General features: G+C 37.6%; 1 long non-coding RNA gene and 3 pseudogenes across 2 annotated transcripts; 3 read left to right on the forward strand and 1 right to left on the reverse strand.

Annotated features, from left to right (window-relative positions):
- Positions 1-58,328: 58,328 nt before the first annotated feature.
- LOC141419433 (FMR1-interacting protein NUFIP2 pseudogene) lies at positions 58,329-76,400 on the reverse strand (annotated as a pseudogene).
- Positions 76,401-87,322: 10,922 nt separating this feature from the next.
- Positions 87,323-223,497, forward strand: LOC141419693 (uncharacterized). 2 transcript variants are annotated; one of them, XR_012444312.1, is made up of 7 exons: positions 87,323-87,389; positions 158,788-158,848; positions 163,151-163,315; positions 168,871-168,936; positions 188,085-188,361; positions 216,650-216,787; positions 221,932-223,497. It is a non-coding gene; the product is annotated as an uncharacterized lncRNA (long non-coding RNA). The 2 variants fall into 2 exon arrangements; XR_012444311.1 differs by lacking the exon at positions 87,323-87,389 and having other exon boundaries at positions 158,667-158,848.
- On the forward strand, positions 105,737-106,238 carry LOC109702685 (non-histone chromosomal protein HMG-14 pseudogene; annotated as a pseudogene).
- Positions 202,313-204,492, forward strand: LOC109674766 (embryonal Fyn-associated substrate pseudogene; annotated as a pseudogene).
- Positions 223,498-288,358: the final 64,861 nt, after the last annotated feature.

A 288,358-nucleotide genomic window follows, 5' to 3' on the forward strand; every position in this document is an offset into this window, starting at 1 on the left:
GAGAACTCTAAGTAAATAAAGCCTGAGGGGCTAGGTGAGTGTTAAGCTCACTCCTGATATCTGCATAAATAATGCCTCCAGCAACAGCAGGCTGACAGTAGCAGGCAGGCGAGCCACAGCCTCTGATAGCCATTCACAGAACTGTCTATTTTTTTACTCCCTTCCTTTGATGACAACAACCGAACTACACCTCCATGCTAAAAAACTTACTGAAACTGTATTGCATTTGAACTTGGGACACTTTATGGTGTTTTTTTTTCTTTTTTTCCCCTTTGATGAGACAACAATAGAACTACTTCTGAGACACCATCTCCAGGACAGGAGGCTGAGAGACTAACACCAAAATAATTAAGACTGAAACTTTATTGCACTTGAACATGGAGATTTTTAATTTTTTCATTTATTTATTTCTAATTTTTTATTTTTTTCAATCTTCTCTCTGTCTCTCTAATGCCTGTTCAGCTAGTGTTGATTAGTAAACTATCTCTCCCTATTTATATCTTTGAAACTTTTTTGTTTGTTTCTTTGTTTTCTTTTGTCTACTTGTTTATTTGTTTTTCTCTTTTTCTTTAACTTCTTTGTTTTCCATCTCCTCTCACCTTTCCATTCTAAATATCACCATTGCTATTATTACAAGCTAGAAAATACTTAATTGCACACAGTACAGGGACAATAACAACACCAAGGGCAAATACGGGAAGACAGAAAAAACAGGGAAATCAGTTTCCCCACAGCAAAAAATTAGTACAGGAAACAGAGGGAAATGAAGAAAACAGATACTCAGATCCAGACTCCAACAAAATGAAGATAAACTATGCCAAAGAACCCAGAAGTCCACAAGAACAATCTAAAAGAAGAAATACTATAGGTAATAAATTAGAATTTCATAGAGATGATACTGGATATGGTCAACCAAAATGTACAGCAGACACTCAAGAAATTCCAAGACAACAAAAATAGAGAATTAGAAAAAGCACAAGAAGGAATAAAAGAAACCATAGAAGCACTGTATAAACACCAAAGTGAAACAAAGAACAAGATTAATAAAGAGATAAATGAACTCAGGACAAAAATAGACAAGATTAAAGAGGAAGTGACCCACGATATGGAAAACCTCAGAAAAAAGAACAAAACAGAATTGCAAAACAAAATGGAAGGTCAATCCAGCAGAATAGAACAAACAGAAGACAGAATCTCAGAACTCGAAGATGAAATGGTACTTAAAGGAAAAACCGAAGAACTATTAGTTAAACAACTTAAACCTGTGAAAAGAAAATGCAAGAACTCACTGACTCCATCAAAAGACCAAACCTGAGCATCATGGGCATTGAAGAAGGAGAAGAGGTGCAAGCAAAGGGAATGCATAACATATTCAACAAAATAATAACAGAAAATTGCCTAAATCTAGAGAAATCTATTCCCATACAAATGCAAGACACCTCCAGAACACCAAACAGACCAGATCAAAATAGAACTACCCAATGGCATATCATCATTAAAACAACAAGTACAGAAACTAGGGAAAGAATATTGAAGGCTGTAAGAGAGAAAAAACAAATAACATACAAAGGTACACCCATCAAAATCACAGAAGACTTCTCAACAGAAACATTAAAGGCAAGAAAAGTGGGGGTTTGATCTGCCGGGCACTGAATGAAAATAACTTCAACCCCAGGATACTCTACCCAACAAAACTATCATTCAAAATAGATGGAGCAATAAAAGTCTTCCAGGATAAGCAGAAACTAAAACAATATGTGACCACAAAGCCACCACTACAAAAGATTCTGCAAGGGATTCTGCACACAGAAAGTGAAACCCAACTTAACCATGAAAAGACAGGCAGCACCAAACCACAGGAAAAGAAAAAGCAAGAAAGTAGAGAGCAACCTCAACTTAGGTACACACAATCAAACTTTCAAACAACTAAGACAACTAAATGACAGAAATCACCACATACATATCAGTACTAACACTTAATGTTAATGGAATTAATTCCCCCATCGAAAGGCATGGTTGATGAAATGGATTAAAAAGGACGATCCAACAATTTGTTGTTTACAGGAGACCCATCTCACTGACAGAAATAAGCATAGCCTTAGGATGAAAGGCTGGAAGAAGATTTACCGAGCCAATGGCCCCTGAAAAAAGGCAGGAGTAGCAATACTTATCTCTGACAAAGTAGACTTCAAACCTACATTGATCAAACGAGATAAAGAAGGACATTCCATACTAATAAAAGGGGAAATAGACCAAAAGGAAATAATGATTATCAACCTATATGCACTCAATGTCAACGCACCCAATTTCATCAAACATACCCTGAAGGACCTAAAAGCACATATTAACTCCAACACAGTGGCCATGGGAGAATTTAACATCCCATTATCATCAATAGATAGGTCATTCAAACAAAAAATCAATAAAGAAATTCTAGATCTAAAATATACCATAGATCAAATGGACTTAGTTGATGTCTACAGAACATTTCATCCAGCTTCTACACAATATACATTCTTCTCAGCAGCCCATGGAACCTTCTCCAAAATAGATCATATCCTAGGGCACAAAGCAAGCCTAACCACATATGAGAAAATAGAAATTATACCATGCATTCTCTCTGATCAAAATGCAATAAAACTAGAACTCAACAACAAAAGTAAAGACAAAAAACATGCAAACAGCTGGAAACTGAATAACTCATTGTGTAATGCACAATGGGTCTTTGATGAAATAAAAGAGGAAATTAAAAAGTTCCTGGAAGTCAATGAAAATGAAAACACAAACTACTGGAACCTATGATACACAGCAAAGGCAGTCCTGAGAGGAAAGTTTATAACCATGAGTTCATATATTAAAAAGACTGAAAGATCCCAAATTAATGACCTAATGATACATCTCAAACTCCTAGAAAAACAAGGACAAGCAAATCCCAAAATAAATAGGAGAGAAATAAAAATAAGAGCTGAAATGAAGGAAACAGAAACCAAAAAACCATAGAAAGAATTAATGAAACAAAAAGTTGGTTCTTTGAAAAAATAAACAAGATCGACAGACCCCTGGAAAATCTGACTAAAATGAGGAGAGAAAAAACCCAAATTAGTAGAATCAGGAATGCAAAAGGGGAGAGACTACCTCAAGAACTTATACTCAAATAAATTCGAAAGTCTTAAAGAAATGGACAGATTTCTAGATACATATGATCATCCAAAACTGAACCAAGAGGAAATTAATCACCTGAATAGATCTATAACACAAAATGAAATTGAAGCAGCAATCAAGAGTCTCCCCAAAAAGAAAAGTCCAGGACCTGATGGATTCTCTGCTGAATTCTATCAGACCTTTCAAAAAGAACTGACACCAACCCTACTTAAACTGTTCTATGAAATAGAAAGGGAAGGAAAACTGTCTAACACATTTTATAAAGCCAGTGTTACATTTATCCCCAAACCAGGCAAAGACACCTCCAAAAAGGAGAACTATAGGCCAATCTCCTCAATGAAAATTGAGGCAAAAGTCTTCAATAAAATAATGGCAAACCAAATTCAACAACACATCAAAAATATTATTCACCACAACCAAGTAGGCTTCATCCCAGGAATTCAGGGGTGGTTCAACATGCAAAAATCAATAAACGTAATAAACCACATTAACAGAAGCAAAGACAAAAACCACTTGATCATCTCAATAGATGCAGAAAAAGCATTTGATAAGATCCAACACCATTTCATGATAAAAGCTCTAAGAAAACTAGGAATAGAAAAAAAAACTAGGAATAGAGGGAAAGTACCTCAACATTATAAATGCTAAACCTTCAGCCAGCATTATACTTAATGGAGAAAAACTGAAACCATTCCCTCTAAAATCAAGTACTAGACAAGGATGCCCACTATCTCCACTCCTATTCAACACAGTACTGGAATTCCTAGCTAGAGCAATTAGGCAAGAAGAATGAATAAAAGGAATACAAATAGGTAAAGAAAGTGTCAAAACATCCCTATTTGCAGATGACATGATCCTATACCTTAAAGACCCAAAAAACTCTACTCAAAAGCTCCTAGACACCATCAATAGCTATAGCAAGGTAGCAGGGTATAAAATCAAAATAAAAATCATTAGCATTTCTATACACTAATAATGAGCCAACTGAAAAACAATGTATGAAAACAATTCCATTTACAATAGCCTCAAAAAAAAATCAAATACCTAGGTGTAAACCTAACAAAGGATGTGAATGACCTGTATAAGGAAAACTATAAACTTCTGAAGAAAGAGGAAGACTATAGAAAGTGGAGAGATCTCCCATGCTCATGTTTTGGTAGATTCAACACAGTAAAAATATCTATATTCCCAAAAGTAATCTGCATGTTTAATGCAATTCCCATCAAAATTCCAATGACATTCATTAAAGAGATTGAAAAATCTACTGTTAAATTTATATGGAAACACAAGAGGCCACAAATAGTCAAGGCAATTCTCAGTGAAAAGAACAATTCTGGTGGTATCACTATACCCGACTTCAAACTATATTACAAAGCAATAACAATGAAAACAGCATGGTACTGGCACAAAAACAGATAGGAAGACCAGTAGAACAGAACAGAGGAACCAGATATGAAGCCACACAACTATAATCAACTTGTCTTTGACAAAGGCATAAAAATATGCAATGGAGAAAAAACAGACTCTTCAACAAAAACTGCTGGGAAAACTGGTTAACACTCTTCCAAAAACTGAAACTATATCCATGTATATCACCCTATACCAATATTAAATCATAATGGATCAAGTTTCTTAATATCAGACTCCAAATTCTAAAGTTGGTACAGGGAAGAGTAGGAAATACTCTGGAGTTAGTAGGTATAGGCAAGAACTTTTTCAGTGGAACCCAGCAGCACAGCATCTAAGAGATAGCATAGATAAATGGGACTTCATAAAGCTAAAAAGCTTCTGCTAAACAAAAGAAATGGTCTCTAAACTGAAGAGTCCACCCACAGAGTGGGAGAAAATATTTGCCAGCTATACATCAGACAAAGGACTGATAACCTGAATATATAGGGAATTTAAAAAACTAAATTCTCCCTAAATTAATGAACCAATAAAGAAATGGGCAAGTGAACTAAATAGAAGTTTCTAAAAAAATAGCTAGCATTTGTTGCCCTTAACGCAGAGAAACTAAAGCAGATACCTTAAAGCAACTGAGGCCAATAGGAAAAGGGGAACAGGTACTAGAGAAAAGGTTAGATCAAAAAGAATTAACCTAGAAGGTAACACACACGCACAGGAAATCAATGTGAGTCAATGCCCTGTATAGCTATCCTTATCTCAACCAGCAAAACCCCTTGTTCCTTCCTATTATTGCTTATACTCTCTCTACAACAAAATTAGAGATAAGGGCAAAATAGTTTCTGCTGGGTATTGGGGGGGGAGCGGTAGGGGGCAGAGTGGGTGGTAAGGGAGGGGGTGGGGGCAGGGGGGAGAAATGAACCAAGCCTTGTATGCACATATGAATAATAAAAGAAAAATGAAAAAAAAAAGAAGTTTCTCAAAAGAAGAAATTCAAATGGCCAAAAAAACACATGAAAAATTGCTCACCATCTCTAGCAATAAAGGAAATGCAAATTAAAACCACACTAAGATTCCACCTTACCCCTGTTAGAATAGCCATCATTAGCAACACCACCAACAACAGGTGTTGGCGAGGATGCAGGGAAAAAGGAACCCTTCTACACTGCTGGTGGGAATGTAAACTAGTACAACCACTCTGGAAAAATTTTGGAGGCTACTTAAAAAGATAAACATTGATTTACCATATGTTCCAGCAATACCACTCTTGGGGATTGCTGGACCAAAAGACTATCACACAGTTTACTCCAGAGGCACCTGCACACCCATGTTTATTGCGGCACTATTCACAATAGCCAAGTTATGGAAACAGCCAAGATGCTCCAGTACTGACAAATGGATCAAGAAAATGTGGTATCTATACACAATGGAATTTTATGCAGCCATGAAGAATAGCAAAATGTTATCATTTGCTGGTAAATGGATGGAATTGGAGAACATCATTCTGAGTGAGGTTAGCCTGGCCCAAAAGACCAAAAATCATATGTTCTCCCTTATATTCGGACATTAGATCAAGGGCAAGCACAACAAGGGGATTGGACTTTGATCATATGATAAACGGAGAGCATACAAGGGAGGTATGAGGATAGGTAAGACACCTAAAAAACTAGATAGCATTTGTTGCCTCAACGCAGAGAAACTAAGGCACATACTTTAAAGCAACTGAGGCCAATAGGAGAATGGGACCAGGAACTAGAGAAAAGGTTAGATCAAGAAAAATTGACCTAGAAGGTAACACACATGCTTAGGAAATCAACGTGAGTCAACTCCCTGTATAGCTATCCTTATCTCAACTAGCAAAAACCCTTAGTCCTTCCTATTATTGCTTATACCCTCTCTTCAACAAAATTAGAGATAAGGGCAAAATAGTTTCTGCCGGGTATTGAAGGTGTGGGGGGGAGTGGGAAGGGATGGGCGTAAGGGAGGGGATGGGGAAATGGGGGAGAAATGACCCAAACATTTTATGCAAATATGAATAAAAAAGTTAGAGATAAGGGCAAAATAGTTTCTGCTGGGTAGCGAGGGGGTAGGGGGAGAAGGAGGGAGGAGGGTAAGCGAGGGGATGGGGGTATTAGGGAGAAATGACCCAAACATTGTATGCACATATGAATAAAATAAAAATTTAAAGAAAAATAATACACCATGACCAAGTTGGTTTTATGCCATTAACGGAAGTATGTTAACATGTGAAAATCAAGAAATATGGCACAGAACTTAAAAATTATCAAGGACAAAAATCACATGATCATTTTAATAGATGTAGAAAAAGGTTTTGAGCAAATTCAAGATCCCTTCAAGATAAAAGCACCAAAGAAACTAGGGGAAAAAAGATAATATGTCAACATAAGAAAGAATATGTACAACACACTAATATTCAACATTATTCTGAGAAAATAATGAAAGCATTTTCTCTAAATTCAGGAGCATGACAAGTATGTCCACTGTCACCTTCATATTCAACATAGTCCTTCAAATCTTAGCCAGAGCAATAAGACATACAAATAGTGAAAGTAGTAAAATTATCCCTGTTTTCAGATGATATGATTATATATTAAAAACCCTAAAAATTCCACTAGAAAACTCTTAGTTCTAATAAAGACTTTCAGGAAAGTCAAAGGACACAAAATCAACACACAAATACCAGTAGCTTTTCTATATTTCAATAATGAACTTATTTGCCCAAGCAAATACGTTAGAAAAACAAGCCCATTCACAATAGCCTCAAAAAATACATAGGCATATACTTAACCAAAGATGTTGGTGGGGATGTAAATTAGTGCAGTTTACTATGGAAGTCAGTTTGGAGGTGCCTCAAAAAACTAAAATAGAACTAACTTATGATACTACTATACTATTCCTAGGCATATACCTGAACGAAGATGTCAGCATACTACAGAGTTACCAGCACATCCTTGTTTCTTGCAGAATTATTCACAATAGCTAAGTTATAAAATGAGCCTAGGTGCTTATCAACAGATGAATGGATAAAGAAAATTAGAGTTTTTTTATCCATAATGAAAAATGAAATTATGTCATTAGTAAGAAGAGGATATAACTGGAGATCATCATGTTAAATGAAATAAGCCAGTATCCCAAACTCAAATGTGCATGTTTACTTTCATAGGATAAACAAAAAGGACATGAAAGTAAAGTTAGGACTGCAGAATGGGAAAGGACGAGAGAGAAGAGGGGATAAAAAGAGTAGTAGAGGGGGTAGATGTGATCAAAGTGCATTATATGCATGCATGAAGATGTTGTAATGAAACCCATTATTTACACAATTAATATATACTAATAAAAATAAACCAGTATAACATTACAGAGAGTACTGAAACAATACATATACACACACTGATTGTTCACAATGAGTACAAAATGTAGTGTACATACAATCACGTGATTCATGACAAAAGCAAAGACTACTGAGGAAAGAATGGTGCTTTTAACAAGTGATGGTCACTTGAATAACCACTTGAGTAAAAGGAATACTGATTCTTTTTAAAACTATCAACAAAAATCAATTGAATAAGGTTTATAGGTATAAATGTTAAAATTTATTTTAAGAAAACATAGGGAACATCTTCTTGACTTTGTAGCAGGGAACAATTTCTTTAAGAGGACATAAAAAGGAAAAATAGCCCTAATAATTAAAATATGACTATATAAAACTTAAGAATAGCTGTTCATCAAAAGGTACCATTAAGGGTTGGGGACATGTCTCAAGTAGTAAAGTGCCTGCCTAGTAAGAGCAAGACCCTGAGTTCATATCCAAGTATCACTAAAAAAAAAAGCAGAAAAAGGATGTCTAAAATTCCATAAGAAAGGACAGACAACCCAATGGCAAAAGGGGAAACTTGAGCTGGGCACCTCTCATGCCTGTGATCTTAGCCACTTAAGAGGCAGAGATCAGGAGGATCATGGTTCAAAGCCAGTTTTGGCAAATAGTTTGTGAGACCTTATTTTTAAAAATCCCATCACAAAGAAGGGCTGGTGGAGTGGGTCAAGGTGTAGGCCCCGAGTTCAAACCTCAAGTACTGTATACAAAAGGTGTGTGTATATGCAAGAACATGCATGCCAGAAAAAATGGCTAATAAATAATGAATAAAAGAAAGTCTTCTTAAACTCATCATTCATTATGATCAAGGAAATGAAAATTAAAGCAAACTGTAGTGTTTTTTCTCTTACATCTTAAATAAGCAAAATCCAAAATAATAAAAATACCATGTCTTTGTGAAGAAAGTTAGCAACCAGAATTGGCATACACTGCTAGTGAAAGTGAAAATAAGTATTTGTGCACAATCTATGGTGCAGCAATTTTATTTTTAGGTATTTACCCCACAGAACTAAATCATGTGTGCACAAGAATAGATGCATAAAGCATCCATAGCATCATTATTAATAATAGCCAAAAATCTGAAACTTCTCTACTGTACATGAAACATAAAATGATTGAATAAATTGTGGTATTATCACACAAATAAATAGCATATAGCAATGAAAATGAACAATATACAACTACTCACAAAAGAATGAATCTTATAAAACTTTTAACTAAAGGCTCCAGTTACAAGAGAGTATATATTATATGATTTCTTTTATATAAAGCTCAAAACAGGCAAAACTAATCTATGATGATAGAAATCAGATTAGGGATTCCAAGATGGCGGCTAGAGGGAGAAAGCAGAAAGCGAGCCTCCTATACTGAAATCTTGCAGAGACGCCGGAGACACACTTTGCAGGCATAATCACTGAGAAGAGGCATACCTTTGACCCCTCCACACCTCCACCCAGCGCAGAGAATCTCCACTTCACATTAAACGGAGAAACAAGGAGGGCCCCTGGGCTGCCAGTCGCCAGCACCCAGATGGCTTGGGAAGACGCAGACCAGGTGAGCTTCATGGTACCACAGTACTGCCACAGACAAGCCTGCCCCAGAGCAGCATAGCCCCCTGGACAGACTGACCTCCACCCGGGGAAAAAAGAGAAACTGAGTAATAAGCAATATGAACAATAAGACATGCTGGAAAGAGGGTGAGGCGCCCTGAGCACTGAAGATTGAGGGAAGGGAATCCTTCCCGGGACTGTAAATAAACAAGCCAGGTGAGCCGGAGAGGCTCTGGCGGGGGCAGGGGCAGGGCATGCGCCCAGCAACCAGGAGCAGGAAAGCTGGTGAGAGTGGCGGAGGGAGGAAAACTCCACAGGAGAGGAGGGAAGACCCACTCCCCAAGTGAACTGTAAACAAACATGGCGGCTGGCAGGAGCAGCAGCACCGCCCAGTAATCAGGAGCAGGAAAGCTTGTGAAAGTGGTAGTGGGAGGAAAACTTCACAGGAGAGGGGGGAAGACCCATCTCCCACATGAACTGTAAATAAACATGCAGGCCTGAAAATGCAGGTGCAGTGTCACCTTACCCAGTGCTTGGAAAGGGGAAAGCTTATAGCAGAGGCTCCTGCACAAGGAGAACGCTGAACAAACAAAGCCTGCGGGGCCAGGTGAGTGCTAAGCTCACCCCAGAGATCTGCATAAACAATGTTCCAGCAACAGCAGGCTGACAGCAGCAGGCAGGCAAGCCACAGCTGCAGATACCATTCTCAGAACTGTCTCCAGACTCTTTTTTTTTCTTTTTCTCCCTACCTTTGATGAGAGAACAACCGAATTATATCTGCAAGCGGAAAAACTTACTAAAACTATGGCATTTGAACTTGGGACACTTGGTGAGTTTTGTGTGTGTGTGTGTGTGTGTGTAGTTTTGTTCTACTTTATGCATCCCCTTTGATGAGACAACTACAGAACAACATCTGAGGCACCATCTCCAGGATTGGAGACTGAGACGGACACCCAAATTATTAAGATGGAAACTTCATTGCATTTGAACCTGGAGGGTTTTTTGGTTTTTTGGTTTTTTTTTAAATTTTCTATTTTCCATTTTATTTTAATTCATTTTTACTATATAGATATTTCTTTCATTTATTTATTTTTTATTTTTATTCCTACCATAATTTTTTTTATTTTTTATTTTCAATCCTATCTCTGTCCCTCTAATGTCTGTTCAGCTTACGGTCAATTAGTACACTAATGCTCCCTGTTTATACCTTTGAAAATTTCTTGTCTGAAACCTTGTTCTGCTTTCTCCCTCTTGTCTGTGTATTTGTTTCCCCCTTTTGTTTAACTTCTTGCTTTCCATCTCAGCTCACCCTTCCATTCTAAATATTACCATTGTTATTATTACAAGCTAGAAAATACTTAATTGCACACAGTACAGGCACAGTAACAACACCAAAGACAATGACGGGAAGACAGAAAAAACAGGGAAACCAGTTTCCCCACAGCAAAAAATTAGTACAGGAACCAGAGGAGAATGAAGAAAACAGAAACTCAGATCCAGACTCCAACAAAATGAAGATAAACTATGCCAAAGGACCCAATGAAGCCCACAATAATAATTTAAAAGAAGACATACTACAAGAACTCAATGAGAATTTTATAGAGATGATACTGGATAGGGTCAACCAAAATGTACAGGAGAAACTCAAGAAATTCCAAGACAACAAAAATAGAGAATTTGAAAAAGCAAAAGAAGAAATAAAGGAAACCATAGAAGCACTGTATAAACACCAAAGTGGGAGAACATGATGAATAAATGGATAAATGAACTCAGGACAAAAATAGACAACATTAAAGAGGAAATGACCCCGGATATGGAAAACCTCAGAAAAAAAAAACGAAACAGAACTGCAAAACAAAACGAAAGGCCAATCCAGCAGAATAGAACAAACAGAAGACAGAATCTCAGAACTTGAGATGAAATGGTAATTAAAGGAAAAACCGAAGAACTATTAATAAAACAACTCAAGACCTGTGAAAAGAAAATGCAAGAACTCACCGACACCATCAAAAGACCAAACTTGAGAATCATGGGCATCAAAGAAGGAGAAGAGGTGCAAGCGAAGGGAATGGATAATCTATTCAACAAAATAATAACGGAAAATTTCCCAAATCTAGAGAAATCTATTCCCATACAGATACAAGAGGCCTCCAGGACACCAAACAGACCAGATCAAAATAGAACTACCCCATGACATATCATCATTAAAACAACAAGTTCAGAAACTAAGGAAAGAATATTGAAGGCTGTAAGAGAGAAAAAACAAGTAACATAAAAAGGTAAACCCATCAAAATCACAGCAGACTTCTCAACAGAAACATTAAAGGCAAGAAGAGCATGGGGTGAGATCTTCCGGGCACTGAATGAAAATAACTTCAACCCCAGGATACTCTACCCAACAAAACTATCATTCAAAATAGATGGAACAATAAAAGACTTCCAGGACAAGCAGAAACTAAAACAATATGTGACCACAAAGCCACCACTACAAAAGATTCTGCAAGGGATTCTGCACACAGAAAGTGAAACCCAACTTAACCATGAAAAGACAGGCAGCACCAAACCACAGAAAAGAAAAAGCAAGACAGTAGAGAGTAACCTCAACTTAGGTACACACAATCAAACCTTCAAACAACTAAGACAACTAAATGACAGGATTTACCACATACCTATCAGTACTAATGCTTATTGTTAACAGACTTAATTCACCCATCAAAAGGCACCACTTGACGAAATGGATTAAAAAGGAAGATCCAACAATCTGTTGCTTACAGGAGACCCATCTCACCGACAGAAATAAGCATAGGCTTAGGATGAAAGGCTGGAAGAAGATTTACCAAGCCAATTGCCTCCAAAAACAGGCAGGAGTAGCAATACTTATCTCTGACAAAGTAGACTTCAAACCTACATTGATCAAATGAGATAAAGAAAGACATTCCATACTAATAAAAGGGGAAATAGACCAAAAGGAAATAATAATCATCAATCTGTATGCACCCAATGTCAACGCACCCAATTTCATCAAACATACCCTGAAAGACCTAAAAGCATATATAAACGCCAACACAGTGGTTGTGGGAGACTTTAACACCCCATTATCATCAATAGATAGGTCATCCAAACAAAAAATCAATAAAGAAATCCAATGGCTGGTGGAGTGGCTCAAGTGGCAAGAGAGCCTGCCTAGCAAGCACAAGGCCCTGAGTTCAAACCCCAGTACCTCCAAAAAATAAAATAAAGTGTTTCTATGAAAAGCTTTCCTTGAAAAAAAAAAAAAAAAAAAGAAATCCAAGATCTAAAATATGCAATAGATCAAATGAACCTAGTAGATGTCTACAGAACAATTCATCCAACCTCTACACAATATACATTCTTCTCGGCAGCCCATGGAACCTTCTCCAAAATAGATCATATCCTAGGGCACAAAGCAAGTCTCAGCAAATATAAGAAAATAGAAATTATACCGTGCATACTATCTGATCTCAATGCAGTAAAAGTAGAACTCAACAACAAAAGTAAAGACAAAAAACATGCAAACAGCTGGAAACTAAATAACTCATTACTTAGTGAAGAATGGATCATCAATGAAATAAAAGAAGAAATTAAAAAATTCCTGGAAGTCAATGAAAATGAAAACACAACCTACCGGAACCTATGGGACACATCTAAGGCAGTCCTGAGAGGAAAGTATATAGCCATGAGTGCATGTATTAAAAAGACTGAAAGATCCCAAATCAATGACCTAATGATACATCTCAAACTCCTAGAAAAACAAGAACAAGCAAATCCCAAAACAAATAGAGGGAGAGAAATAATAAAAAAAGAGCTGAAATCAACAAAATAGAAACCAAAAAACCATACAAGTAATTAATGAAACAAAAAGTTGGTTCTTTGAAAAAATAAACAAGATTGATAGGCCCCTGGCAAACCTGACTAAAATGAGGAGAGAAAAAACCCAAATTAGTAGAATCAGGAATGCAAAAGGGAAGATAACAACAAACACCATGGTAGTCCAGGAAATCATCAGAGACTACTTTCAGAATCTATATTCAAATACATTTAAAAATTTTGATGAAATGGACAGATTTCTAGACACATATGATCATCCAAAACTGAACCAAGAGGAAATTTATCACCTGAATAGTCCTATAGCACAAAATGAAATTGAAGAAGCAATCAAGAGTCTCCCCAAAAGAAAAGTCCAGGACCTGATGGATTCTCTGCTGAATTCTATCAGACCTTTAAAGAAGAACTGATACCAACCCTCCTTAAACTGTTCCACGAAATAGAAAGGGAAGGAAAACTGCCAAACACATTTTATGAATCCAGTATTACACTTCTCCCCAAACCAGGCAAAGACACCTCCAAAAAGGAGAACTATAGGCCAATCTCCTTAATGAAAATTGAGGCAAAAATCCTCAACAAAATAATGGGAAACCGAATTCAACAACACATCAAAAATATTATTCACCACGACCAAGTAGGCTTCATCCCAGGGATGCAGGGGTGGTTCAACATACGAAAATCAATAAATGTAATAAACCACATTAACAGAAGCAAAGACAAAAGCCACTTGATCATCTCAATAGATGCAGAAAAAGCCTTTGATAAGATCCAACATCATTTCATGATAAAAGTTCTAAGAAAACTAGGAATAGAAGGAAAGTACCTCAATATTATAAAAGGTATATATGACAAACCTACAGCCAGCATTATACTTAACGGAGAAAAACTGAAACCATTCCCTCTAAAATCAGGAACCAGACAAGGATGCCCACTATCTCCACTCCTATTCAACATAGTACTGGAATTCCTAGCCAGAGCACTTAGGCAAGAAGAAGGAATAAAAGGAATACAAATAGGTAAAGAAATTGTCAAAATATCCCTATTTGCAGATGACATGAACCTATACCTTAAAGACCCAAAAAACTCTACTCAGAAGCTTCTAGACCTCATCAATAGCTGTAGCAAGGTAGCAGGACATAAAATCAACATAGAAAAATCATTAGCATTTCTATACACTAACAATGAGCAAACTGAAAAAGAATGTATGAAAACAATTCCATTTACATAAGCCTCCAAAAAAAATCAAATACCTAGGTGTAAACCTAACAAAAGATGTTAAAGACCTCTACAAGGAAAACTATACACTTCTGAAGAAAGAGTTTGAAGAAGACTATAGAAAGTGGAGAGATCTCCCATGCTCATGGATTGGTAGAATCAACATAGTAAAAATGTCGATACTCCCAAAAGTAATCTACATGTTTAATGCAATTTCCATCAAAATTCCAATGACATTCATTAAAGAGATCGAAAAATCTATGGTGAAATTTATATGGAAACACAAGAGGCCACGAATAGCCAAGGCAATACTCAGTCAAAAGAACAATGTAGGAGATATCACAATAACTGACTTCAAACTATATTACAAAGCAATAACAATAAAACAGCATAGTACTGGCACAAAAACAGACATGAAGACCAGTGGAACAGAATAGAGGACCCAGATATGAAGCCACACAACTATAACCAACTTGTCTTTGACAAAGGAGCTAAAAATATACTATGGAGAAAAAGCAGCGTCTTCAACAAAAACTGCTGGGAAAACTGGTTAGCAGTCTGCAAAAAACTGAAACTAGATCCATGTATATCACCCTATACCAAGATTAACTCAAAATGGATCAAGGATCTTAATATCAGACCATAAACTCTAAAGTTGATACAGGAAAGAGTAGGAAATACTCTGGAGTTAGTAGGTATAGGTAAGAACTTTCTCAACGAAACTCCAGCAGCACAGCAACTAAGAGATTGCATAGATAAATGGGACTTCATAAAGCTAAAAAGCTTCTGTTCATCAAAAGAAATGGTCTCTAAACTGAAGAGAACACCCACAGAGTGGGAGAAAATATTTGCCAACTATACATCAGACAAAGGACTGATAACCAGAATATATAGGGAACTTAAAAAACTAAATTCTCCCAAAACTAATGAACCCATAAAGAAATGGGCAAGTGAACTAAATAGAACTTTCTCAAAAGAAGAAATTCAAATGGCCAAAAAACACATGAAAAAATGCTCACCATCTCTAGCAATAAAGGAAATGCAAATTAACAACACACTAAGATTTCACCTCACCCCTGTTAGAATAGCCTTCATTAACAACACCACCAACAACAGGTGTTGGCGAGGATGCGGGAAAAAGGAACCCTCTTACACTGTTGGTGGGAATGTAAACTAGTACAACCACTCTGGAAAAAAATTTGGAGGCTACTTATAAAGCTAGACATTGATCTACCATTTGATCCAGCAATACCACTCTTGGGGATATACCCAAAGGAATATGACACAGGTTACTACAGAGGCACCTGCACACTCATGTTTATTGTAGCACTGTTCACAATAGCCAAGTTATGGAAACAGCCAAGATGCCCCACCACTGACGAATGGATTAAGAAAATGTGGTATCTATACACAATGGAATTTTATGCAGCCATGAGGAATGAAATGTGATCATTCGCTGGTAAATGGATGGAATTGGAGAACATCACTCTGAGTGAGGTTAGCCTGGCCCAAAAGACCAAAAATCGTATGTTCTCCCTCATATATGGACATTAGATCAAGGGCAAACACAACAATGGGATTGGACTTTGAGCACATGATAAAAGAGAGAGCACACAAGGGAGGGGTGAGGATAGGTAAGACACCTAAAAAACTAGCTAGCATTTGTTGCCCTTAACGCAGAGAAACTAAAGCAGATACCTTAAAAGCAACTGAGGCCAATAGGAAAAGGGGACCAGGAACTAGAGAAAAGGTTAGATCAAAAAGAATTAACCTAGAAGGTAACACGCAGGCACAGGAAATCAATGTGAGTCAATGCCCTGTATAGCTATCCTTATCTCAACCAGCAAAAACCCTTGTTCCTTCCTATTATTGCTTATACTCTCTCTACAACAAAATTAGAAATAAGGGCAAAATAGTTTCTGCTGGGTATTGAGTGGATGGGGGGGAGAGAGAGGGGGCGGAGTGGGTGGTAAGTGAGGGGGTGGGGGCAGGGGGGAGAAATGACCCAAGCCTTGTATGCACATATGAATAATAAAAGAAAAAAAAAGAAATCAGATTAGTGGTCATCTGTGGCAGGTGGAATAATTTGAAGTTGGCATGAGAAAGGATCAGAGAATATGACAATGTTCTGCTTCTCATTCTGGTGCTGTTACATGGGTGTGTCCCATTGTAAAAATTCATCAAATTGCACATTTGCAGTTTGTTTAGTTTTATGTCGACTATGATTCAGTAAAAATTGATATAATAAAAAAGTAAACATGTAATAGACTTCCATCAGCCCAAGACCTTGTAAAATCTACAAGGCTTCTACAAGGTTGCTTAAAGAGATCCTCATTTTCTTTCAACAAAAGGGAAGATTGCTGAAAATCAGGGCCAGGAGCTAATCAAAAAGGATGCAGAGATTCAAGATAGCCCTGGACCTATGACTTAAAGAAACTTAAAAAGACTCTTAAAAAATTCAGGGGCCTCATGAAAAATAGACATGATGACTTGGATAAGGAGATTTGCATGGAAGAACTTGAGACTCTTGAACCATCAGATTCTCCTTTACCTTTACAGATCAGAAGAAACAATCCTCCTTCACTACCCCTCCAACTTACAGAGGAGAGCAACTTTCCCATGTTTGGAGACTTGCATGTGTCTTAGTGTGCATGCACATAATCAGCACAGGAGACTTACATGATTACACATTCAACTCCCATATTCTCACTGCCTCCAAGGCTATTAGCAAGACTAGTTCTCATTATAGGCAGAGCAGGGAAGATAACTTTCTGCTTTGGAAGGAAAAAACTTATTATCAAAGGAAGTGGAAAACTGGATGAAATACACTGGCACAAATCCTGGGAACATGTGTGGGAGTAGATTTCGAAGCTTTGAATGGGAATTAGGGAGAAGAAAGGAACATTACTATCATGACACCACAGCAGGACCGGTGGATGAACACTTACTCCCTGGGGGAGAAGAATGGCTGGTTAACTGCTTGCTATATAAAGAATTTGTGGGCCAAGTTGCTCAGCTGTGATGAAACTCAGTATTTGTAGTCACCATCTGCTCCTGTACTGTCACACAGTGGAACTTGGTGACAGGTGAACTGATGCTGCCAGGCTGATATTCTCGTTGTTTGCTGTGCTGTAAGTAATAAGCTTTGTTTTTGTTCTGATGCATTGAATCTTGTATTATTTTACCATCTGTGAAGAGTGGAAAACTGGGATGCTTGCTTACTTACTCATTTCTTTTATTGTCTAGTTACTTCATGTCCTCCTATATGTAGATGGGTTTCTGCAAGGACTGAGATAGTAGAGTACCAGTATTGACCATGACTTTGTGGAAAAGAAAAGGCAGGGGACAAATGGATCAATTCAGAGGCATGGGGAAACTACTTGGAAGCTAGAAAGGAATGTGTTTGTCCATATAGTAGAAGAGGGAAAGGTAAGTGGTCTTCCTTTTGAACATGAGGTGAGTTAATGAATAGACACTGAGTATGAGAGGTCAGACTGAAAAACAGGTTGCCAGATGGTGCCCTCTCTTGTAAAGTAGAGGACAAGTGAACACCCTTGATTCCTGTCAAAGAGAAAGGGACAACTAGAACCATCCCTTATACTGCAAACCTGTTGAAACTGCTATAAGAAAGGGACTAAATCTCCCTATAAAGAAAACACAGAGCCTGATGGATTCACAGTTGAATTTTACCAAACCTTTAAAGTAGAACTAACATCAACACTCCTCAAACTTTTCCAGGAAATAGAAAGGGAAGGAACACTACCAAACTCATTCTATGAAGCCAGCATCATACTCATTCCAAAACCCAATAAAGTCATAACCAGAAAATAGAATTATAGGGCAATATCTTTAATAAATATAGAAGCAAAGATTCTCAATAAAACATCAAAAAGATCATTCCAGGGATGTAAGGATGGTTTAATATATGTAAATCCATAAATATAATACAGCATATAAACAGAAGCTAGGACAAAAACTACATGATCCTCTCAATATATGCAGATCAAAAACCTTAATATAGGGCCTGAAACTTTGAAACAACTCCTGGAAAGAATAGGAAATACACTGGAACAGATAGGTATAGGGAACGACTTCCTAAACAGAACTCAAAAGACTCAGCATCTAAGAGACTCATTCTAAGAGAATGAACAAATAAGACCGCATCAAACTAAAGAGCTTCTGCACAGCAAAGAAAACAGTCACTAGACTCAAAAGACAGCCCACAGAATGGGAGAAAATCTTTGCTAGTTACCCATCCAATAAGAGACTAATATCCAGAATCTACAGGATACTCAAAAAATTCAGCCCCCAAAGAGTCAACACCCCAATGAAGAAATGGGCACATGAATTAAACAGGGAATTCTCAAAGGAAGAGGTACAAATGACCAGTAAATACATGAAGAAGTGTTCAACTTCCCTGGTTATAAAAAAGATGCAAATCAAAACAACACTTAAATTTCATCTCACTCCAATTAGAATGGTCATAATCAAGGGTAATAACAGCCACAAATGCTGGCGAGGATGTGGGGAAACAGGGACTCTTATACACTGCTAGTGAGAATACAAATTAGTACAACCACTATGGAAAGCACTATGGAGAGCCCTCAAAAAACTAGAGCTAGAACAGCCATATGATCTAGTGATACCACTCCTGGGCATCTACCTGAAGGAACATAAGACAGGATACAGTGGAAACACTGATGCTCATTGCAGCACTATTCACAATAGCCAAGCTTTGGAAACAGTCCATGTGTCCTATAGCTGATGAATGGATCAAGAAATTGTGGTATATAGACACAATGGAGTATTGCTAAGTCACAAAGAATGATCACACTTGGTTTGAAGGTAAATGGATGCAACTGAAGGACATCATGTTAAGTATAGTAAGCCAGGATCAGAAACACAAAAGCTGCATGTTTTCTCTCATATGTGGAAGATAGATCCAAAGATTAACATATATACAAAACCAAGCATGATCATGTACAAACTCAGATGTAGAACATGTTTGTAACAGTGGAACTACTCTATGGAACTCAGGAATGAGGGAAAGGAAAAGAAAATGATAGAGCATCAGTAATATTGCATACCATAAGATGTGAAGGTAGAAGATCTAAGGGTGTGTATTGAAAGTTGCTGAAAAATGGGGGGTATGAGGTAAAGGGTTAAGGAAGAATAAAGTGAAGTACACCCACAGTGGGCATACACTGAGACACCCCTTCGAACAACAACTTAAATATTAATAACAAAAACTAGAACTGTAAAATAGGTACTGTGTGTGGGGGGGTGTAGTAGTGAGAGGGGGAGGGTGAAGGAAGGAGATTAAGGTGACAGTATATGGCAGATAAACTTCATATGCCTATATGAAACAGAATTAAGAAACCTCTTGCAATTGCTTTAAGTGGGGTGGCGAGGGGGTTGAGGGGGAGAGACGATGGGGGCAATGTAACTAATGTACAATATAAGTTGAATCAAAATTGTCATTATGAATTCCCCCATGTAAAATGAATATATCCTAATAAAAATTTTATTTACAAAAAGAAGGGGACTAAGGTAGAAAGAAGAAAAACAGAGATGAAACATTTCAGGTTATAATGCATATATACATGGAAGTGTCAAAAGAAATCTCCCTGTGTAGCTATCTTAAATAAACAAAAATGTCATGTTTTTCTTTTACAAAATCAGAGAGCAAGAGAGTGGAACAGGTGCTGCCTGGGGTGGGGGTTGGTACCAGTGGGAGAGAGGAGGAAGAGGGGAAATGGTGTGGGAGGATGAATATAGTGCAAATATTGTATACAGATTATGCAAATGGAAAAATGATACCTGTTGAAACTTCCAGGAATGGGGGGGGAGAATGATGGAGGGGGTGAATTCAAGTATAATATGTTTGATATATTATAAGAACTTTTGTAAATGCAGCAATGTACCACCACCCAGAACAACAATAAAAAATAGGAAAAAATAAAACTATAACTAGAAAAAAAAAAGAACTGCAAAACGATCCAAAACAGAGTAGTAAGATGTACCCAAGCGGCAAAAGAAGGAATTCTGTTTGTCAAAGAACTGTGAAGCTGTTGGAGATTCAGTTGGTGCATCTGGAACCAGAACAAAAACTGTTATGTTCTTAGAGGGTGAATAGTAGCAAGCAGGTCGTCTTATACAACACAACCCCATAATTCATGTAAACTATTCAGTCAGAACAAAGTCATGTCCCAAGGACATGCTTTTAATTTCTATTTCAATGATATTATGACAAAATGGGGGTGAATAAAAAGAGTAAGCTGCTCAAAACACAGGAGCTGATGGACTAGGGGGTGTGGCTCAAGTGGTAGCATGCCTACCTAGCAAGAGTGACTCTAAGTTCAAACCCCAGTACTACAAAACAAAACAAAGAAACAGTAGCTCAGCTTGGCATGGTGGCAACATGCCTATAATTCTAGCACTGTGGAGACTGAAGCAGGAGGATTTTGAGTTTAAGGCCATCCTGGGATACATAGCAAGTTCTAGGCCAATCTGAGCTACAGATAGCAAGACTCTGTTTCAACCAAACACAAAACAAAGCAAACAAACAAAAAACCAAAACACAGTAGCTGTAGCTGCTCTGGACTGACTATCATGAACAGAATGACAACCCTGATAAAGAGCCCCTTGTCCAGAGAATGACTGCCTCACTAAAGTGAAAGTGGATGACTGACTTTGTCATTCATAATGAGACCCTCTGCAGGTGACTGTGATGATTTTAGAACAAAAAAATCCCCAAGGCAAAGATAGACCCAGCTTCAAACAAGTGAAGTTTCATAATGTTAGATGTAACAAAGGGTGGGAATACTACTAAATTGCCTATAAAGAGGTTTAGCATAGACATAAAACAAATGCACAAATATTATCAGACATGGGTCATACACTAAGGAAAGAATGCGCATGGGAGGAATAGGGAAAGGGAAGGAAACCTAAAACTTGAATGTGGTTAATGTGCTCACTGTAGAGGAGTGAATATAGTAATCTTAAACTGGCAGAGGCCACTATGGGAAGGGGACTAGGAAGTAGTGAAGAGGTCTGGTAGAGATGAACCAATATGGGTTTTAATACACATGTGCCTGGAAACAATGCTAAGAATCTCTCTGTATAGTTATCTTTATCTCAAATTAGTGAAAACACTGTATTTTTCTTATTATCTCTTATGTTTTCTCTTCAACAAAGTCAGAGAACAAGAGGGCAGAACAAGTTCTGCCTAGAAGCTGGGGGAGGGCGTGGCCCAAACAGTGTATACACATGTAAGTAAATGTAAAAACAATAAAATAAAATAAAATTTTTTAAAGAAGAGATATAGCTCATAATGCTTGGGAATTTAGCTATCAAATGGGATTTTTCCAAAGAAAAGATTAATGCATTAAGCACTGAAGCAATTTTGTTCATATATGAGCTGTGTGGGTAGGGATAAGGGGCACAATCAGGCAATTGTCTGTATAATTGAAACAGAAAGAGTCTTGATGGAACCAAATTCCTCCATGGAGTTCAATCTCTCTTTATAGGAGCCAATTGGCTTCTTTGACAAGTTATTCCTTCAGCACTTCCACTGCCTGGCCCTAAGCCCCAGTATCCTGACCTGAAGAAGTCATGTTAAGGTCTTTCAGTCCCCAGAGGGGCCCAGAGGCCACATGCCTCAGTAAGGACAATTAGGCAGATGGCATGTGTAAGAGATGAAATCTATCATGGCTTCTTTGGATGCCAGCGCTCAAAAAGCTGTTATATCAGGTTCTTTTGAAGGACAAAGGCCACTGTGGATTTGGAAATGTAGCAAAATGGCCAAGGGTATTAATTGTAACCATCTTGGCACAGCCTTTTGGACTCCTCTTATGTTTTTTTTTTTTTTTTGCTGTTAGACTTGTTGCTTGGTATATAATTGATATTGCTGTTTTACATGCATGTACTATGAGTGGAGAGACTCTTGTAGAGTAGTGATACAGGAATATTATTTCAAACCAACTACTAAACTTCTGGTTTTCTCCTATTTTATACTGTAGTAGTGACATAGAATTGCGGAGGAAAAAAAGGAACCAAGACTTTGAGGAAGAACTTAAAGGGAGTAGGAGTATTGAGGACTTTTATATCTTGAGACAGTAGCCCTGAGTTCCAGTGAAAAAGGCTAACGGGAGGTGCAGGCTTACGGTAGATCACTGCCAACCAAATCCAGCTATTGTCCTTATACCTACTGCTGTCCCAGACTTTGTGTTTAAATGCATGATTACTATGTCACAGATTGGAAACTTGAATTTTACTGCTGTTTGTCACTAATGCAGACATATGGAATAAAGCACTCTCTATTTAAAACTTGGTTCCAATACTTTGATGATATCATGTTGATAGTCCTCAATAAAGAATAGGTGCAATGGCTATTTTCTGACTCTCATGAAACCCCAAAAGTGGCTCATTAATCCTGATAATATGTAGAAACCAGACTCTAAGATAAATTCTCAAAGGCTCTGTGGTCTGGAGGACAAAGATCATGCTCCAAGATAGCGAAGAGAGTTATTCATCCTATGACTTACTGCTACCTAAAAGGAAACCTAAAGGTGAATTTGACTATTTGGATATTGGAGATAATGTGTGCCTCTCTAAAGATGTTTCTTATACCCTATGTATGTATTGGGTAGAAAAACTAGCAAATTTAACTGAGTATAGTTGTATAAGACAAGCTGGGGAGGTAAAATGGGCCTAGGAAAACCCAAGGGGACCCTTGGAACTACAGATATCTACTACCAATGAGTTCTTGTTTGAATCTCTATCAATGAATGACCACCTCCACCTAGAAGTGCCCCTTGTCATTCTGAACTTACTGCTTCCTTGACCAGGCCATTCTCAACACTGTTTGGGAATCAGTTACAGGAATGCTATAGGGAAGATGTGGAGAAAGAGACATATGACTTCGAGGTAACATTTTCCTCCAGACATCCCCACCTTGGGCATGTTGCATTCATATGCTAACAACAGAGTTGCAAGGGCACAGTGGTCTTTGTTATTAAAAGGAAATATATTTTAGAGAGAGGAAAATCTGGTTCTATAACTATATACTCCTTATACGAAAAAGCTGTATATTTTTAGAGGGCTTTGGATCTTCCCTGGCTCACTCACAAGTGAGGCCTTCAGCTATTTGGTGATCACATTTCCAAGAAGTCTCCAAGGTTGGTTGACCTTGGATTACTGATGGTTAGACCAAAATAAAAGCTAATGATGTTACTGGGCATCAGCAGTTAGCTCCAGTGATAACCCTAGAATACTGGCTGCAGTGAGGGCCAGTCAGCAGAATGGGTGGATTTGAATGTTGCCATTCAAATCCCTAGACAATACTAGACAATACTCCTAAGGAAAAGGCATGTTATATTTTTGCTGACTTGTGAGTCATGAATAACAGCTTAGTTGTCTGACTGAAGTCATAAAGGGTGACTACTGATATATAACATACATGCCTCTACGAGGCCAGGAGCTCTGGAAAGCAATTGTTGCAGCCAGGTGTGACATTTACGTAATTCATGTGATTGCCCCTGGAAATGTACTCATACTCAGAAAAGCCCACATCAAACAGTGTGGCCAATTGCACCTACAATATCCTGGGAATGAGCAGTGTTACCTGGATCCATTCTCAGACTAGACAAGCAACCATGCCACCATAATCCAGTGGGTTGAAAAGAACTCCATCTGTGTAATCTGTCAGATGAAACAATTTTGAGCTCAGACCAGGCCTGACAAAAAGCCTACTTATGTTCTCTGCTGCCATCTTGTGGCTTCTTGTGGTGTGTAACAGGCACAGAAACATTTCAGCCATAAAGTTGCCATTTTTATGCATGGGCAGATTCTGACCATACCATGGTAGCACTCGAGTCTGAGTTTTGTTATGTCTGTGTCACTTACAACCTTCCAGGGCACACTATTTCTGGTGAAGGAAACCATTCAATGTGTATTCTATGTCCCCTTTCAGACTATATGGTTATTATGCGAGGCTATTCCCTGTAAGAGAATATCCCTCTTCCCCCTTTTGGTGTTATTGGGACTTGAACTCAGGGGTTCAGCTTGCTAAACAGCTGCTTTACCACTTGAGCAAGCCATGTCCTCAGCTCTTTTTTGCTTCAGTTATTTTTTGGATAGGGTCTCGTGTTTTTGCTCAGGACCTCTTACCAATGGCACTTGTGTAGCTCTGATTATAGATATGCCCCACCATGCCCAGATTATTTTTCAAGATGGGGTCTCACCAAGTTTTTGCTTGAGCTGGCCACAAACTGTGATCCTACTGATCTCCACCTTTCCCTTTTGAATGGTTGCTTGGGGGAATGTCCTCTGCATTAGTGATTCTGCTACCAGATGGGTGGTCTCTGGAAACTCCAGTCAGAAGGCTCCTAGGCATTTACATCCTGTGTGGAAAGAATGCAGGCAAAATACAGAAATTCAGTAAAGTTTATCAAAAGTGAGGGAAAGTCACTGTAGAGAAAGCAGTGATGGCCCCCCTGGCCAGGTGGGCTAGAAGTGCACACACATGCCAGTCTTTGTTTAAAGGGCCTTTATAAATTGAAAGAGCAAATAGCAGGAAACATCTGGGTGGTCTTTGCAGGATGGGCTAGGGTGACAGGTTTGATTGACAATGTATTCTCATCCAACCTGGTGCACTGTGCACATGCACTTATGTTCTCAGGTATCTTCATTACACATATGAGGTGTGCTTTTACCTGACAAGTAATGGAAAGCAGAATTTTTTCATGACTTCCTATCTTACAGCTACAGGGGATTTACAATTCAAAAGCAATGTACAACTGTGAAGGATAGCATTGGATTGAGTGAGAGGAGGTCTAACATGAAATGTACCGGGAAATGTCACATAATACCTGAAAATCCCACAGCTTCTTTCCCTATTTCCTAACCTGTCTCAAATTCCCCCTAAGACAACATCCACCAAAACTCTTTCTAAGGAGTGGCTGATGAGGGAAAGTCTCTACTTTTTGTATCTGCTTTGAACATGGCAAGAGGCTGTAGACTACCTCTATAGGCAAATTATCTCTCCTATCACTTTTCCTTGGGACTCATTTGGTCACCAGATGGCTTTTGTTTTCTGAATGTTTGCCCAGCCAGATCAAGGTTGCTTGTGGGAATCTCATACATTTGCAGAGATTGATAGTCCTATTGAATCATGATTTGAATTTTAAAAGCCTCCATTCTGGAAGAGATAAATCTGGTTAACAAGTTTACCAGGCGTGATCTGAATATGAGTAGTGATAGAAGCATCAGAAGGGGCACTGCCAAAGGCAGCTGCCAGTTTGCCCAATTTCAAGTCTTAAACCATGAAAACAACACACTTTCTCTAAGAAGAGACAAAGCACATCTGTTTTAGCTGACAGAAGATCTAATTTTTTCCTATTTTGAAAAGTGACAATTGTCAGAGAGTCTATTTGACTCTGAAGCATGACCATGGTTTTTGCTATTTTTTAGGCTGTCAGTGAAGTCTTTTTTTTTTCAGTAATATTCACAGTATATAAGAATTTAATAAGAGTATTTTTGAGACAAAGAAAAATAGAAAGTTTATCCAAACATTTGCTGAATCAGTACTTCTCTGTGTATGAAAATGGAAGCTATTTCATTTTAGAATTTTCTAAGGAAAGGTCATTTCTAGCTGAAGACCTGACTTTAACCAGGGTAACCGTAGAGCTGAATATTTTCCGAGTTTCTTCCAAACCTGCCGCTATCAGCATCTGCCTATGTGTGTAGGGCCCAAGACCTCCAGGAAGCTACACATGAGAGGATAAACCTTGGATGTGAAGCAAGACAGAAAGAATTCAACTCATTACATTCCAGTCTCTATTATCTCTCTCTGTATATATTGTTTTTTTTATTCACATGTGCATACAATGTTTGGGTCATTTCTCCCTCCTCCCCCCACCCCCTCCTTTACCACCCACCACACCCCCTCCCTCTCTCCCCCACCCCCTCGATACCCAACAGAAACTATTCTGCCCTTATCTCTAATTTTGTTGAAGAGAGAGTATAAGCAATAATAGGAAGGACCAAGAGTTTTTGCTAGTTGAGATAAGGATAGCTATACAGGGAGTTGACTCACATTGATTTCCTGTGCATGTGTATTACCTTCCAGGTTAATTCTTCTTGATCTAATCCTTTCTCTAGTTACTGGTATCCTTCTCCTATTGGCTTCAGTTGCTTTTCAGCTATCTGCTTTAGTTTCTCTGCATTGAGGGCAACAAATGTTATCTAGTTTTTCTAGGTGTCTTACCTATCCTCATATCTCCCTTGTGTACTCTCGCTTTTATCTTGTGATCAAACTCCAATCACCTTGTTGTGTTTGCCCTTGATCTAATGTCCACATATGAGGGAGAACATACGATTTTTGGTCTTTTGGGCCAGGCTAACCTCACTCAGAATGATGTTCTCCAATTCCATCCATTTACCAGCGAATGATCACATTTCGTTCCTCATGGCTGCATAAAATTCCATTGTGTATAGATACCACATTTTCTTAATCCATTCGTCAGTGGTGGGGCATCTTGGCTGTTTCCATAACTTGGCTATTGTGAATAGTGCCACAATAAACATGGGTATGCAGGTGCCTCTGGAGTAACCTGTGTCACATTCTTTTGGGTATATCCCCAAGAGTGGTATTGCTGGATCATATGGTAGATCAATGTTTAGCTTTTTAAGTAGCCTCCAAATTTTTTTCCAGAGTGGTTGTACTAGTTTACATTCCCACCAACAGTGTAAGAGGGTTCCTTTTTCCCCCGCATCCTCGCCAACACCTGTTGTTGTTGGTGTTGCTAATGATGGCTATTCTAACAGGGGTGAGGTGGAATCTTAGTGTGGTTTTAATTGCCATTTCCTTTATTGCTAGAGATGGTGAGCATTTTTTCATGTGTTTTTTTGGCCATTTGAATTTCTTCTTTTGAGAAAGTTCTGTTTAGTTCACTTGCCATTTCTTTATTGGTTCATTAGTTTTAGGAGAATTTAGTTTTTTAAGTTCCCTATATATTCTGGTTATCAGTCCTTTGTCTGATGTATAGCTGGCAAATATTTTCTCCCACTCTGTGGGTGATCTCTTCAGTTTAGAGACCATTTCTTTTGTGGAGCAGAAGCTTTTTAGCTTTATGAGGTCCCATTTATCTATGCTATCTCTTAGTTGCTGTGCTGCTGGGGTTCCATTGAGAAAGTTCTTACCTATACCTACTAATTCCAGAGTATTTCCTACTCTTTCCTGTATCAATTTTAGAGTTTGTGGTCTGATATTAAGATCCTTGATCCATTTTGAGTTAATATTGGTATAGGGTAATATACATGGATCTAGTTTCAGTTTTTTGCAGACTACTAACCAGTTTTCTCAGCAGTTTTTGTTGAAGAGGCTGCTTTTACTCCATCGTATATTTTTAGCACCTTTGTCAAAGACAAGTTGGTTATAGTTGTGTGACTTCATATCTGGATCCTCTATTCTGTTCCACTGGTCTTCATGTCTGTTTTTGTGCAAGTACTATGCTGTTTTTATTGTTATTGCTTTGTAATATAGTTTGAAGTCTGGTATGGTGATACCGCCAGCATTGTTCTTTTGACTGAGTATTGCCTTGGCTCTTCATGGCCTCTTGTGTTTCCATATAAATTTAAAGGTAGGTTTTTCAATCTCTTTAATGGATGTGATTGGAATTTTGATGGGAATTGCATTAAACATGTAGATTACTTTTGGGAGTATAGACATTTTTACTATGTTGATTCTACCAATCCATGAGCATGGGAGATCTCTCCACTTTCTATAGTCTTCCTCAATCTCTTTCTTCAGAAGTGTATAGTTTTCCTTGTAGAGGTCTTTCACATCCTTTGTTAGGTTTACACTTAGGTATTTGATTTTTTTTGAGGCTATAGTAAATGGAATTGTTTTCATACATTCTTTTTCAGTTGACTCATTATTAGTGTATAGAAATGCTAATGATTTTTATTTTGATTTTATACCCTGCTACCTTGCTATAGCTATTGATGGTGTCTAGGAGCTTTTGAGTAGAGTTTTTTGGGTCTTTAAGGTATAGGATCATGCCATCTGAAAATAGGAATATCTTGACAGTTTCTTTACCTATTTGTATTTCTTTTATTCCTTCTTCTTGCCTAATTGCTCTGGCTAGGAATTCCAGTACTGTGTTGAATAGGAGTGAAGATAGTGGGCATCCTTGTCTAGTACTTGATTTTAGAGGGAATGGTTTCAGTTTTTCCCCATTTAGTATAATGCTGGCTGTAGGTTTGTCATATATAACTTTTATAATTCTGAGGTACTTTCCTTCAATTCTTAGTTTTCTTAGAACTTTTATCATGAAATGGTGTTGGATCTTATCAAAGGCTTTTTCTGCATCTATTGAGATGACCAAGTGGTTTTTGTCTTTACTTCTGTTAATGTGGTTTATTACGTTTATTGATTTTCGTATGTTGAACCATCCCTGCATTCCAGGGATGAAGCCTACTTGGTCGTGGTGAATAATCTTTTTGATGTGTTGTTGAATTCAGTTTGTCATTATTATTTTTTTTAATTTTAATTTTTTAATTATTCATATGTGCATACAATGCTTGGGTCATTTCTCCCCCCTGCCCCCACCCCTCCTTACCACCCCCTTCCCCATCTCCCTCTACCCCCCACTCCCTTTGTACCTGGCAGAAACTATTTTGCCCTTATCTCTAATTTTGTTGAAGAGAGAGTATAAGCAATAATAGGAAGGAACAAGAGTTTTTGCTAGTTGAAATAAGGATAGCTATACAGGGAGTTGACTCACATTAATTTCCTGTGCATGTGTGTTACCTTCTAGGTTAATTCTTTTTGATCTAACCTTTTCTCTAATTCCTGGTCCCTTTCTCCTATTGGCCTCAGTTGCTTTTAAGGTATCTGCTTTAGTTTCTCTGCATTGAGGGCAACAAATGCTAGCTAATTTTTTAGGTGTCTTAGCTATCCTCATATCTCCCTTGTGTGCACCCACTTTTATCTTGTGATGAAAGTTCAATCCTCTTGTTGTGTTTGCCCTTGATCTAATGTCCGCATATGAGGGAGAACATACGATTTTTGGTTTTTTGGGCCAGGCTATTGGTTTGCCATTATTTTATTGAGGATTTTTGCATCAATGTTCATTAAGGAGATTGGCCTATAGTTCTCCTTTTTGGAGGTGTCTTTGCCTGGTTTTGGGATAAGTGTAATACTGGCTCCATAAAATGTGTTAGGCAGTTTTCCTTCCCTTTCTATTTCATGGAACAGTTTAAGGAGGGTTGGTATCAGTTCTTCTTTAAAGGTCTGATAGAATTCAGCAGAGAATCCATCAGGTCCTGGACTTTTCTTTTTGGGGAGACTCTTGATTGCTACTTCAATTTCATTTTGTGTTATAGATCTATTCAGGTGATTAATTTCCTCTTGGTTCAGTTTTGAATGATAATATGTATCTAGAAATCTGTCCATTTCTTTAAGATTTTCAAATACATTTGAATATAGGTTCTCAAAGTAGTCTCTGATGATTTCCTGGACTTCCATGGTGTTTGTTATCGCCCTTTTTGCATTCCTGATTCTACTAATTTGGGTTTTTTCTCTCCTCATTTTAGTCAGGTTTGCCAGGGGTCTGTCGACCTTGTTTATTTTTTCAAAGAACCAACTTTTTGTTTCATTAATTCTTGGTATGGTTTTTTGGTTTCTATTTCATTGATTTCAGCTGTCATTTTTATTATTTCTCTCCTATTTGTTTTGGGATTTGCTTGTTCTTGTTTTTCTAGGAGTTTGAGATGTATCATTAGATCATTGATTTGGGATCTTTCAGTCTTTTTAATATATGCCCTCATGGCTATAAACTTTCCTCTCAGGACTGCTTTTGCTGTGTCCCATAGGTTCCAGTAGGTTGTGTTTTCATTTTCATTGACTTCCAGGAACTTTTTAATTTCCTCTTTTATTTCATCAATGACCCATTGTTCATTAAGTAATGAGTTATTTAGTTTCCAGCTGTTTGCATGGTTTTTGTCTTTACTTTTGTTGTTGAGTTCTACTTTTACTGCATTGTGATCAGATAGTATGCACGGTATAATTTTTATTTTCTTATATTTGCTGAGGCTTGCTTTGTGCCCTAGGATATGATCTATTTTGGAGAAAGTTCGATGGGCTGCTGAGAAGAATGTATATTGTGTAGAAGTTGGATGAAATGTTCTGTAGACATCTACTAGGTCCGTTTGATCTATGGTATATTTTAGATCTTGGATTTCTTTATTGATTTTTTGTTTGGATGACCTATCTATTGATGATAATGGGGTGTTAAAGTCTCCCACAACCACTGTGTTGGAGTTAATATATGCTTTTAGGTCTTTCAGGGTATGTTTGATGAAATTGGGTGTGTTGACATTGGGTGCATATAGGTTGATAATTATTATTTCCTTTTGGTCTATTTCCCCTTTTATTAGTATGGAATGTCCTTCTTTATCTCATTTGATCAATGTAGTTTGAAGTCTACTTTGTCAGAGATGAGTATTGCTACTCCTGCCTGTTTTCGGGGGCCATTGGCTTGGTAAATCTTCTTCCAGCCTTTCATCCTAAGCCTATGCTTATTTCTGTCAGTGAGATGGGTCTCCTGTAAACAACAGATTGTTGGATCTTCCTTTTTATTCCAGTTCGTCAAATGGTTACTTTTGTTGGGGGAATTAAGTCCATTAACATTAAATGTTAGTACTGATAGGTATGTGGTGATTCCTGTCATTTAGTTGGCTTAGTTGTTTGAAGGTTTGATTGTGTGTACCTAAGTTGAGGTTAATCTCTACTTTCATGCTTTTTCTTTTCCTGTAGTTTTGTGCTGCCTGCCCTTTCAAGGTTATGTTGGGTTTCACTCTTTGTGTGCAGAATCCCTTGAAGAATCTTTTGTAGCGATGGGTTTGTGGTCACATATTGTTTTAGTTTCTGCTTACCATGGAAGACTTTTATTGCTCCATCTATTTTGAATGATAGTTTTGCTGGGTAGAGTATCCTGGGGTTGATGTTATTTTCATTCAGTGCCTGGAAGATCTTACCCCACGCTCTTCTTGCTTTTAATGTTTCTGTTGAGAAGTCTGCTGTGATTTTGGTGGGTTTACTTTTGTATGTTATTTGTTTTTTCTCTCTTACAGCCTTCAATATTATTTCCCTAGTTTCTGTACTTGTTGTTTTAATGATGGTATGCCATTGGCTAGTTCTATTTTGATCTGGTCTGTTTAGTGTTCTGGAGGCCTCTTGCATCTGTATGGGAGTAGATTTCTCTAGATTTAGGATAGTTTCTGTTATTATTTTGTTCAATATATTATGCATTCCCTTTGCTTGCACCTCTTCTCCTTCTTCGATGCCCATGATTCTCAGGTTTGGTCTTTTGATGGAGTCAGTGAGTTCTTGCATTTTCTTTTCACAGGTCTTGAGTTGTTTAACTAATAGTTCTTCAGTTTTTCCTTTAAGTACCATTTCATCTTCGAGTTCTGAGATTCTGTCTTCTGTTTGTTCTATTCTGCTGGATTGATCTTCCATTTTGTTTTGCAATTCTGTTTCATTCCTTTTTCTGAGGTTTTCCATATCCTGAGTCATTTCCTCTTTAATGTTGTCTATTTTTATCCTGAGTTTATTTATCTCTTTATTAATCGTGTTCTCTGTTTCACTTTGGTGTTTATACAGTGCTTCTATGGTTTCTTTTAATTCTTCTTGTGCTTTTTCAAATTCTCTATTTTTGTTGTCTTGGAATTTCTTGAGTGTCTCCTGTACATTTTGGTTGACTCTATCCAGTATCATCTCTATAAATTTTCATTGAGTACCTGTAGTATTTCTTCTTTTAGATTGTTCTTGTGGGCTTCATTGGGTTCTTTGGCATAGTTTATCTTCATTATGTTGGAGTCTGGATCTGAGTATCTGTTTTCTTCATTTCCCTCTGGTTCCTATATTAATTTTTTGCTGTGGGGAAACTGGTTTCCCTGTTTTTTCTGTCTTTCTGTCATTGCCCTTGGTGTTGTTATTGTCCCTGTACTGTGTGCAGTTAAGTATTTTCTATCTTTAATAATAACACTGGTGATATTTAGAATGGAAGGGTAAGAGGAGATGGAAAGCAAGAAGTTAAAGAAAAAGGGAAAAACAAACAAGTAGAAAAAACAAAACAAAGAAACAAAATAGTTTCAAAGATATAAAGAGGGAGAGATAGTGTACTAATCAACAGTAAGTTGAACAGGCATTAGAGAGACAGAGAGAGGATTGAAAATAAAAAATAAAATAAGTAAATAAATAAATGAAAAAGTAATAAATATAAAAAAAAATCTCCAAGTTCAAATGCAATAAAGTTTCAGTCTTAATAATTTTGGTGGTCATCCCTCAGCCTCCAATCCTGGAGATGGTTTCTCAGAAGTAGTTCTGTCATTGTCTCATATAAGGAGAAAAAAACTAAAAACAAAAAAACCCCACAAAACAAACAAACAAAAAAGAATCCACAAAGTGTTCCAAGTTCAAGTGCAATACAGTTTCATTAAGTTTTTCAGCATGCAGGTGTAGTTCAGTTGTTGTCTCATCAAGGGAAGAGAGAAAAAAAATGAATTTGGAGACAGGTTTGTGAATGGCTATCTGTGGCTGCCGCTCACCTGCCCGTTGCGGTCAGCCTGCTGTTCCTGGAGGCGTTATTTATGCAGATCTCAGGAGTGAGCTTAGCACTCATCTGGCCCCTCAGGATTTGTTTACTTAGAGTTCTCCTGGATGTGATGCCACTGCTACAAGCTTTCCCCTTTCCAAGCACACTGCAGGAGGTGACACTGCACTTGCTTTCTCAGGCCGGCATGTTTATTTACAGTTCACGTGGGGAGTGGGCCTTCTCCCCTCTCCTGTGGAGTTTTCTTCCCACTGCCAATTTACAAGCTTTCCTGCTCCTGATGCTGGGTGTGTACTGCCACTCCTGCCTTCTCTGGCCAGCTTGTTTATTTACAGCTCACGTGGGAAGTGGGTCTTCCCTCCTCTCTTCTGGAGTTTTCCTCCCACTGCCATTTTTACAAGCTTTCCTGCTCCTGGTTGCTGGGTGTGTGCTGCTGCTCCTGCCTTCTCCGGCCTGGCTTATTTATTTACAGTTCCGTGAGGGATTCCCCTCCCTCCCTGTTTGGCGCTCAGGGTGCCCCACACTCTTTGTTATGTGTCTTTTATGTTGTTATTGCTTATTATTCAGTTTCTCTTTTTTCCCTGGGTGGGGGTCGGTCTGTCCAGGGGGCTATGCTGATCTGGCTGAGGATTGTCTGTGGGAGTACTGCATACTGTGTAGCTCACCTCGTGGTCCGCGTCTTCCCATGCCGTCTGGGTGCTGGTGTCTGGCAGCGGCGTGGGAGCCCTCTGGTCTCTCTGTTTAATGTGAAGTGGAGATGGTATGCGCAGGCTGGGGGTGTGGAGGAGTCAAAGTTTTGCCTCTTCTCAGTGGTTTTTCTTGTAAGGTGTGTCTCCAGCATCTCTCCAAGATTTTACTTTAGGAGGCACACTTTCTGCTTCCTCCTTCTAGCTGCCATCTTGGAATTCTCCTCAGTATAGTCTTTAGACAATTTTTGGTAATATGAGTGAGAGGTGGTTATTCCTCTTAAGAGTGCCTATCCCTGTAGCTATCCTCAACACAATTAAGAGAGGAATTAATTGAATGTCTCTTTGTTTAGACTGCTGCTGCAAATGTGACAGTTGAGGACTAATTATTTGGGGCAATATCTACATTAGGGGCTAGGTATACCAGGGTGTAGTTACCAGTTCAACTAGAGGGTAAACATCAATATGAGTCAGTCCCACACAGAAAGAAAGAAGATTCTCAGTGCCTCTAAGCAGAAGTTAAACATCATTACAGAGTAGAATATAAGAGGTGGTAAATGTCAAAGGTCTTGTTGTCCATTTTTATGTATAGTAAGTTAAGATACAATGTATCTTAGATAAAAGAGAGCATCAACTGTTTATTTTACATGTAGTATACTTATACTCTTTTTTGCAGTACTGAGGCTTGAACTCTGGGCCTACATCTGGAACCACTCCACCAGCCCTTTTTTGGTGATGGGTGTTTTTGAGGTAGGGTTTTGCAAACTATTTGCCTTAGCTGGCTTTGAACCATGATCCTCCTGATCTCTGCATCCTGAGTTGTTAGGATTGCAGTTATGAGCCACCAGTGCCTGGCCTTACTTACATGCTTCTAACTCTGCAAATGTTTGTATAGCATTTAGATAGTTTAAAATATATATCTCTACATATCTTTAGTCACAGACACATATAAGGCATTAGCTGTATTAGAATCATTTAAAAGAATTGTTGCTCCAGCAGTACCACTCTTGGGGATATACCCAAAAGACTGTGACACAAGTTATTCCAGAGGCACCTGCACACCCATGTTTATTGCGGCACTATTCACAATAGCCAAGTTATGGAAACAGCCAAGATGCCCCACCACTGATGAATGGATTAAGAAAATGTGGTATCTATACACAATGGAATTTTATGCAGCCATGAAGAAGAGTGAAATGTTATCATTCGCTGGTAAATGGATAGAATTGGAGAACATCATTCTGAGTGAGGTTAGCCTGGCCCAAAAGACCAAAAATCGTATGTTCTCCCTCATATGTGGACATTAGATCAAGGGCAAACACAACAAAGGGATTGGACTTTGATCACATGATAAAGTGAGAGCACACAAGGGAGGTATGAGGATAGGTAAGACACCCAAAAAACTAGATAGCATATTTTACCCTCAAAGCAGAGAAACTAATGCAGATACTTTAAAGCAACTGAGGCCAATAGGAGAAGGGGACCAGGAACTAGAGAAAAGATTAGTTCAAGAAGAATTAACTTAGAAGGTAACACACATGCACAGAAAATCAATGCAAGTCAACTCCCTGTATAGCTATCCTTATCTCAACTAGCAAAAACCCTTGGTCCTTCCTATTATTGCTTATACTCTCTCTTCAACAAAATTAGAGAAAAGAGCAAAATAGTTTCTGCCAGATAGTGAGGGGGTGGAGAGTAAGGGAGGGAGTGGGGGGAAGGGGGGAGAAATAACCCAAACATTGTATGCATAAATGAATAAAAGAAAAAAAAAAGAATTATTGTTTAACCATATACATACTTAAAAGAACTTTTATTTACTTTAGACTCAGTTTCCTCAGTAGTCAAAAACCCTGACAAAATTTAAGAGAGAACACAAGCAGTTACTGATGAGGACTAAACATGGAGTTGGGAAACCTGATGGCTTAGAGCTATGGTTTGGATGTTGATAAGAAATCATATCCTAGGCTGCTGATGTTGACAGAATGGTTGGGACATATAATAGCGTCTTGCTGACTTGCATGCAGTCCCTGGAGCCCAAAATATAACAGGCTTAGTCATCAAGAGTTAATGACATACAACCCAGAGATTTAGGACTAATCATCTCCTTTGCTACAGACCCCAATAAAAGCTTGAAGTCTAATGATCCTCAGTGTAGTGTTTCCTTTTGAGTCTGCCCACCCTCCAACCAAGAAGGTACATTATTGTTCTGCCTCTACTTGGTTTTATATAAACAAATTTGTTCTATTACTTATTTCAAAGCAGCACTCCCTGTGCTTAGCTGCCTGCTGCCTTTCTATGTCTTAATAAAGTTTTTGCATTTTTTATTTGCTTGTTTGGTAATTTTATTTTACTAACACAAGGCACCAAAAATCCTTGACAGTTATCTTGATAAAACAAAAACCTTTCCTTTAGACATAGAAAATTAAGTTATAGTTTTACATAATACACTAATTTTGACCTTATATTGTTACTTTAGAAAATTCTTTAGGCAATTTTTAAATTATAGCCACCTTAATCACACACACAAATTTTGATAAGTTTTAAGACCTTTTAAATGTGTATCCTGAAATAATTTTTATAAAATTTTGAATTTAGATGATTTTTTTAAATAAATAAAATACTCTTAGTAGCCTTACCTTTTAATAGAATACCCAGGAAGAAAAGCAATCTTAAACTGTTTTTAGACAATAGTAATCTACAAAAACACATTTGTTAATAGATCCAATTATAAAAGAGAGGTAAACGAAATTTACATTTTTATGATAGAATGAAATAGATTAAGGTTACTGATCATAAAATATTTTTTCTTTAGACCTAATGCAGAGGATAATTTTTGAATGTCTGTATTTTAGTTAAACTTGGTTGAGATAAGGACTTTAGATAATGTTTTGAAGAGACAACATCTTTATATATTAACTTTATAATAGTAGCATAAGAACTGCTCTAAAGATGTTTACATGCACAGAGAGACGTTGTAACTTAGGCATGCTGAAATGTCAACTTAACCACATACAGACAAGCTCAAAAATGTAAAAAATTTATGTTAGTGTCCACAAGTACGTTGGCCAGTAATTTTTAGGAATTATAGGACAGATTGAGATGTGATCTGTGTTGTTTTTAGGACTCATTTTGGGAGGTTTGAGTGTTAACGCAAGAGACAGTGCTAGAAAAGTGTTGAGTTAGCCTCAGTCTCCAATAAGACCACTGCCATAGCTATCAGAATTTTAGTTTTTATCAAGTCAGTCATCACAGACATAGACTAATAGACATACACAAAATACACACAATGACTCACAAAAACAATTACATTAATTCAGAGTGTACTCAAAGAAATCATCCTTTTGGCATTTTTTAGTAGTAAATTAGTCAGCTAGATTTCTCTGTAGTGAACAAAATAGACTTGCACTTTTTTTGGCAATATTGGGGTTTGAATGCAGGGCCTCATGCTTGCTAGATAAGTGCTCTACCATGTGAGCCACTCCACCAATACTGTTTTGTACCTGGGCTGCTTTATTCTGCAATTCTCCTGATCTCTGGCTCCTGAGTAACTAGGATTATAGGCGTGAGCTACCAGGAATGGGCTGACTTAGCACTTTTTATTCTTAAGGAGTTCACTAAATATTTCCAACACAAACATCCTAGTTTCTTTGTATACTTTCATTTTTCTTCCTGCCTAATCCTTGACATTCTAATGCATTAAAAGCAACACATTAAAAACTATATTAATTTAGAGTGCTCTTGGACCCTTTAACCACAGTTTAATTACAACTCTCCTTAGGGGAGACAAGATGGCAGAGACCCATACCAACATCATGCCACCCAACATCATGGCGAAGATGGATGTTGTGGAGGTGGGCTTTTGGGGGAGTCCCTATGGCCTCCATCATGATGGTAGCATTTCCTGCAGTTAGTCAAAAGGCTTTCAGATGCAGCATAAAGTGATGTTACATTTAACATACAAGTACAAAACAGACAATAAATAGAAATTTTTGTTTTGTTTGGGTCTCCAAAGACCAAAGGTGGTGGAATGGTGGAACAACAAACACCAAGGAAATCCAGGGACTCATCAGGGACTACTTTGAGAACCTATATTCAAATATATTGGAAAATCTAGAAGAAATGGACAAATTTCTAGATATATATTACCATACTAAATTGAACCAAGAGGATATTACTCATCTAAACAGATCTATAACATGTGATGAAATTAAAGAAGCAATAGTCTCCCAAAAAAGAAAAGTCCAGGACCTGATGGATTCTCCACTGAATTCTATCATACCTTCAAAGAAGAACTAATACAAACACTCCTTAAATTTTTCCATGAAATAAAAAAGGAAGGAAAACTGCCTAACTCATTCCATGAAGCCAGTATTACACTCATCTCAAAACTGGGTATGGACACATCCAAAAGGGAGAACTACAGGCCAATCTCCTTAATGAACATTGATGCAAAAATCCTCATTAAAATAATAGCAATTCAACAGCTTATTATAAAGATTATAAACCATGACTAACTCGGTTTTATCCCAGGGATATAGGGATAGTTTCACATATGCAAATCATTAAATGTAATACAGCACATTAACAGAAGACAAGATCATCTTCAATAGATACAGAAAAAGCCTTTGATAAGATTCAACATCCTTTCATGATAAAAGCTCTGATGACACTAGGAATAGAAAGAATGTACCTCAACATAACAAAGGCTAAATATGACAAACCTATAGGCAACATCATACTTAATGGGGAAAAATTGAACTATTTCCTCTAAAGTCAGAACCAAGACAAGGGTTCCCACTCTCCCTTCTCGTATTCAACATAGTCTTAGAATTCCTAGCCAGAACAATAAGGCAGGAAGAAGAAATAAAAGAAATACAAATAAGTAAAGAAGAAGCAAAACTATCCCTACATGGTCTTATACCTAAGAGACCCAAAAAACTCCACCCCAAAATTCCTAGATGCCATAAATAGCTTCAGCAAAGTAGCAGGATACAAAATCAACATAAAAAATCAGTAGCCTTTCTATAAACCAACAGTGAACAAATTGAGAAGAATATAGGAAAACAATGCTAATTATAATAGCCTCAAAAAATCAAATACCTAAGAAGACACTTAGCAAAGGATGTGAATGACCTCTACAAGGAAAACTACAAACAACTGAAGAAAGAAATCAAAGAAGACTACAGAAGATGGAAAGATCTCCCATGTTCATGGATTGGCAGAATCAACATAGTAAAAATGGCTATATATATTGCAGCACTATGCACAGTAGCTAAGCTATTGAAACAGCCAAGGTGCCCCATTATTTAGGAATGGATTAAGAAAATGTGGTATTTATACAGAATGGAATTTTACTTAGCCATGAAGAAGAATGAAATTTTGTCATTTGCAGGTAAATGGATGGAACAGGAGAATGTCATCTGAAGTGAAGTTAGTCAGGCTCAGAAGGTGAAAAGTTGCATTTTGTACCTCGTATGCAGATTATAGACCTATAACGAATGCAGCAATATTAGGGGACATGGGTCACACTAAGGGGAGGCCACTCATGGGAGGGATAGGGCAAGGGAGGGAAACCAAAAGGTTGGTGTGCTCACTCTACAGGAATGAATATGAAAATCTTAAAAAATGGTGGCCGAAGAAGGAATAAAAGGAATAGAAATAGGTACAGAAACTGTCAAAATATCCCTATTTGCAGACAACTTGATCCTATACCTTAAAGATCAAAAAAACTCTACTCAGAAGCTTCTAGACATCATCAATAGCTACAGCAAGGTAGCAGGATATAAAATCAACATAGAAGAATCATTAGCATTTCTATACACTAATAATGAACAAACTGAAAAAGAATATATGAAAACAATTCCATTTACAATAGCCTCCAAAAAAATCAAATACCTAGGTGTAAACCTAACAAAAGATGTGAACGACCTCTACAAGGAAAACTATATACTTCTGAAGAAAGAGATTGAGGAAGACTCTAGAAAGTGGAGAGATCTCCCATGCTCATGGATTGGTAGAATCAACATAGTAAAAATGTCTATACTCCCCAAAGTAATCTACATGTTTAATGCAATTCCCATCAAAATTCCAATCACATTCATTAAAGAGATTGAAAAACCTACCGTTAAATTTATATGGAAACACAAGAGGCCACAAATAGCCAAGGCAATACTCAGTCAAAAGAACAATGCTGTAAGTATCATATATCTGACTTCAAACTATATTACAAAGCAATAACAGTAAAAATAGCATGGTACTGGCACAAAAACAGATATGAAGACCAGTGGAACAGAATAGAGGACCCAGATATGAAGCCACACAACTATAAGCAATGTGTCTTTGACAAAGGTGCTAAAAATATAAGATGGAGAAAAGACAGCCTCTTCAACAAAAACTGCTGGGAAAACTGGTTAGCAGTCTGCAAAAAACTGAAACTAGACCCATGTATATTACCCTATACCAATATTAACTCAAAATGGATAAAGGATCTTAGTATCAGACCACAAACTCTAAAGTAGATACAGGAAAGAGTAGAAAATATTCTGGAGTTAGTAGGTATAGGTAAGAACTTTCTCAATGGAACCCCAGCAGCACAGCAACTAAGAAATAGCATAGATAAATGGGACTTCATAAAACTAAAAAGTTACTGTTCATCAAAAGAAATGGTCTCTAAACTGAAGAGACCATCCACAGAGTGGGAGAAAATATTTGTCAGCTACACATCAGACAAAGGACTGATAACCAGAATATATAGGGAACTTAAAAAACTAAATTCTCCTAAAACTAATGAACCAATAAAGAAATGGGCAAGTGAACTAAACAGAACATTCTCAAAAGAAGAAATTCAAATGGCCAAGAAACACATGAAAAAATGCTCACCATCTCTAGCAATAAAGGAAATGCCAATTAAAACCACGCTAAGATTCCACCTCACCCCTGTTAGAATAGCCATCATTAGCAACACCACCAACAACAGGTGTTGGCGAGGATGGGGGGGAAAAAAGAACCTTCCTACACTGTTGGTGGGAATGTAAACTGGTACAACCACTCTGGAAAAAAATTTGAAGTCTACTTAAAAAGCTAAACATTGATCTACCATATGATCCAGCAATACCACTCTTGGGGATATACCCAAAAGACTGTGACACAGGTTACTCCAGAGGCACCTGCACACCCATGTTTATTGCGGCACTATTCACAATAGCCAAGTTTTGGAACCAGCCAAGATGCCCAACAACTGACGAATGGATTAAGAAAATGTGGTATCTATACACAATGGAATTTTATGCAGCCATGAAGAAGAACAAAATGTTATTCTCTGGTAAATGGATGGAATTGGAGAACATCATTCTGAGTGAGGTTAGCCTGGCCCAAAAGACCAAAAACCGTATGTTCTCCCTCATACGTGGACATTAGATCAAGGGCAAACACAGCAAGGGGATTGGACTTTCAGCACATGATAAAAGTGAGTGCACACAAGGGAGGTGTGAAGATAGGTAAGACACCTAAAAAATTAGCTAGCATTTGCTGTCCTCAATGCAGAGAAACTAAAGCAGATACCTTAAAAGCAACTGAGGCCAAGAGAAGAAGGGGACCAGGAACTAGAGAAAAAGGTTAGATTAAAAAGAATTAACCTAGAGGGAACACACATGTACAGGAAATTAATGTGAGTCAACTCCCTGTATAGCTATCCTTACCTCAACTAGCAAAATCCCTTGTTCCTTCCTATTATTGCGTATACTCTCTCTTCAACAAAATTAGAGATAAGGGCAAAATAGTTTCTGCTGGGTATTCAGGGGGTGGGGGGGGGAAACGGAGGGGGCGGAATGGGTGGTAAGGGGGGGCAGGGGGGAGAAATGACCTAAGCATTGTATGTACATATGAATAATAAAACAATAAAAATTAAAAAAAAACATGGTGGCCAGGGCCACCATGTGAAGGGGATGAGGCATGAGTGAAGAGGACTGGAAGAGATGAACAAATTGATATTGTAATACATATATGCGTGGAAACAACACAAGGAATCTCCCTTTGCAGCTATCTTTATCTCAAACTAGCAAAAAATGCCATATTTCTCTAATTAGTTTTTTTCTTGTACAAAATTAGAGAATAGGAGGACAGAAGAGGTTCTGAGGAAGGGTGGGTGTGGAGGTGTGAAGGGTGGGGGTGTTGGCACTGGTGGCAGGGGGAAGGTAGTGGGGAAAGGGGTGCGAGGGTACATATGATGCAAATAGTGTATACACATGTATGTAAATGCAAAGATGAAACCTGTTGAAATTGCTCAATGAATTAAGGGATGGGGGATGAAAGAGAGCAGTGAAGGGGGTGAATTCAAATATGATATATTTGATACATTGTTAGAACCTTTGTAAATGTTACAATGTACCTCCACCTAGCACAACAATTATAATAAAAAAAAGTAGAAAAATTTTTAAAAAAGAAAATGTGATATATATATATGTACATATGTATATGATGTGTATGTATATATATACAATATATAATGGAATATACCTGATGGAATGTTATTCAACCATAAAGAAGAATGCAATTTTGTCATTTGCAGGTAAATGGATGGAACTGGAGACCATCATATTAAGTGACATAAGCCAGGCTCAGAAAGACAAAAGTCAAGTGTTTTCTTTCATATGTGGAAGATATATCCAAGTACTAATACGTACATTATCATGTATGCATATACATACGGAACATGTTTCCAGTAGTGGGGCTGTTAGAGGAGACTAATGGGGGAGGGAAAGAAGACAATGATAGAGAGAGAATAATATTGAATATATCACATCTGTTTAGAAATGAGACACAACAAAATATGCTTAGAACTGCTGAATAATCCTGGGTGGGGGTAGGGTAAGGAAGAGAAATAGAGGGGGTCAGACTGATTAAAGTATAATATATTTACAGGTAAAATATCAGGACAAAGCCTCACTGAGAAATGAACAGACACATAAAATGAAGGACAGGAATATAAAATGGGTCATGTTGAGGGGAGGATACTAGTGTGAGGGGGAGGGAAAATAAGGAGGTTAAAGGAGTGTGGAAATGGTAAATGTATTAGCTATACATGTATTAACATGGAACATCATAAGAAGGGGGTGGGGAAAGACGGAGAATAGTGGAGGAGATGAATCAAATTGTACGCACATATGGAAATACCACAGCCAAACGTCCTTGTACACCTATGAAATACTAATAAAAATGTTAAAAAAGAATTTACTCAAAAAACTAAAATACTTCATTATTCATAGCAGCCCTTTCCCAAGAACCAAAAGATAGAAACATCCCTGATGCCCATCATGTGATGAATGGATAAACAAAGTGTGATATCTCAAGAATACTAGTGGCTATAAAAAGGAATGAGGTACTAATACATGCTACGCAATGGAATAACTTAATAAATCTTTATGCTAAGTGAGAGGCCAGCCCTGAAAGTAACATCGTTTATGATTTCACTTACTTCAAATACCCAGAGCAGGTAAATCTACAGAGACAGAAGATTAGTAGTTTCCAGAGCCTGCAGGGGTGGGGAGTGTTACAGAGAGAAATGGGGAGTGAAGGACTGCTCAATGAAGACAGAGGTTTCACTTGGGGGTAAAGATTTATCTCGGATTGTTCAGAGGTGATGGAATATGAAGCACTATGGATGTACCAAATGCCACTAAAGTGTATTCCTTAAAATGGTGAATTTTAACTTTCCTGAATTTTACCAAAACAACAATGATGATTATGGTAAAAGATAAAGCGTAGTGATTAGCTCTGTATGTCTACAAAGAGTTTTTGAATTGATTTCATATCTAAAATGCATCATTTAGGAAAACTTTATATATGTAATCAACCCTGGGGATTGAATAACCCCAATACCTGGGAATGCCACTAAATTTTACAAGGCAGCTCCTATAATCTCAGAAGAGTTACTAAACAGAGAATAGACATTGTAAAGAATTAGATAATATTGGGGACAAGAAGTTCTGACTATAGACAACATAACATACTGTGCACTACAAGTTAGAACATGGGAGATTGAAAGTGTTCACCATGAAGAAATGATAAATGCTTGAGGAGACAGATGTGTTCAACATGACTTAAAAATTACACAATGTGTACATTTATCAAAACATTACATAACGCCACATTAATGTGTACATTTCAATGTTTTTATGTAGCAGTTAAAATGAATTGAAAACATTCAAAAGAAACAAACAGTGATTGACCCTCTTGGCACCCACAATGATAAACTAAACCCAACGTCTATGAGGACCTTTGGGTTCTGGAGGGTAAACGACAGTCCTCAATTACAAATTTTACTTAGGGCCTTTGATGGTGTTATTTGAAAACCGGTTGACCTTGGATGGAGACACCTCCCACAAAAGTCACTAGCATCTGTCTAAATTACAACTGCATCAGGCCTTCCTGTTAGTGTCACCTGGAGACTATCTTCCTATGGAGACTTTCACAACCTCTCTTCGTGCCTCCTGGAATCCTGGCCCTCACATGAAGACCATAAGTAGTTTTAATAATGTTGTAAGGCCCAAGTTATCTTTTATTTCTCTTATGAAAAGTTGGGGGGCTGCTGATAATTTATCAATACCTTTTCTCACTTTTAAACGTCAGTGTCCCCCCTAGTATAAGCTGTCCTCAGTGGGGCACAGGGAAACAAACTAGTTCCTACGTCACAGGACTTTGGCGATACATGAGTTTTGCACGCAACGGCAGAATTAAAAGAACATGATTTGCGAGGGTTTCCAGGAAATTCCCGGGCCCAAAGACCTTAGCAGAGATGATGGCCTTGATCACATGCTACAATGAACGTCACGTCAAACCTCATTCTCAGCACGTGATCACAGAGATGTCCAGGAGGTTGGCGACTCTTTGTGGACCAATCAGGCTGAGCCGGCATTGCCACCACCAGCCTATAGGACTCTTTCTTGCCTCGTGCTCCCCAACCAGGGGGCGGCATCACGCTGTGTGGCTCTCTCCTCCCAGTGGGCACAGTCTCAGACGTCATTCCCTGTGCGACCACCTGCTCTGGTGCCCTGCCACGACCTCCTTCCCGGCAGTCCCCGCGGCCAACCCACCACCCACAGTCCCCCGCGGCAGTCGGGTGTGCAGGCGCCATTTTAGTTACCTTCCTCGTGGTTGTGGTCGTGATCCTCACTGTCGCCTTCGCCTTCCTCGAAGCCCCAGCCATGTCAGGCAGCAACGGGCAGGACTCGGCCAACAGCCGCCAGAACGACGATGGAGACCAGCTGATGGACGCGGAATCGCTCCTGGCGATTCTGCTGCCTCTGCAGTGGGTGACAGCGCTGCTTGGAGTTGTGACCTTCCTGATATTCCATTTGCTGCTGCAAACCTTCCACTTGGGCGATGCATACAACGAGGCCGGGGATGTCGAGGAGCTGAAGCTGGTGCAGACCGTGCAGGAGGAGGACAAGGAGGAGAGAGAAGAGAACAAAATTGATGATGAGGAGGAGGAGAAAGACGAGGAGGAGGACGAGGAGGAGGAGGAGGACGAGGAGGAGGAGGAGGAGGAGGAGGAGGAGGAGGAGGAGGAGGAGGACGAGGAGGAGGAGGAGGAGGAAGACGAAGAAGAGGAGGAGGAGGAGAAAGAGGAGGAGCACTGCAAGATCGATGGTGCGGAAGCTGCAGGTAACCTTGAGTTTTCCTGGCGTTTCAGGCCCTGTACTTTTCCATTATGGTCCCTTCTCTTCTACTCTGTATGTTAAAGCCACCATGCCTGGTGGGCCCATCCACCCCGTCAAAACCTGAGGACCCGGGAGACGGACCTGTAGCCTGGGAATGGGAGGAGTGCGGAGCGGGATCCCGCCTGTGGGAGGGCGACTGAGTAGTAAGCGGACCCCAGCAGACAGGCCAGCACCCCAGAAAGCAGAGGACTAGGCACCAGAGGTCTCGAGAGGTCCAGGATAGCGAGGTGCGGAGCGGGATCCCGCCTGTGGGAGGGCGACTGAGTAGTAAGCAGACCCCAGCAGACAGGCCAGCACCCCAGAAAGCAGAGGACTAGGCACCAGAGGTCTCGAGAGGTCCAGGATAGCGAGGTGTAGGCGGATGGCTTGGGTGCAGGGATCTGGATTCCGTGCACCCACCTGACAGGCTGAGACTACCCAGTGGCAACCAATTCCCCAGCCCCTTGCAGCTGATGTCCCACGGCTGGCTCACTTGCAGGCCATGCTCACGCTTGCCTGTCTTGATGAAGCAGAGGATAGGTGTTCTCAGAAAACTTAAGCTGCATTGCACCCAAGTAGAAGCCCAATGGTATGAACCCCCTACAATCTGGTGGAAAAGTATCTTGCCTTCTACCAACCCCTGTCTGAAAAGACAGCTGAGGCAGACAATGCAGTGTATGAGGTAGCAGAAGGTGAGTGTCAGTGATCAGTACATGATCAGGGAGGAGCTTGGGATGAAATGGAAGGAGAGCCTGAAGGCAAAGGGCAAACAAATGATATACTTCATTTCTGGTTGACAGATATCAAAAAGGCCTCATCCCTACTTGGTCAACTGATCCAAGAAAATAATGAACTAGTAGTAGAGCATTTGAAAGATGAAAATGTTTAATAATCAAGGATTGAGGAGCCAGTGAGCTTCAGCATGAAGTTTGTTTTGAGGTCAAAGAATACTTTTCACCAAAGTTGTCACAAAAACATTGCACGTGTGATCATAGTCACAAGGCCAGGAATAATGAGCAGCATAATGGGTAGGAAAGACGGAGAAAATGTCTCCAGGAAAAACTTACCAAGCAGAAGAGATCAGAGGGCTGTGGAAATACTGTATCAGCCACTTAGAAGGTACACAGATAGTCTTTCTTTTTATTCCACGTATTTCTATTTCACACATTTTCCTGAGGGTGGAGTCCTGGCTGTAGAAACTAAGTATAAAGTGGCATCTTTCTTCCATGTTCTTGTGGTCCCTAATTCTCTTATTATTAATTCTAAAGAAGCAACTGAACAGAACTACAAAAGTTCTGATGAAGAAGCTGAAGATACTACCGATGAGGAGGAGGACGAGGAAGAGGATGAAGATGGAGAACTGGAAGGAGAACCCCAAGAATATATGGACTTAGCAGAGGACTGCTTCTGTTATGAATGCAGGTATGTTGCATGAACAGAAGTCAGTATGTTCTCCTGTAGACTTCATTCCCAGTTGCAAGTTCTTTATCTATACCTATAAGATCACTATATTTGGAAAATTGATCAGCCCATGTTAGTGGAGACCAGTAGGGAAAGGTCACCAAAAGAACGTGGGCCATGCACTAGCTGGGTCTTCATTTCTTGGTGACAGAAGTATTGTCTTTTGTATAACAATGCCTTTGAGAGGGTTGAGTATTCTCAAAGTCGTTAAAAGTTAAGGATTTTAACTCAGACTCCACTTCATTATTAATACATAAATATTCAGTTTAGGTTGTCATATTGCATGGAACATTCAAAAAATGAAAAATAATAAGATTCTTGTTTATTTTAGAAATTGATTTATATTTCGTCTATACACCTTGTTCTGTTTTTTATTTTCTAAATTTTCATACCTGTGAACATCTGATAACAGCTTCACTCTTGCTTTGCAGATTCTCTCTCTCTCTCTCTATATATATATATAGTTTGCATAAAGATCAGAGAAAGGGGTATTTAATTCAGAGTGGACTTTCAAGGAAAAAATATATGCATTTACAGTAGTGGGAAAAAGGGCACAGGTTTATGTGATCAGATGATTAAAGCCATCAAATTCCTGAGCACTCTGGTATCTAAGAGTTTGTGTCACAAGAGATAGTATTTTAGTTTCTCCTTATGGAGAGAACAGAACAAAGAATTGGCTCAGGTTTAGAAAGTCATTAATGCATATTAATGGTTTACAAATGTTAGTTGTGTCTTTTTTTGTCTTGCAGTGGCTAAACAAAAGAAAGAAATGGATGCAGAAAGAAAAATGAAATTGTTTTTCCCAGAAAACAAATTTCATTCCAAAGTTCATCTCAAAAAAATGACATCAATTGACATCTGATTATATGCTGACCTTTCTCAGATGTGTGTGACTACATTTGTTCGTGTTAAAAATAAAAGCTTGTTTGAAATGCATGTTAGTTTTTTTTATGTGACTAACATTGATTCAAATCTCTCTTTGTATCTTTTCATTTTGTTTTTGACTCAGTTTTTTGTCACTAAAATGGATTTATTTCCATTCTTCTGCCAATCTGTTCTAAATTATTTTATTATAGCCCCAAATAAACTAAAACCTAAAGTTCTAAACAATTTATATAACAAAAGAGATGGAGGTCTAGGCCCTACTGCATTTTATTGCAAAAAGACCAATAAATTACCTAGCTTGCCAGGACACCAAGTGATTCTCATGGGGACCTGTGGATTCACAGCATCAGCAGCCACTATATAATTGTTAGAAATACAAATTCTCAGGCGCTATTCCAGGCCTACTGAATTAAGAGTCTTCGTTTTTTTTCTGAAACTGCAGTTTGAACTCAGGGCTTTACTCTTGCAAAACAGGTGCTGTACCTGAATTAGATTCTTAATGCAGAGTAGCACTCAGAGTTTTACAAGCCCTCTGATACTTTTGAAGGCATGAAAATTTGAGAACCACTGGTTTAGAACAAGGGAAATCACTCACTGAACCTTACTTATTGTAGAGTCAGCCTTAATTCACTAGCTTGGTATGCAGTATAATCTGTATCTTGAATGTCTGCCAAAGACCTAGGTGTTGAAAGTTTGGTCCTTAGCCCTTGGCACTATTGGAAATGGAACGCTTAGGAGGTAGAGCCTATTGGGAAGAAGTGAGGGTATTGGGGGTATGCCTTTGAAGGGGATATTGAACGCTGGCTCCTTTTTGTTTCTATCTTTGCTTCCCAGCTGTCCCTGATGTGAGCATTTCACTCTACTACATGCTCCTGGTGTACTGGCTTGCCACAGGCCCAGAAGCAAAGGGCAAAGCAACCATGGATTGCAACCTCTCAAACAGCCAAAATCATCTATGAAACAACACATAACCTTTTATTTCTCCAGTGCTCTTGGGGGGTGGTTTAAAATTCATACAGAATCACAAAAGACACCCAGTAGTTTCCAAAGCAATACGTGGAAATAAAAGAGAAAAGGTGAAGGTGTCCCCACAACTAACTTCAAGATTTACTGCAAAGGTTGGTAATCAAAACAGCTGGCCTAGAGCTCCCTCCCTTCCTCCCTCCCTCCCTCCCTCCCTCCCTTCCTTCCCTTCTTCCCTTCCTTCCTTCCTTTCTCGCTCTTTCTCCTTTTTATCCTTCTCTCTCTTGCTCTTTCCCTCCCTCCTTTCTCTCCTTGCTCCTCTCTCCATCTTCCTCCTCCTCCGCCTCTCTCACCCTCCCCTCCCCCATCTTCCTCTCCTCTTTCTTTCATTAGTGTCTCACTATATAACCCAGGCTGGCCTTGAAGTCACAATCCTGCTGCCTCAGCCTTCAGAGTGCTGAGATTTCAAGTGTATGATACTATGCTCAACAATTATTTTCTTTATTACAAGGTTTTTCTAATATTCTGATCATATCAGGATTGTATTGCTTTTGTCAAAAAGCCATTATAACACTCAGAACTGAGTAGATGTCATATCAGTTTTAAAGTAAGGCAAATGAGAGTTTGTTACTAAGAATAACAGTGACTCATATTTTAAGATGTGTCATCTAATTCATGAGTCTGCTGTCATTTTATATGCTGTATTTAATCAAGTTTTCACTTGAGTTTTGATGCCATCATTACAAAATATGACTACAGATTATGCCAGCTTCAATTCAGTGTAGTAATACACTGGATTTTTTTCTTATTTTCTACTCCTACAAACTCCAACAATTTTCCTACATTCATAAAGACGTAAAGAAAAACACCCATGAAAATGTTGAAGAATTTTCCACAGAGGCAGTGGTGGGAGAAGCCATCTGTACATCTTTTTTTAAATGTTTTTAATTAGTATATATTCACTTTACAGAGGGTATTGTGACAATTCCAAATAGGCTTATATTATATATTGGTTAGATCACCCCCACCATGTCTCCCCCTCAACCCCCTCCCAGCTCCACTTAAATCTATTGAAGACATTTCTTTGGTCTATTTTGTATAAGTATATGAAGTCCATCAACCCTGTTCTTCCACCTTCATCTCTTTCATTCACTCTTCTCCCTCCTACAAGTACCCCCCCACCCACATTGTACATATTTTATGGTATTGTCTTTCATTATTAATATCTAAGTTGATGTTCAGTGGGGTTTCTCAGTGTATCCTCACTGTGAGTATACTTTACTTTGGTTTGTTCAACTCCTTTTGTTACTCTCCTTTATTTACCTCCTGCCTCCTGTTTTTCAACAGTTTTCAATACTCATATCTTCTACCTTCACAGATGTCATGTTTAATTATATTGTTGATTCTCTATCATTCTCCATCATTCTCCGTTCCTTTCTCTACTTCCCCAAGCTCTATAGAGTATTTCCACTATTACAAACATGTCCTACAGACGAGTTTGTATATGATCATGTTTGTTTTGGCATATATGTTTATCACTTGGATCTATCTTCCACATATGAGAGAAAACATGCAGGCTTTGTCTTTCTGAACCTGGCTTACTTCACTTATAATATGATGTCCTCCAATTGCATCCATTTACATTTAAACCACATGGTGTCATTCTTCCTTATGGCAGAGTAAAACTCCATTACATATATATGTCACATTTTCCTTGGCAATGGATTCATAGAAGCTTACCTGAATTTGGAAAATTAAAAATTTACATGTATAAGTTCATGTCCCATGTAGGTAGCCTTTGGGACTCTATTAAATATAAATAACTTTATAATCACCAGTTTTTAAAATTAGCTTTATTGAGGAATAATTGGCATACAATCAATTGCATATATTTACATTTAATTATACAAGCTGGGAAATTTGATTTAAGATTTGACATATGGGGTATCAAAACATGGATAGAAGTCATAAGTTCTAGTGCTTGGCAGCACAGTAGAATAATGTAGTTCACAAGAACCCATAACATACTTCATAAATAACTCCCCAAAGCTTAAAAGCCTTTAAACACAAGTAAAGGTAAGGGGATGGAAACATTAATTACCTTAACTTGATCAGTACACATTGTATACATGTCTTAAAATATCATGGTCCTTAAATATGTATAATTATTATAGCTAATCAAAAAATTTAAAATGTTTAAAGAGACATAAATGCTAACTACTCTGATTTGATCATTACACATTGCACGCAGGTATCAAATTTCAATATTGTATTCCATAAATATGTACAGCTAAAAGTTAAAATTAGTAAAAATTTTTAGAAAAGATTTGACATATGGACATACCTGTGAAAACACCAACACAGTGAAGATAGAGAACATCACCCCTAAAAGTTTCCTAATTTCCTTTTGTAATCCCTTTTACTCTCCCCACAACTCAATCTTCAGACAATTGGTTTGCTTTCTATCACTAAACACTAACATTTTATAGAATTGTATATAAATGCAATCATACAACATGTACTCCTTTTGTCTACATTGTTTCACTCAGTAGATTTTTGAGATTTATCCATGTTGTAGCATGTATCAATAATTTATTTTATTTCTGAGCAGTAATCTATTTTATGGATGTGTCATTTGCTTATCCAGTCACTTGTTAATGGACATTTAGGTTGTTTCCAGTTTTCACAATCACAAATAAAATTGCTGGGAGTGAATTTTATCAAATTCATGTACCATATACATGTTTGGAAATATCACAATGAAAACCCTTTATACAATTAACATTCACTAAAAAGAGAGAAGCAAAATAACTATGAACATTTTTTACAAGTGCTTGGGTACATTATTTCATTATTCAGGTAAATAGGAGTCTAGATATGACTGGGTCATATGATAGGTGCATGTTTGACTTTTAAAGAAACTGCCTAAGTATTTAATAAATTGGTTGTACTTTTTTACATCCCCAACAGCAGTTTATGGTTATTCCACTTGCTTTAAATTCTTACCAATGCTTGCTATTATTGGTCTTTTGAATTTTAGCCATTCTAGTGAGTGCTCTTGTATTTGCAGTTCTAATGTGCATTTTCACAATAATTACTGATGTTGAAAGAGTATTCATACAAACTTATTTGCTATTGATAAATCTTCTTTTTGTCTATTTAAATCTTTTGCCCACTTTATTTATTGGGTTGTTTGCCTTTGAATTGCTGAAGTTCTTTATATATTCTGAATATAAGTCATTATCAGATATATGATTTAGAAATATTATTCCAAGTCTGTGGCTTTTCTTTGCATTCTATTAAGAGTGACTTTCAGAGCAGTTTTGAATTGTTTTACTTCAGTGTGTGTCCTGTTGCATTTTCCAGTTTGTTCAATGCTTTCAAGCTCAAGGATATGCCTCTTCCAATTGCACATGGGCCTGAAGGTTTAGACAAGCAGGCAGGAGACTCAACCCAAATCAAAACAGGAAAAAAGCAGACTAAATGCAGGGCTCATCTGTAAATATATTATATATTTGAAAATTGTAGTATCAATAAAAGTGATATAATTCACAGATGAAATGAAACTATCTGAAAGTGACCTGCCACAAATTTCTGAACCTGAACTGATACAATAAGTTATTATACATAATAAAATACATAATACATAATATATATTATAAAGTATCATTTACATCAAGTGGGTTTGGCAATCCATGCTTATACATTTTAAAAAATTGAAGCAGAGCAGAAATCCAGATTAAAAGATATTTCCTCTATGTTTAGACAACAGCTTCTTTCATGAACTATTTATTAAAAGCCTCAAATAATCAACAAAATAGGAAAACCCATCCATACTACAATTGCTCAAAACTATTTATTAAAGGTCTCAAATAATCAACAAAATAGGAAAACCTGTCCATGCTACAGTTGCTCAAAACTACTTATTAAAAGCCTCAAATAAGGGGGAGAGAGTAGGGGAGGAGGCGGGAGGGAGGGAGAAATGACCCAAACAATGCATGCACATGTGAATAAATGCATTTTAAAAAGCCTCAAATAATCAACAAAATAAGAAAACCCATCCATACTACAGTTGCTCAAAACTTAAGTAAAGTGGTAGAGGTTAGTTTCTTCCCAAATACCATCAAGGGATCCAGTCTACTTTTAGTAAAAGAGTTCAGCTCCATATAAATGTCGTGCTATTTTAACCTGTATGTGACACACATGGCTATACTAGTTTCTCTGTGTGTGTGTATGTATGTGTGATGTGATAGTATGCCAGGCTAGAAAACTTGTTATTATGCCAGTAACGTCATCCAATCTTAAATTAGATCCTTATTTTCTGCACACACACACACACACACACACACACACACTTTTTTTAAAAACTAGGATCTATTTGTTGTACAGGGAAGATTCATTGTGACAATTCCAAATAGGCTTATATTGTACATTGGTTAGTTCACCACCACCATCTCTCCCCCTTGACCCCTTCCACACCCCACTTAAAGCAATTGCAAGAGGTTTCTTTGTTTTATTTCACATAAGTCTATGAAGTCCATCAACCATATACTCTCACCTTAATCTCCTTCATTAACCAGGATCCCCCTACCCAAAGGACTCCCCCACACTGTACCTATTTTATAGTCCTGCCTTTCTTTTTTTAAATATTTAATCTAAAATGTTTCTTTTTTTCTTTATTCATGTATTCATATGTGCATACATTTCTTCCCCCTGCCTCCAACCCCTTCTTCTCCCCCCCACCCCATTCACTTCCAGGTAGAACCTGTTTTGGCCTTTTCTCCAATTTTGTTGAAGAGAAGACATAAGCAATAATAAGAAAGACAAAGCATTTTTGCTAGTTGAGATAAATATAGCTATACCGGGAGATTCCTAGCATTGCTTCCATGTACAAGTGTATTACAACCCAAATCGATTCATCTCTACCTGACCTCTTCACTACTTCCCTGTCACCTTCCCATGTTGACTTCTGTTGCTTTAAGGTTACTGTATTAACTCCTCTGCAGTGGGGACATCAAACACTTTCAAGTTTTGGGTCTCCTACCTATCCCCATCCTCCAATATGTGCTCTCCCCTTAGCGTGTGACCCAAGTCCAACAACATTACTGCCTTTGCCCTAGATCTAAAGTCCTCATATGAGGGAGAACTTACGATTTTTGGTCTTTGAGCCTGGCTAACCTCACTCAGGATGATGCACTCCAGTTCTACCCATTTACTTGCGAATGATAAACTTTCATTCTTCTTCATGGCTGAGTAAAATTCCATTATGTATAAATACCACATTCTCTTAATCCATTCATCAGTAGTGGGGCATCTTGGCTGTTTCCTTAACTTGACTATTGTGAATAGCGCTGCAATAAACATGAGTGTGCAGGTGCCTCTGGAGTAACCTGTGTAGCATTCCTTTGGGTATATCCCCAGGAGTGGGATTGCTGGATCATATGGCAGATCTATGTCTAGTTTTTAAGAAACCTCCTTATTGTTTTCCAGAGTGGTTGCACTAGCTTACATTCCCACCAGCAGTATATGAGGGTTCCTTTTTCCCTGCATCCTAGCCAATACCTGTTGTTGGTGGTGTTTTTGATGATGGCTATTCTAACAGGGGTGAGTGAGGTGGAATCTTAGTGTGGTTTTGATTTGCATTTCCTTTATGGCCAGAGATCCTGCCTTTCATTATTAAATTTAAGTCAATGTTCAAAGGGGTTTCTCAATGTATCCCCACCAGACCGATTTATTTTAGCATGCTATACACAAGCTGCAGTGCAACAGGGTGGCAATGTGGTAAGAGAGGCTTAATTCTCTTCTCTGCACAAATGAAAAGTTCTAGAATTTTACATTATTTCCCTTAAACACAGTTTGCACTAGTAATAAAATTATCTATTAAGCTATAATTAGAAGCTAATAAGTTCAGAGGTATAATTTGCATGTAAGCACACATTCTATGAACAAGATTTATTACCTTCTCAGTGGTTAAAAACATGAAAAGTTTTCATAGCCTTTTTTCTTCCATTTTTAAATTTTGCTGGAGGAATTAAAAGAGAATTTACAGAAAGGTACATAAGTTTCTCTTAGATGTTTAATGAAAAACAAGAAAACTGCACATTTAGTGTTAGTGATAGAGAGCAAGTCTAGAGCACATATGGTTGAAAAGCAGAATACATTTTTCTCCCAGTTACATAATTACATTAAAATATGGGCACAGGAATATTTTTCCATATCTAAACCAATTGCTTGTTCTGTAAATTTTCTTTCTTTTTTAAAAAAATTAGGATATACTCATTGTACAGGGGAGGATTCATTGTGACAGTTCCGAATAGGCTTACACTGTACATTGATTAGATCACTCCCAGCATCTCCCCATCTCGATCCTCCCTGCCCTACTTAAAGCATCTGCAACTTTTTTTAAAGTGATACTCATGGATTCTTCAGTTGTTAAAGTCCAACATGTAACTGAAGGAAATTAACTATGTATGTACCAAGTGTTCCAGAATCATAGAACTTCACACTCTACAAAAAATGAAAGAAAAGAAAACATTTCCCCAACACCCCACAGAGGCTGCTTAACTCCTGGTAAGCTATGCAAATCATAGTCACTAAAAAAAAATACCTGTAGAAACTTCAAGGCATTTATCCAGCATTGTAGCAGGGCGTTAAGTAAAGTCAAAAGATCAAGGAAGGTATGGGGAAAATATTGAATCATTCTGGATTCCCAGTGATTAGTGTATCACTTTAGTTACAGAACAAGAAACAGTGATCTTTTCAGTGGATTTGTCTTTCCATCGGGTTATTTGTTGCTCAAGGTGATGAGAACAGGAATTCCAGAACCACAATTGTTAAGTCTGTATTCACTAATTACTTGCATTCACACTTAAAAATGAAAAATAAACGAAATAAAAACTGTTCAGTACCGACAATTAAATAACCAAGAATAGTCTCTTGAAATAAATTTGAGTCCCTAAGGAGTCTAATATCCTCAAAAAATCAAACCTAAAGTTCATTTGGAAACACAAAGACTGCAAATAGTCAAAGCAATACTGAGCAAAAAAGCAATGCTGGAGATATCACAATACCACACTTCAAATTATACTGCAGAGCCATAGCAATAAAAACAGCATAGTGCTGGCACAAAAACAGACATGAAGACTAGTGGAACAGAATAGAAGACCCAGATATGAATCCATGCAACTATACCCACCTGACTTTTGACAAAGGTGCCAAAAACATATGATGGAGAAAAGACAGCCTCTTCAACAAATGATGCTAGGAAAACTGGTTATCTGCATGCAGAAAACTGAAAACAGATCCATGTCTTTTACCCTGTACAAGTATCAACTCAAAATGGATCAAGGACCTTAATATGAGATCTAAAACTTTGAAGCTAGTGTAGGAAAGCTCAGGGAATACATTGAAATTAATAGGCATAAGCAATGACTTCCTAAATAGAACTCAAATGGCTCAGCAACTAAGAGAAAAGATTGGCAAATGGGACTACATGAAATTAAAAAGCTTCTGTATAACAAAAGAAATGGTCTTAAAATTGAAAAGGCCATCCACAGAATGGGAGAAAATCTTTGCCAGCTACACATCTGACAAGGAATTAAAAACTAGAACATACTGAGAGTTCAAAAAACTAAACTCCCAAAAAATCAATGACCCAACGAAGAAATGGGCAAATGAACTGAACAGAGCTTTTTCAAGGGAAGTACAAATGGCCAAAAAGCACATGAAGAAATGCTCAACTTCCCTGGCCATAAAGGAAAAGCAAATCAAAACCATGTTAAGATTCTCCCTCACTCCTGTTAGAATAGCTACCATTAAGAACACCAAAACCAACAAATATTGGCAAGGATGTGGGGAAAAAGGAACCCTTATACACTGCTGGTGGGAATGTAAATTAGTACAACCACTATGGAAAACAGTATGGAGGCTTCTCAAAAAACTAAAAATAGAACTGCCATATGATCCAGCAATTCCACTCCTAGGGATAGATCAGAAGTAATGTGAGTCAGGTTACAATAAAGGCACCTGCAAATCTGTTTTTTGCAGGTTTACTGCAGCATTATTCACAATAGCTAAGCTTTTGGACAGACACAATGTCCCACTACTTATAAGCAGATTAGGAAAATTTATTTATATACAGTGGAATTTTATTCAGCAGTAAAGAAGAATGAAATTAAGTTGTTTTCAGGTAAATGGATGGAATTGGAGAACATCATCTTAAGTGAAGTTAGCCAGGTTCAGAAAGCCAAAGACCACATGTTTTCTCTTATATGTGGAATATAGACCCAATACAAATACAAGCAATATTATGAAAAACGGGTCACACTATGTGGAGAGGAAGGGTAAAAGAAGGAAGTTAAGAAGGTGTATATGGTTGATGTACTTCCTATACAAGAATGAATGTAGAATTTTTAAGCCTGTTAAAATTGCCATAAGAAGGGGACTAAGATAGAATGGAGAAAAATAGAGGGGATGAAACAATTTGGGTTGTAATACATATGTACATGGAAATGTCACAATGAAACACCCTGTATAGCTATCTTAAACAAACAAAAATGTCATTTTTTCCACAAAAATGAGAACTCAAAATTCTCCTGCCTCAACCTCCCAAATGCTGGGATTACAGATGCTGGGATTATATGGGTGCGATTACCACCACACCCATATAAAAAAAATGAGAACAGGAAGGTAAAATAAGTCCCATCTGGGGGGTTGGTACGAATGGGAGGGGGAGGATAAAAGGAAAGGGTATAGGAGGGTGAATATGGTGGAAATATTATGTATTCATGTATGAAAATGGAAACATGAGATTTGTTGAAACTATTCCAGGAATGGGGAGAAAGGGAAAAAGAAGTATGATAGAGGGGGTGATTTACATATGTTATATTTGACATATTGTAAGAACTTTTGTAAATGTTACAATGTACCCCCAGCACAAAAAAAAGAAGTCTAATATCTTTCAGTTGCCTTTAAAAATAACTATATATGTAAGCATATTATCTTGTGATTTTGCTTATGACTCCTCTGGAAATCTAGGAGCATGTGGTTCTAATGCTGCAGAATGGTTATAAATAGGCCATCTGGTGTGGTCCTTCTCTGATCTGGACCATTCATGGCTGAATGGTGATTATCCTTTTATTTCACAGTTGCACATTCCAAATAGAATCCATTTCTTTAGTGTGAGGTACAATAGCTTCCCTCAGGTCAAAAGAATCCACCTGTCATTCCTTTCTTGGCCTCTCTGCTATTTCTGGTTTTTGGCGGAGCCTAACAAAGTGTTTGCAGGAGAGGCCAGAGGATTTTGAGTTTTTGGTGTTGTAGTCCTTTGGAAAGAACACTAAAGCACTTTGACTACTGGTGTCTGCTTTTTGCAGACATATATGACATATATAGGGTTGCAGAACCCCATATAACTGTGTTCCATGGGTAAGGCTCACCTCTCACTAGTAGTCCCTGGTTTTAGAATGGTACCCACGAAATTGTGACAACTTTCCCATAACAGTCTCAGGGCCAGTACTGGACTCATTTATAAAAGATAAATCCCATTCATTCTGGAAAAAAAATCCACCAGGTTTTGATGGGCTGCCTGAGAGGGCAGATGTACTTGTGCTGTGCTCAACAGCACAGTTTGCATATTTGAAGGGTAGATAAAAAGGATAGACTTAATGTGTTCAACAGCTGCTGAAGTTAAACTGGTTCTGGAGAACTCAATCAGTTCTAGAGGACATGGGTGTTAGAGTGTTAACAGCAATAGTAAGCAGTGGCAGACCCACTGGAGGATATACACTTGCATCAGTGTCTGCTAAAATAGACCCATTAGAAAAACTAGCAGGAATAACAGATTCCAGTGATGACATAGGGACCTGGGATAACTGACTTTAAGATTGGGTTTAAGTTTCCCCAGTGGATGACAAAGAGGATGAAGATGAAGGCACAGAAGACTTCTGTGTAGTTTTGTTAGGTTTTCCCTAATTTTGATTTATATAACTTATTTTAAGAACCATTTTAGCACTGCTCTTGTCCACAGGAAAAGCTGGGGGTGGTTTAAATAAGGTCCACAAAACCTCTTTGGAGGCAGCAGCTGAAGCATGTTTTCCTTTGGGCCAATCATCAAAATTTTTGCTGCTCACACCGGGCTTAATACCTGAGCTTTTACAAAGCATATCACATGACCACAGCAGGTTTCCTTGACTCATTCCTCCAGGCCCAGTTTTATACTTCTAAAAGGGTTTGGAGCCATTTAATCAGTTTCACTTTGTTTACTATAGTCAGGCTTGAAAGTTTCAAGCCCCTGTTTTAAGGATAGGATGCTAGCCTCTTGTTGCCTTATTTTGTCCTGCATCAAATTTTTTTTTACTCATTTATTCACATGTACATACATTGTTTGGGTCATTTATCCCCCCATCCCTGGGCCCCTCCTTCTTCCCCACCCTTGCTTCCAGGCGGAACCTGTTCTGCCCATATCTCTAATTTGTTGAAGAGAAAACATAAGCAAAAATAAGAAAGACAAGGCATTTTTGCTAGTTGCGATAAGGATAGCTATACAGAGAGATTCCTAGCATTGTTTCCATGTATATTGCTTGTGTTACAACCCAAGTTGATTTTTCTCTAACTGATCTTTACACTGGTTCATGATTCCCTTCTCATGTTAACTTCTGTCACTTTAAGGGTTCTGTATTAGCTCCTCTGCAGTAGGGACATCAAACACTTTCATGTTTTGGGTTTCTTACCTATCCCCATACCTCCCGTATGTGCTCTCCCCTTATCATGTGACCCAAGTCCAACCACATTGTTGCATTTGCCCTAGATCTAAATTCCACATATGAGGGAGAACATACAATTTTGGTCTTCTGACCTTGGCTAACCTCACTCAGAATGGTGTTCTCCAGTTCCATCCATTTACTTGCGAATGATAAGATTTCATTCTTCTTCATGGCTGAGTAAAATTCCATTGTGTAAAATACCACATTTGCTTAATCCATTCATCAGTAGTGGGGCATCTTGACTGTTTCCATAACTTGGCTATTGTGAATAGTGCTGCAATAAACATGGGTGTGCAGGTGCCTCTGGAGTAAGCTGTGTCCCATTCTTTGGGTATAGCCCCAGGAGTGGGATTCCTGGGTCATATGGCAGATCTATGTTTAGATTTTTAAGAAGCCTCCAAATTTTTTCCAGAGTAGTTGCACTAGCTTGCATTCCCACCAGCAGTGTATGAGGGTACCTTTATCCCCACATCCTTGTCAACACCTGTTGTTAGTGGTGTTTTTGATGATGGCTATTCTAACAGAGGTGAGTGAGGTGGAATCTTAGTGTGGTTTTGATTTGCATCCTTTATGGCTAGAGATGGTGAGTATTTTTTCATGTGTTTTTTGGCCATTTGAATTTCTTCTTTTGAGAAAGTTCTGTTTAGCTCAGTTGTTGTTTCTTTATTGGTTCATTGATTTTGGGAGAGTTTAGTTTTTTAAGTTCCCTGTATATTCTGGTTATTAGTCATACGTCTGATGTATAACTGGTAAATATTTTCTCCCACTTTGTGGGTGGTCTCTTCAGTTTAGAGACCATTTCTTTTGCTGTCCTTGATCCATTTTGAGTTGATACTAGTACAGGGTGACAAACATGGACCTAGTTTCAGTTTTTTGCAGATGGATAACCACTTTTCCTGGCAACATTTGTTGAAGAGGCTGTCTTTTCTCCATCGCATATTTTTGGCACCTTTGTCAAAAATAAAGTAGGCATAGTTGTATGGATTCATATCCAGGTCCTCTATTCTGTTCCACTGGTTTTCATGTCTGTTTTTGTGCCACTACCATGCTGTTTTTATTGCTATTGCTTTGTAATATAGTTGGAAGTTGGATATTGTGATACCTCAAGGATTGCTCTTTTTGCTGAGTATTGCCTTTGCTATTCGTGTCTCTTGTGTTTCCAAATGAATTTTAGGGTAGATTTTTCAATCTCTGTGATGAATGTCATTGGGATTTTGATGGGAATTACATTAAACATGTAGATTGCTTTTGGTAGTATATCCATTTTTACTGTGTTGATGCTATCAATCCATGAGCATGGGAGATCTTTCCATCTTCTGTAGTCTTCCTCGTTCTCTTTCTTCAGGAGTTGGTAGTTCTCCTTGTACAGGTCATTCACATCCTTTGTTAAATTTACTCCTAGGTATTTGATTTTTTTTGAGGCTATTGTGAATGGAATTGTTTCCATATATTCTTTCTCAGTTTGTTCCTTGTTGGTGTATAGAAAAGCTAATGATTTCTTGCCGTGGTTCTGCTGCAGTGGGGGCTCCGACTCTGCTCTTGGGGTTAGAGCAGCAAATGACGACATGAACTCAGGGTTGTTCTGGGCTGCAATGGTGTAGTTTATTTTCTGAAGAGTGTATTTAAGCAGTGCAGAAAAGCAGGAAGGAGTACGTGGCAGTCCCCAGGTTTCCCTTGACCTCTGTACTGGGATTGGCTGTCACATTGCTATGGATTTGAGCCCAAGTATGGAACATCATGTTCTTGGTACTGGGTTTTCCTGGTCCCACAAAGAGAGAGAACAGAGGAGTTCAGCAACTATCCTTTTGGACTGTTGCAATCTCTCTTAGGGCTGTTGCACAAAAGCTACAGTGACTCTGCTCCTTTCCAAGAGGCTCTGGGGGTCCTGAGGGTTTCCCACATCTCCCCCTTTTTTATTTTTTATGAAAAAGGTGTTTAGAAAATTTTCTTTTTTGTGGTGGTTAGTTTCTTGAGTGATTAATCTTTTTAGCCATATGATACTAAGTAGACCCAAAAGCATAAGTCCACCTATGCCTATTAGTCCTTTGAGTCCAAAATTAAACCAATGACTAGGATTAAGTTTGTCTACCTGAAGTCTTTTCATGGGTCCCGTCAATGGCTGTGACTGGTTTGATGCATCAGCGAGGCAGCCATCTTGGTTGTCGTTCATGCTCTGGAAAGACACAAGCATACCCTCGACTCATAGTTAGTAAAGGGTCAGGTCCCTGCAATGTGTTTGTCTCTAAATTCTTCCAAAGAACACACACAGGTGGGCAGGTGTTCCAAGCACGGAAGTGCTTTTCCATAGGTGCAATCCCTTGATCACCAAGTGAGAAAAAATTTAAAGTTAACAGGATGAGATGTAATTGGGTATGTGGAGACTTGGGGATGAACTCCCCCTTTATATTTTTAAAAGTTGGTTTTTGATCTTTTAATGTTGTCATTCTACAAATGCCTGGCCTTGAGGATTATAAGGAATTCCAGTATTGTGAGTGATGTCCCATAATGTACAGAATTCTTGAAATTTTTTACTTGTATAGGTGGGACTGTTGTCTATCTTTATGGACTTTGGAATTCCAAAGTTTCCAAAAGTACCAAGCAGGTGACCAAGGGGATGTTTGGTAGTTTCTCATGTGTGGGCTGAGGCAAAGAGGACACCAGAGTATGTGTCCACTGTCACATGAATGTATTTTAAGTTGCCAAACTGGGGAATATGAGTAAGTAACATCAGTTTGCCAGATATGGTTTGCTTTCAGACCACGAGGGTTGATGCCAGTATTAGGACCCAAGGGTAGTAGAGTACCGCAGGTGGAGCAGGCCCTAATAATATGTTTGCATTGGTCTTGAGTCAAGATTGGGAATTGTTTGTGTAACATGTTAGCACTCTGGTGTAATAAAGAGTGGCTTTGTAAGGTCTGTTGAAAAAGGGAAGAAGGATTTTGAGAGTTCTCAACAACAGTGAAGGAGATGAGCTGATCTACTGCTTGATTTCCCTCAGGCATAGGGCCAGGCAGGCCTGTATGTGAATGGATATGAGTAATAAAAAATGGAGAAGTACAAGCCTGAATGACCAAGTGAGCCTGTGTAAATAGCTGAAAAATGGTAGAATTAGGATCTCCTTTTAGTCTAGCTGTTTCAATAGAGTTAATGGCTTTAACTACATATTGGGAGTCTGAAACTATATTGATTGGACTAGGGAGAGCTTGTAGGGCTGCAAGAACTGCTAAGATTTCATCATGTTGTTCAGTTGCTCCTGGAGTTGCAATGTTTATTTGTTTTGTACATGTCCCCGAGGGGGAGTAAATGATATAACCAGCTCTCCCTTTACTGGTGCCATCAGTATATACAGTGATTATATTGGCTAGGGGTTTGGTGTCTGTGATATGAGGTAGATTCCAGGCCTGAGAAGTTAAAAATTTTATGGTAGGGTCTTTGGGATAGTGATTGTCAAATTGTCCTGAGTAATTACTAATTGCAATTTGCCATAAATAGTTTTGTTGATAAAGATAGTCTATCTGAATACTGGTGAAGGGAGTAACTATGAGTGACAGATCATTGCCAGACAATTGTTTGCATCTTTGTCTTCCCTTCATAATTAGATATATTACCTCTTGTATATGGAGTGTAGTAGTCCTAGGGGGTATGTTATGGGTAAAGAGCATTTGTATCAACTTAGTTGGCCATTGTATAATAGCCCCTGTTGGAGTAGTTGGAGTACCCCATATGAGTAGCTGGAGGGGCTGACTGGGGTCTATCCTGTTGATGAAACTATGTTGAAGACTGGTTTCAATAAGTTGTATAGCCTGTTGTGCTTCTGAAGTTAATTTTTTTAATGAGTGTGAGTCTCCTTTTAATAGTTCAAATACAGGTTTTAAAGAGTCTGAGGGACTCTTAAGAAAAGGCTGAATCCAATTAATGTTTCCTAATAGTGTCTGTAATTCATTTAATGTCATAACACCTTTTATGTCTAATTTTAGTTTAGGAGGTTTGACTATATTATCAACTATAGTGTGTCCCAAATATTTGAATGGTGTATAGAGCTGTGTTTTGTCAGGAGCTATATTTAAACCTTCCTTGGCTAGGCATCTTTCTAAGTCTCTGAAGGCCTGTTGTCATAGTGTAAAAGAGGGATGAGCAATTAAAAGAGCATCCATATAATGAAAATATTTAATTTGTGGCCATTTTTTTATAGAAGGGTATAAGAGTGGCATGGACATAAGCCTGACATATGGTGGGACGGTTTTTCATGCCTGAGGTAATACTTTCCATTGATATCATTGAGCTGGTTTTTCATTATTAATGGATGGCAATGTAAAGGCAAATTTTTCCTTATCATTGTCATGTAATGGAATAGTAAAAAAACAATATTTTAAATCTATAATTATAATTGCAAATCCTGCAGAAATCATGGCAAGAGAAGGGAGGCCAGGTTGTAAAGATCTCATGGCTTTCATGGCTTTGTTAATGGCTCAAAGGTCATGTATTAACCTATATTTTCCTTTGGCCTTTTTTTTATTACAAAAATAGGACTATTCCATGGACTATTGGAAGGCTCCAGATGTCCAGCTTTTACTTGTTGTTCCAAAATATGAGCCTGTTGTAATTTTTGTCCTGAAAGTGGCCACTGATCAACCTATATAAGCTCATTGACTAACCATTTAAGTGGTATAGCTGTGAGCCTGGACTTCATATCAGTGGCCCCTAGGAGGGGGGATGGTTACAAGAATAACCAAGGCCACAGTGACAAGAAGGATATTGGGAAAGGGCCTCCCCCCAAGGCCTCGTGACTGTCCTGTCTTGTTGAGCCTGGGAAAGGGCCTTCTCCCAAGGTTGAGCTTTGTGCATGGCAAGAGTCATGTGCAACTGTTGCATGATGTCTCTTCCCCCATAAGCACAATTGTAGTCCTGTAATTATGAAAGGTTGAAAAGTCCCTGAATTGCCTTCTTCATCCTCCCATTGGAGTACATCTGCACTAACTTTGGCTAATGGTGGTCCCATACTCCTTGTACTGTGGTTCCTCTTTTTGTTCCCCAATGTTTAGGCCATAATGATTGAGGGATAACACTCTGATCTACTCCTGTGCCTAGAAGACCTTGAAAAGCTATTCCCCTAATATAAATAGTAGCTAGGGGCTTTTGATCTAAAATGGGTTGAGTCCAATATATTTGAGGAGAGGTCTCAGATGGTAAAGGCAAAAATATTGCAATCTTGGCGTTCTTCTCTAATCCTAACCATTGCCTAGAGCTAGAAACATAGACTATTGTTGGAGACTTGGATTGCAACATAGTATAGTAAGGATGCACAGTTAGTCCTTGAAGAAGATACTGTTCATTCCCCATGATTATCCCTGTTAATTCTTTTACAGAGTTATAGAAATGACATGTTACTGGGACTGGTGTATTACCCAGAGAGATGGTTAATGCCCCTAAAACCAGGAGATTAAATCCTGAACTAAGGGAGTTTTCCCACTGGATACAGGAAATTGTTCCATCTTGGGGTGGAGCTGAAGGTTGCCCCAGTCCTGTTTAAAGGTCTCCCATCAGCATAATATTTGGATTTACAATCTTTAGCTCAATGATAGCCTTTATTTCATAGTGGGCATATTTTAGAAGGTTTTCTTCCTGGTGGGACATGCTTTGGGCCCCAGTAACCTTTGCCCTCAGGGTAGTCCCTTTTCCAGTGGCCTTTTTGTTCACATCCAAAACATGTAGTTTGGGAGAGAGTAGGGCTCCCTTTTGTTAGGGCGGCCACAAGAGCAGTGGCCAAATAGGTTTGGGTGCCAATATCCTGGGTAGCAGGAAACCCAGGCAGAAAGATCTCCATTCTTTGCTGGTCTGATAGCTTGTTTACATTCTTTGGTGGCCCCCTCATATCCAATCTGGCAGACCAAGAACCTTTGTGCATCTGCATGTTGAATTTTGTGGCTGATAGCACGTTTCACATGGGCAAGAATTTAGCCCACTGCTCATTGGCCTTTTATTTTAGTTGCAAGAAACTTTCAGTTGACTCCCTACCTGAGTCAGGAAAGCTACTCCAAGCTCTTTTGGCACAAACTCTTACTTAATCAAAATATTGGGGTATGCCCTGCATCTGTTGAAGGGCATTGGCAAATGGGCCAACCCCCTGCAGTTGGTCCTCAGTTAAAGGAACCCCTGCATTCCTATTTCTTTGTGCCTGTTCATCTTCATCACATTCATCATAATATTTTGCTTTCCACATAAGGCACTCACCAGGGCTAAGGCAAGCTTGGGCTAACTGCTTGTAGTCCCATAGTGTACAAATTTCTCGACTCAGATTTTCCAATAGAGTAAGAGTGTAGGGACCATTAGCCCCATTCTCCCTGACGGAATCTCTAAATCTTTTAAGTACCTCAAGAGAAATGGGCTCATGCCTTCATTGTCCCTGAGGCCCCAGGATGACTGGAAGGACTAGAGGGTTCTCTGAAGATGAAAGAGCCAAAGGCAGAGTAGAAGGGTCATTATTCGCATCCTCCAATAAGAGTTGCCTAAAAGTTGTTTCTAGGGAAACTTCTTCATTTTCCTCTCTCTGTTTTGTTCTTGCCTTAGGTATGGCACCAGTCTGAGTATCAACTTGAAATGGGGCCAATGATGGGTAATGGCCAGCATAAGGTGGTGTAGAATCCTCCATAGAGGAAAACTTAAATTTTACATGTTTTTGTGAGGGAGGCTTTTCCGCCTCCTTATTGTCCTCCTTATTATCTTCCTTATTTTCCTCCTGAAGACTTGATTCAGAAGCCTCTTTAGAAGGATCTTCTAGAGGTCCCAAGCAATAATGAATAGAGGACCACATGCCAAAAAAAAAAAGAATAGAAATATGTTCCCCTGTCTGGTGAGCTCTTTTTACATTTTCTCTTATCTGCTTCCAGCTATCAGGATCCAAAGTTCCATGCTCAGGAAACCAAGGATTAAATTGGATAACTGTCTCTATAAAATCTTCAAATTGTCCCTGGGTGTACGATATACCCTTACTTTTTAGTAAACAGTGCAGTAGCTCTAAGAAATGCCTATGTTCTGAACTCAGTGAGTTCCCCATTCTGTCCCACAACTTCCGGTTCATGACGCCTTGGGTTGGGGCTCTTCAGTGAGCCTTTCTCTTCTTGAATAATATTGCCAAGATGTTAAGAGCAGATCTGAGTCACAGCACCACTTGCCGCAGTCCAGCTGCAGCAGGGGCTCTGATTCTGCTCTTGGGTGCTCGAGCGACATGATCTCAGGGTTGTGCCGGGCAGTGATGACATAGTTTATTTTCTGAAGAGTGTATTTAAGCAGTGGAGAAAAGTAGGAAGGAGTACATGGCAGTCCCCAGGTTTCCCTTGACTTCTGTACTAGGATTGGCTGCCACATTGCTGTGGCTATGAGCCCAAGTGCAGAACATTATGTTCTCAGGACTGAGTTTTCATGGTCCCACTAAGAGAGAGAACAGGGGAGTTCAGCAACTATCCTTTTGGACTGTTGCAATACCACGTAAGGCTGTTGCACAAAAGCTACAGTGACTCTGCTCCTTTCCAAGAGGCCTTGGGGTCTGGAGGGTTACCCAATATTCCTGTAAGTTGATTTTTCCCAGCAACATTTGTTGAAGAGGCTGTCTTTTCTCCATCATATATTTTTGGCACCTTTGTCAAAAATGAGGTGGGCATAGTTGTGTAGATTCCTATCTGGGTCCTGTATTCTGTACCACTGGTCTTCATGTCTGTTTTTGTGCCAGTACCATGCTGTTTTTATTGCTATTGCTTTGTAATATAGTTTGAAGTCGGCTATTGTGATACCACCAGCATCGCTCTTTTTGCTGAGTATTACCTTGGCTATTCACAATCTCTTCTGTTTCCAAATGAATTTTAGGGTTGATTTTCTAAATCTCTGTGATGAAAGTCATTGGGATTTTGATGGGAATTGCATGAAACATGTAGATTACTTTTGGTAGTATAGCTATTTTTACTATGCTGATTCTACCAATCCATGAGCATGGGAGATCTTTCCACCTTCTGTAGTCTTCCTCGATCCCTTTCTTTAGTGGTTTTTAGTTCTCCTTGTAGAGATCATTCACATCCTTTGTTAAGTTTACTCCTAGGTATTTGATTTTTTTTTGAGGCTTTTGTAAATGGAATTGTTTTCATACATTCTTTTTCAGTTTGTTCATTATTAGTGTATAGAAATGCTAATGACTTTTCTATGTTGATTTTATATCTTGCTACCTTGCTTTAGCTATTGATGGTGTCTAGGAGCTTCTGAGTAGAGTTTTTTGGGTTTTTAAGGTATGGGATCATGTCATCTGCAAATAGGGATATTTTGACAGTTTCTTTACCTATTTGTATTCTTTTTTTCCTTCTTCTTGCCTAATTGCTCTGGCTAGGAATTCCAGTACTATGTTGAATAGGAGTGAAGATAGTGGGCATCCTTGTCTCATTCCTGATTTTAGAGGGAATGGTTTCAGTTTTTCTACGTTAAGTATAATGCTGGCTGTAGGTTTGTCATATATAGCTTTTATAATGTTGAGGTACTTTCCTTCTATTCCTCATTTTCTTAGAGCTTTTATCATGAAATGGTGTTGGATCTTATCAAAGGCTTTTTCTGCATCTATTGAGATGATCAAGTGGTTTTTGTCTGGTTCTTTTAATGTGCCAAATTACATTTATATATTTACATATGTTGAACCACCCCTGCATCCCTGGGGTGAAACCGACTAGGTCATGGTGAATGATTTTTCTGATGTCTTGTTGGATTCGGTTTGCTATTATTTTATTGAGGATTTTTGCATCAATGTTCATTAAGGAGATTGGCCTATAGTTCTCCTTTTTGGATGAGTCTGTCTGTTTTCGGGATGTGTGTAATACTGGCTTCAGAAAATGAGTTAGGCAGTTTTCCATCCCTTTCTGTTTCATGGAACAGTTTAAAGAGGGTTTGTATTAGTTCTTCTTTAAAGGTCTGATGGAATTCAGCAGAGAATCCATCAGGTCCTGGATTTTTCTTTTTTGGGAGACTATTGCTGCTTCAATTTCATTTTGTGTTATAAATCTATTTGGATGATTAATGTTCTCTTGGTTCAATTTTGAATGGTCATAAATATCTAGAAATCTGTCCATTTCTTCAAGATTTTCAAATTTATTAGAATATAGGGTCTCAAAATAGTCTCTGATGATTTTCTGGATTTCTGTGGTGTTTGTTGTTATCTCCCCTTTTGCATTTCTGATTTTACTGATTTGGGTTTTTCTCTCTTCATTTTAGTCAGCTTTGCCTGGGGTCTGTCAATCTTGCTTATTTTTCAAAGAACCAGCTTTTTATTTCATTAATTCTTTGTATGGTATTTTGTTTCTTTGTTTGTTTCTATTTCATTAATTTCAGCCCTTATTTTTATTATTTCTCTCCTTCTGCTTGTTTGGGGATTTGCTTGTTCTTGTTTTTCTAGGAGATTGAGATGAAGTATTAAGTCATTGATTTGAGATCTTTCTGTCCTTTTAATATATGCACTCATGGCTATAAACTTTCCTCTCAGGACTGCCTTTGCTGTGTACCATAGGTTCTGGTAGGTTGTGTTTTCATTTTTGTTAACTTCGAGGAATCTTTTATTTTTTATTTCTTTTTCTTTTTGTTTATTCATTCACATGTGCATACATTGTTTGGGTCATTTCTCCACCCTGTCCCCCTCCTCTACCCTACCCCCTCATCAGTTTCAGTCAGGTCCCGTTCTGCCCTTATCACTGATTTTGTTGAAGAAAGGACATATGTATAAGAAAGACAAAGCATTTTTGCAAGTTGAGTTAAGGATAGTTATACAGAAAGATTCCTACTATTGCTTTCATGTACCCATGTGTTACGACCCATGTTTATTCAACTCTAACCGATCTTTACATTGTTTCCTGAACCCCTGCTCATGACAACTTGTTGTTTTAAGGTTTCTGTATTAGTTCCTCTGGAGTGGGGACATCAAATGCTTTCATGTTTTGGGTTTTCTACCTATCCCTATATCTCCCGTATGTGCTCTCCCCCTTTCTTGTGATCCAAGTCTGACAACATTGCTGTATTTGCCCTAGATCTAAAGTACACATATGAGGGAGAACATATGATTTTTGGTCTTCTGGGCCTGGCTGACCTCGCTCAGAATAATGTTCTCCAGTTTAATCCATTTACCTGCAAATGATAAGATTTCATTTTTCTGCATGTCTGAGTAAAATTCCATTGTGTACAAGTATCACATTATCTTGATCCATTCATCAGTAGTGGGGCATCTTGGCTGTTTCCATAACTTGGCTATTGTGAATAGTGCTGCAATAAACATGGGTGTGCAGATGCCTCTGGAGTAACCTGTGTTGCATTCCTTTGGGTATATCCCCAGGAGTGGTATTGCTGGATCATATGGAAGGTCTATGTTTAGATTTTTAAGAAGTCTCCAAATTTTTTTCCAGAGTCATCGCACCAGCTCTCATTCCCACCAGCAGTGGATTAGGGTTCCTTTTTTCCCACATCCTCGCCAGCGCTTGTTGTTGGTGGTGTTTTGGATGATGGCTATTCTAACAGGGGTGAGGTGGAATCTTAGGGTGGCTTTGATTTGCATTTCCTTTATTGCCAGAGATGACGAGCATTTTTTCAAGTTTTTTGGTCACTTGAATTTCTTCTTTTGAAAAAGTTCTGTTTAGTTCAGTTGCTCATTTATTACTTGGTTCATTGATTTTAGGAGAGTTTAGAGTTAGTTTCCTGAGTTCCCTGTATATTGTGTTTATCAGTCCCTTGTCTGATGTATAGCTGGCAAATATTTTCTCCCACTCTGTGGGTGGTCTCTTCAGTTTATAGACCATTTCTTTTATTGTGCAGACCTTTTTAATTTTATGAAGTCCCATTTCTCCATTCTTTCTCTTAGTTTCTGGGCTGCTGGGGTTCTATTGAGGAAGTCTTTGCCTATACCTATTTGTTTCAGAGTGTTTCCTGCTCCTTTCTGTAGTAGCTTCAGAGTTTCAGGTCTGATATTTAGGTCCTTGATGCATTTTGAGTTGATATTAGTACAGAGTAATAGACATGGATCTAGTTTCAGTTTCTTGCTGATGGGTAACCACTTTTCCCAGCAACATTTGTTGAAGAGGCTGTCTTTTCTCCATTGTATATTTTTGGCACCTTTGTCAAAAATGAGGTGGGTATAGTTGTGTGAGTTCATATCTGGGTCCTCTATACTGTTCCACTGGTCTTCATGTCTGTTTTTGTGCCAGTACCTTGCTGTTTTTATTATATTGCTTTGTAATGTATTTTGAAGTCGGGTATTGTGATATATCCAGCATTGCTCTTTTTGCTGAGTATTGCCTTGGCTATTCACAATCTCTTTTGTTTCCAAATGAACTTTAGGGTATTTTTCAATCTCAGCGATGAATGTCATTGGGATTTTGATGGGAATTGCATTAAACATGTAGATTGCTTTCAGTAGTATAGCCATTTTTACTATGTTGATTCTACTGATCCATGAGCACCGGAGATCTTTCCATTTTCTGTAGTCTTCCTCCATCTCTTTCTTCAGGAGTTTGTAATTCCCTAGTACAGGTCATTCACATCCTTTGTTAAATTTACTCCTAGGTATTTGGTTTTTTTGAGGCTATTGTGAATGGAATTGTTTCCATGTATTCCTCTCAGTTTGTTCATTGTTGGTGTATAGAGAAGCTAATGACTTTTGTAAGTTGGTTTTATATCCTGCCACCTTACTGTAGCTGTTTATGGTGTCTAAGAGTTTTTGGGTAGAGTTTTTTGGATCTTTAAGGTATAAGAGTATATCATCTGCAATCAGGGATATTTGGACAGTTTCTTTACCTATTTGTATTCCTTTTATTTCTTCTTCTTGTCTAATTGCTCTGGCTAGAAATTCCAGTACTATGCTGAATAGGAGTTGGGATAGTAGGCACCCTTGTCTTGTTCCTGATTTTAGGGGGAATGGTTTCAGTTTTTCACTGTTAAGTATAATGGTGGCTGTAGGGTTATCATATATAGCCTTTGCAATTTTGAAGTACATTCCTTCTATTCCTAGTTTTCTTAGAGCTTTTAGCATGAAGTAGTGTTGGATCTTGTTGAAGGCTTTTTCTGCATTTATTGAGATGATCAAGTGGTTTTTGTCTTTGCTTCTATTGATGTGCTGTATTACATTTATATATTTGTGTATGTTGAACCATCCCTGCATCTCTGGGATGAAGCCAACTTGGTTGTGGTGAATGATCTTTCTGATGTGTTGTTGGATTCGGTTTGCCATTATTTTATTGAGGATTTTTGCATCGATGTTCATTAGGAAAATTGGCCTGTAGTTATCCTTTTTGGAGGTGTCTTTGTCTGCTTTTGAGATGAGAGTAATATTGGCCTCATAAAATGAGTTAGGCAGTGTTCCTTCCTGTTCTATTTCATGGAACAGTTTAAGGAAAGTTGGTATCAATTCTTCTTTAAATGTCTGATAGAATTCAGCAGTGAATCTGTTAGGTCCTGGGCTTTTGTTTTTTGGGAGGCTCTTGATAGCAGCTTCAATTTCTTTTTGTGTTATAGATCTATTAAGATGATTAATATCCTTTTGGTTCAGTTTTGGGTGGTTGTAAGTTTCTAGAAATCTGTCCATTTCTTCAAGATTTTCAAATTTATTATAGTATAGGCAAAGTAGTCTCTGATGATTTCCTGGATTTCCATGGTGTTTGTTGTTATCTTCCCTTTCGCATTTATGATTTTACTGATCTGGGTTTTTCTCTCCTCATTTTAGTCAGGTTTGTCTGAGGTCTGTCAATTTTTTTTTCAAAGAACCAGCTTTCTGTTTCATTGATTCTTTGTATGGTTTTTTTTTGTTTCTATTTCATTGATTTCAGCCCTTATGTTAATTATTTCTTGCCTTCTGCTTGTTTCAGGGTCTGTTTGTTCTTGTTTTTCTTGAAGTTTCAGCTGTAGTGTTAGGTCATTGATTTGAGATCTTTCTGTCCTTTTGATATATGCACTCATGGCTATAAACTTTCCTCTTAGGACTGCCTTTGCTGTGTCCCATAAGTCCAGTAGGTCATGTTTTCATTTTCATTAACTTCCAGGAACCTTTTAATTTCCTCTTTTATTCCATCAATGACCCATTGATCATTGAGCAATGTGTTGTTCAGCTTCCAATTGTGTGTATGTTTTTTACTGTTGTTTTTGTTGTTGAGTTCCAGTTTCAATGCATTGTAATCAGTTATAATGCATGAGGTTATTTCTATTTTCTTATATTTGCTGAGGCTTGCTTTGCACCCTAAGATATGATCAATTTTGGAGAAGGTTCCATGGCTTCTAAGAAGAATGTATATTGTGCAGAAGTTTGATGAAATATTCTGTATACATCAGCTATGTCCATTTGATCTATGTTGTGATTTAGATCTAGGATTTCTTTATTGATTTTTTTGTTTGGATGACCTATCTATTGGTTATAGGGGGTATCAAATTCTCCCACTACCACTGTGTTGGAGTTTATATATGTTTTTAGGTCCTTCAGAGTGTGTTTTATGAAATTGGGTGCATTGACATTGGGTGCATATCGGTTGATAATTGTTTTTTTTTGGTGTATTTCCACTTTCAATAGTATGGGCTATCCTTCTTTATCTCACTTGATCAATATAGGTTTGAAGTCTACTTTTTCCAAGAGAAGTATTGTAACTCCTGCATGTTTTGGGGGGCCATTAGCTTGGGAAATCTTCTTGCAGCTGTTCACACTAAGCCAGTGCTTATTTCTGTTGATGAGATGGATCTCCTGTAAGCAACAGATTGTTGGATCTTCCTTTTTAATCTAGTTTGCCAAATGGTGTCTTTTGATGGGGGAATTAAGCCCAGTAACATTGATAGGTATGTGGTGATCCCTGTCATTTAGTTGTCTTTGTTGTTTAAGAGTTTGATTATGTGTAACTGAATCAATGTTACTCTCTACTTTCTTGCCTTTTCTTCTCCAATGGTTTGGTATTGCCTGTCCTTTCATGGTTTTATGTGCTTTGATTTTCTGTGTGCCGAATTCCTTGAAGAATCTTTTGTAGTGGTGGCTTGGGGCTTATATATTGTTTTAGTTTCTGCTTATCATGGAAGACTTTTATTTCTCCATCTGTTTTGAATGATAGTTTTGCTGGGTAGAGTATCCTAGGGTTGAAGTTACTTTCATTCAGTGCCTGGAGTACCTCACTCCATGCTCTTCTTGCTTTTAAGGTTTCCATTGAGAAATCTGCTGTGATTATGATGGATTTACCTTTGTATGTTATTTGTTTTTTCTCTCTTACAGTCTTCAATATTCTTTATTTTCTGTGCTTGTTGTTGTAATGATAATATGTCATGCAGTAATTCTCTTTTGATGAAGTCTGTTTGGTGTCCTGGAGGCTTCCTGTGCCTGAATGGGCATACTTATCTCTAGATTTGGGAAATTTTCTGTTATTATTTTGTTGAATATATTATGAATTCCTTTTGCTTTCACCTCTTCTCCTTCTTCAATGGCCATGATTCTCAGTTTAGTCTTTTGATGGAGTTGGTGAGTTCTTGCATATTCATTTCACAGGTTTTGAGTTGTTTGAGTAATAGTTCTTCACTTTTTCCTTTAATTTCCATTTCATCTTCAAGTTCTGAGATTCTGTCTTCTGCTTGTTCTAGTTTCCTGGATTGGCCTTCCATTGTGTTTTGTATTTCTGTTTCATTCTTTTTGTGAGGTTTTCCATGTCATGGTCACTTCCTCTTTAATATTGCCAATTTTGTCCTTAATTTATTTATCTCTCTATTTATGGTGTTTTCTGTTTCACTTTGGTATTTATTTAGGGCTCCTATGAGTTCATTTATTTGTTTTTGTGTCTTCTCATAGTCTTTATTTTTGTTGTCTTGGAATTTCTTGAGTACCTCCTGTATGTTTTGGTTGACCTTATCTAGTAACATCTCCATGAAATTCTCAGTGATTTCTTGAAGGATTTCTTCTTTCAGGATGTTCTCTGGGCTACATTGGCTTTTTTGGGATAGTCTATCCTTGTTTTGTTTCAGTCTGGAACTGGGTATCCATTTTCTTCATTTCCCTCTGAATCCTGTACTAATTTATTTTGGTGGGGGGAGAATGGTTTCCATCCTTCTTTCATCTTCCCATCATTCCACTTGGTGCTGTTTCTGTCCCTGGTCTGTGTATAATTTAGTATTAGCTAACTTGCGATAGTAAAATAATGAAAGCAAGAAAGAAAGAGAATAAAGAAAAAGAAAGGAAATAAAAAATATGGAGAACCAAAGAAATCAACAGGGAGAGATGGTGGACTAACAAACAGTGAACAAGACAAGCACTTAGTGAGAAAGATAAATAAATAAAAAAATAAATAAATATAATTCCAGGTTCAGAAGCAATAGAATTTCAGTCTTAGTATTTCTGGTGTTACTCCTTCAGCATCCAGTCCTGGTGTTGGTATTTAAGCAGTAGCTCTGTCATAGTCTTGCCCAGTGGTTGAGTCTGGAGACCAGCTTTGTAGAGTGCTATCTGCCTTATTTCAGGCAGTGGCTCATCACATGCCAAATGTCCACCATCTACTTTTCCAGGCTTTGATTACTGAAAGTTCACATGGAGTTCAGCTCCTTTCCTCTCCCCCTTTCTCTGGTGGAGAGTTTTGCCAGCTGTCTACTTTTGCAGGCTTTGTTTACTGAGAATTCATGCAGAAATCAGCTACTTGCCCCTTGCCCCTTCTCTGGTGCACTCAGAGTACCCCACCCTTCCTGCTGTGTGTCCTTTTCAGTTCCTTGTTTATTATTCAGTTTTTATTATTATTATTTTTTTTGCATGGCTGGGGTCAGTCTGTCCAGGGGTCTATGCTGGTTTATCCCAGGGGTAGCTGTGGGAATACAGCATGCCACTTATTTGCTCACCTGTTGGTCTGTGTTTCCCAAGCAGGTTTGGAGCTGGCATCTGGTGGTGCAGGAGCCCTCCTTTTTCAGTATAATGTGCCATGGAGAAGCTTTGTATGGGCTGGAGGTTTGGGATGTCATAGTTTTGCTTCTTCTTTGTGGTTTTTTCTGCCAAGTGTGGCTCCAGCATCTCAGCAAGAGTTTTCATTTATGGACCTCATGCTGTCTACTTCCTCCTCTAGTTGCCATCTTGGATCCCTCTCCTATTTTTTAAGGAGTGGTACATCCACAATCAGATCCACTACCATCATTATCTGCTCCTTTAACCATTAGTAATGTAGTCTGAATTATTTGTTACAATACTATTTGGAATTGCTACAATATCAGTCAGACTGGTTCTCTCCAGATTTATTTTCATAAGATAATAAATCTTATAAAATAAAGATCCCATTCTTTTGTCCACTCTATTTTTCTGAATGAAATTATTGGTTTTAATTCTGCTTTTGCAAAGGTGCCAGGCTTTATAGTCTGCTTCAGGCTAGTGTCTACAACTTGTTTGTTGCCATTGAGGACTCTGGAAATAGGGTTGGTTGCTTTGTCAAAGCCAAGGCTCTGTAAAGATACCTCACTTTCTCTATCATTAACATTTATTTAATCATAACCTCTTTGCTTCTTCAGTGTTTCCTGATGCTACTGGAAGCTGGATTTCTGCTTTCATTTCAGCAGTTTGACTGGGACTTGGGGTTTCCTTCACTTCCATGCTACAGGTATTGGCGAAGTTCCTGGTGGTGGTGGTGCTTGTGGCTATGATTGTAGAAATAATAATGGTGGTGAATGTGACTGCTTCTCCCCTTGCTGATGTTGGTGATGTTGTGGATGGTGGTGGCTATGATGGTGCTGAGGCTGTAGGTGATTGGGCATCTCCTCCTGATGGTTGTTGGGACTTTCTAGATGAGGTTGTGGTCTGCTAAGCTGTCGGTATCTCCAGAGTACTTTTGAATTTTAATGAAGTTTAATTTATCAGATTGTTCTTTTTCAAAACAATATTTTCTTAAGTCAAATCCTCAAAAATGGGGGGGGAGTAATGAGGTCTGAACTCAGGGCCCCACCCTTGCTAGGCTGGTGCTCTACTGCTTGAGCCAAGCCTCTATCCCTTTTAGATTTGGTTATTTTTGAAATACAATCTAATCTTCTGTCTAGACCTGTCTGGACTATAATATTCCTATTTATACCTCATACCATCATTGGGATGACAGGAACACACCACCTTGCCCAGCTATTGGTTGAGAAGGGGTCTTGCAAACTTTTTGCATGGGCTGACCTTGAACCATGATCTTCCTGATTTCAGCCTCTCAAGTAGCTAGCTAGGATTACAGGCTTGAGTTACTGGTGCCTGATTTCAAATTTTTCTTCTACATCTTTTTTTGAAGTTTTATGGCTCTACGTTTTGTAATTATGTCTATGATCCATTTTGATTTAATTTTTTAAATAAATCTCCTTTGTCTTGCATATGGCTATCCAATTGTTTCAGCACCATTTGTCTTTATGGGAGTGACACACATTCTTGATTATGGCAGTTTTATTATGTGTCTTGGAATCAGCTAAATTGAGTCCTCCAACTTTGTTCTTTCCAAAGTTAATTTGTCTAATCTTGATTATCTGTATTTCCACAGAAATTTTAGAATCAACTTGTCAATTTCTAGAAAAATATTTGTTGAGATTTTGATTCGAATTGCATTGAATTTATAGTTCAGTTAGGGAGAATTGGCATCTGAATAATACTGAGATTTTGGCTCAAAAATGTGACATGTTTTTCCATTTATTTAAACTTAACTTCTGTCAGGAGTGTTTTTTTAAAAATTTTTTGCTGCACAAGTCATTTATATCATTGGTTAGATTTATAAATATTTCATATTTTGTGCCATTGTAAGTTGGCATACATTTTTCAAAGTTTAAATTTTCAAAATGTTCATGGCTAGTATATAGAAATTTAGATGCTTTTCATATGTTGATCATGTATCCTAAAAACTTGCCAAGCTTATTATTTCAAGTATTGTTTGGGGGAAATTGGATTTTCTATATAGATAAGCAAAACAGGTAGTTTTAATTCTGCCTTTCCAATATTGATGACTTTTATTTCCTCTTCTCTCTCTTTTTCCTCCTTCTTCCCCTGCTCTTCCTCCTCCACTTCCCCCTTCTTTTTACTCATTTGGCTGACTACAATCTTCAGTTCAACATTGAACATAAATGGTGAAAGTGAATATCATTGCAATGTTCTTGATATTAGAGGAAAAGGGTTTAGTCTTTTACCATTAAGTATGATGTTAGCTGTAGGCTTTCATAAATACTCTATCAGTTTACAATCATCTTTTTAATTTAGAAAGTAATGTTGTGTAATATTTCTCACAGAATGGTAAATTAGGTATTCTGAAATACTTTCTTGTGCCATAAACCAAGTTTCTGGATAAATGGTATCAAATTTCCTTATAAATATTTATGTATTTGTCAGAGTTCTCCAGAGAGACACCGAAAAGGAAACACCTTTTAAATATGAAGATATGCTAGAGTAATTAGCTCATATGATTATGGTGCTAAGAAGCTCCATGACAGGCCATCTGAAAACTTGAGTTCTGGAATATTTGCTGATAACATGGTTCAACCCAAGTCTGAAAGCCTCAGAATGAGGGAAGCCACTAGTATAATTTTCATTCTAAAGTCAAAGGCCTAGGAATGGAAGTGTGTGTGTTTGTATGCATGTGAGTGTGTGTAGGGGTTGGCAGAAGCCTTGAAATTCAAAGGCCAGAGAGTCTGGAGTTCTGATGTCTAATGGTAGGAGAAGTATGTCCGAGCTCCATGAAAGAGAGGAAATCTATTTATCTACTTTTATTTGTTCTTTCTGGGCTCCCACCAATTGGATGGTGTTCACCCACATAGAAGGTAGAACTTCCCTATTCAGTCCACTGACTCCAGAACCAGTCTCCTCTGAAAACACCTTCACAGATGTACCTAGAAATAATGCTTCACCAGTTCCCTAGGTATTCTTAAACCGGTTAAGTTGACACCTTAAAAAAACCATCCCAATACAACCGAACTTGCAAGAAATGAAAGGAAACACTCAGGAGCTAAAGACATAGTGGCAAGGGAACAACAATAACAAAATGATCAAGAAACTTGGGATCATATGCCCGTCCTGAAAACCTTATAGTCTTGAATTCTGACAGCTGACATCTTTGAGTGCTCTACTTCAGTCTCCTTTAAAAGCTCAAATATTGATCTTTGTTAGGGCTGTCTCCTAGGCTCTTTTTTTCCCTCAATCCCTGGGTGATCTCATCTATTGCTATTTCTGGTATCACCTCTATACTGATGACATGCAAATCTACATGTATCATGTTTTTTTACTGAGCTCCTGTTTCTCATATAAAGCTTTATTTTTGCTGTGGTGGGGATTAAACTCAGGTATTTGTGCATGTTAGGCAAGTGCTCTAGCACAGAGCTATAGTCACAGACCTTCCTATCCAACTCTCCCACGGATACCATCTTGACTTTAATATACTACAACATCTTCAAACTCATGTTTCTTCTGCTTGCATCTGTTTCTCCTTCTACATTCACTACCTTAGTTATTGACATCATAATTTGGGAGTCATTCATGATTCTCTTTATTTTCATATCTCACTGAGACATTAGTTAAATCTTTTTAAGTGTCTCATGAACTTATTTCTTCATTTACATATTCATTGCCACTATCTTTGTTCAAGTAGCTATTTTCATCTGAATTACTGCAATAACCTCCTTACCGGTTCTCTCAAACCAGTCATCTCTCAACTCTATCTTCTATAGTGTGACAAGGGTCAAAAGTTATACATTGGGCCAGGCATGGTAGCACATGACTGTAATCCCAGCTACTTGGGGGGTGGAGGTAGTAGGATCCTGCGTTTGAGCCCAAACGCTCATTTCATAAGCAACAACAAAAAACCTGGAGGTATAGCTAAAGTGATAAAACACTTGCCTACTAAACACATTGATATCATTTCCCACTGGACATACAATAAAGCTTAATCCCTTCAATCTGTCATATAATGTGTTGCATTGTCTGAGCCCTAACTCTATTTCCAGCTTTATGTCTCCATTCCATGGCCTATCCCTCATTTATCTTGAAAACACACTGTTTCTAGAAGCCTCTATTTTCTTTCCTTCATTTGTGCATTTATTATGTTTTTCCCTCTGCTCACTTCTCTCTTATTTCATGTGACTAAATGAATTCTGCTCATGCTTCAGGACTTGAATCAAATATTACCTACATTTCTGTCATTGTTTCTCTAGTCTAGTGAGGTTCTATGTGTAAATACTTTTATATTTCTATAGCAGTTATCCTACTGAATTGCAATAGACTGCTTATTTGACTTTCCTTATTGCCTGGGGATTTCATGAAACAAAGAAAGAGTCCTTAACATGATAGTAAAATTTATAAAGTAATATTTTGAATTAATTTGTTGGTCAGTTGACTATTTTAAGTACAAATATTGTGATGGGGAAGGAATAAAGCATTGTTTGTTCAATAATATTTTATTGAGCATTTACTACTGCTTTATGTGCTGACAAAGTAGAAATGACTAAGATGCAGACTTTGTTTTCAAAGAGCTAAAAGTCCAGTAGGAAGGGGTTCCTGGCAGGGAAAGTCTAAATTCAGTAAGAGAAGCAAAAAGGGCTTGACAAATACTGATGATTTGTAAATGGAACAAAAGAAGGAGAACAGTGTTTTTTCAACTTTTAACCCACTCTTTTTCTAAAAATATTTCCTGATTAAATGAATTTGGAAAGAAATTGCCACTTAAAAGAAGTCACTACCAGGAAGCCAAAAGCAATTTTCAATAAAATGTATTAACTTCTTTAAGATTCATTACCAGAAAGTCAAGGGTTGAAGCAGGGGAGCCTAGAGAATGGGAAAAGAGGGAGAAGGACAAAGAAGAGAAAGTAAAAATCAGTAGGATATGATATTTATCATCATTTAATTCTAAAAACATGGTTTTTGGTCTTTGATACTATTCTTTCAATTTTCTGATGAGCAACTAGGGACAGTATGATTTCTCTGAAAGAGTGCAGTTTGAGAATGCTTGCTGTGAGTTAAACAGTACTTAGTCTGCACTTTTACATAGCTCTTTCAAGGTCCCCACCTCTGAACCTCAATCTGATTATATTTATAGCCATATTATGTTTTGTAAGAAATTTTATTTCTCATGATCCTGCCTCTGACTTATACCTTCAAGCCTTTGTTGTCTTGAAATTACATTGGGAGGCAATTTTCTTTTTCTTCTTGGCTGTATTATTTAACTTCTTAACCAAGTTAAACCAATATTGGCAAACTCAAAATTGCACTTTTATCCTCCTTGTGAAGGATTAATCCACTAAAAACCAAGACTGGTATTCACATAGATGTAGTGACTGAGTTCCTGTCAATGTAAAATTAAAAGTATTGAATTTGCTCTTCTTTTCAGCTTAATCATGATTAAAGTCATAGTAGATATGTGCTAAACATAAATAAACTTTGCTGGACACTGGTGGCTCATGCCTGTAATCTTAACTACTCAGGAGGCAGAGGTCAGGGATCATGGTTCAAAGCCAGACCCTACCTTGAAAAAACACATCACAAAAATGGGCTAGTGGAGTGGCTCAAGGTGTAGGCTCTGAGTTCATGAAGGTTGTGCTATATGTAGACTTAAAGCCCTGAGGATTTACTGTGTCATGGGAAAGATGATTAGAATGTCTTTCAAAGGCATAAGAAAATCTTAGAATGCCTTTCCGTACTCAAGGACAGCCTTATTTATTGTCTTTTGTCTATAATTTATACCTGCCAGCTTCAAATAGCCTGATGCAAAACGTAGGCTGCATCTGAGAAGAACCAAAATATATTCTATTTTAGAACAATGATAGAGTTACTTGTTACCGTTGCTCTTATGGACTCACTGACTTTCTGAATTCTGAATCCTACCTGCTGGCCAGCTTGGACCTGTTTGCTCTTACTTATATTTCTTTTGCTTTTATTTTCTTTCTTTGTGTTTTCTTTTCTGAGATGGGGTCACCCTTTGTTGTACAGGCTGGTCTCAATTCCTGGGGCCGAAGCAATCCTTCTGCCTCACCTCCTAAGTAGCTGGGACTACAGGCTCTCACGACCTCTTCTGGCTTATATTTCTTAACTCCCTCAGTCTTTATTCTTGTTTTGGCTGGAACTGGGGTTTGTCATAGTTTTGTGTACAGCTAGGCTTCCAGCATTAAGATCTTCCTGGTAACTCTGTCCCATTGCTGACCATTCCTTCGTATGGCACTTTCTCTAGGCATAGGTGGAAAGTAAAATGAAATTGCCTGCCAGAGTACGCCTGGCAATGCCCTTGCAATTTAAGATATACTCTATGAGCAGACCTGTGTATGGACCTACTCCTCTGTATCATTCCTTGACTGGCTTGCCTTGTTCTTACTATGACCTCTAGTTTTTAGGCTTTCCAAATATCTTTCTGTCCCATTTCTGACAAAATTGAGCTTCTTAATGTAATGACTTCCACCTCAGTTATTTACTCCTAGTTCTCTATTATTTTCTGCATCTTCTAAGAGGGAGATGAGCTCTATATGACTGAGATGACATACAAACTCTGTATCTGAGGAACCAGTCTGTATTACAGTATAGTTATTAAGAGTATGGGTTCTGAAATAAGATCTCTTGGGTTTGATTCCCAGCTCTACACCTTAATAGATGGTATGAATTAGAGCAAGTTATTTAATCTCTGTGTCTCTCACTTCCTATATGTAAAATGTGGATAACTGTATACCATATATGATAGCTGAAAGATTAAGTGATAAAAAGTTATGTAAGAGTCTAAGCACAGTACCTGTCAAATGATAAGTGCACAGTAATTGTTAGATATCAATAGTATTATTAGCTCAATTTACCAAAAAGTTCACTCTAACACTTCCATACACTGAATGGAATGAATTGACCAACTTCTTGTATTCCAAGTGAAATCAATTAGATGATGAGGTGTGAGCCCATGCAAATTACTGTGCCCTAGAATCAGAGGACCTTAACACAACTTGTTAACTAGCTAACACTAGTTGTTTTAATTTGGGGTAGGAATAGGCATCAAAGTCATTCCCCTGGAAGTGCCTTTGCTCCAAATATGTACAAAACAGTCTGGTAACCTCAGAACTGGATAAATGAAAGCAAATCAGTCATAATAATTCATGAAGGTTGTGCTATATGTAGACTTAAAGCCCTGAGGATTTACTGTGTCATGGGAAAGATGATTAGATGAAAGCCTCCATGGAAATTCTTATATTTACTGCTCTGAGAAGAGAGACTTTACATTGGCCTTGTATCTCTGAGGCCCCTGAAGGTTTTGTGGATGCCAGGTTATAGGACTGCATCCTATGGTCCACTTACACCTTAGTGACGATGGGAGAGATTGAGAATCTTCACTTCTGAACCCATTACTCTCAAAGTATTTGATGTGTTTCTTTCAGATATATATATTTTTTTTGTGCTGCTGGGGATATAACTTAGGGCTTTGCGCATGCTAAGAAGAGCTATACCCCAGGCCCCCAACTGTTTTGTTTGTATTTTGTTTTTGAGATAGCATCTCACTAATTTTGCCCAGGTTGACTTTGAACTTGTGATCTTCCTGCTCCTGCCTTCCAATAAACTGGGATTATAGGCATGTACCACCATGCCTAGCCCTCTTTTCTTTCTCACAGATGCCTTCCTGCAATAAACCTCTTGGATTTTGATATCTCTCATTCAGTATCTGCTTTCTGGGGGACCCAAATTATACAATCACCTACTTGTAACTATGTTTCAGAGGGAGTCAACATATTTGTGCCTTTCACATTTATCTTCATTCCATTTATACACATATAACTATATCACTAAGTATTTGTAAGAAAATCTGTCACTAGGTTTTCATACAAAAATAATGAAACACTGTTATTCCATACTGATCAAAGTATTCAATTTGCTATTACAAATGGGCAAGGCCTTCCATTCATCCCAGAATTATTCAAACATTTTAGATAGGCCAGATGATTCACAAAATAAAAAACTCTGGTGCTTATGTTCAAGTTTGGGTGAATGAAGGCAATATATGGATAGTAGCATTTTTCCTGAGACATAGAGTCATTCCATACATTGCTACGCTCTTTGTGCTATGCAATTCTCTGGCTATTTGCAATAAAATCCCAAGAGATTTCATGAACCAGCTCATCGTTATCTGTCAGGGTCCTACCTTAGTCTTTTACATTACAATTAGATGAACATAACTAGCAGCTGCAAACTGTACTACAATATTTCTAGAATGGCCAACTAAATGTGAAATAAGAAAAATTTAAATATTAAAATTCAAAGAAATAGGATAAGAGGGTGAATATGGTACAAAAAATGTGTACTTATATGTGTAAATGAAAAATGATACCTGTTGTAACTATTCTAGGAATTGGGGGAGAGGGGATAAAGGAGAGAGATGCAAGGTATGAATTCAAGTACAATATATTTGATATATTGTAAGAACTTTTGTAAATGCCACAATGTACCCCTACTTAGCACAGCAATAAAGGAAAAACAAAAACAAAAAACCCCAAACAAACAAAAAAATGAAATGTGAAATTGACTCTCCAAAGTGGAATCTCAGAGTCATATAATTTCATCTATTGAGCTTCATCTGAGTTCCCAAATAGCATCTTCAATTACCAATGGGACCCTCCTACATGTATGAAGCGTCCAAAATTTCTTTGCCATCCTTAACATTTTTCCATATTGTTCCATGTCAATAAATCATTCCTTGCAGTGTAATTTTAAAAGGTCTCCCAATTCAGAAAAAAAAGGTAGTGATGGGACTTCTCAAAAACCCTGGATACTCACGCCTTTTATAGCTAGTATGTGGTGACCTTATTCCTGAAATCCTTATGACAAGAAAGGACATTGGAATATTAACTTATACAGTTTCTACTTACTTCAGTGACTTTTATCTACACTACGACCCTTTCCAATCCCCGCCAAAATCAGTCACCCATATTTTTAGGGGAAGTTGTCAGATGTAACCAGTGAACAAAGGTGTCAAGAACTTGGCTGTTGAGTTTTTCAAAGGTCATAAATTTAGGAGTTAGACAGAATATTTAGCGTTTATAATCTAGTTTTCTTTTCTTCTCTTGCCCCAGAGGGTAAGGAAAAGAGGAGAGACCACAAAGAAAGGAATTGGGTTAGAAGGGAGAAACCATCAAATTTCACTGGAAATAATCAGTGGCTCATGCCAAGCGGTCATGCTTTAAGGAGTCCATTGCTCAAGTGTCCAACAGGACCAATACCTGCCTACAACCATTCATCAGCTGAGGTGCCTCATAAATTACAGGACAGCTGGGCAAAGTTGACTGAGAAATAATTGCCATGAGATCTCCCATAGAATCAAGGTTCTGGTGAAAAACTCTTTGCTACATGGTTTGTTCTTAATCTCAACTGGCCATTTCTATAGAGGCAAATGCTATCAAGCGATTCATTGAAATTATTATGTCAAGGTTAGAAATTCTCAAATTGTTGTGCTCTTTCTATTATTAGTAGTGAATCCTGATGAAATAGCATGAAGTCATCTGAAACAGAATGCTTTAGCCATTCAAATGAGGTTTTGAAAAGGGCTATACCTTACTTCCTTTTAAAATTGTAATAACTTCCAAATTTCTATCACTAACTTTCACTTCCTAATTTTATATGACATTTATTATTGGGGTCCCAATGGAAACATGGCTCTCTCAAAGTGTATAATTTGATGGTTTAATAAAAAGACTATTTACTGAGGTATGGGCAAGGCTTAGGGAGGCAAGCAAGGTTCCTGGGGCTGTTAACTGATGGAGACTTTACTTTGTCTAGCTCTGAAGGAATAAGCAGAGAAAACAGTTACTAGAACCTAAAGAGAGATGGTAGCCATATGGAGAAGGCTGTCAGACAGGAGTTGGGACAATCAGAGAGGCACCAGCAATCCTGATAAACTAGCAGGAAAGTAGCCAGGGAAATAAATAATATACACCTCACTCTCCTCTAATTCCTTCCTCTGATCTCCTGGATGTGCCTCCTATTGGCTGGAACCAACTTGAAAGCAACTGAGTGCCATGGAACAGTTGAGTGATTCCTGTTTCCTTCCATGTTTCTCTATGCTTGAAAGCTAAGATGGAGCAGAAATAAGCCCAGGTGCTCTGTTTTGTACCAAGGTTCTTTCCTGCCTTGGTTTCTCCCTTGCTTGATCTATCCTGTACCTGCAGAGAAAGTAAATTTCCAAATATGTCACTTACCTACTCAGCAACCTTCAATCATTTCTCAATTCATTACAGTTTTAATTTTGCCAACTAGCATTCAGGAGTGGCTTAATATTGCCTCACTTCCTTTACAGCTTTATACCTGCCTATTTCTACAGCTCAAGTATCTGAAAAACTGGGTTACTTGTTGGATTTCAAACATACTCCATATATCACACCCATGCCAATCCCTCTGTCTGAAAGCTTTCTCCCATTGCAATGAGAAAGTAGTTCCCACCAATGACTCCACATAATACTTGGCTTTGTAATGTGTCAAGTTGGTTAAGCCAAACTACAATTTCCCAGAATTCCATTTTCTGTAGGTTAAAGTGAGTCACAAGAGAGATTTTTGTGGAAATAGGGCAGAACAGAAACATCAATCATGTTGTAGTTCATAAACTTTGTTACTTATTTCCAGGCTCATGTCCTTGTAAGACAGCAGTCACACCTGCAACTATTCTACTTTCTTCTGGATCCTTTTTAAACTTCTGTAACTTCTGGAGTAGAATGGGTATTAGTTCAATGACAAAGGACTCAACTGCTCCAAGATACCCAATCAAGGTCATATGCTGTAAGAAAGGAAATAGGGTTCAGTTCATCCTTTTGAGCTCTAGCTCACTGTGGATCTTGTTCTAGCTTTTTCCCAACTTAAGTTCATGTTCCTTTCCCTACTTACTGCTTGACTTGTGGACCATAATGTCCAGTATTAGACAGACCACAGCTTTATAGAGTCTGTTGAACTAGTTCCCACAATTGTCAAATCTCTAACAAATCCCATGCATTAAAAACTCTGTTCTTGATTCTCTAATTGAACTCGAATGTGAGCTTCTTGAGGGCAGATACAATGCTTTGATAAATTTCACAAGTTATAAAATGATTTCCCATTCATCATTTCAATGAATTCTTGCTATCAGGGCCACCACATAGTAATAAATTTATCAGTATTCATTTCATTATCCTAGCATTCAAATTCCATGGACTCTTCTGCAGAGTTGAACAATGTGGCAGCTTTCATCACCACAGTCATTTGAAGTAGACTGCACAAAGATTGTTATCCTCACTGGTGTGACATAGAAGAGGTCACTTCATCTGAATAAATCAGTATGTTTTGTCTGCACCCAAACTCACATTCAGGCCTAACTCCTCAGTGTGGTAGTTTTCTGAAATGGGGTCTTTAAGCAGTGAATAAGTAGCTGGGCATGATGGCACATACTTGTAATCCTGATTCTAGTGAGGCTGAGATAAAGATATTCAATTTGAGGCCAGCCTGAGCTACATAATAAGTTCAAATCCAGCCTGGGCAACTTAGTGTGACCCTGTCTCAAAAAACAAACAAAAACCAAAACAAAAAAGAGAGAATTAAGTCATTAAGAGGGACTGATGCCTTTCTCATGGGACTGGGTGGAAGTGAGTGTGATTTTTGCTCTTGTAAGGATGGATTACTTCTTCTTAGAGCCACTCCCACATGTTTGGCTCCTTCTGCATGGGACATTTCTCCTTCTGCCTCTCTTCCGTGAGTTGAGCAACTTGTGGTAATCACCAAAAGCCAAGCAGATGCCAGCACTATGTTTTCAGACCTCCAGAACTGTGAGTTGAATATACCTCTTTTCTTTATAAACCTCTCAGTCTCAAGTATTCTGTTACAGCAAAGAGAATAGAAGATAAGGGATCTGATCCTTTATTTTTGATCTCTTAGGATAAAGCAAGTAGGAGACAATAATGTCTGCCTTACTAAAGGAAATACCATACTATGATGAATTGACATCTGTCTTTTCATTATAAGAGCATACTTGGAACAAAATGGTGAAAGCCACCCTAAGTGAGGATACATGATGCAGTGGCATATGATTCATACTTTTCATTCTTCTTGCCTTGTTTTATACCCCATTGGTTCCCTACAAATGGCAATCTATTTCATGTATACAGAAGAGAGCATGGCATGTATGTAAAGTATATAATATAATAAAATGAAAACCTTTATATCTATCACCAAGCTTGAGAACTAATATGTTGCCAATGTCTTAGAAGCTCACCTGTGCCCTTCCTGACTCACCATTCCATTCCTTTCAGAGAGAATCATTATTCTGAATTTTGTTATGATTTACTTATTTTCTTTATTTGTTCACTGAGCAGGTATCTTCCTTTAACAAAGTTATATTTTTGCACATTTGGGGGCTTTATATACATATAAACATAATTTTTGCTTCTTACTCTGCCCTCAAACTTTGTGAGATTTGTGGATATTGATATGTAGCTGTAGTAATCACTTATTACTGTGTAGAGTTATCTCTCATGCAACAATCTTATATCAATCCATTTTGCTATTGCTGGATATGTGTGTTGTTTCCATTTTTATGCTTTTACAAATTTTGAGGCTCTGAACCTTCTTATGCATATCCTTGATGCCATGTATAAGTTTCTTTAGAGCTGTGGTTCTCAACTAGAGTGATTTATCCCTGCAGGGGACAGTTAGTAATGTCAGGAAGCATTTTGGTTGTAATAATTTGGGATGTCATACTGGCATTTAATGGGTAGAGGCTATGGATGCTGATAAACTTCCTAATATTCAGTAGATAGCCCCTCCACAACTAAAAATTATCTGGTCTAAAATGTCAATAGTGATGAGTTACGCAAACATGGATTCAGACTCTGCCTAGACATGAAGTTTTTGTGCATGTCCAAGTTCAACTTTTCCAGGTAATGCTGATTATATATCAAAGTGGTTTTACCAGTTTACACTCCCACCAGAAAAAAATGAGATTTTGACTTGCTCCACATTCTTACCAACTCTTGGTATCATTGTCCTCATGACTATTTGCTCACATTTTTGCCACTGTCCTACCTTCATCTCTTTTCCCACAGATTCATTCCTCATATTATTGCAAAATTAGTCTTCCCAAAACTCAACTCTTGTCATGGCAAATTTCTCTTGAGGAATTTTTTGGCTATGCTACACATAAAATAAACCTGGCAATTGAGACCCACACAAAACAGGTCCTCTATCTCTGTGCACCTAGTAATACCAACTTCTTAGGCTATCCACAAATAAGCTCTGCTCTTTCTCAGCTGTTTGTATTATCTTTATTGTTAAAGAATCATTCTTCCTTATGGCTCATTTGTTCATTCATTTAAGTACCCATGCATTCATTTAATTAGTAATTATTTACTTTACTAAACACCTATTATGTGCCAGACATTACTGTGAATTCTAGAGATTCAGCAGTAAATAGGACAACCAAGAAAGAGATCTGATTGCTCCTGTCTTGTCCCCCTCACTAAACAAGTGCCCTTCCCATAAGTACAGGAATTCTTAGTTACTGAAATCTAATGTTTTTCAGCTTCCAATTCTGGCCACCAGTCATCAAGTGTAGTCCTTCACATAGGCTTTTGATGTGGGTTTCCAAAGGGGCTGGAACTGGAGAGATTGACTTTTTCTTGCCTATACTGACAAGGTTGAGCTTGGCTGGCTAATATCCATGCAGGTTCTCCTTTTGCATTGTTTCCTAGGGGTCTGGCTTCCTTCTGTTGCAGTTCTATCTTGTCTGTTCTTGATGGCTATCAGGCAGATGTGAAAGAAGGTATGGTAAGGAAGCATGACAGGAGCCATATGCACCATATATCATGGCCTTGGTTTTGGAACCAAGACCAAGTGGAGCTGGCTAAAAGACATTTGGATTCCAGCCTGAGTTATGTCTGAACTAAGAGTAGGAGGCAGGAATAAACTTCCCATTGCTGCTTCTTCTTTTGGATGTCTTTGTACCCTATAAGAAAAGGAACTTCTTTCTCTAACTTCCTGGTTAGAGGGTCAGAGTGAAAAAAGCATGTAAAGATTTTCAGCTGCTGCAGTTTTGTTTCCCTATTTTATGTTCTGAGTCCATGTACAGCAAAAGCAATAATGAGGGGTGACTGCCCTTTTCTGCAACACCTTTTTTCTGACACTTAAGCTTTATAGAGCTCCTAGTAAGCATTATTGAAGGTTTGCTAGGGCTAACAACTTTGTATTTCAGTTAGGCTAGGCTTTGAGGCACTTCACAGTGTGGCTAAGCAAAGTTAATGACTTTGATGCTGTTTTGTCTATACACTATTCAGTGTTATACTCTAAATCTCAGGGAGTTCACTTGTTTAGGTCCCAAACTGAACAGGTCTCAATAGAGGACCTGGCTATGAATCCATGCAACTATGGCCACCTTATTTTTGACAAAAATGCCTAAATCATATGATGGAGAAAAGACAGAATCTTTAACAAATGTTGCTGGGAAAAGTTTTTATCTGCCTGCAGAAAACTGAATCTAGATCCATGCCTGTCATCCTGTACTAGTATCAACTTAAAGTGGATTAAGCATCTTAATATCAGACCTGAAACCTTGAGGTTAGTATAGAAAAGAGCAGGTAATACACTGTAAGCAATAGGTATAGGCAAGGACTTCCTCAATAGAACTCCAGCATCTCAGCAACTATGAGAAAGGATTGACAAATGGGACTATATGAAATTAAAAAGCTTCCGTACAACAAAAGAAATGGTCTCTAAATTGAAGATGCCACCCACAGAATGGTAGAAAATCTTTGCTAGCTATACATCAGACAAGGGACTGATAACCAGAATATACAGGGAACTAAAAACCTAAATTCCCCCAAAATCAATGAACCAATAAAGAAGTTGGCAAGTGAACTAAACAGAATTTTTTCAAAGGAAGAAATTCAAATGGCAAAAAAACACATGAAAAAATGCTCACCATCCCTGACCATAAAGGAAATGCAAATTAAAACCACACTAAGATTCCACCTCACCCTTTTTAGAATTGCTACCATTAAGAACACCACCAACAACAAATGTTTGTGAGGATGTGGGGAAAAAGCAACTCTCATACTGGTGGAAATGTAAGCTAGTACAATTACTTTGGAAAACAATATGGCAGCTTCTTAAAAAACTAAACATAGATCTGCCATATGATCCAGCAATCCCACTCCTAGGGATATAACCAAATGAATGTGACTCAGGTTATTACAAAGGCACACCCATGTTTATTGCAGCAGTATTCACAATAACCAAGCTATGGAAACAGTCAAGATGACCCACTACTGAAGAATGGATTAAGCAAATGTGGTATTTATACACAATGGAATTTTACTTAGCCACAAAGAAGAATGAAATTTTGTCATTCACAAGTAAATGGAAGGAACTAGAGAACATCATCTTAAGAGAAGTTAGTCAGGCTAAGAAAGCCAAAAATCTCATGCTCTCTGTCATATGCAGATTATAGACCTAAAACAAATGCAGAAATATTATTGGACATGGCTCACACACTAAGGAGAGACCACGCACAGGAGGAATAGGGAAAGGGAAGGAAACCTAAAACTTGAATGTGGTTGATATGTATAGAAGCAAATATAGTAATCTTAAACTGGCAGAGGACACTATGGGAAGGGACTAGGAAGTAGTGAAGAGGACTGGTAGAGATGAACCAATATGGGTTGTAATATACATGTGCATGGTAACAACACTAGGAATCTCTCTGTATAGCTATCTTTATCTGAAACTAGCAAAAATGCTAGGTTCTCCTTATTATCTTTTATGTTTTCTCTTCAACAAAGTCTGAGAACAAGAGGGTGGAACAGGTTCTGCCTGGAAGGGGGAAGGGAGGTGGCACAAATAATGTATATAAATGTAAGTAAATGTAAAAACAATAAAATAAAGCAAAAAATTTAAAAACCAAACTGAACAGGTCTCTTTAAAATTCGTAATTTTTTCCAACTTATACTTACAAAAGGTTTTTTCAGATTAAATTCAAATTTGTTTCTTGCTCTCTGATTTAAGGATTCATTTTAAGGCAATCTTTTGCTAGGCTGTGTCTAGCTTGTTCTCTGGGCAACATTTTCAGCAATCTAGTTAACTCACAGATAATTTGAAAAGACGAATAAAAGGCTTTAAAACTGCATTTAGTTCTGTTTTGTTCTAAACAAATTATCTAAATGTTGGAAAACAACTTTATTACTTTTCTGAGGTATCATTAGGACCATGTTGAAGTCCAAGAGAGGTAAGAAATGTATTTCTTAACTCAACTAAAATTTATTAAGAGGGTACTGTGTGCCCGGACTTGATATTGTAACTACCAAGGCAAAGAAAAAGACCTGGTCTCTGACCTCAAAGTTGCTCAAGTCTAGTGGTTAGCAAAAAGTCTAGTGATAACTAAACTCTATTGGATAGCAAAGAAAACACCACACTTAAGTTTGGTAGTACAAAATAAGAACACAAAACTATGAGTTAAATTGAAATTTGAAAGGCAAGGAGTTATTAGAGAAATAGTGACATGGAAGTGAGATTGCAAGATGGAAGGAGGAGTAGGTTCAAAGAAACTCATAGGAGGAATAAAAGAGTATTTGGGGTGGTATTGCCAATGTTTCAGTGTGACTGAAGCAAAGGATTTCATGAGGCAGAGTGGTGGAAGTTGAGAGTAAAGAGGCAGGCCAAAGACCAGCAACTTAGTATGGTATAGAGAAGTTCTCTGGAAACAAGAAAATCAAATTTTTGTTTGGTTTATGTAGATGTTGGGATCATCCTGAGGATAGTAGGGTGGAGCAATACAGAGTGTGGCCAGTGGATAACTATGGTCAGTGGGTGATAGTGTGGTGAATTCATAGAAGGTGGCATTGCAAGATGGGATATACATCAAGATGGAAGGGGTTATTTACAAGGAAAAGAAAGAATGGTGTACCAGCAAAATGAGAATGAGGAAAACCCATATATCTTCTGGTCCTAAGTGAAAAGACAGTTTCCATTAAAGAGGACTTCAGGGTGAGCTATGCCCTCAGTCAATAGCCAGGTTGCAGTTAAGATCTGAAGATGAAGGGAAAGTCAATGATGTTGATGTGGAGAGGTTTCTGAGTTTCTTATTCTATTCCTTTGATGTATTTATCTGTACTTATGCTAGAAAATCACTATTTTAATTACTACAGCCTCATAATGACACTTAACACTTGATAGGGGAAATCCTCCTCCTACTTTTTTTTAGAAGTATATTGACTATTGGTCCTTTCACTTTCCATAGAAATTTTAGAGTTAGATCGACAAATTTGACAAAATAGGACTTGTTATAATTTTATTTCAATTGTATTGAATTACCAATAAATTGCAGGAGTATTAACATACTTACAATATTTAACCTTTCAACTTGTGCACATGGCATATCCTTATTTATTTCAGTAATTTTTGTGACATCCAATAAAATTATATCATTTTGTTTATAGAGATCTTGCACATTTTGTATTAGATTTATTTTTAGGTACTTCATATTTTGGTACCACTATAAAACTTAGTTTTAATTTCATTTTCTAGAGAATGTTGTTTTTTTCTAACTTCTTGGGAAGAATAATTAATTTTCAGGCTTTATTCTCTTTCCTCTGTTTTCTACTTTACTTACAGCTCACAAATTTTTTTATTTGGTATTTCATTTCAAATTGTTTTCAACCTTCCTTATTAGTCTTTCCTTTATCCATGAACTCTTTTAACTTGACTTTATTTCCAAAATACCAGAATTTTTCAAGTTAGGATTTTGTTGTTGGTTTCTAGCTTAATTCCACTAAGGTCAGAGAACATGATCTGTCTTGTTGCAACTTGCTGACTAGACGTGATACCACAAATTTATGTAAATACTACATATGCATTTAGAAAAATTGTGCTTTCCATTTTCTTGGCACACACACACACACACACACGCACACACACACAACATCTCCATTAGGACAAGTTTGTTAATCATTTTATTCAAATCTACTATATATATATAGGGTTCCTTTCTGCTTATTCTTTAGTTGCTGTAAGAGATACTTATCATAGGTCCTTGATTACCTGCTTCTTTTTGGCTGTTTCCAACTTCTGTAAATGAAAATTTAAATTGTGACCTGATCATGACCTAGAAGTCATTTATGCCACATCTCTCCATTCTTATACCCAAAAAGTTTACCATTTATTAATTTGAAGTGGAAGTCCAATTTATCTAATTTTTTCTTTTGCTGCCAGTGTCATTAGTGTCATATCCAAGAAAATATGGTCAAATAAAATGATGTGAAACTCTTCCCTTACGTTTTCTTCTAAGAGTTTTACATTTTTAGTTCTTGGATTTTCATCTTTGACCCACTTTGAATTAATTTTCATATATGATGCAATGTAAGAAGAATTTGATTTTGAGATTTTACAGTTGCTTTGATTATTAGTAAGTGATAATTCCCCGAAAAGATGTTACAACTGAGGCAGTGGATGGAGTTTACAGGCAGATTTTGACTTAGACTGCACTATAATCAAGGGGACATCAGAGTCAGATTTAAAACCTTGAATCTCAACTCTGCAACTCTGGTTCTTATTGAGCCTACACTGTGAATAATAGAGTCCATAGGCCCAATTAGGTTATTTTGGGAACAACTGGCTTAAAGGCACGTGCACATGCCATCTGAGGTACTATGAGGGGTGATGCATAGTACGATCTCAGATTTGAGAGTACATTGCCTGTTGTGCTTTCTGCTGCTGCCATATTTGGCATTGTGCCTCAGCTATACATGATTTTCCAATAACCAAATAAGCCCATGAACTGACTGCATGTTTATTTTATTCCTTGACCCAGTCAACTGGAGCCTCACTTACCAATCTCTCATAGTTTTATAATAATCGACTCTTATTTTGGGAGAAGACTTTAGAAGTTGGTTCAATGAGAGTGTTTCTTGATTATCTAAGTCTTTATGTGTGGCTTACAATATCCTTTTCCATTTGTCTTCCAAGTTCATCTCCATGATTTTTCTCTCCACTGTGCCTCTTCACACCACTAAAAGAAAGTTCAACCTTTCTTCCTGACCTACACTTTTTTTTGCTGTTTTATTTTTTTATTATTCATATGTGCATACAACGCTTGGGTCATTTCTCCCCCCTGCCCCCACCTCCTCCCTTACCACCCACTCTGCCCCCTCCCTCTCCCACCCACTCCCTTGATACCCAGCAGAAACTATTTTGCCCTTATCTCTAATTTTGTTGAAGAGAGAGTATAAGCAATAATAGGAAGGAACAAGGGTTTTTGCTAGTTGAGATAAGGATAGCTATACAGGGAGTTGACTCACATTAATTTCCTGTGCATGTGTGTTACCTTCTAGGTTAATTCTTTTTGATCTAACCTTTTCTCTAGTTCCTGATCCCCTTCTCCTATTGGCCTCAGTTGCTTTAAAGTATCTGCTTTAGTTTCTCTGCATTGAGGGCAACAAATGCTATCTAGTTTTTTGGGTGTCTTACCTATCCTCATACCTCCCTTGTGTGCTCTTGCTTTATCATGTTATCAAAGTCCAATCCCCTTGTTGTGTTTGCCCTTGATCTAATGTCCGCATATGAGGGAGAACATATGATTTTTGGTCTTTTGGGCCAGGCTAACCTCACTCAGAATGATGTTCTCCAATTCCATCCATTTACCAGTGAATGATAACATTTCGTTCTTCTTCATGGCTGCATAAAATTCCATTGTGTATAGATACCACATTTTCTTAATCCATTCGTCAGTAGTGGGGCATCTTGGCTGTTTCCATAACTTGGCTATTGTGAATAGTGCTGTAATAAACATGGGTGTGCAGGTGCCTCTGGAGTAACCTGTCTGACCTACACTTTTTGAATAGAATCCTAATTCATTTCCCTCCTCTGGTGTTCAGTCCCTCTTTAATCCTTTGTGCATCTAAGTCATTTACCTTTATATCTCTTCTCTACTCTTCCTGTCATGCACCCTTGGATCCAGCCTAATGAAGTTGTAGGCCTTTCACTGACTGACTCTCTGTTACACATATTCAGTAATCCTTCTGCAAGATCTCATCCTTCTTTTTAAAGCCAAGACTGTGTACCTTGTCCCAAAGCCACCTGTGAGGGCTCTAACCTTGCACTCAGATCACATGATTAACTTTCATTAGAATTCTGTGTGCTTATGTCCCATTTCCCTTCAATGTCTAAAAGTTTCATTTCTTTCCTCATTAGCTGAATTGTCTCCATATTCTTTCTCATTTTTATTTATTATTATTATTTTTTGATAGCAAAAAGTAAAATGATTTCTATTTGCAGGTGATAAAATCCTAATACAGAAAAGCTCATAAAATCCACTGAAATATAAAAATACAATGTTATAAATGACCCAAGCAAAGTTGCACAATATTATATTACTTATGTGGGAAAATTAGCGATCTTTCTTTGAGAATACAAAAGATGATTCAAATTCATGTTATACTGCAAAAGTCCCCAAATAACCATGAAATGTTGAAAAGGATAGGGTCTATCCAGAATACATAATATTTCTCATTTTTAAGGCAAACTATTTTTGTCCACTATGATTTACCCCGAGTCCCTATCCACTTTTAACAAATAAAAAAACACAACCAGGTTGTGTGTGGGTTCTTACTAATAAGTAATCTTAACACCTGAAATATGAAAACACAAATTACAGGAGTCATTTTAAGCACTGGCAATGTAGAAATCTGAGTGAAAAAATGAGGCTATAATTGATTAATTCCACGGAATGTTACTGAGGTGTTTTTAATTAATCAAAAAAGGAGACACAGTTGCTCCCCTGGCATCCCCTTCTTTCTTTCTTTCTTTTTTTAAAGTCAAATCCAGGTGAAGACTGCTTACACTATTTACCTGATTCATTTCTTAGCTTCTGAGTTTGGCTAACTTAAGCTTGTTCTTGGTGTTATGAGGTTTTTAAGGAATGAACAGTTCTCTAGCTTTCTCTTCAGAATGTGGTAATATTTCATCTAGTTAATCCCTTGAATTTATAGAGTGGGGTAGTTTAGAAACCAGAAGTAAGTACAGAATTTATATGGACAGATTCCATTTTCACAAAACAAGATGACAGGAGCCCTCAACAGCTCCTTCAGACAGCTCTCATGTGCCTGATGTTGTTCATAAGAATATTGATCATTATAGTGAATTGATTCCCCTATATTCTTTTCTCCCACATGGAGCATATTGGGTTGAGGTGGAAGCATCAAAATGCCTTAGTGGACAAATAGCCACCAAGGCTATGTTTGTTAATCCTATCCTGACTAAAGTGAGGCAAAGGACACTAGGAGCATGGTGCACAAATATTGAAGGATATGACATAAATGTATTCCAGAAGCTATCACATCCAGGAAAGCTTTGCTGTGAATCTACATATTCTATTTAGGAATCAGCCGTGGAAATGAAATCATAGTGGCCCTTCTTGGTTCCATTAAATGCAAACTTGTTAAAAGAGCTTCTTCCACTGAAATGCATTACTATGCCACTGTTTATGCAGAGCTTCACTTTGTGTTTATTAAAATAAATAGAAATTATTGTTCCAGCTTTGAGGATCATGTCTGGAACTTAATTTGAAAAATGCACTCTCTATAGCAGCTCACTGGTCAGAAAATGCTCACTCTACAGATGACTTAAGATAATTTAATCTTCAAAGCAGCTCTATAAGGCAGATATTATTATTTTCCCTTTTCAGCCAGAAGGGAAGAAGCTATAGTGGAGATCAGAAGTTAGATCCACACTATTTGGATTCCAATCCCAGGTCTGCCATTCACAAATTTCCTAACTTCCCTCTACCTCAGTTTCCTCATCTCCAGAGAGAGATAATGATATGGCTTTCTTATATGTTAAAATTTATTAATATGTATAAAAACCTAAAAATTTGTCAAGCACACAGACAATGCTCAAAAAATTGAAGATCTTTTCCTTCTTCTGAGGTTAAGTGACAATTTTCTGGCCACTCAGTAGCTCAGTGGGAAGGGAAAATATGACTCACTGGTGCAGGCTGGCCTTATTCCATAGTTCCTAAAATGAGCTGCATGACTGGTTGGGGGCAGGGACAGCACAGGTATATTGAAGGGTTGGAGAATGAAATCCAGAGATAATAGGTGCCAGAGATGTATTCCAAATATGTCTGCTCCAATTGGAACATTCTGGAGTCCAGGAAATGATAATGGACTTTTTCTTTACAGAGCAGGCACCTCCAGGAAGTTTTGAACCTGAAGGAATGGATAAACTACTAAGCTCAATTAATCACAATGACCTTTTAGACTACTATTTTATAATTTTAATTTAGAACTAGCAATTTACAAAACAACTTATTATAGTTTTGTCTTGGAAGATATGTAGCACAGTCACTGGCTAACCTAGTAACAGAATAAAAAGTTCTGAGTCACATGGAACCACCTCTCCACTCTACTTGTAATTTCTTATTGGACTTAGTGTATAATTGTCCTCTCTCAATTAAATGTTTAAATATATGATTTTGTTAAAGTCTCTTAATCCACCTTGAACTAACTAATCCCTTTATTTTTTTTTCTTTTTGCAGCACTGGGGCTTGAACTCAGGTCCTCAAGCTTGCTAGGCAGGTGCTTTTACTACTTGAGCTAGTTTGCCATCCCCTCACCTTTACTTTTGGGTCACATTCTTGGGTAGTTTTTATAGCAGTAGCAACAACATTCATCCCTTCCTGTTATAGCAGCTTTGTTTCATATATTCATGTAGACACTGGCTAGCTTACAGTATAGCCCAAGACAAAATGCAGAATATCTTTAGGCTTCTAATTTGATAAAATTAGGGATTTTGCACTTGGGATAAATGCACTTGGAGCAATTACTCCTATGGAAAGCAAATGAGAAATTTAATTGAACATAATATGTGTTGGCTTGAACAAGACCCAGTTCCACGCCTCTTGCTTGGAGTTGGATTCTAGTCCCTGACCACAATGCACGATGAAGGATCTAGCCCAATACAGCAACACTAGCAATAAGCCAAGAGTCATAAGCAATCACCAGGCTCTGAGCAGGCCGACTTGAGGTGATCCAGTGTTCCTCCATCAAGTTTTATAAACAATATGTATTGACATCACACCATTTGCCGGGCATATTGCCATGAACAGCTAGACACATGTTCTGCCTCTACAGATGTGATAATTTAGTAGAACTGCAGACAATGAAATATAGTGTGGTGCTGTGATATATACAAGAGGGGCTCCAAACCAGGCTTGATGGTTTGCAGAGAAAATTTGGTTCCTCAGTAGGACTGAAAGTAAGTGTTCAATGATCACACTTTTATACCCTGATGCAATCTATAAGCAAGTCCTACTTTCAGAGTAAAATATAAACCCAACTACTTTCAACACCTTTGCATTTTTCTCTCTGGCCCAGGTCACCATTATTCCTGAGTTGAAGTATAAAATAGACTCCTAATTGTCCTCATTTCTAGTTTTTGTTTCTGTGGCAAATATCATAGATTAGCTTATTTGACTCCATTTCAACTCAAGTTATCACATGCCTCACTATATGATAGAAGCTGGAAAGCTAGACTGCATTTTCTGAACTCCCGCCTTATGGTCTAGATTCCACATATGATTTGTCTTTTGACAAGTGGACAAATTTGCATAATATTTTGATGGTCAAATAAGGAACAGTCCATAATTCTTCTGTGATATTTGGTTTTTGCTAGGGAGAATTTTTTGGAAGCTTTTGCTTCTTCTGTAGTAGCAATAATAAAGGCCTTAGGGTATAGTTCCCAGATTTGTGGCTACCAAAAGGCAAATCTTGAAACATCTACTTTGCTTATATAGATGGAAGATGAGGCAGTGTGGTCTTACAGATAAAATTTGTAATGATCTCAACAGAAGCTGTGTGGTCAGGGAGATAGCTCTTGGAGTCATGCCTCACTCTCTCCTGCCCTGAGTATACCAGGGCTGTGGTGATGGTTGAGGAAATAGTTTTGGAAATTCAACCTAGAGTCAATTAGGCCATTTCAACACATTCGTAAATACCCAATTCCTTCTTTGTATTTATTCATTGAAGTGGTTTCTGTGATAAGTAATAGAACTCTACATTCTATGGTCTATACTGAAAACAAAAGAAGTTTTTTAAAACTGGAAACTGTATCCTATATCCTACTGTATCTTCTTGATCAAAACATTCCCATGCCACTTATGATAAATGTCAAGATCATAATTTCCTTCCAATCTACCTTGAATCACTTCACTGAAGCTCTACTTGCCCTTTGCTGTTCCTCAAATACACCAAGGACCCATCCTGCATCAGGGCCTGGTATTTAAGTCATTCCCTATACCTAGAATAATCCTCATTTAGATAGGTTCATGACTCACCTTTTAATTCCAGTCATTGGAATTCTTATAGGGATGTGGACAACAGAAACAATGCTAATGACGTTTCAGATGGACATAAAGATTTTATCTGAAACTGAACTATAGGACACTCATATTGCACTGGGGCAAAGGATTTGGATATATTTTATCTATTCTCTGAGACTTTTGGGGAGATTGAGCTTATAGATGGTGATCTAATTTATGTGCCAGAGGAAATTTCAAGGCAGAAAGCACTCAGACATTGGCATAAGTATTACTGGCTACTTTTAGCCAGGTTTACAGTAGGAATCAAGAGAAAGAGGAGCAGAATGGATAGATTTAGAAAACTTTCAGTTTGGCAAACAAAGAAACTCATATGAAGATGTGGCTGAAGAGATGATGCTGTAGTTTCTAGTACTGTTAAGAAGAAACTAAGTGTTCAAGCCAGGCACTTCAAGGCTGAGGCAAGAGGATTGGGTCACATAGTGAGGCATTGTGACAAACAAATCCACAAAAAATCTTAAGCCAAGTGCTTTGCACTGGACAATAAGAAAAAATACCTTGAAGGCATCTCAAAACTTGGCAAAACTTCACATATTGTAGGCTCAAAGGTATAAAAGTGATAAATTGATTCAAAGACTTTCAGGACAGTGTCTTTGGAGAAGAAAATCTTGGGACATCTTGCTTGCCTAGAACCACATAGCGAACCATTGCTGGCAAAGCACTCAGAGGCTGTTATGGTTCAAGTGGGCCCAAGCATAGCTCAGGCTGTCAGCAAGCCTTGGCATTGTTCACATGATGCAGGCATGTAATATGTAAAAGTTAGGGAGTCAAAGAGGCTTCCATTGAGAATTCACAGGAAAGCCTAGGAAGCCAGGCAGTGTGTGGCAGTGTTAGAGTCCTTACAAGCAACCCCTGACAGCTGTGAGAGTGAGGCTGAAGCTGCAATGGAGACCCCAGAAAGAAGATATGTGCAATGCTTATGAGAAAAGCCTGAAACAGCATGAAAAACATGCCCAGGGAAGGCCATGTGGGCTGCAACCAGCATGGCCTTAGGGCTGGGGCTATCCAAGCTCTTTGAAGTGCACATCACATCATCATGTCTCCCAGATGATGGGTATGGACCTATAGGATCTAATGTTTGCCCTTCTAGGATTTGTCCTTGCTTCGGTGCAATTCCTCATTATTTTCTTGTTTCTCCCTTTTAGAATGGGAGTGTTTACCCTATGCCATTGTGTGTTGGAAGCGTGTAACTTGTTCTTTAGATTTTTATAGGGGCTCACAACTGAGTATGAGTTGAGTTTCAGAGGAGACTTTTAAATTGGACATTTCAGCAATGCTGGTATGGTTAAGAGTGTGGCTGGGAATTGGTGGCTCACTCCTGTAATCCTAGCCACTCAGGAGTCAGGCCAGCCCAGGCAAATAGTTTGTGAGATCTGATCTCAAAAACATCCAACACACACACACGAAAAGGATTGGCAGTGTGGCTCAACTGGGAGAACACCTTTTTAGCAAGTGTGAGGCCCTGAGTTCAAACCTCAGGACTGCCAAAAAAAAAAAGAATGTGGTAGCTCTTGGAGATGGGATAAATACCCCTTTTTGCTGTGACATAGACATAAATCTTTGGGGACAAGGAGTGGAATGCTATAGTTTGGATCTTGAGTGTCCCCTGATGTCCTGTGTGTTAAAGTCTTGGTTGCCAGCCTGTGGTACTGTTGGAATATGGTGGAACCTCAGGAGATGGGGCCTATTGGAAGGAAGTTAATTCTTTGTGGCTGAATAAAATTCCATTGTGTATAAATACCACATTTTCTTAATCCATTCATCAATAGTAGGGCATCTTGGCTGCTTCCATAGCTTAGCTATTGTGAATAATGCTGCAATAAACATTGTAGTGCAAGTGCCTTTATTGTATTTTGACTTACATTCCTTTGGATATATTCCTAAGAGTAGAATTGCTGGATCATATGGCAGGTCTAGTTTTAGTTTTTTGAAGAGCCTCCATACTGTTTTCCATAGTGTTTGTACTAATCTATAGTCTCACCAGCAGTGTATAAGGGTTCCTTTTTCCCCACATCCACACCAATATTTGCTGTTGTTTGTGTTCTTGATGATAGTCAGTCTAACAAGAATGAAGTAGAATCTTAAAGTGATTTTGATTTGCTTTTCCTTTGTGTCCAGGGATATTGAGGGACTTCTTCCTTTGAAAAAGCTCTGTTCAGTTCACTTGAGCATTTTTTCATTGGATCATTGATTTTTGGGGGGTTTAGTTGTTTTGAGCTCCCTGTATATTCTGGTTACCAATCCCTTGTCAGATGTATAGCTGGCAAAGATTTTCTCCCATTCTGTGGGCTGCCTCTTCAATTTGGTGACCATTTCTTTAATTGTGCTGAAGGTTTTTAATTTCATGTAGTCCCATTTGTCAGTCCTTTCTCTTAGTTGCTGAGCCATTTGAATTCTATTTAGGAAGTCATTACATATGCTTATTAATTCCAATGTCTTCCCTGCTCTTTCCTGCACTAGCTTAAAAGTTTCAGGTCTTATATTAAGGTCCTTAATTGACTTTGAGTTGATGCTTGTACAGGGTGATGCACATGGATCTAGTTTAAGTTTTCTACAGGCAGATAACTAGTTTTCACAGCAACATTTGTTGAAGAGGCTGTCTTTTGTCCATAATATGTTTGGGTGTCTTTGTCAAAAATCAGGTGGGCATAGTGTGTGAAGTCATATCTGGTCTTTCTATTCTGTTCCTCTTGTCTTCATATCTGTTTTTGTGCCAGTACCATGCTCTTTTTATTGCTATGGGTCTGTAGTATAGTTTGAAGTCTGGTATTGTGATAACTCCAGCATCTCTTTTTGCTCAGTATTACCTTGACTCTTCATGGTCTTTCACAACTTTTGTTAAGTTTATTCCTGGGTATCTTATTTTTTTGAGGCTATTGTGAATGGAATTATTTTCCTATGTTCTTTCTCAGTCTGTTGGTACGTAGAAAGGCTACTGATTTCTCTAAATTGATTTTGTATCCTGCTACTTTGCTGAAGCTGTTTATGGTGTCTAATATGTTTTTTTGGTGGAGTTTTTTGAGCCTTTTAGGTATAAGATCATGCCATCTGCAAATAGGGATAGTTGGACTACTTCCTTTCTTTTATTTCTTCTTCTTATTGCTCTTGCTAGGAATTCCAAGCCTATGTTGCATAAGAGTGGAGAGAGTGGACACCTTTTTCTTGTTCTTGACTTTAGAGGAAATAGTTTCAGTTTTTCCCCACTTCGTATGATGTTGGTTATAGGATTTTCATATATAGCCTTTATTATGTCAAGGTACATTCCTTCTATTCCTAGTTTCATCAGAGCTTTTACCATGAAAAGATGTTGAATTTTTCTTTGCTTCTTTTAATATGCTATAAAATATTTAGTGATTTGCATGTGTTGAACTATCCCTGCATTCCTGGGATGAAATTGACTTGATCATGGTGTATGATCTTTTTGATATGCTGTTGAATTCGGTTTGCCACTATTTTATTGATAATTTTGGTGTCTATGTTCACTAAAGAGATTGGCCTGTAATTTTCTTTTTTTGCTGTGTCCTTGTCTGGTTTTGGGATGAATGTAATACTGGCTTCATAGAATGAGTTAGGCAGTGTTCCTTCCTTTTCTATTTCATGGAAAGTTTGAGGAGTGTTGGTATTAGTTCTTCTTTAAAGGTCTGGTAGAATTCAACATTGAGTCCATCAGGTCCTGGACTTTTCTTTTCTGGGAGTCTCTATTGCTGCTTCAATTTTATTGCTTGTTACAGATCTGTTTAGGTGATTAATATCCTCTTTGTTCAATTTTGGATGGTTATATGTGTCTAGAAATTTGTCCATTTCATCTAGATTTTCTAATTTATTTGAATATATGTTTTCAAAGTAGCCCCTAATGATTACCAGGATTTCCTTGGTGTTTGTTGTTATCTCCCCTTTTCACTTCTAATTTTATTAATTTGGGTCTTTTCCCTCTTCCTGGGAAACCATGCATGGGTTTGTCAATGTTATTTATCTTTTCAAAGAACCAGCTTTTTGTATCATTGATTCTTTGTATTTTTTAGTTGAATTCATTTTAATAATTACAGGCACCATGCCCCCTTCCTCCTGCCCAGGCAGCATCTGGGGTGATGTAGGAGCTGGGCATATGCCCCCAGCAGCAAGGATGGCAGTCCCAAGAGTGATTTTCAGAAAATAAAAAAGACCCCACAGGCAGGTAGTGGTGCCCCATCTCCCAGGACACACCACATTTTAAGACTTTATATATAATATAGCTCGGTGTGTTGGTTTTTCTTTTTTTGGCCTCTATTTTGTTGATTTCAGCCTTTATTTTTGTTATTTTGCTCCTGCAAGTTTTGGGTTTAACTTGTTATTGTTTATCTAGGAGTTTAAGGTGCAGCATTAGGTTGTTTATTTGAGATCTAAATAGAGGAGAAAAAGAACAGGGAAAGGTAGGAAACCCAAAACTTGAAAGTGTTTGATGTGTCCACTGTAAAGGAGTTAATATAGTAACCTTAAAATGACAGAGGCCACCATGGGAAGGTGACTGGGAAGTAATGAAGAGGTCTGGTAGAGATGAATCAATTCAGGTTTTAATACACTTGTGCGTGGAAGCAATGCTAGGAATCTCTCTGTATAGCTATACTTATGTCAAACTAGCAAAAGTGCTACATCTTTCTTATTATTGCTTATGTTTTCTCTTCAACAAAATTGGAAAAGAGGGCAGAACAGGTTTTACCTGGAAGAAAGGGGTTGGGGAGGGATGGAGGGGGAGAGGGACAGTGGGGAGAAATAGCCCAAACAATGTATGCACATATGAATAAAAATAGAGAAGAACCAATTTGGGTTATAATATATATATATGCATGGAAATGTCACAAGAAAACTCCCTGTGTAGTTATCTTAAACAAACAAAAATGACATATTTTTTCCTTTTACAAAATTGGGGAACAGGAGGGCAGAACAGATACTGCCTGGTTGGGGGTGGGTGGGATCAGTAAGAGGGGGAAGGAGGTGGGGAAAGGGCATGGGAGGGTGAATATAATGCAAACACTGTGTACACATGTATGTAAATGGAAAAATTAGACATGTTGAAATTATTCCAGGAATGGTGGGAGGAGGAGGATGAAGGAGAATGATGGAGGAAGTGAATTTAAGTATGATATATTTGATATATTGTAAGAACTTTTGTAAATGCCACAATGTACCCCCACCCAACACAACAATAAAAAAAAGATTAAAAATACAATTAAAAAAAAGAAAATATATTTTCGACAAAGGTGACCAAGAACACACAAAAGGGAAAGGACAGTTTCTTCAATAAATGATGTTAGGAAAACTGGCTATCCACATGAAGAAGTGGAAAGATGACAGTCTTTTTGATAACTGGTGCAAGTAAAATTGCTATCTACATTTAGAATAATAAATGCATGCCTTAAAATGATAAATGTTTGGGGAGATAGACACATTTAATCTAGTTTAAACATTACACAATATTACACAATGTACGTGTGTATCATAATATCACGTGGTACTCAATAAAAATGTACAATTTTATGCTTTTGTATATTAGGTTAAAAACTAATTTAAATTAAAAGAAAAAAGAGAGTGGTTAGTGCTTCTCACCAAGGGTAACACATATGGCCACACAGACTGTGCCCTGCAAAACTCCAGAAGCTACTATTTGCCATTTGTACAGGACTCTTGCTTTTCCTTCCCCTGGGACCAGGATCATATGCAGGGAATTCTCAATGGCCAGCCATCACCAGCCTTGCTAAAGGGGAAAGTAGATGGTAGCAGCTAAAATGTAAGTGTAGACCCAACCGTCGCACGCTCCCCCCTGTGCCTCCATCATGCCCAAGAGGAAGGTCAGCTCGGCCGAAGGCGTGGCGAAGGAAGAGCCCAAGAGGAGGTCTGTGAGGTTGTCAGCTAAGCCTGCGCCTGCCAAGGTGGAGTCGAAGCCCAAAAAGGCAGCGGGGAAGGAGAAGTCTTCAGACAAGAAAGTGCAAGCAAAATGAAAAAGGGGAGCAAAGGGAAAACAAGCTGAAGTGGCTAACCAAGAAGCTAAAGAAGATTTACCTGCAGAAAACGGAGAAACTAAAAACGAGGAGAGTGCAGCTTTTGACGACCCAGAAGAGAAAGAAGCCATGGCTGACAAATCACACACCACGTCTCACCAGTGCTCCCCGTCTTCCTTCTTGTACAATCCAGAGGAATATTTTTATCAACTATTTTGTAAATGCAAGTTTTTTTAGTAGCTCTAGAAACATTTTTAAAAAGGAGGGAATCCCACCTCATCCCATTTTTTAAGTATAAATGATTTTTTTTAAGAAGTGAAATCACTTGCTGGATTTTTTGGTACAACCAGAAAACAGTGGGGTATTGAATTGCGGAGGCTTTGGCTGTCTGCGTGTCAGCATAACATTCCATATCCTGCAATACAAAATGTACTAAATTATGGCAATTTGGGTCATGGTCGTGCATTTAATATGTCTTGAATATTTTAAACTTTAGTCCTGTGTTGTTTTCTAGTAGAGCTGTTTCCTGAAGAAAACCACTCCTTGATCGTTGCTGTCAAAATTGTGTGTACTCTGTAACATTTGGTCGTGGCAGTCCAGTTTTACTAATCTATTATTGTGCTGTGAAAGATGGAAAACTTGAGTATGTGGTGAATGTGACACAAAATTGTGACTCTGTGGAAGTTAAGTAGCAGCTGATCAGCATTTGAAGATATGGTACGTGATGTCCTCAAGGAAAATTTGCCTCCAGTTTTGAAGCTGGAATGTCACTGGAATAACTTAAAAAAGAACCAATACATGGCTTTGGATTTTTGGTACATGTGTGAAAAGTTGTATACAAATTGAAATGTCTGTGTGCTGATCCTCAGCACAATAAAATCGCAATTGTGAAAGAAAAAAAAATTAAAAAAAAATAAAATGTAAGTGTAGAAGTAGAGAGCCATGATATTGTGCACTAAACCTCCTTCTTGAGAACAGTCTGCTTCCTATACTAACCCCATGTCTCTGTAAGTATCAACCTATCTTGCCTGCATTCAGGGAAAAAAATTACTGTAGATAAATAAAAAGGTTCATTTCATAACTGAACCAGGAAAGCTGAGGATTCCTAGTGGCTAAACATGGTAGCCAAAGCAGCTTTTCCAGGTGAAGATTATAAGAAACCTGATCAGGCTTATAGAATGGGAGGTGAAGCCTCAAAACCAGGACGTTGGGACAGATAGATATTCCCTTCTGTAAGAGTTTTTCCATTCCAAAAATGGGCATTGCTATCACTTTCAAATTTCAGATGAGAAAACTGCCATTCAGAAGCTGTGACACCAAATTTTCAGGTTTGTAGTCAAATGCTCTTTCTGGTACACTATATCAAGTCACTAGGGTAAAAACCTTAGACTTACTGGAGGATTTTCCCTGTTTCTGTCTTTACATGATAAGAGAAGAAGATATTGCTAAAAGATACTATAAAGGCTAAACAACAGGTTTCTATGGGCTTTGGGGAGATTGATTATTTAGAAAAATTGTGAATGTCTGGTGAAAATAAAGAGAAACTCTGCAAAAAAAGAAGTCCAGAAACCCTTCCCTTTGTGACACATAGTCAACACTGTTAGTAATATTGTATGCCATAGTTGAAAGGAGATTAATGTCTTCACTGTCATACAGCTTTCTGATTGGCTTGGCTTTAGGGAATAGAGAAGTTTAGCCCGTCCTCCCATTCAATAGCTTTTCTTGGAGAAATAGTTTTCTGTGATGTTGGTGTCTATGTGGTAGTTTTCTCTCAAGTAAGATAAATACTTGACATATTTTGAGAAAAAGCACTTGAAATTGTCCTTGGAAAATCATAGACAGCTACTTTTGGCTAAGATTGCTATCAGGAAATTCCAGAAATTCAGGGAACCATAGCATCCCTGAAATAACATAATATGGAGGGGGGGGGTTTCTTCTATCATATTTCTGAGAAGTGGCCTTTCAGTCTTTGAACAAATGTCTTTAGTAACAAAGTGAAGAACTCATTCCCTCAAAAGATAGACTGTTGCATTTTTAGCTCTATTCCAAATATAAACCCCTGCAGGAATTGTATGGCAGCCAAACATAGGCAGCTCAGTAAGTGAGTACACATGGTCAAGCCTGAAGGGTGCAATAAGAACTCTGGGATGTATTTTTCCTTAGGCACTGCGGAAGAGTTTGGCAGTAAGCAGAGGAAGAATTTCTATAGATTCACTTTTATTGTATTTTCTCTTAGAAAGTCACATAGGAGCACATTGACAAATGTTTTTAGCCTTAGAATTCAATTGCAGCTAGCATTTCAATCCTATGGAAATTACCTCTTTCATAGTCCATGAGATGACAGACACATACTTGTAGGACCATGGCTTTCCATGTGTGACAAAGGCAATTAAGAATAGCTTCTAGCTGCCAGGTTGCTCAAATAAACTGACTTATTAAAAAATACATTTTCTTAATTAGAAATAATGTATAATATTCTTATAAAATTAACTTTCATAGAAAGTTTGAGTAAAAGACATTATAAAGGTCAATGTCTAACAATCCATCCCATCTTAATCCATCTTGCTCTTGACCAAGGTCAAAACTTTATTACCTCAAATTTGGATCACTATCATTGTATTCTTTCCCTTTGTTTTTCTGAAATTTCACTATAATGTGTGTAGGAGTGGATTTCTTTTTACCAATCCTGCCTAAGATTCACTGGGTTTCTAGAATATGTGGCTTTTCATTTGTTCTAGAAAAATTTTGACCATTTTCTTCCATATTTCTCTCTCTTTTTTTTCTGGACCTTAAATGTATGTTAGATGTTCTCGTTCTCTTCATTGTGTCTCTTAGTCTATGTTTTTCTATCTTCTATATGATTTATTTATCCTGGCAAAATTATGAGTGATTTCTTCTATCCTATGTTCCTCTCTCTTAAGTGGAAGTTAATTATCTCCATTACACTCATAATTATTTAACATTAGATGTCTATTAAATGCACCCACTAAACTCAATTGTCCTTATCTTTAGTTCCAGAAATCTTATTTGACCATTTTTCAAATTGATATGTCGTTAATTTTTTCCCTGAAGATGTGAATCTTAGCTTTTATTTTTGAACTACAGAAAACCATAGTATATATCATAATTTTGATATCTGAAGTCCTTATGAATTTTTTCAATGTATATTCCCCTCCTGGTTATCAAGTAAAATGTATTTTTCCCTATGTGTCTAGTTATTTTTGACTACATTATTATAAACTTATTTTTTAATCATTTATTCACATGTGCATACATTGTTTGGGCCATTTCTCTCCCCATCCCTCGCCCTTTCCCTCTCCCCCACCCTCCCTCTCTTTCAAGCAGAACCTGTTCTGTCCTTATCTCTAATTTTGTTGAAGAGAAGACATAAGCAATAATAAGAAAGACAAAGCATTTTTGCTAGTTGAGTTAAGGATAGCTATACAGAGAGATTCCTAGCATTGCTTCCATGTACAAATGTGTTACATCCCAAGTTGATTCATCTCTAACTGACCTTTTCACTAGTTCCTGATCCCCTTCTCATATTGACTTCTGTCATTTTAAGGTTTCTGTATTAGTTCCTCTGGAGTGGGGACATCAAACACTTTCATATTTTGTATTTCTTACCTATCCCCATACCTCCCGTATGTGCTCTCCCCTTATCATGTGACCCAAGTCCAACTACATTGCTGCATTTGCCCTACATCTAAAGTCCGCATATGAGGGAGAACACACAATTTTGGTCTTCTGACCCTGGCTAACCTCACTCAGAATGGTGTTCTCCAGTTGCATCCATTTACTTGCAAATGATAAGATTTCATTCTTCTTCATGGCTGAGTAAAATTCCATTGTGTACAAGTACCACATTTTCTTGATCCATTCATCAGTAGTGGGGCATCTTGGTTGTTCCCATACCAGGGTGGTTACACTAGCTTGCATTCCCACTAGCAGTGTATGAGGGTTCCTTTTTCCCCACATCCTCACCAACACCTGTTGTTCGTGGTGTTTTTGATGATGGGTATTCTAATGGGTGAGTGAGGTGGAATCTTACTGTGGTTTTGATTTGTATTTCCTTTATGGCGAGAGATGGTGATCATTTTTTCATGTGTTTTATCGTCATTTGACTTTCTTCTTTTGAGAAAGTTCTGTTTAGTTCACTTGCCCATTTCTTTACTGGTTCATTGATTTTGGGAGAGTTTAGGTTTTTGAGTTCCCTGTATCTTCTGGTTATCAGTCCTTTGTCCGATGTATAGCTGGCAAATATTTTCTCCCACGCTGTGGGTGGTCTCTCCAGTTTAGAGACCATTTCTTTTGTTGTGCAGAAGCTTTTTAATTTTATGAAGTCCCATTTATTCATCCTTTCTCTTACTTGCTGGGCTGCTGGAATTCTATTGAGGAAGTCTTTGCCTATACCTATTTGTTCCAGAGTGTTTCCTGTTCCTTCCTGTAGTAACTTCAGAGTTTCAGATCTGATATTTAGGTCCTTCATCCATTCTGAATTGATACTAGTACAGGGTGATAAATATGGATCTAGTTTCAGTTTCTTGCAGACGGGTAACCACTTTTCCCAGCAACATTTGTTGAAGAGGCTGTCTTTTCTCCATTGTATATTTTTGGCACCTTTGTCAAAAATGAGATGGGTATAGTTGTGTGGGTTCATATCTGGGTCCTCTATTCTGTTCCACTGGTCTTCATGTCTGTTTTTGTGCCAGTACCATGCTGTTTTTATTGCTATTGCTTTGTAATATAGTTTGAAGTCAGGTATTGTGATACCTCCAGCATTGCTCTTTTTGCTGAGTATTGCCTTTGCTATTCGTGGTCTCTTGTGTTTCCAAATGAACTTTAGGGTAGATTTTTCAATCTCTGTGATGAATATCATTGGGATTTTGATGGGAATTACATTAAACATGTAGATTACTTTTGGTAGTATAGCCATTTTTGCTATGTTGATTCTACCAATCCATGAGCACCGGAGATGTTTCCACCTTCTGTATTCTTTCTGAATCTCCTTCTTCAGGGGTTTGTAATTCTCCTTGTAGAGGTCATTCACATCCTTTGTTAAGTTTACTCCTAGGTGTTTGATTTTTTTGAGGCTATTGTAAATGGAATTATTTCCATATATTCTTTCTCAGTTTGTTCGTTATTGGTGTATAGAAAAGCTATTGATTTTTGTAAGTTAATTTTGTATCCTGCCACCTTGCTGTATCTGTTTGTGGTGTCTAGGAGTGTTTGGGTAAAGTTTTTTGGGTCTTTAAGGTATAGGATCATATCATCTGCAAATAGGGATATTTTGACAGTTTCTTTACCTATTTGTATTCCTTTTACTTCTTCTTCTTGCTTAATTGCTCTGGCTAGGAATTCCAGTACTATGTTGAATAGGAGAGGGGAGAGTGGGCATTCTTGTCTTGTTCCTGATTTTAGGGGAAATGGTTTCAGTTTTTCACTGTTAAGTATGATGTTGGCTGTACTTTTGTCATATATAGCTTTTATAATGTTGAGGTACTTTCCTTCTATTCCTAGTTTTCTTAGAGCTTTTATCATGAAATGGTGTTGGATCTTGTCAAAGGCTTTTTCTGCATCTATTCAGATGATCAATTGCTTTTTGTCTTTGCTTCTATTTATGTGCCATATTACATTTATAGGTTTACATATTTGAACCACCCCTGCATCCCTAGGATGAAGCTGACTTGATTGTGGTGAATAAATTTTCTGATGTGTTGTTGGATTTGATTTGCCATTATTTTATTGAGGATTTTTTCATCGATGTTCATTAAGGAGATTGGCCTATAGTTCTTTTTTTTGGAGGTTTCTTTGTCTGTTTTGGGGATCTGTGTAATACTGGCTACATAAAATGAGTTAGGCAGTTTTCCTTCACTTTCTGTTTCATGGAACAGTTTAAAGAGGGTTTGTATTAGTTCTTCTTTAAAGATCTGATAGAATTCAGCTGAGAATCCATCAGGTCCTGGCCTTTTCTTTTTTGGAAGACTCTTTATTGCTGCTTCAATTTCATTTTGTGTTATAGATCTATTTGGGTGATTAATGTCCTCTTGGTTCAATTTTGAATGGTCATAAATATCTAAAAATCTGTCCATTTCTTCAATATTTTCAAATTTATTAGACTGTAGGTTCTCAATGTAGTTTTAATGCATTGTGAACAGATAGAATGCATGGAATTATTTCTATTTTCTTATATTTACTGAGACTTGCTTTGTGCCCTATGATATGATCAATTTTGGAGACGGTTCCAAGGGCTGCTGAGAAGAATGTATATTGTGCAGAAGTTGGATGAAATATTCTGTAGACATCAGCTAGGTCCATTTGATCTATGGTGTGGTTTAGATTTAGGATTTCTTTATTGATTTTTTGTTTGGATGCCCTATCTATTGGTGATGGGAGGGTGTTAAAGTCTCCCACTACCATTGTTGGCATTTATATATGTTTTTATGTCCTTCAGAGTATGTTTGATGAAATTGGGTGCATTGACACTGGGTGCATATAGGTTGATAATTGTTATTTCCTTTTGGTGTATTTCCCCTTTTATTAGTATGGAATGTCCTTTTTTTTTTTTATTCATATGTGCATACAATGTTTGGGTCATTTCTCCCCTCTTCCCCCCGCCCCCTTGCTACCAGGCAGAAACTATTTTCCCTTATCTCTAATTTTGTTGAAGAAAGAATATATGAAATAATAGGAAAGACCAAGGGTTTTTGCTATTTGAGATAAGGATAGCTATACAGGGAGTTTACTTGCATTGCTTGGAATGTCCTTCTTTATCTTATTTAGTCAATGTAGGTTTGAAGTCTACTTTGTTCAAGATAAGTATTGCTACTCCTGCCTGTTTTGGGGGACCATTGGCTTGGTAAATCTTCTTCTAGCCTTTCACCCTAAGTTAGTGCATGTTTCTGTTGATGAGATGGGTCTCCTGTGAGCAACAGATTGTTAGATCTTCCTTTTCAATCCAGTTTGCCAAATGGTGTCTTTTTGATGGGGGAGTTAAGTCTGTTATCATTCAGTGTTAGTATTGATAGGCATGTGATGATTCCTGTCATTTAGTTGTCTTTATTGTTTAAGGGTTTGATTGTGTGCAGCTGAATCAATGTTATTCTCTACTTTCTTGTCTTTTCTTCTCCTATGGTTTGGTACTGCCTGTCCTTTTATGGTTTTGTTTGCTTTCATTTTCTGTGTGCAGAATTCCTTGAAGAATCTTTTGTAGTGGTGTCTTGGTGGTCATATATTGTTTTAGTTTCTGCTTATCATTGAAGACTTTTATTGTGCCATCTATTTTGAATGATAGTTTCACAGGGTAGAGTATCCTCGGGTTGAAGTTATTTTCATTCAGTGTCCAGAAGATCTCACCCCAAGCTCTTCTTGCTTTTAACGTTTCTCTTGAGAAGTCTGCTGTGACTTTGATGGGTTTACCTTTGTATGTTATTTGTTTTTTCTCTCTTACACCTTTCCATGTTCTTTCTCTGTTCTCTGTGCTTGTTGTTTTAATGATAATATGTTGTGGGGTAGTTCTATTTTGATGAAGTCTGTTTGGTGTCCTGGAGGCTTTCTGTACCTGAATGTGCATAGTTTCTGTTATTATTTTGTTGAATACATTGCAAATTCCTTTTGCTTGCACCAATGCCCATGATTCTCAGGTTTGGTCTTTTGATGGTGTTGATGAGTTTTGGCATATTCCTTTCACAGGTTTTGAGTTGTTTGAGTAACAGTTCTTCGGTTTTTCCTTTAATTGCCATTTCATCTTCAAGTTCTGAGATTGTGTCTTCTGCTTGTTCTATTCTGCTAGAGTGGCCTTCCATTGTGATTTGTATTTCTGTTTCATTCTTTTTTCTGAGGTTTTCCATATCATGGGTCACTTCCTCTTTAATATTGTCAATTTTCGTGCTTAATTCATTTCTCTCTCTATTTATGGTGTTCTCTGTTTCACTTTGGTATTTATTTAGGGCTCCTATGAGTTCATTTATTTCTTTTTATGTCTTCTTATATTCTTTATTTTTCTTGTCTTGGAATTTCTTGAGTGCCTCCTGTATCTTTTGGTTGACCTTGTCTAGTAACATCTCCATGAAATTCTCAGTGAGCTCTTGAAGGATTTCTTCTTTCAGAATGTTCTTGTGGGCTTCATTGGGTTCCTTAGGATAGTCTATCTTTGTTTTGTTGGAGTCTGGAACTGGGTATCCATTTTGTTCATTTCTCTCTGAATCCTGTACTAATTTATTTTAAGGGAGAGAATGGTTTCCATCCCTTTTTTTGTCTTCCCCTCATTCCACTTGGTGCTGTTTCTGTCCCTTTTATCTGTGTAATTTAATATTAGCTAACTTACAATAGTAAAACTAATGAAACTAAGAAAGAAAGAGAAAAAAAAAAGAAGGAAAAGAAAAAAAAATAGAGAACCAAAGAAATCAACTGGGAAGAATGGTGAACTAACAAATAGTGAACAAGACAATCAGAGAGAAAGAGAAAAAAAATAGAGAACCAAAGAAATCAACAGGGAGAGATGGTGAAATAACAAACAGTGAACCCAACAAGCAATTAGAGAGAAAGAGAAAAAAAATTCCAGGTTCAGGAACAATAGAATTTCAGTCTTAGTAGTTCTGGTGTTACCCCTTCAGCATCCAGTCCTGGTGTTGGTATTTAAGCAGTAGCTCTGTTGTAGTCTCTCTAGGTGGTTGGGTCAGGAGATGAGCTTTGTGAAGTGTTATGTGTCCTATTTCAGGCAGCAGTTCATTAGCCACCTACTGTCAGCTGGCTACTTTTACAGGCTTTGTTTACTCAAAGTTCACATGGAGAGCTGCCCCTTCCCCCTTCTCCAAGGCAGTGACTTGTTGGATAGCTACTTTTCCAGGCTTAGTTTACTGAAAGTTCATGCAGAGAGCAGCTCCTTGCCTCTCCCCCTTCTCTGGTGCACTCAGAGCACCCCACCCTCTCTGCTGCATGTCCTTTTCAGTTCCTTGTTTATTATTCAGTTTTTTTTTGTGGGGCATGGGTCAGTCTGTCCAGGGGGCTATGCTGGTTTATCCCAGGGGTGGCAGTGGGAATACCACATGCTTCTTATTTGCTCACTTGTTGGTCTTCGTCTCCCAAGCAGGTTTGGAGCCAGTGTCTGGCAGAGCAGGAGCCCTCCTGTTTTCTCAGTGTAACATGGTGTGGAGAAGCTTTGTATGAGCTGGGGATTCGGAGTGTCAGAGTTTTGCTTCTTCTTGGTGGTTTTTTTTCTGCCAAGTGTGGCTCCTGTGTCTCAGCAAGATTTTTGATTTACGGAGCTCACACTGTCTGCTTCCTCCCTCTAGTCGCCATCTTGGATCCTCTCCTCTAAACTTATTTTTGCGACTAATCTCAACCCAGGAAAACAGAATCTTTCTGCTAATAGAGTAGTTTCATTTGTTTTTGACAAATATCTGTGGACACTACCAGTTAAAGACCACTTCTTTTATTTTTGTGGTACTGGGGTTTGAAATCAGGGCCTCACACTTTCTAGGCAAACATTTTACCATTTGAGCCACTCCAGCAGTCCTTAGAGACCTCTTTAATCAAGTTCAATGCCTGAGGGTCCTTGGACCAATTAGTTGACAGGTAGTTAGGTTATAAATTCATGCAAGGACCTGATACTTCTGATTTACTGTTATTCCAAATCAGTAGCTACTCCTTGTCTAGGCTGAACATAGCTGGGGAACTTATATGATTGGACCTTGGTCTTCAACTTCTGTCCCTTTTGCCCATGAGGGCAAACTATAGATCAGTTTCACAGCTCTTTCTTCTGGATTCAGTATATGCCATTAGGCAAAAGTGGCTTTGAATGCTGGGCTTTTCTGCCTCTGTTCTTCTCATCTAGTTTAGGGTCATCACTTCTTAGTTTTTAATAAAGATTTGCTTTTTAGTTCATCTGGTACTTTAGTTTACTCACTGAGATAAGTCCAAATTACCTAGTCTGTTCCTACTAGAAGTAGAGGTGTGCAACAATCCCCTAACTAATCTTCTTTTCCCTAGTCTCCCTTATTTCCAACTCTTTCATCATGAAGTGACTAAAGTTTCTTCCTAAGGCACACTCTGATTGTGTCATTTCTCACTTAAATCATTGAAAAATTTAGTGTTGGCTCTAAAGTAGAAATAAAATTTATTTTTTCTTTTGGTGGCACTTGGGTTTGAACTCAGGGCCTCATGCTAGCTAGGTAGATGTTCTACCACTTGAGCCACTCTGCCAGGCCTATTTTGTGTTGGATATTTTTGAGATAGGGTCCTGCTAATTATTTGACTGGGCTGACTTTGAACCATGACCTTCTGATCTCTGCCTCCTGAGTAGCTAGGATTACAGGCATGAGCCACTGGTGCCTGGTGAAATCATATTCTTTAGTTTGGACGATCAGATTCCCAAACTGCCTTTCTTGCTTCATTAATTCACTCAATTAGCATTTATTGTGCACTGAGTGTTTGGCCCTGACTAGGTCAGATGGTTCCTACTATCTAGTCTCTTTTTAAATTTCTTATATGACCTCCTAATTCACCTAACACTCTAGCCAAACTGTAATACTCATTGTCATATAGAAGAGTGAGGTCAGAACATAGATGGGCTAACTTCTAAGTCAATTTTCTTATCCTACACCATAAGCCAATACTCAGACTTGTCTATTCAATTTGGATACTCTTGGATATTTTTATTCAGGCTATCACTTACTTTTTTTGTTTAGTTTTTTTGGGGTTTTTTTGGTGGTACTGGGGTTGAACTCAGGTATTTGTGCTTAGTAGGTAGGTGCTCTACTGCTTGAGCCCTTTTTGCTCTAGTTTATTTTGGAGATAGGGTCTTTGTTTTTGCCCAGGCTGGACTGGAGTACAATCCTACTATTTTATGCTTCCCACTATTTCTGGGATAACAGGCATGTGCCAACATGCCTAGTTTTTAAATGTATTTTTAATTTCATAACTTAACTAGGCAGAAGCTCAGCATACACAGGTTATAGTGGCATTTTAATATTTCTTTTTGCCTTTGCGGCCATTAACCATGTGAGTCTGTGATATAAGCTTTGGAAATGAATTCATCATTGTCATCTGGTTTTTGACAATGTCCAGAATTATAGGCACCTAGGATCAAACTTTTGGGCTTCAGACCTGCTTTGCTTAAGGGGCTGATTGTGGAATTTGATTCCAGAGTGCTGGAAATAACTTGTGTTCAAATAAAACTACTCCCATCTGGTGGTGGTTGCCTGAAATACCAGTCAAATATGACTTTCATTGAAAAATGTTATGGAAATGGGCAAACCTGGAAATAGGGTCCTAATTTTGGCTTCTGCCACTAAACAACCTTGATCCAATCCTTCTGCCTTCTCTCAGCCTTAGATTGCTCACTGTATAATTCAGGTGTTTCAGAAAAGTGACCTAAAATGGCCTTTCTACTTTTGGCAAGCAAAGGTTGTCACTACAAGGATGCCTGGATGACCAGGGACCATGGGCGCAGGATTGATAGTAGTTGTCGTGGGTTCAACTGATCCAATCTTAACTGTAATGGTCAGTGATATGTAGTTATTCCCACTCATCTTTCCTTCTCTTGCATTAATGTAGAATGGAAAAAGAAGGAGAAAAGAAGGAAAAAGAATGTGTGATGGTCCTCTTCTGATTTAAAGGTCAAGGAAGTATGGGACACAGATTTTAAAAATGTGTGACTCTAAAATGCAGATTTTAAAAATGTGTGACTCTAAAATGATTAAAAAAGGAGGAGTTAATAAAGAGTTAAAATCTTTAACCGTGAAAAACACTCAGTTACTCCTGGTAGTTTTAAGTAACTGAAGACTTGCACATGCATGGTACAGGCAATCTCAACTACTTTCACCAAATATTGAAGAAAGGGAGAGGGGAGCATGTTTTTGTTTGAATATTCCAGTTAAAGAATGAACTTGAAATCCATTTTTATTTCAACTCCTAACTGGCATGCCTTAGGAGGTCCAGCACTGGTGAACATGACTGAGTTGTAATTTTTGATTTCACATTTCACTCATGAACTGTGGAGAAGCTGCTTTTTCAATTTGCTTCACCACAGGGCTGAGATAAGGATTAGAGGATTGAGTGGAGACATTTCCTCATCCTCTGAGATTATTATGTTCCACAGGGCAGTGTTTGGAGTAGTGGAAAGATAGAAGCTCAGTCTGTGAGCTGAAGTTGCTTCAAAAAGGCTACATTTGAACTTCTAGATTGTTTAAATTTCATTGATTACAGCACTGTGACCTTGTGGAGATATGAAGTGTTATAAGTTAAGAACCTGTATTGGGTTGTTTAGGTCCCTTTGACAACCAATTAACATCACCCTCTGTGTCTAGCTTAGCATTTTTTGTAATTAATGAATGGAATTTTGCAATGTATGTCAGGTTTGAGGACCTTCCACCTCTATTTAAATCTTGAGGCTGGGAAGGAGCTGGCACTTAAGTTTTGTGGAGGATTTTCCCACCTTTTTGTAGTTTGCCAAAGTTGATGACCCCACCTACTTTCTTCTTGGGGCTATAACAGGCTTTTGCCATCCCTTTACAGAGGGAACCATGTCCTTGGGAACAAGGTACGTTGGGACCTCATATTACTTTGAGTTTGTGTTCAAACTCAGGATGTGGTCTTCCTAGTTGACTTAGAATAAACCATTTTCTTATTTCACAATTGCTAGTTTTCATTTCTTTTATGTCAACAAGTCAAAATGCCATGCCTTTCTACATGATGGGGGCTAGAATACTGGAGCATTGGAGTGGCCTGTTTTTCAAAGGGCTTTGAGACTATGTACTTGCCTCTGCTTATTTCTCCCCTTTTGTAAAGACAAGAACCCTTCTTAAATTTTGCATCTCCTGGTTATGAGATGGGGTCATATCTTGGGGCTGACCGTAGTTGGTGAAGCTACCCTATCAGTTCTCTGAACTTTGTTCTGGAGATTTAAACTTGAGCTAGAATCCCTTGGCCCAATTTTCAGGCTCCTGGAGCTCAATTTCTGTCTTACTGGCAAAGTTCTCATGCTGGTCCAGGGCCTTGCCATAAAACCCATTAGTGATTCTCCTCCAAATTCCATCCTTACCCTGTAGTAACAATGCACTCAGATTTACTGGAGGCCCAAGGATCTGAGTAGTAGTGAGGAATGTTTGGCTCAACTTCATCAGAGAGGAGACAGTAGGATTTATGGCTAAATAACTGTAGCCTGAGACAGGTGTATTTTTGTATTTACCCTTGTAAAATATGTGAAGGGTTTTTCTGTTTGATTTCAAGTTTGTTTGAATTAGCTAATGTGAAGATATTAATCAGTGAGCTATTTACATATAGACCAAGCAGAAATATATATTTGCTGTGTCCATAGATCCTGAGCATTGGTGCAGGAGCAAAGTGTGTATGGAAACAAGTGGAAATGCATTGATTTAATTTGGGAAAAATTCATGCACACACTTTAGAATTATACAAAATGGCATTTTATGATTAAAGATAATCAACAATAAGCTTTTACATGGCAAACCAGAAGTGAAAGTGTACTGAAAACAAAAAAAAAGGGTAATTGGACAAGGTTCCAGCAGACAGTCTTGCAGTTTCTGCAGTTTCTGCAGTCCCATAAGAGACTGGTGAGCACACACATACACACACACACACACACACACACACACACACACACACACACAGAGAGAGAGAGAGAGAGAGAGAGAGAGAGAGAGATTGTAGGACAGGAAGGACTAGAGATTTTGGTAAGCATGTGAAAGTTTCTGAGAGTCCCAGTGATGTTCAGGACCCCTTCTTATTCACAACTGAATTTGGAGGTAAATGGCACTACTAATGTTCTCATATGTCTTGGGTGAGTACACCTGAAATATTTGAAAAGCCAGTTCTCTGTAGCGCCACCTCTGGGTACTTGCATGTATTCACCAAAGATACTTGTAGGCTGAAAGAACATGATTAGTGAAAGAAATGCCAGTTCCAGAAGATATGTCTTTGTGAAGACAGCCCTGAACCTCAAATAGCTTCATAGAGTGAAGGTCATGACTCTCTGCTATCATATGTCATATGCCCAATCCTGGAAACAGAGCTGTATAAAAACAAGGTTGATATGGATGTTACAATGAAATGTGCAGTCCCAGACTAGGCAGGAATATGTGACTTTGAACTGAGAGCATAGTCCAATTGATGATGGAAGATTACTTTTCCTAGATGAATCAGGTGCTCCTGGAAGTAGGATCCCACTAACCTGGAGAGCTCTTTCTTTGACGATTGCTTGGAGGAGCTCTTTAGAGGGATGAAGTAATGCACTTTTTGACGTTCCCAGTAGAGAGGAATCTCTACTTCTCAGAATACTTGCCCCTCATTATGCACCAGATTTGAGTGTCCTACCTCCTGGATAAAAGCATGGGTGGGGGAGAAGGCGTTTACATCATTGCTGTGCTTCTGGTTTCCTCACCTATGGAAGGGAGGAGGGATGGATAGAGTATGTACACCTATTATTGGACACATCCATTTGTGTACAGGGGAAGGGAAAACCTAGAAAAGTTGATGGCTTTCTTTTCTGAGAAGCGCTGTGGCATTTACTGATGCCTAGTGACTTCTCTGTTAAATCAAAAGCTTTGCTAATGAGACTATGGTTTAAAAGGTTTTGGCCAGGGTCATGACAAGATATTATGTCCATCTGAGACCAAATTTCAGGTGTTAGCCAGATCTAGACACTTGAGACCTTTGTGTTAAGTCTAATATAGCTGAGACACAGCAAACTAGTCCACATATTAAGCCTAGCAGTGGCACTCCCTAAGTTATATACCTTCGCCTCTCCAGGTCTTATCTTCCTGATCATGTAGAGATCTGCAATGGAGGACTCTCAGACCTCCAATCCACAGGTCTTTTGCCTTACCACTGGAATTTCTCCCACTTATCTGTTGTCATATGCAAGAGACTTTCTGCTCTCTCTTCATTCCCTTGTGAAGGCACCAAGCCTAAAGCACACATCCTGGTGTATAAGAGAAGCATTATCCACAGAGATGGATGTGTAGACTGCAAGGTGTCACACTTCTAAAGCTAGAGTTTTCTATTCCATCTGTCATTGTCTATGGTGAAAGTGCACAAGAAAACATTCTTTGTACCCTGGACACTCACTGCCTTTAATTTGTCCAAAACTGAGTGCGTGGTCTTCTCTGTCCAGTCTACTTTGCTTATCCAGACCCCGAACCTTCAATGCCCAACAAGTTTTATTGGCTTTACTTCTGGAAAAACATCTCAACTAATTTTTACCTCTCCATTGATCACAAGTCCTCCAAATCAAGCCTTTGTCATCTTGCTCCTTGAAAACAGTGACTATCACCTTAAGTTCTGAATTTGAAAGCCAGACACTTTATTGTTACTTTAATGCTGATATATTGCTCTCTCCAGATGGTGAGCACATAAGATGGCGTCCACAGTTTCCAAGATGAGTGTGCACATGGGCACTGGGAAGCTGGAGTGGAAAGGGCAGAAGGGAACTCTTTCACTAGTCTTACCTTACAAAGACAGCAGTGTCTCTTTTAGAGGGTTTTCTAGGTAGGAGTTCAAGGCTCTCGAGGACTAGATATCTGGGCTTATGGTAATTCAGGTGTTAGGGTACAAACAGTTTCCTTTTGTGTGACACTAGCACTTGGATCAATTGGGCCAAACACTGGTGATGACACAGTAGTGGCTATTTTATTTCCTACTTTTCTTGTTTTCAGATTTCTCAGCAAAGGCTAAGCAACAACCATTTAAGTATACTAAGCACATTCTCCCCATTTTTTATGATCAGGTTACCATCTCAGCAGGCATTCAGGGCCAGGGCCAGGGCCAGGGAGCAGAGGCAAGGGGCCAACTTCTGGGAATTGTCATAAGTGGACAGCCAAATTATCTCAGAGGCACCTTACCACTATCTTTCAAACAGATCAATTTGTTTGCTCTTGATGCCTCAGGTGGAAAGGAGTGGGCTGCATTAAGTTTTGACATGTGGAACTGGAGCATAAGAGAGAAAGTGGATCTGTGGATTGACTTGTCTAAACAGTTGATGAAGGTAGGAGGGCAAAGACAACTCAAGATCTTCTTTAGACATGGTGGGTACTACAGACTTTAAGTCTGGGGTTTTTTGCATGTGTATGTGTGTAGAGGGAAGCCAGTAGATGGAACAGTTATGACCTGAATTGGTATAGGTGGCAGAGGTGAAGGGAGCAGGGAACAAAACAGAACATGGTGGTGTGTAATGCTTATCCTTGGATAGACTCCACATGGTTAGCAACTGCAGTTCAAGGTGAAAGTTACCGGGAGTATGTAGCTGGGAAGAAAGATGAGCTTGGAAGAGATTTACAACTAGATTCTGGAAGAGAATGAGACTCTAGGAATCAAGGAGTGAACAGACTAGATGACATGAATTGCATTTACTTGAAGGAGGAAAGATGCAGCAGGAGAATGAGAGCATTGGACAGAGATGTGTAGAGAAACCAGCAATGAGAGGCAGAGGGATGAGAATAAAGAACAGTGGTATAGGAAGTACAATACTGTCCAGATGAATAGTAGTCAGTACATTAACTGTACTTAAAACCCATTTGAACCATTGCATGCTCCACAGGCAAATTGACCCCAAGCCCATTCTTAGGTCTGTCAGGTCAGCAGTGGCAAGAGAGATCCAGGCAGTGACACCTACCCCATGAATGACACCCCCTTTTATGCAGGGCCTCAGGGAAACTGGGTCAAGGGCTTCAGATTTAAGGACCTCCAGAATTCCCTGTGGAGACTCCTACTCAGAGTCATATTTCCTTCTGTGTCTGAGGTAGAATAGTTTCAAGTCTTAACTCATGCCCCCCTCTGATTGTACAGATAAAGGCCTTAGTGACTGTATATAGTCAGATTCAAATAGGAGCTTCATTGCTTTCTTGTAAAGGGGGATTAAGGTAGTGAAAATAGGAGAAAGAAGAAGTGGAGGAGGAGGAGGAGGAAGCAAGCAAAGATGTTTTTCTCTGAGCAAGAGAACTGGGTTGCCACAGTGCTGTGGAGAGCAGTTTCCTGAGGACTTTACCTCACCCAACACCTGGTGTGATAAAACACCCTGATACTGTAGGGGGAATGAATGACAGAAACGTTTTCACTCATTCCTCATACACCTGTTCTTTGAGCACTGGCATCGTCATGGATGCCCAAGAGGGAAGTGGTTATTACAACCACTTTTCTTACTTTCTTGAACACTGCAGGGGAGATTGTTGATACTGGGCTGAGGTCATTACTCCAAAGATGGCATTTAGGCACTTTATCCAGAGGCTTCTTTTCTGATTACCATTTTAGAGATGTGAGTATACCTTAGCTAAGTTTGTATCCTGATCACTGCTAGCACATAAAATGGCCTTTGGGCAGATAAAGGTAGAATCTGGGGTGCATCTCTGTGCCAGGGTAATGGTTTGGTGAGAGAAACGTGGATGGCATTTCAGTTCCCACTTGTTCTTTCAGCTGAAATCCCTTGAACAGGGTTCTGTGCTGGTCCTTTAAGTCTCCAGGATTTCACCAAAAGGGATAGATTCGTTTGAGTGACACTAAATACACTTAATGATTTATGACAAGAAGTCTGACGTTGAGATTGGGAGAAGTGTCTGTCTGGTCCCACTGGTCACATTTGTTAATTGAAGAACATAGTTACCATCCTTTAAAGCACATAAAAGGCCTGAAAGGCTATAATCAAGAATGGTGTCTGGAAACTCCTGTCACAACATAGCACTTCACTAGGGCTTGTTCACAATAGCTCTGAATGCTGGAATGTGGGCTATGCCTTGACATATTGGCCCATTTACTTCTCAGTGTTTTTCAGACACTTATTCCCAATAGCACTTTGCTTCTTGAAGAGTTGTACTTGAAATGACACATTTGGCTCTGCAACTCAGCTTTTGGGTAGTCAGCCTGCAGTGAAGCCAGCATACTGAAGTACAAGGGTCACATATTTCCATGGCAGAAGTGTGATGTAATACACAGAGAATAATAGCCTTGCTGCAGACCTGGTTATAGACAGCTTTGAACTGATAGAGAATGATAAAAATGTATTAGTGTATAGCACCTTACAGTTTTATACACTTTAAAGTCTGGTCATATTTTGAGTCCAACCAGTAAACTGTGATAACACAGAGGCTGGAAGAAAAATCTCAGGAAGAAGAAATACACTCAGACACATGCTCACACAATCACACTTGCACATTAAAATAACACACAAATGTGTTCACATATTAACTTGACATGAATGAATCCCAGATTCACTTAACTACATGAACATATATATACAAACAAGCTCACACACAGACACATTCACCTGCAAATAAGTAATGTTGTTCAAACATTAATTAATAAGTAATTCAAACACATGAACACATACATATTAAAACGCATGTATTCACATGCTTACATGTTCATTTGCACATGAACATGATCACATATTTACTTAATGTATTTGCATGTTAACATGCACACAAAATTAGGAATTATAGGAAGATGTTTATATAAACACACAACACATTCATTCACAGACAAATACACTGACATAACATGCTTACATAAATATATTTAAAAAATACCTAAAAATTTTACACCCACAGACATATATACACTTACTTCACTTAAAATTGCACATTATCATCACACATTAACGCACATTAAATGCTCACATACATATATACATGCTCATTCACTGAGACATGAGTGAACATGCTCACATATTCACTCACACAAATATACTTTACAAATTCATTCACACAGACTCACAGATCTTCATACATTACATGCTCGCTCAAAATATTAACGTGCATGTGCTTTTATTTGCACATTCACACACACCAACTATACATGGACATGATTATATGTTCAGGCACATATAGAGTTACATTTATTCACACAGTCATTCACACATGAAGAAACTTACATAATTTCCACATTCACCCACTCTCATCACACTTGCACATGAACACAGACATGTTCATGCCATCACTCCTACACAAATACACATTTAATCACACATTTGGACACAAAATTTGTTCACACATTTACTTGCACAAAGAACATGCTTTCTCATAAACATATTTATGTATTCATTAAACTCCTCACACACTTGTGCTCTCAAATTCATTCAAATGAACATACTCATGCATTTACTCAGTCATAAACATCATTAAAAATTTATTCAAATTCAAGTGCACTCACCTACATACACATATTCACTCATACATATAAATACATGCAGATGTGCTTACACATTTATCAAACACATGATCACATTCAAATACACACATGTATATACTCACAAGTCACTTATACATATCCATTCACGTATGCTTACAAGCTCATGTGTACAATCAAATTAATATACACATGAATATAATCAACAGTAACATGTAGACATGATCACATATACTCACAGAAATATATAATAACAAGCTTGCACAAACATACTTAAATATTAAGGCACCCATATACATGGTAATTTCTTGGCAAATGCTCACAAACTGACCCATATGCATGAACACACATACATTCATTTAAACACACAAACTTACCTTGAAACTCTCACACATGAACACGATCAATTCACTCTCATGGACATATCATATATATTTGCACAGTTACAATTACTCGAGTATGTTCACAGATTTATTCCTATTCATAGACACACTTCCATAAACATTCACATTTATCCAAACATGCAAACATACTCGAATTATTATGTTCATATATTTGCTCACATACTCAAATATGCCTCATATACATAATGCCACTCACACATTAACACATATGCATGAGTATACCTAAACTTAAGATGGTCACACTCTCATACATTCAATCACACACAAACATGGCCACGCATGCATTCACATATAGATACTCTCACATATAATCATTTTCACACACATTGACGTGTTCACATAAATAATTATGGTGACTATGTACTCACATTAAATATGTGTATTCACTCACATTTACACAAACCAAACTGGCACACAAGAAATATTTAAATACATGCAAACTCAAAAATTCCCTAACATTATAATATGCACTAACTCATACAAGCATGCTCAAAATTTTACTCAACACAAAAAGCACACTCACACTGATATGCTTCCACCTTTACTCATGAAACATGTTAACACATTCATTCACACACATAAACATGACCAAAATTTATTAACACACATAGACATTCTCATACATGTTTACATTAATACTTATACTTTCACTTAGAAGAATGTCCACAAAGTCACTGACACATAGACTCTCATACATTCACAAGCACACACTCATATTAACTTACACATTAACATGCTCACAAACTGCTAAATGTGCACACATTCACTTGAACACAAATTTGTTCACACTTGTCACAAAATTCCTACACTCACCCTACATAAGCTTGCATTTTCATTCTCATATACTCACAAAAATGCAGTCATACATTGACAAGCTCACACAAATAGACATGCTTACTCATTAGCTTACACACACAAACATGCCAATTCACACACATGATCAGGCATTTACTTGTAAACATAAACACATAATCATTTATTAAACCACACATATATACTGTCATTAACATATTCTTGTTAGTGAATTGGCTTATACATTCACACTTAAAGAGACATTTACATGAATGTCCAATATTTACTTAATCATGTGAACATGCTTGCAAATTTACTCATACTTAATGATACACATATACTAAAATACATTGATACATTTGCAGAAACACACATATATAGTCAAATTTATGTACTCATATACAAGACAATATTCATTTACTCACACACCAAAATATGCTCACATGCATGAAAATCATTCACACATTTACCCAAACACATTGATGCACTCACATAATCACTCAATCTCTTGAGAAGATTTGATTTGACATGTTCACATATTCATTCATACACATAAACATGCTTAAAGATATACTTACACATATAGACCCCTCATACAAATAATTTGCACATACTCACAGATTCAGCAACATACATTAACATGATCATATATTACAAATGCACCACTATTTACTGATACATGCAGATATGCTTGAATATAAGGATGTTCACAAATTCCCTCTAAAATAAAAATATGCTCATATATGTGCATATGCCCATGCATTCATTGTGTCAATTTAACACATTTTAATAGGCTCACAAAAACATATTCACTACATAAACATACCCACATTCACTCACACATTCAGTCACTCATAAAAACATGCTCATGCTTTAATTCCCTCATTGCTCACATGTTCAATAATATGAACATGCTCACAGTTTCACTCACACTATACACTCATGTATGCTCACATGCACATGCTTACACATTTCCCCACCCATACACATTATACATTCACAAGTAGCTCAGCATGCATACATCTTCTCACAAATTAATGTCACATTCACTATGAAGCCCACATACTTACTCACACACATGGGTATGCTCACATATACTCTACATGTCCATTTCTACACATTCTCTAGTCCATATACTGATACTTCAGCAAGCTCATGCAAACATATTTTCACATTCATTCAAACACATGCATATGTTAACACCTATGCACATGTTCACAAGTTAATTCCTGCATCAACTCCCGCACACATGCTCACGAGTTCTCTCAAATATACTCACATATCAAAAGCCTCACACAAAATGTTTACTGATTCAGTCATACACATGAATATGCACATTTACTTAATCACACAACTATATCCATATTAACACACTCATACTTGAACAGGCTCACATATTCACTCTCCAACATGGGCATGGGTTTATAAAGGAGTCAAAAAAAAAAGGAGTCTGCATCTTGGCCCTATGTTTTACCTTCTTCACAACAGGATGGAACCCATTAACTCAAAAGCCAGCTGGCAACAAACTCAAATTTTACACACTCAGTTGTTTTAAATATAGCCCAAATAAGCAGACTTTTAGCCATTGAATGCCTGCCTATTTTGCATTTTCTGCAACATCTGTTAGTCATAGAAAAGGGAAAGCTTAGTGCTATAAAAGACTCCAATCCACTGCTGTTCTTTAGCAGTCTGTAGCCCAGAGCCTTCCCATTGTGCAGCTTAATGACATCACCTAGACATACAGTTCCCCTTTCTGATCCCACTCATCTCTGAGAATTCTCTTTTCTTCTTCTGAAAGGTCTCCAAATGCGAGGGGTGTCCCCCCCATGCAAAACATGTGAAAGTGTCATCCTTGTGTGATACTGCCACCTTGGGGTCATATCTTTTTCTTTGATCAATCCCTAAATCCCTTGAAGTCACTACCAGTGGTGATGAGGAAAGGGGAGGATTTGGTGATAATCAGGAAATCAATATAGGGTTAGCACAGTCAGCAGAACAAAATTACCCTAGGTGACTTTATGTGTTTGGGAGGGTTGGGAATCCCTCCAGGTTGACATGTATACATGCTAATAAAATGTTAAAGATTGCTCACAAAATTGCACAAATACAAATTTACAAACAGCACACATTCATGTACATGCTTATGAGTTTCTTTAACATTTGCTTTAACACTCAAATATTGTCTCAGTAACAGATTTGTATGTACAGGTTCACATATTCACTGTCATGAATGGACATGCTCACATATATGTGATGGTGAGAGTAAATGGGGGGGTGAAAGTAGTTTAGTATACATATTTGTGTCCATACATCAGTGAATTTGTGAGCATGTTTGTGTGAGCATGCACGCATTCATGCATTCACTCACATTAGCATGCTTGCAGCTCACTCACTAACATACACACTTACAAAATTACTCTCACACATAGCCTTTCATATATTCTAACCATATCCTTTCACATTCCCTCAGGGCTGCAACCATGCTCACATGTAACTAATATGAATACTTTCATGCATAAATTTACTCGGAGGATAGACACACTCATTACATTTATATGCACACAACCATAAATTCACAAAACATGAAAATTATCATGATTCTTTAAACTATTAGTGGGAATGTAAGTTAGTACAAACACTATAGAAAGCAGTATGGAAATTCCTCAAAAAAACTAAAAATAAGGTTATCATATGATTCAGCAATACTACTCCTGGGCACATATCTGAAGGAATATAAGGCAGGATACAATAAAGACACTTGCATGCCCATACTTATTGCAACATTATTCACAATAGCCAAGCTACAGAAATTGGAAATAGCCCTGATGTTCTACAGCTAATGAATGATTAAGAAAAATTATATATATAATATATATTATATATATACAAAATGGAATGTTATTCAGCCATAAAGAAGAATGAAATTTTGTTATTTGCAGGTAAAGAGATGGAGCTAGAGAACATCATGTTAAGTGAAGGTTTAGAAAGACAAAAGTCGCATGTTTTCTCTCATGTGGAAGATATATCCAAGTATAAATACAAGCATTATCATATATGTGTGATATATACATATATATGTGTATATATATATATATATATATATATATATATATATATATATATACATATATAGTATGTATGCTTATATACCATGTTTCCAATAGTGGGACAGTTAGAGGAGACTAGTGGAGGAGGGGAAATAGAGAATGAAAATATTGAAATACATCACATCTGTGAAGGAAGAAGATTCAATGAACCACACTGAGAAGTGTTAAATAATACAGGGTAGAAGGAAAAGGGTAAGGAAGAGTAACAGGGGGGGATTAGACTTATTAATGTGTAATATATTCATGGGTAAAATACCAAGGCAACTTCCCACTGAACAATGAACAGACACTTAAATAATGAAGGACAGGAATGTAGAGCAGTTTATAATGTTAAGGGGAAGATACTAGTGGGAGTGGGTGGGTGAATGAAGAGAGTAAAGAAGGAGGAAAATGATTGTTGTATTTTCTGTACATGAATATGGAATATTGAATATGAGTATGGAATATTGAAACTTGTCAAAGTCACTTTAAGAAGGGGGAGGGGAAAGAGGAAGAATAATGGAGGGGATGAACCAGATCAGGGTATATTGTAAGCATATATGGAAATGTCACAACAAAACTCCCTGTACATTTGAAAAAAGAAAATTATCATGGTCACAAACAGGAATGGGCTCAATCACATAAGTATAGTGACAAATTCATGCATGAAACAATGAATATGTACACACAGATGCTCCAGCATATTCAATCCCTTACCACACACAATAACATGCTTATAATCAGAAAAGCTGAAGAAGGAGGTGAGAGAGATGAGGGAGAATTATGGAACGGATGATTCTAACTAAGGTGCATTGTGAGCGAGCATATATGCAAATATCACCATGAAATACCCCTGTACAACTAATATATACAAATAAAATGTTTTTAAAAAGGAACATCTCATAATACACTTACACATACATATACTTACACATAAACTTCGTTATGATCCCCCACAGAGATTAAACATTAACTTACATATAGATACATGCACAAGCATTCATATTCACATCACACATTCAGAAAATACTCACAGCTTAATGAGCTCATAGAAACTAATAAGTCTTGTCACTCACATGAATATGCTATTATCCATGTATATGATCACAAATTTATAATACACATGAATATATACAAATATTTATTCAACATTCAAATATTGTTAAATGTTCTACTACATTCAAGTTCATATACCCACAGTCACAATGTACATACTCACATATGTGCACATACTTTCATTAACACACACAATGTACTCAAATGAACATACTAAATAGGAATAATATTAATGAATGTTTAGGTATAATAGTAAGCATAAGTATTATTACTCAGTAGTAATAATATTTAGTCCAATAGTATTGATTGTAGTAGAATAAAACATATGCATATAAATTCATACTCACATGCATGCACACTTACCCATTCACATAAATGTGCTCACAATTCCACTTACTTCCATGAACATTATTACACATTAACCCACTGATAAAAACATCCTCACAATATCCACTAACATGCATAGATGCTCAAACACACTAATACATTCTCTTCTTTACGAATCAGCTCAATCATGAGGCCGTGATTATAACTTTTTTCACATAAAGACACAAATATGCACACTCTGATGTTCCCATTTACCCAATTTCTGTTTACACACAGTAACATCTTCACAATTAGGAATGTGTTCACATACATACTTGCACACAAATGTACTTATGCTCACCATGAAGCCTAAACATTCATTAATACATATACTCACACATGCTCATAGTCACTGGCACTCAGTTACATGCACTTGTAATCATATGCTCATATGACAATCACATTAATATGCTCACAAAATTAACATAATGCACATTCATGCATTCACATTGACATAATTTCATCCACACACATGCTAACAAATTAATAAATACACATAAGTACTGATATACTTTAGTACTCAAATATTCTACTAATACTCTTTAAAGCATGTGCAAGTTCATATAATCACACTCATAAATGCACATTCTCATATACATACAGACAAGTAGACATTGACTCACATTACTCAATCTACTAAACTTATTGGCAGATTACTCACACAAATAGATATACTCATGTACATTCAAACCTACACACTCACAATTCATTCATTCACACAAACATATCTGCAAGTCACATGAGAATTATACATTTACTAACCAGCTTAAATATAATGAAAAATCATTTGCACAATAGACATGTACTTTATATTATATACCCATGATTACACATTCACTTACACATGAAAGTTGTTAGTTTCTCCAACAGAAATATTCTTATAATTCTCTGGTACACATGTTCACAGTTATCAAGAAATGCCCATATTCACAAAAACACATAAAAGCGCTTGTATTCTCTTATGTATGTCTACACATTCTTATTTACCCAAATATATAGGCACATGAACAAGATAAAAAAGAAACTCATTATATGCTCAATGTATGCACGTGTTCTTAGTTCAGACACACAAATTTACTTTTAATAAAACACTATGAATAGACTCATATATACACTGTCACACATGGACGTGCTCACTTATATAGAGAGGCTCACACATTCACTGTCTCACAAAATATGGCTAAGCCTCCATTCATTGAAATATGCCCACAAATTCACATTCATATACACATACACATTCCAACACACACAGCAACACATTCACTCTTAAACATAAACATAGTAATAGTCACTAAATCATATGAAATTGTCCAAAAATGCACTGACATGAGGACACAAATATATACACTGAGATGTTCCCATTCATATACTCACGCATATACAGGATAACATTGTGACTATCAAGAATGTGTTCACATACTCACATTAATATGCTTTCATTCATTATGCAGCATTCAATTTAACATGCACATTTACACCAACACTGAAATACTATCATCCCAACAGACTCCTCAGATAATTTCACAATTCATTTTCACACCTATACACATTCACACATTCGTTCCTGTGAATATGCTTATAGTTCATTCACTCAAATGCATATGCAGTCATTGATTCACACATATATACATACACATATATTCACACTCGGACATGCACACACTCACAAAAAATGACCCATATGCTACTCATATGAGTATAATTGCACATTTACTCACACACCAAGGTGATTAGAAATTCTTGCACACTGTAGACACACTCATTGCATTTATACATACACACTTACACATTTTTCTCATGAAAATTATCATCATCATGGCAAAAACATACTCACAAATTGTCTTGGACAAGAACATGCTTATACTCACTAAGATGCTTATCAGGGAACACATTGTCACCCTGAGCAGGCTCACAATTAAGCCATCACAAAAAGATGTGCTCACATGTTTGAACACACATTCACACACTCACATGGCACATTCATTCACGTATGCATCTACATTTGCATCATCATATTATCTTAGACAAATATGCTTACATGGTAACTGGCTCATAGCAACAAACCCAATACATATTCCCATGAACATGCTAAAATTCCTAAAGAAAATTGTACCAAATGGAGTTAAACAGGCAAGAAAGGTTTTATTGAAGGGAATGCATCTAAGGATTTATATCCAATAGCTAACATGAGGGCGTTATTGAATGTAAAATTGCCAAGAGGATGTTGGTTAGATATCAAGAGTGAGAGGATAAAAAAATAAACTTGATTAGATATCAAGGGTGGAGAAATCTTCAATACTCTGACTAAGAGTTTTGAATCTTAGTTTGCTTTCAGTAGTATAACCATTTTCACATATTAATTGTGTTGATCCATGAACATGGGAGCTCTTTCCATCTTTCAGTGTCTTCTTCAAGGTTTTATAGTTTTTTAAATTTTATTAATTTTACATTTACTTACATGTGTATACATTGTTTGGCCACCTGGCCTCTCCTCCCTCCCTCCCAACCCTTCTGGGCAGAACCTGTTCCACCATCTTCCTCTCACCCAGATTTTGTTGGAGAGAAAACATAGAGATAATAAGAAAGACATAGTGCTTTTGCTAGTTTGAGATTCTGATTGTTTCTTCCATGCACTTGTGTATTACAACCCACATGGGTTCATCTCTACCAGACCTCTTCACTACTTCCTTCTTTGTCCCTTTGGACTAATTTTGGTTTGAAGTCTGCCTTGTTAGATATGAGTACAGAACTCCTGTATTCTTTTGGGTTCCATTTGCTTGTAAAATCTTATCCTATCCTTATACTTTAAACTGATTTTTTTTCAGATTAAAATATTTATCTATTTATTTTTAATTTCTCTTTTCTTCATTGTGCTGCATGTGGGTGCATTGTGGCATTTACAAAGGTTCTTACAATGTATCAAATATATCATATTATATTTATTCACCCCCTCCACCATGCTCCTTTAACCCTCTCCCCCAATTTCTGGAATGGTTTCTACAGGTATCAGTTTTGCATTTACATATATGTGTACACGGTTTTTGCACTGTATTTACCTTCCTACCCCTTTTCCCCACAACCTCCCCTCTCCCACTGGTGCTTATCTTTGCCAGTGAGGTGCATTTCTTCCCTACTCCTTTGCTTATTTATTTGTCTATTGAGATTCATTGTTTCCTATGTTTTCATGGTGTGTTTATCTTCCACTTCTCTGTGTAGGATTCTTTATGCATCTTCTTCAGCACTGGTTTTGTGGTCACAAATTACTTTAGTTTATTTCTTCTTCAATTATTAAAGATAGCTTTGTTGGTTATAGTAATTTAGGTTGGAAGTTATTTTCTTTCAGGGATTGGACTACATCATTCCATGCTCTTCTTGATTTTAAAGTTTCTGTTGAGAAATCTGCTGTTATTCTTATGGGTTTCTCTTAAGAAGTGACTGGGCAATTCTTCCTTACAGCTTTCAATATTCTTTCCCTGCTCTGTATGCCTGTTTTAACTATAATTTGTCATGAAGAGATTCATTTCTGGTCTTGTCTATTTAGAGTCCTAATAATTTCCTATACCTGGATGACCATCTCTTAAGATTTGTCAAGTTTTCTGTTATTATTTTATTGAATGTTTTCTGTGTTTTTGACTTGCAGATACTCTTGTGCGCTTATGATTCATAAGTTTGGTCTTTTAATGATGTCCCAGGAGTATTGCATGTTCCATTTAAACTTCTTTTGTTTTATTTATTTATCTTTATCTGCATGTTCTAATATATCTGCTTTGTCTTCAGGCCCTGATATTGTGTATTTAATTTGAACTGTTCTATGTAAGAAGCTTTCAACTGAGTTTTTTATTTGACCTACTGAGTTTTACTTCTCCAGTATTTCAATTTGATTTTTTTTCAGTTTTTCTATCTTTAAAAATTCTTCTTTAATGTCATGCATTATCTCCTTTATTTCATTCAGCTCTGTCTTTGAATTTTCTTGCAATTTATTCAAGCATTTATTCATGTCCTCTTCAATTATATTTATCATACTTACAGTCATTTAAATTTTTTGTCTGAGATTTCATCTACTTCACTATTACTAGTTTTTATTACTGTGGAATTATTCAGTTTTGTAGGAGTCATGTTGTCTTTTTTTTCATATTTATTGTGTTTCTGTGATGGAATTTAACATCTGTGATCAATTCATTGGTTGGAAGTTTTCATCATCTATGGCCTTTCAGTTGAAATAGTCTTAATGTTCAGTCAGGGCTGTGTAATGGCTGGGTTAGGTGTTATTTCTCACTGGAGTGAAGTATGGCTCAGTAGCCAAGCATTCACCCACATGCTCAGGGTACTGGGCCTGATCTCTACTACTGTTCAGATGTGGAAAACTAGCTGGATTCACTTATAAAAGGGTTGGTTGTCAACTTCTGGTCTGATTTCACTACAAAATTTTCCCTTCTTAACGTACTGGGAATTGTTGCTGGATGAAGGGATATTTATAGCCTGTGGGGCAGACTATAAATCCTGGAGAGAGGCCTCTTTGCTTTCAGACCCTGCCCCACAATTCATCCCCTATTGGGAGCAAGAGGCTCTGGAAATCATGTGAATCAGAAGGCCTGGGCTGGGGATCCTCAGATTTTCCTGGCAGCAAACACAAGTCAGAGTTGGGTTCCCACTTTTGGTTCTCAGTCTCATCTGAGCAGGAGGCAGGTCCTGGAGGCCATGAACTATGCTCGCCAGTGGCTTGGCACTCATTTTCTGCCATGATCCTCAGGCAATGAGGTTCCTCACCAAGGAGAGCAGGGCCTCTGACCACTGTGCTCTTTGCTTCCAGAGATCTTTGTTCTTGGAAGTTCTCTATAGGTCCATGTCACACTCTTTTCCTCTTCACAGTCACTTCTTATGGCTGTCTCCCATCCAGACTCTGCAGCAGGGTATCCCAAGATGCCATGAGCCATGTTGTTCCTTGTTTTCAATTCACAAGAGGAGCATATTCTCTAACAATAGACCCTTTCTCAAAAGGTGTCTTGTTATTGCTCTCAGAGATGAGCAGAGTGACATAATGTCTTTCTTTTTAAACAGAGGCTAGCACTCCACACTGGAACAGTCATTATCTCACCAAATCCTCACACTTTATTTCTTTAATATTTGTGGAGGTGTGGGCTTATCTTGCTTTAGAATTTCAGTCTCTCATTGGGGCCAACTGGCTTTCTTTGTGGTTGAGTATCCAGCTTCTCCTCTTTATGGCTGAGATTTGTGAACAGGCCTTGGAACTGTTCGCTGCCTTTCTCCATTGTCTCTCTTTCTTTGTGGTTTTCTAATGTCTTGTTACCTCTTTTGTGATTCTTGATGCTCTTGTTCTCTTTCCTTCTTCAGAATATAGTCTCTCCTTTGTTATCAGATTCTTCTCAATCATGGAGTAAAAATGGTGGATCCTTCAAATTTGTCATCTTGCCTCATTTCCTTCCATGTTTGTTATAGCACTGTTCCCAGTGACCAGGATGTGGAGTCAACCAAGATGTCCATCAGTGGAAAAATAGATATGCAAAATGTGGATCATATAGAACACAGTGAAATTCTATCATTTGTGTCAACATGAATGGAAATAAAGGTCAACAGGTTGAGTGAAATAAGACAGACACTGAAGGACAGATACTGCATTGTTTCACTCATTGAGAAACTAAAAAGTCAATCTCTTAGAAGAATGGAATATAATAGTGGTCACTGGAGACTGGGAAGGGCCAGTGGGAGGAGAGATATAAAAAGGTTGGATGAGGGTGCTGAAACACAGATTAGAAGAATTATTTCTGGTTTTATATAGAAGAGCAGGATGAATAACACTTGGCTATGGTAATCTGTTATATATTTTTTTGTAATTAGAAAGGAGGAGTATGAAATTTTCCAACACATGAGAATGATTAGTGTTTGAGGAAATGGAAGTGCTTATTATTCTTATTTGATCATTATACATTGGATATATGTGTTGAATTGTTATATTATACCCCATAATGATGTATGAATGTTACATATCAATGAAAAATTAGAGATTATAGAAATTGAAGTGTTAATTGAGTTAAAGAAAAATTGGTTGTATATTAGAACGTTGAAGTAGCTCTATATGAGTAAGTTGTGTCTCCTTTACCTAAAAGTTTCATGTGAATTAATATTATGTCTAACTATGGAAAATTTCTCCTATCTAGTATTGTAAAACAGAAGATACTAAATCTATGATTCAGGAAATATTAATTAGAAAATTTCAGTGGGAGTCCATATGGTTTCCCATGTCTGCATACTATGGAATAAAAGCTGAAGTGCTGGTGTGAACAAATTATCTGTTCAATAGCCCTGTGTGGAGCACAAACTTGGGATTACAGAAAAAACTTATGAATGCCTCCCAGTGATAACTACCGGGATTCTGGAGAGAATTTCTGTTTTAGGGGCAGTTATTGAGTTTTTAATTGTAATTGCCCCTATGGTTGACAAATATAAATAGTGTCAAAACGTGAAATACTCATAACATCTTGGATGATATCAGAAAAATGCTGTAATGGTGAAAAACATGCCAACATGCATTCCATAGTAAAATGCAAAGGGTGTGTGAAGGAATATGCTGCTGAAATAATTCAAATGGTTATTCAGCATACTCATAAGTGGACAGACAATAGGCTCTTTTCTCATAAGATTGACTTGAGAATGACCTGAGAGCCTACCAGATTCTGTCACCACTTCAATGGTGCCTTCAAAGATTTATAGGGTGGATGGAACCTTTGCCTTCTTGGCAAAATTGGGGTTAACAGTGAGTGCAGCTACAATGCTGAGTGGTAGAAATATTCTGCTAGTTCTTTATGTATATAAACTATTATATATGATTGAGAGTGGACTAAGGGAGAGGCACTTGCTAGACTAGCATTGCTGCCTGCAATCTAGGCCATCATAATGTCCAAATCTAAATTCCTTCCAAAAGTAGAAAAGTTTGGGTATAAATGAAAAGAAGGAGGGATAATAGCTGAATGTAAAGAAATGAAAAAATGGATTATGCAATGGGAGAATTTTAATATTAAATTAACACTTTGAAAGAAGCTCAAAACAAGAAATGATACCATCTCTTAGCTCAGTTAGATGCCTGAAAGGGTGAGGCCATATGTTACTGAAACCACTCCTGTTTTTGAAACTTGATGAGGTCAACTAAGTGGCCTCCCATGGGAGATGTTTTGGTCATAAAATATGATGATACAATGGTTGAACTAATAATAACTGAATGATACTCTAGTAATGTGTGAATGTGCTTTACTCTTGTTTTTAGGTTACATCTGTCATACTACAATATGGTCTAATGATGGCCTGCTGCTAAATTACAATACTAATATTGGTAGTCAAATGTAGCACAAATTAAATTATAAGCCTCCTCTTCTTACTGTATTCAAATGTTAGGCATATTCATATTACTACTGTTGCTGTAGCTATTATATAAATACTGTACCACATGTAAATATTCAAACAATTATGATCACTTTGTTATATGAGAATTGTGGCCAAAGATTAGGGTATAGCCACTTGTATAATAAAACTTTGGCTTTTGTCCTAGGTTCCTGGTGTGGAGTTTCTAGAAACACTTAGAATTTCTAAAGTGTTATTGTTATTCATGACCCACCCCCTGCATGGATCACACCTGTGTTTTTGCTAAAGAGATGATTCAGGATGGGCCTGGTCACCAAAAAGACCAAACATGTGATTAGAAGGTTGAGATTAAGCCCAACCACTATGGAGGGTAGGGGGACTTGAAGTTGAATATAGTCATGTAGACAATGATTCAATTAGTTATGCTTATGTGATGAAACCCTGAAAAAGCTCTGGACACTGTAACTTGGTGGAGCTTCATGGTGAATTTTCTAGGAAGTTGATGTTTTCTGATTCTGTAAGGAAGGGAAACTAAGATCTGTATTTAAGACTCAGACCTCATTCTAAGTATCTCTTCATTTGGCTGTTCCTCCTTATATATATCATAGTAATACAACTGCAACCACAAATACAGCACTTTTCTGAATTCTATGAGTCTTTCTAGCTAATTATTAAGCTTGAGACTGTCATTTGAACCCTTGGATTTGTAGTCAACGTGTCAAAAGTGTGAGTTACCTGAATATTCTGAAGTTTGATTGGAATTTGAAGTGAGGGCAATATTTCTATGAAGGACTTAGCTCTTAACTTGTGGGTTCTGTCCTGTCTCCCAATGGTTAATGATAGAATTGAATTGCAGTTGATGTTAGAATAATAGGCATTTTACATTCTTTAGATATATCATGAATGATATTGTATCCGTAATTTTGGTTTCTACATATTTGATCTTATGTTCTGTGACCTTGTTGAATAAAAATATTCCTAGTCTTGGTCCTTTTCTCTACATTCTGTCAAGCATTCCTATATAGACAATCATTTCATCTGCAAATAGGGACAGATTTATTTACCTTCATCCAATCTATGCTGTTTTTATTTTATGTTTTTCCTCATTATACTTTGCATAATTTCCTGTATTATGTTGAACAAGTATGTAAGATCAGATAGTTTTAGTTTCTTCCTCATCTTAAATTTTGAACATTTGCCTACTCCAAAACCAAGGTTGAAATTTAGTTGGCATTATGGCAATGTTAAGAGTTGGGATTTTGGGGGTATAAGAAGGACCCACAATCATGGGTGAGACTAATGCCAATATAAAAGGGCAAGTATGACCCACATCTGCTTTTGGGCTCTTTTGCCATGTGAGGCAGAAGTTTTGTCCCTTTAAATGATACAGTGAGTCAGGTGCCATCTTGGAAAAATGGAATAGTCTCACTAGACACTGAACTCGCTAGCACCTTAATCTTAGACTTCCCAGCCTCCTCAATGGTAAGCCAAAAACTTTTCTTCATAAATTGCCCAAGTATCAGAAATTCTTTCCTACCATCACAAGACTGAGCTATACATCGAGTGAAATCACTCATTTTTAACCTTAATTGATCTGTAGGTTTCATGTATTATGAAGAAGATTTTCCTCACTATTCATAAATTGTTGTGAATGTGTATTGGATTTTGTAAATTTTTTGACAACTCATGTGATCATATGATTTTTCTTCCTTATGAATGTGGATCACATTCATTGGTTTTTCAAATATTGATTCAGCCCTGCATAATTGAATTAAATCTGATTTTGACATTATGTACTATTTTTGTGTAGTGTTGGATTTGATTTGCTATTATTTTGTGGAGGGCTGTTGTATTTAAGATCATGAACAATCTTTGGTCTATATTTTCTTTTTGTGCTGCCTTTGCCTGGTTTTGGTGTCAGGGTAATTGGAGTCTTCACAATGTGTTAGTTTATGTGATTTTTTCTATTTATTTTCAATAATAGGTTGTACCAAATTGTTTCTTTTTCTCCAAGTGTTTGGAAAAGTAATGTAGTAAGGCCATGTGGACAAAGAATTTCTTTTTAGGTACTAATAATTATGCATTCAATTTATTTATTTGATTATAAGGATATTGAGATTATTTATTTTATATTGATTGAGTTTTGGTAGTTTATGGCTTGGGGGAATTGCTCTACTTTTTTTCTAAATTGTTGGATTATGATCATGAATCATTTTAGCATTATTCTTTTATTCTTTCAATGGCTATAAAATGTAAATTGATATATTTTGTGTCACCCCTGATATTGGTGTTTCACATAGTCTCTCTTTTTATCTTTGTTATGTTTTAGTGGTTTTTCAATTTTATTGATTTTTTTTAAAACAAGCTATTTGTTTGATTTCTTTATTCCTTTCTTATATTCAACTTAATTGATTTTCACTCTTATCAGTATTATTCCTTTTCTATTTTTTTTGGTTCTTTTTTTTTCTTTTATTATTCATATGTGCATACAAGGCTTGGGTCATTTCTACCCCCTGCCCCCACCCCCTCCCTTAACACCTACTCCACCCCCTTCAACTTCCCCCCACCCCCTCAATACCCAGCAGAAACTATTTTGCCCTTATATCTAATTTTGTTGTAGAGAGAGTATAAGCCATAATAGGAAGGAACAAGGGTTTTTGCTGGTTGAGATAAGGATAGCTATACAGGGAGTTGACTCACATTAATTTCCTGTGCATGTATGTTACCTTCTAGGTTAATTCTTTTTGATCTCACCTTTTCTCTAGTTCCTGGTCCCCTTTTCCTATTGGCCTCAGTTGCTTTTAAGGCATCTGCTTTAGTTTCTCTGCGTTGAGGGCAACAAATGCTAGCTAATTTTTTAGGTGTCTTACCTATCCTCACCCCTGACTTGTGTGCTCTCGCTTTTATCATGTGCTCATAGTCCAATCCCCTTGTTGTGTTTGCCCTTGATCTAATGTCCACATATGAGGGAGAACATATGATTTTTGATCTTTTGGGCCAGGCTAACCTCACTCAGAATGATGTTCTTCAATTCCATCCATTTACCAGTGAATGATAACATTTCGTTCTTCTTTATGGCTGCATAGAATTCCATTGTGTATAGATACCACATTTTCTTAATCCATTCATCAGTGGTGGGGCATCTTGGCTGTTTCCATAACTTGGCTATTGAGAATAGTGCCGCAATAAACATGGGTGTACAGGTGCCTCTGGAGTAACCTGTGTCACAGTCTTTTGGGTATATCCCCAAGAGTGGTATTGCTGGATCAAATGGTAGATCCATGTTTAGTTTTTAAGTAGTCTCCAAATTTTTTCCCAGAGTGCTTGTATTAGTCTACATTCCCACCAACAGTGCAAGAGGGTTCCTTTTTCCCCACATCCTCGCCAACACCTGTTGTTGTTGGTATTGCTGATGATGGCTATTCTAACAGGGGTGAGGTGGAATCTTAGCGTGGTTTTAATTTGCATTTCCTTTATTGCTAGAGATGGTGAGCATTTTTTTCATGTGTTTTTTGGCCATTTGAATTTCTTCTTTTGAGAATGTTCTGTTTAGTTCACTTGCCCATTTCTTTATTGGTTCATTAGTTTTGGGAGAATTTAGTTTTTTAAGTTCCCTATATATTCTGCTTATCAGTCCTTTGATGTATAGCTGGCAAATATTTTCTCCCACTCTGTGGGTGTTCTCTTCAGTTTAGAGACCATTTCTTTTGATGAACAGAAGCTTTTTAGCTTTATGAGGTCCCATTTATCTATGCTCTTTCTTCAGTGCTGTGTTGCTGGGGTTTCGTTGAGAAAGTTCTTATTCATACCTACTAATTCCAGAGTATTTCCTGCTCTTTCCTGTATCAACTTTAGAGTTTGTGGTCTGATATTAAGATCCTTGATCTATTTTGAGTTAATCTTGGTATAAGGTGATATACATGGATCTAGTTTCAGTTTTTTGAAGACTGCTAACCAGTTTTCCCAGCAGTTTTTGTTGAAGAGGCTGCTATTTCTCCATCATATATTTTTAGCTCCTTTGTCAAAGACAAGTTGGTTATAGTTGTGTGGCTTCATATCTGGGTCCTCTATTCTGTTCCACTGGTCTTCATGTCTGTTTTTGTGCCAGTACCATGCTTTTTTTATTGTTATTGTTTTGTAATATAGTTTGAAGTCAGGTATTGTGATACCTCCTGCATTGTTCTTTTGACTGAGTATTGCCTTGGCTATTCGTGGCTTCCTGTGTTTCCATATAAATTTCACAGTAGATTTTTCGATCTCTTTAATGAATGTCATTGGAATTTTGATGGGAATTGCATTAAACATGTAGATTACTTTTGGGAGTATAGACATTTTTACTATGTTGATTCTACCAATCCATGAGCATGGGAGATCTCTCCACTTTCTATAGTCTTCCTCAATCTCTTTCTTCAGAAGTGTATAGTTTTCCTTGTAGAAGTCTTTCACATCTTTTGTTAGGTTTACACCTAGGTATTTGATTTTTTTTGGAGGCTATTGTAAATGGAATTGTTTTCATAAATTTTTTTCAGTTTGCTCATTGTTAGTGTATAGAAATGCTAATGATTTTTCTATGTTGATTTTATATCCTGCTACCTTGCTATAGCTTGATGATTTCTAGAAGCTTCTGAGTAGAGTTTTTTGGGTCTTTAAGGTATAGGATCATGTCGTCTGCAAATAGGAATATTTTGACAGTTTCTTTACCTATTTGTATTCCTTTTATTCCTTCTTCTTGCCTAATTGCTCTGGCTAGGAATTCCAGTACTATGTTGAATAGGAGTGGAGATAGTGGGCATCCTTGTCTGGTTCCTGATTTTAGAGGGAATGGTTTCAGTTTTTCTCCGTTAAGTATAATGTTGGCTGTAGGTGTGTCATATATAGCTTTTATAATGTTGAGGTATTTTCCTTCTATTCCTAGTTTTCTTAGAGCTTTTATCATGAAATGGTGTTGGATCTTATCAAAGGCTTTTTCTGCATCTATTGAGATGATCAAGTGGTTTTTGTCTTTGCTTCTGTTAATGTGGTTTATTATTTTTAGTGATTTTCATATGTTGAACCACCCCTGCATCCCTGGGATGAAGCCTACTTGGTCATGGTGAATAACCTTTTTGATGTGTTGTTGAATTCAATTTGCCATTATTTTGTTGAGGATTTTTGCATCAATGCTCATTAAGGAGATTGGCCTATAGTTCTCCTATTTGGAGGTGTCTTTGCCTGGTTTTGGGGTAAGTGTAATACTGGCTTCATAAAATATGTTTGGCAGTTTTCCTTCCCTTTCTACTTCGTGGAACAGTATAAGGAAGGTTGGTATCAGTTCTTCTTTAAAGGTCTGATAGAATTCAGCAGAAAATCCATCAGGTCCTGGACTTTTCTTTTTGGGGAGACTTGATTGCTGCTTCAATTTCGTTTTGTGTTATAGATCTATTCAGGTGATTAATTTCCTCTTGGTTCAGTTTTGGATGGTCATATGTATCTATAAATCTGTCCATTTCTTTAAGATTTTCAATTTTATTTGAATATAGGTTCTCAAAGTAGTCTCTGATGATTTCCTGGACTTCCATGGAGTTTGTTATTATCTCCCCTTTTGCATTCCTGATTCTACTAATTTGGGATTTTTTCTCTCCTCATTTTAGTCAGGTTTGCCAGACGTCTATCAATCTTGTTTATTTTTTCAAAGAACCAACTTTTTGTTTTATTAATTCTTTGTTCTGGTAGGTTGTGTTTTCATTTTCATTGACTTCCAGGAACTTTTTAATTTCCTCTTTTATTTCATAGATGATCCATTCTTCATTAAGTAATGAGTTATTTAGTTTCCAGCTGTTTGCTTGTTTTTTGTCTTTACTTTTGTTGTTGAGTTCTACTTTTACTGCATTGTGAGGCACAGTATAATTTCTATTTTCTTATATTTGCTGAGATTTGTTTTGTGCCCTAGGATATGATCTATTTTGGAGAAGGTTCCATGGGCTTCTGAGAAGAATGTATATTGTGGAGAAGTTGGATGAAATGTTCTGTAGACATCAACTAGGTCCATTTGATGTTTCATATTTTAGATCTTGGATTTCTTTATTGATTTTTTGTTTGGATGACCTATCTATTGATGATAATGGGGTGTTAAAGTCTCCCACAACCACTGTGTTGGCATTTATATATGCTTTTAGGTCTTTCAGGGTATGTTTGATGAAATTGGGTGCATTGACTTTGGGTGCATACAGTTTGATGATTATTATTTCCTTTTGGTCTATTTCCCCTTTTATTAGTATGGAATGTCCTTCTTTATCTCGTTTGATCAATGTAGGTTTGAAGTCTACTTTGTCAGAGATAAGTATTGCTACTCCTGCCTGTTTTCAGGGGCCATTGGCTTGGTAAATATTCTTCCAGCCTTTCATCCTTAGCCTATGCTTATTTCTGTTGGTGAGATGGGTCTCCTGTAAGCAACAAATTGATAGATCTTCCTTTTTAATCCATTTCGTCAAGCGGTGCCTTTTGATGAGTGAATTAAGTCCGTTAACATTAAGCATTAGTACTGATAGGTATGTGGTGATTCCTGTCATTTAGTTGGCTTAGTTGTTTGAAGGTTTGATTGTGTGTACCTAAGGTGAGGTTACTGTCTACTGTCTTGCTTTTTTCTTTTCCTGTGGTTTGGTGCTGCCTGTCTTTTCATGGTTAAGTAGGGTTTCACTTTCTGTGTGCAGAATCCCTTGCAGAATCCTTTGTAGTGGTGGCTTTGTGGTCACATATTGTTTTAGTTTCTGCTTGTCCTGGAAGACTTTCATTGCTTCATCTACTTTGAATGATAGTTTTGCTGGGTAGAGTATCCTGGGGTTGAAGTTATTTTCATTCAGTGCCTGGAAGATCTCACCCCATACTCTTCTTGCTTTTAATGTTTCTGTTGAGAAGTCTGCTGTGATTTTGATGGGTTTACCTTTGTATGTTACTTGTTTTTTCTCTCTTACAGCCTTCAATATTCTTTCCTTAGTTTCTGAACTTGTTGTTTTAATGATGATATGTCGTGGGATAGTTCTATTTTGATCTGGTCTGTTTGGTGTCCTGGAGGCCTCTTGCATCTGTATGGGTATATCGTTCTCTAGATTTGGGAAATTCTCCATTAATATTTTGTTAAATATATTAAGCAATTCCTTCGCTTGCACCTCTTCTCCTTCTTCGATGCCCATGATTCTCAAGTTCGGTCTTTTGATGGAGTCGGTGAGTTCTTGCATTTTCTTTTCACAGGTTTGAGTTGTTCAATTAATAGTTCTTCGGTTTTTCCTTTAATTACCATTTCATCTTCAAGTTCTGAGATTCTGTCTTCTGTTTGTTCTATTCTGCTGGATTAGCCTTCCGTTTTGTTTTGCAATTCTGTTTCATTCTTTTTTCTGAGGTTTTCCATATCCTGGCTGTTTTCCTCTTTAATCTTGTCTATTTTGTCCTGTGTTCATTTATCTGTTTATTCATCGTGTTCTCTCTTTCACTTTGGTGTTTATACAGTGCTGCTATGGTTTCCTTTATTTCTTCTTTTGCTTTTTCAAATTCTCTACTTTTGTTGTCTTGGAATTTCTTGAGTGTCTCCTGTACATTTTGGTTGACCCTGTCTAGTATCATCTCTATAAAATTCTCATTGAGTACCTGTAGTATGTCTTCTTTTAAATTATTCTTGTGGGCTTCATTGGGTCCTTTGGCATAGTTTTTCTTCATTTTATTGGAGTCTGGTTCTGAGTCCCTGTTTGCTTCATTCCCCTCTGGTTCCTGCACTAATTTTTTGCTGTGGGGAAACTGGTTTCCCTGTTTTTTCTGTCTTCCCATTATTGTCTGTGGTGTTGTTACTGTCCCTGTACTGTGTGCAATTAAGTATTTTCTAGCTTGTAATAATAACAATGGTAATATTTAGAATGGAAGGGTGAGCTGAGATGGAAAGTAAGAAGTTAAAGAAATGGGAAAAACAAATACACAGACTGGAGGCAGAAAACAGAACAAGGTATCAGACAAGAAGATTTCAAAGGCATAAACAGGGAGCTTTATGTACTAATCAACAGTAAGCTGAACAGACTTTAGAGAGAGAGAGAGGATTGAAAATGAAAATTAAAAAAAATAAAGATAAGAATAAAAATAAAAAATAAGTAAATGAAAGAAAAATCTATTTATAAAAATGTATTAAAATAAAATGAAGAAATAGAAAATTTAAAAAAAACCAAAAAACCAAAAAACCTCCAAGTTCAAATGCAGTGAAGTCTCAGTCTCCAATCCTGGAGATGGTGCCTTAGATGTTGTTCTGTAGTTGTCTCATCAAAGGGGACACATAAAGTAGAACAAAACTACACACACACACACACACACTCACACACAAAAACCCCACCAAGTGTCCCAAGTTCAAATGCAATACAGTTTCAGTAAGTTTTTCAGCTTACAGGTGTAATTCAGTTTTTCCTCTCATCAAAGGTAGGGAGACAAAGAAAGAAAAACGTCTGGAAACAGTTCTGAGAATGGTATCTGCAACTGTGGCTTGCCTGCCTCCTGCTGTCAGCCTGCTGTTGCTGGAGGCGTTATTTATGCACATCTCAATGGTGAGCTTAGCACTCACCTGGCCCTGCAGGCTTTGTTTGCTCTGATTTCTCCTGTGCATGAGCCTCTGCCATAAGCTTTCCCCTTTCCAAGTACTGGGAAAGGTGTCACTGCACCCGCATTGTCAGGCCTGTGTGTTTATTTACAGTTCATGTGGGAGGTGGGTCTTCCCCCTCTCCTGTGCAGTTTTTCTCTCACCTCCGCTTTCACAAGCTTTCCTGTTCCTGATTACTGGGTGGTGCTGCTGCTCCTGCCAGCTGCCATGTTTGTTTACAGCTCAGTGGGAAGTGGGTCTTCCCTCCTCTCCTGTGGAGTTTTCCTCCCTCCGCCACTCTCACAAGTTTTCCCACTCCTGGTTGCTGGGCACGCACCCCCGCTCCTGCCAGAGGCTCTCCGGCCAGCCCGGCTTGTTTACTTACAGTCCCGGGAAGGATTCCCTTCCCCCAATCTTCAGCGCTCAGTGGGCCCCACCCTCTTTCCAGCATGTCTTTATTGCTCTTATTGCTTATTACTCAGTTTCTCTTTTTTTCCCAGGTAGAGGTCAGTCTGTCCAAGGGACTGTGCTGCTCTGGCCCAGGCTTGTCTGTGGGAGTACCATGGTACCACAAAGCTCACCTGGTCCGCGTCTTCCAAAGCCGTCTGGGCGCTGGCGACTGGCGGCCCATGAGCCCTCCTGGTTTCTCTGTTAACATGAAGTGGAGATTCTCTGTGCCAGCTGGAGGTGTGGAGGGGTCACAGTTATGCCTTTTCTCAGTGATTATGCCTGCAAAGTTTGTCTCTGGCGTCTCTCCAAGATTTCACTATAGGAGCTATAGGAGGCTCGGTTTCTGCTTCCTCCCTCTATCTGCTATATTGGAATCATCTATTTCTTTTCATTTTGCTCTTCAGTTTATAATTGATTGAGAGGAAAATAGGTCATTGATTTCTTTCTTCTACTTTATATAAACATTTAGTGATATGACTTTCCTTCTAAGCAGTCCTTTAGCTATATCTCATTTTTATTTTCATTCACTACTACATTTTAAATTCTTTTAGATTTTCTCTTTTACACATGAGTCGTTTAGAAGTGTGTTGATTAACATTCTTGTCTTTGGAGAGTTTCCCTTTCTTATTGATTACTAGCTTTATTACATGTATTAAAATCATGCTCTGTATGAATTCCTTTTTTTTCATTTTCTGAGGTTTGTTTGATGGCCCAGGGTATAATTATATTGATAAATCTGTCATAGTTGCTTGAAAAAAAATGTATATTCTGTTATTTTTGGATGGAGTGTTCATAGGTTTCAATTAGATTATGTTAATTGATGGCACTATTCTATTATATGTTTTTCTGAGTTTTTTGTAATAGCTTTCAATTATCTCATGTCAGAAGATTGTGTTATTCAATTCCTCTATATTTTTATTGATTTTACGTCTAATTTTCCATCAGTTGCTGAGAATGGTGTTTTAATTCCCCAGCTATAATTATGGATTTGTCTGTTTCTCCTTTCAGTTCCATTAGCTTTTACATTTTGGGGCTCTGTTGTTTGGTGTGCACACAGTTATGATCATTACATCTTCCTGGTGGACTGATCTTTATTTTATTTTATTTTTGTGGGACAGGGGTTTGAACTCAGGGCTTCACGCTTGCAAAGCAGGAGCTCTACTGCTTGAACCATGCCTCCAGTCCATTTTGTTCTGGTTGTTTTAGAGATGAGGTTTATTTGCCCAGACTGGCCTTGATCTATGATCTTCCTGATGTAAGCCTCCCTTACAGGTGTGAGACACTGGTGACCAATTTGATTCTCTTATGATTATGTAGTCTTTCTTTCTCTGGTAGTTCGTTTGATCTGAAGCCTACTTTAACAACATTAAGGTATAGCACTTTTTAAAAAGTATTTCTTACATGATAATCTTTTTATCTTTTTACTTTTAAACTATCATTTTATTGCACATGAAATAAATTTTTAGAAAGAATATAACTGGATCATAATTTTTGTCCACCTTGGCAATCTGTCTAGTAATTTGTGTATTTAGATAATTTAAGAATATATTGATATGTTAGGTTTATGTATAGTATTTGTTGTTTCCTATTTTTTTCCTCTGTTTCTCTGTCCTTGAATTTCTGGGAGGTTACATAAACAGGTTATCTGACTCCATCTTCATATGCACATAGATTTTTGAATATATTTCCTTGTGTTTTTCTTAGTGGTTGTTCAAGGTAGTATAATTTATATGCACCATTTATCAATGCATAATATAGTATTGATGTATGGCCTTCAGTAAAGTGTGGAGACCTTATGTTTATTTTCTTTACCCTTCTCATTTTTAAAGTAGAATTTTCCTTCTTTATCCCCCCTTCCTCCCTTCTTTCCTTCCTTCCCTCCTTCCTTCCTTCTGCCTTCCTTCTTTCCTGCCTTCCTTCCTCCCTTCCCTTCTTTTTCCTTCCCCTCCCTTCTCTTCTTTTTCTTTGCTTAATGCTAGGTATTAAACCCAGGGCCCTTGTGCATGTTAGGCAAGAGCTCTGTCACTAAGCGATACCCTCTACTCCCCAAGCAGAATTTTCTTAATGTTGTTCTCTGTGTGCATTTTAATACTTCCAGTAGATTGTGTTACAAAATTTACTTCAAAAATTAAATATGAGTTTTTAAACTTATGAGAAGAAAGAGTGTGTTATGTTTGCCCATAATTTTAACCATGTTGATGTTCTTTTTTCAATTTTGAAGTTCCAAGATTCTTTTGTTATAATTTATTTTACATTTAGAGAATATCCTTTAGCCACCTATTAAGGTTTTGCTATATGTGTAAATATCTTGTTTCCCCTCCTTTCTAAAGTATATTTTGTCAAATATAAAATTTATATATAGGAGGGATCTTTTTGCTTTCAGCATCTGAAAACAGTTCTACTTCAAATGTTCCAGCTTCAGGTAGGAAGTCTGCTGTCATTTAAGTTGGTGTTCTCATGTATTTACTCTCTGATTTATATTTTTCTTCATGTTTTGAAAGTTTTCAACAATTTTATCTTTGAACACTTTTTCAGTCACACTCTTTCTCTTTGTTCTTGGAATTCAAATGCAAATGAAAGGGTTTTCTTATTGTTACCCCCAACCTTTATACTCCATTAATCTTTTCAGCTTATTTTACCTCTGTTATTTGGCTTAATTCAATTATAGTGTTCAGTATTCAGAGTCACTAACTATATCATCTATTTTTCTTGACTTTACTTATGAACTCATCTAGTCATAATTTTAATTTTATAATATTCTTCAGTTTTAATGTTTTTTGGTGGGACTTGGATTTGAGCACAGGGACTCGTGCTTGCTAGGCAGGCACTCTACCACTTGAGCCACACCCCCAGCCCTATTCTGAAAGTGAGGATATAACTACTGATCCTGTGGATGTTGAAGGAATAACAAAAAGATATTATGAGCAGTCCATGCTCACAAATTAATAATTTATACAAAATGAAAGATACATGTACCAAAACTCACATAAGAAAATATAAATAATCTGAATATAACTATATCTATTAATGAAATTGAATCAATAATTAATAACCTTATAAAACAGAAAGCACCTAGAATAACTTGTTTCACTGTTGCATTATACTAAACATTTAAGTGAGAAATGATACCAGTTTTCTAAACTATGCTGTTGACAAACTTCAAAGTAAAACAAAGGAGACTATAAAAAAGAGTTATATGAATTAAAGAAGATAGCACAAGACATGAAAGGAGAGTTTAACAAAGATATGGAAAACCACAGAATAAAGAATCAAACAGAAATCCTGGAAATAAAAAGTTATTTAATTCAAATAAAAAATACAGAGGAAAGCCATTCCAGCAGCCTAGAGCAAGTGGAAAACAGAATTTCAGGGCATGAAGAAAAAACAGATATTAAAGAAAAACAGAACTCTTAGACAAAATACTCAAGAGGTGTGAAAGGAATATGCAAGAACTCAGTGACTCCATCAAAAGACCAAACCTGTGAATCATGGGCATCAAAGAAGAAGAGGTGTAAATCAAAGGGATATGTAATATTTTCAGCAAAATAATAGCAGAGAATTTCCCAAATCTTGAGAAAGAGTTGCCCATTCAGGTACAGGAAGCCTCCAGGACACCAAACAGACTTGACCAAAATAGAACTACTCCATGACAAATTATCATTAAAACAACAAACACAGAAAATAGAGAAAGAATATTGAAGGCTGTAAGAGAGAAAAAAGAAGTAACATACAAAGATAAACCCAACGAAATAACAGCAGATTTCTTACAGAAACCTTAAAAGCAAGAAGGGCATAGAGTGAGGTATTTCAAGCACTGAAAGAAAGCAATTTCAGTCCTAGGATACTCTACCCAGTAAAAGTATAATTCAAAATTGATGGAGGAATAAAAGTCTTCCATGATAAACAGAATCTAAAACAATATATGAGCACCAAGCCACCACTACAGAAGATTCTGCAAGGAATTCTACACACAGAAGATGAAAACAAACATAACCATGAAAGGACAGGAAGTATTAAACATAAGAAGAGTCAAGTACTCAGAGAGTAGCATTAAATTGGCTGCACATACTCAAATCCTTAAACAACAAAAAGAACTAAATGACACAAATCACCACATACCTCTTAACATTAACACTGAAGGTTAATGAACTCAACTCCCCCACCAAAAGACAACAGTTGGCAAACTGGATTAAAAAGGAAAACCCAACAATGTGCTGTTTACAAAAGACCCACCTTATTGAAAGAAACAAACACTGTCTTAGGGTGAAAGGCTGGAAGAATATTTACCAAGCTAATGGCCCCTGAGACAGGCAGGAATAGCAATACTTATATAAGATAAAGTGGACTTCAAACTTAAGTTAGTCAAAAGAGACAAAGAAGGTCAATTCATACTAATAAAAGTAGCACTACATCATGAGGAAATAACAATTATTAACTTATATATACCCAATGTCGGTGCATCCAACTTCATTAAGAATATACTAAAGGACTTAAAATCACATATGGACACCAACACAGTGGTAATGGGAGACTTTAATACCCTTCTATCACCAAGAGGTAGGTCATCAGGCAAAATATCAACAAAGAAATTCTAGAATTGAATTACAGCATAGATCGAATGGAATTGACAGATGTCTGCAGAGCATTCCATCCTGCAGCAGCACAATATACATTTTTCTCAGTAGCCCATTGAACATTCTCCAAAATAGACCATATTTAAGGGTACTCATATAAGACAATTGAAGTAACCTCCTGCATACTATCTGATCACAATGCAATAAAACTAGAACTCAACAACAAAAGAAGCAGCAGAAAATATTTAAACAATTGGAGGCTGAACAGCACATTGTTCAATGACCAGTAGGTCATCAAAGAAATAAGGGAGGAAATAAAAAAGTTCCTGAAGTTTAATGAAATTGAAAACACATCCTATCAGGACACAGCAAAGGCAGTCCTAAGAGGAAAGTTTAGAGTAATGAGTGCATATATTAAAAGGACAGAAAGATCTCAAAAACTACATAGTGCTACATCTCAAACTCCCAGAAAAACAAGAACAAGCTAAACCCAAAACAAGTGGAAGGAGAGAAATAATAAAAAATAAGAGCTGAAATCAATGAAATAGAGACCCCCGAAAACCATACAAAGAATTAATGAAGCAGGTGTTGGTGAGGATGTGGGGAAAAAGGAACCCTCGTACACTGCTGGTGGGAATGCAAGCTAGTGCAACCACTATGGAAAAAAATTTGGAGGCTTCTTAAAAATCTAAACATAGATCTGCCATATGATCCAACAATCCCACTCCTGGGGATATACCCAAAGGAATGCAACACAGGGTACTCCAAAGGCACCTGCACTCCCATGTTTATTGCAGCACTATTCACAATAGCCAAGCTATGGAAACAGCCAAGATGTCCCACTACTGAAGAATGCTTTAAGCAAATGTGGTATTTATACACAATGGAATTTTACTTAGCCACAAAGAAGAATGAAATTTTGTCATTCACAAGTAAATGGATGGAACTGGAGAGCATCATTCTGAGTGAAGCTAGCCAAGCTCAGAAGACCAAAATTGTATGTTCTCCCTCATATATGGACTTTAGATCTAGGGCAAATACAGCACTGTGGTTGGACTTGGGTCACATGATAAGGGGAGAGCACATACGGGAGGTATGGGGATAGGTAAGAAACCCAAACCATGAAAGTGTTTGATGTCCCCACTGCAGAGGAACTTATACAGAAACCTTAAAGCGACAGAAGTCAATATGAGAAGGGGATCAGGAACTAGTGAAAAGGTCAGTTTGAGATTAATCAACTTGGGTTGTAACACATTTGTACATGGAAACAATGCTAGGAATCTCTCTGTATAGCTATCTTTATCTTAACTTGCAAAAACGCTTTGTCTTTCTTATTATTGCTTATGTTTTCTCTTCAACAAAATCAGAGATAAGGACAGAACAGGTTTTGCCTGGAAGAGAGGGGGGTTGGGGGAGAGGGAGGAGGTGAGGGGTAGGGGGGAGAAATGGCCCCAACAATGTATGCACATGTGAATAAATGAATAAAAAATGAATTAATGAAACAAAAAGCTGGTTCTTTGAAAAAATAAACAAGATTGACAAATCCCTGGAAAATCAGACTAAAATGAGGAGAGAAAAGACCCAAATTAATAAAATCAGAAATGAAAAAGGGGAGCTAACAACAAACACCAAGGAAATCCAGGGAATCATCATGGACTACTTTGAAAATCTATATTTAAATAAATTGGAAAATCTTGAAGAAATGGACACATTTCTAGATACTTATGACCAACCAAAACTGAACCAAGAGGATATTAACCACCTAAACAGATCTATAACATGTAATGAAATTGAATCAGCAATAAAGAGTCTCCCAAAAAAGAAAAGTCCAGGACCTGATGGATTCTCTGCTGAATTCTACCAGACCTTTAAAGAAGAGCTAACACAAATACTCCTTAAAAATTTCCACAAAATAGAAAGGGATGTAACATTGCCAAACACTTTTTATGAGCCAGTATTACATTCATTCCAAAGCCGGACAAGAACACATCCAAAAAAAAGAGAACCATAGGCAAATCTGCTTAATGAACATTGATGCAAAATGCTCAATAAAATAGTGGCAAATCTAACAATATTGGAAAGATCATGCACTGTGACCAACTGAGCTTCATCCCAGAGATCAAGGATGGTTTAACATATGCAAATCAATAAATGTAATACAGCGTATTAATAGAAGCAAAGACAAAAGTGACATGATCATGTCAATAGATACAGAAAAAGCCTTCAATAAAATTCAACACCATTTCTTGATAAAAAGCTCTGATGAAACTAGGAATAAAAGAAACAGCCCTCAACCTAATAAAGACCATCTATGACAAACCTATAGTTAACATCATACTTAATGAGGAAAACCTGAAACCATTTCTCCTAAAGTCAGGAACAAGACAACAGTGTCCACTCTCTCCACTCCTATTCAGCATAGTCTTGGAATTCCTAGCCAGAGCAATAAGGCAAGAAGAAGAAATAAAAGAAATACAAATAGGTAAGGAAGAAGCCAAACTATCCCTATTCACATGTGACATGATCTTTTACCTAAAAGACCTAAAAAATGCCACCAAAAAACTTCTAGATACCATAAACAGTTTAATCAAAGTAGCAGGATACAAAAACAATTTACAAAAATCAGTAGCCTTTCTATACCCCAACAATGAATAAAATGAGAAAGAATATAGGAAAACAATTCCATTTATAATAGCCTCAAAAAAATCAAATACCTAGGAAGAAACTTAGTAAAGGATGTGAAAGACCTCTACAAAGGAGAACTATAAACCATTAAAGAGATTGAAGAAGACTACAGAAAGTGGAAAGATCTCCCATGCTAATGGATTGGCAGAATCATCACAGTGAAAATCGTTTTACTTTCAAAAGCAATCTATATGTTCAATGCAATTCCCATCAAAATCCCAATGACATTCATCACAGAGATTGAAAAGTCAACCCTAAAGTTTGTTCAGAAGCACAAAATACCATAAATAGCCAAGGTAATACTGAGCAAAAAGAGCAACACTGGAGGAATCACAATACCCGATGTGTTAAACTATACTACAGAGCCATAGCAATAAAAACATCCTGGTACTGGCACAAAAACAGATATGAAGACCAGTGGAACAGAATAGAGGACCTGGGTATGAATTCAAGCAGCTATGCCCACCTCATTTTTGACAAAGGTGCCAAAAACTACAAATGAGAAAAGACAGCCTCTTCAACAAATGTTGCTGTGAAAACTGGATATCTGCCCACAGAAAACTGAAGATCCATGTTTGTCACCCTGTACAAGTATCAACTCAAAGTGGATTAAGGAACTTAATATCAGACCTGAAACCTTGAATCTAGTGCAGGAAAGAGCTGGGAATACACTGGAAGCAATAGGCATAAGCAAGGACTTCCTCAGTAGAACTCAAGTGGTTCAGCAACTAAGACAAAAGATAGACAAATGGGACTACATGAAATTAAAAAGCTGCTGCACAACAAAAGAAATGGTCTCTAAATTGAAGAGACCACCCATAGAGTGGGAGAAAAATCTTTGCTAGTTATACATCAGACAAGGGACTGATAACCAGAAAGCACAGGGAGCTCAAAAAAACTATACTCCCCCAAAATCAATGACACAATAAAGAAATGGGCAAATGATCTGAACAGAACTTTTTAAAGGAAGAAGTCCAAATGGCTAAAAAAGAAAAACCACATGAAAAAATATTCACCATCACTGGCCATAAAGGAAATGCAATTCAAAATCATATTAAGATTTCACTCAAGTCCTATTAGAATAGAATAGAATACCACCACAACCAAATGTCGGCAAGGATGTAGGGAAAAAGCAACCCTCACACAATGCTGGTGGGAATGTAAATTAATACATTCACTATGGAAAACAGTATGGAGGTGCCTTAAAAAACTAAACATAGATCTGCCATATGATCCATCAATTCCACTCCTAGGGATATACTGGAAGGATTGTGAGTCAGGTTACAACAAAGGCACCTGCACACTCATGTTTATTGCAACATTATTCACAATAGCTAAGCTATGGAAACAGCCAAGATGCCCCACTACCAATGAATGGATTAAGAAAATGTGATATTTATACACAATAGAATTTTACTCAGCCACAAAAAAGAATGAAATTTTGTCATTAGCAGGAAAATCGATGGAACTGGAGAACATCATCTTAAGCAACGTTAGTCAGGCTTATAAGGCCAAAAATTGTATGTTCTTCCTCATTTGTGAATTATAGACCTAAAACAAATACAGCAGTATTATGGGACATGAATCACACTAAGGAGAGGCCTAAAATGGGAGGGGAAAGAAAACAAAAACTTCAATATGGTTGATGTTCTCACTGTACAGGAATGAATATAGAAATTTTTTAACTGGCCAGAGCCACCATGAGATTGGGACAAGGGAGGAGTGAAGAGGACTAGAAGAGAAGAACCATACATATATGCATGGAAACAACACAAGGAAAGTCCCTGTGTAACTATCTTTATCTCAAACTATCAAAAAGGTCATGTTTCTCTTTTTCTCTTTTATGTTTTTTCTTCTACAAAATCGGAGAACAGGAAGCTGGACAGGCTCTTCCCAGGGAGGGGTGGCAATGGTGGGATGGAAGAGGTGGCAGGGAAAAAGGTAGGAGGATGAATACGGTGCAAATAATGTATACGCGTTTATGTAAATGCAAAAATGATATCTGTTGAAGCTATTCCAGGAGTCAGGGGAGGGGGATGAAGGAGAGCAGGTGGTGGTGGTGGGGTGAATTCAAGTATGATATATTTGATACATTGTAAGAACCTCTGTAAATGCTACAGTGTACCCTCCCCAAGCACAACAATAAAAGAATAAAAATTATAATATGTTGTTGAGTTGGAAACAGAATGAACACGTCTTAACTCATCCTATGAGAACAGAATTACTACCAATGATGCATCTTTCTTTTGCTTAATGATGAAATCTACAATTCACTTTACCGCTTACAATTTTAAGCTATTTTGGTAAGTATGTACTGGTATCTCTCTATAACATATAATTGATTTTCCCTAATAAGACATGTTTTTTTCACATCTATATGTGTTTATTGGTTGATAATATTTTGTGAAGATCTTGTTAACTAATTTTTTCAGTTTAAAATTGGGTTGTTTCTCCCTTTCCCTATTAATTTGCAGATTTTGTTCTTTATGAATTCTATATATACATCAAATAAATGTATTAAAACATTCTATTAGGTTTGTTTTTTCAAATATTTATGAAGTCCAATATACCATTTTTTTCTTTTATGTGTAGTTTCTTGTGTGTCCTACAAAATGTTTGTCTCTCCAAGTTTATGAAAATATTTCCCTGTGTTATATTTCATTTTGATATATTTTCCAAATCAATTTTTTGTATTGTGTGGGTTTGTGTTTAATGTTCATTTTCCTCCATTTATATGTGGAATTGAGCCAACACCACTTAATGAAAATGAACTTTGCTGCCACTTTTTGAAATTAAAATGATCATATGTGTGTTTGTATATTTATAGGCTCTTTATTCTGTTCCATTATCAATTTGTCCTTGTGTCAATATGGTACTGTTGGATACTACAATTTTATAAGTTTTGATTTATGCTAGTATAAATCCTGTAATATTTATGTTTTCCTCAAGATTTGTTGTGTCTTAAAGGAAATATGAATTTCCATATAGATTTTGGAATCATTTTCTTAATTTTTGTAAGAAACTATAAAACAATTTTAATCTGAATTTCATTCAATGGCTAGCAAATCCAAGGCACAACTGAATAAAAATGGTGAGAAAAATATTCTTGCTTGCTTGGACTTAGAAGAAAAATTCACTATTTAAATATTAATTATCAGATTGAAAGTTATTCCTTGCCAAAAATTTTATTGTGAACAGATATTGACTTTTTAATTTACTTTCTCAACTTAATGAGATGATAACTTTTATAATCTCATTGAGGTTTAGTTGGCATATAATAAACTATACATAATTGAAATGTACACTTTGATTAGCTGTGAATTATGTATAAAGATATGGTTAATACGAAGATCTCCAGATGCTCTACCTCTCTAAGTTTTCTCAGTTCATTCCTCTGACATTTGTCCCAAATTAACCACTGGTCTGCTTGATGTCAATCTTGATAATTGGCATTATCTAGATTTTTCTCTGAGTGGTATCATATGTACATATTAATAAACCTACTATTAGCACTTATGAACATGATTCTTGATTAAACATAAAAGACAGTGTTGGGACAAATGGGGAGTGTACATTTAGTTATTTAAGAAACTGCTTATATATTTTCCAATAATAGTTTTTCCAGTTTCATTTTCATCATCAGTATCTAAGCATACCACTTACTGCGTAACCTTGCCAATTTTTAGTATAGTATTATGTCATTTTAATTTTGGACATTCTAATTGGTTTATAATGATATCTCATGTTTCATGAATATTTGCTTAATGACTGATAATGTTGCGTGGTGGATTATATGTTCATTTGCCAATTTGTTTACATTCTTGGATGATGTGTTTACTTAAATCCTCTGTATATTTTAATGGATTTGTTTATATTTGTGATTTTAGAATTGTGCATATTTTTAAATATATGACCTTTATCAGATATGTGATTTAAAATATTTTCCTCCCAGCTTATGGCTTATCTTTTTATCTTTTTATGGTGGTATTGGTGGTGGTTCTGGGATTTGAATTCAGTGCTTCTTGCTCACTAAGCAAGTGTTATTACTAGAGCCAGGGCCCTTTCTTTCCATCCTCTTAATAATGTATGTTGAAGAACAGAAGTTTTTAATTTCAATGAATTCCAATTCATTATATATATCTTACATGATTGCATGAAAAAATCTTATTACTAATACAAAGTCATGAAGTTTTTCTCTTAAGTTTACTTCTAAAGTATTTATTAATTTTACTTATTACCTTTAGGTCTAAGATCTTTTTCAGGTTACATTTTGTTATTAATATGAATTAACTGTTAATGTTCATTTTTTCTATATGTATGTCCAGGTGATCCAGAAACACATGTTGAATTCCCATAGTAATGTAGACAAAAACCAACTATGTATAGGTGAGTTAATTTCTGCTTTGTTGATCACAATATCTGTCCTTTTGAAAAAAATCAAACTGTCTCGATGGCTGTTGTTTTATGTTGTCTTGCAATCAGGTAAGATAAGTTGTCTAAATTTGTTGTTCTCATAAACTGTTTTTTGAATTACAGCACATGTATATGAACTGTACAATTAGATTTTCATCTCTACTTTTCTAAAAAAATCTGGTGGTATTTGAATCAGATTGCAATCAATCTATAGCTCATTTTATACAGAGTTTCCCTGTTAACCAAAATGGTTCTAACCTATTGATGTGGATTTCACTACTTTTATTTAGGTCTTTAATTCCTTTCACAATATCTCATAGTTTTTAGTATAGTGTTCTTAGGCACGTCTTGGTAGATATATCCCTAGATATTATTGAATCTAGTACTTATTATTTTTTAATATTTTATGCATTGATCTTAACACTAACCTTATGCCTTATGACCTTTCTAAACTCATTTATTATGCTAATAATATTTATAGATCCTCTGGAATTTTCTCTAAGCAAACAGCCATAGCCATTCAAATAGGAATAGAATTCCTTTTTTCTGTTCAGTTTTCGTACCTTTTATTTCTTTTCTTCCCTTCATTATCTTCAGTACAAATTTGAATAAAAATAGAGAAATTTTGTTCCCTGGCCTTGCTCCTGATATCAGTAGTATTACTCACTTTTTCATTATTAACCATGATATTGCATATAATTTTTCATAGATATTCTTTATGAGTTATGGAAGATCCTTATTATTCCTAGGTATGTTTGTTTAGAAAAAAATGAAATAAATCCTCTAGCTTCACTTGCTCTTAGTTGACTTTTTAAAAATCACTAATTTTGGAAGTCATACAGGTAGGTGGTACACTATTACTCTCCTACTAGCTTTGTTATAGTTGATACCTTTGACTGAAGACACCTAATAGGTTAAAAAAACATTCTCCACCATTGCTTCTTGGCCTTTTGACGAAGACCAAATGTAGTGAAAACCCTTTCCCAGTGAACTTTTTTTCCCTCAGTCCTGTTTTACCTCAGAAAAGTAGCATGTTGCTATATTCCCCTGTTCTCCAGAGTGAAAGAAGTCTTCTGTATCCTAATAATAAACTGCAGAATTAACTATTCCTGGGAAAAGAAACTAAAAATACATGAATCATAACACTTTTAATCAGTAGTTTTTCTTTAGATTTACAGAGCCTAGAGAATCTGGTGACCGACAGATAACAGTACCCCTTTCATCAGAACAGCAGACCACTTGAAATTTGTAGCTACCTTGGTGCCAGCCTTTCTGATATTATCCTCATAACTCCCTAAGTAAGTCTTGTACCTTCAATGCCCAGGCAAGATGGTCTTTGTAAGTGATAGTCTCCATCTTGTTTGATTTGATACCTTTTCAAATAAACCTTTTTACTTGCTCCAATGCAAACACTCTACCACTGAGCCACATCTCTAGTCCCAGTTTTCAGGTTTGAAAACTGTCCCTTTCAGGTTATGGTAAAAGGAATGTGTTAGGTTTGTAAAACAACATGGACAGTAATCATTCCACCTTAATTTTTCTGAAGAATGGATATGTTTTCTTTCTTGAAAATGTGATAGAATTCACCTCATAAGTATTTGGAACTAGAGTTGTTTTTCTGAGGTTTGTGAAGAGTTACTCAAAATTTTCTAACAAATACTTAGATTTGGTTGCCTTACTTTTTATTTTTATTTTATTTTTAATGGATACATAAAAACATGGGGATAGCATGTAATGTTTCAATACACGTATGTATTGTATAATGGTTACATCAGTTTAATTTTTAGCACTTCAAGTATTTACCATTTCTCCATGGTGAAAACTTTCAAAATCCTTTCTTTTAGCTCTTTGAAATGTACAGTACATATTTCAGTGTTTATTGATTTTAGTTAGTTGCATCTTAGTTTTTGAAATTTTCTGTTTATCTTAATTGTCACATTTATTGATATTAAATGGCTCATTGTGGTGTCTGTCTTATTCTTTGAGCTACTAGGGATTGAACCTAGGGCCTCATGCATGCTTGGCAAGCACTATCCCACTTGAGCCACAACCCCAGTCCTTTGGTTTGTGTTGTTTTTGAGACAGGGTCTCACTGACTTTCCTCAGGCTGGCCTTGAATTTGGGATCCTCCTGCATCTACCTCCCAAGTAGCTGGGATTACAGGCATGAGCCAACATGCCCAGTTTTATTGTGTATATGTTTTGTCTTAAAACAAATTTTAGCCAATTACTAAAATATAATTGTTGTGCCATAAAATTTCCTCAAAGTTTAAAATTGGGCCAGGGGTGGTGGCTCATCCATCCCTGTAATCCTAGCTATTCAGAAGGCGATTAGGGGGAGGTCATGGTTCAAGGCCAACCAAACAAAAAAGTTCACAAGATCCTATCTCAACCAATAAAAAGCTGGGCTTGATGGGGTACACCTGTCATCAACGCTATATGAGAATCTTAAGTAGGAGGATCTCAGTCCCGGTCAGCTTGGGCATAAACGCAAGATGCTATTTTTGAAATAGCTATAGCAAAAATGGCTGGAGGAGCCAGGCACCAGTACCTCACTCCTGTAATCCTACCAACTCAGAAGGAAGAGATCAGGAGGATCGTGGTTTTAAGCCTGCTTGGGCAAATAGTTCGCAAGAATTTATCTTGAAAAAAGCCATCACAAAAAATGGGCTGGTGGAGTGACTCAAGGTGGAGGCCTGAGTTCAAATCCCAGTACCACCAAAAAAGGTAGAAAATTCAGAGTCTGACATGGTGGCTCCTGTCTATAATCTCAACTATGCAGGTGGCATAGGTAGGAGAATTGCAGAGTGAGGTCAGCCCTGGGCAAAAACATAAGACCCTGTCTAAAAATAACTGAAGAATAAAAACGCTGAGATGTGACTCAAGTGTTAGAATGCCTGCATAGCAAATGTGAGGCTCTGCTCTAACCCCAGGACCACCAAAAATGTGCAAAATTCAGTGGTTTCTAGTCTGTTTAAAGAATTGTATCACTATCAGCACTATGCAATTCTAGAACATTTCTTTCACTCCAAGAAGGAACTGCTTTTTCCATTAGCAATCTCTCTATACTTTGTCCCTTCCTCATGCCACTGGAAGCCATGAAGCTACTTTCTATCTCTCTCTATTGCCTATTCTAGACATTTAATGTAAGAGCAAATTATACAATATATGTTGTCTAGTGACTGCTTTCTTCCACTCAGTAAAATGTTTTTGAGGTTCATATTTGTTTAGTATGTATCAAGTTTGTTCTTTTAATTGTGAATATAATTCCATTGTATGGATATAGCATATATCATTTGGCTTTTATGAATAATACTAATTGGCTTTTGTGAATAATGCTGTTATGAACAGCTGTTTGTTTTGTGGGTGAATTTTTAAAAATTTTTTTGGATAATTATCTAGGAAAGAATGTGCTGGGTTATAGCTATATGTACAATTTTCAGGAATGATAAACACGTTTTCCAAAGCATCTGCACCATTTTACATTCCCAGCAGCAATACATGAGGGTTTAAATTATTTCACATCTTCACCAATGCTTTTTGTATCAATAAGTTTTGCATATCTGTGACAAAAAACTTGATAGAAACAACTTGGGGTAGAACTATTTATTTTGGTTCACAGTTTCAAAGGGTTCAGTCCATAGTTCTTGGCCCTCTGTGCTTGTGCAGAACATCAGGGCAGTGCTTGTGGAAGGGGAAAACTATTAATTACATGGTGGACAGGAAGCGGAGGTGGGGGTGGGGGAGGGGGTGTCTAAAGACAAGATACTCCCAAGTACCAACCCCCCAGTGACCTGCTTCCTCCAGCTAGGTCCCACCTCCTAAAGTTTCCAGCACCACCAGCTGAGGACCATGCATTCAAAATATAAGCTATGGGCAACATTTCATATTCAAGTCATAACCCTTGTTAGTATCCATTTTTACTTTGTAGTCATCTTAGAGTGTTCTAAATAGTCTCACTATAGTTGTGATTTGTACTCCCAAATGACTAATGACTTTGAGCATCTTTTCACATACTCATTGCTCTTTTTATACCTTCTCCAGAGAAATGTCTATTCAAATTACTTACTTTAATGGAGTAATTCTGATTCTTTTTAGCCAGCGAAATTACCAACAACACATAAGGTGCTCATAGAGTTCAAGGAATGACCCTTAAAACTACTTTTAATTGGACATAACAGCCAGGGGAGTCCTGGCATGGGCTGGGACTGGCACAACCACCAGTCTGCCTGGGGGAAAGCAGCAGTTTTCCCATTTACTTTTTTTCCTTTTGCAGAGCAAACTGAGATAGATTCTGCAACATCTGGGCCTATACTATGCAGACACAGCCTACCTGCACCCTGCTGGACCAGACCTCATTCTGCTTGAGTGAACCTGCAACCACAACAAGATGAGCATAAAGGACCACTCAGCCTCAAGGGAACCACATAGTCCAGTGCAGGTGGTGGCCAAATTGTACTCCCCATCCCTCCAACAAAACTGGTTGCCATAGATGTAGAGCATAATTCACCTCTGTGGGGTGGGTGGGGGCAATCTGCCCACCAACTGCACTGGACAGGAAGGGCGTGGCAGAATGCTGAGTTTAAATCTCCAGAGTGGGGAAGGGGCACAGTCAGCTGCTCTAGCTTGTTGAGGGAGAGGCTGAGCTGTCAGGGCCTAAGTGGAGGTGGAGTGACACAATTGCCACCTGGTGAAATCAGAAACATTTGACCACCTTGGAGAATCTGGTAGTGACCTGAAAAGTGAGTGATCAAAAAACTCAATTGTAACTTTCCCTGTGTGCAGAAGGGACCAGCGACTGCTTACAAACCAGCCTCCTGGTGGGACCCCTTCAGAGAATTCTCCTGTACCAGATGGCTCATCACACCAAGGAAAAACTAGGTTCAAACATCCTTAGCAGACTCCCCCCAAAGTGTATGATAAGGAGGGGCAACATCCATTGCCACATAGCCCAGTGTATCAATCTTCAGAAGGGACAGAGACACTGAAAAAGCCCCTGTCAAAAGCACCAGCACTTGGATTTGAAGTCAGAGAAAAACGTCCAGAATTTTCAGCAAACTGATTTTTTCCCTTTTTATTTAGCATTTTTATTTTTGTTATTATAATTTTCTTATCTCTATTTTTACTTTCTTCATTTTCACTCCTTTTTTGTGCTATAAACCATTGTTACCTATCTCCCTCTTCCATTCTGTCCAAATATTGAATGCTTAGCCCTCTCTTGTCCCACTCTTCCCCAACTATTTTTTCTGCCTTTTTCTTTCATTCTCTCCTTTTTCTCCAACTTACCCCTCTCGTCTTCTCCTACCTTTCACCCTACTGCCCCTACCTCCTCCACCTTCACTACTCACCGAATGGTCTACTATACCAAATTTACACATTATCCCCATCTTTCCAATCCCTCTGCAATCCCTGACAAGATCACCTTCCCCCACAACACCTGAAACACACCTTAACACAACTTAGGGCCTTATTACCCTATAGCCCCCACACCTCACTCTCCTTTCCCCCTTAACACGTTCCTCCTTTCTGCCCCCTCCTCTAATGCCATATTTTTAATTACCTAAGTATTTATTTCTACCCAAATGACTGTCATCCCCCAATACCCACTGTTTATAGATAATATAACCAAGGGGTTCTCTATGTATTATGTAAACAATTGGTCTGGCATTGAGTCTGTGAATTTTGTATTGCTAAATTATACATCCAAGTTAGAAATAGCACAACTACCTAGCTAACAACTAAGCCAGTCACAGCATAATAATTAAATCAAAGGAAAGACAGGAGATAATTAAAACCCCAAATAGCCAATTGGCAACAGAGGAACAAAGCACAAAGTAGAAACATGAGGAGAATAAAAAGGCAGGGGAATGCAACTCCATAAAAGATGAACAATAATTCAATAGAAGATTTAGTAGAAAATGAAGGAAATGAATCCCCACTTGCTGATCCCAGTAGAATTATGGTAAGTATGTCCAGTGAGCTTAATCAGGAACTCTAAAAGTGCTCAAAGAGGAAATCAAAAGGGAGCTCAAAGAGGAACTTTTGGAGGAGCTGAAAGAGAACATACAAAAATAACTCAAAGAATATCAAGACAACATAAATAGAAAACTTGAGAAGACACAGAAATTACTAAATGAACCCAGAGAGGAGTTCAACAAACTCCAAAGTAAACCTAAGGAGATTATAAAAAAGAGATATATGAAATAAAGACAACAGAACAAAATATGAAAGAGGAATTTAACAAACATATGGAAAATCTCAGAAAAAAATCAAACAGAAATTCTAAAAATGAGAAGTTCCTTATATCAAATAAAAAAATCAGTAGAAAGCCACTCCAGCAGACTAGGACAAGTGGAAGACAGAATCTCAAGGCTCAAACAAAATAGATATTAAAGAAAAAATGGAAGAACTCTTAGACCAATGACTCAAGAGCTGTGAAAGGAATATGCAAGATCTCAGTGACTCCATGAAAAGACCAAACCTGTGAATCATGGGCATTGAAGAAGGAGAAGAGGTGCAAACCAAAGGGTTCTGAAATATTGTATGTATATGTAACAAAATAATAGCAGAAAAATTTCCAAATCTTGAGAAAGAGTTGCCCATTCATGTACAGGAAACCTCCAGGACATCAGACTTGACCAAAATAGAGCCTCTCCATGGCATATTATCATTCAAACAAGCATAGAAAACAAAGAAAGAATATTGAAGCCTCTAAGAAAGAAAAAACAAATTACATATAAAGCCAAACCCTTCAAAATAACAGCAGATTTCTCAATAGAAACCTTAAAAGCAAGAAAAGCATGGAGTGAGGTATTTCAAGCACTGAAAGAAAACAGTTTCAATTTTTGGATACTCAACCCAGAAAAGCCATTATTCAAAATTGATGGAGGGGTAAAAGTTTTCCATAATAAACAGAAACTAAAGCAATATATGACCACCAAACTACCATTACAGAAGTTTCTGAAAGGAATCCCACACATGGAAGACAAAATCAAATATAAATATCAAAGGATGGGAAATATTAACCTCAAGAGAAGAACAGACAAGTAATCAGAGAGAAGCATAGAATTAGCTGCACATACACACACAAATCCTTAAATAACAAAAACAATTAAATGACAGGAATCACTACATATCCCTCAATATTAACACTGAATGTTAATGAAATCAATTTCCCCATCAAAAGACACTGATTGGCAAACTGGATTAAAAAGGAAGACCCAACAATCTATTGTTTATAAGAGACCCACTTTATTGACAGAAATAAACACTGGCATAGGGTGAAAGCCTGGAAGAACATTTACCAAACTAATGGCCCCTGAAAACATGCAGGAGTAGCAATACTTACATCAAATAAAGTGGACTTCAAATTTTAAATTAGTCAAAAGAGGCAAAGAAGGTCACTTCATACTAATAAAATTAGCAATACATCAAGAGGAAATAACAATTATTAATTTATATGCACCCAATGTCAGTGCATCCAACTTCATTAAATATTCACTAATGGACTTAAGAATACAGATAGAACCCAACACAGTGATAGTGGGAGAATTTAATACTCCTCTATCACCAACAGATATGTCAACAAGGCAAGAAAATCAACAAGAAATTCTAGAATTGAATAACAGCTAGATCTAATGACCCTGACAGACATCTGCAGAGTATGCCATCCTGCAACAGCACAATATATATTCTTCTCAACAGCCAATGGAACTTTCCAAAATATACCATATTTTAGGTCACAATGTAAGTCCCAAGAAATATAAGAAAATTGAAATAACCACCTGCAAACTGTCTGACCACAATACAATAAAACTAGAACTCAACAACAAAAGAAGCAGGAGAAAAACCTCAAACAACTGGAGGATGAACAACACATTGCTCAATGATCAGTGGGTCACTGAAGGAATAAGTTCCTGGAATTTAGTAAAAGTGAAAACCTAACCTGTCAGAACCTATGGAACACAACAAAAGCATGCTTAAGATGAAAGTTAATAGTTATGAGTGCATATTCTTAAAACATAGAAAGATCTCAAATAAATGACCTAATGCTATATCTCATACTCCCAAGAAAACAAGAACAAGTTAAACACAAAATAATAAGAAGGAGAGAAATAATAAAAAAGAAGGGCAGATATCAACAAAACAAAGAACAAAAAACCATACAAAGAATCAATGAAACAAAAAGCTGGTTCTTTGAGAAAATAAGCAAGACTGACAAATCCCTGGCAAATCTGACTAAAATGAGGAGGGAAAAGACCCAAATCAATAAAATTAGAAATGAAAAAGTGGAGATAACAAGAAACACCAAGGAAATCCAAGGGATCATCAGGGACAACTTTAAAAATTTGTATTTAAATGAATTTGAAAATCTAGAAGAAATGGACAAATTACTAGATACATATAACAATTCAAAATTAAACCAAAAGGATATTAATCACCTAAATAGATCTAATCCTAACACAGTGAAATTGAAGCAGCAATAGTCTCCCAAAAAAGAAAAGTTCAGGAACTGAAATATGTTCCACTGAATTCTACAAGACCTTTAAAGAAGAACTAATACCAACACTGCCAAACACATTCTCTGAACCCCATATTACACATGTCCCAAAACTGGACAAGGATACAACAAAAAACAGATTTTTAGGCCAATCTCTTTAATGAATACAGATGCAAAAATCCTCAATAAAATAATGGCAAACCGAATTCAACACCATATCAAAAGATCATACACCATGATCAAGTTGGCTTCATCCCAGGGATGCATGGATGGTTCAACATATGCAAATCATTAAATATAATATATTATATTAGCAGAAGCGAAGATAACAACCACTTGATCATCTTAACAGATGCAGAAAAATCCTTGGATAAAATTCATGATAAAAAAACTCTGATGAAACTAGGAATAGAAGGAATGTACCTCAAAATAATAAAGGCTATATATGACAAGCCCATAGTCAACATTATATTAAATGGGGAAAAACTGAAACCATTTCCTCTAAAGTCAGGAATGAGACAAAAGTTCTCACTCCACTCTTATTCAACATAGTCTTAGAATTTCTAGCCAGAGCAATAAGATAAGAAGAAGAAATAAAAGGAATACAAATAGGAGAGAAAGAAGCTAATCTATGCTTACTTGCCGACGATATGATCTTATACCTAAGAGACTCAGAAAACTCCATCAAAAAACCTCCTAGACACCATAAACAGCTTCAGCAAAGGAGCAGGATACAAAATCAAGAAAAGAATATAGGAAATCAAGAAAGAATATAGGAAAACAATTCCACTTATAATAGCCTACAAAAATCAAATACCTAGGAATGAACTTAACAAAGGATGTGAAAGACCTCTACAAGGAAAAGTACAAACCACTGAAGAAAGAAATCGAAGAAGACTATAGAAGATGGAAAGATCTTCCATGCTCATGGATTGGTAAAATCAACATAGTGAAAATGGCTATATTACCAAAAGCAATCTATACATTCAATGCAAATTTCATCACCATTCCAATGACATAAATCACTGAGATTGAAAAATCAGCCCTAAAGCTCATTTGGAAGCACAAAAGACCACAAATAGCCAAGGAAATACTGAGTAAAAAGAGCATTGCAGGAGTTATCACAATACCCGACCTAAAGCAATACTACAGAGCCATAGAATTAAAACCAGCATAGTACTGGCACAAAAACAGCTATGAAAATTAATGCAACTTAATGCTACCACTATGGAAAACAGTATGGAGGCTCCTCAAAACACTAAAAATAGAACTTCCATATGATCCAGCAATACTAGGGATATATACAAAGGAATGTGAGTCAGGTTATAACAAAGACACCTGCACACCCATGTTTACTGTAGCATTATTCACAATAGCTAAGCTATGGAAATAGTCAAGATACCCCACTACTGATGAATAGATTAAGAAAATGTGGTATTTATATACAATGGAATTCTATTCAGCCACAAAGAAGAATTATATTTTGTAATTTGCAGGTAAATGGATGGCACTGGAGGAGGTCATACATGAGATGGGTATGGTAAAAGAAGGAGCCTAAGAAGGTGAGTATGATTGATGATGACTGATATACTCTTTAAACAAGAATGAATATAGAATTTTTAAACCTGTTTAAATCACCATAAGAAAGGGACTAAGGCAGAATGAAAATAGAGGAGATGAACCAACTGGGGTTATAACACATGTATACATGGAAGTGTCACAAGGAAACTCCCTGTGTAGCTATCTTTATCTTAAGCAAAAATATCATTCCTTTTTTTTTGTCCTTTTTCTTCTACAAAATCAGAGAACAGAAAGGTGGAACAGATCTTGCCTAGGCTGGAGGGTTGGTACCTGTGGGAGGGTGGAGGTCATGGGGAAAGTAGGTAGGAGGGTGTATATGGTGCAAATAATGTGTACACATGTATGTAAATGAAAAAATGATACCTGTTGAACTATTCCAGGAGTAGGGGGCAGGAGGAGTATAAAGGAGAATGGTGGAGAGGGTGAATTCAATTATGATATATTTGATACAGAGTAAGAACATTTGTAAAAGTCACAATGTACCCCCACCCAGCACAATAATTAAAAAAAATAATAAATTCCAAAGACTGTCCACTGATTCCCTCAGGAGAAAAGTGACAGCATACTCCTGAACTCTCTCTCTCTCTTTCTCTCGGTTCTGGCTATCTGCTTTGAGGATTGCCTCCACCAAGATCCTGATGCACTGTTTCACTGTCATTAGCAGAGATCTGGTCATAATTACCATACGTAGGTATTTGAGGTCTTAAGAGAGTACCTGCTCTGATCTTTGTTAGAAATTCCGTATAGCTATGCAGCCTTCTTTATTCACAAGTTTATGTGCCAGCTCTGAGTGTCTTCCTTCAAGCACATCACTTTTATAACCACTGTATTTATCTTCTCCAGGTTTTTTCCAGACCTGGGAGTCCGTCTCTTTTCTACCATTGCTATGTCTTTTTGTTTAACCTCATTGCTCCCCATTTGAATCTTTTGGCCTCCAAATAATGTCATTAAGTCCTTTCTGATTACAAAGGGTGAAAGCCCTGCCTACTAATCATGTTTATTTTTCTTTCTTCTCTTTTTGGTTTCCTTCTGACTTTGGTTTCTAGGTGTTTTACTAGGATGAGCATAGGTATGTGGGCATATGTATGTGTCATTATTTTGTGTATATATGTGTGTGCATGTGTCTGTGCATACATTGTATGTTTTGAGTTTTTGCATAGCATAAATATTGATTTGAAGCATTCATGTTAGTTTCTAAAATTCTTTATTGTTGTTTCATAAAATATATACCCTCAGTTTCTTTACTTGGACTCTAAGTGAAGGTATCTCAGAAGATTGTACATATAAATTTGAATAATGACTATTTCATTTGATCATTATAAAATATCCTCTGAAAGTAAAAAAGGGCACTATTAGGTAGTGGAAGGGAAAGGATAAAGGGGGAGAAAAGAGGGGAGACAAGAAAGAGTAATATGATCATATTCATGTATGGAAATATCATGATGAAACTCCTTACTATGTAAAATTTCCTATTTGCTAATCAAAATATTTTAAATATCCCCTAAAATTTTTAAAAGAGAGTCTGTTTACGTTTGTTGCATGATACTATTTTGTTTATTTTTTTATTATTCACATGTGTATACAAGGCTTCAGTCATTTCTCCCCCCTGCCCCCACCCCCTCCCTTACCACCCAAACTGCCTCCTCCCTCCCCCCTACCCCCTCAATACCCAGCAGAAACTATTTTGCCCTTATTTCTAATTTTGTTGTAGAGAGAGTATAAGCCATAATAGGAAGGAACAAGGGTTTTTGCTGGTTGAGATAAGGATAGCTATACAGGGCATTGACTCACATTGATTTCCTGTGCGTGTGTGTTACCTTCTAGGTTAATTCTTTTTGATCTCAACTTTTCTCTAGTTCCTGGTCCCCTTTTCCTACTGGCCTCAGTTGCTTTTAAGGTATCTGCTTTAGTTTCTTTGCATTAAGGGCAACAAATGCTAACTAATTTTTTAGGTGTCTTACCTATCCTCATCCATCCCTTCTGTGCTAAAGCTTTTATCATGTGCTCAAAGTCCAATCCCCTTGTTGTGTTTGCCCTTGATCTAATGTCCACATATGAGGGAGAACATACGATGTTTGGTCTTTTGGGCCAGGCTAACCTCACTCAGAATGATGTTCTCCAATTCTATCTATTTACCAACGAATGATAACATTTTGTTCTTCTTCATGGCTGCATAAAATTCCATTGTGTATAGATACCACATTTTCTTAATACATTCGTCGGTGGTGGGGCATCTTGGCTGTTTCCATAACTTGGCTATTGTAAACAGTGCTGCAATAAACATGGGTGTGCAGGTGCCTCTGGAGTAACCTGTGTCACATTCTTTTGGGTATATCCCTAAGAGTGGTATTGCTGGTTCAAATGGCAGATCAATGTCTAGCTTTTTAAGCAGCCTCCAAATTTTTTTCCAGAGTGGTTGTACTAGTTTACATTCCCACCAACAGTGTAAGAGGGTTCCTTTTTCGCGCATCCTCACCAACACCTGTTGTTCGTGGTGTTGCTGATGATGGCTATTCTAACAGGGGTGAGGTGGAATCTTAGTGTGGTTTTAATTTGCATTTCCTTTATTGCTAGAGATGGTGAGCATTTTTTCATGTGTTTTTTGGCCATTTGAATTTCTTCTTTTGAGAAAGTTCTGTTTAGTTCACTTGCCCATTTCTTTATTGGTTCATTAGTTTTGGGAGAATTTAGTTTTTTAAGTTCCCTATATATTCTGGTTATCAGTCCTTTGTCTGATGTATAGTTGGCAAGTATTTTCTCCCACTCTGTGGGTGTTCTCTTCAGTTTAGAGACCATTTCTTTTGATGAACAGAAGCTTTTTAGTTTTATGAGGTCCCATTTATTTATGCTGTCTCTTAGTTGCGGTGCTGCTGCGGTTTCGTTGAGAAAGTTCTTACCTATACCTACTAACTCCAGAGTATTTCCTACTCTTTCCTGTACCAACTTTAGAGTTTGAGGTCTGATATTAAGATCCTTGATCCATTTTGAGTTAATCTTGGTATAGGGTGGTATACATGGATCTAGTTTCAGTTTTGCAGACTGCTAACCAGTTTTCCCAGCAGTTTTTGTTGAAGAGGCTGCTATTTCTCCATCATATATTTTTAGCTCCTTTGTCAAAGACAAGTTGGTTATAGTTGTGTGGCTTCATATTTGGGTCCTCTATTCTGTTCCACTGGTCTTCATGTCTGTTTTTGTGCCAATACCATGCTGTTTTTATTGTTATTGCTTTGTAATATAGTTTGAAGTCAGGTATGTTTATTATTTCAAAGAACCAACTTTTTGTTTCATTAATTCTTTGTATGCTTTTTTTGGTTTCTATTTTGTTGATTTCAGCTCTTATTTTTATTATTTCTCTCCTTCTATTTGTTTGGGGTTTGCTTGTTCTTCTTTTTCTAGGAGTTTGAGATGTATCATTAGGTCATTGATTTGGGATCTTTCAGTCTTTTTAATATATACACTCATGGCTATAAACTTTCCTCTCAGGACTGCCTTAGCTGTGTCCCATAGGTTATGGTAGATAGTGTTTTCATTTTCATTGACTTCCAGGAACTTTTTAATTTCCTTTTTTATTTCATCAATGATCCATTCTTCATTAAGTAATGAGTTATTTAGTTTCCAGCTGTTTGCTTGTTTTTTGTCTTTACTTTTGTTGTTGAGTTCTACTTTTACTGCATTGTGATCAGATAGTATGCATGGTATAATTTCTATTTTCTTATATTTGCTAAGACTTGCTTTGTGCCCTAGGATATGATCTATTTTGGAGAAGGTTCCATGGGCTGCTGAGAGAAGAATGTATATTGTGTAGAAGTTGGATGAAATGTTCTGTAGACATCAACTAGGTCCATTTGATCTATTGCATATTTAAATCTTGAATTTCTTTATTGATTTTTTTGTTTGGATGACCTGTCTATTGATGATAATGGGGTGTTAAAGTCTCCCACAACCACTGTGTTGGCGTTTATATATGCTTTTAGGTCTTTCAGGTATGTTTGATGAAATTGGGTGCGTTGACATTGGGTGCATACAGGTTGATAATTATTATTTCCTTTTGGTCTATTTCCCCTTTTATTAGTATGGAATGTTCTTCTTCATCTCATTTGATCAATGTAGGTTTGAAGTCTACTTTGTCAGAAATAAGTATTGCTACTCCTGCCTGTTTTTGGGGGCCATTGTCTTGGTAAATCTTTTTCCAGCCTTTCATCCTAAGCCTATGCTTATTTCCGTTGGTGAGATGGGTCTCCTGTAAGCAACAAATTGATGGATCTTCCTTTTTAATCCATTTCGTCAAGCGGTGCCTTTTGATGGGTGAATTAAGTCCGTTAACATTAAGCAGTAGTACTGATAGGTATGTGGTGATTCCTGTCATTTAGTTGGCTTAGTTATTTGAAGGTTTGATTGTGTGTACCTAAGTTGAGGTTACTCTCTACTGTCTTGCTTTTTTCTTTTCCTGTGGTTTGGTGCTGCCTGTCTTTTCATGGTTAAGTTGGGTTTCACTTTCTATGTGCAGAATCCCTTGCAGAATCCTTTGTAGTGGTAGCTTTGTGGTCACTTATTGTTTTAGTTTCTGCTTATCATAGAAGACTTTTATTGCTCCATCTATTTTGAATGATAGTTTTGCTGGGTAGAGTATCCTGGGGTTGAAGTTATTTTCATTCAGTGCCCGGAAGATCTCACCCCACACTCTTCTTGCTTTTAATGTTTCTGTTGAGAAGTCTGCTGTGATTTTGATTTGTTTACCTTTGTATGTTATTTGTTTTTTTTGTCTCTTACAACCTTCAATATTCTTTCCTTAGTTTCTGAACTTGTTGTTTTAATGATGATATGTCGTGGGGTAGTTCTATTTTGATCTGGTCTGTTTGGTGTCCTGGAGGCCTCTTGCATCTGTATGGGTATATCTTTCTCAAGATTTGGGAAATTTTCTGTTATTATTTTGTTAAATATATTACGCATTCCCTTTGCTTGCACCTCTTCTCCTTCTTCGATGCCCATGATTCTCAAGTTTGGTCTTTTGATTGAGTTGGTGAGTTCTTGCATTTTTTTCTCAGGTCTTGAGTTGTTTAATTAATAGTTCTTCGGTTTTTCCTTTAATTACCATTTCATCTTCAAGTTCTGAGATTCTGTCTTCTGTTTGTTCTATCCTGCTGGATTGGCCTTCTGTTTTGTTTTGTAGCTCTGTTTCGTTCTTTTTTCTGAGGTTTTCCATATCCTGGCTGGTTTCCTCTTTAATGTTGTCTGTTTTTGTCCTGAGTTCATTTATCTGTTTATTCATCGTGTTCTCTCTTTCACTTTGGTATTTATACAGTGCTTCTATGGTTTCCTTTATTTATTCTTTTGCTTTTTCAAATTCTCTATTTTTGTTGTCTTGGAATTTCTTAAGTGTCTCCTGTACATTTTGGTTGACCCTATCCAGTATCATCTCTATAAAATTCTCATTGAGTACCTGTAGTATGTCTTCTTTTAAATTATTCTTGTGGGCTTCACTGGGTCTTTTGGCATAGTTTATCTTCATTTTGTTGGAGTCTGGATCTGAGTCCCTGTTTTCTTCATTCCCCTCTGGTTCCTGTACTAATTTTTTGCTGTGGGGAAACTGGTTTCCCTGTTTTTTTCTGTCTTCCCATTATTGTCTTTGGTGTTGTTACTTTCCCTGTACTGTGTGCAATTAAGTATTTCCTAGCTTGTAATAATAACAATGGTAATATTTAGAATGGAAGGGTGAGCTGAGATGGAAAGCAAGAAGTTAAAGAAATGGGAAAAACAAATTTACAGACTGGAAGGAGAAAACAGAACAAGGTATCAGACAAGAAGCTTTCAAAGGTATAAACAGGGAGCTTTAGTGTACTAATCGACAGTAAGCTGAAGAGACATTAGAGAGATAGAGAGAGGATTGAAAATCAAAAATAAAGAAAATAAAGATAAGAATAAAAATAAAAAATAAGTAAATGAAAGGAAAATCTATATATAAAAATGTATTAAAATAAAATGAAGAAATAGAAAATTTAAAAAAAACCAAAAAACCAAAAAACCTCCTAGTTTAAGTGCAATGAAGTTTCAGTCTTAATAATTTGGGTGGCCATCTCAGTCTCCAATCCTGGAGATGGTGCCTCAGATGTTCTGTAGTTGTCTCATCAAAGGGGACGCATAAAGTAGAACAAAACTACACACACACGCACAAAAAAAAAACCCACCAAGTTTCCCAAGTTCAAATGCAATACAGTTTCTGTAAGTTTTTCAGTGTGCAGGTGTAATTCGGTTGTTCTCTCATCAAAGGTAGGGAGGCAAAGAAAAAAAAAGAGTCTGGGGACAGTTCTGAGAATGGTATCTTCAACTGTGGCTTGCCTGCCCCCTGCTGTCAGCCTGCTGTTGCTGGAGGCGTTATTTATGCAGATCTCAGAGGTGAGCTTAGCACTCACCTGGACCTGCAGGCTTTGTTTACTAAGAGTTCTCCTGTGAGTGAGTCTCTGCTACAAGCTTTTCCCTTTCCAAGCACACTGGGAAAGTTGTCACTGCTCCCGCGTTGTCAGGCCTGCATGTTTACAGTTCATGTGGGAGGTGGGTCTTCCCCCCTCTCCTGTGCAGTTTTCCTCCCACGGCCACTTTCACAAGCTTTCCTGCTCCTGATTACTGGGTGGTGCTGCTGCTCCTGCCAGCTACCATGTTTGTTTACAGTTCACATGGGAAGTGGGTCTTCCCTCCTCTCCTGTGGAGTTTTCCTCCCTCTGCCACTCTCACAAGCTTTCCTGCACCTGGTTGCTGGGCATGTGCCCCCGCTCCCACCAGAGGCTCTCTGGCCAGGCCGGCTTATTTATTTACAGTCCCGGGAAGGATTCCCTTCCCCCAATCTTTGGCGCTCAGTGCACCCCACCCTCTTTCTCGTGTGTCTTTATTGCTCTTATTGTTTATTACTCAGTTTCTCTTTTTTCCCAGGGTGGAGGTTGGTCTGTCCAGGGGGCTATGCTGGTCTGGCCCAGGCTTGTCTGTGGGAGTACCGCATACCATGAAGCTCCCCTGGTCCATGTCTTCCCAAGCCTTCTGGGCACCGGTGACAGGCGGCCCGGGGGCCCTCCTGGTTTCTCTGTTTAACGTGAAGTGGAGATTCTCTGCGCCTGCTGGAGGTGTGGAGGGGTCAAAGTTATGCCTCTTCTCAGTGATTATGCCTGCAAATTGTGTCTCCAGTGTCTCTCCAAGATTTCACTATAGGAGGCTCACTTTCTGCTTCCTTCCTCTAGCTGCCATCTTGGAATCTCCTTATACCTGCTTTGTTTTTGTTTACTTAAGTGTAATATTTCATTTATTACCTCCTTAGAGTCTCTGTAAAGTAACATTTAGATGCATATGTACTTGTAAATGCATTCTCTGTGTAATTTTACACCATGATACAAAAAGCTAAGTCCACCCTCTGTACTTGCTTCCATTCTTGTTTGCCTTAGGTTTTTAGGTATAACCAGGTCAGGAGATCTTAGTTTGACATTAGAGATTTTTTCTTTTTTTAAAATCTAAGATAAACACATATACCAATATAAAGTCAGGCATGGTGAAGCATGCCTGTAATTCCAGCACTTGGAAGGCAGAGGTAGGAGGATCAAGAATTTGAGGCCAGCCTGGGCTACACAGTGAGATCTTGTTTCAAAAAATGAAAACCAAACCTAAATAAAAACCATGTAGCATCATTTCTTATGTGACTGTTTTACATAAGCTGTATCAATTGCACCTTTTTAGGCTCTATCTTGACTTTTCACTTGTTTTATTTCTATGTCAGTATTGTTGCATCAGCATGCAACTTTATAATGAATAAACAATATATCATTATTCACTTGGATGAATAATTTTTAGTCTGTCCCATAGATAGTACCTTGTTTATACCCAATTTTGTTTTTGTTGTTATGATAATATACAATGTGATGACTTGTTTTGTGAATATAAGCAACTCCTTATTCTGTACACAACACAGGGGAACCAATGGGTTCTGAAAGACACACATCGTTTATTCACCTGGATGTTAGTAGTTATGGAAGTCTCACATTTAGGAAAAGAAAAAAATATTCATGGTATTTTAGTCCAAAACACTATTTGTGATTGTTATTATTTTTTGCAGTTATGGGTAATATTGGATAGCTTCCTTATGGAAGGGTAATAGAGAGTTTAAAAAGAATCTCTGGGAAAAAATGGGCCTACTGGACTGGAAGAGCAACCTGAATTTTGTGAAATAAATAAGGTTTGGAAGGGGGAATATTCACTTTTGTCTTAAAATAATGCGCTGATTATGAATAATTGATTTTGTAGTTTTCTTTTTCTCAAGTGCTCACACTTGTCCTTTTGTAAGTTAGATATGACCCTTGAAGATGTGTGCCTAGAAGAATAGATATTGTGACTTGTTATTTGTTTCAGGAAAAATTGGGAGGCAGAACTTGAATACTGAAAAGTTCAGTAATTTGAATATGTGCACATGTGAATTTATGGTTATATGAAATTGTTTTGGAAACACAAAACAAGTGCAATGTATAAATTTCATGACTTTTCAGTTTGGAATAAAGACTAAGTAACATCCAAACCACTTCAGCTTAATTATAAATGATCACTATAACGAATTATGCTATGTAAATGAGAAATGTGAAAGTGCATATTAAAGATATAAGTTGTCAATCATTTGGTTTACAAATTTATAAAAAACTAATGAAAACTTAAAATTATCAAATTCAAAAAGGAGATGACAGTTAGGTTCAATTGATCACATTAACAGTTGTATGATTTGAATATGAAATGCTCCTACAGGCTCATGTGTTAAAGGTTTGGTCCCCAGCTGGTACCACTATTTTAAGAACTTTAGGAGATAGGGCCCAATTGGAGGAAGGAGGTCTTACTAAATGTTTTTAAAAGTAAAGTAATGTGTAAAAAGTCAATGTGAAAATTCATCCAGAAATGGACAAATGCAAGGATGGGAACATTTGATGCCTATAAAAGTGATTCATGAACTGCCTTTATGGAAATGAATGCATTTCCAACTCACTTTAGAGAAATGTATGTTTTGGTTAGGTTTTAAAATTTCAAAGCCTACACTTTATAGGAAGATCAAATAAACAGATAACAATTATGGGCAGAAACTAAGAAGGGAGAAAAAGATGAATTGCTGCCTCTGGGTAATGATGTAATAGAGCTCAAACCAAGAAAAGTTCCCTCATTTTGTAAAGCTCCTTGCTGAGTATTTTTTTCTCAAAAGTGATTAAATACTTCCCTTGGGGAGAGTTAATAGGATAGAGTTTCCAAAATAATTGGTACAAAGTCATACGTGTTAGGCTGGGGGTGTAACTCAGTGGTAGAGTGCATGCTTAGAGACCCTGAATTTCAAAACTAGCACCAAAAAAGAAAAAAGAAAAAAAATCATAGTTTATCTTAGTCAAACTTTTTGTCTCTGTGATAAATACCTGGGAGAAACAATTTAAAAAGAGGAAAGATTTATGTTGGCTCATAGTTTCAAAGTTTTTAGTCTGTGGTCAGCTGGCCCCATTACTTTGGGCCTGAGGTGAGACAGAACATTATGGTGGTGGAGGGTGTGGAAGAATCTGTTCGCCTAATAACAGCCAGGAAGAGAAAACAACAAGAAAGGGCTGGAGATCAGGTGTCTCTTTCTAGGACATGGCCTCAGTAACCTACTTCCTCCAAGTAAGTCTTACCTCCTGAAGTTTCCACCACCACCCAAAATAACACCACAAGCTAGAGACCGAGCTTTCAAAACAAGAGCCTGTGGGGAATGATTCATATTCAAATCATAACAGTGTCGATATGATAAATTGAACCTAATTGTCATCTTCTTTTTAATTTGAGAATTTTAAGTTTTCATTATCTAAACTGGTAAAGTCGCCAGTTACAGGGTTTTTCTTTAATTTCATCTTGATCGCAGATTCTCACACTTCAGGAATTGTTTGATTTGACTATAAATACCCTTTCCCTCTCATATGTGCCTTCCCCTTAGCATAATCTGTTTTTTATAATATTGTTCTATTTGTATTGGGTCTATATGCCACATATGAGAGAAAACAATATTTTAGAAAGCTTTCTAACATCTTATAGAAATGTGTGTAAAAGTAGAATAAAATTTGGAGTGTATGAACTCAAATGTTTGCAGTGAACATTCCTGAGTGATTAGTGATTCAAATTTTTGCTTTTTTAAACATTTAAGATGTTTCCACATGTATTTTTATAAAAAGAAAATAGATGGGGCTGAAAAACAGCATTTATACTGGAAGCAAAAATATTAAAAGGATATCATGTATATAGTCAGTGAATGTGGGATATATGCACCAATATCACATCCTGTACTTATAACTTCATTGATTTCTGAGTGAATGAGTGAGTGAGTGCTGTGTGTGTGTGTGTGTGTGTGTGTGTGTGTGTGTTTTGGGGGAGAGAAGATATTGGTTGCTGTAGGGGGAACATCACTCCCTTTTCCCCTCTCCCCTTCCTTCCTTCCTTTTCTTTCTTTGTATTGACATATACAGAGTTATGGCTCATTTTAAAGTGATGTATCCCAGACGCACATAACTGCTGATATTCTTCAACTGGTGACAATATTTTCCTTCCCATTCAAAAGGTGATGCTTACTTAGAAAGAGTGCAAGAAAAAGACTGATGCCTGAACAGTGTATTCCACATGGAGCAGAATGCCTCTCCTAAAGTGAATAGGTCATTCCAATCTTGCCATCTGGGATCCTCACTATGCCAGAAGGGTTTAGAGACAGAGCACATGACACCTGCCCATGGACCCTGGCTAGTCCCTCTTAATGTTTTTCCTCTTAGAGAATATTGAGGGTTCAGGAGAAGCATTCTCCACTGCCTCTAACCTGAACCTGTGTTAGTTACTCTGTCTTACAAGCAGAAAACCAAGGCTTAAAGTACTGCACTTGTTGAAAATCTATAGCCAGAACTTCAACCTGTTGATCACTTTAGCCAGAACTTCAACCTGTTGATCACTTTAAGGCTACTGATACTATCAAATGTAGTAAAACTGATGATGGTAAAGAAGAGGGGATCCTAGATGCATTGCTTTACTCACTAGCTATGCTCAATTGAAAGAGTAATGATAGTCTGATTTAAATGTCAAAATGATCCATTTTAACCAGCAGTGGTGAAGCTTGTTAGGGAAGCAGAGGTGACTATGGGAGTGTTTTTGTTGGAGGCAAACATGAGACATAAATAGTGCAACATAACAATTTTTCTTAAAAGTTTAAACTATTTTCATTGTAAAGAGAAATAAAAACTTATGGATAGAGCCAGTAAAATATCAGCCAAAGTTTTGCCTGTTGCTGCGCACTGATTTCTCCCATGCAAGTACTAACCAAGCCCGATCCTACTTACCTTCCAAGATCAGACAAGATCGGGTGTGTTCAGGGTGGTATGGCCACAGACAAATTAGTTTTACTTTTTTTTTTTGTCGGAACTGGGGTATGAACTCAGGGCCTCATGCTTGCTAGGCAGGCACTCTACTGCTTGAGCCACAGAGATGTAATTGGCTGTGGTTCTCTTGGCACCATTTACTTGAGTATTATGCAGCTGCTATCAACAATTTAAGAGGAAAATTTGGAGAGAAACTTTTCAAAGTTCAATTATGAAAATTGTAGAAGTATCAGGAGACAGAGCAGGAAAATTTTCCCTAACCAAATGAGATCTGCAAGAGACCATGTGAACCAGAAGCTAGTGGACTTTGTTATGAAAAAAGGAGAATGAGAACCATCTTCTGGCCCTTTTAAAAAGCAAGACATTTTCCCAGTAGTTGAAATAATTTTTAATCTAAATATTGTATGTCCTACATGGAAACATATATTGAGGATGCAAATCAGATCAATGGATTGGTAAATATTTATAAGAAATCTACAAACAAGTAGACCAAGGCATGCTGACTCTGATGAAAAGAGTTGACAAATTTTATTATGGAAATTCTTCTGCTCAACTTACTAATTTTGTTGATTTTCTGCAGCTAATAGATTATAAGGGATTCAGAAACAAAGAAACACTAAAAAAACTGTTTTGTTTTTGTGGCGAGGGGGATCAAACCCAAGGCCTTATACATGCAGGTAAGGGCTGTACAACTGAGCTACATGACCACCCTAAGTTTTTTAAGACAGGGTCTCACTATGTAGCCCATGCTGGCCTCAAATTTTTGATCTTCTTGCCTCTGTCCCTGTCCCTGCCCCAGTGCTGGGATTATAGGTGTGTGCCACTGTGCCCAGAAAATGACAGGATATAGAGAGTAACAATTACTAAAAGCTAGCTAAATCTCTTACTATATGTATACTTTAGCATGGAACTCTCATATTTGTATAATTTATAAGAAAACCTGTCTGTGTGAATTTTTTCTTGGTTTAACATTTTAAACATCCATATGATTGCCATATAAGAAGTTGGATGTATTTAATACATATATCTTAATGAGTGTGGACTAAGTATACAATGTTGTATAAGTATACACCCTATCCATAAAACTGACTCCCAATGTTTCCTCCCATACCTATTATTGTTATTGTCATTTGTGATAAGCATTTTTTTCTTTTATTTATATGTGCATACAATGTTTGGGTCATGCCTCACCCCTTCCCCCCACACCCTCCCTTAATCCTCCGCCTCCTCCCTCTCTCCCCCACCTCCTCACTACCAGGCACAAACTATTTTGCCCTCATCTCTAATTTTGTTGAAGAGAGAGTATAAGCAATAATAGGAAGGACCAAGGGTTTTTGCTAGTTGAGATAAGGATAGCTATACAGGGAGTTGACTCACATTGATTTCCTGTGCATGTGTGTTACTTTCTAAGTTAATTCTTCTTGAACTAACCTTTTCTCTAGTTCCTGGTCCCCTTCTCCTATTGGCCTCTGTCACTTTAAAGTATCTGCATTAGTTTCTCTGCATTGAGGGCAACAAATGCTATCTAGTTTTTTGGGTGTCTTACCTATCCTCATACCTCCCAAGTGTGCTCTTGCTTTATCATGTGATTGAAGTCCAATCCCCTTGTTGTGTTTGCCCTTGATCTAATGTCCACATGTGAAGGAGAACATACAATTTTTGGTCTTTTGGGCCAGGCTAACCTCACTCAGAATGATGTTCTCCAGTTCCATACATTTACTTGCGAATGATAACATTTCGTTCTTCTTCATGGCTGCATAAAATTCCATTGTGTATAAATACCACATTTTCTTAATCCATTCGTCAGTAGTGGGGCATCTTGGCTGTTTCCATAACTTGGCTATTGTGAATAGTGCTACAATAAACATGGCTGTGCAAGTGCCTCTAGAGTAACCTGTGTCACATTCTTTTGGGTAAATCCCCAAGAGTGGTATTGCTGGATCATATGGTATATCTATGTTTAGATTTTTAAGACGCCTCCAAATTTTTTTCCACTCTGGAAAAGGAACACACCAGCAGTATAAAAGGGTTCCTTTTTCCCCACACCCTTGCCAACACCTATTGTTAGTGGTGTTGCTAATGATGGCTATTCTAACGGGTGAGGTGGAATCTTAGTGTGGTTTGTGATAAACATTTATGATAAGAACAAATATTGCTGTAAATTTTAAGTACATAATACAGTATTGTTAGCTATAGGTACTGAACTACAGATTTCCAGAACTTACTTATCTTGCATACCTGAAACTTTGTACCTTTTCCATTTTCCTCTTCCCCTAGTCCCTTACAACCACTGTTCAACTCTCTGCTTCCATGATTTTTTTTAGCAGTACTGGGGATTGAACACTGGGCCTTACACTTTCAGGCAAGCAGTCTACTACTTGAGCCATGCCTTTAGTACTTTTGGTTTTTAGTTTGTTCATTGGATGGGGTCTTGCACTTTTGCCCAGGCTGACTTTGGACCATGATCCTCCTACCTATCTCCTGAGTAGTTGAGATTATAGGTGTGAACCACCATGCCCAGCCTGCTTTTATGAATTTGTTTTAAATTCCACATAAAAGTGAGAACATATTTTTTCCATCTATGTGTGGCTTATTTCACTTAATATAATGACCTCCAGATCCAAGCATGTTGCAAATGATAAGATTTCTTTCTTTTAAAAGACTGAATAATATTTTGTTTTATATCACAATTTCTTTACCTTTTTATCCATCAATTGGCAGTTAAGTTTTTTCCATGTCTCTGTTGTGAATAGTGCTGCAAGGAACATGGGGATACAGATGTCTATGTGACATACTGATTTCAATTATTTTGTAGATGTACCCAGGAGTGGGACTGCTGAATTGTGTGGTTGTTCTGTATTTGATTCAGGAAACTCAATAGTGTTTTTCATATTGACTACATCAATGTATGTTTCCATCATCTCTACATAAAGATTTCTTTCCTCATATCCTCACCAACACTTGTCCTTTGGCTGTTGGTAGTTGCCATTCTAATATTTTTAATCCATTTCCCTACTAATTAGTGATGTTGAACATTTTTCTTATACATGTTGGCTATTTGTATGTCATGGAGAAATTTTTTACTCAGGTCCTTTTCTCATTTTTAAAACCGATTATTTTTATGTTATTCAGCTGTATGAGTTCCTTGTATAATTTGAGTCTAGGCTGTCTACTTAAAAGCCCATCTACTTTGGTATAAAATTCTAGAAAAAAGGCATTTTATTCTGAGTCTTGGATCTAAAAATTATAGTCATTTACCTTAATTTAAGCAAGGTTTATCTTTCCATTTATTCATAGAGTAGTTGCTGCTTAGTTTGGAGATACACTTTAGATACAAAGATAAATATAGATTGAAAGGAAAAAAATTTAAAAAGCAACTCAAAGAAGATGGAGCAGCTATGTTAATCTCAGAAAAAAAACTTACTGTAGAACAAAAATGCTATTAGAGATAATGAGGGACCTTATATAATGACATGAAAATCAACTTATGAAATTCAAGTAAAAGGTTTTGAAATTGGAAAGTATCTCAGTTCATTTTCTGTTGCTAATAACATAGTATTGTAGACTGGGAAAGTTATAAACAAAATATATTTTGCCTAGTGATTCTGATCCAAGGTCAAGGGACTACATCACAAAATGGCCTTTTTAAAATTGGTATATATTAATTGTTCAGAGAGGTTACACGATGGTGTTTCACATACGCATATATTGTACATTGATCATATTAACCCCCTCTATTGTTCGCTTTACTCCATACCTCTCCTCACCCCTATTTTCAACAGCTTTCAGTGAGTTACATTGTGCTATCTTCATACATAGATACAATGTATTTTGGTATTCTTTCCCCCATCCCTCCCTTTCTCCCTCTTCCCTTCCCCTCATTTTCCAAGATGAATTTAGACATATATACATATATGTCTAAATTGCATATGAGAGAAAACTTTGTCCTTTGAATCTGATACTTAACATAGTTTCTAGTTCCATCCATTTTCCTGCAAATGTCATTTTATTTCTTTATGGCTGAATATTATTCCATTGTGTATAAATACAACATAATGGCAATCTTGTTGACAGAGTCCCAAGGCATCACATGGTGAGGAACAAAGAGTGTGTAAGGGAGTAGTGAGAGGTAAATATGGAAAAGCGGGGAAGCAAGAGACTGGAAAAAGTGCAGGTTGCTTTTGTTATAACAACTCCTTCTCAAAGCAACTAATCCACTCCTTTGAGGCCCAACTCTTTCTGGGATCAATATTAATCCAGTTATGAAGGTGGAGTCCCAATGACCTAATTACCTTCCATTAAGCCCCAACTCTTAAAGGTTTACTACTTCTTCACTGCTACACTGAGGTCCTAGCTTCTACTATATGACATTTTGGGGGACAAACCAAATCCAAACCATGGCAAAAATGAAGAAATAAAGGTATCTTTATTGGCAGATGAAATGATCATAAATATAGAAAAGACTAAGGAATGCACTAAAAATTAAATATTAGCAGTAATAAATGAGTTCAGAAGGAAAGACCCAGTGAAGGGGATCCTGCAGGCCTCTTGGGGCTTAAGGCTACAATGGGCAGCCAATTCAGGTCAGGTCCCTGTAGCAGAGTTGGGGCTAGGGGACGGACTCAGTGTGCACATTCAGTTGATCTCACATATTTGAACTCTTGGCTGTTTGTAGAGAGGTAAGGGTAGAAGAGGGCAGGCAGAGAGCCTCTAAAATATGGGCCCATGACAAACTCTGTCAATCCCAGGTCTCAATAGTACTATATTTAGCAAGGTTCAGCACAGTAAACCGTGAGAATCACTTGGTACTCTAATGAGCTAGGTGATTTATTGTTTTTTTGCAATGAAATGCAGTAGGGCCTAGACCTCCATCTCTTTTGTTATATAAATTGTTTAGAACTTTAGGTTTTAGTTTATTTGGGGCTATAATAAAATAATTTAGAACAGGTTGGCAGAAGAATGGAAATAAATCCATTTTAGTGACAAAAAACTGAGTCAAAAACAAAATGAAAAGATACAAAGAGAGATTTGAATCAATGTTAGTCATATAAAAAAAAAACTAACATGCATTTCAAACAAGCTTTTATTTTTAACACGAACAAATGTAGTCACACACATCTGAGAAAGGTCAGCATATAATCAGATGTCAACTGATGTCATTTTTTTGAGATGAACTTTGGAATGAAATTTGTTTTCTGGGAAAAACAATTTCATTTTTCTTTCTGCATCCATTTCTTTCTTTTGTTTAGCCACTGCAGGACAAAAAAAGACACAACTAACATTTGTAAACCATTAATATGCATTAATGACTTTCTAAACCTGAGCCAATTCTTTGTTCTGTTCTCTCCATAAGGAGAAACTAAAATACTATCTCTTGTGACACAAACTCTTAGATACCAGAGTGCTCAGGAATTTGATGGCTTTAATCATCTGATCACATAAACCTGTGCCCTTTTTCCCACTACTGTAAATGCATATATTTTTTCCTTGAAAGTCCACTCTGAATTAAATACCCCTTTCTCTGATCTTTATGCAAACTATATATATATATATATAGAGAGAGAGAGAATCTGCAAAGCAAGAGTGAAGCTGTTATCAGATGTTCACAGGTATGAAAATTTAGAAAATAAAAAACAGAACAAGGTGTATAGACGAAATATAAATCAATTTCTAAAATAAACAAGAATCTTATTATTTTTCATTTTTTGAATGTTCCATGCAATATGACAACCTAAACTGAATATTTATGTATTAATAATGAAGTGGAGTCTGAGTTAAAATCCTTAACTTTTAACGACTTTGAGAATACTCAACCCTCTCAAAGGCATTGTTAGTACAAAAGACAATACTTCTGTCACCAAGAAATGAAGACCCAGCTAGTGCATGGCCCACGTTCTTTTGGTGACCTTTCCCTACTGGTCTCCACTAACATGGGCTGATCAATTTTCCAAATATAGTGATCTTATAGGTATAGATAAAGAACTTGCAACTGGGAATGAAGTCTACAGGAGAACATACTGACTTCTGTTCATGCAACATACCTGCATTCATAACAGAAGCAGTCCTCTGCTGAGTCCATATATTCTTGGGGTTCTCCTTCCAGTTCTCCATCTTCATCCTCTTCCTCGTCCTCCTCCTCATCGGTAGCATCTTCAGCTTCTTCATCAGAACTTTTGTAGTTCTGTTCAGTTGCTTCTTTAGGATTAATAATAAGAGAATTAGGGACCACAAGAACATGGAAGAAAGATGCCACTTTATACTTAGTTTCTACAGCCAGGACTCCACCCTCAGGAAAATGTGTGAAATAGAAATACGTGGAATAAAAAGAAAGACTATCTGTGTACCTTCTAAGTGGCTGATACAGTATTTCCACAGCCCTCTGATCTCTTCTGCTTGGTAAGTTTTTCCTGGAGACATTTTCTCCGTCTTTCCTACCCATTATGCTGCTCATTATTCCTGGCCTTGTGACTATGATCACACGTGCAATGTTTTTGTGACAACTTTGGTGAAAAGTATTCTTTGACCTCAAAACAAACTTCATGCTGAAGCTCACTGGCTCCTCAATCCTTGATTATTAAACATTTTCATCTTTCAAATGCTCTACTACTAGTTCATTATTTTCTTGGATCAGTTGACCAAGTAGGGATGAGGCCTTTTTGATATCTGTCAACCAGAAATGAAGTATATCATTTGTTTGCCCTTTGCCTTCAGGCTCTCCTTCCATTTCATCCCAAGCTCCTCCCTGATCATGTACTGATCACTGACACTCACCTTCTGCTACCTCATACACTGCATTGTCTGCCTCAGCTGTCTTTTCAGACAGGGGTTGGTAGAAGGCAAGATACTTTTCCACCAGATTGTAGGGGGTTCATACCATTGGGCTTCTACTTGGGTGCAATGCAGCTTAAGTTTTCTGAGAACACCTATCCTCTGCTTCATCAAGACAGGCAAGCGTGAGCATGGCCTGCAAGTGAGCCAGCCGTGGGACATCAGCTGCAAGGGGCTGGGGAATTGGTTGCCACTGGGTAGTCTCAGCCTGTCAGGTGGGTGCACGGAATCCAGATCCCTGCACCCAAGCCATCCGCCTACACCTCGCTATCCTGGACCTCTCGAGACCTCTGGTGCCTAGTCCTCTGCTTTCTGGGGTGCTGGCCTGTCTGCTGGGGTCTGCTTACTACTCAGTCGCCCTCCCACAGGCGGGATCCCGCTCCGCACCTCGCTATCCTGGACCTCTCGAGACCTCTGGTGCCTAGTCCTCTGCTTTCTGGGGTGCTGGCCTGTCTGCTGGGGTCCGCTTACTACTCAGTCGCCCTCCCACAGGCGGGATCCCGCTCCGCACTCCTCCCATTCCCAGGCTACAGGTCCGTCTCCCGGGTCCTCAGGTTTTGACGGGGTGGATGGGCCCACCAGGCATGGTGGCTTTAACATACAGAGTAGAAGAGAAGGGACCATAATGGAAAAGTACAGGGCCTGAAACGCCAGGAAAACTCAAGGTTACCTGCAGCTTCCGCACCATCGATCTTGCAGTGCTCCTCCTCTTTCTCCTCCTCCTCCTCTTCTTCGTCTTCCTCCTCCTCCTCCTCCTCGTCCTCCTCCTCCTCCTCCTCCTCGTCCTCCTCCTCCTCCTCCTCCTCGTCCTCCTCCTCCTCCTCGTCCTCCTCCTCGTCTTTCTCCTCCTCCTCATCATCAATTTTGTTCTCTTCTCTCTCCTCCTTGTCCTCCTCCTGCACGGTCTGCACCAGCTTCAGCTCCTCGACATCCCCGGCCTCGTTGTATGCATCGCCCAAGTGGAAGGTTTGCAGCAGCAAATGGAATATCAGGAAGGTCACAACTCCAAGCAGCGCTGTCACCCACTGCAGAGGCAGCAGAATCGCCAGGAGCGATTCCGCGTCCATCAGCTGGTCTCCATCGTCGTTCTGGCGGCTGTTGGCCGAGTCCTGCCCGTTGCTGCCTGACATGGCTGGGGCTTCGAGGAAGGCGAAGGCGACAGTGAGGATCACGACCACAACCACGAGGAAGGTAACTAAAATGGCGCCTGCACACCCGACTGCCGCGGGGGACTGTGGGTGGTGGGTTGGCCGCGGGGACTGCCGGGAAGGAGGTCGTGGCAGGGCACCAGAGCAGGTGGTCGCACAGGGAATGACGTCTGAGACTGTGCCCACTGGGAGGAGAGAGCCACACAGCGTGATGCCGCCCCCTGGTTGGGGAGCACGAGGCAAGAAAGAGTCCTATAGGCTGGTGGTGGCAATGCCGGCTCAGCCTGATTGGTCCACAAAGAGTCGCCAACCTCCTGGACATCTCTGTGATCACGTGCTGAGAATGAGGTTTGACGTGACGTTCATTGTAGCATGTGATCAAGGCCATCATCTCTGCTAAGGTCTTTGGGCCCGGGAATTTCCTGGAAACCCTCGCAAATCATGTTCTTTTAATTCTGCCGTTGCGTGCAAAACTCATGTATCGCCAAAGTCCTGTGACGTAGGAACTAGTTTGTTTCCCTGTGCCCCACTGAGGACAGCTTATACTAGGGGGGACACTGACGTTTAAAAGTGAGAAAAGGTATTGATAAATTATCAGCAGCCCCCCAACTTTTCATAAGAGAAATAAAAGATAACTTGGGCCTTACAACATTATTAAAACTACTTATGGTCTTCATGTGAGGGCCAGGATTCCAGGAGGCACGAAGAGAGGTTGTGAAAGTCTCCATAGGAAGATAGTCTCCAGGTGACACTAACAGGAAGGCCTGATGCAGTTGTAATTTAGACAGATGCTAGTGACTTTTGTGGGAGGTGTCTCCATCCAAGGTCAACCGGTTTTCAAATAACACCATCAAAGGCCCTAAGTAAAATTTGTAATTGAGGACTGTCGTTTACCCTCCAGAACCCAAAGGTCCTCATAGACGTTGGGTTTAGTTTATCATTGTGGGTGCCAAGAGGGTCAATCACTGTTTGTTTCTTTTGAATGTTTTCAATTCATTTTAACTGCTACATAAAAACATTGAAATGTACACATTAATGTGGCGTTATGTAATGTTTTGATAAATGTACACATTGTGTAATTTTTAAGTCATGTTGAACACATCTGTCTCCTCAAGCATTTATCATTTCTTCATGGTGAACACTTTCAATCTCCCATGTTCTAACTTGTAGTGCACAGTATGTTATGTTGTCTATAGTCAGAACTTCTTGTCCCCAATATTATCTAATTCTTTACAATGTCTATTCTCTGTTTAGTAACTCTTCTGAGATTATAGGAGCTGCCTTGTAAAATTTAGTGGCATTCCCAGGTATTGGGGTTATTCAATCCCCAGGGTTGATTACATATATAAAGTTTTCCTAAATGATGCATTTTAGATATGAAATCAATTCAAAAACTCTTTGTAGACATACAGAGCTAATCACTACGCTTTATCTTTTACCATAATCATCATTGTTGTTTTGGTAAAATTCAGGAAAGTTAAAATTCACCATTTTAAGGAATACACTTTAGTGGCATTTGGTACATCCATAGTGCTTCATATTCCATCACCTCTGAACAATCCGAGATAAATCTTTACCCCCAAGTGAAACCTCTGTCTTCATTGAGCAGTCCTTCACTCCCCATTTCTCTCTGTAACACTCCCCACCCCTGCAGGCTCTGGAAACTACTAATCTTCTGTCTCTGTAGATTTACCTGCTCTGGGTATTTGAAGTAAGTGAAATCATAAACAATGTTACTTTCAGGGCTGGCCTCTCACTTAGCATAAAGATTTATTAAGTTATTCCATTGCGTAGCATGTATTAGTACCTCATTCCTTTTTATAGCCACTAGTATTCTTGAGATGTCACACTTTGTTTATCCATTCATCACATGATGGGCATCAGGGATGTTTCTATCTTTTGGTTCTTGGGAAAGGGCTGCTATGAATAATGAAGTATTTTAGTTTTTTGAGTAAATTCTTTTTTAACATTTTTATTAGTATTTCGTAGGTGTACAAGGACGTTTGGCTGTGGTATTTCCATATGTGCGTACAATTTGATTCATCTCCTCCACTATTCTCCGTCTTTCCCCACCCCCTTCTTATGATGTTCCATATTAATACATGTATAGCTAATACATTTACCATTTCCACACTCCTTTAACCTCCTTATTTTCCCTCCCCCTCACACTAGTATCCTCCCCTCAACATGACCCATTTTATATTCCTGTCCTTCATTTTATGTGTCTGTTCATTTCTCAGTGAGGCTTTGTCCTGATATTTTACCTGTAAATATATTATACTTTAATCAGTCTGACCCCCTCTATTTCTCTTCCTTACCCTACCCCCACCCAGGATTATTCAGCAGTTCTAAGCATATTTTGTTGTGTCTCATTTCTAAACAGATGTGATATATTCAATATTATTCTCTCTCTATCTTTGTCTTCTTTCCCTCCCCCATTAGTCTCCTCTAACAGCCCCACTACTGGAAACATGTTCCGTATGTATATGCATACATGATAATGTACGTATTAGTACTTGGATATATCTTCCACATATGAAAGAAAACACTTGACTTTTGTCTTTCTGAGCCTGGCTTATGTCACTTAATGTGATGGTCTCCAGTTCCATCCATTTACCTGCAAATGACAAAATTGCATTCTTCTTTATGGTTGAATAACATTCCATCAGGTATATTCCATTATATATTGTATATATATACATACACATCATATACATATGTACATATATATATATCACATTTTCTTTTTTAAAAATTTTTCTACTTTTTTTTATTATAATTGTTGTGCTAGGTGGAGGTACATTGCAACATTTACAAAGGTTCTAACAATGTATCAAATATATCATATTTGAATTCACCCCCTTCACTGCTCTCTTTCATCCCCCATCCCTTAATTCATTGAGCAATTTCAACAGGTTTCATCTTTGCATTTACATACATGTGTATACACTATTTGCATCATATGTACCCTCGCACCCCTTTCCCCACTACCTTCCCCCTGCCACCAGTGCCAACACCTCCACCCTTCAAACCTCCACACCCACCCTTCCTCAGAACCTCTTCTGTCCTCCTATTCTCTAATTTTGTACAAGAAAAAAACTAATTAGAGAAATATGGCATTTTTTGCTAGTTTAAGATAAAGATAGCTGCAAAGGGAGATTCCTTGTGTTGTTTCCACGCATATATGTATTACAATATCAATTTGTTCATCTCTTCCAGTCCTCTTCACTCATGCCTCATCCCCTTCGCATGGTGGCCCTGGCCACCATGTTTTTATTTTTAATTTTTTATTGTTTTATTATTCATATGTACATACAATGCTTAGGTCATTTCTCCCCCCTGCCCCTCCCTACCACCCACTCTGCCCCCTCCGTCTCCCCCCCACACCCTCAATACCCAGCAGAAACTATTTTGCCCTTATCTCTAATTTTGTTGAAGAGAGAGCATACGCAATAATAGGAAGGAACAAGGGATTTTGCTAGTTGAGGGAAGGATAGCTATACAAGGAGTTGACTCACATTAATTTAATTTCCTGTACATGTGTGTTCCCCCTAGGTTAATTCTTTTTAATCTAACCTTTTTCTCTAGTTCCTGGTCCCCTTCTTCTCTTGGCCTCAGTTGCTTTTAAGGTATCTGCTTTAGTTTCTCTGCATTGAGGACAGCAAATGCTAGCTAATTTTTTAGGTGTCTTACCTATCTTCACACCTCCCTTGTGTGCACTCACTTTTATCATGTGCTGAAAGTCCAATCCCCTTGCTGTGTTTGCCCTTGATCTAATGTCCACGTATGAGGGAGAACATACGGTTTTTGGTCTTTTGGGCCAGGCTAACCTCACTCAGAATGATGTTCTCCAATTCCATCCATTACCAGAAAATGATAACATTTCGTTCTTCTTCATGGCTGCATAAAATTCCATTGTGTATAGATACCACATTTTCTTAATCCATTCGTCAGTCATTGGGCATCTTGGCTGGTTCCATAACTTGGCTATTGTGAATAGTGCCGCAATAAACATGGGTGTGCAGGTGCCTCTGGAGTAACCTGTGTCACAGTATTTGGGTATATCCCCAAGAGTGGTATTGCTGGATCATATGGTAGATCAATGTTTAGCTTTTTAAGTAGACTTCAAATTTTTTTCCAGAGTGGTTGTACCAGTTTACATTCCCACCAACAGTGTAGGAAGGTTCTTTTTTCCCCCCCATCCTCGCCAACACCTGTTGTTGGTGGTGTTGCTAATGATGGCTATTCTAACAGGGGTGAGGTGGAATCTTAGCATGGTTTTAATTGGCATTTCCTTTATTGCTAGAGATGGTGAGCATCCATTTGCCTGCAAATGAGAAAATTACATTCTTCTTTATGGCTGAATAATATTCCTTTAGCTATATATATACATGTATATCATATATATACACAAATATGTATACATGTATACATACATGTGAAGTATATGTATAGGTCATATATATGTATACATGTCATGTATATATGTGGTATATATATATATATATCTCACATTTTCTGAATTTGTTCTTCTGTTGTAAGATACCTGGACTCTTTCCATAGTTTGACCATTGTGAATTATGCTGCAATAAATATGGGTAAATATTGTGTGCAATTCTCTGCACTGCTTCTTTGGTTTGATGATTGTTTCCTTTGCTGTAAAAAAGCTTATAGTTTCATGTAGTCCCATTTGTCAATCCTTTTTTTTAATTCCTGAGATATTTTAGTTCTATTTACAAAGTTATTGCCTATGCTTATATGTTCCAGTGTATTCCCAATTCTTTCCTGAAGTAGTTTCAATGTTTTAGGCCTTATATATTATGGTTCTTCATCCACTTCATCCACTTGAATTTGATGCATTTATAGGGTGAAAGACAGGGATCTAGTTTTAGTTTTCTACATTCAGATGTCAATTTTCCATCGTATGTTTTGGGCTTCTTTATCAAAAATCTGATGGCTGTAGCTCTGTGGATTTATCTCTGTGTTTTCTTTTCTGTTCCACTGGTCTTCATGTCTGTTTTTGTGCCATTACCATGCTGGTTTTATTGATATAGCTCTGTAGTATAGTTTGAAGTAAGGTATTTTGATACCTCCAACATTATCCATTATCTTCTTGGTTTTTTGAGGTCTTTTGTACTTATATATCAGCTTTCGGGTTGAGTTTTGTTTTGTTGGGACTGGGGCTTAAACTCAGAGCTTCATAGTTGCAAACAGGTACTCTACCACTTGAGCCACAACTCTACCCCATTTTGCTCTGGTTATTTTAGAGATGGGATCTTGTGAATGGCCTGGATCCGTGATCATCCTAATCTAAGCCTCCCAAGTTAGCATTAATGCTCCTAAACTAGCATTACAGGAATGAGCTACCAGTGCCCAACTTTGGGTTGATTGTTCAAACTCTGTTAGGGATGTCATTGGAATTTTTGTGGAGGTTTCATTGAACATATAGATTGTTTTTGGTAGTATAGCCATTTTCATTATATTAATTCTGCCGATCTATAAGCATGGGAGATCTTTCCATCTTCTAATGTCTTCTACAATTTCTTTCTTCAGTGATTTGTTGTTTTTGTTCTAGAAGTCGTTCACTTCCCTTTTAAATTTATTCCTAGTTTTTTTTTTGACGCTATTGTAAATGGATTGTTTTCTTAAATTCTTTCTTGGTCTGTTCATTATTGTTGTATTTAAAAGCTAATGATTTTTCATGTGTTTGTGTCCTGCTACACTGCTGAAAGTTTTCATGATTTCTAGAAGTTTTTAGGGTTTTTTAGGTATAAGATCATGTCATATGCAAATAGGAATAATTTGACTTCTTCCTTTCTGATTTGATTTCCTTTTATTTCTTCTTCCTGTCTTATTGCTCTGGCTAGGAATTCCAACAGTATGTTGAATAAAAATGGGAAAAGTAGATGCCCTGTCTCATTTCTGATGTTAGAGAGAAATGATTTCAGATTTTCCCCATTTAGTATGATATTGGTTATAGGTTTTGCATATATTACCTTTATTAATTGAGGTACATTCCTTCTATTACTAGTTTGATCAGCGTTTCTTATCAAGAAAGGATGTTGACTTTTGTCAAAAGACTTTTTCTGCATTTATTGAAATGATCATGTGGTTTTTATCCTTGATTCTATCTATGTGCTTTGTTACATTTATTGATTTTTATATGTTGAACCACATCTGCATCCCTGGAATGAATCATGGTGTACGATCTTTTTGATATGTTGTTGAATTCAGTTTGCCAGTATTTTATAGATAATTTTTGCATCTTCATTCATTAAAGAGATTTGCCTATATTTCTCCTTTTCTGTTGTGTACTTTTCTGCTTTGGGGATCAGTGTAATACTGGCTTCATAGAATGAGTATAGTAGTGTTCCTTCCCTTTATATATCATGGAAAAGTTTGAAGAGTGTTGGTATTAATTCTTCATAAATTCTGTAAGGTCTAAATGTGATTTCCCACAGTCTAGCTTAGTATATACCTACCCAGTGAGAATAGATCCTCATCCAGCTGGTTCCTGTTGTAGACTGACAAGCTGGATCTTACCCATTTCTCTCTACTTACCAACTTTCACTTCACTGCCACCCCACAAAACTATTTTTAAAAGGCAATAACATCTTTTGAGAACTAATGTGTTTGCTGTCCTCTTGTTACTACAAATCCTTTCCCCAAGAGCCTCTGCTGGCTAACTCTGCACTTGAATAGATCTCTGTGACCCTGTATGTTATGTATGCTATTTTCATTCTTCAGGGTTGTAAGAATATGTGACTAATAAACTGTTGTCATTGTCTTCTATCCAGTATCTGGTACTGTGTGTTTGGCCATCTCATACTAAATAGTATGGAGTGCTATACTATATAGTGTGGGGTATCCTCTTTTCAATTTTGTCAGTTTGTGCTTTATATATTTAGGGAGACTGTGTTAGGTCCATATAGGTGTATAATTGTACTATATTCTTTTTTTATTATTGTTGTACTGGGAGTACAATGTGGCATTTACAAAAGTTCTTACAATATATCATAGTTAAATTCACCTTCTCCATGACGCTCCTTTATTTGTCAGCTTTTTGTCACTGTGGCAAATACTTTAACGGGGGGAATTATTTTGGCTCATTGTTTCAGAGGTTTTAGTTCAGTGTTGGCTAAATCACAGTGGTTTAGGTCTGAGGCAATGCAGAATATGGCAGTGTGAATTTGTGGCAGAGGCTGCTCAATTCATGGCAGCCAGGACACAGAGAGGCAAGAAGTATGGGGCTGGGGACAAGGAGTATCTTTCTGAGGCATGCCACCATGAGCTACTTCCCCCAACAATGCCCTACTTTCTAAAGTTCCACCACCTGCTATCATTCAAATTTTGAATTCCATTGGTGGAAGCAGATCCCATTATCTAACCACTTCCCCAAAACCTAGCTTTTGAACACCACTTGTATTTGGAACCAAGCCTTTAATACATGAGTCTATTGGAGGAACACTTATTACCCAAACATAACATGTATTGACATTTTTCTCAACACACAAAGGCCTTGTTTGACTATAAAGCAATTTTTGTCTTAAAGAATTTTTATCTGCTATATCAGTATAATCTCCCAAGGTTTCATTTTGTACTATTTATATGGAATATAATTTTCCATCCATCCATTTTCAACCTATGTTTATTTGAATCTAATGCAAGTCTCTTGTAGACAATTTATATTTCAATAATGACTTTGTTTTGTTTTAATTTTACTCTTTACTAAGCTTGATTTTTTAATTGGTGTGTTTAATCCATTGGGTTTGAAGTAATGCTAAAAAGACTTTTTCTGTCATTTTGCTATTTGTTTTCTGTGTGTATCATATGTTTTTGTTGCTCGATTTCTAAATTACTGCTTTCTTCTGTGATTAATTGAATTTTCCTAGTGTATCATTTCAATTCTCTTACAAATTCATTTTCCTGTATGTTGTCAAGTTTTGCTCTTTTTTTGGAAGTTGCATTGGGGATTATAATTGATAATTTTATAATAATCAGTTTTGTTACTATCAAGATAGTTCCAAATAATGTCAAAATATGCTAGTTTACATCTGTGCCACACTCTTTTGTGATCATTGTGATAAGTTACATCTTTGAGTGCTCATTAATAATGGTTTTAATTATTGTTTTATGCATATGCTTTGTAAATCAGAAAGGATGAAAAAAGGACATACAATTTTTTCACTCATATTGGATCCCCTAGTTAAAATAGTTAAATATGGCCTAATGTAAATTTAAAAGGGGCCTGAGGGCCTTTTTAAGGTACCATGGGATAAGCTACTATTGGGTACCATGGGGTACCATGGGGTAGCTCAGCAGCTTTGACTTCACCCATAATTATAAGTGTGAAGCTTCTAACTTTTTTTTTTTTGAAGGCTGTTTTAGCTATTTAGGGTCCTTTGAAAATTTCACAAGTATTTTAGAATCAACCTATTCCATTTCTGTAAAAATGACCACTGGGGCTTCAATAGGGATTGCATTGCATCTGTAGATTGCTTTGTGGTTGTTCATTATCCACAATAATAGGTCTCCCAATGCATGAACATAGCTTGTCTGTCTATTTATTTCTTTTCTAATTTCTTTTATCAACATATCATAGTTTTCAGTGTACAGTTCTATCACTTTGTTGGCAAAATTTATTTTTTAACATCATTCTTTTCTGTTGTTATAAATGAAATCTTTTTAATTTCACTTTCAGATTGTTCATTGATAGTATAAAGAAATAAAACATTTTGATATGCTGATCTTGTACATTGCAAACTTGCTAAATTGTTTACCTCTAATACTTTTTTTGTCCATGTTTTAGAATCTTGTATATGTAAGATCCATTTTGCCTGTGAATAGAAATAATATTATTTTATCCTTCTTAAATACACTTTATTTATTTTTATTGCCTAGTTGTTCTACCTAGAGCTTCCAGTACAGTTTTGAGTAGAAATGGTGATATCAGGCATTTTTGTCTTATTCCTAATCTTAAGAGGAAAGCTTTAGTCTTTCAATAGTGAGTATAGTGTCACCTGTGGGTTTCTCATCAATGCCCTTTATCATGTTGAGGAAGTTCCCCTCAATCTTAGTTTACTGACTATTTTTCTTTCATCGGGAAAGATTGATTTTGTCAAAATCTTTTTCCGCACTAAGGGAGATGATCATGTGTTTTTCCTTCATTCTATTTTATGGTGTATAATTTTAATTGATTTTCATATAATGAACCATCTTTGTATTTCTGTGAAATCTACCTCTTGGTCATGATGTAAATCCTATTATATATTGAACTATGTTTGATAGGATCTGCTGATGATTTCTTTTTAGATCTTCATAGGAAGTATTCCCTCCTTTCTAACTTTTGGAAGGATTTGAGACATTTTGGTGTTAATTCTCTGAATGTTTGGTAAAATTCAGTGAAGTCATCTGGCCCTAGGCTTTACATTGTTGGAAGATTTTTGATTACTTATTCAATCTCTTTTATTGTTAGAGGTCAGGTAAAATTTTTATTTATCCTTGAATAGTTTTGGTAGATTGTGAATTTCTAGTAACATTTATTTTAGCTAATTTTTCTAATTTCTTGGCATATAATTTGGTCCATAGTGTGTTCCTTTTAGTATTTATGAAATATGCAACAATTTTTTCAAATTAACTTATGATTTTAGTGGTATCAGTCTTTTCTCTTTCTCATTGATGGCTCAAGGCACATCAATTTTGGTGATCTTTCAAAGAACCACTTTTGGGTTCATTGATTCTATTGTTTTCCTCTTTATTTCATTTTTTTCTGCTCTGATCTTTATTATTTCCTTCTTTTGATTACTTGGAGTTTAGCTTGCCCTTCCTTTTCTTATTTGTTAAGGTGTAAAATTCAATTACTGATTTTGAATGTTTCATTTTTTTAAATAGATGCTTACAGCTATATATCTACCCCCTGCATGCCATAAATTGGGGTATATTATGTTTTTGTTTTCATTCATCTCCAAGTATTTTAAAATTTTATTTCCAGTTTCATTTTTTACTTACTTCCTGTTTAAGAATGTGTTGTTTAATGTACACAATTTTGAGTGTGAGGCCAGGGATGGCAACTTGGCATTGGGGTGGGCCTGAGACTGGGGGCTATGTAAATTGACCTGTCTCTGACTATTCTGAAAACTAGGATGAGCTTAGGACCTGTATCCATAAGGGCTGACCTAGAAGTTGGGTCCACATATGTTGGCTTCATGACTAAGATTGTGAGGGCTGTTGTTTCTTTATATACTCTTTCTGCCCGTTCTTCCCTCTCCTTTCCTTCTAAGGGTCCCATTCTATGTATGTGGATATGTTGGATTCTTGTCCCATAGGTATCTGACTCAGTTCCCCATTCTACTCCTCAGTCTGAAAAGTCTGAATAATTTCAATTGATCTACCTCCAAATTCAATGATTTTTTTTCACTAGGTCAAACTTATTATTGAATGGCAATGGGGAATTTTCATTTTGGTTACTGTGGTTTTCAATTCTAGAATTCATTTTCTCTCTTTCTGTCTTTCTGTACTGGGTTTGAACACAGGGTGCCATGTTTTCTAGGCAGGCAGCAGGTCCTCTATCACCAAACCATTCTACCAGCCCTGCCTTAGTCTTCTGAGTGCAGGGATTGCAGGTGTGTACCACCACACCCAACTTCCTTATTTTTAAAAAATAATATCTATTCTTTGATATTCTTAATTTGGTGAGATTATTCTCATACTTAACATGCTTTCCTTTGTTTTTTGAACATGTTTGTAGTAGTTGATTTAGATTCTCTGGTAATTTCAATGTCTGGGCTTCATCAGGAATAGTTTCTATTGCCTTTTTTGTGAACCATATTCTCTTATCTCTTTGCCCATTTTGTAGGTTTGCTGTTGTTGTTTCATTTGGACCTTTTAAATAATACAGTGCGACAGTCTGGAAAGAAGAAAAGCTTTCCTCTCAAATTTTTAGTTCTGTTTCCTTACATATAGTGACTTTTCTCAAGTAATTTCTTTTACTTGGATACTTTATTATCTATGGAGATTGAATTCTCTTTTCAGATTGTGGTCAGCTAATGATTAGAAAGAATTCATTAAATGAACCAATTCCAGCTCTTTTTTTTTTTTATTTGGCAATACTGGGGTTTGAACTCAGGACTTTCTGCTTGCTAAGAAGGCACTCTACAATTGCACATTTTTTTTTCTCAAACTTACTTCAATTTCAGCTTCTAGCTAGAGGCTTTGGGGTATATTTTGGAATGACTTTAGTAATCAGTCAGGCAGTTTACAATTTTGCCTGAACTTCCAGTTTTTTCTTGTACAGAGCCTCAATATCAATCACAAAGGAGAGCTAAGGACTCTCTCAGGTACTACCTGACACACGCAGAGTTCTGCACCTAGATGTGGCCTTCCAGATCTCATTTATGTTGTAACTTTTCAAAGCATCTTGGGAATATCTTCTTTTCAAGTTTTTTTTTTCTTGAAGTTTTTGAACAGCTGCTTTTTAGCCCTAGCACCACCACTTGTGGAAGCTGCAATGTTAAACAATTGCTGCAGAATTAATTTTTTTAAAAATGCCCTGAGAATATGCCAGTTCACACAAGATGGACTCTAAGTGAGATAAACACAGTCATGACTGAAAATGGGGCATTTCAGAAAGCTTTCAAGTGGATTAAATAATGATAATTATCTGAGGATTGGATTGAGAAGTTCAAACCTTTTTGTCTCTCCACCGATTGCCAGGCTGCAAGTCTCACAAGTAACATAATTTCAAAACAGTTTGTTTTAAACACTACTTAAATATGAAGCGAAGGGATCAGACTATTCCAAATTAAGACACAACAACCTCACTGTTCTTTGGATTTTGTCACCTTTTTTGGAGGTGCTGGGATTTTAACTCAGTACCTTAAACTTGTTAAGTAATCTACCACTTGAGCTAGGCTCCCATCCCTTTTGGCTTTAGTTATTTTTTGGACAGAGCCTCACATTTTTGCAGGGGCCAACCTGAAGCCCCAATTGTCCCTATCTCTCTCTCCTGAGTAACTGGGATTATAGGCATGAACCAGCATGCCCAGCATTGCCACTTTTCTTGAATAAGTGCTCCTTGGCTGATTGAAAGCCTTTGGCTAATTTCCAGAGTTCTGAAAAGTTAATTGTGACTATTTTTCTCAGTGTTCATGTTGCTTTTTGGAGATCCGTACTCCAAAAATGGCTACTCCATATTACTCAGAATTACTTCTTTAATCAGCTTCATAAGTTCAGTAAGTGTTTCTTCTCGTTGTGCAGTTTCCATTTGGATTTATTTCTCACTCACTGCTAGTCTACTTTGTTTTATAACTTACAAAATTACATTTGCATGTACATAAATGTTTGTGGTGGACAGTTACTTAATTAGAATGAAGTATTCCTCTAAGTTTCCTTGAAATCAATTTGTCATGTATTATACTATTCCTTGTATATATTTTATTTGCTTTGTTATTATTTACATGTGCTGTCTCTATGTATTTCCTTATCATTAGGGGCTTTTACAAAGTAGTATTTACTTGTATATTTGAATCATAAATTTATTTTCCTTGTAAACATTTCAGATGTTAATAGGAATACTAAAACCCTGCTTCACCACCTATGACCTTCCTCATTCTCCGTGACTTCCTGCTACTCTGCCATCAGATTATAGGATATAATTCAAGACCTTTGTTATGTGCAGTAACATGTCCTTGTGGATTATGAGGAAAAAATAAATATCTGTAGGTATTTATGAGTTTTAAAGAAAGGACACACTTTAGTGTTTTTTGGTTTGCAATCTCATTTTTACTGGATTTGTTTTGCCATTTGTTGTATTAACATCAGCCTTGTTCTCTCTAATTGATGCATACCATTTCATTTTCTGAGTCAGCCATATATTCTTTGGATAGAAACTTTCATTATCTATAGGTACATTTTCTTGTTATTATAGAAAATAATGCCGTGAATAACCTTGTAAAAATATCATTATGAGAATGGGACATTGTATATCTTGACCACCAGTGAGGATTCTCAATTGGTAATGAGATAATTCCACACTACCTCACTGACCTGGAAGGTATCGTGGATGTCTTGTCTTTGGCAAAGGGCGAAATGACCCTTGCCTTTTTTACCCAAAACATTAGCCAGTAATTAATTACAGTTATAAGGGTTTTTGAAATCCTGAGCCATATCAGACTAATACGAACTGGGGAGATAACTGTGGACAGATCTTTAAGAGGAAGTTGGCCTGTTGACCTACAGGCAAACATAAGAGTTTTGTTAGTGGAATATGTATTGAAATAGGATTCATTATGAAATCTAAATGAAGTGCTTTGCAGGTAAAGTTAGGAATAATATATTGGGATTTCTCTCAAGTATGCTTGTTTATTTATAAGAAGTATGATTTGTGTCTGGAAACATTCATTTGAAAATGGTTCATTTTTTGAATGATAACAAATAGAAGCTTTAATTATGGAAAATTTGGTGGTATGACTTACTTGGAACTATCTTCAACATGAAAAGCTTATTTAACTTGAAAAACTTATTTAAGTTTTTCTTTCTGAAATAAAAGACTTTAAGTAGTTTAGTTAATATTTGACATTTAAATGCTAATATTTAGTAACCTCAAACTCTTAAATGAGTAGGACTTTTGAAAAAAACCGGAACTTAACTGAAGGAATTTATCACCTAGAATTTGTGTGTGTGTGTGTGTGTGTGTGTGTGTGTGTGTGTGTGTGTGTATCTAGCCTCAGTTATAATGCTTAAAGTTGACAGTGAGGCAAAAAGATTATCAGATAACCACTTCTACATCATTAATTTAGGTGGCAATTCTGTTGTTCTTAGAATTGAAATATAAGTTTCATCTTAGGCATTTCATTTTTTTAACCAGATACTAATGTGGTTTAACCAGATAGATAAATTATTAAAATGAAATAGGATAATTCGAATCTTTTGCTTAGGAATTTAATTTCTTGATCAATCTAATTTTACTGTGAAATTATTTAGGGTTGTTGGTAGTTTTGATAGGCTTTTTGTTAAGAATTGTCTTTTCTGGCTTTTTTGGCCCATGCGAGCCCAGCAGACCTCTGCAGCCTAGGGCAGGCAGTTCCTCGGGCCTGGCCCACCATGCGGCCCCCTGGGAGACCTTGGGGACAGTACAGAGCATGCCCCTTGGTTGAGGTCCGCCCTGCTCCTCCTCCTGTTTGGCCAAGCTGCCTCCCATTTGGAAAGTTTTGTAGATTTTCTTTCTCCTCCTCCCACGTGGGTGGAGACCACCTCTCAAGCACCACAACGTGAGGCGGCCTCTGTGCTTGGAGGTCAGGAACCATGGTACAAGGGAGCCACCGCTGAAGTCAGCGAAACCAAGCCTGGCCCGAAGCAGGCAGCGCTAGAGGCCAAGGCCATGGCCATTGCCACGTCGGCCCAGCTGGCCAGGGCACTGTACGACAACCACAGCTGAGTCCCCCCAGGAGCTGTCCTTCCATGGAGGGGCTGTCCTATGGGTACTGCAGAGGGAGGGTGCTGATGGACTGGATGGTTTGTGCCTCTGCTCCCTGCATGGCCAGCAGGGTTTTGTACCCGCCAACAGAGTGAAACTCCTTCCTGCTGGCCCAGCACCAAAACCCAGCCTTTCCCCAGCAACTCCCATCCAGCCTGGCTCATCATGTCCAGCTTCAGAGCACAGCAATGAGAGGCAGGAGGTATATGTGGTACCACCCCCATCTCAGCCCTTACCTGCTTCAGGACCTCCAGCTAGACTCTGATCACCCTCCCCGACCCCATCTACAAGGTCCCCAGAGGCAATGGGACCCAGTTGGCTTCCCCCGGAGAAATCTTGGCCGGAGAAATCTTGGAGGTCTACGATGTGCCCTGCGGGTTCCCTCCAGCAGCCCCTATGACTCCCCAGCCTCCTTTTCCCGCCCTCTGGCCTGGGTTGCCCCACAGCCCCCTGGAGAGGATGAAGTTCCCTATGATGGGAGCCTCTAGCCCCCAAATCACCTACAGAGCCAGAGCCAGACCTGGAGAAGGAAGGGGGGCTGGAACCAGGGCCTCCCCTCTATTCTGCCCCTTCTGGCCCTGAAACAGGCCTCAGCTCTCTGCCAGTAAAACTACTGGCAAATGGGGAAAGCGGGGACATTGATGAGGACATCTGTGATGTGCCCCTGCTGGGGCCAGAGGCACCCCTTTCTCCAGAGCCCCTAGGAGCCTCAGCCTCCAATAACATGGACACCCTGGCCCAGCTTCTGGCCAGAAGTCCCCCCACTCAGGCCCCGGCTGCCTTCTGTAGAGCACCTGTCCCCACGATGTCCTCCTTGAGGCTCCTAGCCCTTCTCCAGCTCCCTCTCCTACCCCATGCTGCAAGGGCAGTATCCAGGACCAGCCTCTTGGTCCACCCCAACCCCGCCTTCCTGGCTATGGGGGCCCTAAGGTTGAAGGGGATCCAGAGGGCAGGAAGGTGGAAGATGATCCAGCAGGACCCCACAACAAGTACCACGGCATCCCTGTGGCCGAGGAGTATGACTGTCCACCTGGAGGGCATGGATAAAGCCTTCCCAGGGGACCCCGAACTGCTGGAGAGGGGTTTGCTGAAGCAGCAGGAGACCCTGTCACCAGGGGAGCCGTTGGTTCTCTCCACTGAAGACCTATAGCCCCTGCATTTCTATTCAGGGCAGTGCCAGAGCCACTACTCAGCACTGCAGGCTGCTATGGCTACCCTCATGTCCAGCCCCCAAACCAGCCAGCCCCTGTGCCTCTTTGTGCCCCAGGGCAAGCCGGTGGTGGTAGCTGCTCACTACCTAGTATTTGTTGGGGACACCCTGGGCTGGTTGGCGGCCTCTGCCCCTCTAGGAGGGGCAGGTTGGGGCTGCAGGTACAGCACTGGGCCAAGCCTTGTGGGCTACTGTGCTGGCTGTCAAGGGGGCTGCCCTGGGCTACCCATCTGGCCCTGCAGCCCAGGAGATGACATGGTGTGTGGCAGAACAGGCAGGGCAGACCCTACAATTCACCACCTTGATGACCAGCCTGACCCCCAAGGGTTCATTGCCATAGCCCTGCCCCTTCCCTGCCTGCCAGAGCCCCGCTCCAGGTCTTGGGTGACTGGATGACTCTATATTGGTGAGGGGAAGATGTCTTTCCTTTTTCCTACCCCTTCTACTCATCTCAGCCTCTCACAAAGGCATCTCTTCCCCCAACCCACCACTTTTTGTATAAGCCATTTTGTATAAATTATTTGTATTTAATATTATTTACTCCATCAGGGGCAGGCACCTGGCCCTCTGAGGCAGAGGAGAACTGCACTTCTCTCCAGTTGGGAGTGGAAGTTGCTACAGGGCCTCCTGCCTCTGGAAGTATGGCACACAGAGAATCTGTGACAGAAATGTGAGTCCACACAGAGCTTCTTTTTTTTCTGTTTCTTTTTTTTTAATTCATATGTGCATACAAGGCTTGGGTCATTTCTCCCCCCCTGCCCCCACCCCTTCCCTTACCACCCACTCCGCCCCCTCCCTCTCCCCCCTACCCCCTCAATACCCAGCAGAATCTATTTTGCCCTTAACACACACAGAGCTTCTTGAGTCCAGATCATCAGTGCCTCACTGTCACCTGAGAGCAAGGGCAGGACACTGCCCAGAATGTGAAGTCTGGGAGGCCTCAGAGGCCCCTCTCTCAGAAGGTGGGCCCGGGGTATACACCTCATTAAACTGTGGTCTGGTGAAAAAAATTGTCTTTTCTAATTTACCCAATGGAGAGAAGTTGGCTAAAAAATGCTGAAGTATTTGATAGCAGGGAACACCGAAGAGCCTCTGAGAATTTGAGGTTGTATGTACTATCATGATTGCATGTATATTTGCTTGCTTGCATATATACAATACAATGCTAATACAGGTGTTAAGAAAATGAGATTGAAGGGGATATAAGTGATCACATCTCTTAATAGGGAAGTATTGTGGCATGATAGGAAGTTGTATGGTAAAGTATGTTGAAGAATGGCCTCTATTAAGTAATCCTATTTGTAGGGGAAAAAGAAAACACAGTAAACTGATCAACATATGATATCAACTCTGTACACAGATATTTTATCTCCACTTCTTTCTACAAAGTTTGATGGCCCATTCTGGGCACTCAAAATGGCTGAGTACTTATTTTGTGGTCACATTGAAATGCATGCTGAAATTTTAGTTTTGACAGCTATCTCTAATGTATGTGTTTGCCTCTGTGTGCATTATTTGTATCTGTTGGTATACATATATATGCACACATATATCTATCTAGATCTCTTTTCATATATGTTTGCATATACATGCAGTGAAATGTAAAGCTAAAGAAAGTTTGATTAAAATTAAACATGTATAGGAAGAGGCAGCATCAGGCATGGAATGAATGGCAAAAACGTTCATGTTTATCCCAGAACATCCGTGGGTCATTGGTGCATTAGTATTCAGACTAGACACAATGTATTTGCATATATATTTCTATTTGCATATATATGGAAATAAATCTGTACATATATTTATATATTCACTTGCATACATACGTATACACTCATATATGTATATATATATATATATGTGTATGCCTGTATGTGTATGTATCTACATAGAGAGAGACAGGCAGAAATAGAGACAGAGAAAGCAGAAAGGTAAAGACAGAAAAAATTAGACAATTGATGCCTTCAAACGGAGATCATGATAAAATATGAAGTATAGTTATGGCTGGCATTCTGGCTTCTACAAGAAGAAAATTCCAAACTCAAAAGGAAGTGAAGACTGGTGAAGAGAGGACACTATTACTGAGTCAGGTGGACCTGGGCTTCAATATTTTCTCCACTACTTAGTAGGCATGTGACCTTGGCCATGCTGAAAAATGCCCCTTTCTCTAGACTTGTGACAATGGTGCATCATCATATCCTTTTCCAGTATGCCAAACCAAAGAGGTGAAAAAGGTAGAAGTTAACTTTTATTTATATTTGTGTTTCTATGCTTATTATAAGAGTTGATCTTTGATGATGTTTTTATTTGCCATTATAACGTTTCATTTTAGGCTTCACAATAAACTGCTTATCTTTTTCCATGAAAGTTATAAACATTGTTTTCTCACAAGAAGGTTACAATTGGAAGCCATTGTTTTTTGTCTGTATATTAATACACAAATGGCCCATGGATATCCTGGGGTTTGCTCTTCAGTCCATGTCTTGATGCTACCTTTTGCTATACTTGCTTAACTCCAGTGAAACTTTGTTATGATTATAGTTCTACATTTCACTTAACATTTATGTTGTTCAGCCCTGCATCACTTCTTTTTTTCTAATAATTTTATTGAGATATCATCTACATAAAGATATAATGTTCTACTTTTAGCTCTCAATTTGTTAATGGCTTTATTTTTGTAGTATGTGAACTAGGAATCAAACCCAGGGCATTGCACATACTAGGCAAGCACTCTACCAGTGAGCTACACTCCAGCCCTGTTAAGGAGTTTTAATAAAAATATATCTGAATTGCAATCACTCAAAGTTCATTTTTAGTTTATTTCCATTTAACTACCACATGTGAAGATACCACTGATTTGATTTATATCACTATTAATTAGCTTTATCTGCTCTAGAACTTTTTTTATTCATTTATTCACATGTGCATATATTGTTTAGGTCATTTCTCTCCCCTGCCCCCCTCCCCCACCCCCACACTCTTCACCCCCCCATGCTTCCAGGCAGAACCTGTTCTGCTCTTATCTCTAATTCTGTTGAAGAAAAAACATAAGCATAATAAGAAAGACAAAGCGTTTTTGCTAGTTGAGTTAAGGATAGCTATACAGAGAGATTCCTAGCACTGCTTCCATGTACAAATGTGTTACAACACAAGTTGATTCATCTCTAACTGATCTTTACACTGGTTCCTGATCCCCTTAGATAAACTTTTGTATATGTACACTAAAACAGTATGTGCTTTTATGTCTGTAATTTTTATTCAGGACATTTTTGGAGCTCATTCCATTATCAGTAGTTCATTCCTATTTATTGTCGAGTAGTGTTCCAATGTTATAAATATAATTTCTTTTCTCTTTGTTGAAGGACATGTGTTTCCAGTTAGTGCTTTAATGAAGAATGCTTCTATGAACTTGACAGACCCTTGTACAAGCCTGCTGTAAGAATACTTAGGCGTAGAAATGCTGCATCATATGTTAATGTATATTTATCTGTAAGAAACTTCCAGTTCCATAATGGTTTTACTATTTTAAACTGCTGTCAATAATGTATTAGATTTCTAATTGCTCCACAACTTTTCCAATGTGGCATTTTCAGTCTTAAAATTTGGCCCGTGAGGTCTGGAGGCATGGTTTAAGTTGCAGAGCTCCTGCCTAGCAAGTGCAAGGCCCTGAGTTCAAATCCCATCACTACCAAGAAAACCAAATTGGCCATTGGATTTTTATATAAACTGGGATGTCATTAGGTTTTCAATTTGCATTTCTCTGCTGAGTCATGATGTTGAGTAGCTTTTCCTGTGATTAATAGCCACTCACCTATCTTACTTCATGTAATGTTTGTAGTAGCTTCTGGCTTATTTTGGAATGTGGTGTTCATTCCACAATGTATATTAAAATATGAAGCTGCACACCTTAAATATAAACAAATTTTATACAAATGATACCTCAATAAAGCTGATAAGCAGGTAATTAAATATATAATCACATAAAACAATAGTTGTACTATTATATTGTAAGATTCTTAATTGTATTCTGCATAAAAATCCATACGTGTATTGTGCACAATTCTCCCTGATTGTGATTTCCACTTTCATTTCCTTTATGTTGTAATTTAAAAGCATAATATTTTAAACAAAGCATAGTTAATCAATTTTATTTTATCTGGTGCTTTTTGTCACCATTCTGAGAAATCCCTGTCTACTCTGTAGCTGCAAAGGACTTCTGTTTCCTACTAGAAATTTAGTTTTTACTTTTTTGTCTATGATCCATTGTGAATGCTCTTTTATTATTTTAGGAACAGGGTCAAGACTCATTCCTTCCCATACATATTCAGTTTATCAGCAAATTTAGATCTCTTTCTGAATGCTTTGTTCTCTTCGATGAATCTGTATGTTTATTTTTCCATCAATGCTACACTTTTTTGGTAACTTTAGTTTTGTTTTAAACCTTAAAATAGTCCAACATTTAGCTGGATGCTGGTGGCTAATACCCGTAATCCTAGCTACTTGGGAGGCTTAGATCAGGAGGATCAAGGTTCCAGGTGATCCGGGCAATTTGCAAGATCCCATCTCAAAGGAAAAAAGCTGGGCAGGATTGTACACACTTGTCATCCCAGCTACAGGAAGAAACTGAAAATAGAAGGATTATGGTCCAGGCCTGCCTGGGAAAAAAGTGAGACCCTATCTCCAAACAATTAGAGTGCTAGTCTAGCTAGAGTAAGATGAGTTCAGAACACCATACCGCCCCCATGAAAGAACTCCAACTTTTTCTAAGATTGGTTTGAATATTCTTTTTTTTTAATTCATATGTGCATACAAGGCTTGGGTCATTCCTCCCCCCTGCTCCCACCCCCTCCCTTACCACCCACTCCGCCCCCTCCCTCTAACCCCTACCCCCTCAATACCCAGCAGAAACTATTTTGCCCTTATTTCTAATTTTGTTGTAGAGAGAGTATAAGCCATAATAGGAAGGAACAAGGGTTTTTGCTGGTTGAGATAAGGATAGCTATACAGGGAGTTGACTCACATTAATTTCCTGTGAGTGTGTGTTACCTTCTAGGTTAATTCTTTTTGATCTCACCTTTCCTCTAGTTCCTGGTCCCCTTTTCCTATTGGCCTCAGTTGCTTTTAAGGTATCTGCTTTAGTTTCTCTGCGTTAAGGGCAACAAATGCTAGCTAGTTTTTTAGGTGTCTTACCTATCCTCACCCCTCCCTTGTGTGCTAAAGCTTTTATCATGTGCTCAAAGTCCAATCCCCTTGTTGTGTTTGCCCTTGATCTAATGTCCACATATAAGGGAGAACATACGATTTTTGGTCTTTTGGGCCAGGCTAACCTCACTCAGAATGATGTTCTTCAATTCCATCCATTTACCAACGAATGATAACATTTCGTTCCTCTTCATGGCTGCATAAAATTCCATTGTGTATAGATACCACATTTTCTTAATACATTCGTCAGTGGTGGGGCAACTTGGCTGTTTCCATAACTTGGCTATTGTGAATAGTGCCGCAATAAACATGGGTGTGCAGGTGCCTCTGGAGTAACCTGTGTCACAGTCTTTTGGGTATATCCCCAAGAGTGGTATTGCTGGATCAAATGGTAGATCAATGTCTACCTTTATAAGTAGCCTCCAAATTTTTTTCCAGAGTGGTTGTACTAGTTTACATTCCCACGAACAGTGTAAGAGGGTTCCTTTTTCCCCCGCATCCTCACCAACACCTGTTGTTTGTGGTGTTGCTAATGATGGCTATACTAACAGGGGTGAGGTAGAATCTTAGTGTGGTTTTAATTTGCATTTCTTTTATTGCTAGAGATGGTGAGCATTTTTTCATGTGTTTTTTGGCCATTTGAATTTCTTCTTTTGAGAAAGTTCTGTTAAGTTCACTTGCCCATTTCTTTATTGGTTCATTAGTTTTGGAAGAATTCAGTTTTTTAAGTTCCCTATATATTCTGGTTATCAGTCCTTTGTCAGATGTATAGCTGGCAAACATTTTCTCCTAGTCTATGGGTGTTCTCTTCAGTTTAGAGACCATTTCTTTTGATGAACAGAAGCTTTTTAGTTTTATGATGTTCCATTTATGCTCTCTTTTAGTTGCTGTGCTGCTGGGGTTTCGTTGAGAAAGTTCTTACCTATACCTACTAACTCCAGAGTATTTCCTACTCTTTCCTGTATCAATTTGTGGTCTGATATTAAGATTCTTGATCCACTTTGAGTTAATCTTAGTATAGGGTGAAATACATGGATCTAGTTTCAGTTTTTTGCAGACTGCTAACCAGTTTTCCCAGCAGTTTTTGTTGAAGAGGCTGCTATTTCTCCATCGTATATTTTTAGCTCCTTTGTCAAAGACAAGTTGGTTATAGTTGTGTGGCTTCATATCTGAGTCCTCTATTCTGTTCCACTGGTCTTCATGTCTGTTTTTGTGCCAGTACTGTGCTGTTTTTATTGTTATTGCTTTGTAATATAGTTTGAAGTCGGGTATGGTGATACCGCCAGCATTGTTCTTTTGACTGAGTATTGCCTTGGCTCTTCATGGCCTCTTGTGTTTCCATATAAATTTAAAGGTAGGTTTTTCAATCTCTTTAATGAATGTGATTAGAATTTTGATGGGAATTGCATTAAACATGTAGATTACTTTTGGGAGTATCGACATTTTTACTATGTTGATTCTACCAATCCATGAGCATGGGAGATCTCTCCACTTTCTATAGTCTTCCTCAATCTCTTTCTTCAGAAGTGTATAGTTTTCCTTGTAGAGGTCTTTCACATCTTTTGTTAGGTTTACACCTAGGTATTTGATTTTTTTTGAGGCTATTGTAAATGGAATTGTTTTCATACATTCTTTTTCAGTTTGCTCATTGTTAGTGTATAGAAATGCTAATGATTTTTCTATGTTGATTTTATATCCTGCTACCTTACTATAGCTATTGATGATGTGTAGAAGCTTCTGAGTAGAGTTTTTTGGGTCTTTAAGGTATAGGATCATGTCATCTGCAAATAGGGATATTTTGACAGTTTCTTTACCTATTTGTATTCCTTTTATTCCTTCTTCTTGCCTAATTGCTCTGGCTAGGAATTCCAGTACTATATTGAATAGGAGTGGAGATAGTGGGCATCCTTTTCTAGTTCCTCATTTTAGAGGGAATGGTTTCAGTTTTTCTCTGTTAAGTATAATGTTGGCTGAAAGTTTGTCATATGTAGCATTTATGATGTTGAGGTACTTTCTTTCTCTTCCTAGTTTTCTTAGAGCTTTTATCATGAAATGGTGTTGGATCTTATCAAAGGCTTTTTCTGCATCTATTGAGATGATCAAGTGGTTTTTGTCTTTGCTTCTGTTAATGTGGTTTATTACGTTTATTGATTTTCATATGTTGAATCACCCCTGCATCCCTGGGATGAAGCCTACTTGGTCGTGGTGAATAATCTTTTTGATGTGTTGCTGAATTCGGTTTGCCATTATTTTGTTGAGGATTTTTGCGTCAATGTTCATTAAGGAGATTGGCCTATAGTTCTCCTTTTTGGAGGTGTCTTTGCCTGGTTTGGGGATAAGTGTAATACTGGCTTCATAAAATGTGTTTGGCAGCTTTCCTTCCCTTTCTATTTCGTGGAACAGTTTAAAGAGGTTTGGTATCAGTTCTTCTTTAAAGGTCTGATAGAATTCATCAGAGAATCCATCAGGTCCTGGACTTTTCTTTTTGGAGAGCCTCTTGATTGCTGCTTCAATTTCATTTTGTGTTATAGATCTATTCAGGTGATTAATTTCCTCTTGGTTCAGTTTTGGATGATCATATGTATCTAGAAATCTGTCCATTTCTTTAAGATTTTCAAATTTATTTGAATATAGGTTCTCAAAGTAGTCTCTGATGATTTCCTGGACTTCCATGGTGTTTGTTGTTATCTCCCCTTTTGCATTCCTGATTCTACTAATTTGGGTTTTTTCTCTCCTCATTTTAGTCAGATTTGTCAGGGGTCTATCGATCTTGTTTATTTCTTCAAATGACCAACTTTTTGTTTCATTAATTCTTTGTATGCTTTTTTTGGTTTCTATTTCATTGATTTCAGCTCTTATTTTTATTATTTCTCTCCTATTTGTTTTGGGATTTGCTTGTTCTTGTTTCTCTAGGAGTTTGAAATGTATCATTAGGTCATTGATTTGGGATCTTTCAGTCTTTTTAATATATGCACTCATGGCTGTAAACTTTCCTCTCAGGACTGCCTTTGCTGTGTCCCAAGGTTCCGGTAGGTTGTGTATTCATTTTCATTGACTTCCAGGAACTTTTTAATTTCCTCTTTTATTTCATCGATGGTCATGAGTTATTTAGTTTCCAGCTGTTTGCATGTGTTTTGTCTTTACTTTTGTTGTTGAGTTCTACTTTTACTGCATTGTGATCAGATAGTATGCACGGTATAATTTCTATTTTCTTATATTTGCTGAGACTTGCTTTGTGCCCTAGGATATGATCTATTTTGGAGAAGGTTCCATGGGCTGCTGAGAAGAATGCATATTGTGTCGAAGTTGGATGAAATGTTCTGTAGACATCAACTAGGTCCATTTGATCTATTGCATATTTTAGATCTTGGATATCTTTATTGATTTTTTGTTTGGATGACCTAACTGTTGATGATAATGGGGTGTTAAAGTCTCCCACAACCACTGTGTTGGAGTTAATATATGCTTTTAGGCCTTTCAGGGTATGTTTGATGAAATTGGGTGCGTTGGCTTTGGGTGCATACAGTTTGACAATTATTATTTCCTTTTGGTCTATTACCCCTTTTATTAGTATGGAATGTCCTTCTTTATCTCGTTTGATCAATGTAGGTTTGAAGTCTACTTTGTCAGAGATAAGTATTGCTACTCCTGCCTGTTTTCACGGGCCATTGGCTTGGTAAATCTTCTTCCAGCCTTTCATCCTTAGCCTATGCTTATTTCTGTTGGTGAGATTGGTCTCCTGTAAGCAACAAATTGTTGGATCTTCCTTTTTAATCCATTTCGTCAAGCGGTGCCTTTTGATGGGTGAATTAAGTCCATTAACATTAAGCGTTAGTACTGATAGGTATGTGGTGATTCCTTCATTTAGTTGTCTTAGTTGTTTGAAGGTTTGATTGTGTGTACCTAAGGTGAGGTTACTCTCTACTGTCTTGATTTTTCTTTTCCTGTGGTTTGGTGCTGCCTGTCTTTTCATGGTTAAGTAGGGTTTCACTTTCTGTGTGCAGAATCCCTTGCAGAATCCTTTGTAGTGGTGGCTTTGTGGTCACTTATTGTTTTAGTTTCTGCTTATCATAGAAGACTTTTATTGCTCCATCTATTTTGAATGATAGTTTTGCTGGGTAGAGTATCCTGGGGTTGAAGTTATTTTCATTCAGTGCCCGGAAGATCTCACCCACACTCTTCTTGCTTTTAATGTTTCTGTTGAGAAGTCTGCTGTGATTTTGATGGGTTTACCTTTGTATGTTACTTGTTTTTTCTCTCTTACAGCCTTCAATATTCTTTCCTTAGTTTCTGAACTTGTTGTTTTAATGAAGATATGTCGTGGGGTAGTTCTATTTTGATCTGGTCTGTTTGGTGTCCTGGAGGCCGCTTGCATCTGTATGGGAATATCTTTCTCTAGATTTGGGAAATTTTCTGTTATTATTTTGTTAAATATATTATGCATTCCCTTCGCTTGCACCTCTTCTCCTTCTTCGATGCCCATGATTCTCAAGTTTGGTCTTTTGATGGAGTCGGTGAGTTCTTGCATTTTCCTTTCACAGGTCTTGAGTTGTTTAATTAGTAGTTCTTTGGTTTTTCCTTTAATTACCATTTCATCTTCAAGTTCTGAGATTCTGCCTTCTGTTTGGTCTATCCTGCTGGATTGGCCTTCTGTTTTGTTTTGTAGTTCTGTTTCATTCTTTTTTCTGAGGTTTTCCATATCCTGGCTGGTTTCCTCTTTAATGTTGTCTATTTTTGTCCTGAGTTCATTTATCTGTTTATTCATCGTGTTCTCTCTTTCACTTTGGTGTTTATACCGTGCTTCTATGGTTTCCTTTATTTCTTCTTTTGCTTTTTCAAATTCTCTATTTTTGTTGTCTTGGAATTTCTTGAGTGTCTCCTGTACATTTTGGTTGACCCTATCCAGTATCATCTCTATAAAATTCTCCTTGAGTACCTGTAGTATGTCTTCTTTTAAATTATTCTTGTGGGCTTCACTGGGTCCTTTGGCATAGTTTATCTTCATTTTGTTGGAGTCTGGATCTGAGTACCTGTTTTCTTCATTCCCTTCTGGTTCCTGTACTAATTTTTTGCTGTGGGGAAACTGATTTCCCTGTTTTTTCTGTCTTCCCGTCATTGTCTTTGGTGTTGTTACTGTCCCTGTACTGTGTGCAATTAAGTATTTCCTAGCTTGTAATAATAATAATGGTAATATTTAGAATGGAAGGGTGAGCTGAGATGGAAAGCAAGAAGTTAAAGAAATGGGAAAAACAAATACACAGACTGGAAGGAGAAAACAGAACAAGGTATCAGACAAGCAGCTTTCAAAGGTATAAACAGGGAACTTTAGTGTACTAATTGACAGTCAGCTGAGCAGACATTAGAGAGACAGAGAGAGGATTGAAAATCAAAACTAAAAAAAATAAAGATAAGAATAAAAATATAAAATAAGTAAATGAAAGAAAAATCTATATATAAAAATGTATTAAAATAAAATGAAAAAATAGAAAATTTAAAAAAACCCAAAAAACCAAAAAACCTCCAAGTTCTAATGCAATGAAGTTTCAGTCTTAATAATTTGGGTGTCCGTCTCAGTCTCCAATCCTGGAGATGGTGCCTCAGATGTTCTGTAGTTGTCTCATCAAAGGAGACACATAAAGTAGAACAAAACTACACACACACACACACACACACACACACAAACCCCACCAAGTGTCCAAATTTCAAATGCAATACAGTTTCTGTAAGTTTTTCAGCTTGCAGGTGTAATTTGGTTGTTCTCTCATCAAAGGTAGGGAGACAAAGAAAAAAAAAAGGGTCTGGAGACAGTTCTGAGAATGGTATCTGCAACTGTGGCTTGTCTGCCGGCTGCTGTCAGCCTGCTGTTGCTGGAGGCGTTATTTATGCAGATCCTCAGGGGTGAGGTTAGCACTCTCCTGGCCCTGCAGGCTTTGTTTGTTCAGATTTCTCCTGTGCGTGAGCCTCCGCTACAAGCTTTCCCCTTTCCAAGCACTGGGAAAAGTGACACTGCACCGCGTTGTCAGGCCTGGGTGTTTATTTACAGTTCATGTGGGAAGTGGGTCTTCCCCCCTCACCTGTGGAGTTTTCCTCCCACTGCCACTTTTACAAGCTTTCCTGCTCCTGATTACTGGGCGGTGCTGCATCTCCTGCCAGCTGCCATGTTTGTTTACAGTTCACATGGGAAGTAGGTCTTCCCTCTTCTTCTGTGGAGTTTTCCTCCCTCTGCCACTTTCACAAGCTTTCCTGCTCCTGGTTGCTGGGCACACGCCCCTGCTCCTGCCAGAGGCTCTCCGGCCTGCCCGGCTTGTTTATTTACAGTCCCGGGGAGGATTCCCTTCCCCCAATCTTCGGTGCTCAGTGCGCTCCACCCTCTTTCCCTCTTGTCTTTATTGCTTTTATTGCTTATTACTCAGTTTCTCTTTTTTTCCCCAGGTGGAGGTTGTTCTGTCCAGGGGGCTATGCTGGTCTGGCCCAGGCTTGTCTGTGGGAGTACCATGTACTGCGAAGCTCACCTGGTCCGTGTCTTCCCAAGCCGTCTGGGTGCCGGCTACTGGCGGCCCGGGGGCCCTCCTGGTTTTTTCGTTTAACATGAAGTGGAGATTCTCTGCACCGGCGGGAGGTGTGGAGGGGTCAAAGTTATGCCTCTTCTCAATGATTATGTCTGCAAAGTGTGCCTCCAGTGTCTCTCCAAGATTTCACTATAGGAGGCTCGCTTTCTGCTTCCTCCCTCTAGCCACCATCTTGGAATCTGAATATTCTAAAACTTATATTTCCATGCAAATATTAGATTTATCATGTTAACACAGAAAAGTTTGTTAGGTTATTTATTGGATTTATAGAACAGTTTGAGGAAAATGAATCTCTAAAGATTACTAGCATTCTAATTTACAAGCAGAACTTACTTCTCTATTTTTATTTTCTCAATTTACTTAAACATCTGAAGAGAAATATTTCAAATTTTTCATTGTCAGTTTCTTAAACTTGTTAAAAATCACTTGTTTACTCAGAGAGCAGAGGCAGGAGGATTCCAAGTTTGAGGCCAGCCTGGGCAAACATAGCAAAATTTTATGTCAAAAACAGAATAAAAATAAAAGGGCTGAGGGTGTAGCTTAAGTAGTAAAGCACTACTGGCCTAGTAAGCATGAGACCCTGGGTTCAATCCTCAGAACCAGAAAAAAAGTCACTTTTATTGAATTATAATTTACATGCTAAAATTCACTGATTTCAAGTGAAAATGAGTTTTGACAAATATGTATACACACATGCAGCCAACCACCAATATTCAACATAAACACACATAAATAGTTATATTTGCTAATCTTTATATTCATGTTATATTTATGTTTGTTTACTCTTAAGACCTGAATAGATGTGTGTAATCATCATTACAGTGAGGATTATGAACATTTTTATCCCATCTAAAAAGTCTTTTGTGCTTTTCCTTTGTAGCCAAATCTTCATCCAGCTCCTGAAACTCTGGAAGCCATTGATCTATTCTCCCTGATCGGCATTTTCTTTCATCCATAATATCATATGACACAGACTTCTTTCATTAAGCTTGAAACCATTGCAGATGTGCTGCCACAGGTATAAAGTCTTCTCCTGTTTATTACTGAATAGTATTCTACTGCCTGGGTGAACCACAATTTATCTGTTCACTTGTTGATAGATATTCAGGTAGTTTCCAGTTAGGGCAATTATGAACAAAATATTATAAAAATTCATTCATGCACAAGTTTCTGTGTGAATGTAGGTTTTCTTTTCATGAAGGTAAGCATCTAGGACTGGAATTGTGAGATCCATATGGTAGGTACATGCTAAAATTTTAAAGTAATTAACAACTTCTTTAGCATTCTTATTAGCAATGAATCAGAATTCCAGTTATTCTGCATCATTGCCAACTGATGACATTGTCAGTTTTACTTAGCTTTTTTTCTTTTTGTTCTAATAAATGTATATTGGTATATCATTTTGGTACTAATTTGTATTTCTCTAAATGATAATGATTTGAACACATTTTGTGTGCTTATTTGTCAGCTGAATGTCTTTCCTAGTGAAGTTTGTTCACAATTTTTTTTTACTCGGGGCCTCACACTTGCTACATGGACACTCTACTACTTGAGCCACTCTGCCAGCCCTGTTTTGTGTTGGGTATCTTCGAGATAGTGTCTAGTGAACTATTTGCCCAGGCTGGCTTTGAACTGAGATCTTCCTGATCTCTGCCTCATGAGAAGTTAGAATTATAGGCATAAGCCTCTGGTGCCTAGCTTGTTTTCAAATTTTTGACTATATCTTAATTGGATTGGTTTTGTCTTACTATTGCATTTATTAAATATAATAATATTTACAAAATAATATATATAATTATAAATATAATTAGATATTATCTTTTTATATCATCTGCATATAAGTCCCATTTTATTTCAACTTGCAAATACTTTCTCATCTTATGTAATGTAAATTGTATTGTCTAAATTGTCTTTTCAGAGATCTAAAATTTTAATTCTCAAAAAGTACAACTGATCAATATTTTCTTTCATGGATTATATGTTTGAAGTCATACCTAAGAGCTGCAAAATTCAAAGTCACCCAGAACTTTTATGTTTTCTTTTAAAACGTTTACCGTTTTCCATCTTAATTAGTCTCTATGATTGATTTTTGCTTTACTTTTTGTACATGTTGTGTGGCTTAAGGTAAGTTTGTATTTTTGCATATGAATGGAAATCAGTTCACTGATTATTTTTGCAATTGTTGTCAAAAATCAGATGGCCAGCTGAACGCAGGTGGCTCACACCTGAAATCCTATCTACTTGGGAGGCAGGGATCAGGAGGATCACAGTTCAAAGCCAGCTCAGCAAATAGTTTTCAAGACCTTATCTCAAATATACCCAACACACAAAAGGGCTGGTGGAGTGTTAGAGCACTTGCAAACATGAGTTCAATTCCTAGTTCTATAAACAAGCCATCACCATCAGAAACAATAAAACAAAGATGTAGACATAGACTTAATAGCAGATGCAAACTATTATAATCTGTTTAATATATTTAAATGAGTGAAAGGCTATAAAAACATAAGAAGCAACTAAATATCAAATATCAAAGAGTGAATAGAGCATGGTGCCTGTAAGCCTGACTACTTGGAAGACAGAGATCAGGAGGATTGCTGTTCCAGATCAGACTGGGCAAATCCTACCTGAGATCCTACCTTGAAAATACCCAAAACAAAAGCAGACAGTGGAGTGGCTCAAGTGGTAGAGTGCTTGCCTAGCAAGCATGAGGCCTTGAGTTCAAACCCCAATTCCCCCCAACACAAAAAAGTGAATAGAATTTGTAGAAATGGAACTCAGTGGTTAATGCATTTTCTTTCTTCTTTCTCTTTCTCTCTTTCTTTTTTTTGCAGTACTGGGGTTTGGACTCAGGGCCTTGCACTTGCCAGGCAGGCACACTGCCACTTGAGCCACACCCCCAACAATCCACCTTTTGTTTTTTATTGTGGTAAAATACACATAATATACATTTCTATTTTGACCATTTAAAAAGTACAAAACTTGGTGGCATTTAGTATACTCACCATGTGGAACAAACATCACCCTATCTAGTTCCAGATTATTTTCACGCTCAGCACGCTTTACATAAGGGACTTGGTCTTGAACCTTCACACTTCATGTCAAGCCGCTCCACCCCCAAAAATCCTTCTGCCTGCAATTTGTTCCTTTGTAAAGAAACAAAGGACAGACCAGAGGTCCGTATTCCGGTCTGTAAACTGAGGCTATTTCTAAGTGGTTTACAGAGACTCCGGCAGTCAAGAGAGCTGTAATATGATAGATAGACATTTCCTGCTCTTACCGTTATGTTTCTGCTGCAGGTGTGGGTCATCTGGTCAGGTGTGGCCAGCAAGGACAGCGGGTGCAGGAACTTTGGGTTGATAAGGCCAACGGCAGCGCTTCCACAGCGCACTGTGCTTTCAAATTCTTTTCCCTCAAGGCACTCTGTATTGGGGATTTAAAATGTTTGCAGTCCTTGACCAAAAGGCCTCATATGGCCAACTCAGTCATCCATCCCAAGGACTGATAGGAATAGTATGGTGGCTTTTGATGAAATAATAGCAAGGTATTTTTATTAAATATTACAAAATTTTCAGAAACCCAAACTGTGGGCTTATTTGGTGTTTTTTTTTTTTTTGGTGGTGGTAGGAGCTCTACCACTGAACCACATCTCCAGCCCTGGGTTTACAAAATTCCTGTTTATTTGTTTGTTTGTGTTTGCTTGAGACAGAGTCGCACTCTGGAGGCCAGACTGGCTTCTAACTTGGGATCCTTCCGCTCTAGTCTCCTGAGTGCGGGAATTACAGGTGTGCGGCTTTTTTTTTTTAAACTGACATTTCTAAAAAGATGTAAGGGACACATAGAGGCTTCTCCTACCCACCATTTGGAGAACCACAGTTTTCTGCCTCCCTTAGAGTCTCTCTCTTGCTGGTGGTACTGAGGTTTGAACTCAGGGCCTCACTCTTGCTTGCTAGGCAGGCCCTGTGCCACCTGAGGCACTCCACCGTCCTCCTTCAGAGTCTTGGGACTGTGTTTACACTGACAAGTGAGAGGAAAACTTAGAGGATGTTTGTCTATCTCCTTGGTCACAAAGAAGGAAAGACAGCTTGGAGATAGCTGTTTCTGCTGGTGATTTTATGTGGCAGCAGATGTAATTGATTTTTGCATCTCCTCTCCTATGTTGGAATACAAGGGCCCCTTCTAGTTTTTTCCATGAAGTTACATCATTTACACACTAAGTTCCCAGCTGAAGGCTGTGGCAGCAGGCCTCTTTGCTGAAACCAGGAGTAAAATCAAGGGCAAAATTCCACCATTTTTCTTTAAATTTTACCTGATTTCGTTGGCCATTATTACCAGAAAGCTTGAAGAACAGCTGCTGTTAATAGTTACAAGCATTACTGCATGAAACAGGGTTATTTACCTAGGGGTCCCCTGGACTCAAGCCTCGAAAAGCCTGCTCCCTGCAGCTGCATTTACCTTAAGCATCCTTCAGAGCGCTGCCCTTCGCTACCTTCGTGGTTCTTGCTATGCTGTGGGACAGTAATCTGCTTTTAGTCTATGTTGAAAGAATAATGCAGTGCGTTAATTACCATTGGCTTTCAGACATGTGAAAGTCTTGCCCAATTCCACCTTGTGTAGAAATCTTCCCAGCCCACCCCAGTGCACGGCACTCTCGCTGTCTTCTGAGCTCCTACAGCGTCTGCATGAAATATATTCATTTGATTCTTATTACACATTCCCTCGTAGCTGAGTTACCTTTCAATGTGTGCAGACACGCGTGCACGGATGTGTTGGCATGCATGCATATTAGATTGCAAACTCCTTACACTTCATAAAGTTCTTAGCATTTCTCAGAGCAGTGCCGAGTGCACGTAGGCATTCGGTAAGGGTGTTCATTGGTTGGCGAATATGAAGCATTTACGTAGAAGTAAGCTGGCTTAGCCAAGGTACCTGCGGAATTTTATTATTTTATTATCTTAGTTGAGCTTTTCCAGCTTTGCCTCTGCTCTCATTTTCCTCCCAGCTCTTCACAGTCTCAAGAGACAAATACTGGAGTGACAGAGTTCTTCCCAGGAAGGGTCTAGAGGCTACTTGGTGACCTTACATGCGCTTTGAGAAAAGGGCCAACTTTACATTCTTCTTTGTCTGAAGCCTATCTGTGGATGCCTATGGAAGTCTGTCTGACTTGTGAAGGTTCTTCTATCCTGTCTCCTTGAATGTCACTATTATTCTCCTTTCCTCCTTACAGTGTGTGTGTGTGTGTGTGTGATGTATTTGAACTCAGTGTTCAAGTACTGTGTACAAAGGCCACAAACGTGAGCACTACATATTTTAATATAAGGTGGAAATGACAAATTCCACAAGAGAATCAAAACGACCTTGTAGGACTTCAAAGGGGGACGAGGTCACGTCCAGACAAACCTGGAAGCATAACAGGGAGAGGTAAAATCTTAAAGTACATTACTGTTCAGAGTTCTTTTGTACTTTTTTAAAACAAGTACTTTTTCTCTCCCAATCACAAAAGGAATGAATAATTGTTGTGATAAATTTAGAAAGTATAGAGAAGCAAAAAAAAATATATAAAATAAAATAAATTCATCTATAACATTATGGTAATAAAGAGATGATAATGACAAATTTCACTTTCTCTATAATTTTTCTAAGTTCTATATTCCATATAACTACCTGAATTTCTGTATGTTTTGGTCTACATTGTGTTACAAACGTGCCTCACACTTTAAAAATTTAAGTTTTGAGCCAGGCACCGGTGGCTCATGACTGCAATCCTAGCTACTTGGGAGGCAGAGATCAGGAGGATTGCGGATTGCGGTTCAAAGCCAGCCAGTGCAAATAGTTTGGGAGACCCTATCTCAAAAATACACAACACAAAAAGGACTTGTGGAGTGGCTCAAGTGGTAGAGTGCCCGGCTAGCAAGCATGAGGACCTGAGTCCAAACCCCAGTGCCACAAAAAAAAATCATATGGTCATATGTGGTCTTTTCTGGACTCTCTATTCCATTAATCTACATGCTTAGCCCTGCCCCAATAGCACCATGCCTTGATTACAGTGGCATTATGCTGGGTACTAAATCTGCATGGTGAGAGTTCTTCAACTTTAATCTTTTTTGTCAAAAAGGGCTTTGCCATTCTGCCATGGCTACTGAGCCAGCCTTCTGCTTTTCCCAGCAGGCCAAGGTGCTGGAGGATATGTTGCAGGAGCAGTCCTCCTCACAGTTGGAGCTGGTTCAAGCAGTGACCCTCTAGTGGCTACTTGTGAACAGATCACTTCCTGTAGGATCAGCTGCTGATGGCCAAACACCAAAGAGCAACAGCAAGGAGAAAAGAGATTTTGCCATTCTAGTTCCTTTGTCTTTGTAGTTTTAAAATGTTTGTCTTTATACAGCCATTTACATTTCTTTCCCTATGTTATGCATTGTTTACTTCTGCATATCTCAATCATTGCAAATCTTTAGTTTTCAGTAATTTGATTACAGTAACTTGGCATTGATTTTGTTGAGTTTATCCATGTTAGAGTTTGGTAACTATATCTTTTACCAAATCTGTGACTATTTCTGCCATAATTTACTGAAATGTTTTATATTTGTACTACATCTTTATTCTGTACTAGGGCTCCAAAGATATGAATCTTAGAGTTTCTGTTCTTGTCCCAAGGTTTCTGCTGTATATATGGTTTAGATTGAATGTGTCGAATAAATCTCTATGTACCTCACTTCAGGTTCACTGGATCTTTCCTCTGTCATTTCCATTCTGATTTTGAGGTCATCTAGTATGATTCTAATATAAGAGGATAATGGTCCATGCCAGCATGCGTAAAAAGTGATACCCTATCTCTGAACATAACCAGATCAAAAAGGGCTTGCATAGTGGTTCAAGTGGTAGAGTGCCTGCTCCAAGCACAAAGCTCTGAGTTTAAACTCCAGTACCACAAAAAGATAAATAAATTAGGAAAAAGAAATAAAAGGCACACAAATTGGAGTAGTAAATTTTTCCTACTTGCAGAAGACATGATCTCATATATAGAATTCACTAAAGAATTTATATAAAATATCACAGCTAAAGAATCAGTTTAGCAAGATTGCAAGATACAAAGAACAATATATAAAAATCAATTGTTTATTTACATTAGCAATGGACAATAACAATAATGAAATTAAGAAATCAGTTCTACACACGAGAACATAAAATGAATAAAATACTTATGAATAAATGTAACAATCCAATGTCCACCAACTGATTAATGGATAAGGAAAATGTGGTATATTTATGGAATATTATTCAGCCATGAAAAGAAGTTAGTTCTGATAAATCCTAAAACAGTTATGGCTTTGGACACATTATATTAAATGAAATGAACTTGTCACAAAGGCCACATAGTATGTGCTTTGATTTGTGTGACATATCCAGAAAAATCAAGTTCATGGAGACAGAAAACATATGAGTTGTTGCCTGGGGTCTGGATCTGGGCTTAGTTGAAAAGACCTTGAAATTGGGCACAAGGGAACTTTTTGAAATATCAGAAATGTTCTAAAATTGAATAGTTTGCATAGACTGTGGTGATGGATGTAAAACTACATAACTTTAATTTTAAAAAGACATTGAATTTTATACTTAAAACCAGTAAAATGTTATATTAATTATAACAATAAAAATGTTAAAATCACCTCTTGCTGCTGATGTTTTCATGCTGTTGTCATGAGTCAACTGAAGATTGTGGTGGAGGAAAGATCTAATTTTCACATATTACTCACATTCTGTGTCTGCCATATCTTCATTATAGTCATCTCAGAGTCCGTGTACTAACAAATGCTGTTCTATTTCATTTATTCATTCACTAGTTTAGCATTGTGAGTCATGTGTTAGGTACTTAGCTGTGATGTAAGCCGGTGATCCCGATGATACATTTAAGGTGTCATGGAAAGAATGTGTTAATCTTGTGTGCCAGGTCATCTGGAGCTATTGAATATTTTCACCGGGTTTGGGGCTGTATGGAATTTGAGATCCCTGCCAGCTTGAGCACCTGTTATTTTCATGTCCTTGGGTGGTCATGAATACAGACTAGTGCTGGTTTGGTTTGTCTGAGAGGAATTCTAGAACAAAGATTAATTATCCTTTCTGCCTACTTTAACTGATTGTGTCAATATCCTTTTTGTTTTTACACTATTGGTTATTGTTTAAGGATTACTGGTATATCTTGTCTAATATTTTATTCATTTATCTATTGGTTATATTGACTTTGAGGATGAATTTGTATTTCCCAATTTCCATTGAAAGCTAATGTTAAACTGATTGCTTTGCTGATATTCTAATTTAATAATAACCGGGAAATCCTATTTAGTACTTAGAAGCACAAATAATTATTTGTGATGTTTTATAAGCAGGAAATTCAGCATATGTATATCTATAGGAGCTATATTGATAGTCAGCCATTGCTATGACTGTGTGTATGCACATGTGTGTATGTGTGTTTGTGTCTGTTTAGAAAGTGTACATATCTTATTGAAGAAGCTGTGTTGTAGACCTGTTTTACTTGAAAGAAACTGTTGGCATCTCATGAATAGAGTTGGAAGTAGCTGAGTCACCAGTTATTCATTCACTTCTCTTGTTTTTGTGTCCTAAAATAGCCTGACACTTGTGCATGGAGATCTAGTTAGCCTGTGATACTTTCAATTGGGTTCTGTTTGAATATAGAAAGAAGTTTGGACAATCAGAAAGAGGACTAAAGTTTTCCATTGTTTGCATATATTTGAGATTAATTTTATGATTTTATAAATGTTTTAAAAGTTTTAGTTTTGACAGCATGTACTCAAAATTTCCCTGCCAACATGGATATTACTTGGGAAAAAATGGAAACTTCAGCAAATGCCTAATACTTTCCTAAATTGTCCTATCAATTGAATACCCAAATAAACAATTATCAAAATTTCCTTTTATCTATACGAGGCAATTCAAATATTCATATAGCATCAGTAAGGTGTCAGAACAGTCAAAATAGTTTTATTGCACAGGACCATTATGGACTGTACTATTATTGTAAAAAGAAGTTTCTTCTCTATTTTTTTCTAGAAATTTCAGGTATCTTTACATTTATATAGGTCACATCATGAAAGAAGTTCCAAGGTAACAACTTGAAATTTCTTTGGGAGATCTGTAATAAAAAGTGAGAAAAAATTTCCATAGGTATTGTTTGTGAGCATAGTATTAAGAAACATGTTCTTATTTAGAGAGAACTTCATAGTATTTTTTTTCCTTTAGGTATATGACATTTAACTAACTGGGTAAGTAATATCAGAATATAACTTCCAAATTAACATTTTATAAAGTATGCATATCTAGTATATAAATGAAAACAATGTTTTGTTCAGTGGTATTATGTTTAACCTAAGAAAAATGGTGGGAAATAAATCATTTTCATTAGAAGTATGGATAATTTATTTCTTGATGAATCTTAGAAAACTTTTCATTTATTGGGCATGGATTTGGCAAGGTTAGTATGTATTCTTTAAACTTTATTGTGGGCTAAGAAGGATTATCTCAGCAGACCCAAATTGTCCAAACCATGTACATGCTAAAGAAGAACTTGTCTTCAGGATTGGCTCTTGGCTGGCTCCTGATCAATGACTTTAGAGTCCTTGGCATGTTCTGACTAATAAGTTTGTTTTTGTATGTCTGAGCCCTTTTATTTTATTGATACCTATTTTATTGATTCTAACAGTGTGATTTATTGTGAATACCTGTTTTTGTTCTGGGGAGTGGGCTACAATGTAAGTAGGTGTGGTGGGTCATGCAGGTGCTACATGCCTACATGACCTGTGGATTCTAGGGCTTAAGTGATCTTCCCTAGCTGGCATACACAACTTCAGGTGTGTCCATATGTGACTTCTGTGGGATACTTGAAAACTTGATCCTGATTACTCTTGTAATTTGCCCCACACACCGTTACCTTTTGATGATTTAATTTGTATCCTTTCACTGTTAGAAGGTTATAACCTTGAGTACAGGGGCTTCTCTGAGTTCTCTGGATTCTTCAAGCAAATCATTGAAGTTCCGTGTAGTCTTAATGAAGGTGTCAGAAGTGGGATTTGTTAGAATGACCCTGACATCATTTGGGAAATAAAAGGAAAAAAAGGTGGTGGATGATAAACCTTTGACACCTAGATGGCTACTGAGTCATCCATTGCCTGAGGAAGTAGCTGTTATGTGATCAGTCACTGGAGGTAAAAGTTGCATAAAATGGAATTTAAAATTGATAGACACAATCCTGAGTAGTTTGCCACCTAGATACATGAGAAAATGCAAAATGATGAGAAATAAGCTAAATACATACCTCCTTACTTATTTTTTTATCTGTACCAGATAAAACAAAAGGAAAGGACAGTGTTGATGTGGATCATAATACTGCACTGAACTCATATTTCACTCAGTTTGAAATTTCACTCAGCTTCTAGTCTCAGAAGTGCTACCAAAAGTGAAAATTATACTAAAAACAAATAGCACCTCTATGACTTCTGATCACCAAGAAGGTATTCCATGTGGAGTCAATCAAGAAACCACTGAAACAAATGAGTGTTCAATGTTAAACAGTTGCTTCCTTTTGTGGATCAATCTAATCAGTTTCCTGAAGAACCTTGAGTAAAATTGGATTGTAACAGTGACTAACTTAGTAGTAGTTGCCTTGGTTTTAAACATTGCAGAATTGAGGAATTTGTTTGGGTTGATACAAGACCACTGCTTACTACAGAATATGGCTGTACCTGATCTGAACACATATCAGGTTCTTCTAATAGGGCTAGTTAGCCTTTTGGACTGAATAAAAAGCACTGCATAATTCATTTATCTTGAAATGTGGAATTTTTTCACCTTCTTTAAAAGTTAAGTGGGATGCCAATGATGAAGCAACTGATACGTGGCATATGCAAGTCATGCTGTATTGACTTTACAAGGACCAGATATTTATCCAGTTAATATACCTTATCCAGATCAATGTAGTTGCTGTGATTTAGGGAGATGCTTCCCATGTCACCCTAAGTCAAGCAATGGTTTAAGAAGCTTATCAGATTTGTCACCTCAGCTTCCTCCAGGGATCTCATAGATGCTAAGCAAATGATAGTGATTCACCAGAAAATGGGAAAAGAAAAGAGAATAGTCAAGGGACTTTCTTTAGCAAGGGAGAAGTCTTTACATAGTTTATTAAGGAGTGCATTGAATAAAGTGGCTTTGGCCAGTAGAGTTGACACCATTGTAGTGGGGGTACAAGAGGATGAAATGACTGATTAAATTAAGGTTAATATTTGGATGATAAATGAAATGTTTGAACAGATTTATGTGAAGTGGATGAAGATTCTCTCCCTACAGGTATTACTGAGATTAATACTGTATCTATTGGGGAATATTTTTTTGATTTGTTTTATTATCATTGTGATGGAGGTACATTGTGCCATTTATAAAATTTCTTACAATATATCAGTTGAATTTACTCCCTTCATCATTCTCCTTTATCCCTTCTCCCCCATTCCTGGAATAGTACCAACAGATCTCATTTTTCCATTTACATACATGAGTATATAATATTTCTACCATATTCACCCTCCTATACCTTTTCCTTATATCCTCTCCCCTCCCACTGGTGCCAATACCCAGACATGGCCTGGTTTACCTTCCTGTTCTCCATTTTTGAATAAAAAGACATTTTTGTTTGTTTAAGATAGCTATACAAAGTGTTTCCTCATGACATTTCCATGTATATATGTATTATAACCCTGACTTTCATCTCTTCTATTTTTCTCCTTTGTTCCTTAGTCCCAATCTAATGGTGATTTCAACATGTTTAAATATTCTATATTCACTCTTCTTTTATGAAATACATCTACCATATTCACCTTGTTACTTCCTTTTTTTGCTGTCTCTCTCATAGGTCACCTCCCCTTAGCATAACCTGTTTTTCATAATGTTGCTTGTATTTGTATTAGATCTATATTCACATACGAGAAAAAAAATATGGCTTTTGCCTTCTGAATCTGGCTAACTTCACTTAAGATGATGTTCTCCAGTTTCATCCATTTACCTACAAATATCAAAATTCCACTGTTCTTTATGGCTGAATGAAATTCCATTGTCTATAAACACCACCTTTTCTTAATCCATTCATCAGTAGTGGGACATCTTGGCTGTTTCCATAACTTGGCTATTGTGAATAGTGCAGCAATAAACATGGGTGTGCAGGTGCTTTTGGAATAACCTGAGTTACATTCCTTTGGATATACCCCAGGAATGGAATTGCTGGATCATATGGCCGATCTATGTTTAGATTTTTTGACGAGCCTCCATACTGCTTTCCATAGTGGTTACACTAATTTACATTCCCACCAACAGTGTATGAGGCTTCCTTTTTCCCCACATCCTTGCCAACATTTATTGTTGATTTTATTCTTGATGATAGCCATTCTAACAGGAATGAGGTGGAATCTGAATGTGGTTTTGATTTGCATTTCTTTAAACTACCTAGTATGGTAAAACAAAAGGCATATATGAATACCCTTTGACTAGCATTAACTGAACATGCTACATATTTAGTTAATTTCTCAAACCTACTCAGGTTGTCAGTCTGAAAAATAGATAACCACTTTAGTTAATGACATGTTAGAAGCTTGATGTTGCAACTAACAAATTCTCAGTGCCATAGTCCTCTGTGTGGCTAATGAGAAGGCAGGTGCACTGAGCCTAGTAGCTCAAACCTATAATCCCGGCTACTTGGGTGGTAGAGATTGGGAAGTTCATGGTTTGAGGACACCCTGAGCAATAACTTAGCAAGACCACATCTCAAAAATAAGTCCAGTATGGTGGTACATATCTATAATCCCAGCTATACAGAGGCATAGGTAGGAGAATCATTGTCTGAGGCTGACCCCACATAAAAAGTGTAAGACCCTACCTGAAAAATTACTTTAAAAGCTACATAAATAAATAGGGGTCATGGCTCAAGAAGTATAGCACTTGCCTATAAAGCATATAACTCTGTGTTTGAATTCCAGTACTGCCAAGGTAAAAAGAAAGAAAAGGAAAGGCAGGTGGTTCATGGAGACTAACAATAGACTACTGAGTTTGAAAATGTAATAGCTCTTACAGCTTCATCAGTCCAAAACAATGGAAAATTACAAGCTAAAGAAGGCAACTACTCAGTGATTGTGAAAATGCTTTTTTAAAATTCTAGTCATAAAGAGCAGCTACAATTTTTCTTTTGTATAGAAAAAATCCCAATTTATATTTACTATTTTATCTCAGGGTTATTTGAATTCACCAACTGATCATCATAATCTGGTTAGGAGGGATTTGGATTTGATGTATTATGGAGTGCAATAATATAGCTGCGTTAGAATGTCAAAATAACATCAGAAACTGAAGTACAAACTGCTTTAACTGACTTAAATGCAGTGGTGACGCACATGATAACAAAGCTGGTTGACAAATCCAGCAAAGATGCAAGGACCTGCCTAAATGCTGATATTTTTAGGAACAACATGGTTAGCAAACACTGAGACATTTCACTAGCAACTAAAAATAAAATGCTTTTATTTTACCACTACAAATAAGCAAGAAGCATGGCACTTTTTGGGTTTTGTTTGGGAGGTGAGATATACATATATATAGTATATCATATCTAGGAATGCTGTTAACTCTGATCCTTAAAACCATCTATGAGAAGCCCTTAAATGAATGCCTAAACAACAACAGGCTATATCTGAGATGCAAAATATGGTGGCTTAATCAATGACATGGGAGCTCTTATAATGTACGTGTAGATATTAGTTTGGAAGTCGCTGCAACTTGTATTTCTGCAGACCAGGTCCTATGGCAAATGTAAATGAGTGCTGCCCAGCAGGGAGCACTGAACTTTTGAAGCAGAAAATTTCCCAGATATGGCAGTGTATTACACACTGTTTGAGAGAAAATTGTTGTTTTGGTATTCAGAACTTATTGAAGTTGCCACTATAACTGGAGGACACAAAATAATCTTGAAACTATTATTCATAACATCTTGAGTAATGTCTATAAGGAAGGCAGTGTCCAGCTGCAAGATAAAATAGGACATTCTATAGGAGAAAAGCAAGAATGCACATTCACTGCATTCATGATTAAATATATTCCTTTCTCTTAGGCCAACTTTAGAATCACCTGAGAATATGGCAACTTCTATTGCCATGTGGGTGGTTCTCTATGCACAGCTCTCAGCCGTTAAATAAATAGAGCCTTAGATTATGGATTGGTAGCTGCAGTATAGTTTGGCAGCATTGTTTGAAAGACTGTTGCACTATAATTCATGATGGAAAAATTGATTCAAGAAAGTAAGAATAAATTAGCTCAAAGGGCTGAATTGTAAGCTCTTTTCCTTCCGGTGATAGAATTGAACAGCAATAAAAATTGTCTGTATTTATTCTGACTCATAAGAGGAATAAAGAGGTGAGATAAGTGGAATGGGGTAGGGGAAATGGCTTAGCCATAATCTTCAGGCAGATCAGCAGAGAAAACTGAACTATTAAAGGATCAGTGGATGGATCACAAACCCATGGAAATCACAGTGGGAAATTTAGAGCCCATTAAAGTCAGATATGTCAATGCCCATCAGAAGAACCCCTTTTACCACTCAGAAGGAGGTTGGAATCAGCAAGTAGACATTCCAGTGTGCTTCCTTGATGTGGCCACCTGGGTCCATGGAATCAGTGAACATGGTGTAGCGGCAGAAATGCAGAGGTGGGCTGATCATCATCATTTACTACTTGTACCTTCTGAATCCAACAAGAACAATCTGTCAGCCACACAGAGAGTCAAAGATTACAGAGAGATGTGGCTAGTTCTATGGTTTGCACATGGTTTCTCTCCCCAAACTCATGCAGGAGTTTAGACCCCAAAGTTAGAAGTTAATGTTACTAAAAAGGTGGAAATTTAATTAACCTAAGGTGTTTAGAGGTGGAGCTTTTGGAAAATGATTACGTTTAGGCTACAATTTGTAACTGGAGTGTCCCCCAAAGGCTGATGTGTTAAGGGATTGGTCCCTAGACTGTAGTGCTGTTGTGAGGCAGCAGAACCATTATAAGAGGTGGGCCTAGTGGAAAGTTTTAGGTCACAGAGATTGTGTGCCCTCTAAGGGGACTGTAGAACCCTGGTATCTTTCTCTGTCTTTCTTATTCTTGAGCATAAGGTGGATGGACTTCCTCTACTGTTTGATGTCACCATGATGTACTAATTCAAACACAGGCCCAAAGTAATAGTGATGGGGTCCAACTGATCCTAGACTGAAACTTCAAACACTGGGAGCCAAATAAACCCTCTCTCTTTATAAGTTGATTTATCTTGGGTATTTGTTATAATAACAGAAAGTTGACTAACACAGTTTAGATAAGGTCATTAGGACAGAGTTCCCATGATTGGAATCTGGTGGTTTTATAAGAAGTGGGCTAGAGAGCACAGATATATTTATGCTTTCTGTCTCTTGACATTTGATTCCATGTAGGATCTGGGGACTCTACCAGCAAGATGTCCAACACCAGACATGAGGTCATGCCCTTCAACATTCAAAACTATGAATTAAAAAAGCCTCTTTTCTTTATGAATTTAACCTGCCTCAAGTATTTCATTATAGTAATGAAAAGCTGGCTAATAGTGGCAGATCACCCTGGGGGAGTGCCCCACACATAAATAGCACATAGCTACATCAACCTAGTGCCAGTATCCCTAGGATACTATAAATAGGTCCTGATAAGAGGAGGTGCTTACCATGGGCTAGGCTTTGCATGCTGAATAGTAGAGGCAAATTTTCAAAACACTATCAAGGATCAGAACACAATATACTGTTCTAAGCTGGCCACAGTGGCACAAACTTGTAACCTCAGCTTCTTAGGAGGCAGAGGCAAGAGAAGTGTGTGTCCTAGGCCTCATTAAATGTATATAAACAAAAGGGCTAAGGGTTTAGTTCAAGTGATAGAGTGCTTGCCTTGCATGCTAAAGGCCCTGGCTTTAGTCCCCAGTACTGTAGTAAATAAATAAGATACTGTAATGATTTAGTCCACCAACTTATAATTTTTGGGGCCAGAGCCAAAGATTACCCTTTATAGCACATACAACTCAACAGTGGTCAAAGGGATATCATGACAGTGTATGTATAATATAATATCATATATAATCCTCAGAGAAGTAATTTGATAGTAAATTGGTATAGGCAATAAACCATTTGCTGTTTAGAATGTGTGAAGATAAAAGTATGAAACACTAGCTTATACGTTTTCATGACTGTGTGGTCACAATTCAACATGGGAGGAAGCGATGTAGGGTCCAAACTAGGTAGGTTCTTCTGATTTGGGGGGGAATTTTGGAAAGCTGAAAGGGAGGATATTGTATATAATCTCTCTCTATATATATATACATATATATAATCTCTGTCTCTCTCTCTCTCTCTCGAGATGATAGATATTGCATGCCCATATCAATCCAGTATTTTTTCTATCAGACTCAGTGGTCACAGGACCAAGGCTGCAACTGCACGTGCCAGAATGAGCGATGATCTCTAAGCAAGAAAGTGTAATAGACACTTTGCGCATTTCCTAAGGGCCTGATATGATGGAATTTTTTCCTTTTATCCCATCTGGCAAATTGGGTTTGACAGTGAATAGAGCTGCATTGCCTATGTAGTCAAGAAAGCTCACTGGTTCTATATTTATATGACCTTATCCTATTTGAATGAGAATGGATTGAGTTTCTCCTTACACAGAAACTATTGGAAATTGCTTATGATAGACTAGACTGGCATTGGGGCCAATAATCCAGACTAACACAATAGTTGAACCTGACATCCTTTCCTAATATGGAAAAGTTAGGGAAAAATCAAGAAAAACTAGAAACAGAAAGCAATTATAGTTGAAGGTAAAGGGATGAATAAATGGGTTATAGAATAAGAGAAATGCAATATTATATTGTCAGAATATAGGCTCAGAATAAGAAAATGCTATTTTCTTTTAGTACAATTATATTCCAGTCCTCAAAACTGTAAAGTCATATGTTTGTCAAGGATCACCCCTGTTTTTCTTAATCTGACAAGGTCAAATGGAAGCTTACAAACCTCACTTGCATTCTGTGGTCACACTATATAATGATGAACTGGTCCTTTGGTTAATGACTAAGTAGAACTCCAGTGGTATATCAGTATTTTTTATTTTTTTTTTCAGGTTACATTTACAGCACAAGATTTCATTTAAGTAGGAGTTTCTGGAAACTGTTTCCCTACTGGGACATCAGTTTGTGCAGTGTATAGCTTCTGGCATACTAATTACTGTGCAAGTATAAACCCCAATGATCAAATAATAATAAAAGTCCCTGGTTATAGTGGATGAATTATAATAATAGCATGCCCAACAAGGCACAGAATTTTAAACACAAATACATATTACCTTTGATTTGTGGATGAAAAGATATTAAATGAAATAGAAAAAAAACAGTGGATTTCTGATGGGAATAAAGCAGTAGCCCTTGGTAAGTCCAAGTTCTCCCAACTTGAGCAACTGTCTTATGTAAATGACACATATGATAATACTGATAAAATGTATTGGGAGACTGAGCTAAAAAGGCTTCTCAAGATATAATACTTACATAAACTGGCCATAAGCAGAACTGGATTTAGCTAACTATGAGCTGTCATGTTCAATAGTTCTACTTACATTTATCACAAGGTACAAATAATATTAGATGTAGAGGAGAAATTAGTCAAATAAGTACAAAAATATTAAATGTGTGTTTCCTTTATAGGATGGACTATTTATTTCCTTTGCTACACTGTCTATCTCAACTATTAGGCATATTCAAACTGACACTCTTGCTGTATTTGTGTAAATGAGATACTAAATGTAGTTACACAGAAAAAAAATGTGATAATTTTGGTCTAGGTGAGACTAAGCCAAAGGCCAGAGAAGTCAACTGGGCAGGAAAGGATTAACTTGACCAGACTGGTTTCCTCAAACACAGTAAATTCAAAAGAAAGGACTGAATTCAGAACCAGCACTAGACTCACTCCTGGGAGATAACCCCTGTACTTTGGAATAGTTATCCCCATCAGTTTATCTTTGTATCCATGGGGCCTTGGGCCGTACTGGGCCAGATGGAACAGTTAAGCTTATCATTTAGGTGAATGCTTGCTTTGACTCTAAAGTGGAGAGAGGGACTAGTGTCTAAGGTCTGCATGTCTATGTGACAAACCGACAACTCTGGATTCAAAGGTTCAGGTGAGCTTCCCTGTGTAGCAACACTTCACTCAAACATAGAAGTTTGAGCTGGTTTTACTAAGACTGTGCTTAGTGTGCCTTTTCCCTTTCACATCCTCTCGTCTATTTGAATAGTGTTTTCACTGTACTAAACTAACTTCAGACTTAACATCTTATTGTGACTACTACATCCATAGAGATAACAATCGACCCTGAGGATGTACTTAGGGACCCCTGAAGCACATTTTGATTTAAACACAAACCAAGAGTTAGAAAATTAAGATTGAGTTAAGTTGAGATATATTGAGATATTTTATTTGCAAAATTGCTCAAATACTAAGAATTTGAATCTAGCTTAACATAGGTGGAACTTGTTTAGTATCGTGTACTCAAAGAGAACACTGCAGAGGGAGGGGAAACAGGGAGGGAGGGAGAGAGAGAGAGAGAGAGAGAGAGAGAGAGAGAGAGATGGGGAAAGGGTACAGAGTAGGAAGGAGGAGGAGAGAGAAAAGGAAAGAGGAAGAGAAGAATGAGATTCCTATAGGTACAGAAAATGAGATTTCTGAAGTTATATGTAAACCTAGAAAGAGTGGCTATATTGGGGATATACTACTGAGTACTGTTCATTTCAAAAATTTTATATAAGGGAATTTCAGAACATCTGTGTATATTAAGCACATGCTTTTATTTTAAAAATTGAGAATTATATTTTGAGGGTATGAAGAAAAATAACACCAACATGATTCATACATCCATATAAAACTTAAAAACATGAAAAATTAGGTATGCTAAAATCTGGCATGAATTCCTAAAAAGCATACTTTAAGCCCTAGATATAAAACAGCAAACACTGGGGAATGAAGAGACAAACATGGACAAAATTCTTTCTTTCTCTATCTCTCTCTTCCCCCCTTCTCCCTGTGATATTTTTAATAATCATTCCTATGGTGATGAATAGTGAAGAAAGACAAGACCATTTCTCTTTTTTTTCCTTACTATTTTTTGCACTTTTTTTTGAGACTAGGTTTGCTATATAGTTTAGATTGGTCTGGAAATCACAAACCTTTTTCCTCAGCCTCCTGAGTGGTGGGATTATAGACAGGTGACACCATGCCCAGATCTAAATGCCTGTTTTAGTGACTATTAAATATCATTGCTGACCTGAGCTCTCTGCTTCCTTTTGAGGAGCAGCACATTCCTTCCTCAGAGTCTGTACTAACATGAGTTTGCATTCTTTTGTTTTGACACTTAGTGTGTGAAAAAGTGTAGAATGATTTCATAGTCATGTTCTTCAATTATTATTGAGGAAGATATTGTTTTACATTCTTACTGGCCACTACCTTTTTGGTTTCCCTATTTTAGAATTAAGGTTGTACAATAAATCTTATTTCTCTTCCCCATGCAGACTGTGAGAAAGTTTAGATAAATACGTAATAATCTGCCAGTGGGAAATTAAATTGCTCACAATTAGAAGCCATAATGCCTAGATTGAAATCTAATTCTCCTATGAGTCAGATGGGCTACCTGTTGCTATGAATTACCTTGTGTTTTTGACATGGGTATTTATCCTATATATTCCAGATGAAACACAATGTGCTTTTGGGTCTTCCTGTGAACCTTAGTATTGAAGAGATGTTGCTATTTTATGTTTGTCAGAAAAGGAAGCTAGGAGACAGAGCAGCTAAGGAAAGTACTTATGGGCAAACACCACTGAAGTAGTAAGAGCCACTTAACCCCCATCTGTCTACTAGTTTGAACAATTTTCTGATTTTTGGAAAGGTTACCTATAGAGCTACAACACTACTTCAAATCCAGGAGAAGCAGAAAAAACTATAGGGCTGGTTGAGATACCTGTCTTGTATTATTCCTCACAAACTGTAGAAAACATTCTAGGATTTTGTATACAGACATGATACTGTCCCAAGATGGCCTTTTTTTCTGTATCCCAGGAAGAACACAGTGGCTTCTTGGATAGAGTCCCCATGATGAATGCAAAGGAGATTTTTTTCTTTGCTTCTTAAATCTGAGAAGAGCTACTTCTTATCTCTGAGAACAGTTGTGATGCTCTAAGATGAAGGTAGTGGGATTCCAAGATGGCAGCTAGAGGGAGGAAGCAGAAAGTGTGCCTCCTACAGTGAAATCTTGGAGAAACACTGGAGACACACCTTGCAGGCAAGGCCACCAAGAAGAGGCAAAACTTTGACCCCTCCACACCTCCAGCCTGTGCAGAGAATCTCCACTTAATGTTAAACGGAGAAACCAGGAGGGCCCCCGGGCTGCCAGTCGTCCGTGCCCAGATGGCTTGGGAAGACATGGACAAGGTGAACTAAGCGGTACGCGGTGCATCCACAGACAACCCTGGGCCAGATCAGCATAGCCCCTGGACACACCGACCCCCACCTGGGGAAAAAAAGAGAAACTGAATAATAAGCAATAAGAACAATAAAGACACGTGCAAAGAGGGTGGGGCACCCTGAGTTCCAAAGAGGGAGGGAGGGGAATCCTTCCCAGAACTGTAAATAAACAAGCTGGGCCTGGCCGGAGAGGCATTGGTGGGAGCGGGGGGCATGCGCCCAGCAACCAGGCGCTAGAAAGCTTGTGAGAGTGGTGGAGGGAGGAAAACTCCACAGGAGAGGGGGAAGATCCACCTCCCACGTGAGCTGTAAAGAAACACTCTGGCCAGCAGGAGCAGCAGCACATGCTCAGCAATCAGGAGCGGGAAAGCTTGTAAAAGTGGCGGTGGGAGGAAAACTCCACAGGAGAGGGGGGAAGACCCACTTCCCATGTGAGCTGTAAATAAACAGGCAGGCCTGAGAAAGTGGGTGCAGTGTCACCTCCTCCAGTGTGCTTGGAAAGGGGAAAGCTTGTAGCAGTGGCATCATGCACAGAACTCTGAGTAAACATAGCCGGTGGGGCCAGGTGAGTGCTAAGCTCACCCTAGAGATCTGCATAAATAACACCTCCAGCAACAGCAGGCTGACAGCAGCAGGCAGGCAAGCCACAGCCGCAGATAGCCATTCACAGACCTGTCTCCAGACTCTTTTTTTCTCTCTTTCCCTGCTTTTGATGAGAAAGCAATTGAACTACACCTGCATGCTGAAAAACTTAATGAACTGTATTGCATTTGAACTTGGGACACTTGGTGGTTTTTTTTTTTTGTGTGTGCAGTTTTCTATTTTTTGTCTCCCCTTTGATAAGACAACTACAGAACAACATCTGAAGCACCATCTCCAGGATATGGAGGCTGAGGGATGAACACCAAAATTATAAAGACTGAAACTTCATTGCATTTGAACTTGGAGGTTTTATTTTTTATTTTGTTTTATTATATTTTATTTTATATATATATTTTTCTTTCATTTACTTACTTTTTTATTTTTATTCTGAACTTTACTCTTTTTATTTTTTATTTTCAATCCTCTCTCTGTCTCTCTAATGCTTTTTCAGCCAACGGTTGATTACTACACTGACTCTCCCTGTTTATATCTTTGAAACTTTTTTGTTTGTTTCTTTGTTTTGTTTTTTTTCTACTTGATTATTTGCTTTTCCCTTTTCTTTTAACATCTTTGCTTTCCATCCCCTCTCACCCTACCATTCTAAATATCACTAGTGGTATTATTACTAGCCAGAAAATACTTAAGTGCACACAGTACAGGGACAATAACAATGCTAAGGGCAATGACGGGAAGACAGAAAAAACAGGGAAACCAGTTTCCCACAGCAAAAAATTAGTACAGAAACCAGAGGGAAATGAAGAAAACAGATACTCAGATACAGATTCAAACAAAATGAAGATAAACTATGCCAAAGAACCCAATGAGGCCAACAAAAATAATTTAAAAGAAGATATACTATAGGTACTCAATGAGAATTTTATGGAGATGATACTGGATAAGGTCAGCCAAAATGTACAGGAGACACTCAAGAAATTCCAAGACAACAAAAATAGAGAATTTGAAAAAGCACAAGAAGAAATAAAGGAAACCATAGAAGTACTGTATAAACACCAAAGAGAAACAGAGAACATGATTAATAAATGGATAAATGAACTCAGGACAAAAATAGACAACATTAAAAAGGAAACCACCCAGGATATGGAAAACCTCAGAAAAAAGAATGAAACAGAATTGCAAAACAAAATGGAAGTCCAATCAAGCAGAACAGAACAAACAGAAGAAAGAATCTCAGAACTCGAAGATGAAATGGTAATTAAAGGAAAAACCAAACAACTATTAATTAAACAATTCAGAACATGTGAAAAGAAAATGCGAGAACTCACCAACTCCATCAAAAGACCAAACTTGAGAATCATGGGCATCGAAGAAGGAGAAGAGGTGCAAGCAAAGGGAATGTGTAATATATTCAACAAAATAATAACAAAATTTCCCAAATCTAGAGAAAGATATTCCCATACAGATGCAAGAGGCCTCCAGGACACCAAACAGACTGGATCAAAATAGAACTACCCACGGCATATCATCATTAAAACAACAAGTACAGAAACTAGGGAAACAATATTGAAGGTTGTAAGAGAGAAAAAACAAATAAAATACAAAGGTAAACCCATCAAAATCACAGCAGACTTCTCAACAGAAACATTAAAAGCAAGAAGAGCATGGGGTGAGATCTTCCGGGCACTGAATGAAAATAACTTCAACCCCAGGATACTCTACCCAGCAAAACTATCATTCAAAATAGATGGAGCAATAAAAGTCTTCCAGGATAAGCAGAAACTAAAACAATATGTGACCACAAAGACACCACTACAAAAGATTCTTCAAGGGATTCTGCACACAGAAAGTGAAACCCAACATAACCATGAAAGGACAGGCAGTACCAAATGATAGGAAAAGAAAAAGCAAGAAAGTAGAGAGTAACCTCAACTTAGGTACACACACTCAAACCTTCAAACAACTATGACAACTAAATGGCAGGAATCACCACAAACCTATCAGTACTAACACTTTATGTTAAAGGACTTAATTCACCATCAAAAGGTACCGCTTGAGAAAATGGATTAAAAAGGAAGAACCAACAATTTGTTGCTTACAGGAGACCCATCTCAACAACAGAAATAAGCATAGGCTAAGGATGACAGACTGGAAGAAGATTTACCAAGACAATGGCCCCCCAAAACAGGCAGGAGTAGCAATACTTATCTCTGACAAAGTAGACTTCAAACCTATATTGATCAAGTGAGATAAAGAAGGACATTCCATACTAATAAAAGGGGAAATAGACCAAAAGGAAATAATAATTATCAACCTATATGCATCCAATGTCAACACACCCAATTTCATCAAACATACCCTGAAAGACCTAAAAGCATATATTAACTCCAACACAGTGGTTGTGGGAGACTTTAACACCCCATTATCATCAATAGATAGGTCATCCAAACAAAAAATCAATAAAGACATCCAAGATCTAAAATATGCAATAGATCAAATGGACCTAGTTGGTGTCTACAGAACATTTCATCCAACTTCTATACAATATACATTCTTCTCAGCAGCCTATGGAACCTTCTCCAAAATAGATCATATCCTAGGGCACAAAGCAAGTCTCAGCAAATATAAGAAAATAGAAATTATACCATGCATACTATCTGATCACAATGCAGTAAAAGTAGAACTCAACAACAAAAGTAAAGACAAAAAACATGCAAACAGCTGGAAACTAAATAACTCATTACTTAATGAACAATGGATCATCGATGAAATAAAAGAGGAAATTAAAAAGTTCCTGTAGGTCATGAAAATGAAAACACAACCTAATGGAACCTATGGGACACAGCAAAGGCAGTCCTGAGAGGAAAGTTTATAGCCATGAGTGCATATATTAAAAAGACTGAAAGATCCCAAATCAATGACCTAATGATACATCTCAAACTCCTAGAAAAACAAGAACAAACAAATCCCAAAACAAATAGAAGGAGAGAAATAATAAAAACAAGAGCTGAAATCAACGAAATAGAAACCAAAAAAACCATACAAAGAATCAATGAAACAAAAAGTTGGTTCTTTGAAAAAATAAACAAGATCGATAGACCCCTGGCAAACCTGACTAAAATGAGGAGAGAAAAAACCCAAATTATAGAATCAGGAATGCAAAAGGGGAGATAACAACAAACACCATGGAAGTCCAGGAAATCATCAGAAACTACTTTGAGAACCTACATTCAAATAAATTTGAAAATCTTAAAGAAATGGACAGATTTCTAGATACATATGACCATCCAAAACTAAACCAAGAGGAAATTAATCACCTGAATAGATCTATAACACAAAATGAAATTGAAGCAGCAATCAAGAGTCTCCCCAAAAAGAAAAGTTCAGGACCTGATGGATTCTCTGATGAATTCTATCAGACCTTTAAAGAACTGATACCAACCTTCCTTAAACTGTTCCATGAAATAGAAAGGGAACGAAAAATGCCTAACACATTTTATGAAGCCAGTATTACACTTATCCCAAAACCAGGCAAAGACACCTCCAAAAAGGAGAACTATAGGCCAATCTCCTTACTGAACATTGATGCAAAAATCCTCAACAAAATAATGGCAAACCGAATTCAACAACACACCAAAAAGATTATTCAACACAACCAAGTAGGCTTCATCCCAGGGATGCAGGGGTGGTTCAACATACGAAAATGAATAAACGTAATAAACCACATTAACAGAAGCAAAGACAAAAACCACTTGATCATCTCAATTGATGCAGAAAAAGCCTTTGATAAGATCCAACACCATTTCATGATAAAAGCTCTAAGAAAACTAGGAAGAGAAAGAAAGTACCTCAACATCATAAAAGCTACATATGACAAACTTTCAGCCAGCATTATACTTAACAGAGAAAAACTGAAACCATTCCCTCTAAAATCAGGAACCAGACAAGGATGACCACTATCTCCACTCCTATTCAACATAGTACTGGAATTCCTAGCCAGAGCAATTAAGCAAGAGGAAGGAATAAAAGGAATACAAATAGGTAAAGAAACTGTCAAAATATCCCTATTTGCAGACGACATGATCCTATACCTTAAAGACCCAAAAAACTCTACTCAGAAGCTTCTAGACATCATCAATAGCTACAGCAAGGTAGCAGGATATAAAATCAACATAGAAAAATCATTAGCATTTCTATACACTAACAATGAGCAAACTGAAAAAGAATGTATGAAAACAATTCCATTTACAATAGCCTCAAAGAAAAATCAAATACCTAGGTTAAACCTAACAAAAGGAAACTATAAACTTCTGAAGAAAGAGATTGAGGAAGACTATAGAAAGTGGACAGATCTCCCATGCTCATGGATTGGTAGAATCAACATAGTAAAAATGTCGATACTCCCAAAAGTAATCTACATGTTTAATGCAATTTCCATCAAAATTCCAATGACATTCATTAAAGAGATTGAAAAATCTACCATGAAATTTATATGGAAACACAAGAGGCCACGAATAGCCAAGGCAATACTCAGTCAAAAGAACAATGCAGGAGGTATCACAATACCTGACTTCAAACTATATTACAAAACAATAACAATAAAAACAGCAAGGTACTGGCACAAAAACAGACATGAAGACCAGTGGAACAGAATAGAGGACCCAGAAATGAAGCCACATAACTATAACCAATTTGTCTTTGACAAAGGCACTAAAAATATACGATGGAGAAAAAGCAGCCTCTTCAACAAAAACTGCTGGGAAAACTGGTTAGCAGTCTGCCAAAAACTGAAACTAGATCCATGTATATCACCCTATACCAATATTAACTCAAAATGGATCAAGGAACTTAATATCAGACCCCAAACTCTAAAGTTGATACAGGAAAGAGTAGGAAATACTCTGGAGTTAGTAGGTATAGGTAAGAACTTTCTCAATGAACCCCAGCAGCATAGCAACTAAGAGATAGCATAGATAAATGAGACTTCATAAAACTAAAAAGCTTCTGTTCATCAAAAGAAAAGATCTCTAAACTGAAGAGACCACCCACAGAGTGGGAGAAAATATTTGCCAGCTACACATCAGACAAAGGACTGATAAGCAGAATATATAGGGAACTTAAAAAACTAAATTCTCCCAAAACTAATGAACCCATAAAGAAATGGGCAAGTGAACTAAACAGAACTTTCTCAAAAGAAGAAATTAAAATGGCTAAAAAACACATGAAAAAATGCTCACCATCTCTAGCAATAAAGGAAATGCCAATTAAACCCACACTAAGATTCCACCTCACCCCTGTTAGAATAGCCATCATTAGCAACACCACCACCAACAGGTGTTGGTGAGGATGAGGGGAAAAAGGAACACTCTTACACGGTTGGTGGGAATGTAAACTAGTACAACCACTCTGGAAAAAATTTGGAGGCTACTTAAAAAGCTAAACATTTATCTACCATTTGATCCAGCAATACCACTCTTGGGGATATACCCAAAAGACTGTGACGCATGTTACTCCAGAGGCACCTGCACATCCATGTTTATTGCAGCACTATTCACAATAGCCAAGTTATGGAAACAGCCAAGATGCCCCACTTCTGATGAATGGATCAAGAAAATGTGTATCTATACACAATGGAATTTTATGCAGCCATGTAGAAGAATGAAATGTTATCCTTCACTGTTAAATGGATGGAATTGGAGAACATCATTCTGAGTGAGGTTAGCCTGACCCAAAAGACCAAAAAATCATATGTTCTCCCTCATATGCAGAAATTAGATCAAAGGCAAAATCAACAAGGGGATTGGACTTTGAGCATATGATAAAAGCGAGAGCACACAAGGGAGGGGTTAGGATAGGTAAGACACCTAAAAAGTTAGCTAGCATTTGTTGCCCTCAACGCAGAGAAACTAAAGCAGATATCTTAAAAGCAACTGAGGCCAATAGGAGAAGTGGACCAGGAACTAGAGAAAAGGTGAGATCAAGAAGAATTAACCTAGAAGGTAATACACATGCACAGGAAATTAATGTGAGTCAACTCTCTATATACCTATCCTTATCTCAACTAGCAAAAACCCTTATTCCTTCCTGTTATTGCTTATACTCTCTCTTCAACAAAATTAGAAATAGCGGCAAAATAGCTTCTGCTGGGTATTGAGTGGATGGGGGGAAGAGGGAGGGGGCGGAGTGGGTGGTAAGGGAGGGAGTGGGGGCAGGGGGGAGAAATGACCCAAGCATTGTATGCACATATGTATAATAAAACAGTTAAAAAATAAGATGAAGGTAGTTGTGTACACTGAAATTTCTATGCTCCTAAAATAATTTACTTCTAAAAATCTTCATATATCACATCTGCGACTCATATAGTTGAAAAGCATTCTCCTTGGTAGATTGATGCTTATAGCACACCCTTAGGTGCGATAAAACTCCAAAAATCACAGGTTCAAATTGATTTGTTATTGATGTCAAACACAGGGAAGCCTGTGGAAATTCATTTTCTGTGAGACACCATTTCTTCCCATTTTATTTAATATATTTTATTTATTAATATATGTATTTCAGTGATATATGAAGACACTTATGTATCTATTTCTTTTCTTTCTTTCTTTCATCATTTATTTATTTATGTCTCCAAGTATTTACTTGTCTGTAACTGAAATAATCAGAAACCCATTATGTAGCTGCCTACCCCTGTACCTCGATGGTTTGACATCTGTATCTTATACCATCATAATATTTCTCCAAATGATCCTGATTGCTTAGGGCATTCCACCCATACCAAACAGCTAACCTGGAGACAGTCCTAAGACTGTTATAACAAGAGTATGTCAGATCACATCCTATGGATTGTTCAGAGAAAAAACACTTTTTTCATATATTGTTCTGGTTCTGTGTTCTCAGTTGAGCTATCATAATTTCAGGTTCTGACATTTTCTTTGCTGCTTTTTAGCAATGTAAGTCAGAAGAGTTTCTGTTTGGTTCAGTACTAATGCTGTGAGGATAAATTTAATATATCACTGGGAAGACATACATTTTGTGATTCAAGTGTCAAGGCAGTTTCTCTATTGGCTGTTGTTGAAATGACTTATTACAAGATTGAGATAATAAAGTCATTTTCAGATGTGACTGGACTTCAGTACATCACAGCTACCTATCAGGATTTCCTCTGACAAGTCAGTTGAACTGAATGGGGTTCTTGCTCACAAATTGTGGTAATTATCAGAACTGTCTTGATACAGAAAGCACTGAGGCACTGAAAGATGTATTCCTTATGCCACCTTCTTCATCCATTAATCCAGGGAAAGCTGTGGCAACTGAGTGTCAGAGAAGGTTTGGAGACTTATGAACCACAGCATCATTTCACAACAAAGCAGGCAATAAGTTGGTCCTATGTCTATTCGACATGACGCATGATGACAAATCACTTTGTTATATATTATTTGAAACTTAATAAACTATACCAAGTCTACCATGATAGTGTGTTTGTCTGAATCTGTGTTTGAGGGTTGGGGTATTTGCTGTAGGTTGAGGGTGCTTGGTTCTTCATGTAGTGTGGGAAATGCTGACAGCTCTTACTGAGAGGACTCTTAAGAGGCTGAGCCCCCAGTCACTGCTTTCTCTTTGTTGATTCTGTTAGCTAACATGATAGTGCCACTATGCAAAGTGTGCCTTTTTATATCAGGTTTCTTAAAGCGAGGTTTGCTAAGCAAACATTCTGTTTCAGAAATCTTTATCCATTATATTTTAAGGATACATCATAAAAGCCAAAGGTGGTGGCTCATGCCTACATACTTTGGAGGTTGACTTGAGGAGGATCACAGTTCTAGGCCAGCCAAGGCCAAAAGTTCATGAGACACCAATTCTAAAGAGAAAGCTGATACGCTGGCACACACCTGTTATCCCAGCTGTGGCAGGAATCATTAATAGAAGAATTGTGTCCCATGCCAGCCTGGGCAAAACGTGTAACTATACCTCAAATTAGCCAGAGGAAAATGGGCTGAGAACATGGCTCAAATGGTGAGTACCTGCATCACAACTGTGGGACCCAGATTTGAAAACCCTGTATGGCCAAAAAAAAAAGATGTAATAAGTCATTAATATCTCCATTGAGTAATAATCACTGTGGTATGTTAGAGCAGAAGTTGGTAAAATTTTTAATGAAGCACCGGACATTGATACTCTAGTCTTTCGAGTCCATAAAGGCTCTTTTGCAATTGCCCAGGAACGCAACCACAGACAACAGGATAAAAAATGAGGGTACTTCCATTACAACTGATGACAAAAAGGAAAGATGTGCCAGGCCAGATCACATCGCAGGTTTTCATCAGATATTTAAGTGTTCAAAAGATTAGATATTTGATTGTTTGGAAATTATGATGTTATCTTTCAGGACTCCAATATATCATCATTCTACTTCTCATTAATGCAGCAGAGCATGACATTGGAAACCATCTATCTAATGGAAAAGCTGTGCCTTTTCTAGTCGTTAATATAAATCACTTTATGTCTTTCCTGTCCTTGTGGCTTACAGCACAGGGCCCTTAAGAAAAACTCTGTTAGGTCAGTTTGGGTGCCTGCCAGTAGATATTATTGTTGATGGAGTTACTAACTCATTGTCCCTGTCAACCATGCTGATGTTGATGTATGAAATATGCTTGAAGAAGAGCCAGGTGTTACGTAAGGGTATTTAAAGATGTCAGAGCAACATTCCTTACATGAATTGATGCAGTGGCCTGACCTCCAATATCTCATTTTTCTATGACCCCTGGCTACCTCTTCAGTCTGTTCACTGATATTGACATATGGAAAAGGAACCCTAGTGATGAAAGGAGCAACTTGCCATTCCCTTTCTCCTTCTTCTTCTAGCATTGCCACCTCAACAAAGCCACTTCACACAGCATGTCCACAGAGGATATTTTCTTCTAACTTCAAGGGACAATGGGCATTGAAACCCTCAGAGTGTTCAACAGCATCAGCATTCTGGTGGCCTTCATCTGCCCAAAATCTGAGCCCCAGACCTGAGGTGGGCTCTTTTGAGGGACTGAGGCTCACAATGGGCAGGCAGGTGCCCTTCACAGGGAGAAAGGCCAAAAATGTGGAGTTATCTATCCTTGCCCCTTTAAAATTTGCTATAGGTGTGCAGCCCCTCACCTCCTCTTCTTTTCCCAGGATTTGGGTACCCTGCACTTATTTTATAAGTCCTCAGTTTCCTCAGATCTTTCTTTCCTTCCCCCACATCTAATGGTGGGAATTCCCTTAGTACTCCCATTCTGTGTGCAGTAAGTGTCTTCTCTTTACAGCTTGGTATATATCCCAGTCCTGTTGACACAAGACAATCTGTTATATTCACATCCGGTGTTCTCTCTAAACAAAAACCCTACCTCAGCCTGCCAGATATATGTTGTCTTTGACTGTGTGTACCTTTGCTTTTCAACATTACTTCTTTTATCTCTTCTAGATAGCCTCCATTTTCTCTTCCAATATTGCTACTTCTCCAATCTGTTTCTTTATCCTCTGAAGACTCCAGGTGTATTTCTCTGTGAAGTTACATTGAGTCCTGCAAGTGGTTTCTGTATTTTCTCCAAAACTCAAAACTTCATCTCTACAGGAATCTCATTATTTCTGCTTTCACCACATCTGTTCTGCTCAATAATAGTCTCAATTTCAGCAAGTGAGTGACATTGTTCTCACATTTCCTCTCTGAGTTGCTAAAAGCTCTTTGCTGCTCTTTTATCAAAAATTTAACAATGGATACATATTTTTATCCATGTGTATGCCTCTGAAAGTGATTTACGAAGGCTTCCCTTCAGTTTTAATTTTCTGCCAATGTCATAGCTCCCTTTGTGTGTTTTGCTTCCTCTAGCACCCAATATATCGTTGCATATCTCCTTGTTTTAAAGAAGTCAGTGCATGGGCAAAACAGGTGTACACACATCTTTAGAAAGAGTACACTCTGTCATAATACTGACAGTGAAAGACCTCTTTCTTTACTAGATATGATACTTTGTTTCTGAGTACTGGAAAAGTGAATTCCCCTTCATTAGCTTTGGATATGCCATTTGGGATAGCTTTTTTTTTCCTACAGGATCATCTGCCAGTTTCTTCCAAGAGAAAACTGTACAGTGCCGTGTTCCAAGTGTGTGGGAGATTTACGTAAATAATGTTGGCTGTATTCACCCATTGTCTGTTATATTTCATCTGGTATTTTCTTTCCGTGTATATGCACATTTACATGTTCTCTAGTAAAAATGAGTTACCTTGTTCTCTAGTAAAAATGGTGAGACTTTTTCCTCAACCCAGTAATGGGCATCTCAAACATGAGCAGTTATCAGCATTCTTTGTAGCAACAGTCTATAATGTTTTCCCGTGATACCAAGTATAAGACAAGGATGTTGACTCTTGCCACTTCTTTAACTCAACAATAAACGGATTATAAACTACCTAAAAATGTTTCACGTTAAGATTTGAGTTACTGACATTACTTGCTATTAGACCAAATATGTGTGCATTACCAAGAATAAAAACTGTTTAAGTAAGAATGGAAAAGAAAAAGTGGAGTTATTCTTTGTTTTCTACAAGTCAACCTTCTGTACCTTGCTGACTGGCAGTCATCTAATCAACGACAATCAAAGAATCACCTATACAGAAAGAGATAAGCCCAGCAGGGCCCACTAGCCTGTGCTTAGCCTTTCACTGAAAATATCTACCCAGTTGCCAGACTTTGACATGTTTTTTAAATATACTCATGTTGTGTTTTCCTTATATAATAGAACTCCAGACCTAGAAATTTTTCTACCTGCATTACTATTCAGTCTCATCTTAAGAAAGGGGCTGTCAGAATCCAGGATATAAATTAATATGTTCATAATATATGCACATTTCTCACATGGCTAAAAACAAAGTGAAAAAATTCAGTAATCTAAAAATATCTTAGAACATGTAAAGGACTTGCAGATTTTATTCTTTGGTGACAGTTAGTGTATGGAGAATCCCCAGTGGTAGTCTTTGCCCTTCATATTAAATTGTTTCTTAATTCAAACTTGTAGGTTTACATGTTTTCTTTTCTCAAAGTACTTTGCTCAAATACTGGATACTTGTGTAAACCTAAGGCCCTCTGAGAAATCGAGGATTAACTAAAACAGTATTCTTTATCATCAGATTGTTGTAGAGCTGTATATGGTTTCAGCAATACAGGACATACTTGGAAGGCACCAATGAAAGAGGTGGCAAGGCATCTTCATGGCATTTGCTGAAGAGATTTCCTTAGGGTTTTTGGTTTATCTTCAGAATATATTCATCTCTTTAGCAGAAAAATACTTCCTCAAATCATTATTTCTAGAACTGTGGTCTGTACTCCACCAATGTGACTTACACTAAGATGCAGACAAATGAGAATTCTGAGGGATGGGAAATAGGCTATGGGCTTATTTTAAATGACTATTTCTAAACTTCATAAAATACATGTACCATAGAGGCAGAATAAAAATTTAGAACTGTAGACATGCTTGCTTACATGAAACTTTAAAACAATTGTTAACACTTTTAAGTAGGATTCTTATAATGAAAAAAGTATTGATGAATATCACATACATCCTTGTATAACACCATATGCACACTCTTATGAGGAGAACTGAGTTAGTTAAAATGTTTCATAATTGTGACAAATACCTGATAAAAAAATTTAAATGGAGGAAAGATTTATTTTGGTTCATGGTTCCAGACAGTTTAGTACAAGGTTGCTTCATCTATTGCTTGGGGTCTGAGCTAAATTAGAACATCATAGCAATGAGAGTATATTGCAGCTCCTGCTCACTTCCTGGTGGCGAGGAAGAAGAAGGAGATTATAGGAAGGGGCAAGGGAGACAAGGTACCTTTAAACATCATGTCTTCTAGTAATGTATTTCTTCCTGCTATTCCCCATCTCCTAAAATTTCCTCCACCTCCCAAAATAGCACCACCAGCTGATTTTGCCTTCAACACACAAGACTGTGACACTAGGAACACACATAAACATAAAGTCTCATGGTGTAATTAGTTGATCATGGAAAATTCCATGGGATAAAATGTGTTCCCTGTTTATTCTGCTTTTTGCTCTCCCAGTGTCCTGGGTTATATTTTCCTGACAGTGTCTCTGTGCAGAATACCAGCATTGTTCAGTAGATATCTCATTTCTATGTTCCTGGAACTTCTCAGAAGGAAGTTTTTAAACAACATACTCATAGTACATCATTGGGCCTTCAGTAAAAACACACCTAAATGCATGCATGATATGGTATGGCAAAGCTGTTACTAGAGAGTAAGGTAGGCCTCTATCTGAAGATTGGGAATGATAATTAGTTGCATGAGCAGAGTAACTTCAAAAATGACTTGCCTTGAACTGTATCATGTTTGGGAGAAGTGCCAATGAAATTAGCACACATACACATATATACACAAACACACACACACACACACACACACACACACACACACACACACACACACAGACACTTGCCTTCATCTCCTTAGCTGAGGAGTAGTTATGCTATGAGCAGTGGTACAACCTTCACAGGGACATTAGTGCTGTAGTGAATTGGGAATTTACCTTCCGATTTCTTGTCTCCTGATAATTCTGACTGTACTTCCCACTCTGACCCATTACTATGCTATGCTTTTTAGAGAGAAATGGTGAGAGGAAGTTGCTGTTTTGAAATTGATTATGGAACTTGTGAAGCAGACTTAAGGCTACTTTCTTGATTTGTAATATATGCATATATGCTTTTTCTCAAATATTTTAGTATGAATACTTCCAATAGCTTTTGTTGATGTATCCCAGTATTCAAAAATTAGGAAATAATATTAAGTGGTTGTTATGGTTTGAATATATAGTGTCTCCTAAAAAGGCATATGTGTGGGGTGTTTAGTCTCTATCTGGTTGTGCTATTTGGGGAGGTCTGGAAACTTTAGGAAGTGGAACCTAGGAGAAGGTAGGTGTGGGTCCTTGGGGGTATCTTGTCTCTGACCCCTTCCTGTGTCTTTCTTTGCTTCCTGTCTACCTATAAGATAAGAACATCTTCTACCACATATTTCCACTGCCTTGACATTTTTCCCAAGCACATGGGTTCAGGCAACTATGGACTGAACCCTCTAAAACCATGAGTGAAAATAAATTTTTCCTGCACTTAAGTTGTTCTAGTAGATATTCTGATCACAGTTATGAAAAATTACCTAATATGGTGATTTAAAATTTATCTATTTATTTAAAACAATGTTATAGCAATTTCATGTTTCAAAATAAAGTAATGCTTCTGAAAAAAATTATAGTTTCTGAAACAGAAAGTTCAATTTTCATTGCTGATGTTACACTTACTTGACCTTATTGGAGTCTAGGGGACAGAGAAGTTTAGCAGCAAGCTGAAAATCAAACATCTAGTGAGTGGCATATCTGATATTCAAAGCTGCTGCTGTCTTAAGACTTCAAAATCTCTTGGATTTAAAATGACTGGGCATAAAGACCATGAACAGCCAAGGTAATACTGAGTCAAAAGAGCAATGCTGGAGGTATCACAATACCTGACTTCAAACTATACTACAGAGCCATAGCAATAAAAACAGCATGATACTAGCACAGAAACAGACATGAAGACCAATGGAACAGAATATGAATCCACCCACCTGATTTTAAACAGAGGCACCCAAAACATATGATAGAGTTTTAAAAAGCCGCTTCAACAAATGTTGCTGGGAAAACTGGATATCTTCATGAAGAAAACTGAAGAAAATCCAAGTCTTTCACCCTGTACAGATATCAACTCAATGGGGATTAAAGATGTTAACATAAGACCTTGAACTTTGAAGATAGTACAGGAAAGAGTAGGGAATACATTGGAACTTATAGGCATAAGCAATAACTTCCTAAATAGAACTCCAGTGGCTCAAAAAGTACATGAAACTTTCCCAGCAACGTTTGTTGAAGAGGTTGTCTTTTCTCCATCGTATATTTCTGGCATCTTTGTCAAAAATGAGGTGGGTATAGTTGTGTGGTTTCATATCTGTGTCCTCTGTTCTGTTCCACTGGTCTTCATGTCTATTTTTGTGCCAGTACCATGCTGTTTTTATTTCTATTGCTTTGTAATATAGTTTGAAGTTGGGTATTGTGATACATCCAGCATTGCTCTTTTTGCTGAGTATAGCCTTGGCTATTCGTGGTCTCTTGTGTTTCTAAATGAACTTTAGGGTAGATTTTTCAATCTCTATGATGAAAGTCATTGGAGTTTTGATGGGAATTGCATTAAATATATAGATTGCTTTTGGTAGTATACCCATTTTTACTATGTTGATTCTTCCAATCCATGAGCATGGGAGATCTTTCCATCTTCTGTAGTCTTCCTTGATCTCTTCCTTCAAGGGTTTGTAATTCTCCTTGTAGTGGTCGTTCACATCTTTTGTTAAGTTTACACCTAGATATTTGATTTTTTTGAGGCTATTGTAAATGGAATTGTTTTCATATATTCTTTCTCAGTTTGTTCATTATTAGTGTGTAGAAATGCTAATGATTTTTCTATGTTGATTTTATATCCTGCTACCTTGCTATAGCTGTTGATAGTGTCTAGGAGCTTTTGAGTAGAGTTTTTTGGGTCTTTAAGGTATAGGATCATATCATCTGCAAATAGGGATGTTTTGACAATTTCTTTAACTATTTGTATTCCTTTTATTTCTTCTTCTTGCTTAATTGCTCGGGCTAGGAATTCCAGTACTATGTTGAATCAAAGTGGGGATAGTGGGCACCCTTGTCTCATCCTTGATTTTAGGGGAAATGGTCTCAGTTTTTCACTGTTAATTATGATGCTGGCTGTAGGTTTGTCATATATAGGCTTTACAATGTTGAAGTACATTCCTTCTAGTCCTAGTTTTCTTAGAACTTTTATCATGAGGTGGTGTTGGACTCTGTTGAAGGCTTTTTCTTCATCTATTGAGATGATCAAGTGGCTTTTGTCTTTGCTTCTGTTAATGTAGTTTATTATGTTTATTGATTTTCGTTTGTTGAACCACCCCTGCACCCCTGGGATGAAGCCAACTTGGTCATGGTGAACAATCTTTCTGATGTGTTGTTGGATTTGGTTTGCCATTATTATACCAAGGATTTTTGCATCGATATTCATTAAGGAAATTGGCCTATAGCTCTCCTTTTTGGAGGTGTCTTTGTCTGGTTTTGTGATAAGAGTAATGTTGGCTTCATAAAATGAGTTAGGCAGTGTTCCTTCCCTTTCTATTTCATGGAACAGTTTAAGAAGGGTTGGTATTTGTTCTTCTTTAATGGTCTGATAGAATTCAGCAGTGAATCCATTAGTTCCTGGACTTTTTTGGGGGGAGGCTCTTAATTGTTGCTTGAATTTCATTTTGTGTTATAGATCTATTCAGGTGTTTAATGTCCTCTTCAGTTTTGGATGGTCATAAGTATCTAGAAATCTGTCCATTTCTTCAAAATTTTAAAATTTGTTAGAGTGTAGGCTTTCCAGGTAGTCTCTCATGATTTCCTGGATTTCTGTGGTGTTTGTTGCTATCTTCCCTTTTGCATTTCTGATTTTACTGATTTGAGTTTTTTCTTTCCTCATTTTAGTCAGGTTTGCCAGGGGTCTGTCAATCTTATTTATTTTTTCAAAGAACCGCTTTTTGTTTCATTAATTCTTTGTATGATTTGTTTTGTGTCTATTTCATTGATTTCTGCCCTTATTTTAATTATTTCTCTCCTTCTGCTTGTTTTGGGGTTTGCTTGTTCTTGTTTTTCTAGGAGTTTGAGCTTTAGTATTAGATCATTGATTTGAGAACTTTCTGACCATTTAATATATGCACTCATGGCTATAAACTTTCCTCTTAGGACAGCCTTTGCTGTGTCCCATAGGTTCTGGTAGGTCATGTTTTCATTTTCATTAACTTCCAGGAAACTTTTAATTTCCTCTTTTATTTCATCAATTACCCATTGATCATTGAGCAGTGTGTTGTTCAGCTTCCAATTGTTTACTTTTTTTTTACTGTTGTTTTTGTTGTTGATTTCTTGGTTTAATGCATTGTGATCAGATAGAATGAATGGGATTATTTCTATTTTCTTATATTTGCTGAGGCTTGCTTTGTGCCCTAAGATGTGATCAGTTTTGGAGAAGGTTCCATGGGCTGCTGAGAAGAATATTTATTGTGTAGCAGTTGGGTGAAATATTCTGTAGATGTCAGCTAGGTCCATTTGGTCTATGGTGTGATTTAGTTGTAAAATTTATTGATTTTTTTGTTTGGATAATCTATCTATTGGTGATAGGAGGATATTATTGTCTCCCACTATCACTGTGTTGGAGTTTATATATGTTTTTAGATCCTTCAGAGTATGTTTGATGAAATTGGGTGCATTGATGTTGGGTGCGTGTACAACAATAACAAGATAATTGTTATTTCCTTTTGGTGTATTTCCCCTTTTATTAGTATGGAATGTCCTTCTTTATCTCATTTGATCAATGTAGGTTTGAAGTCTACTTTGTCCAAGATAATATTGCCACCCCTTCCTGTTTACAGGAACCACTGGCTTGGTAGATCTTCTTCCAGCCTTTCACTCTCAGCCAGAGGTTGTTTCTGTCAATGAGATGGGTCTCCTGTAGGCAGCAGATTGTTGGATCTTCCTTTTTAATCCAGTTTGCCAATTGGTGTCTTTTGATGGCAGAATTAATTCCATTAGTGGCTAGTGTTAGTATTGATAGGTATGTGGTGATCCCTGTCATTTAGTTGTCTTTGTTGTTTAAGGGTTTGATTGTGTGTAGCTGAATCAATGTTACTCTCTACTTTCTTGCCTTTTCTTCTCCTGTGGTTTGGTATTGCCTGCCATTTCATGGTTTTGTTTGCTTTCACTTTCTCTGTGCAGAATTCCTTGGAGGATCTTTTGTAGTGGTGGCTTGGTGGTCATATATTGTTTTAGTTTCAGCTTATCATGGAAGACTTTCATTACTCCATCTATTTTGAATGATAGTTTTGCTGGGTAGAGTATTCTAGGGTTGAAGTTATTTTCATTCAGTGCCCAGAAGACCTCACTCCATGCTCTTCTTGCTTTGAAGGTTTCCATGGAGAAATCTGCTGTGGTTTTCTGTTTGGTGTTTTGGAGGCTTCCTGTAACTAGATGGGCATAGTTTTCTCTAGATTTGGGAAATTTTCTGTTATTATTTTGTTGAATATATTATGCATTCTTTTTGCTTACACCTCTTCTTCTTCAATGCCCATGATTCTCAGGTTTGATCTTTTAATGGAGTCAGTGAGTTCCTGCATATTCCTTTCACAGGTCTTGAGTTGTTTGACTAATAGTTCTTCAGTTTTTCCTTTAATTAGCATTTCATCTTCAAGTTCTGAGATTCTGTCTTCTGTTTGTTCTGTTCTGCTGAGTGGCCTTCCACTTTGTTTTGTATTTTTGTTTCCTTCTTTTTTCTGAGGTTTTCCATGTTGTGGGTCACTTCCTCTTTAATGTTGTCAATTTGCATCCTTAATTCATTTATCTCTCTATTTATGGTATTTTCTGTTTCATTTTGGTTTCTATTTAGGGCTCCTATTATTTCATTTATTTGTTTTTGTGTTTTCTCATATTCTTTATTTTTGTCCTCTTGGAATCCTGAGTGCCTCTTGTACATTTTGGTTGACCATGTCTAGTAACAACTCTATGAAATTCTCAGTGATTACTTGCAGGATTTCTTCTTTCAGATTGTTCTTGTGGGCTTCCTTGGGTTCTTTGGCATACTTTATCTTTGTTTTGTTGGAGTCTGTATCTGAGTATCTGTTTTCTTCCTTTCCCTCTGGTTCCTGTACTAATTTATTTTGTGGGGGAGAATGGTTTCCATCCCTTTTTTGTCTTCCCATATTTCCACTTGGTACTGATTCTGTCCCAAGTGTATAAATTACACTTGTGCAATTTAGTGTTAGCTGAGTTACAATAATGAAACTAAGAAAATCAAGGAAGAAGGAGAATATAGAGAAAGAAAGAGAAGTAGGAGGAAAAAAAAAGAAAAAAGAAAAAAATTTTAAAAAAGAGTACCAAAGAAGACAGCAGGGAGAGATGGTGTACGATCAATGAACAAACCCAACAGCCAAACCTTTAAAGGAAGGCAACCAAAAAAATAAAATCACCAGTTCAGGAACAGTGGAATTTCAGTCTTAGTAATTCTGCTGTTACTCCTTTAGCATCTAGACCTGTTTGTGTCTCCTAGGCAGGTTTGGAGCCCTCCTGTGGTGGGTAACAGGTGGGTGGGGTCCCACGGGCCTGCAGACAGAAGCCTGTCCTTGAGGCGATCTAGCAGGCCTTTAGAGCGTGGAGTGCCTGAAGGGCACAGGCTGGCACAGTGGAGATCATGCATGCCTGGCAGGCCTGAGGGGCATGGTCCTAGTGGAGCAGAGATTGTGAATGCCTGTGGATCACCAGCTTGGCAGGCCTTAGTGGCCTGGCGCAGTAGAGATTGGTGCTGGCCTGAGGGGCATGGCCCGGCAGAGATTGTGAATGCTTGTGGATCATCGGATTGGCAGGCCTTAGGGGTGTGGGCCTGGCGAAGATTGTGAATTTCTGTGGATATGGCTTGGCAGGCCCTAGGGGCATGGCCCAGCATAATGGAGATCATGCAGGCCTGTGCAGGCTTGAGGGGAGCAGCAGGCAGAGATCATGCAGGTCTGAGGGGTGGGAGCTTGAGGGAGATCCAGTGGGCCTGTGGAGCGTAGCCCTGGAGGGGCTGAGGAGCAGGCCAGAGGATCAGAGATCTCATGGCCTGCGGAGCAGTGGCTCCACACGGGACTATGGGGCGTGGCTTGGCGTGCAGTACCAGCTGTTCTTTTAATAAATCGTGGCATAGAGAAGCTTTCCAAGAGCTAGGGGTTCAGAGTGCTGATGTTTCAGCTCTCCCTTGTGGTTTACCTCAGCCAAGTGTGTCTCCAGAGTCTCAGCAAAGTCCCTGGTTCACAGAGCTCACACAGTCTGCAGCTGTGTCCCAGTCGCCATCTTGGATCTATAGCTATCTTAAACAAACAAAAATTTCTTTATTCAAAAATAAAGAATAGGAAGGTAAAACAGGTCCTTTCTGGGGTTGGTGCCAATGGGAGGGCAGAATATAAGGAAAGGGTGATGGAGGGTGAATATGGTGGAAATATGTACTCATGTATGAAGATGGAGAAATGAAACCTATTGATTGAAACTATTCTAAGAAGAGATGAGGAAAAAGGTGAATGATGGAGGGAGTAAATTTAACTAAGATATATTGTACACACTTTTGTAAATGTCACAATGTACTCCCAGTAAAACAATAATATGCTAATAAAAAAATTAAAAATTAAAAAAAGGATTTAGCATGTCTTTCTTGAGAAGCTAGATTGTCAATGTTTATTCCCATCTCTGTTTCCTCTAATCCAAGAACCTCACAGTTTGCACATAGGCATTTGTCTAATCAAGCATGGCACATATAGAGCAATGACTATGTTTTGCTCCAGAATCCATAGGCCCCATGGTATGCTACGGTTAACCAAGAACAACATATGAAATCTGATTCCCTGAATAATTGGCCATCTAAGTGTTCAGTGACATCATCTTAGTAGCTAGTTACTTGGGAGACAGAGATCAGGAGGATCATGGTTAGAAGCTAGCCCTAGCCAAATACTTCAAGAGACCCTATCTTGAAAAAATTCAACACAAAAAAAGGGCTGGCAAAGTGGCTCAAGCAGTAACAGTGCCTGCCTGGCAAGCATAAGGCCCTGAGTTCAAACCCCATTGCTGCCAAAAAACAACAAAAAAAAGGCACAGTGAGAGTTTTTAAATCAGTAAAATCGGGAAACACTACAAATCAGGAGTCCTCCGGAGGGCCTGTTTTCTGCTTGTTACTACCTAGGACTGATCACACATGCATGGCCTCTTAGCTTATTATAATAGCAAGTGCTGCGTTATAATGCAGCTCTGTGTCCCTAACATGAGTGACTGTAACAGAAGCTATGTGTCCTTGTATACCCTGATGATTACTTTGCACAATCTTCACAAACCTGACTGAAATTGACAAAAGTAACACAGTTGTAAAAGAACTAGTTGCAAGTACATTAATTACTAGCAGTGTAGTTTCAGCGTAAGTTTTCTTGGCAAGGAAAATTTGCAACTGTGAGATGATCTTTGTTATCTTCAGGCATGGTGTGCTTTGTGTGAGTGATTTATCTTCTGAAGAACCATTTTATCCTTACAACCCTTCAAATGCATAGCTGACCAAATGCATCCTCAAGTTTCTTTGACCCTGGCAAAATCAGATTTTGGTTTGCTTTTCTCTGACATCCAGGTGCTTTATCCTCATACCTTCTCTACTTTGCTGGTCATTTTAGAATAAAAAATTTTCCTGCTCCCCCTGCAAAAATGTACCTTAGTCTTTTGTATTATGCAAGGTTGAAATATAGTTTGTGATAGGAATTGGAACATGAGTCTGTGTCTCTAATAGGAGAATCAAGATTCTCAATCTATCTTCATTTCTTCCCTAACTCCTATATAAAAAACATCCTTTTTCCCAAATGCCTATTCTATGAAAAACCTGCAGAGTGAATGACATTTCATTCATTGCATTAGAAATGGGGAAGTGACTGAGTTTGGCATCCGTGCTTGTTTCTGAGGATGTTTGTGATCTTCCTTGTTTCCTTAGAAAGCTAACATTGAGAACGTTTTTAATGAAATTCTGGTTTCTATGACAACTGGGATATGTCAGTTTATCCTGGAGACAGAAACATTTAACAAGACTATTTACAGACTGCAAGGAAATACTAGCAGTTAGATGTGTAGACTGGTAGGTGTCTAATATTGCTGTGAAATTGTGTGTGTGTGTGTGCGTGTGCATGTGCGTGTGTGCATTGGAAGGGATATTTAATTGGATATTAAGGGCTATAAGCCTTCCTGTTTTGTTGAAGAGTCTGGATGTTCATTCTAAGATGAGTCATCTGCCATCCCTTCTGTCTTTCTGGGTTCTAAGATGATATCCAATATGTAGGATATTGTCATATGAGTTATTTAAAGCAGAGGTCTTTATTTCTGATCTAACACCTCTATTTTTAATGTATTTAAAAATTTTTATTTTAAATTATCATCCAGTAATAATGAGGAGATTCATTGTGATAACCCCATACGTGAATACTTGTACCTTGAATAAGTTCACCCTTCCATTATATTTCTACTACCCCTCCCTCCTGCCCCCTTTTCAGTGATTGGGGGGGTTTCATTATGCTGTCTTCATATGTAGCATACTGCTATCCTCTTCACTCTTTGGTATCCTTTCCTTTCCCTTCTCCCTACCTCTGATTCCCCCCCCAGACAGTCCTCCTACCTCTGATCTCCCCCCAGATAGTCCTCCATACACATTCATGTACCATTATTATTATTGCCTAGGTGCTGCAAATGAGTTAGAACATGCAATATTTGGCCTTTTGAGCTTGGCTTTTCTTGCTCAGAATGATGTTGTCCAGTTCCATACCTGTTCCTGAAAAATTTCATAATTTCTTTTTCTTTATGACTGAGTAATATTCCATGGCATACACATACACATATACCATAGAATATAAATATAATGTATAATATTATATATAATATATTATTGTTAATTATATTTACCCTGCTGTGCCATAGGATACTAAAACTTATCCCTCCTATCCAACAATAACATTGAACCCACTGATTGATTTCTTTTCTGTTTTCTCCAGTCTCTAGTAACCATTATTCTGCTCTCAACTCCTCTGATAAAATCTTTTAGATTCTTCTTATAAGCTCACAGTGCTTGTCTTTCTTTGCTTGACTTATTTCACTTCACATGTTTTCCAGAACTATCCAAGACATTGCAAATGACTGCATTTCATATTTTTAAATGACTAAACATCATTCCACTGTATATGCAACATTTTCTTTATCCATTTATTTGCTGATGAATATTAAGCTTCATTCCATATCCTGGCTATTGTGATTATTACTGCAAAACCCATATTTTTGACATGCTGATTTCATTTTCCTTCAGTATTTTTCCAGAAGTTGAATTTCTGGATCATGGCAGGGTATCATGGCAGCTTTAGTTTTGGTTATGAAGACTAACCATACTGTTTTCCAAAATGGCTGTACTAATTTACATTCCCAAATAAGGGTTCCCTTTTTTTCCATATTTTCACCAGAAGTTGTCCTTATTTGTTATAATAATAGCCATTCTTACTAGGATGAGGTGAAATCTCATTGTGCTTTTTTATCTGCATTTCCCTAATGATTAATGATATTGAGAATTTTTTCATACATCTCTTGGCAATTTTATGTCCTCTTTTGAGAAATGTTTATTCTGTCTTTGGCTCATTTTAATTGGATTATTTTTTGTATTTTATTTATTTTTTACCTAAAATAAATGAATATTTCATCTTAATGTGAATAATTTGTAGCTAATTAAATGAAATTTAAGAATTAAAAAAGACACGTAACAATTTTACATAGGCAATTGTGAGGAAAATAACTATCATACAAGCAAGCCAAAGTCATGTTATTCTTCCATGAACCCCAAGGTGAGAGACTGATGCCCTGGTTTGTTGATTATTTTCACCAGTGTATATTGCATAGTTACAGATATTATTTTCTGCTATACTGAGTTCTGTGCAAATGTTTTGCCAGCAAAATTGATTATTCTACAAATCCATATTGAGGAATGCCATAGTACTGAAACCATGAGAGTCTACATACAATGGTTCTCAGATTTACTAACACACCTGAAAATAATCACCAATAACACAAAAGAGATGGTACAAGGGGCCTTGTTATGGAAACCTTGGTCTGACCTGGTGCTATAGCCAGTGCCATAGAAGTCGCTTTAGAAACCATCATTGTAAGTAAACATCATGATGAAGAAAGCCTGCACCATTGCTATCAATCCTAACATAAACTATAGCATACAAGTAAATGTAATACTTGGTAACAACCTTATGAGTAATAAATCAGCTACTTTTTCCAAAGAAATAAGATGGTACTCTGTATTCATTGATATTCATTGATATATATATGTATAAAGAACTTCTTCTCACACACAAAGGGCTCCATGCCTGACACATTGAAAATATTGGCTGGGTCTTTGGAAGAAGAGTATCCTGGATACTCTTTTCTTGATTCTGGTAGAATAATTTTTAGTTCAAAATAAATGGCACCTAGTATGATCATGACAGATTATTTGAACTATAGAGGTCTGGGAATACCTAGTATATTTTTGAATGACTGCCTGGTAATTAGCCTCAGTTGATGACAGGAAGAAGTGATATAGGTGATATCCCTGAAGGCTTAGCCCCTCTTCTTTTACTGACCTCCTGAGAGTTGATCTAACTCATATTTTGCTTCTATATAGAAGAAGGAGTTGGTATAAAACTCAGTTAATTTTTTGTTGAGCAGTATACCTCTTTTGAAAGATCTTTCAGTCTTGTTGGCCCAGTAGTCTTTTTCCTTTTTCCTTTCTTTTTAAGACCACAACAGAGGAGACTCCATTAATTATATCAGGATAAACTGATAGGGTTCATGGTGATAACCAACTGATGCAAAGCCTCCTGAGCAGGCCCACTGAGCCATAATTTTCCTGAGGGCAATTGGGCAAGACTACCAAACCAGTTGAAGATGGAATGACAGGGCTAATGAATGGGGAAAAAGATTTTTCATTCATGTTTAAACTTCTTTTTGAGAACAGAAGGGCAACTTTTTCTGGACTAGAATCTAAACCAGTTGTAGTCTCGTCTAGGAACAAGAAAAAAGGATGAATGATAACCCCCACTCCTATGCTAGTCTTTTTTCTTTATAAAAAGGACTTTTTCTTTATAAATTGAATTCCAACCTCAGAATCTTCCACTTTATCCAGACGAACTCTTTAATGACCATGTTAATTAACTTTTTCATGACTAATCACAGTTGTTGGAAGTTGAAGAGCTGCTGAGAACTTTTCATTTTCTTTTACCATCTGTTTGACAATCACAACATCTTGTATCACATAACCTGGATAACATTGAAATTAGCAGATCGAGGTGCTCTAGTTTTCAAAACATCTGCATATAAATCATCTGAATCTTTCCTTATAGCTAAGACATCTAACAACAAAGATTTGCAGCGAGACCCACCCCAACTGTGAGCCCCAGAATTATGTTGAGGCCATGTTTCATGATTCCACTGATCCTTGATGGTATTCTTTCTCAACTTGGTTTCAATCAAGTAGAAAGCCATTCTTCACTTTTACTCCATTGCAGCTTATGAAATTTTAATATTTCTTCTTCAGCGAATATCTTCATTTCATTGGAGCTTATCCCAAGGAGGCTATTGGTATTTGTTTCTGACACTGAAACAAAAACCTGGAGAGTACTGGAAGATATCTGGATATTTTTCTGCCTTTCCTTCCATAGAGACCACTGACATGGGCAGGCAACAGGTCCTGTTAAGGGTCAAGTGCACTGGTCAGTGAGCTGGGCTTCCAACAAGGAGGAGTCTGGGTTATTTGATTTTCTGTGAGTTATCTGACTTTCTTATATATTCTGGATGTTAACACCTTGTCATATGTATAGTTTGCAAATATTCTCCCTATTCTGTAGGTTGTTTCTTTGCTCCATTGTATCATTTGTGATACAGAGGCTATTTAGTTTAATTTGGCCCACTTATCATTTTTTGTTTTTGTTGCCTGTCAATACCAAATCTTACAGGCTACCCTGGCATGCTGGGATTCTCATGCCACTATTGTATGAACATTTGTCCAATTATTATTTATCTCAACAATTAATGAGAGAAACTGTAAAGTAGTGAACACTTTTTAAATTTAAATTTGAATATCCCATACCTTTTCCAGTAGGACAAAATATATGTGCATTGCAAAATAATAGAAATAATTTGCACTGTTATGGACAGGAAGCACTGGTGTAACTATCAGTTCTCTGCATGTTTACACCAGTACCTTACAGAGTGGTAAAGTAGCCTAATCAATCAAAACAATGAAAGGGTTGTACCCCAATAGAATAAGCTAATCTTCACAGAAACCATTAGCCAATGCTCAGCATTCCGTGGACATGCCCCTGGTAATCTCTGTGTTCATTACAAAGCCTGACATGTTCTCCATGCAGAGTATGAAGAAAAGTGCTTATTTTAAGAGAATTCCACACTCTAAATGTTTTCTTTCATTATCGCTGGCATAAATGTTCAAAGCTATCACTGTGGTCAGAAGGTGGCACTTATGATGCTGTGCTTATCCTGTGTAACTGACACATGAATTAATAAATATCTTCTGTAAAAGACTTTTCTTACCATCACACCACTAATTGAAATCAGTAAATGGCTCTCCACTTATGTGTAAATATAACAGGTGAGCTACTTAGTAAAATTTTTTATTTTTGTTTTGCATCTTAGAAATGGATGTTGCTGATGTTATGGTTATTTCTGTATTTATTATAATTCAGAAGAAATGCATAGCACCTGAGAGACTTACTATTTCAATCTCTGTCAGAATATATGCTTAGGAAGAAGCAGGTGCTAGGTAAAGGATATCTAATTTTTGAGGCTCAAAATACCATGGTCTATCTAATGATGCTGGGGCAGAGACAATGCCACTGCCATTTTTCCTTTACCAATCTGCTCCCTTTTAGGCTCTGCCAGTTCTCCAGACAGAGACAGGGACTATAGAGGAAGTCAAGGAGAATGTGCCTTCTTCTCTGTTCCTGTTCCTCTCAGTGTTGCCCCAATAAATGCCTCATACACATACACATACACACACACACACACACACACACACACACACACACACACACACACAGAGAGAGAGAGAGAGAGAGAGAGAGAGAGAGAGAGGAGAGAGAGGAGAGAGAGAAACATGGCCTCATGATCTTAGTAGGGATAGTCATCCATAACAAAGTTTTTTTCCTATTCCAAAGCTTCCCCACAGCTGATCCCCTTGAGAAGGACCAGTACCAGCATGCTGCTGAAGTTTGTCTCTCTCTTTTGATTTCTGGGTCTCAGCTTTGAGGGTTATCTCCTCCATTATCTTGATGCTCTGACACTAGCAGAGATCTGGTCTTCATCATCATAGATACGTCTTGGGTTTTGGGGATACCTGCTCTGACCTTTGTTGGATACTTCCTTTCAGTAGGCAGCCTCCATTCCTCAAGTCTACCTATACTCCAGCTCTGAGTGTCTCCTCCTCCAAGTTGACCAGTTGTCAGAACCAGTATACCTCCTGTAGTTTTCTTTTTCCAGACCTAGGAGTGAGTACTTATTCCTACTTTTTCTGTTTCTTTCTTTTACCTTCATTATTCCCTATTTGCCTCTTTGGGCCTCCAAATAATACTACTGAATTATTTTTTTTTAATAAAATTTTTTATTGGGAAACATTCACTACACAGGGGTGATTCTCAGTGACAACTCTGATCAGACTTATGCTGTACACTATCCACCTTGCCCCCATCGTCTCTCCCCTCAACCCCCTCCTTACCCCACCTAAAGCAATTGCAAGAGTTTATTCAGTTCTGCCTCATATAGGTATTTGAAGTCCATCAATCATATATCATCCCCTTAATCTCCTTCTTTCACTTTCCCTCCTCCTACCACTCCTGCCCCCCCTTCCCCACATACACTGTGTCCCAAATAATACAATTGAATTCTTACTGATTTTTTTAAAAAGTGGTTAATCATGTTTGGTTTTGACTTTGTCTGTTCTAAGTTTTTCTCTCTGCCATTTATTTCTAGAAGATTTACTATTATGTTTCCATGTATGTACGTGTGTGCTTCTGTCTGTCTATGTGTTTGAATATTGTTTGAGGGGGACTTTTTAGCACATCTTGAATATTCCACTTGATGTTGTTCATTACTTTGCTCCTTCTGATATTCTACTTCCCTGGGCTTTCTCCTGGGAATCCAATTGCATATTTATTATGTAGTTAAGTATTCAGTATTTGATCAATACCAATTATCAGTTTAATAAATTTTCAAAGATACTTTCCTCACATTCAATGTTACATGTTACAATTTTGTTATGGTTGTTTTGCTTTTGTTCATTTGTATCTAATATTTTATTTTATATCTCCTTACGAGTGTCCATAAAGTAAATCTTAAGTTCAGATGTACATTTAAATGCATTCTCCCTGTAATATTTTATAATACAATGAAAAAGTCAAGTCCACCTTCACCATCTACTTCAATACTTGTTTCCCTCCTGTTTCCAGTGTATCCATGTCATTATACTAATGTTTATTGTTCAAGACATTGTCATTTTTATGTAGAGTTAAGCACATGCAGCATTGCTTTCCATGTTTTTTGACATAACTTGCATCATTTTTGCTGCATTGGTCACTAATCTCTTGGGGGTTTATTTATTTATTTATTTATTGGTACTGGAGATTGAACTCAGGTCCTTGTGCTTGCCAGCTAATCACTCTACCATTTAAGCCATGCCCCAATATCTTTGCTTTATAGTTTATTTTTCATATAGGACCTTATGCTTTTTCCCTGCTAGCCTTGGGCCAAGATCCTCCCACCTGTGCCTCCTAAATAGCTAGAATTACAGTTGTGTACCACCATGCCTGGTCCATAAACTTGGTTAAAACCACATTTTTTCTATGTCAGTGCATTTAGATCTGAATCAGTTTTTGTGATTGATAATTATTATATCATTGTTAGAGATTTTTCAGTCTGTCTCATGCATTGTTATAATAAACTATGCTGCAATGACTTATTGTGAACATATGAAACTCTTTATCTTTGTATACAGCAAGGGAAATCAATAGATTCAAAGGGAAAACTGCTGTTCACTCACCTGAATATTAGTAACCATGGAAGTCTTACTTAAGGAAAAGAAGTTACCCTTAGATTTTAATTCAAAACACTGTATTCATGATATTATTACAGTTACAGGGGATATAATATACCTCCACTTTGCAGAGTAATAAGAACTAGAGGATTAAAAGAGCACCTTTGAAAGAATGGTGGTTTACTGGACTGGAAAAACAACCTAAGTTTGGTAAGGTAATGGTCTTTGAAAGGGAGATTATTAACTTTAGCCTTAAAGTAATGCCCTGAAGATAAACCATGAATTTGTATAACTCTTTTTCTGAAGTGCTTTAGCTTTTTCTTTTCTAAGTGGGAGACAGTCCTTAGAAGTGTGTATCTGAAGAACAGGTTTTGTGACTGGTTTAAGAAAATATTGGAACTCAGCACTTTAATACTGGAAGTTTGGTAATTTGAATGTGTGTATGCGTATTTATGGACATATGATTTAATTTGGAAAGTGAGAAACAAGTCTAATTTAATTCCTAATGAGAAAATGGAGGGCAATTTTGTGAGTTTTCAGTTTGTAATAGTTACCATTTGAACACTGAATACAAAAGCAGCCCTCCCCAGTTAGAATGATCTGTGAAGAAATACCTGAAATCAAATAACAACATAAAAGAAAAAATAAAGATATAAATTATTACCCAATTGTTCTACAAATTCACAGCTAACCCAAATGAAATTTTAAATGCTTTTGTGTAAAGTATGTGAGGAAATTTATGTTAAAATTAATCTGGAGATGGAATGGGCCAAGTAAGGAAAGAACATATTTTCTTTATTAAAGCAATTTCATAAACTCTGAATTTATCTAAATAATGGAACTTCTGACTCATATTTTATAAGCCTACTTTTTTGGAGGCATTAAAATCATAATGCCTAGAGCTTAAAGAAGCCCTAATAAATAGCTAGTAATTGTAAGGAAGGAGCACTGGAGCAAAGGTAAAAGAAAATGAAGTACTGCCTCTGGATAATAGTGTGACAAAGGAAGTAGCCTCATTTTGAAAGAGTTCCTTTTTGAGGATTATTTTTCTTTTTTCTTCAGAGTGATTTAAGTCATCACTTGAGAAAGAGGTTAACAAAATAGATCTTCTAAAATAGTTCCTCCAAAAACCATGGCTGTGGACTACAAAATCAAAATTAATTATCATCTGATTTCTTCTTTCTTTGACTAAAGTGTTACAGAACAGAAGTTAAACAAGAACTTTAAAATTAAACTACTCAATTTGAATAATATATTTCCTGATGGTCTAAAATTGACTATGATGTTACTAGTTTCAGGGTTGTCCATTATAGTATTTCCCTTTTGTCTTGGTCTTACTCTTTTCACACTTAACAGATACTGTTTGATTTTATTCTGCACTGAGATATTGAATACGGTTTTATATCCACAGTCTTCAGAGAAATTGAATTTTTTAAAAGTTAGCATGGTGTTCAAGTGTTCTATTAGTATAGGATTGTAACTGATGTGTAAAAGAGAATCAGTATTTTATAAATTTCTGCAACTCTGTTTGTCATTCAAATCAATTTTTTTGTCTCTCTAAAGGCAGAAAAGAAAAAAATATTCCTACTAGTACAAAATATGAAAAGGAAAATATGTGCAAGACTATATTTAAGTGGCCAAAGCATACAGGAAAAGCTAAACATTTTTGTTTAACATATTTCCCTTAGGTTTGTTTCTCTAAAGCATGCATTGCTTTGGCAATCAGAGCACAACCATAATTAATATTTCACTGCATATTGAAAGTGCTTCAAAGAAGGGTTTCTTACACAAAAAGATGCAAGGAAATGTGAATATTGACACATCAAAATAGGCTTACAATTTTTGATTCCCTTTTGATGTGTTTTATAAGCATATGTATGGAAAGAAAATTCTGTGATATGTGAACTCAAAACTATTTCTTGATGATTAGAATAATGCTTAATATATTTTTAATTAAAAACATTTAGGATCTCCCCTGATAAGTTAGATAAGTAAATAAGTTAAAATGAAAATAATGTGGGAAAAAACATTTGCTGGAATGTACATAGGCAGTGATCTTGGGATATATGCATCAATTTCACAACTCATGAGATGCCAGTCGTGGTAGCAATCAATTGTAATCCCAGCTACTCAATAAACTGAGGTTAGAGGATTATGAGTTCAAGGCCAGCCTGGATGATGTCAAGTACCAATGTTCAAGAAATATGTTTCTGTAGGTTATTGCCAAACAAAGTTTATATAAACTGTTACATATGGCATATTGTATATATAAGCATGTGATCCAAGCAATAGATCCATCTAACCTTGGACTGAAATGTGGGAATCATGAACAAAAATAAATCTTACCTCATTTAAAATTGTTCTCTCAGGTGTTTGTCACAATAAAGAAAAAGTATGACTAACACAGTTTTCCTCAAATGAGTGTGCATGTGGTGTTATACAAAGACATGTGTGATATTACTTTTCCCATTATAGGAATCCTCCTTAAAAGTGCTAATGATTGCTTTAAATGTTCATGTTAGCAAGCATGTCTACACTTCCAAATTTTTATTCTGCCTGTATGGTACATGTATTATATGAAGTTTATAAATAGTCATTTAAAATGAGCCCATAGTTTATTTTCCATCCCTCAGAATTCTCATTTGTCTGCATCTTAGTGTGAGTCACATTGGTGGAATACAGACCACAGCTCTAGAAATAATGATTTGAGGAAGTATTTTTCTGCTAAAGAGATGAATATATTCTGAAGATAAGCCAAAAAACCTAAGGAAATCTCTTCAACAAATGCCATGATGTCCTGTCACCTCTTTCACTGGTGCCCTGCAAGTATATCCTCTATTGTTGAAGTCATATCCAGCATAACAACAATCTGATGATCAAGAATACTGTTTTAATTAATCTTTGATTTCTCAGAGGGCCTTGGGTTTACACAAGTATCCAGTATTTGAGCAAAGTACTTTAAAAAAAACAAACATTTAAACTTAAGTCTAGAATTCACAAACAAATTAACAAGAAGGGCAAAGATTACCACTGAGAATTCTCTGTACACTAACTTCACAGGCTACTGAGGTCAACTACTAAGATTTCCAAGTAAGTCCTTTACATGTTCTAAGATATTTTTAGGTCACAGGTTTTGTCAATTTTGTTTTAACCATATATTATGAATATATTAATTTATAGCCTAGATTTTGACAGTCCTTTTCCTATGTGGCAAATTTGAACAGTAGTGCAGGCAAAAAAAAAAAATCCAGGTCTGGAGTTATATTAGATAAGGACAAGACTTAACATGAGCATGTTTACAAAACCTGTCAAAGACTAGGTAAATACCCAGTAGGGGTTGAGGATGCTTTCAGAGGAATGCTGAGCACAGGCTAATGGGCCCTGCTGGGATTACCTCTTTGTGTATAGGTGATTCTTTCACTGTCTTTGATTAGGTGATGTAAGGTACAAAAAACTGACTTGTAGGAAACTGAGAAAAATACCATTTTTTCTTTTCCATTCTTGGCAGTGCATTTGGTCCTATAACAAGTAATGTCAGTAAATAAAATCTTTTAAAACAATTTTAATTAGGATATATTCATTGTACAGGGGGGAATTCGTAGTGACAATTCTGATTAGGCTTATAATGTACACTGGTTAGATCACTCCCATCATATTTCCCCACCTCAACTCTCTCCTTTCCCCACTTAGAGCAATTGCAAGACATTTCTTTGTTCTGTTTCATATAAGTATATGAAGTCCATCAACCATATACTCTCACCTTCATCTCTTTCATTCATTCTCTCCACTCCCACAAATACCCCTCCACTGTACCTGTTTTACTGTCCTGACTTTCATTATTAATATTTAAGTCGATGTTCAAAGGGGTTTCTCAATATATCTCCACTGGAAGTATACTTTGCTTTGGTCTGTTCAGCCCCTTCCATTGCTGTCCCTTACCACTTTATCTTAATGTGAAAGTTTTAAGTAGTTTGTAATCCATTGATTGTTGAATTAAAGAAGCAGCAAGAATCAAAACCTCATCTTGCACTTGGTATCAAGGAAAAACATTACATTCTTTGCCACTAAGATTGCTGACAACTGTTCATGTATGAGATGTACTTTATTTGGTTGAGAAAATGCCATTATTCCCCTAAGTTTCTGCATTTTTAACTAGATAATAAGGTAGAATGATGTGCATTTATATGGAAAGACAATATGAGATGAAATAAAACAGGCAATAGATGAACACAGACAACATTACTTATGTGAAACTCCCATACACTTGGAACATCACTCGGTTTAGATTTTCCTTTGGAAGAAAATGACACATGAACCCATAATGGAAAACAAACTAACCCAAATGTCACTTACAAAGCTTCTAAATTGAGATTGAGTTTTCTAGGTACAGAGGAAAAAGAAATGTCATGACTAATAATGAAAGTGGACTTTCAAATTTAGTATTATGATACACTGTACTCTTTCAAAACATGTATACAGCTGGTTTACGCATGCACTGACACGTAACTTCTTAAAAACTTAAGTTGATGTGCAAAGATATATTGGGTGCTATGGGAAGCAAAACACACAAGAGAAGCTATGATTATGGCAGAAAATTAAAATTGAATGGAAACCGTCGTAAATCACATTCAGAGGCATACAAATGGATAAGAATGTGTATCCATTGTCAAAATTTTGATAAAAGAGCAACAAAGAGATCCACACTGTTCAGTTTTCTATTGGAAGAAAATGGCAGGTGATCCTGTAGGAAAAAAAAAGCTATCCCAAATGGCATATCCAAAGCTAATGAAGGGGAATTCACTTTTCCAGTACTCAGAAACAAAGTATCATATCTAGTAAAGAAAGAGGTCTTTCACTGTCAGTATTATGACAGAGTGTACTCTTTCTAAAGATGTGTGTACACCTGTTTTGCCCATGCACTGACTTCTTTAAAACAAGGAGATATGCAATGATATATTGGGTGCTAGAGGAAGCAAAACACACAAAGGGAGCTATGACATTGGCAGAAAATTAAAATTGAAGGGAAGCCTTCGTAAATCACTTTCAGAGGCATACACATGGATAAAATATGTATCCATTGCTAAATTTTTGATAAAAGAGCAGCAAAGAGCTTTTAGCAACTCAGAGAGGAAATATGAGAACAATGTCACTCACTTGCTGAAATTGAGACTATTGAGCAGAACAGATGTGGTGAAAGCAGAAATAATGAGATTCCTGTAGAGATGAAGTTTTGAGTTTTGGAGAAAATACAGAAACCACTTGCAGGACTCAATGTAACTTCACAGAGAAATACACCTGGAGTCTTCAGAGGATAAAGAAACAGATTGGAGAAGTAGCAATATTGGAAGAGAAAATGGAGGCTATCTAGAAGAGATAAAAGAAGTAATGTTGAAAAGCAAAGGTACACACAGTCAAAGACAACATATATCTGGCAGGCTGAGGTAGGGTTTTTGTTTAGAGAGAACACCGGATGTGAATATAACAGATTGTCTTGTGTCAACAGGACTGGGATATATACCAAGCTGTAAAGAGAAGACACTTACTGCACACAGAATGGGAGTACTAAGGGAATTCCCACCATTAGATGTGGGGGAAGGAAAGAAAGATCTGAGGAAACTGAGGACTTATAAAATAAGTGCAGGGTACCCAAATCCTGGGAAAAGAAGAGGAGGTGAGGGGCTGCACACCTATAGCAAATTTTAAAGGGGCAAGGATAGATAACTCCACATTTTTGGCCTTTCTCCCTGTGAAGGGCACCTGCCTGCCCATTGTGAGCCTCAGTCCCTCAAAAGAGCCCACCTCAGGTCTGGGGCTCAGATTTTGGGCAGATGAAGGCCACCAGAATGCTGATGCTGTTGAACACTCTGAGGGTTTCAATGCCCATTGTCCCTTGAAGTTAGAAGAAAATATCCTCTGTGGACATGCTGTGTGAAGTGGCTTTGTTGAGGTGGCAATGCTAGAAGAAGAAGGAGAAAGGGAATGGCAAGTTGCTCCTTTCATCACTAGGGTTCCTTTTCCATATGTCAATATCAGTGAACAGACTGAAGAGGTAGCCAGGGGTCATAGAAAAATGAGATATTGGAGGTCAGGCCACTGCATCAATTCATGTAAGGAATGTTGCTCTGACATCTTTAAATACCCTTACGTAACACCTGGCTCTTCTTCAAGCATATTTCATACATCAACATCAGCATGGTTGACAGGGACAATGAGTTAGTAACTCCATCAACAATAATATCTACTGGCAGGCACCCAAACTGACCTAACAGAGTTTTTCTTAAGGGCCCTGTGCTGTAAGCCACAAGGACAGGAAAGACATAAAGTGATTTATATTAACGACTAGAAAAGGCACAGCTTTTCCATTAGATAGATGGTTTCCAATGTCATGCTCTGCTGCATTAATGAGAAGTAGAATGATGATATATTGGAGTCCTGAAAGATAACATCATAATTTCCAAACAATCAAATATCTAATCTTTTGAACACTTAAATATCTGATGAAAACCTGCGATGTGATCTGGCCTGGCACATCTTTCCTTTTTGTCATCAGTTGTAATGGAAGTACCCTCATTTTTTATCCTGTTGTCTGTGGTTGCGTTCCTGGGCAATTGCAAAAGAGCCTTTATGGACTCGAAAGACTAGAGTATCAATGTCCGGTGCTTCATTAAAAATTTTACCAACTTCTGCTCTAACATACCACAGTGATTATTACTCAATGGAGATATTAATGACTTATTACATCTTTTTTTTTTGGCCATACAGGGTTTTCAAATCTGGGTCCCACAGTTGTGATGCAGGTACTCACCATTTGAGCCATGTTCTCAGCCCATTTTCCTCTGGCTAATTTGAGGTATAGTTACACGTTTTGCCCAGGCTGGCATGGGACACAATTCTTCTATTAATGATTCCTGCCACAGCTGGGATAACAGGTGTGTGCCAGCGTATCAGCTTTCTCTTTAGAATTGGTGTCTCATGAACTTTTGGCCTTGGCTGGCCTAGAACTGTGATCCTCCTCAAGTCAACCTCCAAAGTATGTAGGCATGAGCCACCACCTTTGGCTTTTATGATGTATCCTTAAAATATAATGGATAAAGATTTCTGAAACAGAATGTTTGCTTAGCAAACCTCGCTTTAAGAAACCTGATATAAAAAGGCACACTTTGCATAGTGGCACTATCATGTTAGCTAACAGAATCAACAAAGAGAAAGCAGTGACTGGGGGCTCAGCCTCTTAAGAGTCCTCTCAGTAAGAGCTGTCAGCATTTCCCACACTACATGAAGAACCAAGCACCCTCAACCTACAGCAAATACCCCAACCCTCAAACACAGATTCAGACAAACACACTGTCATGGTTGACTTGGCATTGGTCTGTAATACAGTCAGACTTTCAAAGTTTCCTTCCTGTCGTTGGAACTGATCCATACCTAGGGCACATTCTCATTGATAACTGCCATAAAAACCAAAACTTTGCATTTCTTGCACTTGAATATTATTAGCACTACAAAAGATACATATGCATTCCTACTCAGTCTCAGATTCATTCTGGAGTTGTTAGACACTCAGACCACAGCAGTTCAACTATTGAGTGAACAAATAGCACAAGCACCATGCTAGATCCATTTACATTCTAAGTATTTCTGGGACTAACTATTCAAACAACAGATAGTGGAAGAGTTAGGGTTGTTAATTGCCTCAGGTTTCCCATTAGACTCACTAGCATGATTTAAGTGTGACCAATATATTGCTTGCTTGGTTGCAAAAGGATGCCGTACTTGATAAGACCCCAATTCTCTGATAAGTTGCCACAGTTGCTTCCCTGACTCTTGGATGGGGAAGGAGGCATAAGAAATATATATTATCAGTACCCATGGGATGGTTTCTGTGTTAAGATAGTTCTGATATTTGCCAGAGTTGGCTAACAAAAACTGCCACTTGGTTTGAATAACTTGTCAAGAGAAATTCTGATAGGTAGGCATGATCTACAGAAAGTCCAGAAGATTCCAAGATGGCGGATAGAGGTAGGAAGCAGAAAGCGAGCCTCCTATAGTGAAATCTTGGAGAGACACTGGAGACATACTTTGAAGGCATAATCACTGAGAAAAGGCATAACTTTGATCCCTCCACACCTCCAGCCGGCGCAGAGAATCTCCACTCCACGTTAAACGGAGAAACGAGGAGGGCCCCCGGGGCCGCTAGTGGCCGGCATCCACTGGGAAGACGTGGATCAGGTGAGCTTCGTGGTACCACGGTACTCCCACAGACAAGCCTGGGCCAGAACAGCATAGCCCCTGGACAGACTGATCTCCACCCGGGAAAAAAAAGAGAAACTGAGTAATAAGCAATAAGAACAATAAAGACACGCTGGAAAGAGGGTGGGGCGTCCTGAGCGTGGAAGACTGGGGGAAGGGAATCCTTCCCAGAACTGTAAATAAACAAGCCAGGCAGGCTGTGGGAGCGGGGTGCGCACCCAGAAACCAGGAGACGGGAAGCTTGTGAGAGTGGCGGAGGGAGAAAAACTCCACAGGAGAAGGGGGAAGACCCACCTCCCACATGAACTGTAAATAAACACTTAGGCCTGACAACGCGGGGGCAGTGTCACCTTTCCCAGTGCTTGGAAAGGGGAAAGCCTGTAGCAGAGGCTCCCGCACAGGAGAACTCTGAGCAAACAAAGCCTGTGGGACCAGGTGAGTGCTAGCTCACCCCAGAGATCTGCATAAATAACGCCGCCAGCTACAGGCTGAGAGCAGCAGGCAGGCAAGTCACAGTTGCAGATACCACACTCAGAACTGTCTCCAGACTCATTTTTTTTCTTTTTCTCCCTACCTTTGATGAGGGAACAACCAAATTACACCTGCAAGCCGAAAAACTTACTGAAACTGTATTGCATTTGAACTTGGGACACTTGGTGGGGCTTTTGTGTGTGTGTGTGTGTGTGTGTGTGTGTGTGTGAGTGTATAGTTTTGTTCTACTTTATGCATCCCCTTTGATGAGACAACTACAGAACAACATCTCAGGCACCAACTCCAGGACTGGAGATTGAAACGGACACCCAAATTATTAAGACTGAAACTGCATTGCATATAAACTCGGAAGTTTTTTGTTTTTTTTTTTTAATTTTCTATTTTCCATTTTATTTTAATTCATTTTTATATATAGATATTTCTTTCATTTACTTATTTTTTATTTTTTTATCTTTGATTTTCAATCCTCTCTCTGTCTCTCTAATGTCTGTTCAGCTTACTGTCGATTAGTACACTAACACTCCCTATTTATACCTTTGAAACTTTCTTGTCTGATACCTTGTTCTGCTTTCTCCCTCTTGTCTGTATATTTGTTTTCCCCTTTTCTTTAACTTCTTGCTTTTCATCTCAGCTCACCCTTCCATTCTAAATATTACCATTGTTATTATTACAAGGTAGAAAATACTTAATTGCACACAGTACAGGGACAGTAACAACACCAAAGACAATGACGGGAAGACAGAAAAAACAGGGAAACCAGTTTCCCCACAGCAAAAAATTAGTACAGGAACCAGAGGGGAATGAAGAGAACAGAAACTCAGATCCAGACTCCAACAAAATGAAGATAAACTATGCCAAAGGACCCAATGAAGTGCACAAGAATACTTTAAAAGAAGACATACTACAAGTACTCAATGAGAATTTTATAGAGATGATACTGGATAGGGTCAACCAAAATGTACAGGAGACACTCAAGAAATTCCAAGACAACAAAAATAGAGAATTTGAAAAAGCAAAAGAAGAAATAAAGGAAACCATAGAAGCACTGTATAAACACCAAAGTGAAAGAGAGAACACAATGAATAAACGGATAAATGAACTCAGGACAAAAATAGACAAAATTAAAGAGGAAAACTGCCAGGATATGGGAAACCTCAGAAAAAAGAACGAAACAGAACTGCAAAACAAAATGTAAGGCCAATCCATCAGAATGGAACAAACAGAAGACAGAATCTCAGAACTTGAAGATGAAATGGTAATTAAAGGTAATTAATTAAACAACTCAAGACCTGTGAAAAGAAAATGCAAGAACTCACCGACTCCATCAAAAGACCAAACTTGAGAATCATGGGCATCGAAGAAGGAGAAGAGGTGCAAGCGAAGGGAATGCATAATGTATTCAACAAAATAATAACGGAAAATTTCCCAAATCTAGAGAAAGATATTCCCATACAGATGCAAGAGGCCTCCAGGACACCAAACAGACCAGATAAAAACAGAACTACTCCATGACATATCATCATTAAAACAACAAGTTCAGAAACTAAGGAAAGAATATTGAAGGCTGTAAGAGAGAAAAAACAAGTAACATACAAAGGTAAACCCATCAAAATCACAGCAGACTTCTCAACAGAAACATTAAAAGCAAGAAGAACGTGGGGTGAGATCTTCCAGGCACTGAATGAAAATAACTTCAACCCCAGGATACTCTACCCAGCAAAGCTATCATTCAAAATAGATGGAGCATTTAAAGTCTTCCATGATAAACAGAAACTAAAACAATATGTGACCACAAAGCCACCATTACAAAAGATTCTGCAAGGGATTCTGCACACAGAAAGTGAAACCCAACTTAACCATGAAAAGGCAGGCAGCACCAAACCACAGGAAAAGAAAAAGCAAGAAAGTAGAGAGTAACCTCAACTTAGGTACACACAATCAAACCTTCAAACAACTAAGACAACTAAATGACAGGAATCACCACATACCTATCAGTACTAACACTTAATGTTAATGGACTTAATTCACCCATCAAAAGGCACCGCTTGACGAAATGGATTAAAAAGGAAGATCCAACAATTTGTTGCTTACAGGAGACCAATCTCACCAACAGAAATAAGCATAGGCTAAGGATGAAAGGCTGGAAGAATATTTACCAAGCCAATGGCCCCTGAATTCAGGCAGGAGTAGCAATATTTATCTCTGACAAAGTAGACTTCAAACCTACATTGATCAAACGAGATAAAGAAGGACATTCCATACTAATAAAAGGGGAAATAGACCAAAAGGAAATAATAATCATCAATCTGTATGCACCCAATGTCAACGCACTCAATTTCATCAAACATAACCTGAAAGACCTAAAAGCATATATAAATGCCAACACAGTGGTTGTGGGAGACTCTAACACCCCATTATTGTTAGTAGATAGGACATCCAAACAAAAAATCAATAAAGAAATCCAAGATCTAAAATATGCAATAGATCAAATGGACCTAGTAGATGTCTACAGAACATTTCATCCAACCTCTACAGAATATACATTCTTCTCAGCAGCCCATGGAACCAACTCCAAAATAGATCATATCCTAGGGCACAAAGCAAGCCTCAGCAAATATAAGAAAATAGAAATTATACTGTGCATACTATCTGATCACAATGCAGTAAAAGTAGAACTCAACAACAAAAGTAAAGACAAAAAACATGCAAACAGCTGGAAACTAAATAACTCATTACTTAATGAAGAATGGATCATTGATGAAATAAAAGAAAATTAAAAAGTTCCTGGAAGTCAATGAAAATGAAAACACAACCTACCGGAACCTATGGGACACAGCTAAGGCAGTCTTGAGAGGAAAGTTTATAGCCCTGAGTGCATATATTAAAAAGACTGAAAGATCCCAAATCAATGACCTAATGATACACCTCAAACTCCTAGAAAAACAAGAACAAGCAAATCCCAAAACAACTAGAAGGAGAGAAATAATAAAAATAAGAGCTGAAATCAATGAAATAGAAACCAAAAAAAAAACCATACAAAGAATCAATGAAACAAAAAGTTGGTTCTTTGAAAAAATAAACAAGATCGATAGACCCCTGGCAAACTTGACTAAAATGAGGAGAGAAAAAACCCAAATTAGTAGAATCAGGAATGCAAAAGGGGAGATAACAACAAACACCATGGAAGTCCAGGAAATCATCAGAGACTACTTTGAGAACCTATATTCAAATAAATTTGAAAATCTAAAAGAAATGGACAGATTTCTAGATACATATGATCATCCAAAACTGAACCAAGAGGAAATTAACCACCTGAATAGACCTATAACCCAAAATGAAATTGAAGCAGCAATCAAGAGTCTCCCCAAAAAGAAAAGTCCAGGACCTGATTGATTCTCTGCTGAATTCTATCAGACCTTTAAAGAAGAACTGATACCAACCCTCCTTAAACTGTTCCACGAAATAGAAAGGGAAGGAAAGCTGCCAAACACATTTTATGAAGCCAGTATTACACTTACCCCAAAATCAGGCAAAGACACCTCCAAAAAGGAGAACTATAGGCCAATCTCCTTACTGAACATTGATGCAAAAATCCTCAACAAAATAATGGCAAACCGAATTCAACAACACATCAGAAAGATTATTCACCATGACCAAGTAGGCTTCATCCCAGGGATGCAGGGGTGGTTCAACATATGAAAATCAATAAACGTAATAAACCACATTAACAGAAGCAAAGACAAAAACCACTGAATATCTCAATAGATGCAGAAAAAGCCTTGGATAAGATCCAACATCATTTCATGATAAAAGCTCTATGAAAACTAGGAATAGAAGGAAAGTTCCTCAACATTATAAAAGCTATATATGACAAACCTACAGCCAGCATTATACTTAATGGAGAAAAACTGAAACCATTCCCTCTAAAATCAGGAACCAGACAAGGATGCCCACTATCCCCACTCCTATTCAACATAGTACTGGAATTCCTAGCCAGAGCAATTAGGCAAGATGAAGGAATAAAAGGAATACAAATAGGTAAAGAAACTGTCAAAATATCCCTATTTGCAGACGACATGATCCTATACCTTAAAGACCCAAAAAACTCTACTCAGAAGCTTCTAGACATCACCAATAGCTATAGCAAGGTAGCAGGATATAAAATCAACATAGAAAAATCATTAGCATTTCTATACACTAACAATGAGCAAACTGAAAAAGAATGTATGAAAACAATTCCATTTACAATAGCCTCAAAAAAAATCAAATACCTAGGTGTAAACCTAACAAAAGATGTGAAAGACCTCTACAAGGAAAACTATACACTTCTGAAGAAAGAGATTGAGGAAGACTATAGAAAGTGGAGAGATCTCCCATGCTCATGGATTGGTAGAATCAACATAGTAAAAATGTCGATACTCCCAAAAGTAATCTACATGTTTAATGCAATTCCCATCATAATTCCAATCACATTCATTAAAGAGATTGAAAAATCTACTGTGAAATTTATATGGAAACACAAGAGGCCACGAATAGCCAAGGCAATATTCAGTCAAAAGAACAATGCAGGAGGTATCACAATACCTGACTTCAAACTATATTACAAAGCAATAACAATAAAAACAGCATGGTACTGGCACAAAAACAGACATGAAGACCAGTGGAACAGAATAGAGGACCCAGATATGAAGCCACACAACTATAACCAACTTGTCTTTGACAAAGGAGCTAAAAATATATGATGGAAAAATAGCAGCCTCTTCAACAAAAACTGCTGGGTAAACTGGTTAGCAGTCTGCAAAAAACTGAAACTAGATCCATGTATATCACCCTATACCAATATTAACTCAAAATGGATGAAGGATCTTAGTATCAGACCCCAAACTCTTAAGTTGATACAAGAAAGAGTAGGAAATACTCTAGAGTTAGTAGGTATAGGTAAGAACTTTCTCAATGAAACCCCAGCAGCATAGCAACTAAGAGATAGCATAGATAAATGGGACCTCATAAAGCTAAAAAGCTTCTGTTCATCAAAAGAAATGGTCTCTAAACTGAAGAGAACACCCACAGAGTGGGAGAAAATATTTGCCAACTATACATCAGACAAAGGACTGATAAGCAGAATATATAGGGAACTTAAAAAACTAAATTCTCCCAAAACTAATGAACCAATAAAGAAATGGGCAAGTGAACTAAACAGAACTTTCTCAAAAGAAGAAATTCAAATAGCCAAAGAACACATGAAAAAAATGCTCACCATCTCTAGCAATAAAGGAAATGCAAATTAAAACCACACTAAGATTCCACCTCACCCCTGTTAGAATAGCCATTATCAGCAACACCACCAACAACAGGTGTTGGCGAGGACGCGGGGAAAAAGGAACCCTCTTACACTGTTGGTGGGAATGTAGACTAGTACAACCACTCTGGAAAAAAAATTTGGAGGCTTCTTAAAAAGCTAGACATCGATATACCATTTGATCCAGCAATACCACTCTTGGGGATACATCCAAAAGACTGTGACACAGGTTACTCCAGAGGCACCTGTACACCCATGTTTATTGCGGCACTATTCACAATAGCCAAGTTATGGAAACAGCCAAGATGCCCCACCACTGACGAATGGATTAAGAAAATGTGGTATCTATACACAATGGAATTTTATGCAGCCATGAAGAAGAACGAAATGTTATCATTCGCTGGTAAATGGATGGAATTGGAGAACATCATTCTGAGTGAGGTTAGCCTGGCCCCAAAGACCAAAAATCGTATGTTCTCCCTCATATGTGGACATTAGATCAAGGGCAAACACAACAAGGGGATTTTACTATGAGCACATGATAAAAGCGAGAGCACACAAGGAAGGGGTGAGGATAGGTAGGACACCAAAAAACTAGCTAGCATTTGTTGCCCTTAACGCAGAGAAACTAAAGCAGATACCTTAAAAGCAACTGAGGCCAATAGGAAAATGGGAACAGGTACTAGAGAAAAGGTTAGATCAAACAGAATTAACCTAGAAGGTAACACCCACGCACAGGAAATCAATGTGAGTCAATGCCCTGTATAGCTATCCTTATCTCAACCAGCAAAAACCCTTGTCCCTTCCTGTCATTGCTTATACTCTCTCTACAACAAAATTAGAAATAAGGGCAAAATAGTTTCTGCTGGGCATTGAGGGGGAGGGGAGAGGGAGGGGGCGGAGTGGGTGGTAAGGGAGGGGGTGGGGGCAGGGGAGAGAAATGAACCAATCCTTGTATGCACATATGAATAATAAAAGAAAAAGGAAAAAAAAAAAGAAACTGCCTTGTCATTTGAGACACAAGATGTACACGTCTTTTCTATGATACATTATATTTATCCTCACAGCATTAGCATTGAACCAGATCCAACACATTCTCTTCTAACTCACATTTCTATAACTGAATGAACAAAGTAGCAAAGGAAATGTCAGAACCTGAATTATGTTGGCTTGACTGAGAAAACAGAGTCAGGACAACATATTTCAGGAAAGCAGTTTTTCCTCTGAACAATCCATGTGATGTGATCTGACATACTGTTATTTTAACAGCCCCAGGGTTGTCTTGAGGTAAGCTGTTTGGTGTGTGTAGAATGTCCCCGAACTCACAGAAGAAATGTCATGAAGGCAGAGTATAGAGATATCAAACCCTGCAAGTATAGAGGAAGGCAGTCACATAATGAGTTTTTTTCTTGTTCAGTATAGACAAGAAAATTTTGTACACACATATTCATATATCTGAAATTCGTACATATACATAATTATAAAACATACACAATATATTAAATAAATGGTAAGAAAATTTGTCTGACAAGTGATGAACACCCACATAGTTTCTTGGGCTTAGCATCAATGACAAATCAATTTGAACCTCTGATTTTTGGAGTTTCCCTCCCTTGGGCAATGCTGTAAGCTACATACTGACAAGGGAGAAGGCTATTCAGTTGTTTGACTCTCATAAAATATAAGGAGATTTTTTAAAAATAAGTTTCATTATGGTTGACCAGGATCAATACCTTCATCTTAGAACAACACATTTATTCTCAGAAGTAAAATGCAGCTCTTTTCAGATTTAAGACGCACATAAAAAAATCTCCTTTGTTGTTCACCTTGGGGACTGTATTCAAGAAGCCACCATATTCTTCCAGGGATACATAGGAGAAAGGCTGTCCTGGGACAGCATCATGTCTGTGTAAAAAGTCCAAGGAGGTGGGTTTTTTTGGGGGGGATGCAGTGCTGCGGTTTGAACTCAGGGCCTCAAGCTTGCTAGGTCATTCCACCAGCCCTCAAGAAGGTTTTCAACAAGACTGATCCCTTATCCTATCTTCTAGCTATTACTGTTTCTCCTGGATTTGAAATAGTGACATAGCTCTGTGGGTAACCTTTCCAACCAGAGAAATGCTCAAAAAGGTAGATGAGGTCTCAGTGGCTCTTAATACTTCAGCAGTGTTTGCCCAGAAGTGTTTTCCTTAGCTGCTCTGTCTCCTAGTTTCCTTTTCTGACAAACATAAAATAGCAACATCTCTTCAATCCTAGGGCTCACAGGCAGACCCCAAAGCACACTGTGTTTTATCTGGGATATACAGGATAAATACCTGTGTCAAAAATGCAAAGTAATTCATAGCAACAGGAAGCCACATCTGGTCCACAGGAGAATTAAATTTCAGTCTGGGCAATATGGCCTTTAATTGTGAGCAATTTAATTTCCCACTAGCAGATTATTAGATATTTATCTAAACTTTCTCACAGTCTTCATGGAAAAGATAAATGGAATTTATTGTGTAATTTCAATTCCAAAATAGGGAAACCAAAAAGGCAGTGACCAGTAAGTATGTAAAATAAAATCTTCCCCAATAATAATTAAGAGCATGAGCATGAAAGTCATTCTACATTTTTTCATAGTCTGTCAAAACAAAAGAAGAATGCAAACTCATGTTACTCCACACTCTGAGGAGAAAGGCCTGGGAAGGAATTACTGTCCAAGATTATATAGTTTGGAAGTGAACATCTCAGATTGCAAAAGGATTTCTGCATAACTTAATCAGGCCCTGATATCTTCCAAGGATTTCTCACTTTGTACTTTGAATCTTTGCAATCTAATGTCCTATGATTTCATTTTAAATTAATGCATTATCCCACTTTTATTCCTGTTTTTATCACAAATTAGAAAATAAATGTAAGTATCAAGACTAGAATTGAAATTTGAAGTGAAATAGATTTTGGCCTCTCTGCAAACCATAGGCCCCGGGTCTGTATATACCTTTATTGCATACAAAGAAAATTCACCACATTTGGGAAAAGGCAAAGAAGGATAGGCATGAAGTGCAATGAGTTTTTATCTTAATGTAATTTTTTCCAGATATGAGATCATTTAATACATTTCATTCTTGAATTTTCTTTTTGATTCACTTGGGTATTACTTTATAGATTATGAAATCATTTTGTTGGACATAATATTTCAAATTAGGCATGTATTCACATATATATGTCATATCCCCTACTGCATCACAAACATTTCAAGAGAAAGTTAATATCTTCTCTCTCTTCTCTTCTAAGAAAATGTAGAGATAAACCAGGCGCCAGTGGCTCAACCCTGCAATCTTACTCAGGAGGCAGAGATAGGAGGATCAAGTTTCAAAGCCAGTCCATGCAAATAGTTTACTAGACACTATCCCTAAAACACTGGACCAAAACAAGCCTGGGGTGACTCAAGTGGTAGAGTGCCTACCTAGCAAGCATGAGGCCCTGAATTCAAATCCCAGTATGCAAAAAAAAGTAGAGGTATAAATGATTGGCATATATGACCCAAACTATTTGCTTACGTAGTAAGATAGCAAGGGAAACTGAATGCCCATGGCAGTCAGTGAGTACCTAACAGCAGAAAGTATAGCAGTAACAGGAATACTCCATTTTTAAATAAACATAAAGCTGTGTGTGTATGTAAGCATGAAGCAATAAGATAGACATAGCAGGACCCCCACAGCACATGGAATATTTCCCAATCAGTAAGTCACAGAGTTTTCCTGTTAGAGAATGTGTGAAGGTATTTGTGTGTGTTAGTACAGGTGTGGGAGAGTGTTTTGCAAAATGGCAGGCTGTAAATGATTCTATACTTGTAGAATTTTATTCTTTTTATGGATTTCTAGTGGATTTGTCTATGATTAATATTCATTATTTAAAAAATTTTAGTGCATATTTTAACATTATTTTAGTGTTCAAATCTGTATGTCTTAGGAAGTGTGAATCATCTTGGTGAGGTATTGTTTATCTAACCTCAAAGTTTAAATTTCAGTCTTTTATTCTGATAAAAATGTGCATGCTTAAAATTAACATATAATAGAAAACTCTCTTAAATAAAAACGTCAAAATGCGTTGTCACATTACTAAGTTGTCCCTTCTAAATATGTCTGTTTGTGTATAAACTTCCAGACATTCCATTTCATTTTCTGTAGCTTTTGTCTTGCTCTCTATTCTCTTCTCTCTCTCTCTCTCTCCCTGTCTCTCCCTCCTTCTCTCGCTCCTTCTCTCTCTCATGTTCCTTTTGATCATTAGTACATGATAGTGAAGAACATCTAACCTAAATTATATCTCAGAATCTCAGAGATTTTTTGAGCCTTTACAACCATCCAAATAATAGCAAAATTTAACCTGAACCAAATCTTCTAAAACTTAGTATGATGCTTACATACAAAGTCAAATTGATATAAAGAACAAATATTACTCTTACCCAGTCCATGCTCTGTAAATTCAGTTTTCTAAATATAGTCAAGAAATTAGTTGTCCAAATTAGACATTTTTCATTCCTATGCCCTTAATAAACATAAGGATTCAGTGTTTACCATTGCTCTTAGTCTGAAATAAGATCACTGATGAAGAAGTTGTTTCCAGTTATTCAAATTGATAGCCATGCACTATAGAATTACTAATCGAGGCCTAAATTCTGGAGAACCTCTACCTAGGTAGTTTATTAACATATACTCAAAGGAAAAGAAATCTGAAGTATGAATTTCTAATTAAGTGTGCATTTCTCATAATGATCCGCATGAATAGCAACACCCATAGACTGAAGTTAATTTTTGTCTCTTTTATTCAAAGTTCATATCACTGCAATTCCAAGCTATTATCTTAGAGTTTCTTATACTGTGTAACCTTTGGAAATCCAAGGGCTCCAGAATGGAATATTTTCTTAAAACGGAGTGAAAGAACTTCTTTTTGTAATAAATAGATAATTCATAATGGACTTATGAAATTGAAGGCTGGCAGAATATGCCACCCCAAAATATACCACTTCTGCATAAGGGTTAGTTTGAAAAAAGACACATGAGAAACAGAGCTATTAGAAGGATATTCCAATCTCTTCATTTCTGAAAACAGAAAATCAAAATTCCTATGTAAAAGATATACTTGGTGTACCTGAAAAAGGACATTCTTCAGTTGGGAGTTACAGCTGAGAGATTTCTGTACAAACAGACCCTGATAAAATAATTGTTGTCCTCTTTTAACCTCCCCACATAGTTTAGTTACATTTCCAGAATTACCCCTCTCTGTTCAACCTAGTCATTTCCTTATGCGAGCTGCTGTTTCACATAAAATAGAAACTTTTGTGCTTTTCTCTCATTCATTTGTTTTATGTCAATTTAATTATCTGGTCCAGTTGAACTCTAAGAGAGTAAAGGCAAAAGTTTGCCTTCCCTACATAATAAAAATATTTCAGCTATTCTGTCACCTTTATGACACTAGATAAATTTTAAATTTCCTTATATAATTAAAAGGAACTTTTGATAATTATTTTGGAATTGAATATACAGAATGTTTTAGGGAGAGTTTAGGTCTTCACTAAAATTCCATTTTTCCCTAGTAGTAATGCCCATTTTGTCAGGGGGAGTTTTAAATCCTCTCTGTGTGTGTGTGTGTGTGTGTGTGTGTGTGTTACTCACGTTTGAACTCTGGGCCTCATGCTTGCTATGCTGGTGCTCTACCACTTGAGCCACTCTGCCAGCAGGAATTTTTAATATAGGATACTAAAATGAAAGTATTATAAACATTTATAAAATTATAAATTTAACTTAGCCCTCTTTATATTCTTCCAAATTTTATTCCAGGTCCACTAACAGAATCCAAATGCTAGTATTAAAGGCTAATTAGGCTCTCCCTGCACAGGTGTTAGGCTATTTTAGGACACAGAAACAAGTGAATTGAGTGAGTAACTGGTAACTCAGCTGCCTACCATCGCTCCTCATGATTAGCTCACAGTGGTTCTCAAGTTACAGGGGGAATCAGGACTAGATTTTCCAATAAAATAATTTACTCCCTCATATACACAAAGATAGAAACACACACAAAAGCAGTCATGGTGGTGGGAGGCCCCAATAAGCTGGTTATAGATGCATGTAAATATCCTTGCAAACTGTTTCTATTAGAGAACATAACCCAGTTGTCATAGAAACCAAAGTAACAGCACCAACAGTTTCATGTTAGCTTTCCACTGAAACTGGGAAGTACAAATTCATTGTAAGAATCAAAGCAACAAAAGAAAAGATGAATACCATGTTAGAAAAGATCATGCTATCAGTTCCACACACACACACACACACACACATACACATACACAAATTCACCATTCGAGTAAGATAAAAGGATTGTTGAAGCAATGAGCTACAGTGAAAGAAAAGAATAGTTAATCATTATAGATTTCCTGTCAGACACACCAAATCTGGTCTCAGTCTCTGTTTAAGAGCACCATAGAATTCGAAATAACAGATGCTTGGGCTGAAAGGGATCTCAAAATCAATACATCTCAAAAAATACCCCAAACCTTAGTACTCAATAGCTCCAGATGATGTGGCTCAGAAGGTTAGCACGTTCTTTCTATTACACCTTAAAGTCATCCTCAGTCAGGGCTTTGCATCACAGCTCAGTGATTCACATATGACTCACAGTGCTAAAACTAAATGAATGAATAAAGTAGAACAAAAACCTGTTAGAATCTTGACGACATGATGACGTTAATGAGGACACAGACACTGAGTAATATATGAGAGGAGATTTTTCCCCCCACCAAGATCTTTGTTGATAATGGACCTGCTTGATTACAGCAATTCCCAAGAGTGTATTGAGGTCATATTCAAGGACATTTGACAACTTAGGAACAATGTAGGGAGGAGAAAATTTAGTGAAAATCAGCCTTCCAGATACAGTATCAAGGAAACCAGCTACTGAGGGGTTGCCTAGGTTAAGGATACTGGTAAAATTTTGGATAAATATTAGTGAAGATGGAAATGTCACAATGAAACACCCTGTGTTTGGTTAAGCAACCAAAAATGTCTTTTTTTTTCAAAAACAAAGAAAAGGAGGCAGAATAGGTCCTGTCCGGGGCTTGGCACCAATGAGATGGGATGGATATAAGGAAAGGGTGTAGGAGGGTGAATTGGTGGAATTATCATGTACAAATGTATGTAAATGAAAAATGAGAACTGTTGAAACTATTCCAGGAATGGGAAAAGGAGAATGATGGAGGGGTGAATTCAAATATAATATAAGAACTTTTGTAAATGTCACAATGTACCCTCTGTACAATAATATAATAATTTTTTTAAAAGATGAATTTGGAAGATGAAGAAAACGATTCCAGAAAAGATATGCTGAATTCTAATTCTATGACAAATGGTGTAGATTCACCTTCCTTTCTACTTTCCTCTAAATACTACAGGAATAATCCCATAGATAATCATGAAAGAATTCTGAAGGTGGAAGGAAAAGGTTATCCAGGAAGGGAAGTTATGACTTGAGGAAAGACACTATTGTGAGTCGCTTGAGCTTTCTTTTTTTTTAATTTTTATTTTTTTATTATTCATATGTGCATACAAGGCTTGGGTCATTTCTCCCCCCTGCCCCACCCCCTCCCTTACCACCCACTCCACCCCCTCCCTCTCCCCCCCAATACCCAGCAGAAACTATTTTGCCCTTATTTCTAATTTTGTTGTAGAGAGAGTATAAGCAATAATAGGAAGGAACAAGGGCTTTTGCTAGTTGAGATAAGGATAGCTATACATGGAGTTGACTCACAATAATTTCCTGTGCATGTTTGTTACCTTCTAGGTTAATTCTTTTTGATCTAACCTTTTCTCTAGTTCCTGGTCCCCTTCTCCTATTGGCCTCAGTTGCTTTTAAGGTATCTGCTTTAGTTTCTCTGTGTTGAGGGCAACAAAGCTAGCTAATTTTTACCTATCCTCACACCTCCCTTGTGTGCTCTTGCTTTTATCATGTGCTCAAAGTCCAATCCCCTTGTTTTGTTTGCCCTTGATCTAATCTCCTCATATGAGGGAGAACATATGATTTTTGGTCTTTTGGGCCAGGCTAACCTCACTCAGAATGATGTGCTCCAATTCCATCCATTTACCAGAGAATGATAACATTTCGTTCTTCTTCATGGCTGCCTAAAATTCCATTGTGTATAGATACCACATTTTCTTGATCCATTCGTCAGTAGTGGGGCATCTTGGCTGTTTCCATAACTTGGCTATTGTGAATAGAGCCGCAATAAACATGGGTGTACAGGTGCCTCTGGAGTAACCTGTGTCACAGTCTTTTGGGTATATCCCCAAGAGTGGTATTGCTGGATCAAATGGTAGATCAATGTTTAGCTTTTTAAGTAGCCTCCAAATTTTTTTCCAGAGTGGTTGTACTAGTTTACATTCCCACCAACCGTGTAAGAGTGTTCCTTTTTCCCCTCATCCTCACCAACACCTGTTGGTGGTGGTGTTGCTAATGATGGCTATTCTAACAGAGGTGAGGTGGAATCTTAGTGTGGTTTTAATTTGCATTTCCTTTATTGCTAGAGATGGTGAGCATTTTTTTCATGTGTTCTTTGGCTATTTGAATTTCTTCTTTTGAGAAAGTTCTGTTTAGTTCACTTGCCCATTTCTTTATTGGTTCATTAGTTTTGGGAGAATTTAGTTTTTTAAGTTTCCTATATATTCTGGTTATCAGTCCTTTGTCTGATGTGTAACTGGCAAATATTTTCTCCCACTCTGTGGGTGTTCTCTTCAGTTTAGAGACCATTTCTTTTGATGAGCAGAAGGTTTTAAGTTTTATGAAGTCCCATTTATCTATGCTATCTATTAGTTGCTGTGCTGCTGGGGTTCCATTGAGAAAGTTCTTACCTATACCTACTAACTCCAGAGTAGTTCCTACTCTTTCCTTTATCAACTTTAGAGTTTGTGGTCTGATATTAAGATGCTTGATCCATTTTGAGTTAATATTGGTATAGGGTGATATACACGGATCTAGTTTCAGTTTTTTGCAGACTGCTAACCAGTTTTCCCAGCAGTTTTTGTTGAAGAGGCTGCTTTTTCTCCATCGCATGTTTTTAGCACCTTTGTCAAAGACAAGTTAGTTATAGTTGTGTGGCTTCATATCTGGGTCCTCTATTCTGTTCCACTGGTCTTCATGTCTGTTTTTGTGCCAGTACCATGCTGTTTGTATTGTTATTGCTTTGTAATATAGTTTGAAGTCAGGTATTGTGATATCTCCAGCATTGTTCTTTTGACTGAATATTGCCTTGGCTACTCGTGGCCTCTTATGTTTCCATATAAATTTAATGGTAGATATTTCAATGTCTTTAATGAATCTCATTGGAATTCTGATAGGAATTGCATTAAATATGCAGATTACTTTTGGGAGTATCGACATTTTTACTATGTTGATTCTACCAATCCATGAGCATGGGAGATCTCTCCACTTTCTATAGTCTTCCTCAATCTCTTTCTTCAGAAGTGTATAGTTTTCCATGTAGAGTTTGTTCACATCTTTTGTTAGGTTTACTCCTAGGTATTTGATTTTTTTGAGGCTATTGTAAATGGA

Source organism: Castor canadensis, chromosome X, assembly GCF_047511655.1.
Source record: "Castor canadensis chromosome X, mCasCan1.hap1v2, whole genome shotgun sequence".
Classification (NCBI taxonomy): domain Eukaryota; kingdom Metazoa; phylum Chordata; class Mammalia; order Rodentia; family Castoridae; genus Castor; species Castor canadensis.